Consider the following 288,358-nt stretch of genomic DNA (forward strand, 5'->3'; position numbering starts at 1 on the left):
GAAATGTAGCCAAATTGCATCAAAAAATGTCTTTATAGAGTTTCATTCTCAATATTCAGTGTGGCTTCTAACCATTTTCTCCAGCCTTGGCTTCTTTTATTTTCCCTCTAGTTCAGGAGAAGCTAAAATGCCAGCTGGTTTTGAAAGAGCAAATCTCCCGATAGCTTCCACTCACAGATGTTTGGTTAGAGGCATCTACTTTTTCTCGCTACAAAAGAATTCAGACAATCCCGTTGCAGCGGTCTTTAAATAGACAGTTTCAAAAATGTTAATTCTGATTCTGGCAATTCCCTGGTGTACTGTGGAACCAACATTCTGCCTAGAATAATTTATGTTAATCAGAAGAGCATTATCAGTAAACAACAATCAGCAGGCAACATTCCTAGGTTTCTACAGCCTCACATGGTTTCTCGATTGATAAAGCTTTGTACTCTGAACGTGGTGATTACGAGTTCATAATGAAACAGGAAATGGAGCAAATCCAGATCTCAGCTGGGAGATTTGTTTGTATTCTTGATGCTATCCGCAGACCCATTTTACTCATTTCCAAGAGCTGTCTTTTGTCTCTTTCTTTGTGCTACAATGACTGAGGAGCTCGGGATGCGTGAACGCTGATTCAAAGGCAAGAGCAGAGAATCTGAACAAAAGAGTTTGCCATACGCATCATATTATTGCTGTTATTCACAAATTATCCCAAATCAACTTCCCCAACCTCAAACACTTTCACGCCTTTAAACATATTTGGGAACAAATTTGACCTTCTCAAAATGCAAAGAATGAGATAATGGCCGCAATTTTTCCAAAGGTTTTCAAAATGTGGTCTCTGGTGGGAAATACAGTACCATTCCTGTTGGGTGGGTTCAGGCCATCTCGACCAATATCCCCCCACATTCGGAGTTTTTATTTGGGAGGTTGGGGTGGTTTGTGCCTTGAATGAGATATATGGGACCTAACGACGCCAGCAGGGTTGGCTCCTCAGGGGTCAGGACACCCCAATCTTTGAATATTGCTATAGGCGCCCACTATTTCTCTCTAGCAAAGATTCACCCTCCCCCAGTCACCAGCATCGTGCCCCCACCCCAATCACCTGAATCAGCACCCACGCACCAAGTAAGGGACAGCCTGCTATGGGGCTGCCAAAAGCCCCATCCCTTCAGGCCCTGCCCTTGGCAGTGCAAAGCTGGTGCAGCCCCTGGCATCTTGGCATTGCCAATTTGGTACTGCCAGGGTGTCAGGAGGCACTGCCAGGCCACTGTCTAGCCATGTCCCTGACCACCCTCGGACTACAATGGCCTCCGAGACCCCTGCCATGCTCATCGCCTCCATTTTGTGGAGACCAATAGTGATTCCCACCAGCTTCATATTATACCAATAGGTGGGAGAATTACAGGAGCCAGGTGAACGCGATTTAAAGTGGATTCTGTATGTTTAAATGAGAATTAAAGTATGCTAATCTGGTTCATGCCCAGCAAAGCCGTGAACCAGATTATGTTGCCAGCCAGGTGGGGAGAATTTTAAAATAAGGTCTCCTCATCGTAAATCCTGTTATGACCGCTCCCCCCCGCCAGTTGTGAGAGTGTCCGGCCATAATGGGATTTTCCCCTGTGTGATCGGGGCCGGAGAATCGCCCACAATCTGTCACTTGATCTGTGGGTTTTTTTCTCTTCGAATGAGTTGGCATCCTATTTTCCAGTTTGTCAAGTTTAAATAAGCCTAACTGTTGCAATCATTTGGAACTCCAGTTTATGACCTGGAAAGATTTTCTTCAGGCACATCTATCCTGAATTGAATTGAATAGGGGTGGCATGGCAGTACAGTGGTTAGCACTGCTGCCTCACAGCACCCCGGACCAGGTTCAATTCCGGTCTTGGGTCACTGTCTGTGTGGAGTCTGTGGTTTCTCCTCATGTCTGCATGGGTTTCCTCCGGGTGCTTCAGTTTCCTCCACAGTCCAAAGATGTGCAGGTTAGGTTGATTGGCCATGCTAAATTTGTCCTTAGTGTCAGGGAGAATAGCAGGGTAAATTCGTGGGGTTAAAGGACTAGGGCCTGGGTGGAATTGTTGTCAGTGCAGGCTTGATGGGCTGAATAGCCTCCTTCTGCACTGTAGGGATTCTATGAGTGCAAATGCCACAACCTGATTCCTTGGGCATTTTAATCTCACATTACCCTGTTGATTTTAACACCCATACCCCACAAGGAAAATTAATATTTTAAAATTGCACCTCCTGGCTCCAACCGGCCACCTCCCTGGTAGTGTAAATTTTTACGACCCCTGTAGGTGGAAATTGATTGTTCTGCAACAGGCACAGAGAACCTCAACATTAACAGTTGTAGCTCAATCACAACATCAGTGGTGTGACATAGAATTAACTGCACATCTGGTGCTGGGATGGGGGTTGAGTTGGGGATGGAGCTTGTGCTGGAGGTGGGGGTGGTGGGGAAGTGGGGATTGTGCTGGGAATGGGGGCTGTGCTGGGGGTGTGGGTGGTGTGGGGTGGGGGTTGTGCTGGGGATGGGGATTGTGCTGGGGAGGGTGTTGTGCTGGGGATGGGGGTTGTGCTGGAGAGGGGGTTGTGCTGGGGATGGGGGTTGTGCTGGGGATGGGGGTTGTGCTGGGATGGGGGTTGAGTTGGGGATGGAGGTTGTGCTGGGATGGGGGTTGAGTTGGGGATGGAGCTTGTGCTGGAGGTGGGGGTGGTGGGGAAGTGGGGATTGTGCTGGGAATGGGGAATTGTGCTGGGGGTGTGGGTGGTGTGGGGTGGGGGTTGCGCTGGGGATGGGGGTTGTGCTGGGGGCGGGAGTTGTGTTGGGGGTGGGAGTTTGTTGGGGGTGGGAGTTGTGCTGGGGATGGGGGTTGTGCTGGGGATGGGGGTTGTGCTGGGGATGGGGGTTGTGCTGGGGGTGGGGGTTGTGCTGGGGATGGAGGTTGTGCTGGGGATGGGAGTTGTGCTGGGGGCGGGGGTTGTGCTCGGGTGGGAGTTGTGTTGGGGGTGGGGGTTGTGCTGGGGATGGAGGTTGTGCTGGGGATGGGGGTTGTGCTGGGGATGGAGGTTGTGCTGGGGATGGGGGTTGTGCTGGGGGTGGGAGTTGTGCTGGGGGTGGGAGTTGTGCTGGGGGTGGGGGTTGTGCTGGGGATGGGAGTTGTGCTGGGGGTGGGGGTTGTGCTGGGGATGGGGGTTGTGCTGGGGATGGGGGTTGTGCTGGGGGTGGGGGTTGTGCTGGGGGTGGGGGTTGTGCTGGGGATGGAGGTTGTGCTGGGGATGGGAGTTGTGCTGGGGGCGGGGGTTGTGCTCGGGTGGGAGTTGTGTTGGGGGTGGGGGTTGTGCTGGGGATGGAGGTTGTGCTGGGGATGGGGGTTGTGCTGGGGATGGAGGTTGTGCTGGGGATGGGGGTTGCGCTGGGGGTGGGAGTTGTGCTGGGGGTGGGAGTTGGGCTGGGGGTGGGGATTGTGCTGGGGGTGGGGGTTGTGCTGGGGATGGGAGTTGTGCTGGGGGTGGGGGTTGTGCTGGGGATGGGGGTTGTGCTGGGGATGGGGGTTGTGCTGGGGATGGGGGTTGTGCTGGGGATGGGGGTTGTGCTGGGGGTGGGAGTTGGACTGGGGGTGGGGATTGTGCTGGGGGTGGGAGTTGTGCTGGGGGTGGGGGTTGTGCTGGGGGTGGGGGTTGTGCTGGGGATGGGGGTTGTGCTGGGGATGGGGGTTGTGCTGGGGGTGGGAGTTGTGCTGGGGATGGGGGTTGTGCTGGGGATGGGGGTTGTGCTGGGGGTGGGAGTTGGGCTGGGGGTGGGGATTGTGCTGGGGGTGGGGGTTGTGCTGGGGGTGGGAGTTGGGCTGGGGGTGGGGATTGTGCTGGGGGTGGGGGTTGTGCTGGGGGTGGGGGTTGTGCTGGGGATGGGGGTTGTGCTGGGGATGGGGGTTGTGCTGGGGATGGGGGTTGTGCTGGGGGTGGGAGTTGGACTGGGGGTGGGGATTGTGCTGGGGGTGGGAGTTGTGCTGGGGGTGGGGGTTGTGCTGGGGATGGGGGTTGTGCTGGGGATGGGGGTTGTGCTGGGGATGGGGGTTGTGCTGGGGGTGGGAGTTGGACTGGGGGTGGGGATTGTGCTGGGGGTGGGAGTTGTGCTGGGGGTGGGGGTTGTGCTGGGGGTGGGGGTTGTGCTGGGGATGGGGGTTGTGCTGGGGATGGGGGTTGTGCTGGGGGTGGGAGTTGTGCTGGGGATGGGGGTTGTGCTGGGGATGGGGGTTGTGCTGGGGGTGGGGGTTGTGCTGGGGATGGGGGTTGTGCTGGGGATGGGGGTTGTGCTGGGGGTGGGGGTTGTGCTGGGGGTGGGGGTTGTGCTGGGGATGGGGGTTGTGCTGGGGATGGGGGTTGTGCTGGGGGTGGGAGTTGTGCTGGGGGTGGGGGTTGTGCGGGGGATGGGGGTTGTGCGGGGGATGGGGGTTGTGCTGGGGATCGGGGTTGTGCTGGGGATGGGGGTTGTGCTGGGAGTGGGGATGGGGAGGTTGTGTTGTGTGGAAGTTGATGTTGTGCTGTAGGTGATTGGCAGCTGATTCAAGGTGGGAGGCCCCAGCAGATCAGGTCAGTGTTAAAGAGCTTTTCGTTTTGGAGCTTTTCATTGGTCAGGCAAAGCAGCGAAGCCTTAAAGGAGTCCTTGTGCATTGCCAGTCCCAGCCCAGAATGAAAGGCAATGGCCTAGTGGTTTTATCACCAGGCTATTAATCCAAAAACTCAGCTAATGTTCTGGGGACCCAGGCTCAGCAGATGGTAGAATTTGAATTCAATAAAAAAACTGGAATTAAGAATTTCTAATGACCATGAAAGCATTGCCAATTGTTAGAAAAACCCATCTGGTTCACTATTGTCATTTAAGGAAGAAAATCTGCCATCCTTAACTGATCTGGCCAACATGTGACTCCAAAGCACGTAGCTTCAACATCATTATTCCAACAAAACTCATCTCCATGGCCTGGGCCTTGGTTCCTCCCTCCACAACTGGATCCTAGGCTTCCTGACCCACAGGCCGCAGTCAGTAAGAATAAGCAACAATATCTCCCCCACGAATATCCTCAACACTGGTGCCTGACAAGGCTGTGTCCTGAGCCCCTAACTACAATTCTTATAAACCTATGACTGCGCAGCCAAATTCCCTTCCAGCTTGATTTTCAAGTTTGCTGACAACACCACCATAGTGGATTGAATCTCAAACAATGATGAGATGGAAAGAGATAGAGAATCTGGTGAACTGGTGCGATGACAATAATCTCTCCCTCAATGTCAACAAAGCAAAGTAGATAGTCATTGAGTTCAGGAAGCATAATGGAAGACATGCCCCTGTCTACATCAATGGGGACAAAGTGGAAATGGTCAAGATCTTCAAGTGTCTAGGTGTCCAGATCACCAACAACCTGTCCTGGTCCCTCTATGCCAACGCTAGAGTTAAGAAAGCCCACCAACGCCTCTACTTTCTCAGGAGGCTAACGAAATGTAGCACGTCTGCTACGACTGTCACCAACTTTTACAGATGCACCATAGAAAGCATTCTTTCGAATTGTATCACAGATTGATCTGGCTCCTCCGTTCTGTCCAAGGCGGCAAAAATTTACAAAGGGTCGTGAACAAAGCCTAGTCCATCACGCAAACCAGCTCCCTATCCACTGACTCTGTCTACACTTCCTGCTGCCTCAGAAAAGCAGCCAGCAGAGCCAAGGACACATACCATTCAACTCAAGAAGAGCTTCTTCCCTGCTGCCATCAGACTTTTGAATGGACCCACCTCATATTAAGTTGATCTTTCTCTACACCCTATCTATGACTATATGACTACATTCTGCACTCCCTCGTTTCCTTCTTTATGAATGGTATGCTTTGTCTGTATTGCGTGCACGAAACAATACCTTTCACTGTATACTAATACATGTGACAATAATAAATCAAATCAAATCAATGTGGTTGACTCTCAGCTCCCTTCTCAGTTCAAGGGTGACTAGGGATGGGCAATAAATGCTGGCCAGCCAGTGATGCCCTTGAACCACAAATTAATAAAAAAAGAATCCCCCATCATTGATCTCCTGCAAAGTTCTCCCTCCACCGACAGTGGGACTTGTTCTCCATGGATCCTTGGTCGCCGTCTCCTCCTACAAAATCCTTATTGCTATTTATTGGGCAGGTAGTCAATCTGGCTAGGTGTCAGCAAAGAGCTATCCATAGCCAGGCATCTTTCCTGCCCTTCTGTGCAAGGCATATATCTCCATCCCATGTCTCCAAACTCTGACTCTTCCTTTGGTTTTAGTCTGAGCAAAGCAGCACATTAAACAGACTGCACTGCAGGCACATACTTTAACTGGATTGATAGCTTGAATTTTGACCTCAGCCATATTTCAGATTTAGGCGTCTGCAAGTTTACTCTCAAAGCAAAATCGAGGCCCTGATGACTAATCAATTGGCAGCTGCACCCTGAGCTGTCTCTAACTGACTTATCCGTCTGCTGCAGAGATTGCCTTTCTGTAGCTTCTTCTGGGAATAACAATGAGAGCTTCGTAGATCCTGTGGTATTTCTTTCTCTGATGACAGTGAGATTGCTGAGCTCCTGGAATGGCTGTTCATGATGAGCTACACATCTGGTACTGATACTGGATGAAAAGAAAGAAAGAATAAATAATTGTCAGCAACTCTACTTAAACCTGTGGATAAATACACTGAGGTAAAACAGTGAGAAAAGGATATCAGTGCTCTAATTATTTCTGCCTGCCCTTTGACTTACATTGGCCCTTGGAAACCTTACTAAGTGCTTTTATTGAGCTTTATTTATTGAAATCATGGAATAGGACAGAAGGATGGAAATTTGTTTGAGCTGATTTTCAGGCCCCACATTGACACGGCGCAGGCAACATATACATCCTGACTGGGTGGTCTAAGGCTAACCTGAAATTGAGCCTCAGGCCTCATCAGAACAGTTTGTGTGAGCTGTCAGCATCTCCAAACAACCATGTGTGATATTTGCCTTGTTGACAATAAATAGAAATGAGGGTTCTATCTATCAGACCCTGTTCACTGAATTCAGGTGCTCACTTAAATGAAGGCTTGTAAGTCAATAGGAAATGTATATTTTTGGGGCCCAGAGGAGAACCCCTCATCCTTCTCATGAGAAAACAGTAGTGGTGGCACGCTTTAGGTCAGAGATGCTTATTGTGCCAATGAACAAAGGAAACATAAAACCAAGCCACATAGATTTTAACATGGCCATTGGGCAAAGACCACATTACTAACTGACACTGTTACAAAGTGAAGGGAAAGCGTAACAAGTCACCCCCAAAATGCTGCCACACCTTGTTTGAAATCATAGGTTCACCTTCATTTTGAAATCTTAAATGTCTGTAAAAAAAAATCCTTGCTGTGTTCAATAAGTAATACAGCTTTCAGCTGTTCAGTGACGTTCTAGTAGTTAAGTTGGCATTAATCATAATTTAAGATATTGGCATTAATCATAATTTAAAATATTGGTATTAATCATAATTTAAATTAGAATGGCATGGACAGATGTCAGAGAAGAGAGTGATTAAGAAAGTAGGAACAAAAATCATTTCAATGCAAGTACAGAGAAGTCTCTGAGATTTCAGGATGTTCTAAAAGCTACCAAACATGATATAGAAACCATAGAAAAATAGAAAACCTACAGTGCAACATTTGGCTCATCAATTCTGCACTGATAAAAATTCCACCCAGGTCCTATTCCCATATTCCATATTTTTACCCCACTAATCCCTCTAACTTACCCATCCTGGGACACTAAGCAACAATTTAGCATTACCAATCAACCTAACACACACATCTTTGGACTATGGGAAGAAACTGGAGCACCCGGAGGAAACGTACACAGACATGGAGAGAATGTGCAAACTGCACACAGACAGTAGCCCAAGCTGGGAATCAAACCCAGATCCCGGGAGCTGTAAGGCAGCAGTGCTAACCATTGTGCCACCATGCCACCCCTATGGGGGTAAAGGTTGTGTCAGCCCCTTTCTGGGCCCAGAATTGACATTGTGCCAGCAGTATATGTCTGATTACATGGGCAAAATTAGAAATTAATTGACCAGGACTGCTCATTATCATGAAGAATATTAGAATTAGTAAAGAAATGGTTTTGGGGAATTGGTGGGATTGAAGGCCTGATAACCTTCATCCCACGGTACTTAAGGAAGTGGCCCTGGAAATAGTAGATTCATTGGTGGTCATTTTCTAAAATTCCTCTGACTCTGGAATGGTTCCTAAAATTGGAGGATAGATAATGTAAGCCCTCTATTCAACAAAGGAGGTAGAGAGAAAACAGGGAACTATAGGCCAGTGAGCCTAACATTAGTCTGTTTGGAATCACGAGCTTTTGGAGCGCTGCTCCTTTACCTCACGTGATGAAGGGGCAGCGTTCCAAAAGCTCGTGATTCCAAATAAACCTGTTGGATTTTAATCTGGCGTTGTGAGACTTTTTACTGTGACTACCTAGTCCAACACCAGCATCTCCACATCATGCCTATCATCAGTAGTAGGGAAGTTGCTAGTGTCCATCATCAATGATTTCATAGCACAGCATTTGGAAAGCAGTGGTATAATCAGACAAAGTCAGCATGGATTTACAAAAGGAAAATATCACTAAAGAGAAACATTGGATTATGAGGAAAAAGTGAAAGATTGAAACTGTAAGAAAAACATTTACTTTATTTAGGAAAAGCTTGACTAACATTTGACTGTGTGCAAAATGAGATTGAGCAGTTTAAATTGTTTCTTTACTGGATCAGACTGGCTGATTTGACATTGCATTAACAATGGTCAGATTGTTAAACAAGGTATAATACTTCTACTATTAAGTTCCAGTCCCAGTTTTTTGTGAGAAGCCATGGCTGGGATGGTGGCACAGTAGTTGGCACTGCTGCCTCTCAGTGAAAGGGGCTCAGATTCAATTCCAGCCTCAGGTGACTATCTGTGCAGAGTTTGCAATTCTCCCTGTGTCTGCGTGGGTCCCCTTAGTGTGCTCTAGCTTCCTCCAACAGTCAAAGGATGTGCAGGTTAGGTGGACTGATTATGCTAAATTGCCCCTTAGTGTCCCAAGGTGTTGTTAGTACAGTCTCAATGGGCTGAAAGGCCTTCTTTTGCATTGTAGGGATTCTATGAGTCTATGTTTAATTGGCAATTAAATGTGCAATTTCAGCAAGCTATTATAAAGTATGGGGATACAAGGGGACAGTTGCCTTTGTGTTTTAAATTGACAAGGTAGTAAAACTAACTCAAATTAACTTAGGGACAAATTAAGAGGGGCAGCCCCCCAAAAAGGAGGGAGGGGGAGGGGGAGGGGGAGGGGGAGGGGGAGGGGGGGACACGGGACGGGACGGTCCAAACAGAAACCAAAGTCCAAAGGAAACTTAAAACATTAAATCAAAATGTGATTGAAGGGGTCTATAACGCACGCCAGCCCCTGTGGTGCCCAGTGGGTACGGAAAATTGACAAGGTAAACTTTGGAGATTCTCACACTACCTGTTAAGCCTCTGATTTGAGCAGGTGGAAAGTGGGATATTGCTGGTGTTGTGAATGGAAATTTAAATTTCTAGAGATTCTCGCATTACCTCTTAATCCCCTGAATTTTCTGGGCAATTTGCACCTTGATAATGGAGTGTCTTGTTAAAACATTGTTACTTTTCTCATTCAGCCCATTGTGTTCTGGTAGGTTTATTTTCCATTGTTGTCCAGTTTGTAACCATGTTTTTGTTAATGCTATGAAGTCCATAGAGAGATCATTTTAACTTTATTCATTGGGCAGAAATTGTCAGGTTGTTTAACTGTCTTGAGTTGACCTAATCTGTTACTTTTACTTCCTCCACTGAATAGATATCAATACCAACCACCCAAAACCACTGGGTTTAATTACACTTATGTAATGTTCTCAGGACCAAAACTGTTTTTTCACTCTTTATATTCCTTCAGTAAAATCAATTTTTTCTTTGGTGAAAACTGCTAGCAACAAACTTCATATTGAGTGGCATGGTGGTACAATGGTTAGCACTGCTGCCTTACAGCGCCAGAGACCTGGGTTCAATTCCAGCCTTGGGTCATTCCACTGTGTGGATTTTGCACTTTTTCCCCGTGTGTGCATAGGATTCTCGTGGGTGCTCCAGTTTCCTTCCACACTCCAAAGATGGGTGGATTAGCCATGCTAAATTGCCCCTTTAGTCTCTGACAGGGTAAATGTATGGGGTTGTGTGGATAGGGCTTGGGTGGGATTGTTGTCGGTGCAGACTCAGTAGGCTGGATGGCCTACTTATGTCCTGTTGGGATTCTATGATTGTTGTTAGGTTCCATTTTAAATTGTTCCTGTCTCTTTCATTAGCTTCTTCTGCACTGTGAGTGCTCCCCAAAACTTACATTTTACTATTCACTGGCTACACCATGACCTTACTTTTAGCGGTTCTTATTTTTACTAATTTTGAAGATTGAGTGGTATCAGTGAGATACAGTAGGTTACATTTGTTCTTGTTAAAGTGCTGGAATTGGATTGAGTCGTGTGAACACAATTAGGAGGCTGCTACTGATGTTAAAACTTAAATTTCCATCCACAACACCAGCAATGTCCTGCTCTCTCCCTGGCTCAATTTAATATTATACTGCAAGAGGAAAAAAATCCAACACCAGTTACCTAAATGACCTATCCATAGTTGAATTTGATTGACTGGCAGAGTTTATTTATAATTGTGGAGTAAGGTAATTGATTAGAACTTGCATTCCCGTACACCTTAAATTGAAATAAAAGACTCATGCTTTGACTTGACAGATTAATTTGTTTTTTTGTAAATCAATAAAACAGCTGACAAGGAAAGATTACATCGTCCGTGTCTCTTAGCCCACATTGCACAATCCTTACTTCAATGGGTCTGAGCCATTCTTATTACATAAAGTTTCAAGTCTGTTATGTAAATTGAATTTTATCTTGCTTTACTTTGAATTTCAGGGAACCTATTGTATAATGTGCAATAAAGTATATTCTGTGATATTGCAGTGAACATTAACTTTGGTTCACTGACAGCCACTTTCAAGATGATATCAAGCCAGTCAATGAGTTCAGTTTTTGTGGCTGGTTCCATATTCGTGGTGTTGTCGACTGAATTTTCAATCATTTGTGGCATTTTGATTCCATCTTTCATAAAATTGCAGCTCAAATTCAAATCTTCTCACCTCGGTGAGCTTTCCCAGGGCTGCTTACAGTAAGTGTCGGCAGTTACATACTATGTTGGTTCAGGTGTGTTCTGGAGCAGTATGATTTCCCACTGGTGTTGCAGATGACTGGGCGTGGAGAGGATGATTCCGGTTTGGCTATCATCTGTATCCATTTGTGGGGCGAAAATTGATTTTGTGCTGGCCTCTGGTGGGAGTTACAACCCACCATGATGACTCAGAGCAGAAGGTCCAACCTGCCATTAAACACACCTCAGGGGTGACTGGAAAAGTCCATCCTTTGGACACAATTTAGCGACTGCGTGTGCCATGGGCACATCTCCCATAATGGCCACTAAATCTCATGACAGGACCAAAACGGGATTTGTGCTGGTGAGATTTCGAAACATAATCTTCCCACCCCAGCCCAGGAAAGACCTGACATGCTGGAGCCAATCCTGATACTGGCAGAGGGGGACTAAATGGTAGGACATCCTTATAGTGTCCTGGGTGAAGACCCCAGGATGCTTTGCAGGAAATCCTTCTCTCAGTTTGTGTGCAATGACACCTCCCTGACTCCTTGATGAGTTGGGACACCTGGAGGGAGATTATGATGCCCCTTCTTCCCCTCTCCCTTCTTGCCTACCCACTGCTAGTCTGATAGAATGCAGCAAATGTATGCTCTGCTGGACCTCCATTTCCAAGGTGGCTGCTACCCTTTCCATAGAGGCAGCTAAGTACTTGTATGCCAGAGACAGACTGGATGGAACATGAACAAACTCTAGTCTTTGGTTCAGTCTGAAGACAGCCTCTGTTTCCCTGCCTTTTGTTCCCCTGTCAGTCTTTGCACTCCCATCTGATGTGTTATGGTCAAGATTAGAGGCTTGTCATCTGCATGAGCTCAGCATGGGCCTGGTCTCTGAGTGTCAGAGGTACAGTTGTCACTTCCTCAATCAGCTGTGAACCCATGTCAGTAATGTGCCCACCAGATAATGGTCCCCAAGCAGAGTCTGGAATGTGCAACACCAAAGTCCTTTTTGGCACTGCTGGGTAGTTTTTTTTTGTGTGGATCCCAGGAGCAACAACCTCCACTGTGGCCTCTTCCCAGGCCACTGTGCTCACATGGGGAGTCTCTTGCTACCATCTCTGGGAAACAGGACCTCCCACCTTTCCTGGACGGCCTGGAGAAGATGCAGGAAGTCATCGCTGAACTGTGGGGCCACATACTGACTGGAATTTTACCGCTTCACCCACTCCAGGATCAGGACAGGTGAGGCTCGCAGAACGGAATTCTCCATTGGCCTCGAGTGGAGTTTTTACCAGCCAGGCTGCACAATAATTCTTTGTTTCCCAATGGGTGGGAATTGAGCAAAGTCGTAAAATATCGGCCATTGTCTCTCTGGCACATTCTGGACAAATAATCTGGAGCTCCTGGCTTGAAGTGAGTGAATGACTGCCTGTGTGCCCTTTAAATGGCACCAGGGCCTTGAAGTAGAGGCGGGGATGATGACTTCTTGCCTGCTCTGCCGCGAGATTCACCAAGATCCTCACATATATATAATCTGAACAATGCAAGATTGTAGTTAACCAGCCATCTTATTGTTGCTACTGCCACACATCCCGTATTCCAGAACGGAAAATGCTGCCCCTGAAGTCAGAGCTTACAAGAAGAAATTAGATGTAGCTCTTGTGGCTAAAGCAATCAAGGGATATGGGAGAAAGGTGGGATTAGAATATGAATTTGGTGATCAGCAATGAACACAATGAATGGCAGAGCAGGCTCCAGGGGCCGAATGGCCTACTCCTGCTTCTTTTTTCAATATTTCTAATGATTTTAGAGATAATTTTAATCTAATCAACCCGGCAGTAACAGGGTAAAACCAAACCGCTTACTTACCTGGCAAGATCCCAGCATTCCAATCTTAAGCTGTTTCTTGTTTTATATGCTCTGTATATTATCGGCAGCCAACAGCCTGAGTGGGAAAGCTGTCACTTTCATGGCAGGGAAGCCTGGGACACAAAGGCTTTTCTTTGGTATGGCCAAGTGCAGCTGGAATACTGTTCTGGGTCCCAAATGGAAAACATAGACCCTGCTTTCCATAGGCTCGCTACTCTTTCCCGGACAAAAGATGTTGGTGGGCAGCTGCCAGGCTGCACAATAATTCTTTGTTTCCCAATGGGTGGGAATTGACCAACAAGGATTTAAGTGAAGAATTAAAGTAGCCTAGGCCTGGTTCTTGTAGCAGTAGCTGAGTTTCGCCACCCTCAGGACCATCTCCCTGCACCATTCACCACTATTTAAATATGCCCAAAGTGCAAATTGCAATCATTGTTTGGGAGAATTGCTTCAGCACTCATTATATCTTAAGCACTGTGTATTAAGCTACTCTAGAAACCACTGCAACTCATTTATCATAAAGCACTGATTACAATTCTAGGCACATTCTATGACTTGTGAGTTCACAATTACTGTCAGGGAAAATTGACATGGAGTTTTCTGAATTGATTGCTCATCTCATTTGTGCTCAAAGAATATTTAGCTGGGTAGGATTAAGTCTCTTTCTCTTCAAAACAAGGCTTCTAAATGGCTTTATAATTGAACTCCGAAGCAAGTTAGAACATCCCCAAGAGACTTGCTGTCATGTCCAATGAACACTCACAAAGTAGGGCATGCTAATCTATAATTCCAAAATTAAAAATTGACTTATATCATCCTCTTTCAACGTCAGGCACACCAGAATATCATGTGACTGTTCTAATCAATTTAGTGTGAAGTGTCTATGCAGAATGTTCAGTGTCCTTGAAAAGCTGCCATGTTTTAATGCACCGAGCATTGATTCAGTTGACTCACTCGTCTAACTGCAAAAGTAATTTGCTGTTACAATTGATTGCTCATGTTTTGGAACTAGGCATTTAGCCTGAATGCAGATTGGCGGAAATTAGGTGTCAGATTAAAACAGGACGTTTCTGCTATTGTTTTGTCTGCTTGCTTCAGGAAACCAAATGATTGTGACATAGGGACATCAAATCACATTGCTTCAACATCGCCATCAATGATGGGCCAGTTGTGAAAGCCAGATTATCATTCTTGGGGCACTTCAAACAAGGATTAATTCAAGTGATGGCCGATCAGATGTTTCTGCTGACAAATACCCAGGAGCTTAGATACTACCCTGAGGACACAAAGTGATCCACCTGTCAGCCATTCAAAACAACACGCAGCAGACAATGAAAAAAATCAGAGTTGTGTCTGTTTTCCCCTGCCTTCCATTCTGACAGTGGACAGTGAAGAGAGTTTTCCCTGGGAGGCCGTTCCCCACATCAGGAAGGGATTGCTGTCCAAACCATCACTGCCCACGTAAAGACTGCTTTGATATTCACAACGATGGATTAGAGATAAACATTCAGCATTTTAGAAAATTTGATTAATTTACAGTTTTAAATAGAAGGTGCAGAAAGTGATGTGATGTCCATCCAGGAAGAGCCAAGAGCAGAGGTTGCAACGTACAACACCATTCAGCACCATTTTTTTTGTGATGAGTCAAAGCTCTTGCTAGAGCAAATGGACAGAAACCGAGCTGCTGGTGAAAACAAAGTATTTTCTGGACTCAGAGAAGCTAAAACCTCAAAAAGTATAGAACTCATCTCAGCCAGTTCATTTACGGTGGGCCTTCAAGACATATAGCATATTCACCAAGCAGCCAGAGTGCAAGGGAAACATCCAACGAGAGACAGACACAGACTGAATCAAAAGCGAAGTCTGTACAGGAGAGGTCGGCTCATTGGAAAAAAACTTATCCATGGGACAGCTGCACTGGCATGGAGCAGAAAGCCTTCAAAAATTCAAGTAGAACAAGACCACTGATTGTCATACGGCTAATGCCATCTCCAAACAGCACTTTCTTCAAATCCATGTCTTCATCCTTACCTGGAAATATTAACATAGTAAGTTCTGACAACAATAATGGGGGAGTTTTAGCTTGTCAAAAATCAGCATTAATGGGCTGATAATTCTCTGAAAATGAGTCTGGTAGTCTAATTGCTTCACTTAATGTCAATTCTATGTGTATTGCCATTTATAGAGGGGCATACTGTTAAGAGACCAAAACACAAAAGTGGGTAGGCTCCTTTCAATATGCCAATCAGCATCCTTTAACACACATGACAGCCCAATTTCCATTTTAGGATAACCTTGGTTGATGCACTCCCTCTCTGAGATTTCAACTTCCCCCACTCCACCCAGACTTCCATCATTACCATCCATTCGGGATGAGCCGTTCGCTGGGTAGAGGACATAGATTTAAGGTGAGAGAGGAGAGATGCAAAAGTATCCGGGGGGCATTTTTTTCACACAGACGGTGGTGACTGTCTGGAACAAGCTGCCAGAGATAGTAGTAGAGGCGGGTACAGTTTTGTCTTTTCAAAAGCATTTAGATAGTTACATGGATACGATGGGTGTAGAGGGATATGGGCCAAATGCGTGCAATTGGGATTAGCTTAGGAGTTTTAAAAAAAGGGTGGCGTGGACAATTTGGGCCGAAGGGCCTGTTTCCACGCTGTAAACCTCTATGACTGGTTATGCAATGTCTGGTTAAGCAATGTCTCAATGAGCAGACTGTCCATGCTGCATTGGAATTAAAATTGACTCTGTGGAGAAAATCCATCATTGGTGAAAGCACAAAATAAGCACTAGTGGATTGGATGCACACCACTGCCTTTTTTTCTTATCCACTGTCTGAATGTTGAATAAATTCAATAAAACCATGCCTGTCAATATTTAAAATGGCAGGTATTTATAGCATAATTACAAAAGATTAAAGATTCTTATTTGAAAAGATAACAAAAAAACAGAAAAATTCTATTTGTCCCAGTGCTATTGTATTCCATGATAGTATATTCCTTTCCTGCCTTCTCCCAAAAACGTTTTCTACTTTGCTTAATCCCCCTGGCTATGCATATATTTCTACAGACAGAATCTTTTCAATACCTATTGAGCTATTTTGTAATGCCCAAGCTCTGATTTATTCAGTTATATCACAACTGTAGACCCAATGAGTGAACTGTGCATCGTTCCTACGTTAATAATGCTTACTCATGTGGATGGATTTGTTACAGATTTAGAAACATTTATCATTTTAAACCCTTTCCAAATGACCTTCTCAAAGTGTGCGTGAGTATCTTTACAAAGCCTTCAGTATTTTCCTAATTTAATTTTCCTTCAGGTTCCAGCTGCCAAAATGGAGAAAATAAGGTATGTTAATCTGTTGCTAATTTTAGCACTTCATACCTAAGCAGATAATTATAATTGAAAATATCTCGATGGAATAAAGTTATAGTCACATAATGTTTAAGGGAGGTGACAGGGTAAAAGCATAATTTAGAACTTGGCTTCTTTCCCTACTGCTGTTAATTATGAAGTGTTCAGGTTGTGCTGACTTTCCAATCCCAGCATCTTAAATTACTAACCTGGAAGCAGAATTTTTAAACTTTCATGGATATTCACAATTGCTATATATTCAAATCATAATTTAGATTTTTGTTTAAGTATCAACTTTAATGTTTAGAGTATTGAATTTCCTTAACTTTTTTCCTTCAATGCAAATGTCATATTTAGTGTTTCTTGATAAATGAACAAAGGTCTCCTGAGGTTTGAAAAAAATATTTCAAAGGTAGCTGATAAGTGCGCAGTCTGTTGCATGCTTTTATTAATTTGCTCTAAATGTGTGGATAAAATTCACAATTGAATTGAATTGAAAATAAGTGAGCATGATGGATGGCTTTCAGAATTTTAGATGATAAACCCGACAGCTGGGATTTTCAGTTCCATAGTACTGAGGCAAAGCATTGTTTGCTCTTGAGAACAGAGTTTGTGCCAGTTACCAGAAGGCTGTGAGGAAACGCTAAGGTGATACAACGTCAAGATACCCAGTCTGTATCATGCAGGTCCATGCAGCAAAATTGGAAGGAGAGTGTTGGTATGAAGGGTGGATGGGAAATAGAGGGGAGGGAAGAGGGATAGAGGCCTCATGGTCACGCCATCAGAAGCATGCTCATTATGGCAATTGGCAGAAAAAGAGTGTGTTGAGAAAGAGATTAAAACGCAGTCATCCTGAATGATGCCAGATGTTACGGGTTCTGTTGCAGTCAACCCCATGATGCTGGCAGTCATCTCCTCCATAAGGTTCAGAAGTTTCGGGCTTCCTTTATCCCTTTTGGTTATCCCCTTTGGTCATTGCCATCATGTCTTACCAGATGTCAGTGATTGTGTAGCGTTAAGTTTGGGTGATATACACACCACTGCAGAATATCTGGAGGGATGTGAAGGCAGCGAGCAGCTGATGTGACACTGGCAGCATTGCCAGATGAGAAAGAATTGTCTGGATGTGTTCCCTGAGTCATGAGTGCCAGAATGTGTTGCTACCAGATTAATGGGTAGGAGGGCATGATTGAGAGATAAGAGTGGTTGGCGGTACAGTACACAGGAGATGTCAGGTGAAGATCCATTCAGTGATGTTGACCACCTGAATGAGATCATTACACTTCTTGTGATACTGCTGACAGGTGCATGGGTACAGATTCCAAAAGCTGATATTCTATCCGAGGGTGGATTGAAGGCCTCCTGACTCCCACCTTTCTGTGGAACCTCACCATCTCTCCCCTTCCAAACATCACCACTAACCTGTGCTGTATCTGTGACTCTGAAACCCTCTCTCTGCCTCAGCGATCCATTTTCCATGTTTTAAATTCCAACAACACTGTTCAGCACCGTTCCTTTAAGAGGGAGATACTGCCTTTAAGAAAAACACACTTATTGCACTCCATTTCCTTAATACAACGCTGTTTGCAAAGGCACCTGCAAGTAAAAAACCTACCTAGTCTCATTCTACAATTAGATAAATGAGATGGGAGCATTAAGTTTTCCTGATGCCCACCTCTAGTGGATCCAGCATATGGTTGCGAGTTACAATTCCCTGCTCAAAGAGCAGGACAAGATGAAATTTTACTTCATTAATCTCTAGCTATCAATTATTGGACACAAATATCTAATTTAATGAAATGTAGCAGTATAATTGTTTATTCAATGGAAAGAAAAACAAGTTCTTTAAATTTTCACCAAATTATACAATCACTGGCAAACACAGAAGAGGAACTGGTTGGCATTGATCTATGTCTTATTTACAAATTATGCTGAGATATTATCAGGGAAGTCCTGTTGATAGACAGTCCCATTTAAAAGAAAGGAAACGCAAAGGATATCTTTGCTGCTTATGGATTGACTTTTAAGTTTTTAAAATTTTTCTAAAAAGTGAATATTGATATGTAAATATACCACACTGCTGCAGCATTATTGTGCATATCATGCTTATAATATACAGATTTCCAGAAATGATGCTGGGTTTTATTAAATTAGCTTTGTTAATTTTTCCTTAATAGAAAAGGGTAGGAAATAAGGCAAATAAAGGACAGGTCCAATACACATTTGATTGATGAATCTGAATGGATTAAGCTGATGGTACGGGTTCTAATAAACTCCAGCAATCAACAAAGAGGTACTGTAGATATATGACCAATATTGGAGGTGTGGGTCATGAGATGAAAGAAGGTGAAGTCTGCAAGCATTGTTTGTTCTGATGGCAGCAGACCATGAAGGCAGTTCACCACCTCCTTCTCAAGGGCAAGTGGAGTGGGCAATCAAAGTGCTAGCTTAGCCAACAACACATTATCTATGAAACGATAACTAAAAGTGTAGGCTGAAAATATGTTCAGAACTCACATCCCACCACTGTAACTTCATTGAAATGCAGCGGAAACCCTTTATAAGAAAATCTCAGATTGTTGTGTAGCTCTAAGAGGCAATAATCCAATATATTTCTTTTCAGATAATGTGCCATAAGAAGATAGGAATATTGACATTACAGAAAAAATTACAAATTAGCAAATTGAATGCAGGATGGAATAAAAATATTTCAAATGAGGCAAAATTGTATATAAACATATGCAAAATAGAGTATGCAAAGATTTAATAACAAGTTTCCACATCAGGGAATTACAGCAAACAGTTGTTCCTTTTAACTCTAAAATCTTGTGGAACCTAAAACAAAGCTTTTAGACCCGTAGAGACACAGTGTCATGGAATTTCAGGGACTATAGCCACCAGTATTAATATTCTACAATTCAGTGAGTGACTTTCTTATCTGCTTCCTAATAGTAAACTCTGAAGACCTTGAAGTGAGTTTTATGTTATTTCTTTCAGTATGGCTCGAAGGAGACATTTTTCTGCATTTATTTGACATGGGACCAAAAGGTATTTGAAGTGGCGCGGGGGCACAGTGGTTAGCACTGTTTCCTCACAGCGCCAGGGACCTGAGTTCAATTCCAACCTCAGGTCACTGTCTCATTCTCCCTGTGTCTGCTCTGGTTTCCTCCCATTGCCCAAAGATGTGCGGATTAGGTTAATTGTCCATGCTAGTGTCAGGGTAATTAGTAGGCTAATTATGTGGGGTTATGAGAATGGACCTGGGTGGGATTGTGATTGATACAGACTGAATGGGTCAAATGGCCTCCTTCTCTACTGTAGGAATTCTATGATTCTATAACATTCAATACAAAGCACAATTGATTTTCAGTAAAAGTTGCAGCTAAGGAACAGAGTTTTGTTAGCCTAAATAATGCAATGTGATAATAATAATATAGCGGATAAAGCTCCGGGGCCTGATGGTATTTATCCCAGGCTGCTTAGGGAGGCGAAAGATGAAATTGCTGGGCCTCTGGCGCACATCTTTGTCTCTTCTTTGGACACAGGTGAGGTCCCAGAAGACTGGAGGGTAGCAAATGTGGTCCCGTTGTTCAAAAAAGGTAGTAGGGATAACCCTGGGAATTATAGGCCAGTGAGTTTGACGTCGGTGGTAGGGAAGTTAATGGAAAAAATACTTAGGGGTAGGATGTATGAGCATTTGGAGCGTTGCGATCTGATTAGGGATACGCAACATGGCTTTGTTAGAGGGAGGTCTTGCCTTACGAATCTGATGGAATTCTTTGAGGAGGTGACAAAAACGGTTGACGATGGGAGAGCCGTTGATGTCATCTACATGGATTTCAGTAAGGCGTTTGACAAAGTCCCTCACGGTAGGCTGGTAGAAAAGGTTAAGGCGCATGGGATACGAGGCCAGGTAGTTAGGTGGATTGAGAACTGGTTGGGAAATAGGAGACAGAGGGTAGTTGTGGAGGGTACCTTGTCGGGCTGGAGGCCAGTGACCAGTGGTGTGCCGCAGGGCTCGGTACTGGGACCTCTCCTCTTTGTAGTCTACATAAATGACTTAGAAGAGGGAGTAGGTGGTGTGATCAGCAAGTTTGCTGATGACACCAAGATGGCAGGGTTGGCGGGTACAGAGCTGGATTGTCAGGTGATACAACAGGATATAGATAGGTTGGTGCAGTGGGCAGATAGGTGGCAGATGGCATTTAATCCTGACAAATGCGAGGTGATGCATTTTGGAAGGAATAATGCAGAGAGGAGTTATGTGATAAAAGGTAGGCCGATTAGGAGTATAGATGTACAGAGAGACCTGGGAGTGCAGGTCCACAAATCCATGAAGGTTGTGTCACAAGTGGAGAACGTTGTTAGGAAGGCTTATGGGATGTTAGCCTTTATAGGAAGGGGCTTAGAGTATAAAAGCTGCCGTCTAATGCTTCAGTTATACAGAACGTTGGTTAGACCGCATTTGGAGTACTGCGTCCAGTTCTGGTCACCTTATTACCGGAAGGACGTGGAGTCTCTGGAAAGGGTGCAGAGGAGGTTTACCAGGATGTTGCCTGGCATGGGGGGACTGGGTTACGAGGAGAGACTGAAGAGACTGGGGCTATTCTCCTTGGAAAGAAGGAGATTGAGAGGGGACATGATAGAGGTATATAAGATACTGAAGGGAATAGATAGAGTTAATAGTGAGAGACTGCTCCCTAGACTGGGTACGAACACAAGAGGTCATCAATTAAGGGTGAGGGGGGGGAGGTATAATTTGGAGGTAAGAGGAAGGTTCTTTACACAGAGAGTTGTGGGGGTCTGGAATGCGCTACCGAGTAGGGTGGTGGAGGCAGGCACGTTGGACTCGTTTAAGATGCAGTTAGATAGGCATATGAGTGAAACGGGAATGGAGGGATATGGTAGGGGCTATTAAATAGGGTAAACCTCGGGAGACACCGGAAGGGCAGGCTGTATAACTAATATGTTTTGTCTTTATTCCACAGGTGGAGGTCCACCTCGTGTCAAGCGAGGGGCATGCACACGGCAGGTTGTGCGTGGGCTGCTCTTGGAAGTCCAGGAGTGGCCTAGTACTTCATGTCGGTGTGTGTGCTTGATCCTGGACCGATAGACGGGCACCGCAACAGCTCAGTGACTAGCACTGCTAGCTGTGCAGATACATGGATTTGGGCCTGTGTCTGTGGGAGTTTGCGCATTCTCCCTGTGGTTGCGTGGGTTTCCTCCGGGCGCTCCGGTTTCCTCCCACACCCCAAAGATGTGCTCTTAGGCTAATTGGTTTCCACCAAATTGACACTATTTCTTCCCTGAATCTGACTGAGTAGGGTCCCATTCGTAGACATGCAGGGTAGAATAGGTGTAGGGCGATGCGGCGGCGCGGGCTCGTTGGGCCGAAGGGCCTGTTTCCCGTGCTGGGTTGTTCTTTGTTCTTTGTTAATATATTACTATTAATAATAGTATTAATAATGCTCTGGACACACACAACCACTATGACAACGTGACCAAAAGAATGCAAAAGTTTTAAGCTGAAAAGCATTTGGATATGAAAGTAGATAAGAAACAATGTGACCTTTGTCAGTTATGAATAAAACAGAATTCTGGATTTAATTCCATCAAAATTAAATGCTAAATAGTAGAAAGGGGTGGAGGGGTCACACAACATAAGGTTAATGAGAAAGAAACAAGGCAGTAGTATAGGATAGTGATATGGGAATTGATAAGCAGAGTATATCAGGAAGGGGCAGAGCATAGAAACAAGAGTGCAGAACAATTAGGAAAGAGTAGAGAAAATGATGAAAAGACAGAATTAAAGGCTTTTTAACTGAAGTTATAAATGCTGCGCACAAAGATAGATGAATTGATAGCTCAAATGAGTTCCCGGACACACGTCGCGAGGGGGATTGAATATAAAAGTAGGGAGGTCTTGCTGCAGCTGTATAGGGCATTGGTGAGGCCGCAGCTGGAGTACTGTGTGCAGTTTTGGTCGCTGCACTTACGCAAGGATATTTTGGCCTTGGAGGGAGTGCAGAGGAGGTTTACTAGGCTGATACCGGAGTCGAGGGGGTTGAGCTATGAGGAGAGGCTGAATAAACTAGGCTTGTACTTGTTAGAGTTTAGAAGAATGAGGGGAGATCTCATTGAGACATATAAGATGATGAATGGGATGGATAGGATAGAGGTGGAGAGACTCTTCCCGCTCAGAAAGGACAGTAGGACTAGGGGGCACAGCCTCAAGATAAAGGGGGGGACGGTTTAGAACGGAGTTGAGGAGGAACTTCTTCACTCAAAGGGTGGTGAATCTCTGGAATTCTCTGCCCGCTGAAGTGGTGGAGGCTGCCTCGCTAAATATTTTTAAGACGCGGGTTGATGGGCTTTTGATAAGCGAGGGGATTAAGGGTTATGGGGAAAGGGCGGGAATGTGGAACTGAGCCACGACAGATCAGCCATGATCTTATTGAATGGCGGGGCAGGCTCGAAGGGCTAGATGGCCTACTCCTGCTCCTATTTCTTATGTTCTTATGAAGTAAGTTGCCATGATAGCTATTGTGGAGATGCAGTTGCAATGTGACCAAGGCTAGGAACTCAATATTTTAAAATAGTTGACATTTTGGAAAGGTGTAAAACCAGGAAAAGGAGGTCAGCTAATTCTATTAACAGAGGATAATGCATAATGAGACTTGGCTGAGAGCCCAGACTCCCATAAAAAGTTTTATGTTATTGACACAGCTGGGGAAAAGGGAAAACTTAGCCTGATTGGCAGCTTATGTTACAATAAACTCAGTGGATCACTGTTTATTTGCACATGATAAAAAGGTGTCAAAGGCTAATGGCAGCTGTTGTAGATTCTTTAAAAGCCTGATTAAATGGCACTTCGCAAGGATTGTAGAAACAACATTTTTTTAAAAAGAAAACTGTAAGTGCATTTTTCAGTCCTTCTGCAATTACTACAGGGTTCACTGGTTCTGTACATAGTGCATTATGGATGAATGGACATGGACATGGAAATGAAATGAGTTAGCATGGGGCAGGGTGTGGGGGGGTGTGGGCAGAGGGCATGCATTGTCATGGATGGGACATGGGTAAGGCCTTCTGACCTTACCTTTCAAAAGATTCCCAAATCCAAATTATGATTCCTGAATCCTCTGGTGGGCTATGAACCATGAGTCATACAGAAGCTAGTGCTACTTCACAAGTAGAGCTGGCAATTTTCTCATGCCATTGAAAATTGAGGGCACCAGGAATGGGGGCAGAAATCCTAGAATCAGGTCCTGTCTATCATTTTTAAATCTCCCACCTCCTTTCCTACATGATTGCTGGCATGGAAATCTGAGCCAAAGTGTTTGGAAAGGGATAAAGGCAAAACACTGCAGGTGCTGGAATCTGAAACAAAAACAGAAAATGCTGGAAAGTCTCAGCAGGTCATAGAATATAGAACATAGAACATTACAGTGCAGTACAGGCCCATCAGCCCTCGATGTTTCATGGACTTGTGAAACCAGTCTAAAGCCCATCTAACCTACTCTATTCCAACATCATCCTTATGTTTATCCAATGACCATTTAAATGCTCTTAATGTTGGTGAGTCCACTACTGTTGCAGGCAGAGCATTCCATGCCCTTACTACTTTCTGAGTAAAGAACCTACCTCTGACATCTGTCCTTTATCTATCACCCCTCAATTTAAAGATATGTCCCCTTGTGCTAGCCATCTCCATCTGAGGAAAAAGACTCTCAATGTCCACCCTATCTAATCCTCTGATCATCTTATATGCTTCTATTAACCTTCTTCCCTCTAATGAAAACAGCCTCAAGTCCCTTAGCCTTTCCTCGTAAGAGCTTCATCATACCAGGCAACATCCTGGTAAATCTCCTCTGCATCCTTTCCAATGCTTTCACATCCTTCCTATAATGCAGCGACCAGAACTGTACGCAATATTCCAAGTGCGGCCACACCAGAGTTTTGTACAGCTGCAACATGACCTCATGGCTCCGAAACGCAAATCCCCTACCAATAAAAGCTAACACACTGTACAGCTTCTTAACAACCTTATCAACCTGGGTGCCAACTTTCAGGGATCTATGCACATGGACACGAAGATCTCTCTGCTCACCCACACTACCAAGTATCTTACCATTAGCCCAGTAGTCTGTATTCCTGTTACTCCTTCCAAAGTGAATGACTTCACACTTTTCCACATTCCATTTGCCACCTTTCAACCCAGCTCTGCAGCTTATCTATGTCCCTCTGTAACCTGCAACATCCTTCTGCACCATCCATAGCTCCACCGACTTTAGCATCATCCGCAAATTTACTAAGCCATACATCTATGCCGTCATCCAGGTAATTTATAAAAATGACAAACAGCAGTGGCCCCAGAACTGATCCTTGTGGTACATTGTTAGTAACTGAACTCCAGGATGAACATTTCTCATCAACCACTACCCTCTGTCTTCTTACAGCTAGCCAATTTCTGATCCAAATCGCTAAATCACCCTCAATCCCATGCCTCCGTATCTTCTGCAATAGCTTACTGTGGGGAACATTTTCAAATGCTTTACTGAAATCCATGTACACCACATCAACTGTGTTACCCTCATCCGTCTCTTTGGTCACCTTCTCAAAGAATTCAATAAGGTTTGTGAGGCACGGCCTATCTTTCACAAAACTGTGTTGACTATCCCTAATCAAATTATTCCTTTCTAGATGATTATAAATCCTATCTCTTATAATCCTTTCCAAAACTTTGCCCATAACAGAAGTAAGGCTCAGTGGTCTATAATTACCAGGGTTGTCTCTACTCCCTTTCTTGAACAAGGAGACAACATTTGCTATCATCTAGTCTTCTGGCACTATTCCTCTAGACAATGACAACCTAAAGATCAAAGCCAAAGGCTCTGCAATCTCCTCCCTAGTGTCCCAGAGAATCTGAGGATAAATCCCATCTGACCCAGGAGACTTAGCAATTCTGGAAAGTACAAAAATAGATAACACTGCCTCCTTATGAACTCAATCCTGTCTAGTCTAATAACCTGTATTTCAGTATTCTCCTCAAAAACATTGTCTTTTTCTTGTGTGAATACTGATGAAAAATATTCATTTATCGCCTCTCCTATCTCTTCGGACTCCATGCACAACTTCCCACTACTGTCCTTGACTGGCCCTAATCTTACCCAAGTCATTCTTTTATTCCTGAGATACATATAGAAAGCTTTAGGGTTTTCCTTGATCCTACCTGCCAAAGACTTCTCACGTCCCCTCCTGGCTCTTCTTAGTTCTCTCTTTAGGTCCTTCCTGGCTAACATGTAACTCTCAAGCCCCCTAACTGAGCCTTCACGTTTCAATTTGACATATGTCTCCTTCTTCCTCTTCACAAGAGATTCAACTTCTTTAGTAAACCACAGTTCCAGTGCTTGACCACTTCCTTCCTGCCTGACAGGTACATATTTATCAAGGTCTGACAGGATCTGTGAAGAGAGAACAGAGCCAACGTTTCAAATCTAAATGACCCTTCGCTAAAGCTGTATCAGATTCAAAGCATTGGCTCTGTTCTGTCTCTGTAGATGCTGTCAGACCTGTTGAGATCTTCCAGCATTTTTTCTATTTGCAAAGGGATATAGACAGGTTAAGTAAGTGGGTAAAACATTTAACAGATAGGGTACAAAAATGAGAGGTTGTCCACTTTAGAGGGAAAAACAGAATATTTGTCTTTGGAATTTTCTACCCCAGAATGGCTGCGTCATTGACTATGTTCCAGGCCAAAGTAGACAGATGTTTGATCTACATGGGAATCAAGGGCTATGGGGAGTGGAGGTGAGAGCAAACAGGCAAATGGAGTGCAGACCACAATCAGATCATCCATGAATGACAGAGCAGGTTTGAGAGTCCATATTGCCAACTCCTGCTCCTATTTCTTATGTTCTTATGAGAATAGAGACAGAAAATAGGAAAGTACAGGCCTGTTAGCTTAACAGCTGTCATAGAGAAATTGCTGGAATCTATTACAGGTTGACTTTCCTTTATCTGAAACCAATGGGGAGGATTGTGTTGCGGTATTCAGATATTTTCAGTTTTCAGAATCTACCATATATACATTAGGCCTAATTCTACTTAAATTACATTAGTCTAAGCCAACGCGACCTATCATCTATGAATATTACTCTCACACCCTTACCTGTTAACATGCTGCTTTGTTAACATAAAAATTAACTGCATAGCTGTTTAGAAAAATTGAGTTTTTGGATGTGGTCAATTTTTGGATGTATGGATGAAGGATTTTTGGTCTGTATTAGGGAAGTTATAGTGGGGGACTTAAAAAATCTTGCTGCAATCAGGCAGAATCAACATGGTTTTATAAAAGAGGAATTATGTTTAACTAATTCATTGAGTTATTTGAGCACAGTGGTTAGCACTGCTACCTCCACAGCGCCAGGGACCCAGGTTCGATTCCAGTCTTGGGTGACTGTGCAGAGTTTGCACCTTCTCTGCGTGAGTTTCTTTTGGGTGCTCCAATTTCCTCTCACACTCCAAAGATGTGCAGGTTAAGTGGATTAGCCATGCTAAATTGCCACCTAGCATCCTAAGATGTGTAGGTTTGGGGAATTATCCATGGTAAATGCATGGGGGTAGGGACTGTGGAAAATGCTCTGTCGAAGAGTAGATGCAGACTCGATGGGCTGAATCCCTACCCCTGCACTGTAGGGATTTTTTGATTCTAGGTAGCAAGCAATGTGGATAAAGGGGAATTCATGGATGTGCTTTACTTTGGTTTCCAGAAAGCATTTGACAAGACGTTATATCGTTTGGAAAATAAGGGCTCAAGGAGTAGGGCAGTAGTGGGCAAGCTGCAGTTTGGAGATTATATGCAGCCTACCTGGTTTCTCAATATAGCCCATGAAACATTTTGTTGACTGTTGCTCACACACAAGACCACATTCCAATAATTTCTCTCTGCATAGCTTTTCTCCACTCCGTATAATTGAAGTTATACGCACATAAAGCGAAGATAAGTGACTGTGACAGCCATGCACTCCTTCTGCATTCAATGTGTAAATATTACTTCTGTTTTCGCAATTTGAAATTGATGACATTTCTATTACTATATAAATGATTAAGCATTTTTCTATAACTCTTTAAAAATATTCAACCTGTATTAAATGCATTTAATCTTATTCATGGGGTCACGGTTAGTGAGCAAACCTGATTTCAATCTTGCTGTCCACTGACATGAAGCAGGGTCACTTTCCTAGCCCCTCACTAGCCTTGGTTGCCCATCTCTAGTGTAGGGAGTAACATATTAGCGGGGATAGAGGATTGGTTAGTTAACAGAAAGCATAAAGTTGAGGTAAATGGGTCTATTTTTGGGTTGGCAAAGTGTAACAAATGGAGTGCCCCAGGGATCAATCTGGAGTCTCAGCTATTTACAATTTATATCAATGATTTGGATGTAGGGACCAAGTTTATAGTTGCTAAATTTGCTGGTGGCACAACGATAGGTACGCAAGTAAGTTGTGAAGAGGACATAAGTGCAGGGGTTTCACTGGGTTGCTCGGCCCATCAATAAACAGAACGAGTCAGTAAAATCGTGAGAGCTGAGAAATCGGGATCATGCTTGAATTCTCAGCACTTAAGACAGCCAATTTCTGGTGAGGTCAGCCTTTCACAGAAAGTGGGTGAGAGGCTGGATAAATTATGGTAATTTGTCTTAATGTTAATTTCTATGGCATTAGCGATCCCAGCGCTCAATTGTCCGGGCTTGATTGCCTTTATGGCTTTGTCAGAAGACATTCTCTGTAGTGAGTAAAGCACCTGCTTCACATGAATGGGGAATAGTCTTGGTGACAGCACTGGAGGCCATTAAGGCCCCCAGGGAGGCCGCGGGCAAGGGGGCTGCCCTTGTGTATTGTCAGCTTGGCACCTTGGTAATGCCCACCAGGTGCCTTGGAATTGCCCACTGGGCAGTGTCTATGGGGGCTATGGGAGGATTTATGAGGTGGGGCCTCTAGGCATGGAGCCTGGAGGGGTGGCTCAATTGGGGTGGGGGGGGGGGGGGCAAGGGGGCCCGCTGCCACCATCGGTGGGGAGGAAGAAAGCACGATTACTCTGGGCAATGGTGGCTCCATTTCTATGCAGTGTCCGGGTTCACAACTGGCCATGAATTCCTGCAATTGGTGGGGGGGTGGGTAGAGAGAAGAACTTGTGAGGATGCTTGCAACGGCAGGGACCTGACAGCTTTCTCTCTCTGTCTCAGATCCCTGCTGTGGAATTGTGCATGTACAGAATCAAAGGTCTGTACATGTGCAATACCTCCCTCTGCAGTTGCTATGTGGCTTATGCAGACACAGAAGTCTGCACATGCGCAATAGCTCCTTCTGCAGGCTGAATGGTGAATTAAGCCTAGCCCACTGCCTGCAGCATCTAGAAATGGTCAAGCCCATATTTTCAATGTCCAAGTCCATAAGATTGGGCATGAAAACCCTCTCATTTTCACACTAGCTGGACACTTAGAATCATTCTTGTAAAATTCCACCCAAGGAGCCTTCAAAGGGACATAGGTTAATTCAGTGAGCTAAATTTGGAAAAATATGAACTTTTGGGAGGAAGAATAGGAAAGCAAAATATTATTTAAATTGAGAGAGAATGCAGAACTTGGTGATACAAGATGGATCTGGGTGTCCTGGTATGTGAATCACATAAAGTTAGTATGCAGGTACAGCAAGTGATTAGAAAGGCAAATGGAGTGTTGTATAATTTATTGCAGGGGGAATGGAATATAAAAGTACTTGCAATAATGATGACCGTGCGATCCATCTGGCTCACTAATGTCTTCCAGTGAAGGAAATCTTCTATCTTTTTCCAGTCTTGTCTGTCTGTGACTTCAGACCCTCAGCAATGTGGTTGACTCTTAACTGCCTGACGAAGCCATTCAGTTTTTCTGCTCACAAGGTAGCTCACTACAACTTTCAAGTGGAATTAGGAAAGGGTAAATAAATTCTGGCCTTGTCAGTGAAGCAATACCCATTTTCTGCAGATTAATAAAAATACATTTTTGCAATTCCTCCTGGAAATGGGAATACTGCAAACTTTCATATCTAGACTCACAACTCATCACAGTACCATTACTACCAGCAAGGAACTAATTTTGTGATGCTTCGATTACCAACATTTTCTATAAATTTCACAACATTCATTCATATCTGAAACTTTAATTGGCTATCACTAGTGCAGATGTAAACACTTGCATGAGATGAATCATATTATACTCTTTGCATTTATTTTCCTAAATAAATCAATTGCATCACAGCAAACTATTCAAATATTGTTGCAATCTGGGATTTTTGGAGAAGTATTTACAGGTATTCCCTGTAAGTGGACATTATTCAGAACAATCTAGAAGTTTTATCTTTTCACCAATCTATCATTGCAGTGTGATCCATAGGATTAATCCTATTATGAATTCTTGAAGAACAGAATAAGCATGACTCTTGATTGAGAGTGCCCACTTCCTCCCCACTCCAGCCCCACATCCTCCTCTCCAGCAAGGGAACATTGCTGTTGTATTCCCCTCACCTTCACTGTTATTTTTCCTATGCTACTGCTCCGTCTGCCACCCACTGCCTGCCTCCCCCTCCTTCCCAATCCCTCCGGCCACGTTAGTTTTGTCATTCGCTTCCCATACCTTCTGTTGTTCTTCTTCCGTACCAGCAGCCCAACCTCCACCCCCCTGTTGCTGATACTGGCACCAAGCATGTGTCAAACTCTGTCTATCAAACTAACAAACAACCAGTTAGAAATGTGCAGACAGGCAAAAACTATTATAGATGTGGAAATCGAAATTTTCTATCAGTAAAGCTGCAGGAAAGATCCGGGCGGTGATAACATGTTCGAAGGTTAGATTTTCCTGAGTGGTTAGAAATGGGTGATTCTGAAACATGGATGTCAGCGAAACTTGGAAATGCGATGACAAGAATTTTTTTTCTCGTTTCAGTTATTCACGAAAGCAGAACGAGCAGTTACAGAAATATCAGCTCAAGCTGCAGGAGTCAGAATCTGACACAACCCGTCTGTACCTGGAGACAGAACTTCAGCAGGCACAGGAGGAGCTGAAAGACTTGACAGAAAAATTGCACAGGTTTATTTTCAGAGAAACCAGTCTTAGAAACAAATTAATCATTTGATTGGACTTCAAAGCACTTTCAACTCTATATTTTAAACAGGAGACACATTCCTGTGAAACGGCTTCCATTTTACCACTTTGAGTAAAACAAAATGGCTATTGTTTCCCAAAGCAGCAATGACCACAATTTAATTTTAACCGGTCGCTTATTGTTCTGATGTACTTTTAAGCAGGGATTGTTACATATCTGGAGCTTGCTGTGACAGTGTTAATGTCGTGATCATGTGAGTGACGGTCATTACTGTCTTAAACCAACATAATTTGGTCCCAGCTCACAATTTGTACTAGCATGAACTGTATTCCATTTGGACCACGATAGCAAACACTGAGCTAGAAATTGGTTCATGCCAGCACACGCTGGGTAGAGGGAACAATTCCTACACTGGAATGGGCAGGCACAACTGACACCCAATGATGGGGAAATGATTGGAAGGGAGGGTGGCAATAAGAGGTAAGGGTGTTTGGGAGGGAGAGGAGATGATCTGGAGGGTCAGATGGACAAATAGTGTGGACAAATTTCAAGGCCATTACCTTTTTAAAAAAAGTCAATTGGATTTGAATAACATAGTGCAATGTAGCACCAATTATGCTGCTTTCGCTTTTTTGTCTTAAGATAATATATGGTCATAACATTGAGATTAAGGACTGTACAATTTCTCTGGCAAAAATGTCAGTATGATTACAAAATATGATTCCCCATTCGGTATCCTTGCCAACTTTTGCTGGTAAATTATTGGCAAGAGAAATGGTACAATAATGGCTTTTGAATGCCATTGACTTGTAGCCTTATTACTAATTCCAAACATCTTATGTGTGCACTGTGCACTTACTTGAACTTCCATGGTGGAACTTCTTCCCATTAAGCATCTGGTTTATTCATTTTCTTCCCAAATCAAGGTGATTCACAGGGCGGGCTGGATTTCTGTCAAAGAATGATTAACCTCTACTACCATCCCCACTTTTTACAAGTGTATGAAACATGACTCTGTCATGGTTTCCTTCCTTGAAATATGTCCCATAAACTTATAATGCAGCACTCAACTTTAAATGGGTCAGAATGTGGAAGTTGTTGGCAATATACACGGCAAGCTTGAATTTCAGAGAAAATCAATCATCCGATGGCACCCGCTGCAGAGATCAGGAGTACTTTTTTTGAAAAAGATAACTGTTGCTGAAAATGAGCTATGTTGGCTAATTTTACGGTGTTTGCATGACAAGGTGCTGAATCAGTTGTAGATTTGAGGGTTTCACAAAGCTCCAAGTTGCATCATGCAAACGTTCCTGAAAGGCTATTGCAGGACAAAATCATATGATAAAATGACCCATATTATTTTGTAACAGAGTAACATGTATGGCTATAAATGGAAACAAAGTAAAAAGCAATAATAAGTAAATGCTTCAATACTATATAGCGCAACATTCATGGACAAAATCTTGCCAAGACACGGCAGAATGTTGGTTTTGGCACAAGAAATGGAATATTTCCAGCTGACGATGCTGGCATGTCTTTGGGCCAAATCTTTTGCCTCATTTTTATGCCACGAATTTCATGACATTCCAGCAGCATGTTCCCTCTGATTCTAAAGGTGTCATTACTGCAGTGCACCAAAGCTAACATTGCGAGATTGGTGTCCACAGTAGAGACCTTGGTGTGGAACTTGCACTCCATGATAGGACATATCCACTCCCTGGTGCAGGGCTGGAACTCCATGGTGCAGGCACTGGTGAGAATCCATGCATGTCAGCGCCAGAGGATGGCAGGGCTTCTGGATCTCACTCCAGCAGCTCTCCATCCTATGGAGGAGCACAGAGGCACCAGGAACTCAAAGGGAAGAGAATCAGCAGGAGTTCAGCCCTGGGCCCAACAGCGAGGGGACCATGGACATCTCCAGCCCATCTGACACCTGCTCCCACCTTACTCCCCCCACCGCCTCTTACCCCCAACTTGTGAGCGACACATCTCCGGCCCATGACACGGAGGGGCAGCAGTCAAACATCTGTGCTGCCCGAAAGCAAATCTGAACCCTCTAGTCCCAGCCCCCCAGCAGACACCCGACAAGGCCATCTCAGGAAAAAAGGTGTGGAAGTCAGCAGACTACTTCAACCTCACTTGTAGCTCCTGGGGGTATATCTCGAAGTAGTGGGAGGGTGAGGAAGATGAAGAAACTGTTGGCATTTAATGGGCATCAGTGAAAATAGGCACAAGTGTAGATAGATCACCATTTTGTTTCAAATATTTGGCAATAAATTCACCCGCACAGCCTCCACCCAGTCTGTTCATGCCCCAAAGCTTGGGGGAACTACCACGCTCACCTAGTGCCTCATTCCTGAGGAGTGTGAGAATGGCACTGCTATGTACCTCCCACCCTGTCATCAGCCCCACTTAGGAAAGGCACCCCATTAACTGCAATATGGATAGGAACCCAGGAAGGAGGACATGGGAAGTGTTACCTGCATACCGGCCTTCACAACCCCTTCAAAACAAAGGGCGCCCTGTCATGAAGGGAAGGTAAGGGCTGAAGGTGACCTCTCCCGACCCCTCTCCCCAAAATGGCGATTCTGGGAACCTCACCTCTGAGTTGAACTTATCTGTTTCCCCTGAGTCCTCTCTGCTGCCCCACGGCCAGTGCACACTGCGGAGGGTGTCGGATATCTGAGCACTCACCTCCGACCTCCCACTCGGAGGTGAAGGGGCCAGGCTCACGCTTATGTAGATCTGCTGTAAATGGCATTGGTATGATGTCACATCAGCATCTGCTGAATATCCAATGAGGAATGAAGTCCCGGAGAAAGTGCTTGCTAATGATACAGTATGTGTTAAAGTTGACGTTCTGCGGTCCTGCATGTGTTTCCCGCCACTCCACCAGCGAGGGTCCTGGGAGATCGGAACTCGGAAACTCGCTGGTGTGAATCATGCTTTCCGGAATTTGAGCACTGCCTTTCCCACAGAAGGAGAATGCAGGCTCAAAACTAACTAGAAAACTGATTTTGCAATAGGACAGATTACTTACTGCAGCAAATAATATGCACTGTGGCTAAAATGGCTCAATGTAGGTAAAAATATTTATGATCTTATGCAGTTGGTGCCATTGAATGATTTATAAATGTTTAGTCTGCTGTACGTTTATTTTATATATTCTACATTCTTTCACTGCAGACGCATTGCTTCTCAGAGTGAATTCACACTCCACAGGTTTTGCATCAGTAGGAAGCATTTCCTGCTCCACATCTCCTCTAAACATAGAATGTAAATCAGATACCATGACCCAACAGTTCCTAAATGAGATGGAGTAAGACTGTCTTCTTTAGGCATTAAGTCTTACTCAGCTACCTCAGGGCTGGTCCTGATGTTGGGTTAAAGTGGCAATAACACTAACTGCCTCGCTGATGTTAATAGCGAAACCGTTTCTCACCAAAGCTACAAATCCACCTTCACGCTCAGTATGTGCCCCTTGGAAACACCATTCAATCCACATTGACTCAAATCCAAGGGGGAAAGAACAAAGTAATATTTTGATTGTAATTATTTCAACAGCCTGTCATTGCTCTGCTTTAGGACTCAGAAACACCATACTGCATTGCAACAAGTTAACCAGGATCTCGAAAATAAGCTGAACAAGATGGTGAGTGAGTGAGTGCAGTTATTCACAATAACATAATTGTTTTGTGGGATAACTATTTATTTTTGAGTATTTCTTCAGCATGTGCCTTAGCTTTATGTGCACTGTTACCTTTTTGATTTTCTAAACTACTTACTTTAGGCTATTTCAGTTCCTGTACCTTCAGTCCATTATCTGTGAGCGCCAATTCCCATTCCATCCAGAGTACTTATTCATTCCTCAATACTTAATAATGTTTCAGCAATGTGTCTGGATAAGAGAGATATGGAACGCTGTTTTGTATTTGCCTTTAGAAACTGGCTTATCTCATGTCTCCATAAAATTACACTTTAGTTTTCAAGACCATTACTTCAGATGATATCTCATTATATTATCCATAAAGTTTTAAAAGATCAAAACTCTACTAGTTGAGATAAATCATCTGACTGGCAACATACTGTTGCATTTGTAATTGCTCCATGCCTTTCCAAGGCTAAATATACTACAACTTATTATTCAAGCTGTTATCTGTGATAGGTGTCCTACCAGGGGATCCAACTATAAAGACTTTTGTAGTTTTGCTTTGTCCTGGAAATGTTGAATCCCTTGAGTCAGACTTCCATTAAGTCACATTGATGTCTTTGAACTATCTTCTAGTTAACAGCGTTTTACTGCGCGATAACATCAGAAAATGAGAGGTTTGAACCAAGCCTAAAACCATCCAGGAAAGTCAAAGCCCAAGCTCAGGTCTTCAATTCTGAGTTGATTTAATTCATGTAATGTTATCATACTTACAAGTCACTGCAATATGATATGACTCTGCATCATGATGTCCATTGCATCATTAGAGGAGATGGTGGAGTGGTATTGCCACTGGGCTAGTAATCCAGAGACCCAGAGCCTTGCTCTGGAGACCCAGGGGGTGATCATATGAAAAAAAATTCTAAATCCTGAATGAGTATGAAAATGGAAGTGTTTCTGATCTATTGCATGGGTGAGTCCAAATCTGCAATCCTATATATTCTGTGCATGAAGAAAGAGCAAAAACTCCATTTCTCTCCAGTAGGGCGGAGGTAGAGCTTAAATCACCCGAAAACTGGCTGAGAGCAGCAGAGGGCACAATTACATATGTGTAGGTTCCACTGTCTTGAGAGCAGCAGGTATCTGTCACTCAGCTTCTGCTGCTCTCAGCCAGCCTCCATAGCTTAAAGGAGACCTTCCACCACCTCCCATCATGGCTTATAGCAACCTGCCCCCACCTAGAATAAAGTCCCCGCTTCGTCCCCTCACTGATCAAAGATCTGCAAAGCGGCAGCGGGTCCCCCGTCCCTCCCCCCACCAAACTCAACTGTGACTGGCGGGCAGTGCCAGGGTGCCAGGCTGGCACTGCCAAAGGCACACTTGCACCTTGCCCCCATCCTCCAGGGGATGGGGAGGGGGCTGCCTCAATGGCCTCTGGTTCTACCTATGGGGCCATTACATCTGATGCCCGTTGCTGAACCCTCAATCCTCGGGGACTGCCTGCTCGATCCTGGCGCTCCTGGGATTACAAGATTAAAATTGCCAGCCAATCAGATTGGCTTTCTAGATTGAGAGTTCCTCCCAGATGGGTACAGATCCGACTCTGAAATAGGTAAGGTAGCTCCTAGTGTAATATTGCTGTGGGGCAGCTAGGTTTCAAATGGGTGACATGATGACCAACTTTAGTTAGAGGGGCTGGTGGGGGAGAGAGGGATAAGGCACCCTATAAAATCCAGTACTTCCAGGTTGCCAGTGCATATTCCAATGCTAAAAAATCTTTTCAACTCATGCAACCTCTTTAACATAAGATCAAGTATCAGTTCATTCGAAGCATACATCGGTATAACATGTTGCATTGAGCACCAGTAAAATATTTTGACAAAAAGCTTGAATAGTGATAAATATCATGTGACTTTTTTCCCTCAAAAAACATCTTGCGGACAGTGTTTTCCTAAAGTCAGGTTGCTATGGTTTCAGGGACTGTCTTTTTCCATTGCAAACATCAACCGGTAAAAGTGGATAATTTTAGCAGGATCCATATTAAATGTCAACATTGAGAAATTGAAGCAGATTGCGTTCAATCTCATATTATTGGATTGAAGGTGCTGATTCACGTGTGCAATTGTAGCATTCAAATACCAGAGTTGATTGACTGATAACCTACATGATTATCATTATTCTTCTAAGTACTCAGTTTTTTCATTACTATGAATTAATCTCAAACTAAATTCAGAACTTAAAGAGAAAATGACCTGATAGAAATGGTAACCAAAATTCCTTTCTAATTTGTAAGTGGCTATTGCTGATGCAGCCCATTAGAATCATTGATTTAAGGTAACTGCTTTCCTATTCATTTTTAGAATGGAAAATGATGGGAACTATCAGCAAGCTAGAAAGCATCTGTCGACTAGTTCTAAGATGTTCTAGTTTTGTTTCATTTCTGTCATCTGGAACTTTTTTGTTTGGGCCTTTTGTTCATATTTTTGACACTATTCACTGTAACAAGTTTTGTTTAGCACGATCTGTACAGTACACGATTAAAGTACACATAGGACAGAATTTAATGGGCCATCGCACCCCCCGCCCCCCCCAACCTGCCCCCCCACCCAGGGTGGAAAAACAGGCAGGTGGACCTGTAAATTAGGATAGTATTGCATCAACAACTTACACACTACTGGTCTACATACTTCTGACGCAGCCACAATTTTATGGGCACAGCCAGTGTGCGGGGATGCTGGCCTCCAATTGACTGACTCCTCTACAAGATGGGACTTCCTCTTGGAGTTGGAGGCAAATCCCACCTAACTAAGTAATGGGCCCTCATCCGAAAAGTTAAGCAGGCTCACCCCTGCAATTTATGCTGGAGTGTCCAGAGACCACCCTCAGGGTAAAATTTAGTCCATTATGTTGACCAAACCAGCTTCTGTCTCAAATCTGAATTTGTTATCTGTCCTCACATTGATGATTTTCAGATTTCTAGCTGCAGCTTTTTTAAAAATTCGTTTGTGGGACATTGGTGTCACCAGCTGGCCAGCATTTATTGCCCATCCCTAGTTGCCCTTGAGAAGGTGGTGGTGAGCTGCCTTCTTGAATCGCTGCAGTCCATGTGCTGTGGGTTGACCCACAGTGCCGTTAGGGAGGGAATTCCAGGATTTTGACCCAGTGACTGCGAAGGAACGGCGTTATATTTCCAAGTCAGGACAGCTTGGAGCGGAACTTGCAGGTGGTGGTGTTCCCATGTATCTGCTGCCCTTGTCCTAGATGTAAGTGGTCGTGGGATTAAAAGATGCTGTCTACGAATCTTTGGTAAAGTGCTGCAGTAGATAGTACACACTGCTGCTGCTGAGCTAAACTCTGATTATGGAAAGCTGCTATTGCAGGTTGACTGATATGGCTAATGGATTGAGAAAATTGAACAATAATATGTTTGTATTGAACATGGCACAGCATGTACCTTTCACGTAAGAGCCTGGGAACAATTTCAGTAAAAGGAGTCCATTTTATTTATTGATGAAGAGTAATGACTGTCTCCCTTGAAGGATATCAAAGCAATCAGCTGATTGATGCAAGTATAAGAGCAATTATGGGCAGATTAATGATGCTAGTAGTAGCATATTATTCATAAATTGAAGAACAAATGAACTTTGTACTTGTTCCACATTTTTCAAATCCTAGTGAGGAGTTCATGGAACACACTATGCTTTCATTATTGGGGCCTGTATTTAAATCTAATCCAGATTGGTTAGATGAAAATCTGTTTTCTCTGCCAGCTGAACCAATTTTCCTAACTATACAAAGGCAGCAGAAAACTGCTAAGAAGTAAGCATTATATTGGCTACTTCATCCAAGAGCCCATAAGCGTAATTAGAATAAGAGAAAGATGGATTCACTCTGAAGCAGCAAATAAAGCCGAGGCTGAGATTGAGATACATTTTTAGGAAAGAGTAGAAACAACATTTAGTGCTCCATATCCTTAAGTCTAAAGGAGTGGAAAAATAAGTTTGGAACATCTCAACTGAGCTCCTGCTTTGTGCAATGTAGCTAACGTAGACCACAGCAAACCATTCCATCCAGTCCAGAACAATGGAACCAGAAGCCACATGAAAGGTGGGGGAAATTCAGAATGAACCTGCTGATGACACAAGGACAGATAGGAATGTAAATTGTGATGAGGACATAAGGAGGCTACAAAGGGACATAGATAGGTTCATTGAGTGGGCAGAAAGCTGGCAAATGGAGTATAATGTGGGCAAGTGTGAAATTGTCCATTTTGGCAGGAAGAATAAAACAGAAGCTTATTATGTAAATGGTGAGAGATTGCAGAGCTCTAAGGTGCAGAGGGATTTGGGTGTCCTAGTGCATAGATCACAAAGGTTGGTATACAGGTGTAGCAGAAATTAGGAAAACTGTTGGAATGTTAGCGTTTATTGTGGGGGGAATTTATTACAAAAGTAGGGAGGTTTTGTTTCAGTTGTACAGGGCAATGGTTTAGCCACAATTTTACTTTAGTTGCCAATGCACGAATTTTCCCAGGGAAAATCAGCAGCTAACAGGAGGCAAGAAGGCAGGATTGTCAGCTAAGTGACTTTATGACTCTTTATAACAAAAGTCTACACTTTTCCTGCCCAGAATTACACGGTTTAAGAAACTGCAAATTCCATCCTCTGCACAGAGTTGAAAGAGTATTTTATAATAATAATAATGCACCTATGTTTGTAATGCCATAAATGGATGTTGAGATCCCAAATTGGAAAAATATTTATTTCAACAATGACATTCTCATCCTAATAAACTCACACAAGGATAACTTTTTAAGAACTATTAACATTGCAGGTCACTGCATGATACTTTTGTATCTTAATATGTCTGCAGGCTGGGGAATTTATTTTGTGGTTAAGAAAACATTATCGCTCGTAACACCTGGCTGCATTGCCAATGCTATCCTTTCACTGAAAACAACGATTACATTAAATATTAGCATTGCTAATCTCTGCCACCGTGATTAACTTATTTGGAATGTTCAGTTAACCACTGCATTTAGACCAGTGATCTTGCAAAATCTTCCTTTGTAACTGACACTGAAGAGGAAGGAATAGGCACAGAACTATTTATTTAAAATGGTTCCTAAGAACAATCACCAATCATTACCTTTATAAAGCAATCATTGCAGACTAGCCATTTCTATTCAGAAGAGAAAATGCCATACATATACAGTAAATCTATCAGCATCTGAAATCAGAAAAATATGTGGGTATTTTGAGCATAAGCCTTGGGCAGAATTTTCCCTTAAATATGCAGAGTGTCACAGCAGGCAGGGAAAGCAGCGTTGAAGCGGTTGGCCCCAGTGACAGCTTTCATTGCTGTATCACTTGGTTGCTGTAAATAAAAGTGGCTGGGCAGTACCAGGGCAATACCAGATCCTCTCTGCTCCGAATGATGCACTCACCTGAGCTTCTCTAGTGGTTCTGCTCACCAGATGCATGCTGTGGGAGACCTGTTGTAATTCATGTTGGCGTGAATGGATAATGTAACGGAGGATAATCAGGCAGAGAGTCCCGATTATCAGATCCCAGCATTGAATGTCAGGATTCCCATTATGTCACAGGTGAGGGGTGGGAGCAATCGCATCACACTTTTATGTTGGTGTGAAAGATGATTTGGATCTCTTTCAGGACTTTCCACTCCTGTTGCCAAACCCGTTCAACTGAAACAGGAGGGGAAAATACCTCCCTCAGTTTAGACTTGGAAAATAAGTCAGTTCCTTAATAGACAACAACAAAATGAGAAAAAAGATGCTAAGCTGAAGTTAAAGTTAATGATTCCTTCCACAGAAAGATAGTCAATGAATTTAAGTGCCTGCAAAATAGTTCATTTTAAAACCTGGCGGATAATACACAAAGATCATCTCAATGAGGCAATGAAAAGCCATTCAAGAATTAAAGGCGCATGAAAATAGCTTAGCCAGTGAAAATTTCAAAAGGTTTCAAGTGGAATTAACAACTAGGTATAAGGAAATGGGGAAGGTAGCTGAGATATTAAGTTGCTAAAATCATGAGTTAAAGCTGAGAGTTGCAGAATGGCTAGAAGAAAGTTGTGCCATCACTGTGGAAGCTCTTATTGTATTTGGTTGAGGTACTGGAAGAAGCCACTGATAGAAAACTCAGAGTGAGAATTGGGAGGAAATTTGAACTGGCAATTATTCATAGGGGGGTTCATAAGATACTTGTATGTAGAACATATGTTCAGCAAAGTGATTTCCACATTTTAAAGACAACTGTCTTTAATTGCATTGGAAGGATTACAAGTGAATTGCTATATCATATGGAAAGAACATTTGGTGCCGGGGCAATTGTGTAGTAAAATATCAATCAGTAAATTCTGTATCTGTTTCAATTGTAAAGTACCAGGGAAGGGCATTTGGAAGTCAGTATTATAGAATAATGAACACACCTGAAAGCAGAGACATAAATAAAGAAGGTAATACCCTTAGTAGTGGATTTTTGTAGGTGACAGAAAAGGAAGGTGATCTTGTGAATAAAGGAGCAAAGAGAACAGAAACCACAGAAAAGAGGACACTGTCACTGGAAGAAGGGATTGAAAGTGGAGACATGGGAGCTGAACAAAAAACGTGCTGCCAACCTCAGGAAAAGAATACATTTCAGAAATTGTGGTTGGATAAAGCAGTCACTGAAGTGGATATGACCAAAGTGGGATAAAGGGCTGGAAATGAGCATGAACAGGTGAAAAGTAGCATAATTTTTCCAAACGTTAAAGCTCAGACAGCCATGCCTTTTTTGGTACAAGAGGTGGGTGGTACATTGGTTAGCATTGCTGCCTCACAATGCCAGGGACCCAGGTTCAATTCCTGGCTTGGGTCACTATCTGTACACACTTTGCAAATTCTCCCCATGTCTGAATGGGTTTCCTCCAGGCGCTTCAGTTTCCTCCCACAGACCGAAAGACGTGCTGGTTAGGTGCATTAGCCATGCTAAATTCTCCTTCAGTGTACCAGAACAGACACTCGAGTGTGGCAAGTAGGGGATTTTCACAGTAACTTCATTGCAGTGTTAATGAAAGCCTACTTGTGATACTAATAAATAAATTTGAAACTTTAAGATGCGTAAATTATCTTGTGGTCCTGTGTTATGGGAACGGAATAGTACAAAAAGGCAATGACAGCTGTTAAAAGGGCAGTTGGTTAGCTCAGTTGGCCGAACGACTAGCATGTGGAGCACATTAATGCCTACAGCACGGGGTTCAATCCCTGGCTCAGGCTAAGGTAGACTTCAGAGCCTGTTTCCTCACCCTAACCATGGGACAAATAAATCATGGCACTTAACCATGAATTGCTAAGGACCTGCTTTCGGGCAAACAACTGAAGAAGAAGCTGTTCTAAATAGAATTGCATTATGTTTACTGTCTACTGTTAAAAATTGATCGAATGTCTGCTCATGTTCTCTTCCCTAATCCTTGGCTCACAGTCCGTGAGGATAGAGCATAATACAGTACTATTTATAATCAAGTCAACAGATTTCTAGTGGGTGTTTGTGGAAAGTCTGCTGTTAGAGGAAAATCCAGGTAGGAAAGTTTCAGCAATTGATCACGTAGGTTGAGAGGAGTGAATGTAGATTGAAAGTGATGTTGATTAAATTCTCTTATCTTGAAGGAAATGGCAGCATAGCATCCCTACATTGTAGAAGGAGGCCATTCAGCCCATCGAGTGTACACCGACCACAATCCCACTGAGGCACTATCCTGGTAACCCCACATTTTTACTGCACCAATCCCCCTAACCTGCACATCTTGGGACACTAAGGCTCAATTTACTATGGCCAGTCTACCGAACCTGCACATCTTTGGACTGTGGGAGGAAACAGGAGCACCTGGAGAAAACCCACATAGACATGGGGAGAACATGTACCTCCACACAGACAGTGACCCAAGGCTGGAATTGAACTCTGGCACCTGGTGCTGTGAGGCAGCAGTGCTAACCACTGTGTCACCCACAAAGTCATGAAAATAATGGAAGAACAGGCCAGAAAGGGCCAAATAGAATCAGAACAAAGAATTGTTTCAGAAATACTACGAAAGATCAGTGATAACTGGGTTCTGAATGTGACACAATATATCAGAAATGCAAGTAAATTGAGATGTGCAGTTTGAAAGGTTCAACCAAGCAGGGTTGGTTAAGGATTGGTTGGGTTACTGTTCAATGGAAAAGTAGGTAGTTTGGTTACTAGCCTCTTGAGGGATGGAGGCAGAGGCATCATAACAAAAAGGAAACAAAAGACATGCTTTGCTCCTCTGACCTCAACGTGGCAGAAAGATGGGAAAATCAAGGTTAAGATGAAACGATATTGGTGTGACAGGTGCAACCTGAAATTTGAAGTGAAAAGGCAGGTTAATGTATTTCTGCTTGCTTTTGAAAATTAGGGCCTACTTCATAGGTAAAGTGTAGGTAAAAATGGACAAAGAACCTATTGAAATGCTTAAACTGAATACTGTTATGTCAGCTACCATTACTGAAGCATTATACAAAGTGAAAATTCGTTTAAATATTCCTAGCTTGCTACATTGACCAATTAAATATGAAAACAATGCCAACAAAATATTATTGAATTGATAGTGATTTAGTTTATTGTAATAAATGCAACACAATCTGGATAAATTTGAAGTAAATTCATTTGAAAATGAATCTCTTGACAAGGTGTAATATTTCATCTCAGTGAAAACAGCGCATTACTATTTAATGAAGCACTGTTATTTTGTTGTTTAATCTAATATTATGAAATGCTCTTTGTAAATTATATGTATGTACATATAAAATTCAAAAGGACTAGATAATTAATCTTTTGTAATATTTGATTTCATTCATTATGTACCATACACAGGCACAACTGCATGAAGAGGAAAAGAGAAATCTCAGCCATAAAATAATCACTTTGTGTAATCAGCTAAAGGAAGCCAAGATAACAATGGATAAATTAACAGAAAACAGTGTGAGTACCAACAAACAAACAAACAACCCCAGGGCCTCATATTTACCAAAGGATAAAGCAAAGCAAAGTCAAATATAGAACATAGAACATAGAACATAGAACATAGAACACTACAGCACAAACAGGCCCTTCGGCCCACAAGTTGCGCTGATCACATCATCACCTACCAACCTACAGACCTATCTATAACCCTCAATCTCATTAAACCCCATATACTCATCCAGGAGTCTTTTAAAAGACCCCAGCGAGTTCGCCTCCACCACCACTGACGGCAGCCGATTCCATTCACTCACCACCCTCTGAGTGAAAAACTTACCCCTAACATCACTTCTGAACCTCCCTCCCCGCACCTTAAATCTGTGTCCTCTCGTAGCGACCATTTCAACCCGGGGAAATAGCCTCTGAGAGTCCACCCTATCCATTCCTCTCAACATTTTGTAAACTTCTATCAGGTCGCCTCTCAACCTTCGTCTCTCCAGGGAAAAGAGTCCCAGCTCCCTCAACCTAACTTCATAAGGCATGCCTCCCAGTCCAGGCAACATCCTTGTAAATCTCCTCTGTACCCTTTCAATAGCTTCTACATCTTTCCTATAGTGAGGCGACCAGAACTGCACACAATACTCTAAATGAGGCCTGACAAGGGTCTTATAAAGTTCCAGCATTACCTCCCGACTCCTAAACTCAATCCCTCGATTAATGAAGGCCAGTACACCATACGCCTTCTTGACCACCTCCTCCACCTGCGAGGCCGATTTAAGAGTCCTGTGGATCCGGACCCCAAGATCCTTCTGCTCCTCAACACTACTCAGACTTCTGCCCTTGATAGTGTACTCGTTCATCCCGTTGGTTCTGCCAAAATGGACGACTACACATTTATCCGCGTTGAAGTCCATCTGCCACTTCTCCGCCCAGTCCTGCATCCTATCTATGTCCTGCTGCAACTTTTGCCATCCTTCCAGATCATCCACAACACCACCGACCTTCGTGTCATCAGCGAACTTACTTACCCATCCCTCCACTTCCTCATCCAGGTCATTTATGAAAATGACAAACAACAAGGGACCCAGAACAGATCCTTGAGGCACTCCGCTGGTGACTGACCTCCATTCAGAAAAAGCCCCATCCACAACCACTCTCTGCCTTCTGCAGGCAAGCCAGTTCTGGATCCACAAGGCCAAAGGCCCTTGGATCCCATGTCCTCTCACCTTCTCAAGAAGTCTTGCATGGGGGACCTTATCAAACGCCTTGCTGAAGTCCATGTACACTACGTCCACGGCACTTCCTTCGTCAATGTGTTCAGTCACATTATCGAAGAACTCAACTAGGCTTGTAAGGCACGACCTGCCCTTGACAAATCCATATGGTCACCATTTTCTGCATCTCCTCCATACTAAAGTGACATTGGAAGCCTCCAAATTCAGATGGAACATAATTACACCAAATTTCCATCCCATATTGGCATATTCTTAAGGCATGTTCGATAACTCCCCATGATCTGCCTGTTGATTCCTAACATCAGTAAATTGACATGCTCCCAACAGGTGGCATGGCAGCACGGTGGTTAGCACTGCTACCTCATAAGGGCCCAGGTTTGATTTTGGCCATGGCTGACTGTCTATGTGGAGTCTGCATATTCATCCCATGCCTGTGTGGTTTTCCTCTGGGTGCTCCAGATTCCTCCCACACTCCAAAGATGTGCAGGTTAAGTGGATTGGCCATGCTAAATTGCCCCTTAATATCCAAAGATGTGCAGGTTAGGTGGATTGGCCACGTTAAATTGTCCCTTAATACCCAAGGATATGTACGGTGGGTGGACTAACAATGGTAAATGTGCAGGGTTATGGGGATAGGGCAGAGGGAAGGGCCTGGGTGTGATGCTCTTTCTGACTGTTAATACAGACTCAATGGGCCAAATGGCCTCTTTCTGCTCTGTAGGGATTCTAAAGGATTAAAGGTAAGATACAAATAATTTTGGCAAATCTAAGAAATTCATCAATTTTTTAGGCTAGAGAAATATTAAATAGTTATTTGTATCGTTTTACATAATTTCTTGGAGCACATTTCTTTTGCAGTGCACCTCTACAAAGGTAGATTTTCATCTGGTGTCCCAAATCTGGGGAATTTTCACATCCATCTAAAGTAAGAGGCCTAGATTCAGCAACGCAAGTTTCCTGAAAGGCATTCCCTTGTTCATCATTTTAAGGGAGGAGGAATACAGGAAAGAAGCAAGGAGAATGATACAGTATCTGAGGTGGATGTGACCACAAGATAATAACCTTCACAAAGTCCACACAGATCTTATTTGATACTAGTTCCAAAGAATTCGACAGTCAGTATGGCCTGTTGTCATGGTGTCTTCACCCTTAGGTATTCCAATCTCTTGTCTGTTCAACTAAGAAAATGAAGTGTGCACATGGTTTTTGGGAAATAAACTTACCCCTTGTTTCTATGGATAGTGATAATTTTGTGAGTGGCAAGAAAGAAACTGAGGAGTATTACAAGTTGCATGTCTGTACTAGAATAGTCATTGAGAGAATCATAGAGGTCTTCTTGAGAACATGGGAAGGACATTGCAACATATCAGCAGTGTTAACTACTGTGCCACCATTATCACCCTCATTGGCAGCTCTTATGATACAAAAGGCTCATGAGACTGTCACTCTTGTCTCTTACGATAGCCAGACTAAAATTGTTCCCCTTGGTGGAGAATTCTAGGTAAAAAGTCTGACAACACCAGGTTTTAGTCCAACTGATTTATTTGATAATAGACTCACAAGCTTTCGAGGTTTCCCTCTTCGTCAGGTGAATGGACCTGACGAAGAGGGAAACCTCGAAAGCTTGTAAGTCTATTATCAAATAAATTGGTTGGACTAAAACCTGGTGTTGTCAGACTTTTTACTGTGTTTACGCCAGTCCAACGCCGGCATACCCACATCAGGAGAATTCTAGGACCAAGGGACATAGATTCAAAATGTAGGTAGGTACAGAGAGGACGTGAGGAGGAAGGTTTTTATGCAAAGGGTGGTGTGTTTCTGGAATTTGCTGCTTGAGTTGGTGGTCGAGGCAGAGACCCTAAACTCTCTTTAAAAAAGTGCTTAAATCTGCACCTTAAGTGCTATAATTTACAGGGCTATGGGCTGGCAGGAAGATGGGATTAGAAAAGGCATCTAGGTCTCCTCGGTTTGGAATGGACAAGATGGGCAAAATGGTCTCCTTCTATGCTGTAACCTTTCTGTGATTCTTTATGCTGGGAAGGGCCTGCTGCTTGTTGCCTCTCTTCAGCATCAGCTTGAGCAGCCTGTTCTTGCTATCCTGTGCTATTTTCATAGAATTCTAAGACAGGGCATGGTGCTTTACATCATGCAGGTCATGGCCAGGATCTTGTGTCCACTACGAGGTGAAGACAATGTGAGCAGTGACACAGATAAATTGCTCTCGCAGAGAGCCAGTAGGGACACAATGACTGAATTGCCTCCTTGTGTGCTGTAACCATCCCCCAATGCCTGAATGTTGTATCCCCCCCACCCCAGGATCCTGCCTTCCCAGATGTGATTTCATAGTGAGGCAAATTGGACATCAGGCCGGGAGCCTGTGTTGCCCCTGTTTAAGCCCTTAAGTAGCCACTTAATGGTGAGCCTCAATTTTCAGGTGGGTGAGTGCTGGCTAACTGAGGGTGGGACACAGGAAATATTCTCGATCTCGGGCTGGAAGGATTGAGTGGGCACCTCCATTGGAAGCCCCCTTCTGACTGAGGGTGTCCTCTCCTGATGGATTGTAAACTATAACATTGGATTCTGCCTAAACTGTCACTGACATTTACTCCCAGCATCAAAGATGCACAATGGCAGCCGGGTGCACTGCAGCAATTCCTCAAGCCTCCTTTAGTAGCACCTTTAAACCTGCCATCTAGCATCCAAAAAGGCAACGGCAGAATATCCATGGGAACATCACCACCACCTGCATGTTCTCTTCCAAGCCACAATTATTGCCAATCCATCGCTGTCGCTGGATCAAATCCTAAAATTTCCTTCTTAATACCACTGTGAGTATACCTCCGGTACACGGAAGGAGACTCAGCAGAATCTTCTCAAAGTTAAAGAGGAATGGGCAATAAATGCTGGTCCAGTTAGAAACACCCACATCCTGTGAAAAAATAAAAAAGCTGGCTCCAGGTCTGTAGTGTGCACTTTAATGGACATTAAGGCAATCATTGGTTCCACACCACCTTTAAGATAGGTAACAGTACAGATTCTAGTGAAGCGGCACCACTACATTAATGCCTGCAATGAGGAAAAAGCTCCCATGATGTTACTGCAAATGAGTACATTCCAGTGTTATATCTCTCAGTTTTAAAAAATTGTCCCTAGGATATAAGTAATGCTGGCAAAGCTTATTGCTCATAGAGCAGTCCTACCATTTAGTTAAGATGATTACTTGTGCAGTATTAGCACAGGCTTCTGCTGAAATTTGTGCTAACTAGTTGCTCTTGCACTTTTGATACATATCATTGCAATGTCTCACAAGATCCATCACTGGTGAAGAGTCCTTAGCCATCACAGGCTACAGAATTTTGAGATCCTGTCAACTTCTCTATCTTGCCACGTCCCTTAGAGGATGAGAAGGGGGGCTTAGTGGTAGGGGATGGGGATATGGCTAAGGTCTTGAATAACTTTTTTGTTTCTGTCTTCACGGAGGAGGACGTGAATAATTTGCCGGGTGTTAGCGATGGAAAGGTGGTAGGACTGGAGGGTCTTAATGACATTACTGTTACTAGAGAGGCAGTGCTCGACAGACTGGAGGGGCTGAATGTGGACAAGTCGCCAGGACCGGATGGAATGCATCCGAGGGTTCTGAAAGAAATGGCGGAGGTGATAGTGGATGCCTTGGTGGTTATTTTCCAGACGTCACTGGATTCTGGGGAAGTGCCGGAAGATTGGAAAACGGCTAATGTTACGCCGTTGTTTAAGAAGGGTGCCAGGCAAAAGGCAGTGAATTATAGGCCGGTTAGTTTAACGTCTGTTGTAGGTAAAATGTTAGAATCCGTCATCAAGGAGGAAATAGCGAGGCATCTTGAGAGGAATTGCTTGATAGGGCAGACGCAGCACTGTTTCGTTAAAGGGAAGTCGTGTCTGACAAATTTACTGGAGTTCTATGAGGATGTGTCTAGGGCGGTGGATAGAGGAGAGCTGGTGGATGTGGTCTTTCTTGATTTTCAGAAGGCGTTTGACAAGGTACCTCACAAGAGGTTATTGCAGAAGTTAAGGGGACATGGAGTTGGGGGTAGGGTATTAGCGTGGATAGAGGATTGGTTGTCAAATAGGAGGCAGAGAGTGGGGGTCAATGGGTGCTATTCGGATTGGCGGATGGTGACTAGTGGAGTGCCCCAGGGGTCGGTGCTGGGGCCTCAGCTATTTACCATTTATATAGATGATCTGGAGGAGGGAACCGAGTGTAGGGTGTCGAAATTTGCTGATGACACCAAGATTGGTGGAACGGCAAATTGTGCGGAGGGTGTGGAGAGTCTACAGAAGGATCTAGATAGGCTGGGCAAATGGGCCAGGAAATGGCAAATGGAATTTAATGTTGGCAAGTGTGAGGTGGTCCACTTTGGTAGGAATAATGGTAGGAAGGATTATTACTTACGTGGCGAAAAACTGCAGCAGGCGACGGTGCAGAGGGACCTCGGGGTCCTTGTGCATGAGTCGCAAAAACCCAGCCTGCAGGTGCAGCAGGTGGTCAGGAAGGCGAATGGGATGCTGGCCTTCATAGCGAGGGGGATTGAATATAAGAGTAGGGAGGTCTTGCTGCAGCTGTATAGGGCATTGGTGAGGCCGCAGCTGGAGTACTGTCTGCATTTTTGGGCGCCGTACTTACGCAAGGATATTTTGGCCTTGGAGGGAGTGCAGAGGAGGTTTACTAGGCTGATGCTGGAGTTGAGGGGGTTGAGCTATGAGGAGAGGCTGAATAAATTAGGCTTGTACTCGTTTGAGTTTAGAAGAATGAGGGGAGATCTCATTGAGACGTATAAGATGATGAATGGGATGGATAGGATAGAGGTGGAGAGACTCTTCCCGCTCAGAAAGGATAGTAGGACTAGGAGGCACAGCCTCAAGATAAAGGGGGGTCGGTTTAGAACGGAGTTGAGGAGGAACTTCTTCACTCAAAGGGTGGTGAATCTCTGGAATTCTCTGCCCGTTGAAGTGGTGGAGGCTACCACGCTAAATATTTTTAAGACGCGGGTTGATGGGTTTTTGATAAGAGAGGGGATTAAGGGTTATGGGGAGAGGGCGGGAATGTGGACCTGAGCCACGACAGATCAGCCATGATCTTATTGAATGGCGGGGCAGGCTCGAAGGGCTAGATGGCCTACTCCTGCTCCTATTTCTTATGTTCTTATGTTCACACATTCAAGTCTCCTTAAGTTGATAGAAAATTGGATTTTTGTTGCATGGTCTCAAATGTCAAACAGAACAATTGAAGCGTCTGTACTGTGTTCATTATTTCTATGGAATGAATCACATTGTGGGATTGCCTGACAATTTGGTTATTATCCACAGCAGCCAGCAGAAATTCAGAGAAGGATCAGAACCTATACAGAGAATTTGGGATCTGGTATTCCTGGGACTGTGGTTCATTCATCTTTCTTCAACACCCAAGATCAAGTTTTAGAAAAACCTGAACCAACCTGTTTATCAGGCACCCCTATCTCGTTCTCAAGACAGGTTTTACATGGCCATGTGAATACTAACAAACCTGACCAAGGATTTCCCTGCAATTCTGATTTATATCATTGTGACACAGTTCTTGACTGTTCTGCAGAACAAAGGAGAGACAGAAGGCAAGTTAAAGATATGCATTTTTTTCAAACACAGAGCATTACAGATAGCTCCACAGAAACAGAGGACTTCAATAAAATTCTCACAAGTGACATCCTTCCCAATTATGCTGCAACAACACCAAGTTCCTCCAACTCTCTAAGCTGCACCATGACAGCTGAGAACAAAGGGACCACACAAGCCGAAACCACCTTGAGTCCCACCCAACAAGTTGGTTTGAGAGCTAATGTTTATGAAAGAAAATGCAACTCTTCAGAACAGCAAGGAAACATGACGCACAGTATTATTGAGGCAAGGCCACTGCAGCCATTCATAGATGTGGCACATAGTTATCAGGATAGCACTCAACACTGCTCTGCAACTCTTTCAATCAATTTCACTGATTCCCCACCGCACATGTCCTGGATGAGTATTCAAGATGTAACAGTTCCAAAACTATACAGTGATGAAGGAAATGTACACCATCTAGAAAAAAATAGAGTGGGTCATTGTAAGAAAGTCAACATGCATTATACAAATACTTCTTCAAACGGGGTTTCTGGAAAGATTTCATCGAGCAGCCATACCAAACAACAGCTTGGTAGTCATCTGATGAAAAAAACAAATAACCAAGAAAACCAGTTTTTCACTCGAGAAGATAGCTTCCCTGATGGAGAAGATACCAGCCAGGATAACTTTGCAGAGGTTGGTTTTGGAACCATGAACTGCCAACCCTATTCAGAAATTGACTGCAAGAAACAAACGAGTCTCTCCGTATCTAGACAGAAGGACACAGAAGATGACCCTAAAACTTTGCCAAATGAAAAGAACGCAATTCAAATGTTCGTCAAAAATTCAAATAATGTTGCTGATATTAAAAGAATTGTCGATGGTGCTCCAAACATTTCAGTAAAGTCTTTGCGCCGGTATCCCATTAAGATATTTGTAGTCCATAATGTTTCCTTGGGTGATGTTGTTTCAAGTAGCGAACAAGAAAAACCATCAAAGGTAAGCGGCCTCTACAGGAAGGACAGCCTCATGAAGGCTCAACTTTATGGAAATCTACTAAACTAATAATACAATGATGTTGGAAATAATGTATTGTGTGTTTCAATGCAAAAGAATCACAAATGGAGAACATTAGTGAAAATTACCTGACTGAGGCTGTAAATGTATTGATCGGAAATATTTGATTCCTATATAGAAGTTAACAAGCAATTCCTACAAACTCTTATTCTGCCAGGTTGAACAAATTGAATTCTTACATTAGATCACAAATGAAATTTCACTTACATATAATGAATGATAAAGCTGTCTGCATTTAATACATAAATCATTCTGTTACTGAGTAAATAGGTTACAGGGTTTGTTTTGCTCGTTCTTGATTAAGAGACCTACAAAGGTCAAATATAAAGTTAATAGGTTATTACGAAAAATAAATAGTTTATGATGTATGAAGTCATATATTGGTGTGGATAAAAGATTGGCTAGCTAACAGGAAATAGCAAGTAGGCATAAATGGGTCAATTTCTGGTTGGCAAAATGTAACGAGTGGTGTGCCACAGGGATCAGTGCTGGGACCTCAATTTTTTACCAGTTACATAAATAATTTTGACGTAGGCACCAAAAGCATGGTTGTTAAATTTACTGATGACACGAAGATATTTAGGAAAGTTCTGAAGAGGACACAGAAGTCACAAAGGAATATAAATAGGTTAAGTGAATGGGCAAAGATCTGACAAATGCAGCACAATGGGGAAAAATGTGAAATTGTCCATTTTGGCATGGGTGAAGAATAAGCATATTATCTAAGTGGTCAGAGATTGCTGAGCTTTAAGATGAAGAGGGATATGCGTGTCCTAGTGTCTGAATCACAAAAGGTTAGTATGCAAGTGCAGCAAGTAATTAAGACTAACAGATACTAGGGAATTGAATACTGTTATGCTTCAGTTCTACAGAGCATTGGTGAGACCACACCTGGGGCAATGTGTCCAGTATTGGTTTCCCTATTTAAGGAAGGATGCAAATGCATTGGCAGCTGTTCAGAGAGAATTATGTTCTTATTTACTAGATTACCACTACAGTTTAGAAGATAAGGATGGACTTGATGGAAACAAAGAAGTCCCCAATGTCACCTGACGGTGTGAATGTGAAAAGAATGTTTCCTCTTCTGGGAGAATCTAAAACCATTTAAAAATAAGAAATCATCAATTTAAGACAGAAGGAGAAATCTTTTCTCACAGCGGGTTGGGAATCTTTGAAACTTGCTTCCTTAAAAAGCAATGGAAGCAGACTCTTTGAATATTTTAAAGGCAGAACTGGATAAATTCTTGATAAGAGGATGGAAGGTTTTAGGGATAGTGGGAATGTGGAGATTCAGATCAAGGTCCTGTTCAGCAAATTTAAAAATATCAGAAAAAGTCCTCTGAGTTAAAGACAGCTGTAAGAATGATTTAAAGTTAGCTGGGTGAAAAGCCAGCTAACTTTGGTGACATTTTATTGCAGCCTGTGTAGTGGTAGTATTTTGTTGGCATGGTTGGATACCTGAGAGATTGTGTGGAAGCTTGAATGCGTGTGACTACCAAAGGCAGAGGAACACTGAAAGGAGGGATGGGTCCCCTTGGTGAAGGCACTTGAGATAAAATTTTGTTTAGGGGAAAATTCCAAGTTTGTTCTTCAAATGTGGAGTTTGGAAACTGGGTGGCATCTGTCGCTTAGTTTGAGTGTGGTGTGTCTGACCACAGTTGGCCTGTTGGTTTACATGGACTGTATTCTTATTGAGAATATTAAAGTATTATGTTAGAGTATAAGATTTATTTTGATAACGTGTTATTCTTACAAATCCGTGTACATCTGTAAAGATATGTTGAGGTGAAAGAGCAATGCTCATTGTGTTTAATAAAGGTTTTATTCTTTTGTTAAAAGTTTATTGGCTGTTCTCTGCCTGTGTTCATCTGCATCTCGAAACAAAAAATAAAAGTTACAACCTATCGATTCAGGGTTCCACTCTAGGACCTAACTATCCAGTAGTAACAGCAGCTGGGATCCTAACCGAGGAATATGGGAAAGAAAAGGGCACAGGGCAAGGCCATGATAAAAATAAGCATAAGAACATAAGAAATAGGAGCAGGAGTAGGCCATCTAGCCCTTCGAGCCTGCCCTGCCATTCAATAAGATCATGGCTGATCTGTCTTGGCTCAGTTCCACATTCCCACCCTCTCCCCATAACCCTTAATCCCCTCGCTTATCAAAAACCCATCAACCCACATCTTAAAAATATTTAGCGAGGCAGCCTCCACCACTTCAACGGGCAGAGAATTCCAGAGATTCACCACCCTTTGAGTGAAGAAGTTCCTCCTCAACTCCGTTCTAAACCGTCCCCCCCTTTATCTTGAGGCTGTGCCCCCTAGTCCTACTGTCCTTTCTGAGCGGGAAGAGTCTCTCCACCTCTACCCTATCCATCCCATTCATCATCTTATACGTCTCAATGAGATCTCCCCTCATTCTTCTAAACTCTAACGAGTACAAGCCTAGTTTATTCAGCCTCTCCTCATAGTTCAACCCCCTCAACTCCGGTATCAGCCTAGTAAACCTCCTCTGCACTCTCTCCGAGGCCAAAATATCCTTGCGTAAGTGCGGCGACCAAAACTGCACACAGTACTCCAGCTGCGGCCTCACCAATGCCCTATACAGCTGCAGCAAGACCTCCCTACTTTTATATTCAATCCCCCTCGCTATGAAGGCCAGCATCCCATTAGCCTTCCCGACCACCTGCTGCACCTGCAGGCTGGGTTTTTGCGACTCGTGCACAAGGACCCCGAGGTCCCTCTGCACCGTCGCCTGCTGCAGTTTTTCGCCACATAAGTAACAGTCCTTCCTACCATTATTCCTACCAAAGTGGACCACCTCACATTTGCCAACATTAAATTCCATTTGCCATTTCCTGGCCCATTCGCCCAGCCTATCTAGATCCTTCTGCAGACTCTCCACACCCTCTGCGCAATTTGCCGTTCCACCAATCTTGGTGTCATCAGAAAATTTCGACACCATACACTCGGTTCCCTCCTCCAGATCATCTATATAAATGGTAAATAGCTGAGGCCCCAGCACCGACCCCTGAGACACTCCACTAGTCACCATCCGCCAATCCGAATAGCACCCATTAATCCCCACTCTCTGCCTCCTATCTGACAACCAATCCTCTATCCACGCTAACACCCTACCCCCAACTCCATGTCCCCTTACCTTCTGCAATAACCTCTTGTGAGGTACCTTGTCAAACGCCTTCTGAAAATCAAGAAAGACCGCATCCACCGGCTCTCCTCTATCCACCGCCCTAGACACATCCTCATAGAACTCCAATAAATTTGTCAGACACGACTTCCCCTTAACGAAACCGTGCTGCGTCTGCCCTATCAAGCAATTCCCCTCAAGATGCCTCGCTATTTCCTCCTTGATGACGGATTACAGTTTACAGTTTTATATGAACCCAGAGTCAAAAGTCCAATGATGTGTTCCTTCAGAGCGTAATAGGCTTACAATTGCAGAAGTGAGGACTTACATGATGGGGGAAGTCATATTGAGATGAATTAGATACGGAGGCGCAAACACAGAAGTTCCAATAATCCAGTAGTTCACAGTGCAGATGAGGGCCAAGCAATTTTAAACCTGGACATGGATTCTTGCTGCTCTAGGCTGCTGCCTGAAGTCCTGCTTCTTCTTTGAGCTCAAACGGTGACTGAAGATAAAAGTCAATGGAGCTCAGACAACAAATCGCTGGTTAAACATTCTCTAGCTGCTAGCCATTGCAGTGATCAAGTTAACCATGCCAATTGGTGGCGGGGCTTTTAATCAGCGTCACGAAACTTCAAGTTCATGAGACTTGAAACCAAGTCTCGGTCATATGACAGGGTGGTTGTGAGTTCAGCTAATCAATTAATGAGGCCCCTGCTTGTAACCCAGTGTGATCTTACGACCTCGTCCTGGCTGTTGATCAGCACGGTGAGGGTGTTAACATTGTGTGTGAAGTGAAAGATCGGAAATGCACCCAGTTTTATGGCAGTTCCAATCTTAGTAAGAAGTCTGACAACACCAGGTTTAAGTCCAACCGATTTATTTGATAGTAAACTCACAAGCTTATCAAATAAATTGGTTGGACTTAAACCTGGTGCTGTCAGACTTCTTACTGTATTTACCCCAGTCCAACGCTGGCATCTCCACATCACGGATCCAATCTTACCAGCCACATTTTTCAGGCGTGGGTGAGATGTGTATTAGCATGCATTTGAATGGATTTCAATGTCATTATTAAATAAAGCACACAATTGTCACCCCTCAATTATGTTAACCACCTCGTTGGTGAGACGTGATGCCAGCAAGAATTACATCTGCTCTATATAAACGTGGTTAAGGCACAGCAGTGATCGAGGGGAGTAACACTGAGCACCAACCTCCAAGCTACAGGGAGTCCTCAGCCACTGCCATGGTGCAGGTCAGGGGCTTGCAATGGGTGCAGAGGTTTGAACATAGAACATTACAGCGCAGAACAGGTCCTTCGGCCCTCGATGTTGCGCTGACCAATTAAGAGAAAAGCAATGACCCTCTAACCTAAACCAATCCCTTTCCATCCATAAACCTATCCACGGACCTCTTAAACGCCCCCAAACTTGGCACATCTACAACTGCAGCAGGCAAGGCATTCCCTCACCACCCTCTGGGTTTGGGCGGGCTTGTGCTAGTCTGGGGTCCAGTGGTCGGGGATTGTCGCTGGCTGGGGTTCATTTTGCGTGCATTCTCCATTGCCCACTGAACAATCCCCAGGTCAGTGAGGTTGATTCCTAACCCCACTCATGTCACCACGATTACCCTGCCATCTATCTCTTGGACAGGGTCTGTAGCTGACTGCAGACATTCCATCCCAACCCTCATTGACAGTATCAAGCAGCAGCTCTGTTCCTTGGCAGTGTTAACATAGCTCCTCAATGGACTCTGCAATGCTGCCTTTGATGGAAAATCATCCCATGATAGTTACAAGGGTGCTTCTGCGCTGTTTGTCTGAAGTACAAGCCATTCCTGGAAGCCATGGCACTCAATATCCAAGTGGATTTCTGAATGGAGCCAGTAGACCTGGTGGTTATTCCTGAGACTGCAGAGGAGGAGACATCTGGCCACTGCAAAGCCAGCCTACGCCAGAGGCTGCAGTAGAAGGACAGGGAGCTGAGGGTTAGGAGCAGTGGGTGGGCACCTAGCAGCCTGGGGGTGGTGGGAAGGGGGGAACGAGCTGATGGACACCATGTGCCACTGCAGGCTCTGGCTCAGTAAGGAGATGGTGTGCCACCTGTTTCAGGTCTTTGCAGACCTGGCACCTCAAGGGACAGGGGGATATCCTCTCCTTGGGACAGTGAAGGTCACAGCAATCCTAAAGCTTTTTGCAACTTGGTGCTTTCAGGTTGCCAGCTGGGATCTCTGTGCGATTTCCCAGTCCTTGGTCCACAACTGTGTCTGTGAGGTGACAGAAGCTGTGTTCACCCGAGCAGGCCAGTACACCAATTTTACTGTGGGCCAGGTCCAGCAGGAAGCCTAGGCAGCAGGCTTTACTACCAGCTTGGGATACTGAATGTGCAGGGGGCTATCGATTGCATGTACGTTATCCTGCAGTGCCCAAAACTGTGGTTCGTGATCAGAAAGGATTTCACTCCCTGAACATTCAGCTGGTTTGTGACCACAGGATAAAAAAAACCAGCACAAATAACGCCATTTTTTTTTGCTCGTCCAGCACTTTAAATTTTTTGTGTGAAATCATGCTCATTGTGTTTCTGAGCAGGTAACGGTGTGGTTGTTAACTCCACACAATGGACATTAGAATTGACAAACAGCTGCATTTGTCCATAGCTGGCTGAACACACTTCTCGTTTACTAATCCACTGTGTTGGTGTAGCTGGAATGTTTGCAGGGAGTGTTACATTTTGGGGAAGGTGAGATGTTAGCCTTTTTTTTACTTTCAAAATACTCAAAACATCCAGAAAGAAGCATGTGAACAACTGCAGTCATTTTATCAGCCCAGCAATTGTCCATTTTGTAAAACAGGAAAAAGATATAACTTTACAAAGTAACTGGCTGAGTGACATACATGCGTTTTATCCTTCCTGTCTCCTGGGTGGGACACCAGGCTTTTCCTTTTAACATTTGTGATCATTTTCTATGGATGGATTTGCTTTGTTTTATTATTCCTCCCCCCAATACACCATATTCAGATCCATTTTTTTAAAACCATAAAATTAGGATTGTTTGCAAGCATCGAATGGACCAAATCAGAAGGCTTTTCCATTTACAGGCAGTATTAATTCAAAATGATTGAACTAAGCTGACATTGGCCTTAAACTGATCCCATAATTTACAATAGGATATTATTTCTGGATATACTCTACAATTTAAAGCAAAGTCAACAAACGCTGGAAGAGAATTCAAGGGTCAAGCAACAAAATAGCAATAAAAAGAAACAGCTGGCCCTCATGGTTTGCACACCCAAATATTAAAGAAATACTTAATATAGACTTTAATTTCTTTCTTTAAATCAAACAATTCATCATTTATTTAGTTTTATGAAAACCTAATTTTACATTACCAGATTCAATAATTAATTTTTAATATTGCACAGTACAAGGCCCATCGTTGAATCTTGATTGCTGATCAACCCAGCAAGCAGGCTGCCTTTACCGACTCTTCCACTCAGTTCATTGCAGGTCATGGAGATATGGCAAGCATTTCCACAAATTGCTGAACAAGTTAACAAAAGTAGCACTGAAAAGGATTCAACAGTAAAACAGCTAATGGATCAATGTCATCTACTGACATATGGTGACAGCCATGGTACACTGTTGTCTATTTCCACTTCAACAATGATATATTGCTTGTTGACAGTTATAAATGTAGGAGACTATAAATACATGTGACATCAGGCATTTGATGTTATAGTTGCAAGGTAGGATTCCAGCTTCTGTTGTGAAGGATTCATTACTAAATCAAGTATACACAACTCAAACATCTTGCTTAATATTGCAATCTGTTGAAATGTTGGCTTGTTTCACTGTTTTGGTGCGTTTTAATGCATAAAATGAATACAAAGTAGTACGAATTCTCTTCATCGTGACTATAATTTAAGACTATAGAACAATGTAGGTATTCTATATGCCTAAGCCTTACCCACAATACGAGAGTCAGATATATTGGCCTCAATTCATCTTGACCTTAGTATACTGGTTCTTTAGGCCTGTTTGACCCTCAAACTTAATATCTGTGAATTACTCAGTGAATAAAGGGAAATTAATACTGCATTTTGTTAATTTTCTGGGCAATTTTGCTTTTTTTTGTAATTAGGGGACAGAATAATTAATGATAATGTACACTTACAGCTGAAATACAGCTTCCACTTTCAGGCTATCATTGCCACACTTTGATTTCTCCACTCCAGTCACAAGTTGCAATAATAGATGGGTGTACAGGATGAAATGTGATATCAATGCAGGCCTCTTCATGGGCAGGCAAAGTATGAACTAGTTTTGAATTCAGATAGTTGTAAAAATAGACTGTCCCATCAGCACTTCCTGTGGCAATTAGAGTCCCATCAGGCGAAAATTCACAACCCACTGCATATCCTTCCACCTGAAAAATATGGAGAAAAATTACCAGTTATGATGTTGCTGGTTAATGTAGCCCTGTCATTGCATATGTTTTATGTTAGTGCAGCACGTTGAAGCAATTTTTTTCTATTTTACTTGAATTTTGCAATATGCAAAACCAAATCAGAATATTTAAGTTATTAAATCTTTGTCTGTCACAAGGGATCCAATTAGAAAAACAAAAGGTTTGGAAGATGAAATGGTTTAATGCTCAAAACCATCTTTTGCTGCATCATTAAAGTTCTTCTCCCCATCACGAAGTCAGAAATTAGGCCGCTCATTGATCACTACAGTGTTCAGCAACATTTGCAAGTCTGTAAATAATGAAGCAGTCCTTGCTTGCAGGCAACAAACAGGAGACAGCATCTCTCAGCTTCTGCTGATAAGCACTTACATCACAGATCAATTCCAAAAAGAGAGAACAGCAACTTGCATTTATGTAGCAGCTTTATCATAGAATCCCTACTGTGCAGGAGGCCGCCATTTGGCCCATCTGCACCAACAACAATCCCACCCAGACCCTATCCCACATATTTATCCCACTAATCCCTCTAACCTATGCATCCTGGGTCACTAAAGGGCGACTTATCATGGCCAATCAACCTAACCTGCACATCTTCGGACTCCGGGAGTAAACCGGAGCACCCAGAGGAAACCCACGCAAACACGGGGAGAATGTGCAAATTCCACACTGACAGTGACCCAAGCCAGGAATCAAATCCAGGTCCCTGGAGCTGTGAGGCAGTAGTGCTAACCACTGTGCCACTCTGCATTATTAAAGTAATAAAATGTCCCAAGGGGTTACTAGGAGTAATTGTCAAATACATAGACTGTTCCCATTATAAATGTGTTTGCACAAATTTTCATAGAAGTACTGACATGCAGCGTGCACATATAGATAGGCAGAGTTCGAAAAGTGCAGGAGCAAGAATGAGAGAAGGCGGAAAAAACAAACATTCTCAAAGAGAAAATTTGACAGAAACTGCAGCAAGGCCCTGGACCAAGTGCTGCAAAAATGGGATTAGAATAGTTGGGTGGTTTGTCTTTGGTCAGCGCAGACATGATGGACCGAAGGGTCTCTTCTGTGCTGTAGACCTCTATGACTCTACGAAGTGAGGGAAAGAAAGGGAAACAGTGGGGAAATTAGAATGTGAGTAAGTCAAAAAGAGAAAGGAAAAAAATCAAAAAAAACTGTACCACAAAAATAATGTGGCTACTAAAGATAAAATATTACAACAACTAGAAAAGGACAGGAAGGATGGATTCTGCTGAAGCTCTGTGGGTCCAGATACTAATACATTTCTATAATTACTTCTTTACACTATCTAACTTTAATTTTTAAACTTCTCTACAGCCCCACTATTTGAGTTGAGAGTAGCATCTTTGACATTTGATAATTAACTGGCTGTAAAACAACTCCTGAAGCCAACTTTCAGCCAAGTAGAGTGCAAATTTTGAATAAATTGATTTTCCAAGCACACAATTCAAATGAATACTAATTAAGTAAACTGATATGGGACACTTAAAAACTCAATAACCATTTTTCCCAATAGTCTAGAAATTCTGGCTTCATTTACTTGAAATACCTGACCAAATGATCCAAGGTAGGTCTAATTACTCTCAGCAAAAATATCACAGAGATGCTATAGTGCAGGAGGAGGCAATTCAGCTCATTGTGTCTGCACTTGCTCGTCAAATGAGCATTATGACTCAGTGCCACTCTCCTAAGTTTTCCCTGTACCCTTACACGTTGCTTAAATAGAAATAACCGTCAAATGCCCTTTTGAATACTGCGCTTGAGTCTTCTTAACCACTCTTTAAGGCAGTACATTCCAGGCCCAAACTTGAGTAGAAATGTTTTTCCTTGCATTGCTTTTGCTAATTTTGCAAATCACTTTAAATCTGCGCCTTCTTATTCTTGATCCTTTTACAAGCAGGAACAATTTCTCCCTATCTACTCCGTCCATCCCCCTCATGCTTTTGGACACCTCTATCAAACGTCCCCTTGGCCGCCTTCTCTGCAATCTATCCTCAAGGCTGAATAGACCATCAGTGTCATGGACCCTGAATCTATTATGCAACACAAGCAGTGGAATATAGGTGTACTAACTAACTAACTAACTATCTCCCAGAATAATTTTGTCTCAAGCATATCACTGGAGGGACACCTGGGTGTCATAGCAGGATTTTTTTAAAAAATAGAATGGTGTTTGGATAGGAAGAAAACTACTTCAGGAAGGTTTATATTTCCATTAATGATTAAATAAAAGTACTGTTATTTCCTTTAGCCTAACAATTCAAGTGACAAACAAAAATTCTAAAGCACAAATTCTGTCACTAACTTCATTACTTTCCACTGCAACATTCCAACAAACAATAACTAATCTGATTTCATTGATAAAACTATGGAAAAGACTAGCTTTGGAAGAATAATTGGTGTCTTCTGTTTTCAATCAAATGATTCAAAATAAAGATCAATCCAATATAAAAGGTAGAAATTTCAGAAGATATTTGAACACCCTGTATGCTCCCTCACCTACTTCTCAGGTCACTGCTTTGTCAGAACAAAAAACAGAATACAGGAATTACGTTTAGCGAAATATTTCAAAGGTCTGATGATATAAATTTCACCAAAAGTCCGAATGTGAATATAGGAGAAAATGCCTAACTTTATCAAAATGGATAATACAATCTGAAGGAGGCTAAATTGTTACTTTCCAATAATTTAATTATATTACCCCAATCCCATGAGCCATAATACTGCTTAGTACACTCATGCAGCACCTGAATGATTACATTTTGATAAACTAAATGTGCTATATCCACTGGTTCCCCCTTATCTATCCTGCTTTCTCTATCTCAGATATATCTAACATGATTTCCCTTTCAGAAATCCATGTGCTGAAAATTATAATACGATTGGGCGAACAGGCAAGTTATCGGGCCCGATTTTACCAAAAATTCACGTCCGAAATTGTGGTAAATTTGGGCGTCGGGCCTGTAACACGAACTGCACCCGAAACCAAGCAGGTTACCAACACCCAATTTGGGTGCAGATGTGGTCTGTGCCCCAATCAGGCTTTCCAATGCATTTAAATCGACTTAACAAACTGCACGCCCAACTCTACCCCAAATCCCATTTTACTGTCTTCAGATCTGTTCCAGATCCACGTTGTTATCAACCTGCAGAATAAAAATCCAAAGCAGATTCCTATTCCGCAGGGGAACCTCCGAAGTCCATCCTCCTCGAACACCCTTTGCAGACCCCCCGCTAACCACGCCAGGACCCCCCCCGCCAACCCCCATGGGAGGCAGGCCCCCTCCTCAGCAGAACACACCCCCAACCTACCTCGATTGTTGCTGTCCCTCCACCATCCTTCCGACCTGCACTTGTTGATGTGGAGATGCCGGCGTTGGACTGAGGTGAACACAGCAAGAAGTCTCACAACACCAGGTTAAAGTCATATTGGACTTTAATGTGGTGTTGTGAGAATTCTCACTGCACCCATTGGACAGCCTGCAGCACCTTCCTGGCCGTCCGCTGGCATCTGCTGCCCGGGGGGGGGGGGGGGGGGGGGGAACCTACCTCCCAGGGGGTTACAATCGCGGCTCATCCTCCCCCCACCCATCCCTCACCCCCGCTCTCTCTGCTGGTTTTGTCTTTCGCGCCCGGGCGCTTTGTTCCAGATTTTATTTTTGAACTGCGCGTGAGCAGTTCAGAGCTCCGATCGTTCTGGCAGCACTAAGCCCCACCCACAGCACTGACCAGATCGCAGCAAAAACCATATGAGTGCGCTGGAACAGGGATTTCGGGCTTGGACGCGTTTTATGTCCAGATCCGGCTCCTTAGCCTCCAATTGATAAAATCTGACCCATCATATCCCTTTGCCTACTACTATTGGTGTCAGACTAATTGTTCTATAATTCCTTGTTCCTCTCACCCTCATTACATGCTGGGTTAACATTTACTATCTTCCAATCCATGGGAACAATTATAGAACCTAGGGAATTCTGGACAATCAAAGCCAATGCATCCACTATTTCTGTGGCCACCTCTTTTTAAACTTTTGGGTGTGGGCTATCTATCCAAGGTCCAATGATGTGCGGGTTAGGTTGATTGGCCAGGCTAAAATTGCCCCTTAGTGTCCGGAGATGCATAGATTTGAGGGATTAGTGGGTAAAATGTGTAGGGATACGGGGTTAGGGCCTGGGTGGGATTGTGGTCGGTGCAGACTCGATGGGTTGAATGGCCTCTTTCTGTACTGTAGGGTTTCTATCATTCTCTGATCTGTGAGCTTTACATCCCATTAATTTCTCTACTATTATAGCTTTCCTAGTAACTTTAAATTTCTAATTCTTATTACACTCTTGGTCTCCCAATATTTACAAGACTTTTTTTGTGCCTTCTACTGTGAAAACAGATGCAAAGTATTTAATGTTTACCTATTCCCTTAGAAATATTGGAAGATGTCAGGTGGAAAAGCTGTTTAATAAACAATTTTTATGCTTGTAGTTGGTAAATGACCCATTAAATCCTAGCTTGTCATCTCATCATAACTTATTGATGATGCTCTTATTGAATGGTTTGACAAATGAGAAGAGTCAGCATTTACTGAACAGATTTTTGTTTGGTGCTTTTTCCTCCAAAAGCAAAATAATCCATAAACAATACCTTATGTCCTTCATATCGTTTCCTTTTGTTCATCCTGTATGGTCGCTGTGTAGAAAATAGTACCATATAGTTGCCATTGGTTTGAGCAACAAAGACAGATTCTTTGGGATGAACAGCCAGACATGGGATAGTGTATCTTTCCTACAGGGGAAAAAAAGAGTTTAAAAAAAATCTATTGAATTCTGTGTGAATCCACTGCCTCGAACAATTTCCTCAATTAAATAGATAAAGGCTACAAAGCCCATTTCCTTCAGGGGCTTTGTAATTTAGTTTTTTTCAGAAAAGTAGGGCAGCAAAATTTATTCAGTACATACGAAATATCATTGTTAAAAATTCTCACTGCCCTCTTTCCATTCTGGCAAAGGAGCTTAGTATGGGTTGAAAAATTACAAAGAAAATGTATTTTGATTTCTAGACAATAGAATGCCATTTATCCTATCCACCGCAATTAACCATCCTGACTTCAAAAATGTACTTTTCAGTTTTTCAAATTTGCACTCGTTATGCTGTACTGATTATGGAAACATAATTTTATATCATTTTCTATAATTAACTACTGGTATAAAAGGTATAATTAACATTCCTAAATGTGTAAAGCCAGAACGAAAGAATTACTTTCAGCATTTATCACACTTTGGCAAAATCAATGCATGGTTAAATACTGGCCCAGATTTTGTTGGACCTGGACATCTCATAATATTGAAATATATGAGTTGGTATTGGCATAACCAGAGCCAGAAAACATCTGGGACCTTGATGAATTTTGATTTGGTTTGATTTATTATTGTCACATGTACTAATATACAGTGAAAAGTATTGTTTCTTGCATGCTGTACAGATAAAGCATGCCATTCATTGGGAAGGAAATGAGAGAGTGCAGAATGTTGTGTTATAGGATGTAGAGAAAGATCAATTTATTGCGAGGAAGATCCATTCAAACGTCTGATGGCAGCAAGAAAGAAGCTGTTCTTGAGTCGGATGGTATGTGACCTCAGACTTTTGAATCTTTTTCCTGACGGAAGAAAGCGGAAGAGAGAATGTACAGGGTGTGTGGGGTCATTAAACATTTTGGCTGTTTTGCCAAGGCAGTGGGAAGTATATACAGAGTCAATGAATTTGCGTGTTTGCATGATGGATTAGGCTACATTCACAACCTTTTATCATTTCTTGCAGTCTTGGGCAGAGCAGGAGCCATACCAAACTGTGATACAACCACTTTTCATTTGAATGCTTTCTATGGTGCATCTGTAAATGGATGAATGGCAGGACCAACAGTTTATTTCTTTAACCAGTAAGAGTTAAGGATTCTGAGAGATATAGGAGGACAACAAAGAAGGAAACGGCATGAATTAAAATCAAATCAGATACAAAAAGACGAATGGCGGAGCTTTCTGGTCCTGCGCAGCCAAAACTTAAATTTACTGCCTTTAGTCAATGGACCTTTCTTGGTGTCAAATTATCTGGCCAGTCTGCAACGGTTCCTGCAACAAGTGGGATTGGAAAACTTTCCCCAAATAGGGAGAAGAGAAACAGAACTTAGGGGAAAAATTTCAAGCTTTAAATTTTAGAAGTCTGGTGATAGTAATTTACAACCTTCATCGACGAGGTTCCACAGTTTAAATTATTCCTTGCCTGGACAGGAAAAGTTAAGTAGCACTGCAGAAACATAACCTCATTATTAAAAAGGTGGTTATAATCTAAGTACTAGCCTCAACTTGCTGTGATGGATATTTAATAGGCAATTATTGTGCAAGTGCACCAATTTCTTGACACTCAAGGGTGTTGAAAGCTAATGATGCAGTGACACAAAGCATCTTGTAGCTTGCCATGACTCACAATTCATGGGGTAGCGTTTCATTGTCACAAGTTGCTGGTTGGTTTGTACATTAATAACAACATGTGCATTAAACTGTCATTATTTTGGCATTAGATCTGGGCCATATCTTAGCTCGCACTTACGTAGAAATGAAAAATTTAAGGCACAGGAACAGGCCACTTGGCTCATCATGTCTACATCTTCTGGAAGAACTGTGCAGCTTAATCCCACTTTCCAACACTTGGTCCATAGCCTTGAGGCACTTCAAGTGCATATCAAACTGCTTTTTTAAATGCGATGAAGGTTTCTAACTTTACCACCTTTTCAGGCAGTGAGTTTCAGATGCCTACTCCACTTCGGGCGAAATAAATATTCCTGAACCTCCTCTAATCTTTTCAGAAATTACTTTAAATATTGGTTTCCCAGTTATTGACCTTTCAGCTGAGGTGTCTTGTGGTTTCCCACGCAGTACTGAAAAAGTTAAATGCATTAATATTTGAGATCATATTAAAACTACTGATTGTACAGCAGTAAAATGTTGCCATCTGACTTTTAGGAGGGAATTTTCCAGCCATGCTCACCCCAAAACCGGAAAATCCACCTGAGGTCAATGGACTTTTGCACTGTCCACCCCTTGCCTGCTACAATTCCCATGGCGAGCGGGACGGGAAAATCCCCCCTAAAAGTCAATTGGCAACATTTTACTGCTGTACAATCATTGGTTGCTACAATTCATAGATCACAGAAACCTTACAGTGCAGAACGTCATTCAGCTCATCCAGTCTGCATTGGTGACAATCTCATCCAAGCCCTATCCCCAAAGCCCCACATATTTATCCCGCTAACATACACTAAGGGGCAATTTAGCATGGCCAATCAACCTAATCTGCACATCTTTGGACTGTGGGAGGAAATCGGAGCACCCGGAGGAAACCCATGCAGACATGGGGAGAACGTGTAAACTCCACACAGACAGTGACACAAGCTGGGAATCAAACCCAAGTTCCTGGAGCTGTGAGGCAGCAGTGCTAACCACTGTGTCATCTGTAATTGATTAGACAACTATAGGGCAACAGTTCAGCTGGAGTTTTATACCCTTCTAGCACTTCACATCCCTCTGTAGTGCGACTTAACAGAAAATGCTTGATTCAACTGATCTCAATACATAAATTAAAACACACATCTGTTAGGCTTACATGGAATATTTGATTGGATATTTTTGCAGAAGTCTGGAAATCCCAGGCAATGATGGTACGGTCTGCTGAGTCTCTGCTTACAGCATCTGTGCTGGTAAGAAATTCTTTTCCACCCGGAAGAAAAAGAATGTCAAGCGTTTGCTGTATTCCAGCGCTGTATTCATTCACCACCTGGAATGAAATAGTAAATCCAAGTTATAGGGTTACATTGAAAATATCTATTTCCCTTCACCTCAGATACAAGAAACTTTAAGAAAAAATACTTTTCCTTTGCCATGAGCCGAGCTTTTGTAAAGCATGCCCTTCGTATTGGGCAAGTAGTTGACGGTGATGAAATTCCCACAGTGCTACAGGGGAGGGAATTCCAGGACTTTGACCCACAAACGATGACGGATGACAATATATTTCCAAGTCTGGGTGTTGTGCTACCTGATCATGAACTTAGTATTCACATGCAGATGTTGGTCTCTTCTTCTAAATATAATGTCAGGGATTTCAGATATGCTGTTGAAGGTGGTTTGCTGAGTCACTGTAGTGCATCTTACAGCCCCTATTCCTATTGACCTTGATTTTACTAATGCTCCTCGAAGTCACAAATGATCAAATGCTGCCTTGATGTCAAGGACTCTCTTAAGTCACCTCTGGAATTTAACTCCTTTGTCCAAGTTTGGACCAAGGCTGTGTAATGATCAGGTGAGGAAGAGTGCAAGGAACTGCAGAAAGACTGCAGTTTCTTCCCACAGTCCGAAGATGTGCAGGTTAGGTTGATTGGCCATGCTAAATTGCTCCTTGGTGTACCAGGATCTCTATGTTAAGTGGGATTAACTAAACTAAAGATGAATTAATCTTTATCAGTTTATTTAAATTTATAAAGATGAATGTGTCAATTCAATGTATGTACTTATTTCTGACTGCAACAAACTAAGTCAGGCAGGGTTCCTTCAGTTTAAAATTTTTAATTTGATCAGATTTATTATTGTCACATGTGGTGAAAAGTATTCTCTCTTGCGCACTATACAGACAAAGCATACCGTACGTAGAAAAGGAAAGGACAGAATGGAGAATGTGGTGTTATAGTCATAGCTAGGGCATAGAGAAAGATCAATTTAATGCAAGGTAAGTCCATTCAAAAGTCTGATGGCAGCAGGGAAGTAGCTGTTCTTGAGTTAGTTGGTACGTGATTTTAAACTTTTGTATCTTTCTCCCGATGGAAGAAGGCGGAAGAGAGAATGACCAGGGTGCGTGGGATCATTGATTATGCTGACTGCTTTTTCAAGGCAGCAGGGAGCGTAGACTGTGTCAATGGATGGGAGGTTGGTTTGAGTGATGGACTGAGCCCCATCCACAATCCCTCGTAGTTTCTTGCGGCCTTCGGCAGAGCAGGGGCCATACCAAGCTGTGATACATCTGGAAAGAATGCTTTCTATGGTGCATCTGTAAAAATTGGAGAGAGTCATAGTAGACAAGCCAAATTTCCTTAGTCTCCTGAGAAAGTAGAGGCGATGGTGGCTTTCTTAACTATAGTGTCCACATGGATACTATTAGAAAGAGGTTAGATTTTATTATGCTAAAACCCCACCAAGGTAAAAATATTAAAGAAGGTAAACACATGTATTGTCCTGACTGTTGCAACAAACACATCACATACACAACAGACACATACACTGGCATAAAGATACAAGTTGGAATTCCTACGTGTAATCATCTTTCAATTGTGTCATTGCCTATATATGCCATGTTTGTGAACCTACCTCTCCACTCACCTGATGAAGGAGCAGTGCTCCAAGAGCTTGAGATTCCAAATAAACCTGTTGGACTTTAATCTGGTGTTGTGAGACTTCTTAGTGAATCACAATGTTTTAGGTTCAAAGCCCACCCCAGGGATTGAGCACAGAAATCAAGGTTCATAAGTCCTTTCAACTACTGAGGGAGAACAATACTGTCGTAAGTGGCATCTTTCAGATAAAACATTAAACCAAGGCAAGATTCCAAAGCACTATTTCATAGACATGTAGGGAAGCAATCCCAATATCCTGGCCAATATTTATTTTGCAATTAACTTCACAGAAGAAAAACTGAGTATCTGGTCATTATCTTGTTGTTAACTGTGGGAGTTTTCTGAGTGCATGTTAGCTGTGATGTATTCTACATTAGAACAGTAACTATCCTCCTCCTTTATATATCATGCACTATGAGACCTTTGGCGACCACAGACTTCCATTAAACCGGTCCATGAATATGCTTGAAGGTAATTCAGTGATTTCTCATAGACCTCTGCATTTTGGCTGACCAGAAAACTCTCTCGGTCTTATCACCTGTCATCAGGTGTGTGGGGAGGATTTACAGGCTGATAATCACGCAGTCTGACCGTGTTACAAACACAGCTTCTGTGGCCATCGAGTCCTGAAGTGGGACTTGAACCTGGAGCTTCTGGTCCAGAGGTAGAGACACTACCCACTGTGCATCAAGGCCTACAACTGTGGCTACACTTCAAGAAGTACTTAATTGGCTGTAAAGCGACTTGAGACATTCAGTGGTTGCGAAAAATGCTATATAAGCCCAAGTTTTTTTATTCTCCCACTCTGAAAATGAAAGTGCCTTAAACATAGCTAAAATAACATTTTATAATAAATATTTAAGTGAATCATTCACCTCCTACCCTGAAGTACCTAAAATTCAAAACACATGGCTTTTAGCGTTTAAAGAACAGCATTTTCTTTTAGCATGGGATATAAACTTGCTGGCAATCCCTAACTGCCATTGAGAAGATAATGGTGAGCTGCCTTCTTGAATCGCTGTCATTGCGGTGCTAGTCCACAGGGCTGTTAGGTTCAGAAATTAATATAAATGTGTTTACCTGAATTCAATTCTGTTCTCAAAAAAGATTGAAAATGTGGTTGTAAAATAACCCTGCAGCAGGTTTAAAAATAAAAATCTCAGAATAAAATGTCTTTTGTCTTTTAAAAAGCATTTAGACAGTCACATGGGTAAGATGGGTATAGAGGGGTATGGGCCAAACACAAGCAATTAGGACTAGCTTAGTGATCCAAAAAAAAGGGCACCATGGACAAGTTGGGTTGAAGGGCCTGTTTCCATGCTGTAAACCTCTATGACTATATGAACATAACTTTGTTTCCTGCCATCCATTTTCATGTTAGGGGCACAGAATATGAATAAATAGTGCTGAAAGCATAATGCTGGTCACAGTTAATTCTGCATCATAGAGAGGCAAACTTCAGGTCAATTAGAAGCCAATTGTTGTTGCTCAGGGAAGTTGGTCATTAAATTGTTAATTTCTTGTCTTTATTGGATAGGCCTGGGTATACCAAAAACAACCAAACCAAAAGTATTTCAGTGGTGGATTGTTATTGTTTTAGGAGTATGGTATTTGAGTCAATCATAAAACACTAAACTCTGAACTATGATGCACGCACTAGATGTAAGACTTCTAATATGCGTACACATGTGCTGTTGAAGTATAAAAAGATCATTGCGTTAAATTAATGATTTATCATTTAGATACAAAAGATAACACAGGGGTTGCTTAGATGGCTTTTTGTGCTCTTCGAAGTACAAGACATCCCTGTACAAAATCCTCTTCAGTTAGATGCACAAAAGCAAATAATCTCAAACACAGTATATGAATTGAAGTAACTTTTGAACTAGCAATTGGCCTTAAGGTTCATAAGAGGTTAATTCCTTCAACCCAGCCTCCAATAACCATTCCCAAACTAAATATCCTCATGGCCTGAGTGAATCTGCCAATTCAGTGCTGGATTAACAGCATTTATGTACAGTGGTTCTGTGTCCAACATAAATATTCAAAGCCAGAAGTTGTTCAACACATCAGTGTTAAATCTGAAGTCAGCTTCCAAAGTGCCAAGGGCATTGTGTTGAACCACTACATCAATCAATATTTGAAACTGAATTATGTGTATAATAGGAAAAAGGGAGAAAAGGTTAGCTTTTTAAATTTTATTTTGGTGCTTCCATCAGGGCCTCAATGCCTCCATAAAGTTTATATTTCTATGCTGATGGAGGATTAAATCTCACTCCATCTTAGCTGCTTCAAATTATTTCAGATCAAAAAGTGTATGTAAGTGGTAAAGCTTGATTGTACCTGACCATTTCTTGTATCCCATGCTTTCACTGTTGAGCTGAATCCTCCACTCAAGAAGACACTTTGGTTCTCAGGATTGAAAGCCAAGCAAGTGATTTGACATCCATTGTGAACACTGATGATTTGTTTAGCTGCAGTAACAAAAATTAGACCTTATTAATTTTTAAAAATCTATTTACAGGATGATGTGGGCGTTGCTAACGAGGCCAGCATTTATTGCCCAACCCTAATTGCTCTCGAGTAGGTAGTGGTGAGCTGCCACTGCAGTTAACTGCAAATTAAGAACTTTAAAAACTCCTCTTGTGGTTTAATAGTCACATTTACTCTGATGGTTTATAAGGCCTGTTTTCTCAGCACTTTGCTGTAAGATTATGAAACATGGGTGACTTATGGCTATCAGGAAAAGAAACTCAAGAATTTGCAACTTTACTCTATATGGTGCATTATGTATATATCCTGGCAGGACAAAATCACAAGTGCAGCAGTCCTCTCAAAAGCAGAGCTCCCAAGTGTGCTGGCATTTAACAAAACATATGGCTTTTAACGTTTAAAGAACAGCATTTTCTTTTAGCATGGGATATGAAATTGCTAACTGCCATTGAGAAGATAATGGTGAACTGCCTTCTTGAATCGCTGTCATTGCGGTGCTAGTCCACAGGGCTGTTAGGTTCAGAAATTAATATAAATGTGTTTACCTGAATTCAATTCTGTTCTCAAAAAAGATTGAAAGTGTGGTTGTAAAATGACCCTGCAGCAGGTTTAAAAATAAAAAATCTCAGAATAAAATGTCTTTTAAAAAATATTTAGAGAGTCATATAGGTAAGATGGGTATAGAATGATATGGGCCAAACACGAGCAATTGGGACTAGTTTAGTGGTCCAAAAAAGGGGACTATGGACACGTTAGGCCAAAGGGCTGTTTCCATGCTGTAAACCTCTATGATTATATGAACATAACTCTGTTTCCTCCTATCCATTTTCATGTTAGGAGCACCGAGTATGAATAAACAGCGCTTAGAGCATAATGCTGGTCACAGTTAATTCTGCATCATATAGTGGCAAACTTAAGGTCAATTAGAAGCCAATTGGTGTTGCTCAGGGAAGTTGGTCATTAAATTGTTAATTTCTTGTCTTTATTGGATAGGCCTGGGTATACCAAAAACAACCAAACCAAAAGTATTTCAGTGGTGGATTGTTATTGTTTTAGGAGTATGATATTTGAGCCAATCATAAAACATTAAACTCTGAACTATGATGCACGCACTAGATGTAAGACTTCTAATATATGTGCACGTGTTGCTGAAGTATAAAAAGATCAATGCGTTAAATTAATGACTTAACACTTAGATACAAAAGATAACACGGGTTGTTTCGATGGCTTTTTGTGCTCTTCAAAGTACAAGACATCCCTGTACAAAATCCTCTTCAGTTGGATGCACAAAAGCAAATAATCTCAAACACAGTATATGAATTGAAGTAACTTTTGAACTAGCAATCGGCCTTAAAGTTCATAAGAGGTTAATTCCTTCACCCCAGCCTCCAATAACCATTCCCAAACTAAATATCCTCATGGCCTGAGTGAATCTGCCAATTCAGTGCTGGATTAACAGCATTTATGTACAGTGGTTCTGTGTCCAACATAAATATTCAAAGCCAGAAGTTGTTCAACACATCAGTGTTAAATCTGAAGTCAGCTTCCAAAGTGCCAAGGGCATTGTGCTGAACCACTACATCAATCAATATTTGAAACTGAATTATGTGTATAATAGGAGAAAGGAAGAAAAGGTTAGCTTTTTAAATTTTATTTTGGTGCTTCCATCAGGGCCTCAATGCCTCCATAAAGTTTATATTTCTATGCTGTTGGAGTATTAAATCTCACTCCATCTTAGCTGTTTCAAATTATTTCAGATCAAAAGTGTATGTAAGTGGTAAAGCTTGATTGTACCTGACCATTTCTTGTATCCCATGCTTTCACTGTTGAGCTGAATCCTCCATTCAAGAAGACACTTTGGTTCTCAGGATTGAAAGCCAAGCAAGTGATTTGACATCCATTGTGAACACTGATGATTTGTTTAGCTGCAGTAACGTTGTGATTGTGTGTACCAGCCCACAGGAGGTGTTGCCATTTCCCTCTTTCACCAGCTAGTGACTCTCAGACACAGTAGACGATTTTTAGGACCTCCATGTCCCTCTCACAAGAGTCCTTACAGCAGAGTCTTGGGCATTCCGCTGGGCTCCAGTTCCCTCATCATATAGAATAGGGGGCATGGGATGCAAGGGGACATTGCTTTGTGGATCCAGAACTGCTTGCCCACAGAAGGCAAAGAGTGGTTATAGATGGGTCATATTCTGCATGGAGGTCGGTCAACAGTGGATCAAGGTATGTGCGCAGAGTGGAAGATGGTCGCATACCCAAGGATAGAAACATAGAAAAACTACAGCACAATACAGGTCCTTCGGCCATCCTACCATTAATATTATATTCTGCCATCCTATTTGACCTGCCAAAATGAACCACTTCACATTATCTGGGTTGAACTCCATCTGCCACTTCTCTGCCCAGTCTTGCACCCTATCAATGTCTCGCTGCAACTTCTGACATCCCTCCACACTATCCACAACACCTCCAACCTTTGTGTCATCAGCAAACTTACCAACCCATCCCTTCACTTCATCCAGGTCATTTATAAAAATCACAAAGAGGAAGGGTCCTAGAACAGATCCCTGTGGCACTCCACTGGTGACCGACCTCCATGAAGAATATGACCCATCTATAACCATTCTTTGCCTTCTGTGGGCAAGCCAGTTCTGGATCCACAAAGCAATGTCCCCTTGGATCCTATGCCCCCTATTCTATATGGTGAGGGAACTGGAGCCCAGTGGAATGCCCAAGACTCTGCTGTAAGGAATCTTGTGAGACATGGACATGGAGGCCCTAAAAATCGACTACTGTGTCTGGGAGTCACTAGCTGGTGAAAGAGGGAAATGGCAACACCTCCTATGGGCTGGCACACACCATCACAATGACCAAAAGCTGGCTATAGCCGCTTGGCAAAAATGCCAAAGCCAGAGACAGCAACCAGAATCAGTTTATGGCTTCAGGTGTGTCACTTGTGGCAGAGCCCGCCTCTCAAAGATTGGTCTTCACAGCTATCAGCAAAGGTGCACCAAATGAATGCACCCCATATAAATGGATTGTTCACTGTGTGTCCATCATCTCTTGTAGATGGAAGGAGGCCACTGCACACATCATGAAATACCAGGTGGCACTGAAGACTGTGAATTCAACAACCTCTAAGGCTAGTTATGTAAAAGGGAGTACAGGTAATTAAAAAAACCTGCAAAATGGTTGAAAATTCCAGAACTGCAAGGCAACTGGTCATACATTATGCACACATGTTCTTCAATATTCTATTTATTAAGTTTATGAAAGCGTATTGATTTGTTATTCTGTGACACCATTTACAATATGCATCCTGCTGGAGAGTCAGCCATTTACTACAGGAGTATTATTCCTCATCAGTTGTCACTGGTGTAAACAGTACTGATATGGCCTATTATAATTTTTTTCTGTAATGTTAACCAAATTTTAAAGCGACACTCTCAAGTTTTTTTTGTGTACAAGCCTGTGGAGGAAACATCGACTGCAGTGGGTTATTTAATCACGGAGATAACACAGCTGTTCTGATCTTGTCCCCAACATCCACAAAAGCACACTTTTCAGCAGGCAGGGACTGATGTATAGTGGTCAGGAGTGGCTTCTTCTTATTCTGGTTAGGTACATTGACCTGAACAGGGTCTGGAGCGTAGTGACCAGGGGAATTTCACAGTAATTTCACTGAGTGTTAATGTAAACTTTACTTGTGACTAATAAATAAACTTCAATTTTATTCTTCCCTTCCCCACCACCACCCTCCATATCTCCTTGCTTAGAAAAGGAGGGCTGAAAAATTTTCTTCTCAAATTAAAAGAGAACCAAACCATTTTTGTAAATATGAAAAATAAACGTGACATTAAAGCTGAAAGAATGTTTTGCTAAATTGGAAGATTTTAGAGGTCTCATCTTGAACTCAGTGAAGCTATAGCACAAAGACCCTGAGTTTACTGTAAGATAAGCAATTTATCTTCTAGTCAGCAATCTAATTGGATTGTGTACATCAGTACACACCAGTTTAATTCTACCCTCCTCAGAAAAATCTGAACTGCTGTGATATAAATTAGTTGAGTATAATGAGAAACATAACGTTATTTTAGTGGCCTTCTAGCTTTTGGTTTCAATTTACTATAAACAGTAAAATAAATTTCTATTCAAGTGACTTTTACTTCCACGCAATAGCTTGGTAACAATCACTGCATCCTAATTAGATCATACAAGGTACTGAATCAAGTCTCTTCTACAATTAGCCGCTTCTTGTAAATTCCTTTTCCAGTCTTATTCTCACGAGCATAAGCTGACTGCCAGTAGTTGTTCTTACCCTGAAACTAGTCATTTCCTCTAGAGAAATAACCTTTCAAATAACCCCACTGTGACGAGAATGAGTTTAACTACTGATCTCAAGCTGGCTATGCTGAGATGGATGAGTATCACCAGAGGTTATGAAAAAGGATTTGTACAAATCAGCTGTGCGACATATCCATGCCCTCAAACTGCAATGTACTTTCTTATTAACAAAAATGTCATGAACTTAATGGAGAGCGAGCTAACAAGATGATGCGGTGTGCAGTTGCACACACTAAACGTATAAATCATACAGATTAAATCAAAACATGTATCATGTATAATCATGAATTTCAGTTTCACAAGTAGGAAAATAATCAAATAAGGCATAGGAAACAAGAATACAAATTAGAATGGTCTATTTTCATGATTGGAAGTGTCCCAACAAGAGGGATAAAGTTGTCCATGATGAAAAGACACGACAAGAAAGGAGACACTTGAACTGATATTGAACCTTTAAACTTTGCTTCTTCAGGTCGATGAAGGTTAAGACTGTTCTTAAATTCAGGCAATAAAAAGGTAAAATCTGTTGGATTAAATTGCACTCGTTTCAATGCAAGAGGGCTAACAGGTAAGGCTGATGAACTCAGGGCATGGATAGGTATGTGGGACTGGGATATTAAAGCCATAACTGAAACATCGCTAAGGGACGAACAGGACTGGCAGCTTAATGTTGCAAGGTACAGGTGTTTTAGATAGGACAGAGGTGAAGGTAAGAGAGGAGGGGAGTTGCATTTTTGATTAAGGGAAGCATCATGGCAGTAGTCAGAGATGAAATAACTGAGGGATCATCCAGTGAGGCTTTGTGGGGGTGGCGACCTTATTGGGGTTGTACTATAGGCCCCCAAATAGTCAACAGGAATTAGGAGAACAAATATGCAGGGAGAGAGGGGAGATCTGCAGGAGTAATAGGGTTGTCATCGAAGGGGATTTTAGTTTTCCTAACATAGACTGGGACTGCTGTAGTGTTAAGAGCTTAGATGGGGTGGAATTTGTTAAATGTGTTCAGGAAAATTTCCTCAGGCAGCATGTAGAGAATCCTACTTGGGAAAACTTGACCTGTTCTTGGGAAATAGGGTAGGGCAAGTGATTGAGGCGACAGTAGGGGATTACTTTAGGACCAGTGACCAAAGTTCTATTAATTTTAAAATAGTTATGGAAAGGGACAAAACTGGTCCACAGGTGCAAGTTCTAAATTAGGTAAGGTGAATTTTGGTGGAATTAGACAGGACCATGTAAGAATTGACTGGAGTAGCTTGTTTGAGGGCAGAATCCTCCGGCAAGTGGGAGTCCTTTAAAAGTGCAATAGCTGGAGTTCAGGATCTACATTTTCCTGTTAGTGTTAAGGAAAAGGCTGGCAGGAGTAGGGAACCTTGGATGACAAAAAATATTGAGATTTGGTCAGGCAAAAGGAGGAGGCATGGCTCAGGTACAAGCCGCTGGAATCAAGGGATTCCCTGGAGGTGTAAGGGGATACAGGAGTACAGTCAAGAAGGAAATTAGGAGGGCAAAATGGGCATGAAGTAACTTTGGCTGAGAGGATTAAGGTGAATCCAAAGGGATGCTTTTAGTATATTAGTAAAAAGAATAACCAGAGAGAGAATAGGACACCTCAAGCACCAAAGTGGAATTGCAGGAGATAGTTGAAGTTCTCAGTAAATATTTCTCCTCTATATTTACCATGGAGAAAGGCATGATGACTTGGGAACTTGGAAAAGTTAATGGCAACACATTGGAGACAGTTTGCATTACAGTAGAGGAGATGATGGATGTATTAAAATGTACGAAGGTGGATAAATCTCCTGCCCCTGACCTGGTACATCCAAGAACACTGCGTGAGCTAGAGAAGAAATTGCGGGAGTCCTGGCTGAGGTATTTGCATCATCATTAGCCTCGGATAAAGTACCAGAAGACTGGAGAGTAACAAATGTTGTGCCCTTATTTAAGAAGGCTGCAAAGAAAAACCTGGGAATTATAGACTGTAAGCCTAACATCTGTGGTGGGTAAGTTACGAGACAGTATTCTAAGGAATAAGGTATACAGGCATTTGGAAAGACAGGGTTTGACTTGGAGCACGGCTTTGTGCATGAGAGATCATGGGCCTGATTTTACCATTGCATTGCGCCATTTTTGGGCAAGAAAAGTTGGTAAAGTCAGATGCGAGACGAGTAGCGTAGTCCGTGCCCGCCTCCGCGCTGGTTCCCCCTTTACCAAGGCCTGAAAATGGTCGTAATTGGGACCATTGGGTGCGACAGCCATTTAAATGCATTTGCACGCATTTAACTTGCCTTAATGGGCTGCACGCCCAACTTTACCACCACTTCCCCCTTTACCTCCATGTTCTCCCATCCAGATCAGTGGGGGAGAAGGCAGGGTCTGCTGCCATTCTGCCGAGATGATTGTTTGGGCGGGCGGGCGGGCGGGCGGGCGGGGGGGGGGGGGGGGTAGAGAGAGAAAGAGGACTGCAATCAGTCTGGGTGGTGGGGGATGGGGGTATAAGGGGGTCAGTAATGTTTTGGGAGTATGGCAATATCTGTGGGGGCCACGGGGACACATTATCCGGCCTGGGAGAGATGTGTCAGGGGAACAGCGTTCTATCATTTTTTTTTCTGCGCATGCGCAGTTGGAGGTACCAATCAGAGCTGCAGGGTTTCGGGTGCATTAAGTCCCGCCCACAGGCTTCTGCAGCACATAAGAACATAAGAAATAGGAGCAGGAGTAGGCCATCTAGCCCTTTGAGCCTGCCCCGCCATTCAATAAGATCATGGCTGATCTGTCGTGGCTCAGTTCCACTTTCCCGCCCTCTCCCCATAACCCTTAATCCCCTCTCTTATCAAAAACCCATCAACCCGCGTCTTAAAAATATTTAGCGAGGTAGCCTCCACCACTTCAACTGGCACAGAATTCCACAGATTCACCACCCTTTGAGTGAAGAAGTTCCTCCTCAACTCCGTTCTAAACTGACCCCCCTTTATCTTGAGGCTGTGCCCCCTAGTCCTATTATCCTTTCTGAGCGGGAAGAGTCTCTCCACCTCTATCCTATCCATCCCATTCATCATCTTATACGTCTCAAAGAGATCTCCCCTCATTCTTCTAAACTCTAACGAGTACAAGCCTAGTTTATTCAGCCTCTCCTCATAGCTCATCCCCCTCAACTCCGGCATCAGCCTAGTAAACCTCCTCTGCACTCCCTCCAAGGCCAAAATATCCTTGCGTAAGTACGGCGACCAAAACTGCACACAGTACTCCAGCTGCGGCCTCACCAATGCCCTATATAGCCGCAGCAAGACCTCCCTACTTATATATTCAATCCCCCTCGCTATGAAGGCCAGCTTCCCATTCGCCTTCCTCATCACCTGCTGCACCTGCAAACTGGGTTTTTGCGACTCATGCACAAGGACCCCGAGGTCCCTCTGCACCGTCGCCTGCTGCAGTTTTTCGCCACGTAAGTGATAATCCTTTCTACCATTATTCCTACCAAAGTGGACCACCTCGCACTTGCCAACATTAAATTCCATTTGCCATTTCCTGGCCCATTCGCCCAGCCTATCTAGATCCTTCTGTAGACTCTCCACACCCTCCGCACAATTTGCCTTTCCTCCAATCTTGGTGTCATCAGCAAATTTCGACACCCTACACTCGGTTCCCTCCTCCAGATCATCTATATAAATGGTAAATAGCTGAGGCCCCAGCACCGACCCCTGGGGCACTCCACTAGTCACCATCCACCAATCCGAATAGCACCCACTGACCCCCACTCTCTGCCTCCTATTTGACAACCAATCCTCTATCCACGCTAACACCCTACCCCCAACTCCATGTCCCCTGACCTTCTGCAATAACCTCCTGTGAGGTACCTTGTCAAACGCCTTCTGAAAATCAAGAAAGACCACATCCACCGGCTCTCCTCTATCCACCGCCCTAGACACATCCTCATAGAACTCCAGTAAATTTGTCAGACACGACTTCCCTTTAACGAAACCGTGCTGCGTCTGCTCTATCAAGCAATTCCTCTCAAGATGCCTTGCTATTTCCTCCTTGATGACGGATTCTAACATTTTACCTACAACAGACGTTAAACTAACCGGCCTATAATTCCCTGCCTTTTGCCTGGCACCCTTCTTAAACAACGGCGTAACATTAGCCGATTTCCGATCTTCCGGCACTTCCCCGGAATGCAGCGACGTCTGGAAAATAACCACCAAGGCATTCACTATCACCTCCGCCATTTCTTTCAGAACTCTCGGATGCATTCCATCCGGTCCTGGCGACTTGTCCACAATCAGCCCCTCCAGTCTGTCGAGCACCGCCTCTCTAGTAACAGTAATGTCGTTAAGACCCTCCAGTCCTACCACCTTTCCATCTCTAACACCCGGCAAATTATTCACGTCCTCCTCCGTGAAGACAGAAACAAAAAAGTTATTCAGGACCTCAGCCATATCCTCATCCCCTACCACTAAGTCCCCCTTCTCATCCTCTAAGGGACCAACGTTCACCCTAGCCAGCCTCTTTTTATATATTTATAAAAACTCTTGCTATCCTTTTTTATATTAAGCGCAAGAATTCGGGGTTGCTGGTATTTTGGCAGGCAGAGTGAGTATGGGGGTACCTCAGAACGATTCTAAAAGTCAGATCTGAAACACTTCCAGTTTCAAATCTGCCCAGCACATAGCATCAAAATGGTAAAATAAGGCCCCATTGTCTTACAACTTTGTTAAAATACTTTGAAGAAACAAATCAGGAAGGTTGATGAGGGCAGGGCGGTAAATGCAGTCTATATGGGCTTCAGTAAAGCCTTTGTTGAAGTTCCACACGGCAGGCTGCTCTGGAAGGTTAGGTATGGAGTCCAGGGAGAGCTGGCAAATTGGTTATATAATTGGCTTGATGGTAGGAAGCTGAGGGTTATGGTGGTAGGATGCTTGTTGGACTGGAGGCTGGTGACGGGTGGTGTGCCTCAGGGGTCAGTGCTGGGCCTATTGCTGTTTGTTATCTACATCAATGATTTGGACGAGAATGTACAAGGCACGATCAGTAAGTCTGCAGATGACACTAAAGGATGGTACTGTAGACAGTGAGGAAGGTTATTAAAAATTGCAGCAGAATTGTGATCAGCCTGGAAACTGGGCCGAGAAATGGCAAATGGAGCTCAAAACAGACCAGCGTGAGATGTTGCATTTTGGAAAGTCAACTCAAGGTAGGACTTTCATGATGAATGGTAGGACCTTAGGGAGTATCATGGAACACAGGGACCTTGGAGTTCAGGTGCAAAGTTCTCTAAAGGTGGAGTGACAGGTGAAGAAGGCTTTTGGCATGCTGGCCTTCATCAGTCAGAGCACTGGGTGTAGAAGTTGGGAAGTTATGTTGCTATTGTACAGGATGCTGGTGAAGCTGCACCTGGAGTATTGTGTTCAATTTTGGTCGCTTTACTATAGAAAAGATATTATTAAACTGCAGAGTGTGCAGAAGAGATTTACAAGGATGTCACCAGGACTTAAGTGACTGAATTACAGGGAGAGATAGGACAGGCTAGGACTTTCTTCTTTGGAGCGTAGGAGATTAAGGGGTGATCTTATAGAGGTGTATGAGATCATGAGAGGCATGGATAGGGTGAATGCACTCAGTTATTTTCCCAAGGTTTGGGAATTGAGAACTAGAGAGCTTAGGTTTAATTTAAGAGGGGAAAGAATTAATGGAGTAACTTTTTTTATACAGAAGGTGATATGTATGTTTACTGAGCTGCCAGAGGAAGTAGTTGAAGCAAGGATATTGACAACATTTAAAAGGCATTTGGACAGATACATGGACAGGAAAGATTTAGAGGGGTATGGACCAAACGCAGGCAAATGGGGTTAGCTTAGATGGGCATTTTGGTCAGCATGGATCAATTTGGGCTGAAGGGCCTGTGTCTGTGCCATAGATTCTACGATTCTGTAAAATGGCGGCCTGGATTTTCACCAAGTCGTAATGACTTGTGAATTCTTTAAAAACTGAGGCTGGACCCTGATTCTGAGATTCCTGACCCCATTTCCAATTTTCACCAGTGCTTTTAAGGGTGCATGCTGGTTTAGGGTGCAAGCCTGCATCTTGTACTTCCAATCCTGATGGCTCCATTGTGGACATAAGCATGTCCAAGTCCTCTTCAATTTTCAAGGAGTCGATATAGCTTTTCAAAGAGTTGTCATTCATGTCAGAGGTGTCGTGAACCTTAACCTGCATGAAGGAACATTACCAAAGGCAAGTCCATGCCCCCTATGCCAAGCTATACACCTCCACCCACCTCCCCATGACCTCCCATGCCTCTAATGCCAAGCTATGCCCTCACCCCATGGCCCCTCATGTTCCAATGTCAAACAATGGCAGTTCCATGCACACTGAGTGAGCACCTTGAGACAGAGTGAGCAAGACACAATCAAGCAATCACACACGCATGCACTTATTCACACTAAAATGGTCAACTTTATTAATTTTAAATTAATATTTTAAATTATCAATTTATTGCTTTGACTTTTTTTTGCTCAGCAAGTGGTTTCTTTTCTTTATACCTCCACACTTTTAAAATTAATTTTAATACTGCGCCAAACCTTATCTTTCCAAAATTTGCTCATTGGGCCCTGGAGTGAGAAAAAATACAAGATTATTGTTTCATATGCAAAAAGATTGAACAAAGGGTGTGATTACTATAGGGCAATAAAAGTATCAAAGGACATTTCCTTTTTAAAATTGTGGAAAGTTATGAATGCTTTTTACGCATCCTATTGTCACAATAGGGTTCATTCACTTCTATAGTATACAGTGGGTCACTGGGCACGGAAGTGCCAAAGTATGATATAAGAGACATCAGGGGCCATGTTAGGGTAGGTGGGGAGGTATATCTTGGCATGGGTGCATGAGTGGCCAAGGAGATGGATCAAGGGTAACAACCTGGTCATGGGGGTGGGTGGATCGACATGCGATGGCATGGAAGAAGCATAGAGAGTGTGTGTGTGTGTGTGTGTGTGTGTGTGTGTGTGTGTGTGTGTGTGTGTGTGTGTGTGTGTGTGAGAGAGAGTGAGAGAGAGAGAGAGAGAGAGGAGTGACGGTTACAAGGCCTAATTTTTTTCATTAAACTGGGATGAGGTCCTACAACACAAAAGTGGACGTTTTAAACAGTCTGGCACCTGGCATTGCCTGTTACTGCCTATGACCTCTTTCCCAGGTCAGCAGGCCCGACTGCAGCCTGCATCCGCCCAAGCAATGAAGATCCCGCCTTTGCGGGCACTACCTCCCCAGGCAGGTGTGCAAAATCTGGAATTTTCCCAACTCCCCCTACCCATCTCATAGATGAAAATCCAGCCTGCATATCTATGACACACAATGGCAGATGTAGCCTGGTGAATTAGAGAAAGTAATTTAAGGATCGCGATTTTGACAAGAAACTCTCTTAATCCTTTCAGACCAACACTGAGAAAATATCCAGCGTGATAAAATCTGCCAGACAGATGTGGTTTTCAAACATAATTACATTTTTGGAACTTCACAGCTCAGCCACGTGAATCTCAAAGTCAGGGATAGAAACAATAGCAATCTCAAGCTTGAAAGAAAAATTAAGTCTGGAAGGGAAATATGCATGTGGCCTTTCATTTCATCCTTAACATTCTTAACCTGATCAGCTTAAGGAACCACTTATAACATTAACATGAAAACATGTGAAAATTAGAATGGTAATGACAGCACTGTACCTGTTTCAACATCTGTCAGATGGAGCATTGAATCAAATCCACCACTGAGGATGTGTCTTCCACACAATGACCACTGAGCATCACGAACGGCCTCTGAATGGCGCAAGTAAGTCTTCAAGCATCTGCCTGTTTCTATAGCATCCCATATCTACAGGAAGGACAAATAAGAGACTAGAAATATAACTTTTAATTACATTTAACAGTCTACTTTAAACTTACTTAGAACAGACTCATGAAGACAACCTGTCTAGTGCAATAGGATATAGAATTCCTACAGTACAGGAGGCCATTCAGCCCATCGAGTCTGCACCGACCACAATCCCATCTAGCCCCTATCCCCGTAGTCCCATGCATTTACTCTGCTAGTCCCCCTGACACTAAGTGGCAATTTAGCATGGCCAATCAACCTAACCTGCACATCTTTGGACTGTGGAAGGAACCACAGCACCCGGAGGAAATCTACGCAGACACGAGGAGAATGTGCAAACTCCGCACAGACAGTGAACCAAGCTGAGAATCGAACCCAAGTCCCTGGCCCTGTGAGGCAGCATTGTGCCATCATGCTGGCCCAGCATTTTTAAGGTTAGGGTTAAGATTAAGCCCCAGCAATATTATATGTCAATAATATTGTGGAAAGTTATGAATAGAGAAAAATTCGCTGCATGGAGGACCTAGAAATGTTGACAAGCAACTTTCAGAAAGCAGACAAAGCCCTAAAATGCTGACAATTCAAAATCAAGAAACAACGGGAAAACAATTACAAATTGAAGTCTATGGTCAAACCACACTTTCAAGGATATTGAATAGGTTTGTTTTATTACATTTGCTTTAGATGTTGATGTGCTTGCCCTTATTGTGAAAGAGTTTGAGAAAGTGAACTGTCCAGGCCAAGCAATAAGGAGGAGCATCAAGTACAAAAGATTAAAAGTCAAGTGAAAATGTCAGTTGCAGTTTATGGCTCTACTCATGTGGAATGTAATTGCAACACCCAAGACAGAGAATGCAGAAAAGACAAATTTGCTGAGGGATAGAGATTGGAACCTTTAACAACTAAAACAGGCATGGTTCTTCAAACAACCTTATAACTCTCCACCAGTTCAGCAGCAGTCATTACATTCTCCAACAAAACCATTCACTGGAGCTCCAAAGAGATTGCTCAATGAACTAGCACAACTGAACATTTTGATGAACATTATTTCAACCTTAATGAACATGCAAAGAATAACGATTCACATAGATCTTTTGATACACATTTCTCATGAATAAATTGCAAAAGCAACAACCAAAACTGCAATGATTAGTTTTATTTTAGAATGTAATTATTGTATTAATATCTCACTGATACGCTCTGAAATTTGAAGTGGCCTTTTTTGGTCAACTCACTGCTTCAGAAAGTATGATTACTATGGAATCTAATTTATAATGAACAGTATGATTCATGGCTTCTATTCTATTCCCTAACAAAATTAATACATCTTCTTTTTCCTGTAATAAAGAATAGCATGTAGAAATTGGACACCTTGATGATCTGAGTAAACAACACAACTAGATCGCCTACATGTTAAAATATAAGTAAAAGCTTCATGAGATAATAACTTCATATTTGCAAACTGAGAATATATGAAATAAGTTTCTTGCAATGTCATGGAAATTGATGAATGTTCCAAAATAAACTTGAAATTTTAATTGTTTTGTTTGGCCAAAATATAAAATTAGAAATTGTGAATTGGTGCCAGAATTCCACTACAGTTCAAATTAAAATTTCATAATGGCCCCTCTCAATTCAATATAAATCAGTGCAAAATGTTAATATGTGAAATGAAATTCTTCATGATTGAATACCATCTTAAATATTATAAACATTTATATTCTGCGCTTTAATGAACACAACTAGATTTCACTTTATGTTCAAGACTCTTGACAGTAACCAAAATCATTGTAAAATCAATGAAACCTTTGATTAGTAAACAAAGATTTAAATTAGTTCTTAACATCAGTCAGTCCAAAAGGCTTTTTCTAACTGAAAATATTGGCAGTTAATGAGTATTTATTTCTAATTGTGTCGCATAGGATTCTGCAGACATTGCACTTGTGGTTAACTGGTATTGTTATCCAGTGAGTTGCAAAGAAGCAGAACTGAATTAATTGGAAAATGCAGTCGTATGCATACAACATAAAAGCAGACAGTGACATAAATAGACTGAAAAAATGTCAAACCATGAGGCTTGTGTGGATTAACAATGTTATTGAAATCCAAAAACTAATTTAAATCTTTGTGTACTAATCAAAGGTATTCATTGATTTTACAATGATTTTGGTTACTGTCAAGAGTCTTGAGCATAAAGTGAAACCTAGCTGCGTTCATTAAAGCACAGAATATAACTGTTTATAATATTTAAGATGGTATTCAGTCATGAAGATTTTCACTTCACATATTAACATTTTGCACTGATTTATATTGAATTGAGAGAGGTCATTATGAAATTTTAATTTGAACTGTAGTGGAATTCTGGCACCAATTCACAATCCTGTTGCTGTACATCATTTCATTTTTTAAAAAAAGCTGCCAAGTACAAGTGTGTCAAGTGAGCAATTTGTGGTGTATGACAACACCATGATTGGATTGCTTGCTGTATGCACAATTCATCACAATGACAATTTAAACCAAGCAGATACAGACGTTTATCATTCCACTTGCTTGTAGGCTGCGAAGAGATAATTAGTGATTTTTTTTTACAACAAAATTAAAATCAATCCTTCCTAGCAGACATCTGCTGCATATTTATGCCTTATAAAGCCCACTGCTGTCCATTTCAGGAACATAATAATGGCATTAACTTTGCATTCTTGTAGAAAAATGTTTTTCCTTTTTCTCACTTGAGTGCTTGATGTTAGTCTTTCAGGGTTATTCCAGTGACCCTGAAAGACTAACATCAAGTATTAAGTGCTAAGACTAACGAGCCTACACATTGCCAGAAAAGCACCAGTTTCAATTCCCAGTCTGTGTTGAGTTAGCTGATCTCAAGCAGAGCAATGCTAAGGATGCAACATTTGGTTTCAGCACCCCTGGGCTAGCAGGGGGAGAAACTGAACGCTGTCTAGCAGCTGCTGCTGAACTTGGATGTTGTTGTCAGGTGAGAACAAGAGAAGACTCCTGGAGTGCCACTGTGTTTAGGCAGTCTGATAGTAATTATTGTCAGCACACACAATGTCTGATGGCTATGTGCGCAAGTTACTAGATGGTGCCCATGGAAATATACCCAGGAAGGAGTGGAATGGACCAAATTGGCAAAGAGGAAAAAAAAGTATCCTCAGGCCTCTAATATTATACTGGAATACCAGTGATGCTTGTTAACTGTACAAGAAAAAAAATTTACATTTATATAGCACTTTTCATGCACTTAACAATTAGGTTCTTAAAGTGTAGTCACTGTTGCAACGTAGGAAACATGACAGCCCTACGTGCCGCAAAAACTACAAACAGCATGTGATACTGATAATCTTTTGCGAAGTTAATTGAGGGATGTTGGCCAGGACACAAGAATAACTCCTCAGCTCTTCTTTAAAATAATGCATTGGGATCTTTTGCAACTGCCCAAGCAAGTGAGCTTTAGCTCAACATCTTTTCTGAAAGACTGTACCTCCAATGGTGCAGCACTCTCTCAGTAGTGCATTGGAGTGTCAGCCTTGATTTTTGTGCACAAACTCTGGAATATGACTTAAACCCAGACCCATGGAATTCAGAAGCAAGAGTGCTATCAACAAAACCACAGCTGTAGCTGACAAGACTATAGCATTGTTCACACAATATTAATTACTGACAATGCATCTAAAGTGTATGAATATAGAGGCATGCGAGCATCATTACTTGAATGTCCCTGCACTGCAGGTAAGAACAACGTCTATGATTTTCACACACCCAAAACTTTAATTAAGAGGTTGGTATAAGTCACTTCAACTTTTGCAGTGCAAAACCTGCTTTGGTCTCAGGAATGTAGTATAATTTTAGTTGCATTATATAAATAAAACTGCCTAAACTGAATAAGGTATTCAGTTTAAAAAAAAATTCAATGTTAATGCTCATGCAACTCAAATGAAATGCACATGGTAGCTTCTGACCTCTACTATTACTGATGGAATCCATGAAAGTGCTATGGTCTATTTTGTAAGCATTTAATTACTTTACTACCTGGACAACAAAAAAAAACTATCTGTGCCTTTATTATCAACCTCAAATGCTGCAGTAAGATGGCAGCCTTTAATTATGGAGACATGCTGTTTTCTGTCATGGCAACATTATTCAAACACTAAGTTAAAAATGTGCTGTTTTCAATGTGACCTCAATGCATCATAACCAAGTCTGTTAAATTAGCTTCTAAACACAACAGGATTGATCTTTAGGTCACAAATGAGTTTTTCCTCTTAGGTGGAAGTTATTTTTGAATCTCTCAGCCATAAATCATTCTGTCCTGCTACTTACCAATTTGAAAGTTGTATAATGTTTGAAAAATTAGTTTGTATGCTTTCGTATGTTTTACAGCCTCATGTGGGCGAGACCGGAAATTGTCGCCTGAGATCAATGGAGATTTCTGTTGATGGACCCTCGCCTGTGCCGATTCCATGGCGGGCGAGGTGGTAGCGTTCCAGCCATTATATCAAAGCATCCAATAGTCACACGATATAAAATATATTTTATGAATTGTGAAAAATAGTCATTATAAATGTTTTACTGGGTCAATGAACCATATGGCATTGTACTGAGCTTGCTCGAGGTTTGACCCAAGCTCTATGTTGAGGTAGCAAACATTAATTGAAATAAATATGGAAGAGTTTTAATTAGCCTTCAGTGTCCCTGGGATAAGGAACGTACATAAAAGTCTGACATATTCCCATTCCTGACATTCCCATTCAGTAAATCATTCCAGAAAACATGCTGCATATACCACATTGGGAAGTGATTAGGCTCAGTTAAGAACATTGACAATTATTGATTAATACCAAATAAACCTCACAGATTTGAACAGCAAGGGTACTGGGCCATATTATAAAAATGGAAGAGGCTTTGAGTTTTAATCAAATTTTTTCATAATTATGAATGCCTTATGGAACAGAGTGCCATCAAGTGCAATAAATTCCACATCATTTGAAACATGCAAAAATAATTTGAATCAAGTTTCAATTTGCAAAATAAAGAAGATTGGGTTTGAGAATGGACTTCCATGAAGATTCAAGTGGTTGGGTCGAACAACCTACTCTCATTCTTCCATTCTTATGAACAATGCAGTGGTTCACTATCTGTAAGCAACTACCTTTCTTCCTGGAATTCTTCTTTAATACTTGCCAAGTAACCAGGATTGGCAGCTTACAAATCATTTCCAAATAATTGTTTAAAAAATGATTTATTCATGGGATGTGAGCCTCATTTATTGCCCAACCTTTTATTGTGCTTGAGAAGGTAGTGGTGAGCTGCCTTCCTGAGCCACTTCATATGGTGTAGATACACCCACTGTGCTGTTAGGGAGTTGGAGGATTTTGACCCAGCAACAGTGTAGGAAAGGAGACACCTTTCCAAGTAAGGATGATATGCGACTTGGAGAGGTACTTACGGGCAGTCATATTCCCATTCATCTGCTGCTCTTGTCCTTCTAGATGGTAGAGGTGATAAGTTAGAGAGAAGCTGCTGAAGGAGCCTTGGCTCAGAGAGAGCCTCAGAGAGAGCATATAACAGCAGACAGTTTACAGATTCTTCTTGGAGATCCCCTCCACTTGGAGCTGTCCGTGCTGTTATATGCTCTGTCTGAGGCCAGTACTCTCCATTCACCTGACGAAGAAGGAAACCTCAAAAGCTTGTGAGTTTATCAAATAAATCGTTGGACTTAAACCTGGTGCTGTCAGACTTCTTACTGGGAGGGATGAGGCAGGGGAGCCACATTCTATCATTTTTTTTCTGCGCACAGACTGTTGGAGGTGCCAATCGGAGCTGCAGGATTTCGGGCGCGTCAAGCCCCACCTATAGGTTTCTGCAGCGTGATTCGGAATTGCAGATATTTTTTCAGGCAGAGTGCATATGGGAATGCCTAAGAACAGGTCTAAAAGCTGGACCTGAAAACTCTCCCAGTTTCAAATCCACCCAGCAGTTAGAATCAAAATGGTAAAATAGAGCCCATCGTGCTTCCCACTTCTGGTTCATAAAAATCAGACATGAATAGAGCAGCTGCTGTTTTATAATATGACTAATTTTTCAGAAAAATTGCTCATACAGTTTCAGAATTTGTATTTAATTTTAAAAATCTCAAAATAAAAATCTGGCATCAGTAAAAAAACAAAGCTGTCATAAATGGTTTTAAAATCCCACTCCAACAGGTTATTTAATGTCCTTTGGGAAGGTAAATCTGTTGACTTTTGAAAAAAATTGTTCATGGGATGTGGGCATCAAGGGCCAGCATTTATTGCCCACCCCTAAATGTCCTTCAACTGAGTGGTTTTAAAGAGTTAACCACATTGCTGTGGATCTAGAATCACATCCAGAGCAGTCCAGGCACGAAAGGCAGATTTCCTCCCCTAAAGGAGGAAGGAAGTGAGCCAGATAGGTTTTTACGACAATCAACAATGATTTCAGGGTCATCATGAAACTTTCAAGTCCTGATTTTTACTGAATTCAAATTTCATTATCTGTCTTGGTGGGATTCGAACCCAGGTCCCCAGAACATTACCCTGGGCCAGTGATAATACCACTAAACCACCACCTTCCCAGCTGGCTTATGTGCAACTGTTCTCGCACCAAAAGAGGTTGATTACTAACAGCACTCTGTTGTGTCATAGCAAGCCTTACGATTCTATCAAACTACCACCTCCAACAACATTATTGTAGCTTCTTTGCCACACAGATTGCAGCAATTCAGGAAGGCAGCATACTCTCAACTCCTAAGGGAAATTCAGGTTGGGCAATCAATGCTGGTCTCATTTGCACTCAGGTCCTAGGGGAAAAATTTTAGAAACTGAAAGCTAAGTTCCCGTACATTGGGGAAACAGGGTTTCATTTCCCCCAACATATATTGCAGAAAGCCGATAAGCTAAATTGGAAACGTTGCCTGGAGTATTAAAGAAACAAATTACTATTATGATACTGAAACAAATGAATAATTTCCTGTGAGACAAGATAGCCATTAGAATGTCATAAAGAGGAAGCTACGTACAGCATCACAATGATAGATGAAACACCTTCTCCCAACAATGTCATTTAGACCTGCTTTAGCCAACACAGTCACACTCATTTGGCCACTAAACAATGGGAGAAAAGATGATTAATTGTGTGACATTTTCAGAAAATTAGATGTTTCAGACTTTAATGTTATTGTTCCTGACCTTTATCGAATGAATATAAAATGCCAAGCATTATTCATAAGAACATAAGAAATATGAGCAGGAGTAGGCCATCTAGCCCTTTGAGCCTGCCCCGCCATTCAATAAGATCATGGCTGATCTGTCATGGCTCAGTTCCACTTTCCCGCCCTCTCCCCATAACCCTTAATCCCATCGCTTATCAAAAACCCATCAACCCGCGTCTTAAAAATATTTAGCGAGGCAGCCTCCACCACCTCAACGGGCAGAGAATTCCAGAGATTCACCACCCTTTGAGTGAAGAAGTTCCTCCTCAACTCCGTTCTAAACCCTTTATCTTGAGGCTGTGCCCCCTAGTCCTACTGTCCTTTCTGAGCGGGAAGAGTCTCTCCACCTCTATCCTATCCATCCCATTCATCATCTTATACGTCTCAATGAGATCTCCCCTCATTCTTCTAAACTCTAACAAGTACAAGCCTAGTTTATTCAGCCTCTCCTCATAGCTCAAGCCCCTCAACTCCGGCATCAGCCTAGTAAACCTCCTCTGCACTCCCTCCAAGGCCAAAATATCCTTGCGTAAGTACGGCGACCAAAACTGCACACAGTACTCCAGCTGCGGCCTCACCAATGCCCTATACAGCTGCAGCAAGACCTCCCTACTTTTATATTCAATCCCCCTCGCTATGAAGGCCAGCATCCCATTAGCCTTTCTGACCACCTGCTGCACCTGCAGGCTGGGTTTTTGCGACTCATGCACAAGGACCCAAAGGCCCCTCTGCACCGTCGCCTGTTGCAGTTTTTCGCCACGTAAGAAATGGTCCTTCCTACCAAAGTGGACCACCTTGCACTTGCCAACATTAAATTCCATTTGCCATTTCCTGGCCCATTCGCCCAGCCTATCTAGATCCTTCTGCAGACTCTCCACACCCTCCGCACAATTTGCCGTTCCACCAATCTTGGTGTCATCAGCAAATTTCGACACCATACACTCGGTTCCCTCCTCCAGATCATCTATATAAATGGTAAATAGCTGAGGCCCCAGCACCGACCCCGGGGCACTCCACTAGTCACCAACCGCCAATCCGAATAGCACCCATTAACCCCCACTCTCTGCCTCCTATTTGACAACCAATCCTCTATCCACGCTAACCCCCTACCCCCAACTCCATGCCCCCTTACCTTCTGCAATAACCTCTTGTGAGGTACCTTATCAAACGCCTTCTGAAAATCAAGAAAGACCACATCCACTGGCTCCCCTCTATCCACCGCCCTAGGCACATCCTCATAGAACTCCAATAAATTTGTCAGACACAACTTCCCCTTAACGAAACCGTGCTGCATCTGCTCTATCAAGCAATTCCCCTCAAGATGCCTCGCTATTTCCTCCTTGATGACGGATTCTAACATTTTACCTACAACAGACGTTAAACTAACCGGCCTATAATTCCCTGCCTTTTGCCTGGCACCCTTCTTAAACAACGGCGTAACATTAGCCGTTTTCCAATCTTCTGGCACTTCCCCGGAATCCAGCGACGTTTGGAAAATAACCACCAAGGCATCCACTATCACCTCCGCCTTTTCTTTCAGAACCCTCGGATGCATTCCATCCAGTCCTGGGGACTTGTCCACAATCAGTCCCTCCAGTCTGTCGAGCACCACCCCTCTAGTAACAACAATGTCATTGAGACCCTCCAGTCCTACCACCTTTCCATCGCTAACACCCGGCAAATTATTCATATCTTCCTCTGTGAAGACCGAAACAAAAAAGTTATTCAAGACCTCAGCCATTTCCCCATCCCCCACCACTAAGTCCCCCCTCTCATCCTCTAAGAGTCCAACGTTCACCCTAGCCAGCCTCTTCCTTTTTATATATTTATAAAAACTCTTGCTATCCTTTTTTATATTAAGCGCTAGCCCAGCTTCATAGTTTCTCCTACCCTTCTTTATCAACTTCTTTGTCAATCTTTGTTGACTTTTAAACCTCTCCCAATCCTCTTCTCGCCCACTACTCTTAGCTACTCTAAACACCTCCGCTTTTAATTTAACACTTTCCTTCACCTCCTTCGTTATCCACAGCTTATTACCCCTCCTCCTACGGTCCTTTTTAACCATCGGAATAAATTTCTGCTGAGCACCAAGAAAGATCTCCTTAAAGATCCTCCACTGCTTCTCAGCAGACCTACCTTCCAACGCGCTCCCCCAGTCAACATTCGCCAATTCTGCTCTCATCCTACCGTATTCCCCTCTGTTCAAAGGACGCGTGTCCGGGAACCCACTTTCTCCTCCTCCATCTGCACCAGAAACTCCACCATACAATGATCACTCTCCCCAAGAGGATCCTTCACCACAAGGTCCCTAATTCTACCCGCCTCATTACATAACACCAGATCCAAGATAGCTCGCTCCCTCGTCAGCTCCAACACACACTGTTCAAGGAAACTATCCCGGCAGCATTCCAAGAACTCCTCCTCAAGCCCACCGCGTCCAACATGGGTTGACCAATTGATATGTAGATTGAAATCCCCCACAATTACGGCCGTTCCATTCCTGCACGCCGCACTTATTTGCGCGTTAACAGCCCGCCCCACCTCCAGATCATTATTCACTGTTAATGTTCACTAAACAACTGAATATCTTAAAGACAATGATTTATTCTCGCAGCTCTGATAAAAATAAGGCAATTTAAAGACTTTTTATTTGCATGATGTTCTAAATCAAACCATTTTCACTGGTTACAGAATGACATACTTTAAGCAAGAAATATGTGAACAACATCTCTGAACTGAAAAGTTATGCAGCATTTGTCACCCCTCCTTGAAAGGAATCACCTTCATTGTTATAAAGAGACAAAGCATTGCTACTTATTATACCATCCCAATATTGCTTCTTAAATTTGCAGTCAGACTACTAATGTGTTGCATTAGCATGCCGATGCAAATCTGTGATGAATGGCTTCACTTTGCAAGTGCCTTCATCTGTTCATAAATTGTAATTTATGCACTTTCGACTCTAATATCAACATGCTTCAGTTCACTTAATAAGATAAAATTCCCCATGCAGATTGCTTAAGCTCTACTTTGTTTAATTATATCTTGCCAAGATGTCAAATATTAACAGAATTGTACACAATTAAAACCAAGAAGCAGAATCAGTTGGCAAATATGAAATATTGCTATATTCCGCAACTGTGCAGAAATAAAGTCCTTGGCACAATTCTCCCAAAAAATTCTAAGTGCCGAAATGGCGTAAAAACTGGAGTAAATCCCACTGGTTTTTTTGCGGGATTTTTAAAATGAATCTCCCACACTCTGTGCATCACAGACAGCCAGCACGAATCACATTAAAAATCAGTGGTGAAGAGGCCAGATGGGCACAAGTGCAGTAGCCCCGCACTGCTGGCGTCCCGATTGCTGGGCAGCTCGATCACTATCCAGCCCTGCGACCTGCAGTACTAACCCTCCGACCACCCCCCAATCGCTGCCCTCCTGGATGGCTCTGGGCAGCCCCGATCTCCTGATTCCCTCCCACCACTGGCAGCCCCGAACACCCCCAAAGTCCCAACCCCCAACCACCTCCACAGTCCTGATCCCCTTCCCGACCCCAATGGCCAGCCCGATCAGTCCCTTCCCTCCCTCTGCCAGTGATCCTGACTGCAGATGATTCCCCAACTGATCTCACCCCCACAGGCCCTGCCCCCAATAGGCCCTATCCCCTGGCATTGCCAGATGCCTGGTAGGCAGTGCCAAGGTGCCCCCTAGGCATTGCCAGTTTGTCCCTTGGTGCATGCCAGGGAGCAGGCAATGGGAACATTGAGAGAAAAAACGTGAATCTTCTTTACTGTATTTAGTTACTTTATTTTAATACTTTCTCAGCTACATGTTGTCAATATTTAGTATTTAGCTAAAGTGGAACTACACTGTCATGATCTTTCAGTACAAGACATTTGTTTTTCAGGAATATATTAGGTTATCACGCTATCTCCTCTCGAATCTAGGATTCAATCTAGTTTAAAATTATGGGACCAAGGTCTGCTCTGAAATACAATTTTTTTTTAGGTAAAATGAAACAAAATAAACTTGATGATCTTGAAATAAGTTGTACTACCCATTCAGCCATCCTCCCTTAAAATTTGAGTAAGTGTTATATTTTTATTTGCCAAAGGTGTACCCAAGGAAAAGGTAAAGTCTCTATATCCCAGACGTTGATGGGTTGCTTCTCAAAGGGGAGAGTGGCTGGCGATGAATTAACCTGAGGATCATCACATGTCAGGCGAGGAGTAAGGCTGAGAAGATGAGTTTTCACGAATAACCTCAGCTGGTATGGGAAGTGAATCTGTACGATTAGCTTCACTCTGCATCGTGAAACAGCTGTCCAGCAAACTGAGCTAACACCTTTATTAGGTCATTAAAAAAGGCTTCAAGGTGGATAGAGCAAATGGAACTTAAACTACTCTAAAAATAGACATTGCAGTGGCAGTGGCTTATTATAAAGTTCTGGAAACAGTATGCAAGATGGATACACTATAGTTAACTCCATTGCTACAGTACAATCATAGAATCCCTGCAGTGCAGAAGGGGACCATTTGGCCCATCAAATCTGCACCAACTCACCGATAGAGCATCTTACCCAGGCACCGCCTCCCTCATCCCCGTACCCCCACCCATTTACCCCACTAATTACCCTAACCTACACATCTTGGGACATTAAGGGGCAATTTAGCATGGCCAATCCATGTAATCTGTGCATTTTTGAACTGTGGGAGGAAACCAGAGCACCTGGAGGAAACACACACAGACATGGGGAGAACATGTAAACTCCACCTAGGCCAGAATCAAACCCAGGTCCCTGGCGCTGTGAGGCAGCAGTGGTACCCTAATGTATTGTTCTTGCAAAGATCAACAAATAAGCAATGAGATAAAGAATTATTTGAGTTTAATTTAAAGTTAAAATAATTTAAATTAAATGTGCTTATGTTAAATTTATGGTAAAAGCATACTACATTTGTTTTACAACCTTATTTTGTACCAGAGTATAGCATGCTGTTCTTTATTTGGAGTCAGGATCAATGCAGCAGACAAATTAATAAGTGTTCTGCTATTTCTGGTTAGTAGCTCATGCTGGTTAATAGGTGTCTGTTGCATTAAGTGAATGAATAAAATAAAATGAATCGTACCAGTGTACAGGAATGCTTGGAGTTTTGAGGCCCCAATAGCTGGGCTGGGAATAGTAGTGTTAATTGACAGTTGGGAAGGGAGGTGAATAGTCAGATTTGGGGTGGAACCCAGTGCTCTGTTAGTCCCTTTTCAGTCCCATTACAATAACATTGTTCTCTTAACATTGCCCACCAGGCAGCATTATATTATTATGCAACTGAGGCCAGTAAGACAAAATACACTTTCATAATTTACAGCAAGGCTCTGGCATCTACCATTGTAAAAACAACAGGAGGCTGAGTTTACAATTTGCCTGATTACAAGAGCTATTGATTTCACTTTTTTCCTTCCACCCTGAGCCCTGTGGTACCAAAAATACTCGACTAGACAAATCCTTATCGTCTCCATTTATCCAACTCAGTCAGAATGGTGAGCGCACTTGCCCTTAACGCTTAAATTCCCCCGACTGCAGAATTTCTGAACATGTCATGTACTTCAACACTGGGGAGGCAGTTCCGCTCCATCTTGGATCTGCTCCTGCAGTTTTACAGGAAATTCAGGATCTTAAGTATTTGGTATCACTTTTACCTGTGGGGGAGTAGGACTCAAACAACATAACTGAGGTGATAAATTTTTAATGCACCCTCACTGTGCTGTATCCAGAAGTAAAACAACAGCGTTAAACACGTGGGCCTGAACTTCTGTGAAAGCACTCTCCAATTCTTAAGAAAATGTCAACCAAATTTGGTACAATGTATTTAATAAAAACATGAGTATTCTCATTTACATACAACCCAAGCTGTTTCTCTGGAATCATTTAAAATGTGGCAAGCTTGGAACATAGATTTTGTAAAATTAGGCCTGAGTCAGTAAATTTGTAAACATATATAATACTTCATCATGATTAAGAACACTAAATCTATAAACAAGTTTAAATCAATGTTTCAGACTAACATACCAAATTCATCTGAAAGCCTAGGTATTAAAATAATGGAACAGAGATATTGTATACAGAAGTGAAGAATGAGTTGCCAATTCTGTTTATTACTGGATGCAAGAATTCTTTAAATAGATCTTTTTGCATCACAGGGTGTACAATTCATTAGCATAGGAAAATGGCAGTTGTAATTTGTCTAATGACAGAGTTCTCACATTTTATTCCCATTAGTTGCAATCACACTCTCAACAAAAAACAGAAATAATCTTTGACTGTAGCACAGTTGAACACCCTTTCTAAGAAACAATTTGCCTTTGCATGGCGCCTTTCACATTCTCAGGATATCTCAAGTGTTTCAGAGTCAATGAGTTACTTTTGAATTGTTCTTGTGAAAGCAAATGTGCCAACTTGTCACATAACCAGCAAAGTTAACTGATCAGTGATATGAACTGTCTCCCCCACACACACCTCCATCCCCATCTGAGAAAATTCCACCTGTAACCACGCCCTCCTGGTGTTGTCAGACTTTTTACCACTCCCTCTACACAGGCATTCAAATTGTTTTTAAATAGTTATTTAACATTGAGACAATATTTTATAATTTTATACAATTCGTTATCAGTGGTGACTTTTTTTGGAGCTGATGTTCACTTTCAAAGTGTACCTGGTTAATGGTCCAATAAAAAATAATCGTACATTTTGCACCAATTCCTCTGCCATCAGTGTGTCAACAACCATTTTAATAACATGGTCATCTTTTAGGATGAATTTATTCACTAGACACTGCTTCCGTAAATAGCATTGCCATAGCTGACTCACTCATTAGTAATCAGATGTTTGGCTATGATAATCCCATCTCAAGGGCACAAATATGGATCAGATTTTTCAATCAAAGGACACAACAGACAATTTTATTTACAGAAGTGACAGAATCTGCTGACATGTCTTCCATCAAATGCCACGACTCAATTTGCAGTTTCAGTGATTTAACATTTTGACTATAGTCCATCACTGCTCTGTGAATCATAGTAACATGCCAGATTTATTGTGCTATAAAAAAGTCAACTTCCTTTTACAGTTTCTATTGCTGGTCAATGCACCTGCAGGATTCCAATCAGTGTGGCCATAAAGCTTTAAGATGGAGCAGACTGGGACGCGAGTCAGCAATCAATTGAAGAAAAATCATTAAGTCAATGTTAGGTCCTACATTTGGTTCCACTACTGGGGTACTCAGCACATTACAGACTTTTTGGAAAAAATAACTGAATTCCATTGACAAGAGATCTGCAATGGGACATTTTTACTAATTCACATTTTTTAGACTTAATGCAAACATTTTTAATGATGGAACTGTTCAGCTTGGAGAGAAAATCAGTGGAGCACTTAATCATTGAAATGAGTAAATATTTTCAATATAGACTGTGCAGCAATTCATAATAGACAGCAAGTAGATACCAATGAATTACAAAAGTTTGATGATCTCACCAGTGTTTTAGGCCTTAAATCAGCCAAGTATGACTGTTAGATTGCACCTGCAGGATTCTCTAAATAAATGTAACAGCATATTTATTGCCCACATTTTCAGCGTGCCAAAAAAAATTAATTCTCATTTACCGCTTGTCAGTCCCAGGATTACACGCCATCTGACACAACACTCTGTGAAGTGCACTTTAGATTAATAAAGTGAGCTGTGTCTGTAATACATGATTCACTCTTCCCTGATGATAACATCTTACCAGCAGTTGAAAAGAACTTTTAAATTCACTTTAACGATTATCCTCAGCTGAACTCAAAAACACTCCTGGTTTTTCAGGATAAGAAATAAAAAACATAAAAATCAAAGGCACAAAAAGAAGCCTTTTGGCTATCATGTCTGCAGCAGCCAAACAAAAAAAGTAGATATGTATTTACATAACCTACAGGACTATGGGCCAAGAGTTAGGAAGTAGGAGTAGAAAAGGTAAAAAAAGGGATTTACCCAGCTTCAGTGCTGGGGAATTTTAGTTAAAAGATAAATTGAAAAATCTTGGATTAATCTCTGAGCAGCAAGGGTGATTGAGTAGAGTTGAGTTGAGGGGGTTGAGCTATGAGGAGAGGCTGAATAAACTAGGCTTGTACTCGTTAGAGTTTAGAAGAATGAGGGGAGATCTCATTGAGACGTATAAGATGATGAATGGGATGGATAGGATAGAGGTGGAAAGACTCTTCCCGCTCAAAAAAGACAGTAGGACTAGGGGGCACAGCCTCAAGATAAAGGGGGGGCAGTTCAGAACGGAGTTGAGGAGGAACTTCTTCACTCAAAGGGTGGTGAATCTCTGGAATTCTCTGCCCGTTGAAGTGGTGGAGGCTGCCTCGCTAAATATTTTTAAGAAGCGGGTTGATGGGTTTTTGATAAGAGAGGGGATTAAGGGTTATGGGGAGAGGGCGGGAAAGTGGAACTGAGCCACGACAGATCAGCCATGATCTTATTGAATGGCGGGGCAGGCTCGAAGGGCCAGATGGCCTACTCCTGCTCCTATTTCTTATGTTCTTATGTTCTTAATTGATAGAAGTGTACAAAATTATGACAGGTTTGAATATGGTAGACATGGAAAAGCTGAATCCATTGGTTGACAGTACAAGGACCAGGGGACGTAAGATTTTGGGCAAGAGATTTCAGAAATGGCTATGACATCATACTTTCAAACACCTATCTGCCATCAGCTCATTTGTATTATTCACTTAATATATTTAAGTATATACTAAACACTCAACAATGTTGTCCCTTTACTAGCCTTTGTTTGCTCTGCCCATCCCATTCACTTAATTAAATAACATATATGGGGTGGCACAGTGGTTAGCACTGCTGCCTCACAGCACCCAGGGACCCGGGTTCAATTCCTGGCTTGAATTATTGTCTGTGTGGAGTTTGTACATGCTCCCCATGTCTGCCCTGGTTTCCACTCAGAGTCTGAAAGACGTGTTGGTTAGGTGCATTGACCCGAACAGGCACCAGAATATGGCAACTAGGGGAATTTCACAGTAACTTCATTGCAACCTTAAAGTAAGCCTTACTTGTGATTAATAAATAAACTTTCTTCTTCTTTACTTATCAGTAGCTTTGTCAGGAATTGGTGGGGGGGGGGGGGATTTGCCCATTCTGCTGCGCTAATTATTTAGCGCAGAGGGCCAGGAAATTCCAGCAGGGCCTGATGTGCAACTCTGCATTGGGCATCCTGGCCTGCTGGCGTCTCCCAGAGCCGGATTTCCAGCAGCATCATATCTGCATCGGAAATTGGCAGGGAGGTGCATAAATTATGGTAATGTGCATTACCATAGATTTTAAATGAGATTAGCAGCCCCAGGACTGAAATCTCCAGGCCTGCTAGCTTCTCCCCGCAATATCCCCTTGTCTGTCACAGTGATTCACTCTAGCAGAGTTTAAAGTAAATCGGGGCCTGACCAAGCTGGAGTGAAGGGGGGGAGATCAACAGCGAGTCAGGCGGATGGGGTGGTGGTGCCCCCTGGGCATTGGCACCTAGGGCAGTGCCAGTCTGTGCCCCAGCAATGCACAAGGGGCAAATTGCCAATGCCCGAGGGTATCTTGGCATTGCTAATTGGGGGCAGTGCAATCAGTGGGGATGGAGGGGTCCCGCTGCCACTCTGCATAGAGATCGGTGGGGGAGGGACGGAGGTAATGTAGAGGTCACGGGGCTAGCCAGCAATTGGGATGCCAGCAGCGTGGGGCCACTGTGCATGCACTGATCTGAAAGATCAGCCATGCACAGTGGCCCACTCGGCACTCCGCTGCCGGCCTCCCAGGCAGGAACAGGCCCCGCCCACTCAATTCTGGAGTGAATCATGCTGGTGCTCTCTGCAGTGCAGAGAGTGTGGGAGATTCATTTTGAAACTTCTGCTGAAAAAAAAATCAGTGCGTTTTACTCCAGTTTTCACAAGAATTCGACACTTGAAATTTTTTTGGGAGAATTCCAGCCCATGTTTTTCATATCATATTCAAAAGACTTCCACAAATATTTGATGAGCTTTTGAGTAAACTATACAGCTTGATAATTTTACAAATTCAAACCAGTGAGTAGACAATGTAAATACAGTGTATTTTCCAATGGGATTCAATCCAGACTGGGTCCTGTGGGAAACAGAAATTCAGCAGGAAATGCACAGCATTAATGTCAAACCTGATTGACTATAGCAAGGTTCACATCCAACAGTACTAGATTTTTTTAAAAACTGGTATTACCATTGTTAATTTGTAGTAGATTAGAGGAATTTTAATGTCCATAAGTTTAGTGTTAGGAAAATAAATTAAGGGACTTATATTTGTATTATAAACATTGGAAATAAAGCACAGTTTTCAGTGGGTTTAACTTAGCGTTTGTGTGCCTGGAAGGGTAAAATCTATAGTTAGATTCATGCTGGACAAAGGTGTCTGTACGTGTGGGGCTTGACTCATTCCAACATAGTATTTCTATTGTACTTAGAAAGAGCTATGATGTTAAGAGTAAATAAATTAGTAGTAAGGAGTCTTGTAAGGTAGAAAAGCTTTTAAGTTTTAGTTTCAGCTGGATATATTGCAGTTAAAGAAAGACACCAGGGAGTGAACATCTTTCAATGCTGTCAGAAGAAAAGCTGGACAGGACAGGAGCAGCAAAGTGGTAGGCTTCCCAAAGAACCATTACTATCCAGATAACCAGGGATTAGGGACGTCTTCGAATAACTGAAGTTTGAAAAAAAACAGAGACCAAGGGACTGTTCATAAGAATTCAGGAAGAGTAAACAAAATATTCGAAGTTAAAGAGACAATTGCACCAACCAGATTTAAAAGTAGGAAAGCAGATTTCAGAGGTAAATCAAAAGTTTGATGCCATTTTAATGGCATTATCTGGGAATTGAGAGTTAAAGCAATTGTGAATAGTTTGTACAGCAGCCAAAACAAATAAATCCTAAAGGGGATGATGTAAAACCTGGATTTGCTGTTAAAAGTGGAGGAGAGGCTATGTATAAGAGTTATTTGGACTGGATTTCAAAATGCAAACTGCTAACTGAAAGCCTTGTTGGGAAGAAGGTTTTAAAGCATAGTTTTGGGAATTGAGTTTGGAAACTCTCATGTGACAATCATCTAGGGGAAATTCTAAAGGAGAAATCCACAGACACGAACCTGGATTCAGAATGGAGTGTGTGTGCTTGACAGCAACCAATCTCAGTGCTTAAAGAGATTTTGTGTCAATGAGACCATTGTAGGTTAAGATGTCCTTTGTAACCAATCTTAAAATACGTGCTTACTTGTTAAGTAAAGGGGGGAGTAAAGCAGTATAGTATCATAATCAAATCTTTTCATGTTTAGTCATTTTTTTTTTCTCATTGTTAAACTGATGTTAATCTTAAAGTACATGTGTATTTAGTTAAGGGGTGAGTAGAGGGATATAGTGTCATAATCCAATTTTTTCATGTTTAATACATTTTGTTTGTTGCCAAAACTTAGGGACAGCACAGTTGCACAATGGTCAATACTGCTATCTCACAGTGCCAGGAACCTGGGCTCGATTCCCGGCTTGAGACATTGTATGTGCGAAGTCTGCACATTCTCCCCACGTCTGCATGAGTTTCCTCCCACAGTCTGGTTTGGTTCTATGGACCAGTTTGTAATCATCAGCTAACTCTGCTGCCTATCTAGCAGTTTTAACATTTGGTTCTGCAACATGTATCCTAGTAAACAAAGGAAGTGAATCTTTAAATTTTTCCAGAAGAATCACCTCTCTAAGCGTTTCATACGTTTTCTTTATCTTTGACTGGCCGTTTTTAACGGTCAAAGTTATTTTGATTCATCCTCTCAAATTCAATATGAGTTTGTCCAGGCTGTTTTCTTGCCTTTCAGAATTTCTGCCTGTACACCTCCGGCACCCAACCCATATGGACCAAGGACAGCTTTCTTTACTACATCATAATCAACAGATAAAAGCAAAATGCTTAGGTTCTCTGGCCATGCTAAATTCTCCCTCAGTGTACCCAAACAGGCGCTGGAGTGTGGATTTTCACTGTAACTTCATCGCAGTGTTCATATAAGCTTATTTGTGACACTAACGAACAAATAAACTTGATTAGCTACCCTGTGACTCTGATTCTCCATGCTTAATGAAAAAAAGTAAAAGTTACAGTCTTTTGAGACAGGGCTCCATTTTGAAATCTTCCCATGCAGTTATAATATCAACTGGGATTGCAGCAAAAGTGGGGGCTCTTGTAGGATTTCAAAATATGGAGAAAGGATTATTGGATGCTGATTAGTAGTAATAAACTGGGATATTTTGAAATGTGGAAAGCAAGTTACTGGATGCTGAATAGTAAAAATTGGTCTGGGGATTTACTGTCAGATTTATTATTTGAATCCGTAAAAAAATGTAAGTGGGGTACTGAGACACCGGACACAGGAACTGAAGTTACTATGAGGCATATTGTACAGGTTACAACCCAAAATGGCACTGGAAATTGTTAAGATTTTCCTAAAGATGGAAGATGCAACTCCGACTGGTTTACAGAAAGTATCCAAGAGCCAGTTAACTGAATTGGCAGATAAACTGGAGTTGGGATTACATGCATAGGTAAGTAAAGCTGACATTATTGAAAGTATAATGAAGTATTTAAATGTACAAGAGCTGTCAGACAGACCAAGTTCTCCAAAAAGAGAGGCAATTGAATTAGCTCAAATTCAATTACGAATGAAACAATTAAAAATGAAAGAAGAGAGAAAAAATAGAAATTAAGAAATCTGAAATGCAGGGAAAAAGCAAGCTTTTCAAAGAGAATTGGAAATGGAAAAGTTAGCATTGGGAGAAAGAGAAAAGGAGAGCATTTCAGTTTAAAATGCAGGAAGTTAAAGCAGAGACACTAGAGCACATTGAGGCAGAACATGAACTTGGTGGGGAAACATTTAAATTTATACAAGCTCTTCCAAAACTTGAGGAAAAGGATGTGGAGGCATTCTTTATTTCTTTTAAAAATGTGGCTAAGCAGATGAAATGGCCAAAATGGCATTGGAAATTGTTAAGATTTTCCTAAAGATGGAAGATGCAACTCTGACTGGTTTACAGAAAGTATGCAAGAGCCAGTTAACTGGCTCTTGGATACTTTCCAAGATTTATATTGTATTAGATTTATATTATTGGGGGGGGGGAGGGGGTATAGAATTGAACAAAGGGAATGTAAATGAGGATACAGAGGGCTGAGAAGGTGCTGAGAGCGTCCATTTAGTGACCAGAATGTGGCAATAACAGAACTGAGGTACAGATTGTTAATGGACTGTCTCAGGAATGTGGCAGTTGCACTGAAGGAGGGTGGGGGATGTGGAAAGGAGAGCTGGAATGGAAAAGTAGAGAAATAGAAGTGAGAAAGAAAGATGATAAAATGGATGAATGAGATTAAATGAAATGAAATAAAATGAATGGAAATGGGTGAAGATGAAGGTGGAGGAGAGAGTTCATCCTCTGAAGTTGTTGAACTCATTGTTCAGAACCAGAAGGCTGTAAAGTGCTGTTCCTCCAGCTTGCGCAGGGTTCACAAGACCATTGTAAAAGGCCAAGGGTGGACACGTAGGCAGGAGAGCAGGATGGTTTGTTGAAGTGACAAGCGACAAGCAACAGGAAGGTCTGGGTCCTGCTTGCAGAAGGACAGAAGTTGTTCAGCAAAACGGTCACCCAATCTACATTTGGTCTTTCCGATGTAGAGTAGACCACATTGCTGCTTCACCTAAAAAGTGTGTTAAGGATTTGGAACGGTGAGTAGGGAAGAAGTAAAGGGACAAGTGTTAAACATTCTACGATTGCATGAGGTGTCATGGGCAGGGGGTGAGGTGTTGGGTGTCCCAGAGAGAGCAGTCACTGGGAATGCTGATGAGGGAGTGTAGGGAAGATGTGTTGGGTAATGGCATCATGTTGAAGTTGGTGGAAAGATGGACACTCTTAGCACCTGCTCAGCCTTCTGTACCCTCATTTACATTCTCTTTATCCAATTCCACATGCCCCCCTAACCCCAATAATATAAATCTCTGCTGATTTTCTGTGCTTTCAGCTCTGACGAAGGGTCATCTAGACTTGAAATATTGGCCCTATTCTCTCCTCACAGATACTGTCAAAGCTGCTGAGATTTTCCAACATTTGCTGTTTTTGTTTCAGATTCCAGCATTTGAAGTGTTTTGCTTTTATCTGTTGATTATGATGTAGTAAAGAAAGCTGTCCTTGGTTCTTATGGGTTGGGTGCCGGACGTGTACAGGCAGAAATTCTGAAACGCAAAACAGCCAGGACAAACTCATATTGAGTTTGAGAGGCTGAAGCAAAATAATTTTGACTGTTGGAAACAGCCAGTAAAGATAGAGAAAACATATGAAACCCTTAGACAGGTGATTCTTCTGGGAAAAATTAAAGATTCACTTCTTTTGTTTATTAGGACGTATGCTGCAGAACCAAATGTTAATATTGCTAGACAGGCAACAGAGCTAGCTGACGATTACGAACTGGTCCATAGAACCAAACCATTTTTCCATCATCAACTTAAGCATGAGAAGGATGGAAGGTGGGAAGGAGAAAAGAAAACAAAGAGTCAAGGAAAAAAATGGAGCAGTTATGAATGATCAGGAAATTTCACCTCAGATTAAAAGGAAAGATGGTGAGGGTGAAAGTGACAATCGGAGGCCTAAGATTTTCCACAATAACAAAGTGGAACATTTGATCAAGGATTTGGATAAATAGGATAAACTTGAAAAATTAAACTTTGTAAATGTTGATCTTCAGTTAAAACTTGGGAAACGTCAGGCATCAGAAGTATGTATGAAGCCAGGATTTCATTCTGGAATTTTCCCGTCCGGTTATAACATCAACTAGGATCCTAACATTAGGTAATACTGCCAAAATGAATTCTGCTTGGCACACTTAGCAAACAGTGGAGATTACATTCCATTAATTCAGATGAAATTTGATCATGAATATCAGAGGTGCGAAAGCGTTTAAATCCCTAATCCAGCAACATGCACCTAACTTCTAAACTGCATTGCATCGCACCTAATATTGATGTCAATGCGGGGCATTAAAAATGGAACTACATCTTGCTTCTTAGAAGTGATACCTTTCATACTGCAAGGTGCAAAAATAAAACAAAAGTCAAAGTGGATGAAGTAGCACAATGGGGTTGGGACTAATTAGACTGACGTTGATACAATGAGCCAACTGGTTTCCATCTGTGCTTTATTACTTTATGATATATATTACTTTATTATATATACACCAGAGAAACCTTATAGCATGCACAGTTAACCAAAATAAATTTTCCTGGGCATAAAGTGAGCTACCCTGTCAATATGTGGGGACAGAGAGATATGAACAAGGTTGGTGATTAAGTCATATTTGGTATTATCAAAACATCATCTGGATTAGAATGGAATTTTATGACCATCATTTCATCTATTACAGAGAACCAATATTAGACAGAATCAAATCCAATGAATTTTCGCTGTTATGAAGACCGAGGCTGACTTTTCCAGGAGACAGGCAAGTATAGATATAAAATATTTCAGAGCTCTGGTGATAAAATCAGAATTTTAATTCAAGGATTTCACTCTCAGGTTCCTCAGTGCTATCATCACTAAGGTATATTGATCATACATTTATATGATGCTGAGACATTTTTCTACTACAATAAAGACACTATATAAATAAATGATCTATATGAGGTGAATGATTGTGATTACAAAGAACCCAAGGACAAAATCCTTGTTTTAAAAGATTTGATTTTATGATCAGAGTAATGAAAGGTTTTGAAACTTGTATAACTGTGAAGGCCTGGCTGATTGAGGGGTCTATTTCAGCCTTTGCGCCATCAAAGTTTCACTAGAATAAATATTGCTATCGTCTTAATTAGAACTCACTTTACTGCCGAATAAAAAGACATGAGTGTGTTGAGATTAACAACTAATTTAAAATTAATCAGTTGGGTTTGCAATGTGGCTCATTAATGCTTGCTGGAAGGTACATATTGTCACATACAGGAACCTATCCTCTCCAGGCAAAAGGCACATGTCCAGGCACTTTTTCCTAAATTAAACAAGTGTGGTGTATTACAGATTCTTGGTGCATTTGCCATGGCAGTGCTATGACCAATTAGCAATGACCTGCCAACCAATCAGTACCAGCTTCTCACGCAGTCTGAATTGTATTCAAAAAGAGAGAGAGACAGGGAGTAGGAAACTACAGCCAGTTAGCCTAGTATCTGTCATAGGGAAAATGTTAGAAGGCATTATTAAAGGCAAAAATTCAAGGCAGTCAGGAGGAGTCAACATGGTTTTGTAAAAGGGAAATACTATTTAACCAAAGAACAAAGAAAATTACTGCACCAGAACAGCCCTTCAACCCTCTAAGCCTGCACCGACCATGCTGCCCGACTTAACTAAAACCCCTTACCCTTCCAGGACCATATCCCTCTATTCCCATCCTATTCATGAATGTGTCAAGATGCCCCTTAAACGTCACTACTGTATCCAGTTCCACTACCTCCCCTGACAATGGGTTCCAGGCACCCACCATCCTCTGTGTAAAAAATCTGGCTCCTACATCTCCTTTAAACCTTGCCCCTCGCACCTTAAACCTATGCCCCCTAATAATTGACTCTTCCACCCTGGGAAAAAGCTTCTGACTATTCACTCTGTCCATGCCTCTCATAATCTTATAGACGTCTATCAGGTCATCCCTCAACCAACTGCAACCAATTTATTGAATTTTTAAACAAATCACATGTGCTCTAGATAAAGGGGAAACCAGTGGATGTACTGTACTTAGTTTCCAGAAGATATTCAGTAAGGTGCCACATCAAAGGTTACTGAGGAAAATAAAACCTCATGGTTCAAGGAATAGTATTTGCTATCTAACAGGAAACATGGGTACCTTTCTGGTTGGTAGAATATCATAAGTGGTGTGCCACATGGATCAGTGCTGGGGCCTCAACTTTTTACAAATTATATAAATGACTTGAATGAAGGGACAAAGGGATGGTGATTAAATTTGCTGCTGACAACACAAAGATAAGTTGGAAAGTAAATTGTGAAGAGGGTGCGAAGGTTAAGAAGAGACATAGCTAAGTTAAGTGAGTGGACGAAGATCTGGCAAATGGAGTGTAATGTGGGCAAATGTGAAATTGTTAATTTGGAAGGATGAATAAAAAACTTATTAATCTAAAAGGTGAAAGATTGCAGAGCTCTGAGGTGTAGAATGATCTGGGTGTCCTAGCACATGAATCACAAAAGGCTGTTATATTGGTATAGCAAGTAATTAAGAAAGCTAATAGAACGTTTGGGGAACGATTACAAAAGTCGGAAAGTTATGTTTTGGTCGTACATAGCATTGGTGAGATTACCCATGGAATACTGTGTACAGTGAGTGTATGGTGTGCAGTATTGGTCTCCTTATTTAAGGAAAGATATAAATGCATTGAAAGCAGTTTAGAAAAAGTTTACTAGACTAATACTGAAGTGGGTGAGTTGTCTTATGTGGAAAGGTTAGATTTGTATCTAATGGAGTTTTGAAGAGGGGCAACTTGATCAAAACCTTCAAGATGTTTAAGATCCTGCATTGACAGGATGGATATGGAGCAGATGTTTCCACTTGTTGAGAAATCTAGAATTAGAGGTCATTGTTTAAAAATAAGGGGTTACTTATTTAAGACAGAGATTAGAAGGATTTTTTTCCTCGGAGGTTTGAGAGTCTCTGAACTCTCTTCCTCAAAAGGCAGTGGAAGTAAAATCCTTGAATGTTTTTAAGGCAGAACTGGATAGATCCTTGATTAACAAGGGAATGAAAGATTATCAGGGTAGGCAGGAATGTGAACTTAAGGTTACAATCAGATCAGCCATGATCTCACTGAATGATGGAGCAGGTTTGAGTGGCCGAGTAGTCTACTCCTGCTTCTAACGTATGTTTGTATGCTCCTTTGAAATTTGGCATTCTTGTGTCTGTCCTGATACATGCTAGATAAAAAACTTTGCAGCATGTCTCTTGTTACAACAATAATCGAGTTCTGTACTACCACCTTTTATTTTATTGCTGCCATTGATAGCAATTCTCACAGCAATGCTAGGTGGGAAATGAGGTAATGCTAGTTCCAGGGAATTGTTCTGAAAAGCTGATAGTTAGCTGTTCCTCAGGAAGCAAATGCAAAGTGGATGGCACCACAATTTTTGGCCACGTATTCTCTTGTTATTCATTCCAACATTATAGGTTAGCAATGTAGTTTTAACTCATGTCTACAGATGTAAGTCATGATTATAACTTTCAGGCAAATACATGTAGAATTGCATATATATAATTCTGCAACATTGTATTCTCACTGATACTGTTAAGTTCACTCTGCAATGTACATCTTGCTGGAAATTTGGTTTTCTAATTCCATACCAAATCATAAGGTTAGCCATTAACCAGAAAATGTGACTCTGAAACATGGAATATAATGGAGCCCACCAGACCAGGCTGGATGGCAGGTGGGTCCACAAAATCATAGGGAAGCCACACGGCCCATTTCCATTGTCAGAGAAACAGGGTTCCATTAAGTTCTCGGTGAGAATAGGCCAATGCAGGAAACCAACCTGCTGGTAACTAGGCCTATTATTGGGCCACTTAAGTCATTATTCACATATAAGAACTAGGAGCAGGAGTAGGCTATCTGGTCCCTCGAGCCTGCTCCACCATTCAATAACGTCATGACTGAGCTTTTCGTAGACTCAGCTCCACTTACCTGCCCGCTTACTATAACCCTTAATTCCTTTACTGTTCAAAAATTTATCTATCCTCACCTTAAAAACATTCAAAGAGGTAGCTTCAACTGCTTCACTGGGTAGAGAATTCCACAGATTCACAACCCTTTGGGTGAAGAAGTTCTCCTCAACTCAGTCCTAAATCTACTCATGCCAGTGGAAACAACCTCCCTGCTTCGATTTTATCCATTACCTTCATAATCTTGTATGTTTCTTTAAGATCTCCCTTCATTCTTCTGAATTCCAATGGATATAGCCCCAGTGAACTCAGTCTCTCCTCATTAGCCAACCTGCTCAACTCTGGAATCAACCTATTGAATCTCCTCTGCACCCTCTCCAGCGCCAGTATATGCTTTCTCAAGTAAGGAGACCACTACTCCAGGTGTGGACTCACCAGCACGTTATACAGCTGCAACATAACCTCACTGTTTTTAAACTCCATCCCTCTAGCAACGAAGGACAAAATTCCATTTGACTTCTTAAAATACCTGCTGTAACTGCAAACCAACTTTTTGTGATTCATGCACAAAGACACCCAGGTCTCTGCACAGCAGCATGCTGCAATTTTTTACCATTTAAATAACAGTCCATTTTGCTGTTATTCCTACCAAAATGGATGACCTCACATTTACCAACATTGTACTCCATCTGCCAGATCCTCACCCATTCACTTAAGACTAGCTAAATCCCGTTGCAGACAGGCAGCGTCCTCTGCACACTCATCGTAGTGTCATGTGTGGATTTTGACACATTACATTTGATCCCTAACTCCAAATTATCTATGCAACTTGTAAACAATTGTGGTTCCAAGTGATCTCTGAGGCATGCCATTAGTTACTAAATGCTAACCAGAAAAACACCCATTTACCTTGTTCACAAGTTTCCTTTAGATTAAACTGCTATGAATCATGAGGAAAATAGCTGAGTCATTTCATCACATCAACAACATAATCAGGCAAGGTAAAATGTCTCCATGAATTTGGAGAAAGGTTAGCCTGTGTAAACTGAAGGTCAGAGAGACACATTGTTCCTGTAAATTATTGAATATTGAAGGGGGAACAGGGGCAGAGAGTGCTGTGGTGATGAGAATGACTGTCGAGGCCACTTTTGGGGAAGTAGTGGTATGTATTCCGCCTACAGATATTTCAGATTAAATATCTATGAATTATAAACCAACAAACCAGTTCACCACTTTTAAAGGAAGTGCATTGCATAATGCATACAAAAGTAAATTGGGGATAGATGCCATTTGGAAGTATGTATGATTTTAAACCTTACAAGAATGTTTCATTATTGTTAATATTTGGAAATCTGGGCTAGGAATCTAAAACTTTTCCAAAGCTTCCTAAAACGCCTTTGTTTTTAATGCGTCAAACTTGGGGTCAAACTTCCTTTAATAATTCTACAAATGCAGCCGCAGCAGAATGATTAAATCAGTGGCATTAACTGATCAAACGTCTAACTTCTAACTCTAAACACTAACGCTAACTGCTCCATCTTCAGGTACTACGTCCTAAGAGGATGTTGGCGAACATGGACTTTCATGTCAATCTTACTCTCAAGGGATGGACCATCTTCTTTGATCGTGCATTTATTCAGTTTGTGAGGCTCTTTTGAAAGATCACTCTTCGTCTACCTCGATCTCTTTTGTCATCGACTCTTCCTGTCAGCAACCGATTTTCTAATCATGTTTCCTTATTACGTGCACAAGAAACTCCAACCATCTGCTTCTAATTTTGGTCAGCAGAGTACTTTTACTAACACCTCTTCACTGGTACTGTCACTTGTCCAAGTTGTTTGTTTCAAAAACCACAAGTCCATTATCTCAATTATTTTCTGCATTATTTCGCTGACTGTCCAACACTCACTTCCAATTGGTTAATGTGGCATTTCAGAATTCAGCTTTTTTTCATGGATAATTTTAAGTTGATCATAATCTTCTTCCAATTTCTGAAATACAGCTTTGGCCATTCCAATCCTTCATCTGATTTTTTGGCCACATGTACCGTCCGATGTTAACATACTTCCCAGTGTGACCCTGTCATTATTTATTGTGATCTTATAGTCCAGTGTGGCTTTTTTTTTGGATTCTACTAGATATTTTCTTTTCTTAAGATTTATACTTAATCCTTTGTTCTCACTTTCACTCATCACTCTATCCAAAATCTTTTGCAGTTTCTCTTCAGAATTGGCAATAAGAATTGTATCATTGACATGTCTTATATTGTCAAAGTTGTAGCCGCCAACTAATAAACCAGGAAGATCTTCAAAATCTCCATGAATAATTTCACAATGCAAATTGGATAAATCCAGGAGAAAACTAATCCCTCTTTTAACCTTCATAAAATTGCTTAGATCATTCTCGACTTTTACATTTTCAATTTGTTCCCAATAAAGTTTTATCTCTCAAGATCCTTGTCATCAAGGTCAAAAGACTCTAACATACACATCAGCTCTTCATATTCTCTATGCTGTGAGTGGGAGGATGAGGAGAGAAGCAGCAGGGTCGAGATGGGAAGAGTTGAGCAGGAAGGATGTGGCGAGCAGGTCAGTCAGGGTGGGAAGCAGTATTGGTAGGGTGTGGGGGTAGGGAGAATGTGTACATTGCCTTGCTGTTCCCCACCACCTAACCCCAACTCAGGCCAGCCACTTCAAGCCCATCAGTGCGAAGCTCTTCCATTATTAGGAAGACCATAACAGTGTGATAAATCAGTCTACAAATTGGCATTTGATTATACTGATTGGCTGCGTCACTGTCAAGCAGGTAGCCTGCTTCACCAGCACTGCTGCTTCACAGCTCCAGGGACCTGGATTCGATTTCTGGCTCGGGTCACCATCCGTGTGGAGTTTGCACATTCTCCTCGTGTCTGCGTGGGTTTCCTCCGGGTGCTCCGGTTTCCTTCCACAGTTCAAGACATGCAGGTTAGGTTGATTGGCCATGCTAAATTGACCCTTAGTGTCCTGAAATGTGTAGGTTAGAGGGATTGGTGGGTAAAATATGTAGCGATATGAGGGTAGGGCCTGGGTGGGATTGTGATCGATGCAGACTTGATGGACCGAACGGCTTCTCTCTGTACTGTAGGATTTCTATGATTCTTCTATGATGGCCTCTTGCAGATTCTAATCCAGTTCCAGAAAGATTGACCTGATACCTGTTCCTCAGTATTCCTCCTAACCCCAGTTGAAAACTTCTCCTGTTGGTCTGGGAAGATTGTGGCCAATAAAAATATGAACTTAATCATATTTTTGCCTTCAAAACCAAAAACTGTGATAGTTTGTGCATTTGCCTTGAGAGACATGGTAATATTGGTCAAGAGTGGTATCAAACAGCTGTAAAATATCCACCACAAACCTGTGTTAGTTCTCAATATAAGCACAGTTTTTAATTAGATTGACTTTGAAATGATGTTTTCACATTTCACATTAGATTCACATTAAGCAGCATAATATAAAAAGTCTCAATCATTCCTGCATGAAGAATACCACTTACTGAAAGGTATGTAGGTGTGATAAGCAGATTTCATCACATCAGCGCCAAGACTCAGATTCTTAACCCACAAAAACTGCATCCACCCAAAAATGGGATAAGATTCAACAATCAGTGGAACATGATGCCAAAGCAAAGTTTTATCAGATATCATTATAAAAAAAGTCCTAATTTTCAAGCGGAACTAGCAAAATGGCCATAGCATTTTGCATGCACAAATTTGGTGACAGAGTTCGTAGAAATTATTTTCAAATTAATGCACAGAGAGCCATCTCGTGGCCTGAATTTGCAACTACTCATTGACAGATGACTAAATTTGAATCGGAAACATGACAGAATAAGTTACAATGGTATATGTTGACAGAAAAATACGGAAAGTAAGTGTACATGCAAGACTTCTAACATTAAATATAGATGTCACTTTCTGAAAATGAGCAGCAAAGTGTCAAATGCATTTACCTCTCTATGCATCTAGCAGGGATTTCTCTCAACACACGCAAATCAATATGAAGAATTTTGTAAGAATTTCTCCATAAAATGTAAGTTGACAACTCACAAAAACTAATAAATACAACAATTAATTGTGCCCCAATTGCATTTTGTTCTCAGTTAATTCACCAACATCCTAAAATACAAAGTAACCTCAATGCCTCCATGCCTAAGGCAGTGCTAGAAAGATCCCAGGTTCAATCTTCGTTGAGTGATCCAATTCCAACCAGAACAATAAGTGGCGACAAAGCAATTGGCTCCTGTTCCTTGTAAGTAAAATAAGTTAGTCTGTTCCTTGCTGGTCATTATTCAGTGATCCCTACAAGTAATGGACATTAGGTGAGGTCAAAACTGAACTGACTTGTGATGCTCCCAGAACGATGCTGATGCTAAAACCATGTGAAGAATGACACCAAGATACCAGAGAGCAACTGGTGTTTGTGGTTTTACACCCAGCATTTAGGGGGAAGGGTGATTGGGAATTGAGATAAGGATGAAGGGCAGAAAAACATTCAGCTTGAAACACAACTTTTGTCACAAACACAGGTCCCAAGCAATTGACTCTGAAGAAGCCACTTACATTTCCCCAGCGAATTAAGAGTAAATGGTTCTCAAGTTAACTGCAGGTTTGGAGAACTCTTTACACTGGTTCTTTTAAACCAAGAACATAAGAACATAAGAAATAGGAGCAGGAGTAGGCCATCTAGCCCTTCGAGCCTGCCCCGCCATTCAATAAGATCATGGCTGATCTGTCGCTCCTCAGTTCCACTTTCCCGCTTTCTCCCCATAACCCTTAATCCCCTCTCTTATCAAAAACCCATCAACCCGCGTCTTAAAAATATTTAGCGAGGCAGCCTCCACCACTTCAACGGGCAGAGAATTCCAGAGATTCACCACCCTTTGAGTGAAGAAGTTCCTCCTCAACTCCGTTCTAAACCGCCCTCCTTTTATCTTGAGGCTGTGCCCCCTAGTCCTAGTGTCTTTTTTGAGCGGGAAGAGTCTCTCCACCTCTATCCTATCCATCCCATTCATCATCTTATACGTCTCAATGAGATCTCCCCTCATTCTTCTAAACTCTAACGAGTACAAGCCCAGTTTATTCAGCCTCTCCTCACAGCTCAACCCCCTCAACTCCGGTATCAGTCCAGTAAACCTCCTCTGCACTCCCTCCAGGGCCAAAATATCTTTGCGCAGGTGCGGCGCCCAAAACTGCACACAGTACTCCAGCTGCGGCCTCACCAATGCCCTATACAGCTGCAGCAAGACCTCCCTACTTTTATATTCAATCCCCCTCGCTATGAAGGCCTTGATGTTCAGAAGTCACAATATTTCAGAAATGCCCCAGCTGGCAATTTGAGGTGACAAGTATGGTGAAATGGAAATTGCAAAACATGGCAGCACAGTGGCACTGCTGCATCACAGCACCAGGGATTCAGGTTCAGTTCGAGCCTTGGGTGACTGTGCAAACTCCGGACAGTCACTGCATAAGTTTCCTCTGTGTGCTCCAGTTTCCTCCCACAATCCAAAGATGTGCAGGTTAGGTGGATGAGCCATGCTAAATTGCCCCTTAATGTCCAAGGATGTGTAGGTTAGATGTATTAGCCGTGGTAAATGGGCACACTTACAGGAAAAGGGAGGAGCAGAGGGCCTGGATAGAATATTTTTATGTACAGTTGGTCCAGTCTTGATGGGCCAAATAGCCTCTTTCTGCACTGAGAGATTCTAAAGGATTAAATAAGATATAAATAATTTTGGCACATCTGAGAAATGCATCTATTTTTAAGGCTAGAAAAGTATTAAATACTTATTTACTCTTTAATAGTTATCCAAAGATGTGTAGGTTAGGTGGATTAGCCGTGATGGATGTGCAGGGTTACATGGATGGCTGGGGGACGGTGGTGGTGGTGGAGGACCTGAGCAAGGTGCTCTTTTAGAAAGTTGGTGTAGACTAGCTGAGCAGAATAGCCTCCTTCTGGGATTCTATGTGACGCAGGTAGCACGAGGTACTATTAGGAAACCACTGGAGGAGATTTAAGGGTATGAAATTAGAATAGTAGCTTGGATTAAGAACTGGTTACAAGGGAAGAAAGAGAGAATAGGGATAAAAGGTGTTTCTCAAAGGAGTTTGAGATCCTGGAATGGGAAAAAAAATTCAATTTAATGTAGGTAAATAAGTAGTTTGACATTTTGCTTTAAAAAAGTTATATTTTAACTGTGGGAAAGCTAGGTGACACCAAAGAACTGAGGAAGCTGAGTTTCAGGTTCACAAGACATTAAAAGAACCATCTCACATAAAGCCATAAAAATATGAATTGCATACTTCGGCAAGTGGTTTCGAACATCGTGGTCAGGAAATGATAGTGAAACTATACAAACGCTTAGTAAAACAACAGTACGGAGTGCTGTGAGCAGTTTTGGGCTTCACATTTGACAGAAGGATGTTACAGCAATGGGGAGTATGCAGATTGGCGAGTACTTGGTGTCAGAAGGAATTTGTACTTGTTTAACAACTTCGTGACCTTGGGATGTTCCAAACTGATTCACAGCCAACTAAAGTTTCATAGAATAATAGAGGGGTTACGCACAGGAGGCCATTCAGCCTGTTATGTCAGTGCCAGCTCTTTAAAAGAGCAACTTAGCTCATTGGAGTTTAGAAGGATGAGGGAGGATCTTATTGAAACTTACAGGATACTGTGAGGCCTCGTTAGAGTAGACGTGGAGAGGATGTTTCCACTAGTAGGAAAAACGAGAACCAGAGGGCACAATCTCAGGCGAAAGGGACGATCCTTTAAAACAGAGATGAGGAGGAATTTCTTCAGCCAGTAAATGGGGAATACGTGGAACTGTTTGCCGCAGAAGGCTGTGGAGGCTAGGTCACTGAATGTCTTTAAGACAGAGATAGATAGGTTCTTGATTAATAAGGGGATCAGGGTTATGGGGAAAGGCAGGAGAACGGGGATGAGAAAAATATCAGCCATGCTTGAATGGCAGAGCAACTCAATGGGTCGAGTGGCCTAATTCTGCTCCTACGTCTTATGGTCTTATAGCTCTTCCCATTATTCTGTCCTTTCCCTGTTACTGCGCATTTTCTTATCCAATTCTCTTTTGAAAACCCTAATTGTATTGGACTCCATCACACTCTGAGATAGGTCATTCCAAATCCTAAGCATTCATTGCCTAAAAATGTTTTTCCTCATGTGATATTTATGTTAACGTACAAGTTTCATGACCATAAGGTACCACTGGCAATCACCTTGAATGTCATCTTTGTATAACCTTAATTTTAAAATAAGACTTTAATGGAGGAAGTTTTAGGTAAAATACGAATTGATTCAATAGTTTTAAAATTAGCATCAAGTATTATGAACATATTGACTCCTTCCAGCATAGCGAAAAATCACCCAAAGATTAAAGATAAGGTAATATACGATAGGAAGCTGACTCCAATTAGCATTGCAGAACATAAGGCATTTGTGAATGATTTTATATTACAGCTTGAAATTAAGGTTCTGAAAGCACTAGATACATTGCAAGACATATGCACATTTGAAAAGGAAGATGTCCAGTTTATATGCAGCTGGAGTACTGTGTGCAGTTTTGGGCGCCGCACCTGCGCAAGGATATTTTGGCCCTGGAGGGAGTGCAGAGGAGGTTTACTAGGCTGATACCGGAGTTGAGGGGATTGAGCTATGAGGAGAGGCTGAATAAACTAGGCTTGTACTCGTTAGAGTTTAGAAGAATGAGGGGAGATCTCATTGAGACGTATAAGATGATGAATGGGATGGATAGGATAGAGGTGGAGAGACTCTTCCCGCTCAAAAAAGACACTAGGACTAGGGGGCACAGCCTCAAGATAAAGGGGAGGCGGTTTAGAACGGAGTTGAGGAGGAACTTCTTCACTCAAAGGGTGGTGAATCTCTGGAATTCTCTGCCCGTTGAAGTGGTGGAGGCTGCCTCGCTAAATATTTTTAAGAAGCGGGTTGATGGGTTCTTGATAAGAGAGGGAATTAAGGGTTATGGGGAGAGGGCGGGAAAGTGGAACTGAGCCACAACAGATCAGCCATGATCTTATTGAATGGCGGGGCAGGCTCGAAGGGCTAGATGGCCTACTCCTGCTCCTATTTCTTATGTTCTTATGTTCTTATATTAACTGCACAACATTATAACCTTCAAATCATGTAACATTGCTTCATTATCATTTTACTATACTTATTATTTCAGTTATTTTTCCTGCCATCATTCAGTTATTCATTAGGTCATTCTTCCATTAAGGGACAAGAGGACATTAAGGGCCATTCAGACACTCTCATCACTTAACTGACACTTGTGGCAGCTTCTCAGCCTTCTGTATCCTCATTTACGTTCCCTTCGTCCCATTCTCACTCCCATCAACCATTCCCTCAACTGTCATAGTATAAATCCCTGTTGATTCCCTTTGCTCGCAACTCTGACAAATGGTCATCTAAACTCAAAACATTGGCTTTGTTCTCTCCCCACAGATGCCGTCAGACCTGCTGAGATTTTCCAGTTTTTTCTGTTTTTGTTTCAGATTCCAGCATCTGCAGTATTTTATTTCTATATTAAAGGTACAGATATCACTAGATGTGATACAAAGTCATAATCTGTTTTCTTTTCTGAATTCTATAAAATGTTCCAGAATAACTTTAACTTGAAAACATTCCAAACTCAATTCTACTTAAATAATGAGAGAAAATAACGCAACAATTTGATGCATTGATTTCCGTCAATAATTATATGGTCTAAGTAAGGACTGGAGAGAATAATCTGGAGCAGTTTAAAATCTGTACCAAGCCACATCCACATGACTGACAGTTCTATTTCTTTATACCATTAAATCTCTGTAATTAGAATCAGAGTTTTTTTTATATAGGATAATAGACCATGATTCAAAGTCATAGTGTTACCACTTGTGTGTATTCTGGAAAAAAACATTTCAACTATTCTTTCTGCAGTGTAATTAATAGGTTTGTATTTAAAACAGTACTGAAGCATTACAATTAAGAAAGCAAACTGGCCTTTATTACAAAGGGATAGGGTTACAAGAGTAAAGAAGTCCCAAGAATGTGTATAGGACTTACACTTGGAATAATTTGTTCAGCTTTGTATCCTTACCTAAGGAAGGATATGATTGCCTTAGCTGGAGTGCAATGATGACTAAGAAGGCTGATCCCTGGGATGATGGGATAGTCCTACAGAGGAGTATTGACTACATGAAGCCTTTGTTGGCTAGAGTTTAGAAGAACGAGTGTAGATTTCACTGAAACATAGGGCCGGATTCTCCCAAAAGAACTAACTGCCAAATTCGCATAAAAACTGGAGTAACTCACACTGGATTTTTGAACGGGATTTTCAAAATGAATCTCCCACAGTCTGTACACTGCCGAGTGCCTCAAAAAGAGTTACACTAAAAAGCTGTGGGTGGGGCCTATTCTTGCTGAAGAGGCTGGCAGCATAGTGCTGGGCAGGCCACTGCGCATATGTTGATCTGTCAGACTAGACATTGGCACATGTGCAGTAGCCCTACACCAATGGCCTCTCAATTGCTGGCCAGCACAGCTACCCTACAGCGCTGCGCCTCCAACCTCACCACGCTCCAACTGCCGGCTTCCCGGATGTCTCTGAACCAGCACCGACCACTACCACCCCATCCCCACAGATCTACCCCCCGCAGGCCCTACCTCCAATAAGCTCCACCCCCTTGGCCCTGCCCAATGTTTGGTGGGCAGTGCCACATTGCCCATTGGGCAGTGCCAGTGAGTCAGGCTGGCAATGCACAAGGGCAACCCCCCAAATGCTGATCTTTGGGGGTGGGCCTCAGAGGGGTTGGGTCGCCAACTCCCCTTTAGTGGAGAGCTGTTGTAAACCCCACTAGAACGACCCACTCCTGGCTGCTGGGCACGGTTGGTGGTGGGAAGTGGTGGGGGGAGGGGGAGGGAGGGAGAGAGAGAGAGAGAGAGGGTGGCTAGTGGGCCCAGAGACTTCAGCCCCAGGCCCAACAATTACATTCAAATCAGAATTTTTATATGCAGATCAGCTCTATGCCGGGGGCTGGAGGCCATGGCGCCCAGCGGGGAGTCCGCTATACAGCCCCTCTGAGCTGCTAGAGGAATGCAGCAAGCTGGCAGAATCATCGCCAAGATTTTTAAGGAACTTGATGGTAGCTGCGTGAAGTATGTCTTCCGGTTGGAGACTCTAGGACTAGTGCTCACTGTCTCAGAATTAGGAATCAGTTATTTAGGATTAATTGGAGGGGAAATTTCTTCAAAGTGTTGTGAATGCTTTGAATTCTTTATCCTGAGAGCTGTGAATACTCAGACAATAAGCATATTCAAGTCACAGATCAAAATTTTTTTAGATATGAAAGGAGTCAAGGGTCATTGGGACGGTGTAAGACGAAGGCATAGCTGAGGTAGATTAGCCATGATCTGACTGAAAGAAGGAGCATGTTCAAGACGATGAATGGTCTACTCATGCTCTTAATTCTTATGGTCTTACAATCATACCTTGTGTTCTTTTGACACATGTCCTTAGCAGTCGCTTTGGAATTTCAAAAATGAAGCTACTTACATTAGTCCAAAAACAATGAAATTAGTGTTTCAAATTCCAGTGATGCATTTGAAGGGGGAAGAAAGTGAATTAGGATGAATTGAATATTATGAAAATTCATACTTCTAGATATATTAGGTATAAATTGGCCAATAAGGCTTTTAACAGAATTAATCATTCATCTTTTGAGTACAAACTAATACCCCGCAACTATTTTCTACAAAATGGAACTCTACCTTTACAGGCTAATCCATGGAGGCAGACAGCAGCAAGCGACTGTACCTTTATAGACTTATCCATGGAAGCAGAGAGCAGCAAGTGACTGTGTTGCTGCACAGGACACCACTGTACTGTAGTTACTGGTCCCTTGTGCTGAGGGATGTGAAACACCAAGTGTTTTGGTATGTCTGAAGTTCTATATTGGTTTTCCAGGTAGGGCTTAATGAATTCCGAAATTCTACTCAATAGACTTAATTGCCGTTCTTCAGTCTGGTTTATGTCAGAGTTTACAACTTCTGTGCTGTCTTTGCTTTCATAAGTTACTTCTTCTTTCTGCCTCAGTCTTTTGGGTATGTAAGGTTTAATATTTTGAGCAGCTGGCACTGAGTGTGGAAATAATCTCTTCTGAGCTGAGGACACCGGATTTGTAGGAATTCTGTCAGATTTTTGCATCAGATCCAACACATTCTTATGTTTGCTTTTAGAAAACTGAAAATATGTCTCATCTTTCAAAGACATCTCTGGAGGTCTAGGAGATACACCGAAGTGTCTCTGTACATAATTCGGTGTACTGTGCCAGTTGTATTCATTATTGCTACTTCCAGTGGCTGTAACTTTAAGCTCTAAACCACATTGAGAAGATTCTGATCCTGTAGGAGTTGGAAATACATGAAGTTGAAATTTAGAGTGAACAAGATCATCTTTTTGCTGAAGAAAAGTTGCTTCTTCATTTTTGTCATTGTCTGTCTCAGAATCTGAAGACTCATAGGCAACCAGAGAATTCATATGGCAATCTGTAATCGGTAGGGTGTGCACTCTGTTTCTGGCTGTGAATCTGACGGAGCTTCCTGCAATTGTAACATTCTCATTAATTGAAAGAATGAAAGTCGTCATCTTAGACATTATGAAGCAATTTTCTTCTTTTTAACTTATTTTTATATCTTCATTTAATATTTATACTCTACAAGGTTATCTTACACCTCTAAAATAATTAAGTACTTGTAGCATACTAATAGAATTGACAATGTTTTGCATGTCCATTTTTCTACCACAATGACACATGTTTAGCACTGCTGCCTCACACTACCAAGGACCCTGGTTTGATTCCCAGCTTGGATCACTGCCGTGCAGAGTTTGCACGTTCTCCCTGTGTCTGCATGGGATTCCTCCGGATGCTCCGGTTTCCTCCCACAGTCCAAAAGATGTGCTGGTTAGGTGCACTGGTCATGCTAAATTCTCCCTCAGTGCCTGAGAACTGGCGCCAGAATGTGATGACTAGGGGATTTTCATGGTAACTTCATTGCAGTGTAAATGTAAGCCAACTTGTGAAACTAATAAATAACCTAAACTAACATATGGATTATCTTTCTCCTTTCTAATAAAAATACATTGTTTCATTAGAGACCAAGCGATTATTGTGTTTGAAGCAAGTGTAGTAAGCTAACCAGATATTCCTGCAGTAACAGTACTCAGCTGTGCAGATGTTAAAAGATCATACAGAAATGCAAGGCTACATAAAACACTCACTAGTCCCATGCTTTATTAGCTCTGTACACAAAACCAAAACTCAAATTTTACGACATATTTACTGCCATGAAAAGCAAGTATTAGGGACAAGAAGATTGAAAATCCATTTAAATATACTGAAGGAGGAAAATTGAGTTAATCGATTTAACTGCAAATCTTTAAACTCAATATCATTGCTTTTAGAGGCCATAATACATGATCAAATTAAAACTCACCCAGAAGCACAACATGAATGAAGGCCAGGATGTACAAAATAACTCACAAATGTATTAGAAATGTTTGAGGAAATAATTATATTGATAAAGAAATGTAGTATATAAATGTAGTATATAAAATTATAAATGACACCTAATAAAATGCCACATAAGAGACTTTCAAATAATTTTGAGAGACAAATTTCAAAAGCTTTGATATGATAAAAGTTATATCAAGTGTTTATTTAAAGACATGTGTATGTGATTGTTTGTATAAGCTTGGGTGGCATGGTGGCACAACAGTTAGCACTGCTGCCTCATAGCGCCAGGACCTGGGTTCAATTCCCAGCTTGGGTCACTATCTTTGTGAAGCTTGCACATTCTCTCCATGTCTGCATGGATTTCCTCCCACAGTCCAAAGACGTGTAGGTTAGCTGGTTTGGCCATGCTAAATTGCTCTTCAGCATCAGGGGGACTAGCTAGGGTAAATGCATGGGTTATGGGGATAGGGCCTGGGTGGGATGGTGGTTGGTGCAGTCTTGATGGATTGAATGGCCTCCTCCTGCACTATAGGATTCTACAATTCTAAAGAAAATAGCAGTGAACTAATTGCATCTCTGTTGTCTTTAAATGTTTGATAAAATCTATAAACTGTATTAATCTGGGGGAGGAGAGAAGAGTAAGAGAGCAACTGTGCTGCATATTTGTTAAATTGTCCAAAAAACAGTTGATTTTACAAGCCAACTAATTATTTCAAGACAAGGGAAGGATAGAGGATGGAATAGTTCCAGGAAATATTTGAGTTCTTTAACACATTCAAAATAAGTAAAGTGGACTAGTAACGGGGAAACTAAATGGAGACTTAAAGACTATGATCAGTGACACTGGAGGAAGGAGAGGATACAGGAATGAGCAGGCAGTGAATGTGAGTGATTTGAAGGAAAAGAATCATGGGAAAATGAAGGGTTAATGCATTGCAGGGGTATTAGGGATCATTGGGAAATGATCAAATTGTTGTTTGTCAAATATTGTTGAAAAAAAAGAGACATTGTGTTGAAGCTCTTCATCTTGTAATCATCAGAATAATTTGCAAGAATGCAAATATAAAGGAAAACAAGGAATTTATTCTGTATGAGAAGAGAGTGCTGATTGGTTGATAAGTGGACTCTGATTGGTAGAGGTGTTGCCATGGAGAATACACCAGTTGATGTTGACTGAAAGTTAATTGCCATGCACTGTTTGAAATTTAAACCAGGCAGTTTGACTCATCAAAGCATTTCACCAACGAATGAATCAGTGAATGGCTGGCACTTATTTTGTTTAGCTGAAACAGGCACAATGTGTATACAAATTCTTTCTGTCTGTAAAGAACATAGCCCTCTGTATTTATACAGCTCCCAGCACCTGCAAATGCATCACACTGTCAGCCGAACTGACAATCTTAAATTAGGTGTCCTCTGAAATCCACATGGGTCCCAGTTATACCTGTCTCTTTATGGGTTATGTGGAACGTCCCTTGTTCCAATCCTGCTCCGGCCCCTCCCACTGCTCCTTTATCAGTACATCAATGACTATTTTGGTGCTACTTCATGCTCTCATCTGGACCTGGAAAAATTTATCAATTTTGCTTCCAATTTCCACCCCTCTGTCACCTTCACATGGTCCATCTCTGACACTTTTCTTCCCTTCCTTAATCTCTCTATCTCCATTTCTGGTGATAAACTGTCATTAATGTCTACACCATAGCTATAACACTACATTCTGCACTGTCTCCTTTCCTTCTCTATGACCGTTATGCTTTGTCTGTACAGCACACAAGAAACAATACTTTTCACTATATGAACACATGTGACAATAATGAATCAAATCAAATTCAAATCAAAGTATCCATTACAAGCCCATTGATTCTCACAACTATCTTGATTACAGCTCTTCACACCTCACATCCTGTAAGGACTCCGCCCCATTCTCTCAGTTCCTCCTCCTCCGATGCATCTGTGCTAGTGATACAACTTACCAAAATAGCGCTGCTGCTATGTCTTCCTTCTTCAATCGTGGTTTTTCACCCACTGTGGGGGCAGGGCTCTCAAACATGTCCAACCCATCCCCCGGACCACTGCTCTTACCCTGTCCCCTCCCTCCCAGAACTAGGATAGAGCCCCCTTATCCTCACTTTTCACCTTACTAGTCTCCGCATTCAAAGGATCATCCTCCGCCATTTCTGCCAACTCCAGCATGATGCGACTGCTCAACACATCTCCTCAACTCCCTGTCAGCATTCCGCAGGGACCGCTCTCTCCACGACACCCTGATATACTTCTCCATCACATCCCCTGCTTGCAGCACCTTCCCATGCAATCATAGAAGGTGCAATACCTGCCCCTTTGCCTCCTTCCTACTCACTGTCCCAGGTCCTAAACACCCCTTTCACGTGAAGCAGCAATTCACATGCACCTTCTTCAATCTTGTCTATTGCATTCGCTGCTGCCAATGCAGTCTACTCTACGTTGGAGAGACTAAACGTAGACTGGGTGACCGCTTTGCTAAACACTTTTGGTCTATCTGCAAGCAGGACCCTGTCTTTGCTATCGCTTACCAGTTCAACACACCACCCTGCTCTCCTACCCACATATCCATCCATAACCTTTTGCAATGTTCTAGTAGATCCCAATGCAAATTGGAGGAAGAGCACCTCATCTTCCCATTGGGCACTTTACAGCCTTTTGGACTGAACATTGAGTTCAACAACTTCAGAGCAATAACTCTCTCCTCCACCTTCACTCCATTTCCATTTATTTTATTTCAGTTCATTTTGTTTCATCCTATTCGTCCATTTTATCATCCATCTTTCCTACTTCCATTTTTCTACTTTCCATTCCAGCTCTCCTTCTTAAGCCCCCCTTCCCTCTTTCAGGGTAACTGCCACAGTCCTTTAACCTATAACTCTGTTCTGCTATTCGTGCACTCCAAACACTGAATGGACACTTTTTAGCACCTTCCACAGCCTTCTGCATCCTCATTTATATTCTCTTTGTCTTTGTCCCACCCATCCTCCTCCAATCCCCCCACCCCCCCTCACTGTATGAATGTCTGCTGATTTTCTTTACTGTCATCTCTGACAAAGGGTCAGCTAGACTAAAAGTGTTGGCTCTGTTCTCTCCCCACAGATGCTATCAGACTTGCTGAGAGTTTCCAGCATTTTCTGGTTTTGTTTCAGATTCCAGCATCTGCAGTATTTTGTTTTTAATCTTAAATTGGTTGCCAGCATAATGCTAAGAAATCAGTTAAACAAAATAAGTGACTGACTCAGATAAGTGGAAATCTCTTTGTGATGGCGTGAATATATGGGTGGAAGCTCATCTCTGGGTCAAATGTGACACCAAGGTGGCAAAGAAATTGGTTTCATCTCAAAAAGGAGAGCAACGACGTTGGTATCTGTAGACCAGGATTTGAAGCAAGGACTGAAAAAAAAATTGCTTCAATCTTCCCATTATTTAGTTGGAGGATATTTCTGCTTGTCCAGTATTGGGAATCAGATAAGCAGTCCAACAGTTTTGCGACAATGGAAGAATTGATACAGTGAGGTAGAGCACACGTGAAAACTAAAACTGTGGTTTTGATTGGGGCGGCATGTGGATAAGAGAGCTAACACACCACAACTGTTCTCAGATCTAATATTTGACATTAGGTTTTTTTTTAAATAACATAAAAAGAATGGTTGTTTCATAACAATAGATTATGCTGCTGGACTACAATGAGCAAAACATGAAACAAAAACAACGTGCTGGACAACCTAAATGGCAGAATTCTGTAGAGACAAGAGTTAACAACACCAGCCCAACCTCTTGAGTTTTAGCAGCATTTAGTTTTTGTCTCAGATTTCCAGCATCCTCAGTGCTTTGATTTTTATTTTATGAACAATTTGACTATCAAATCTACTAGAGTACCCCTATGCGACAGTGAGGTACATTGTAGGATGAGGCCGAATGTATTCATCCTTATTACAAGCATCGAGTACCTGACTCTGTGACCAATTTAGACTGGGGCTGACACCGCATGCTCCACCTTTCCGTTCAATAGATCCATTTTCAAAGGAAAGTATCGAAACTACGGATAATAGGATCCCTCAAGTGTTGGGAAACATTTAAGACAGTATTATCACCGACGACTGCAAATCTTCAACCAAAACCACGAACTTCCGGTCCCTTCTCCTGTCCGTTCCGGTTCCCACCCCCCACCCCACCCCCCACCCCACCCCCCACAACAGCCCGATTTAAGTTCAGTTCCGGCTGTCAGTGCGTCTCCCTCAAGGGTTCGGCCCAACTTATCCGCATCGGAGCAGAGAAACGTTTCGTTGGGGGGGAAAAAAAACCCCTTCGCATCGCCGAGGCAGAGAGGGAGAGGCGGTAGCGGTGAAGATTAACCGGCGTTGCGGTGATTCATTTCGGAGCGGGTGGCGGAGCGTCTAGGCCGCGGCACCCGCAGTTTTCTGATGCAATCGGGGCTGTAAGTGAATGAGGAGCTGGAGGCCGGCTGAGGGAGGGAGTGTCGGAGGGAGTGTCCTCTCTCTGGGATGTGAGTGAGGAGCTGCAGGCTCGCTGAGGCAGTGAGTGAGTGAAGAGCTGGAGGCCGGCTGAGGGAGAGAGGGAGTTTGTGTGTGTGGCTTTCTCCCTCTGGGGAGTGTGAGGGTCCTTCTCCCTCTGGGATGTGAGTGAGGAGGGGGAAGGTCTGTGAAACCTGGTGTTGTCAGACTTCTTACTCAAGGGTCACCCAGACTCGAAACGTTGGCTGTATTCTGTCTGAGAGATACTGTCGGACTTGATGAGATTTTCCAGCATTTTCTGTTTTCAGATTCCAGCATCCGCAGTACGTTGCTTTTGCTGACAGTCTGGATCTCTGGAAGTGCTAACAACCACATCTGGCTTATTCACAGGTCCGAATGTTAAGCGGCTGATTTTTGAAGAGTGTCAACCCTTCCTGTCGGAAATGTCTTCGCCCACAACCCCCATGGAATTGTATGGGAAAGTGGCCGCCCAAGGGAATACTGTCCGATTGCTAAAGTCAAACAAAGCAACAGAGGTGAAATACCTGCACTGTATTCATACATTAAAGTTAGTAACAACCTCGGTAAATCTGGCTAGGTTTTTAAATTGGACTGATGTTACAAAACCTTTCATTTTTATAAAGATGATTAAAGAAATGTGAACTATTCGTTAAATTTTAAGTAATTATTTATTTAATTTTTAGCGCTTTTTTTGAAGGTTTTTAATAAAAAGTTATTTTTATGTGAATTTATGGAGCATAACTTCCCCTCTTGTCATACCAAAACTAATTATTTGAACTCTGAAAACTCTTGATTACCACAAAAATACTAGAAAAAAGTAAAATTTACCTTGAATGTTTAAGAAATCTCTCATTTTAGAATAATAAGCTGGAAGATATAGATCATACTAGAATCTACTAGAATTATAGATTAAGTAGTTATTTGACACATTGTGATTGTGCTTGCTTGATTTGAGAATATCACAGCTAGACCCACTCCCATGCCTTTTCCTCCCAACCGGGCAAATCCTTTCTTTAGTTGATTGTCTACTTTGCTTTTAAAAACTACGATCAAATGACCTCTTCAGCATTTCTGAACCTAGCTACTTCTGAAAAACATTTTTCCTCATATTAGCTTTCTTTTTGCCAGACACTTTAAATCACTGTCCTCTGACTCTTGACCCTACCACCAATGGGAGCACTTTCTCCCTTACTCTGTCCAGACCTCTCATAATTCTGAACACCTCTATAAAATCTCTCAACCTTATCTGTCCTAACTGAAGTCCCTCAACTGGAACCATTCTTGTAAATCCTTTCTGCACCCTCTGAATGCCTTCACATCATTCCCACAGTGTGGTATCCAGAATTGGATAATACACTGGTTTGGCCTCAATTGGGGTATTATTAAGAAATTCACCCTAACTTATTCACTTTGCCTCTATTTATAGTGCTCAAGATTCTATATGCCTCATTAATTATATAATGTATAATGATATACAGGAAGTGATTACACCAATTTGGCAAGTTACACAATGGTGCTCTGTTTCGAAAGTGAAAGATGTTATATTATCCGGTCACTATCAAGACATGTATACACTACAGCGCCTGACTACTTGTGGTTAATCCTACCCACTCCTCTATCTTGCTTCTTACTACTTTTAACCCTTTCACTTTAACCCCTTCAATCACTATCATCCCCACAGTTCACAATTACAAGTTTTGTGTTATCTGCATATTTTGAAATTGTGTCCCATATACCTAAATCTATCTAGCTCATTAGTTTGGATGAAGAAAAACAGTGGCCCTAATAATGATCCCTTGGGAACCCTACTGCTTACAGTCCTCCCCTGTCACTCAGCTAATCTTGCATCTATACTGCCACTGTCCTTTTTATTATGGGGTCAATTTTGCTGACAAGCCTATTATGTATCTCTTTATCAAATACTGTTTGGACATCATGTACACCACATCATTACCCTTATCAACTTTTCTGTTCTATTATCAAAAAACACAAATCAAGTTAGTTAAACATAATTTACCCATAACATATGCTGAATTTTCTTAATTAATCCACATTTGTCTGAGTGGCTTTTAATTTCGACCTGGATTATAGATTCTAAAAACTTTCACATCACCCAATAAATTGGTTGCTGTAGATGCTGGGTTTGTCCTTGCATCCTTTCTTGACTAACATTGTTCCCCAGTCTCTGGCACACCCTTGTATTCAAGGAGTATTAGAAGATTATGGCCCATGCTACAATTTCTTCTTTACTTTCCTCATTTTCCTCAAATGTATCTATTCTGGTCCTGGTCACTTTCAATTTTTGAGCCCCTGTAACTTTTCTCATAGAATCCCTGTAGTGAAGAAAGAGGCCATTTGACCTTAACTCTGCACCAACTCTCCAAAAGAGCAAATAAATGTTCCCCTGCTGACACCTCATCAAATTGACCCACTGATTCCACAGCACCAGACCCAGTAACGTCCTCTTCCTTAGTAGAGCAGAAACATATCCAGAAAAATCTCCTAAGAACATTTCTGAAACTCCTCTCCTTCTCTACCCTTTCACAATTTTACTATCCCAGTCTGTGTTAGGATAATTAAAGCCCTGCATTATTAGTACGATATAGTTTTATCTCCTGATTCCTATTTTCCCCCACCGACAAGTTAGTTTAAGCACTCCTTAATAGTGCTGACAAATAAACTGGGCTTGTACTCGTTAGAGTTTAGAAGAATGAGGGGAGATCTCATTGAGACATATAAGATGATGAATGGGATGGATAGGATAGAGGTGGAGAGACTCTTCCCGCTCAAAAAAGACAGTAGGACTAGGGGGCACAGCCTCAAGATAAAAGGGGGGGCGGTTTAGAACGGAGTTGAGGAGGAACTTCTTCACTCAAAGGGTGGTGAATCTCTGGAATTCTCTGCCCGTTGCAGTGGTGGAGGCTGCCTCGCTAAATATTTTTAAGATGCGGGTTAATGGGTTTTTGATAAGAGAGGGGATTAAGGGTTATGGGGAGAGGGCGGGAAAGTGGAACTGAGCAGCGACAGATCAGCCATGATCTTATTGAATGGCGGGGCAGGCTCGAAGGGCTAGATGGCCTACTCCTGCTCCTATTTCTTATGTTCTTATGTTCTAAATTACCCTGCAGGGAAATTGGTCCCAGCTCTGTTTGGGTGCAACTCTCTCTGGCCTGTATTGGGTACCACCTCTCCAAAACCAATGCCCAAGAATCTAAAGCCCTTCCTCGTGGACCAGCCATGCATTCATCAGCTATATTCTTCTATTTGGAATAATCTGGAAATTACTACCTGCAGACTTCTTGCTGGTTTCTTTCCAGTTCTCTAACACCTGCAGCACCATCTCTTTAGGTCACAGACCTGAAATGTTCATTTTGTTTCTCACTCCACAGATGCTACCAAACTAGCTGAGTACATTTCCAGCATTTTCTATTTTATTAACTTCATTTCTTTTAACTAGAAGATCAGATTATAAAACTATATAGTTGCAATCAGATTTCTGTTCAATTATTTGCTTTTGCAGTATTTGTTATCAAAGGTTAACGTAAGTGTTAGAGGAGCAGTGTGCACAACAAATATTTTTTAAAGTAAAAGATTGTACTTCCACTACTTTAAGGTAGCTTAATTTTTAAAATTTTATTATTTATGCTTGGAACAGTTCAAGCTTATTTCTAACACAGCCAGCCTTGCCTCATTCCAGAACACACAATGATAATCACAGCAAACCCTCACAAACTTTTTCTCTCGTACATCAACCTATAAAACTGGACCAGAGTGGATTCTGGAATGTATAGGAATTAATTGCTGAAGATTACCCTGGATGATCAATTGAGGATGCCTCAATAATAGTGTGGTGGAAATTGATACAATGTGATTCTCTGCTTATACATTTCAAGAATTTGAATTGTTTTTAAAATGTGTTGTATAACCATATAGTAGCAACCAAAGTTGATGTGCTGTAATAAAGGGCAGGACATCCCCCTGTCCATTGCCAAGAGGTCACCTCCAATGGGATATTCCAGTTGGCCTCCAAAAATAAGCCTTAACTAATCTTTAACAAAGTGAATGGCTGTTTGCTGTTTAGGAAGATGGCCTGGAGTGGGATGGTGCAGAGAATTTGGTAAGCAGCTAGCCACACCAATTTATACACCCACTGGACTCCATACCATTCCTGAAAGGGCCTAAACATTCAGCTGAGTGCTCTGAAGTTGGATTCCTACTTAGATTATTTTTATACTTGGAAGGAGAAGTTGCACCTTTTAGTGAATTAAAGCTGAAAAGTGCATCAGCACACAACATCTTCTGACCACATTTTAAAACATTGGTAGTGACACCTATATTCCAGGAGTATTTATTGCCCATTCTTTTTCAAATTTATGACATATTTTGTTTCCTTTTAAAAGTACTTTGAGATCATTCTACAGTTGTAGAGCAGAAGCCTGGATTAAGTAACTAGTTCATCTTCCTGACTTCCTAATAGTCTATAGATTTGGAAGTTAAAGGGAGGATGAAAATAACTAAAGAAATGCAGATAATCCATAATCCTTTCCTTCAGTTTCATTTTTCAAACTACCACTTTTTCTGCAGGAAGAAATTAATGCAGCAGTAAAGGAACTGTTGGCACTGAAATTGGATTATAAAACATTGACAGGCCAGGAGTACAAGGTTGGTATTCCACCCACTAACAGCACACCAGTTAATAATAATGGCCTGGCTGTTGAAGAAGATGGTGGTGATTATGTGGATCCATGGACTGTGCAGACATCCAGTGCCAAAGGGGTGGACTATGACAAGTTGATTGGTGAATATCCCTCTCCTTTTAATTGTTATAGGAAGTGATTTAAAGTCGCACATTTTAGCATTGTGAAATGAATGTTAGCTAAGTGTTATGCATTACTTTGAAACTAAAATGCAACAAAAAAACACAAAGACTTTGTAAAAGAAAAAAATCAGAGTGCGTACTGAAGGAATGATTATGTATTTGTTCAGTTGTTTTACTAGTATTCTAGAGAATGAGTTTGAGAATTTGAATATTGTTTAGGAAAAAAAGTGACCATGGAGTTATTGGTAACGAAAACTCATCTAGTTCGCTGGAGAAAGAAACTTGCCATCCTTACCCAGTCAGGCTGAGATGTAATTCCAATCCTGCACCTTGTGATTTACTCTTAACTGACTCGCTAGGCTAATTTAGAGAGCAGTCAGTTGTATCAAACTGCTGCAAATCCTAAACACGTTCCAGAGCACATTTACTACAAAAGCAATAGTGGTTGAAGATGATGTACTTCAATTACCTACTCAGGGAATTATGTATGGACAATAATTGCCAGCATTGAACTGCAATTCCCATAATTTAGAATGATATTTTCCTATCGTTTTAAAAAAAAGGATTTGCCTTTATATGTAACCTTCATGGTCTCAAGGCACTTTACAACCAAATAAATGTTTTTGACGTGTAGTCCTTGTTATGATATAGGGAACACAGCAAGTTCCCACAAACAACATTGTGGTGATAAACAAATAATCTGCTTTTTATGGTGTTGTTGGGGAATAAAGATTGGCCAGGGCACGGGTTGGGGGGTGGTGGGGTTGTGGGAAAACAGGAGAGAACGACTCCCTTGTAATGCAGTAGGATCTTTCACATCTACCCAAGACGTCAGATAGGGCAATGGTTTAACATCTGATCTGAAAGACTGCACCACTGACGGTGTGGAGCTTGCTCAGTAATGCACTGGAGTGTCTGCATTAATTATGTGCTCATGTATTAGAGTGGGACTTGAACCCATAATCTTTGACTACGAGGTGAACGTGCTACCAATTCAGCTACAGTTGACACTATAGGTATGACTGGCTACAAACCAACTACTTGGTATAAACCTAAATCTTTTAATGAAGAATGATGTGAAAAGAATAAATATTTTTCTTTTAAGTAGATTTTGAGAAGAGAGAAAAACGTTAATTAGAATGTGAACAATACAAAACTATAAACTTTGTACGAGCTATCAAAATTTTAAAAATCCTCTGGCACTTTCTGACTTGCAATGCCGGTATTATTGTTGCTACAGCACCTTTCAATCATAAGACTTATGCATGGAGGTATCTGGAAAGTATCTGTTGTGCCTCATTTTTGATTGCTAATTTGCAGCCTTATTGCACATTGTTCATTGCTGGAAAATCATACTAATTCTTTAATCTTTAATTGTAGTTTGGATAAGTACAAGGGGTTAAAATTTCCTCAGTTTGTTACAATATCTGTGGTACTGTACTGCACTGATCAAGTAATTCTGAAAACCTCATCATTCTTTACAGTTCGGTTTGGAAGCAACAAAATTGATCAGGATTTGATTAACCAAATAGAACATGTCACTGGTCAAAAAGCTCATCATTTTCTTCGCAGAGGCATCTTCTTCTCTCATCGGTTAGTAAAGCTTTATCCCTGTATATATGAATCTTCAGTGCATGTGACTTATTCCCAATGATTGAACTTTTCTATTTGAACTTGTTACTATAGTAATTGGCATTTCTTAAATTTGCCTGGACCATAGTTTGTCACATTCTGAACTAGTTTGTTCTCTGATAATCTGTTCCGAATTAGAGACCAAAGGGTAACAATAGTAGTACTCAACATGGCATGATACACATTCACCATCCTATTCACTGCCACTCTTCCTCATTTGATAATCATTGTAAACTGTCATAAAGTTACTTAGTTGTAGCATTTTTAGTTACTGTTTCAGCATCACCTGAAGATATATAGTTTAGCCACTTGATACTTTGAACATATGTGAAAATAAGTGAATCTAATAGTTATTTCAGTAGAATCTGTAACTTTGCCATTAGTAAGATGCCACTGTAATCAATTCAATTGGAGTGCACTTTAATTATTAATTAAAGATGCATGGAATTATTAGACTGACACCATTTATTTGAAAATTCATTTATGTGATTTCCCAACACCAGAAAATTGCCCATGACCTTGTTTATCTGTGTTGAAAAGCTGGAAAGTATTTTTGAAGTTGTATTTTTGACTATTCGCTCTTCCTAGGGATATGCACCAGATCCTTGATGCTTTTAAAACAAAAAAATCATTCTACCTGTATACAGGGCGCGGTCCTTCTTCGGAATCTATGCATATGGGCCACCTTATTCCATTTATCTTCACAAAGTAAGTTCGGATTATACTTGTGCAAATACATATAGACACTAAGAGAGCAACCCCTATGGATGCTTCTGATATTCACTGGCCTTGATTTAACTTCCTGAATTTGCATTGAAATGGTAACTTTACTTCCATATTAACACCACACTTGTCCATTGACATTTTTGCCAGGGGCTTACCTTTAGGCAGTCAAATGTCTATTTGCCTGTTTGGTGAACATATGAGCCCAGTTATCATTTAGGATTTTTGTGGGGCTAAGAGCAGCATGACTAGATGGCTGGTTTCCATGCTGCAGAATAACAGCACCAGCCTGAGTGCGATGAGCTGCCTTTAGAAGGGCAATGCTTATTTGACATCTGCATCTTGCCAGTTCTGTTAAAATGAGCCCAGAGCCTGAGTGGCTTAGTCCTTTCCGCTTCCAGCAATGGTGGGTTACTGACATACGCCACCTGGTGGCCACTGAAAAGCTAAGTCAACCTTGGCTCCAGAGCTCCAAATGACCTTCAATAACCATGCTCATGAAGAAGCTACTAGTTTTGTGAGGATACTACATGTAGAGTTTGCAAACTCATTCTCAATCCAGCAGTCTGCTGACTTGGTCGTGACCATTAATTTACAAGTAAGTAATTTGCAAGGTGCTTTTTATAGGTGTAAACTTAGTATCGTTTGTTACTGCCGTTTGAAATGTTTTCTTAAAATTTTAAATGTTAACTTAAAATTTAAGACGAGTGAAGTGATATTCTATTGATTGTATTTTTCCATGAAAAGGATTTGGGTTGTTCATGCCTATATATTCTATTAAATAGGTGGCTCCAAGATGTTTTTGATGTACCTCTTGTAATTCAGCTGACTGACGATGAGAAATACTTGTGGAAAGACATAACATTGGAACAGGCTTATAAGTATGCTGTTGAGAATACCAAAGACATCATTGCTTGTGGTTTTGATGTGAATAAGACCTTCATCTTCTCCGATCTGGATTACATGGGGTATGTTCATTGCAATATTATACCACTGTTGTTTTTATTGATATTTTCCATTGGAAAAGATGATTTTACTCTAAATATATAGGGTATTTGGTAACCTATATAAAAATGTTTAGTATGAAGTGTATTTTGTAGTAAGTAACAGTATTTTGTGTTTGTGATACTGAAATTATTAACAATATTAAATAAAATAGTGTTTACCTCTAGGGATTAGTCGTCCACAATGTGCTTTGTTTTAAGTAACATTGTAACAGTGGACCTTCCCTCCTCACCCCACTTGGCATACAGTGAAATATTGCCATAATGTCTTAATGCATGGCAAATTGCCCACAATGTAGACAATTTTGCAAAACTGTAAATAATCTGTGGAGAAAACCTGAAGGCTATTCCTTAAAGGGATAATTGAAGTGAATTATCACTTCATAAAGCATGAACGTGATTAAAATTACTTTGCTCTTAAAGCAATGAATTGAAATCTAGACCAAAGTGTGAGTCAACTGTGCTACATTGCATTTATTACATTGTATATGGCCTCCTTTGCTCCTGTGTACTCAAGCCTTACCTGGCTGATGGAACAGATTGGACACCTGCTCCCAAGCCTCCAACAGCAGGCCTCCTGGAAGTATGTGAAGTCAACTTAGATAACACTGTGCCTGTTCACTGTGAAATCAGAAATGCACCTGAGTCCATGGCACAGTGTGTAGGAACTCCATGCACTGTACAAGAAATGTACCGCTAAGATACAAACCTAAACACTACCTTACCCAACGTAGTTGGGTTGATTATCTCATCAAAACTTGTGATTTTGGAACTGAGCTTATTCTTTAACTATAAATCAAGTGTTTTTTATCCCCCCCCACCCCAGTTCTACACCATGTAATGTTTTAATTGTCTTCTGGCTGCAGACAGAGCCCAGGATTCTATCAGAATGTGGTTAAAATCCAGAAACATGTTACTTTTAATCAAGTGAAGGGGATCTTTGGCTTTGGAGATAGCGACTGTATAGGTAAGATTAATGGTGTTTATTTCCAAAATTTTAGTTGAAAGTTTGACCTTGTGTAATGAAGCCATCATTCTCATGTCATCTTCAGTAAGATTTCTTATGCTTCTGCTTCCACCCTGGGAGTCCCATTAACATTTCAATTGTTTTATTGTGACTTCTATTGGATATTTTCTCCGAGCAGACTTACAGACCTCTTGGTAACCATTAAACTGAAAACTACTGCATAACACCATGAACAGACTTGTGACCTTGGAGTTAAAACTTTGTTCAACTTTACCAAGTTCTCATCACTAATCTACTAAGAGAATTTGTTTTTTTTTCATTTTTGCAAGAACCTTATCTTTCATAATTATGCAATGGACATTCCATCAATTATCTCAGGTTAAACCAATTTAAACTGAGAACAATTATTGCATTGTCTCTGGGAACTGTTTAATATTAGAGCTACAGTGTGAACATATAAATGTGTGTTATGCCATATAAATATACGTAACCTGTGTTTTTTTGAAGTATATTAGGATAACATATCACATTAGGTCTTTTCTGGTAAACATCTAACTTTGTTAATCACTACATTTGGCTGCTCTTGTAAAGAAATGCATTTTTTTTAAATTTTAACTTGATATTTTTAATTGACAGGAAAGATCAGTTTCCCTGCTATCCAGGCAGCTCCATCCTTCAGCACCTCGTTTCCACAAATCTTTAATGGTCGAAAGGATATTCAGTGTCTCATTCCCTGTGCTATTGACCAGGTCAGAGCTAAGTGCTCGGAAAATACATGTGCTTGAAATGTGTCACACCTTTGAATTATAAGTGAGTCATTTTCATTACACACTTTCTGGAGGCTAGGAGCTCAGAGGACACCAGACCTGTGACAAAACCACAGCAACAATGACAATTAAGTTGCATTATTCAAAAGAGTGTCTACATCTATTCTTCATCCAACGCCAACAAACCTGGTCATTTACCAACTTGTGTGATCTTTCTCTGCAAATTTGGCTCCACATTTTCCTACATTAACACAAGATGATATACTTTGGAATGTCTTGAGGCTCGTGAAAGGTGTTAAATATATATAAATAATTTATTTAAGATGTTCAGAAATCAGCCTGGAAATGGCTTTCCATTTTGGATAGTTGGCTCAACGTTTGGGTGGAGCTAAGAAGCAGTAAGATATGGAAAACTTCAGTGGGACTTGTCTACAGCCTCCAAAGAGTAGGGGTAAGGTAGAGGATGGCAATGAAAAGGAAATTTGAGATGCATGTAACAGGGGTGCTACAGAATTCGTGGGCAACTTAACAACTTAGATTGGACAAATCAAATTAGCAACAATGCTATGGCAAATGAATTCCTGGATTGCATTTGAGCCATCTTTTTAGACCAATATGCTGAGGAACCAACTAGGGAACATGTTATACTAGATTTGGCATAGTGGAAAGAGAAAGGGTTAATTAATAACCTTGTTGTGTGGAGTCCTTTTAGGCAACAGTGACCATAACATGATAGAATCCTTTACTTTAGCACGGAAAGTGAAGACATGCAATCTGAAACTAGGGTCCTAAATCTAAACAAAGGAAACTGTGAAGGTATAAGGCATGAGTTGGCTAGATAAATTGGGGAATTTCATTAAAAGGCACGATGGTGGATAGGCACTGACTAATATTTACAACCAAATGCAACAGTTACACATTCTTTTCCTTTCTGGCATGAAAACACAATAAAAGAAGTGGCCCAAATGTGGCTTACAAAATAAGTTAAAGATAATATTAATTTGGAAAGTCATGTAAAGTTGCAAGAATAAGAGTTCACTATTCAGCAAAGGAGAACCAAGAAATTGATTTAAGAGGGGAAAAATTAAGTATGAGCATAAACTTCCAATTAACATAGAAATGGGCTGTAAAAGCTCCTACATGTTAATAAAAAGATTAGTGAAGACAAATGTAGGCTCCTTATGGCCTGAAACAGGAGAATCTATGATAGAGAACAAGGAAATGGCAAAGCAATTGAACAATTACTTTAATTCTGTTTCCATAGAGGAAGACACAAATATCTTTCCAGAAATGTTAAGGAATCAAGGGTCTAATGAGAAGGAAGAATTTACCAGAAAAATAGTGGTGAAAAATGAATGGGACTGAAAACCAATAAATTCCCAGGGCCTGATAATCCACATCCCAGGGTACTAAAGTGTGAGGCCATGGGAATAGTGGATGTGTTATCATCTTCCAAAGTTCTGTAGATCCTTGAACACATTCCTGGCAGATTGCAGGGTGACAAATATAACCCTGCTTTTGTTTTAAATGCAGACCAGTTGGGAAAGTGCTGGAAGCCAATATAAATGATGCGATAACAGGATACTTAGAAAATGTCAATGGGATTAGATAAATCAGTATGATTTAAATGGTATACGATTGGGAAATATTGATGTACAAAGAAGCCTTTGGTGTCCTAGTACACCAGTCACTGAAAGTAAGCATGAAGGTATAGCAAGCAGTTAGGAAGGCAAATGGTCTGTCTCAAGTTTATTTATTAGTGTCACAAGTAGACTTGCGTTAACACTATAATGAAGTTATTGTGAAAAATCCCTTTGTCACCATACTCTGGTGCCTGTCTGGGTACACTGAGGGAGCATTTAGCATGGCCATTTCACTTAATCAGCCCATCTTTTGGACGAAACTGGAGCACCTGGAGAAAACCACACAGGGTGGGGAGAACGTGCAGATTCCACACAGACAGTGACCCAAGCTGGGAACTGAACCTGGGTCCCTGGCGCTGTGAGGCAGCAGTGCTAACCACTGTGCTGCCCATGGCAAGACTATATGAGCACAGATGCAAGGATGTCTTACTGCAGCTGTACAAGGCTGTGATGAGACCACACTTAGAGTACTGTGTGCAGTTTTGGTCTCCTTATCTAAGAAAATATATATTTGCCATAGAGGGTGTGCAATGAATGTTCATCAGACTGATTCCTCCGATGGCAGGATTGTCATTGAGTAGAGATTGAGTCACTGAAATTTAGAAAAATGAGAGGGATTTCATTGAGGCAACATATAAAATTTTAACAGGGCTGGACAGACGATGCAGAGATGTTGTTTCTTCTGGCAGGGATATCTAGAACAAGGGATCATACTCTCTCATTTTGGGGTCGGCCATTTGGGACTGAGATGAGGAAAAATGTCTTAGAAGGTGATGAACTTTATGGAATTCTCTACCACAGAAGGCTATGGAAGCCAAATCACTACATATTTAAGGAGGAAATAGATTTCTAAACTCTGAAGATGTCAAAGACATTGAGATAGCGGATCAGCCATGATCATGTTGAATGGCGGAGCAAGTCTGAAAGGCCAAATGGATTACCCTTGCTCCTATTTTCTGTTTCTAGTCTCTCATGTTGCTACTTGGTGGTGCAGAGAGTTGTTTTACACAACTAGATTCAAGTATAATTTTGGTGTCGCAGATTTGAATTTCGTTTAACTTAAAATGATTTGGACTTCATGTTACATCTAATAATTCGCATAGCTTAACAAAAAAAGTGGTTAGTTTTGCAAGCCAATGTTTTGTAAATAAATATTATGAAATGCAAGATTTTAGGAAACCTAGATTTGATGTAGAAGGCCCATTTGTCCCATCTTGCCTATGTCAGCTGAAATAGAACTATCTAGTTTAATCTCACATTTCAACTCTTGATGCTGTAGATTACAGCACTGCAGGTACATATCCAGGTGCTTTTTAAATGCAATGAAGTTTTCTGCCTCTTATTACCCCTTTGCAGGTGGTGAGTTCCAGGCCCCACATTTCTATTCCATTCCCCTCTAATTCTATCTACGTATCTTATAATTTGATTCACCAGTTAACTCTCCCCCTGCTGCCACTGTCCAAAAGAAAATAACTTTAACCTATCCAAAAATTCCCTATTCCTGACGACATCCTTGTAAATCTGTGTATACTGTCTCGTGATCAAAAACCTCCTGTAATGTGGTGACCAGAACTATATACAGCATTCTAGCTAGGGTCAAACTAGTATTTTATACATTTTTGGTATAACTTTCCTGCTCTTTGATTCAAAACCTCTGACGATAAAGAAATTAATTCTGTAAGCCTTCTTGAATGCTTTATCTATCTGTCTTGTTATCATAGGGATCTGTGGACACGTTCCTTTGTTCTCTATAGTTTTCAGTATCCTACCATTAATTGCGTATTCCCTTGCCTTGTTTTTCCTGCCCAAACATTCCAAATCTCTCTCTTTTTTCTCCAGAATGAACTTCATTTGTCTGCACACCTGATTAGTCAGTTAGGGTTCTAGTACTGAGCCCTGAGAACACTGCTAGAAATAGCCTTCCAGTCAATAAAAATAACCATTGACCTTAACCCTTTGCTTCCTGTCACTGAGCTAATTTTGGAACCAACTTGCCACTTTCGCTTGATTATCAGAAGCATTTAGTTTACATGGAACTTTGTCAAAAACCTTGCTAAAATAAGAACATAAGAAACATAAGAAATAGGAGCAGGAGTAAGCCATCTAGCCCTTCAAGCCTGCCCCGCCATTCAATAAGATCATGGCTGATCTGTCGTGGCTCAGTTCCACTTTCCCGCCCTCTCCCCATAACCCTTAATCCCTTCTCTTATCAAAAACCCATCAACCCGCGTCTTAAAAATATTTAGCGAGGCAGCCTCCACCACTTCAACGGGCAGAGAATTCCAGAGATTCACCACCCTTTGAGTGAAGAAGTTCCTCCTCAACTCCGTTCTAAACCGCCCCCCCCTTTATCTTGAGGCTGTGCCCCCTAGTCCTACTGTCTTTTTTGAGCGGGAAGAGTCTCTCCACCTCTATCCTATAAATGTACTACCCTTATCAATAGTCCCTATTACCACCACAAAAATGTATTCAAATTAATCAGCTATGACCTTTCCTTAACAAATCTATGCAAACTGTCCATTATGTTGTCCACACTTTTCTGTATTGTGAGTATTATGTCTCAGAATTTGTTCCAATAATTTGCTCACCACCAAGTTTAGACAACCTGTAATTACTTGAGCTATTCTTTCCTTTTTGAACATCATGCCTGTAGCCCAGAAAGCATTAGAAAATAATGATTGGAGTTCCTGCTATTCATTTTCTTGCTTTTTTTTTAGCAATCTGGGACACATTTCCTCTGAACTTAGTGATTTATCCACTTTCAAAGATGCTAAACACCTTTAAATTTTCATTTTGTTCTCGCTCTGCCACTGCTTTCATCCCTGTTGCTTGCCTCTGGTCCCACTCCTGCTGTTGAACTCAAGTCTTGAGTTACTGCTTCTTTTATCTTCGTGTCTCACTGCTGACACTGCTCTCATATTTCTAAGTTTACTTTCTATTATAACTATGTCCCTGTAATTGCTTAAATTTGACTGCTGTTAATATTCCATCCTCCAAGATTAGCTTTGAGAGCAAAACCTCAATTCTATTTAACCACTTGTATTACTTCTTCATAGGACCCATATTTTCGGATGACCAGGGACGTTGCGCCAAGAATTGGCTATCCAAAGCCAGCATTGTTGCATTCTGTCTTCTTCCCTGCTCTACAAGGAGCACAAACCAAGATGAGTGCCAGTGACACAAACTCATCCATCTTCCTCACAGATACTCCAAAGCAGATCAAAACCAAGGTAATGTTCACCATATATTGAATATGTAAGATGGAAATTTATTCTCTTAATTGGTGGTCAAGACAGTGCGTATAAGCAAAATTTAGTCTAAGCTTGTGTTATGATACTGTCATTTGAAGGAATGGGTCAAAAAAAATTTTTTCAAAGTGAACCGGAGAATATAAATATATTTATGCTCAATTTCATTAATGTATTTTTTCCTCAGGTCAACAAGCATGCTTTTTCAGGTGGTAAGGATACTATTGAAGAACACCAACAGTTTGGTGGGAATTGTGATGTGGATGTATCTTACATGTATTTGACCTTTTTCCTAGAAGATGATGAGAAACTGGAAAAAATAAAGCAGGTCAGTGTAATTTATTTCATAACAAAACTTTTTTAAGCACTTATATTGTCATCCCCACCCCCAGCACTCTATCTTATTCTGATCTGGTCAAAATTAAAGCACAGAACCTTGCAGGTAAAAAGTTGGCAAAGGAACAAGCAGATTAAGTGGTTAAATAAGTGGTTGAAAGAGTGGTGTGGAAGGCTGGGGTTTTGATTCATGGAACATTAGCACCAGTACAGGCAAAAGAGAGAGCTCTTCTGCTGGGATGGGCTCCATTTAATGAGACCAATGTCCTGGTAACTAGGGTAATAAAAGGGCTTTAAACTAGTGAATTGGCTGTGGGGGAAAGATTCTGAGAAGCATAAATTCAAAACCAATTGTATGAATGTCAAGGCTGGAAAACAATGCAGTTATTTGGATCGAATTAATCAAAATAGGTGAGAAAGGAACTTCGAGCATCACAAACATTATAGAGCATTAAACACCAAAGTAACTTCAAGGAAAATAGAATTGCCTCTAGTTAAACTATATCTTTCCTTAAGCAAGGTGACCAAAACTGCTCACAGTCCTCCAGATGTGGCCACACTGATACCTCGTACAGTTGCAGCAAAGCATCCCTACTTTCATATTTCAACCCCTTTGAAATATGGGCCAACATTCCATTAGCCTTGCTGATTCCCTGCTGCACCTGTGTGCTAGCTTTCTATGTTCTGTGCCCAAGTCCCTTGTGTTGCAGCTTTCTGCAATTTATCTCTTTTCTGCCTAGTTTTGTGTTGTCTGCAAATTTGGCTACAGTACATTTACTTCCTTCCTCCAAGTCATTAATATATATTGTAATCAGTTGCTGTCCCAGCGCTGATCTCTGTGGAACACCACTTGTTACAAGTTGCCAATCTGAAAAAAACCCTTTATCCCCACTCACTGTTTCCTGCCAATTAGCCAATTTTCTATCCGTGCCAATATACCATGGGTTCATATCTTATGACTTAGCCTTTTCTGAGGTACCTTGTTGAATGCCTTCAACACATTTACTGGTTCCCCTCTATCCATTCTGGTTAAGACTTCCTCAAGAAACTCATAAATTAGTCAGATACAATTTCCCTTTTATTAAGCATTGCTGACTTTGCTTGATTAGACTGATTTTCCAAATATGCTGCTATTATTTCCTTGATAACTGATTCCAACATTTTCCAACTATAAATGTAGGGCTAATTGACCTACGGTTACTCGCTTTTTGCCTCCCTCGCTTTTTTGAATAGGGGTGTCACATTGGCGGTTTCCCAATCTTCCAGAACTGCTCCAGGATCCAAAATTTTTTGGTAAATTACAATCAAGGCATCCAGTATCTCTGTAGCTACTTCTTTTAGGATCCTAGAATGTAAGCCACCAGGACCAGGAGATTTGTTTGCCTTTAGCCCCATTAGATTGTGTAATACTGCTGCCTACAATTTCCTGTTATTGATCTCCCTCCTTGAACTCCCCAGATTTTAGATTGATCAGATTGGAAGATAGTAAATGTAATATTGCTAATTCAACAATGAAGGATGAAAGAAAGTAGAACTATAGACTGGCTAGCCTGAGATCAGCAACATGGCAAATGTTAGGTCTTAATGTCAGGGAGTTTAATTCAACATGGATTTATAAAAGGGAAAGCATCTTTGATAAATGTTAAGTATTTTGAAATGGTAAATAGCAGACTAGATGAGGGGAAAACCAATTAATGTAGTGTATTTGGATTTCAAAAAGTATTCATTAAAATACAGCACAAGAGTAATGAAAATTGAAATTGCTGGAAAAACCTTGGCACGTCTGGCAGCGTAAAGTTTCTTTGAAACTGAATAGCAGGAATGTGATTGCTATTATGCTGTTGAAGAGGGGGGAGGGACAGATGGAGTGGAAGAAAAACAAAGGATAAATTACAGGCGGGAGAGATTAAATCATAAAGTTGTCGGGAACCTAAAGCCAAAAGGAGTGGCAATGACACAGTTTTAAATAAACAAAGGATTTGTCGAGGTAAGAATATTGGAATAAAAGTCAGTGCTGTCGTACTCTCATTAACACTATTTACCTTTGGTTGCATGACTTTTTTGTCATTCAATCTCCCCCATCCTCTAACTATCCCTATTTTAGTTGGGGTAGTACAGTGGTTAGCACTGCTGCCCCACAGCACCAGGGATCCAGGTTCAATTCCTGGCTTGGGTCATTCTCTGTGCACATTCTCCCCATGTCTGCATGGGTTTCCTCCTGACACTCCAGTTTCCTCCCACAGTCCAAAAGACATGCTGGTTAGGTGCACCGGCCATGCTAAATTCTCCCTCAGTGTATCTGAACAGGCGCCGGAGTGTGGCAACTAGAGGATTTTCACAGTAACTTCATTGCAGTGTTAATGCAAACTTACTTGTGACTAATAAATAAACTTTTCACCTGCCTTTTCCCCCTCATCCCTTTTCAACAGCATAAAACCCATCATATTGCCATCCCTCTTCAGTTCCAAAGCAGTCACATTGGACATGAAACATTAACGCTGTTTTGATGTCCATGGATGCTGCCAGACCAGATGCTACTTCCAGCACTTCCTATTTTTATTTCAGATATCCAGCATCCATAGTATTTTGCTTTTATTTGACTGCGCAAGATTTGAGCTCATGGGTAGGAAGTAATATATTTGCGCATATTGAGGATTGGTTAATGATCAGAAAACAGTAGAAACAAACAGGTCAATTTCAGTTTGGTAGGCTGCAATTGGTGGGGTACCCCACTGATCAGGGCTTGGACCTCAGCTGTTTACAATCAAGACTCGTGACTTGGATAAGTCAAAACACAAACGTAGGTAGGAAAGTAAGCTGTGAGGAAAACATGGAGTCTGCAATAGGATATCAAGTAAATGAATAGGAAAGTGGCAGATGGAATATAATGTAAAGTTATCCACTTTGGGAGAGAAAAATGGAATCTTGTTCTAAATGGTAAGAAATTGGAAAATGTTGGTGATCTAAGGAACTTGGGTGTCCTTGTATACAAGCAAGTGGTATTGTTAGCCTTTGCTACAGAATAATTGGAATGTAAGAATGAAGTCTTCCTGCAATTCTATAAAGGTTCTTAGTGGGATCACACTTGGGGGAGTACCGTATACAGTTTTTTTGGCTGCTTCCCCGAGGAAGGAAATAATTACTTCTAAGGGAATGCGACAAAAATTCTCTAGATTGATTCCCAAATGAGGAATTGGTCCATGAGGAGAAATTGAGTAGACTTGACCCATATACCCTTGGGTTTGGATGATAAGTGAGCCCTTTGAAATATTTAAAACCATGGGGGTGCTTGACAGGGTTGATGCTGGGAGGATGTTCCCCATGACTGGGGAGTCTAAAGTTAAAAATCTCAGCATAGGAGAGTCGGTTGTTCAATACTGAGATGAGAAGTTTCTTCTGAGTTATGAATCTTTGGAATTCTCTTGCACAGCTGTGGATGTTCAGTTAAGCATGTTCTAGAGAGAGAGAGAGAGATTTTTGGATATCAATGGAGTGGGTACAATGTGGGAAAGTGGAGTTGAGATAGAGGACCAGCAATGATCTTAAAAAAAAACAGCTTCAAATAGCCTGCTCCTGTTTCTCATAATCTAAAGAACAGTATTAAGAATCAACAGTCAACATGTCAAACAAATACAGTGGAGCCATATAGAATGTTGAACTATATTGCCAATACAGTAATAAAGGTCAGAGGAGATAATAATCAAATTTGATCAGCTTTGTTCAGACCCCATCTTGAATACTGCTTTCATTTCTGGTCATTAGAGATAATGCGAACAACCATATGGCTTGTATCAATCTACAGTAGTGTGAGTTATGAAAACTGAAACAACTTATTTCTTTCCGAAACAAAGAGCCTATTGGTGAGGTGAAAATCCTACTTTTATTTAAAGAATTGTATGCTGCAAAGCAAAGCCTATAAGGGGCGGAATTTTACCGTCCCGCCTGCCATGGAAATCAGAGTGGGTGAGGGGCGGACCATAGATAGGTCCGTTCACCTTGGGCAGAATTTTCCGGTTTCGGGGCGATGAGTCCAGAAAATCCTGCCCTGGATCTTTCAGGGTGGTTGAATTAAAATAAGTTAATTGGCTGCCTTCATCCATAATTATCTCAGTAATTTTAATACATATTGATTACTTCTAAGAATTCTTTTATTTAGGATTATTCAAGTGGAAAGCTTCTTACAGGAGAGCTGAAGAAGATTCTCATTGAAACACTGCAGCCTATCATAGCAGCACACCAGATACAACGCAAGCAGGTGACCGATGAAATGGTGAAACAGTTCATGACTCCCCGGAAACTGGCGTTTGACTTTTAATGACAAGTTTCAGAATTCATGAAGTTCAATATGGAGCATCAAGTCAATTTTAATTCATCAGAAACTTACCATTATGCTGAAGTTATGTGTAACATTATTATGGATGAATGTTTGGAATATATTAATAAATATCACTAAATTATAACCAATTATTTCCAGAAAAATAGTGATTAGTGTCTTAGTGATTTCTCTTGTAGTTGAATGGTTTTTGGTTTGCCTTGTTACAGATTCTTACATTCTTAATTAATAGTTTTTGTAGAGTATTTCGTGGTTCAAAGGATTACACTTTGGTACCCAAGTTTATGGATGTCTGAAATCAGTTTTCATACTTTTGTTTCATAGATTTTTTTAAAAGATGGTCAAAATCACAAATTCCCAACAGGAAAACCATTTGTTCTATAAAGCATTCACATTGGTCCCTTTAGAAAATTTCGTTACACTTGTATAACCGTTATGCACATCCGTAATCCATGGAATCTGAGTAACAAGGCACAATTTCTTTTACCCCATTGAACAAAAATGTCACCTAAGTAGATAAGTACAGTTCCATCTCTCAGTTGGCCTTTGTGTGTATTACTGCACTTTGGAGAGTCTCCAGTGTTGTGTAGGGAAACAAACAGAGAATTGGATAATTTTCTGAAAAATGGGAAATTTGCATGACTGTAGGGAAAGCACAAATGAGTTTGACTAACTAGATTGCTCCTTGGGAAGGAGGTAGAGAACCTGATGAAATGGTGCAATGACAATAATCTCTCCCTCAATATAAGTAAAACAAAGGAGATAGTCATCAAACTTCAGGAAACAATGGAGGACATGTCCCTGTCTACATCAAAGATGATGAAGTGGAGATAGTTGCGAGCTTCAAATTTCTCGGTGTTCGGATCACTAATAATCTGTCCTGGTCCCTCCAAACTGACACTATAATTATGAAAGCTCACCAACACCTCTACTAACACAGAAAGCTAAGGAAATTTGGCATATCCACTATGATTCTCACCAATATTTACAGATGCAAAACAAAAAGCATCCTTTCAGGATGCATCACATCTTGGTTTGGTTCCTGTTCTTACCAAGATCACAAGAAGCTACAAAGAGCATAGCCTAGTCTGTCATGCAAACCAGCTTCCCTTCCATTGATTTCAACTACACTTCCTACTGCCTCAGGAAAGCAGCTAGCATAATCAAGAACCCCAGGTAGCCTGGACATACTCTCTTCCATCTGGAAAAAGATACCAAAGTTTGAAAACACTTACCAACAGACTCAAGAACAGCTTATTTCCCTACTGCCATCAGATTTTTGAATGGTCCTATCATATATTAAACTACACTGCCCTATCAGTAACTACAACGCTATATTCTGCACCCTATCCTCCCCTACAAGGCATGGTATGTTTTGTCTGTATAACTTCCAAGAAACAATACTTGCAATTCAATTCAGTTTTCCTCTAAAGAAGAAAGAAATCTAATTTGCCTGTGCATGACTTTATAGACTAATTCTTATTTCAAACCTTTATTAATATTGAAAGATACGAAGTCTAAATGTCAGGATATGGGTTTTAGTAGCAAGGCCAATATTTATTCCTGAAAACGTGCTGCCCTTGAGGAGGTATTGATGAACTCCCTTCTTAAGTTGCTATATTCCATGTGGTGAAGATGCTTCTGCAGTGCTGTTGGGTGAGAAGTTGCAGGAGTTTGATCCAATGATGATGGAAGATTGGGAATATATGTCCAAGTGGGGATGATGCAGGACTTGGAGAACTTGAAGATGATGGTGTTCTTATACACTGTTGTCCTTGTCCTTCTAAGTGTTGGTGATCATGGGTTTGGGAAGTAATATCAAAGAAGCCTTGGACTCTACAACCACAGTCCACTGGTTGTTGAGGAAGTACAGGTTTAAGATAGCGGGAAACTGATCGAGTGCATAGCTTTTTGTCCTGGACGATGTTGAGTAGCTTGAGTGTTTAGGCTGCACCTGTCTAGGTAAATTCTGAGTATTCCATCACTCTGGACTGCTGCATTAGAGGTAATGGAAAGGCTTAGAGTTGTGGAGGAGGTTGGTTTTGCGGGGACGGGAGGATGTGGTGGGGTGGAATCAGATAATGAGCAACTCCACTGAATATATCTGGCCTACTCTTGTATCTAAGTCATTTATGTGTCAGAAAGCAGAAGCAGTTTTAAGTAATCTGTTTGTATTATTGAATATTAGAAATAAGGTATGAATTTAAGTGAGTATATGTTTCTGTGTAAAAGTGGTTTAAAACTCTGGTTAAAGTTATTTTTAAAGGAGCTTGCATATATGAGGATTTTTGATTTAATTTTAAACTGTCTCTCTAGTGTGCTTAGAGTTTATGATGTGAAAAGTAAACAACAGTTTGGAGGCAGAATGAGCTGTTGCTTAGCAACCTGGGCCCACCTTTAAGAAAACACCTTTGAGTTGTGTGTAACTGAATCCATGTCAAGGGATGTAATTAAATTCTCCCAATTTCTCCTGCCTCCACTGCATTTGTTTTGATGATGCCACTTTCGTAAATGACACTTCTGACCTGTCTGTCTTTTTCTTTTTATCCAAAGCTTCACCCTCTTGTGGCTGTCAGGGCACTCAACCGGGTTCGACTCATTTCCCACACCTCTACTCGCATCCCTTCTCCCTCCCAGAAACGTGATAGAGTTCTCCTTCTCATAGCATTCTACCCCACCAGCCTCTGCATTCAGAGGACCATCCGCCACCATTTCCATCAACTCCAACATGATCCCACCACAAAATACTTCTTTCCCTAACCACCCCATTAACATTCTGCAAGGATTGTTCCCTCCGTGACACCCTGGTGCACTCCTTGATCATGCCCAAAACCACATCCCCTTGCCACAACATCTTCCCTTGCAATTGTAGAAGATGCAACACCTGCCCCTTTATCTCACTATTCAAGGCCCAACTTTCAGTGAAGCAATATTTCATTTGAGCCTTCTTCAATTTGGTCTACTGTATTCACTGCTGCCAATGTGGTCATCTCTACATTGGGGAAAATAAAAACAGACCGGGCTACCACTTTGTGAAATACCTTGAATGCTGCAAGTAGCCCAACACAAACAGGAGGAGCAACACCTCATCTTCTGATTGGGCACAATGAAGCCTTTAAGACTCCATATTGAATTCAACAACTTTAGACTGCGTCCAATACATCTTTCCTCAAATAAGGGGACCAAAACTATGCACAATGCTCCAGGTGGTCTCACCAATGGATAAAGTAGATGTGAAGCTGATGTTTCCTCTTATGGGGCATTCTAAGATGAGAGGTCATAATGTTAGGATAAAGGGTCGCAAATTTAAAACAGTTGAGAAACTACTTCTCCCAAAGGTTGTGAATCTGTGGAATTCGCTACTCCAAAGTACAGTGGATGCTGGGACAGTGAGTAAATTTGAGGAGTTAGATTTTTAATTGGTAATGGGTTGAGGGGTTATGGGAAGAAGGCAGGAAAATGGGGATGAGGAGCATATCAGCCTGGATTGAATGGTGGAGAGGACTTGATGGGCCGAATGGCCTAATTCTGTTCCTATATCTTAGAACTTACGGTTACTGCCTTGTAAGTTTCTACACAGAATTTATGTCGTTGAATTATTTCTACTAATTTAAGCTAAAGTCCTTCAGAAACAATCTAACATTGTTAAACATTACCCCCCTCCCCCCACCCTGCTTCACAACCATGCAGTTTTCAAGAACATTATGATGTTATGGGCCCCACTCACCTGATGAAGGAACAGCATTCTGATAGCTAGTGGCGTTTACTACCAAATAAACCTGTTGGACTTTAACCTGGTGTTGTAAGACTTCTTACTGTGTTTACTCCAGTCCAATACCGGCATTTCCACATCTTGCTCATCCTGACAGAGGAGTAATAACTGCAGCTTTACCAAAGGAATACTCAGGGAGGGACTGTTTTCTGATTTAATAGAGTTTCAATGTGTGGTAAACAGGGAGACAAGTTGACAAACAGATTTTTTCCTCTACATTATTCCTGGTTATTGCCCTACTCATCAAAAAGAAATAAAACTGTTTAATGTTTTTAAATGCCATTGCATTGTTTAAAAATTGTTAATGAACTTTTCAATAAAGATGCAGTAGTTTTCCACAGAGGAAAAAAATAACTAGATAAGAATTAAGAAGCTGATTCAACAATAGTGCTTAACAACTTAAGTTCTACAGTGTTAAGGTAGGGTGGATTTTACTGCAATTGTTCTAGGAACTGTTGATTTTACTAGCATAAAGCTGTTAGGAGTGCAAGGGGTACTTATTCCCTTTAAGAGGTGAGCTACTAGAGGGTCATGTGAGCCTCAGGGACCAGGGTGGTGATTGCCCTAGCAAGCACAAATTCCTGTATTAGCCCAATTGTGGAAACTGACAGCTATGAGGATGCAAACCTTCTGCATTATTATATGTAAATAAATGTTGCAGTTTTTATTTACCCAACTTTCCCTAAAAGTGACATCACAGGTGGATAGGGTCATAAAGAGTGCTTTTGGTACATTTATAAATCAGAGTATCGAGTGTAAAAGTTGGAGTCTTGCGCTAAGGTTATATAAGGCGTTGGTGAGGCCGAATTTAGAGTATTGTGTATAGTTTTGGTCACCTAGTTACAGGAAGGATGTAAATAAGGTTGAAAGAGTGCAGAGAAGGTTCACAAGGATGTTGCCGGGACTTGAGGAGCTGAGTTACAGAGAGAGATTGAATGGGTTAGGACTTTATTCCCTGCAGCGTAGAAGAATGAGGGGAGATTTGATAGAGGTGTATAAGATTTTGATGGGTATAGACAGAGTGAATGCAAGCAGGCTTTTTCCACTGAGGCTGGGGGAGAAAAAAACCAGAGGGCATGGGTTAAGGGTGAAAGGAGAAAAGTTTAAAGGGAATATTAGGGGGGGGCTTCTTCACACAGAGAGTGGTGGGAGTGTGGAATGAGCTGCCGGATAAAGTGGTAAATGCGGGGTCACTTTTAACATTTAAGGAAAACTTGGACGGGTTTGTGGATGAGAGGGATTTGGAGGAATATGGTCCAAGTGCAGGTCAGTGGGACTAGGCAAAAAAAATGATTTGGCACAGACAAGAAGGGCCAAAAGGTCTGTTTCTAAGCTGTAATTTTCTATGATTCTTTTTCTACGGTGAACATGAATTATTACATTGGCTCAGCAGGTCAAAAGGGTCTACTGAATCCTGCACCTTCTCAGCCCACTTCCTCTGCAGTATGCAGCATTGACTGCCATGTCAGGGTGGGACTCCTGAGTAATACTAGGCGATGCTTAACAGAGTTGATTACCATGCTGCAAACCAGCATCTGGCAAGATGGAAGATTGCCATCAGTGCCACATAACCCAATTTTACCATGTGTAAGGTGTAGTGCTCAACCCTTACCAATATTACTGTGGACAGATGCATCTGTGAAGAGTAGATTGATGAGGGCAAGGTCAAGTAGGCTCCCTCTTTATTCCCTCAGCACATACCACTGGATGAATCAATCTGACATGTCCTTCTGGAATCAGCCAACTTGTTAGTAGTAATACCACCAATCTACTAATTATGGAGGCTGAAAGTTCCCTCTCCAGAATACATTCTGTATCCTTGCTACCTCTTCCAAGCGATGTCCAACATGACATTAGCCTAAGAAGGGGGGGGGTAGATGGCAATAGGCAGAAAGTTTCTTAGCCTATGTTTAATTTGATGCCATGAGACTTTATAGCTTTGAGAGTAAATGTGAGGCGTCTCAGGGCCATTTCCTTCCACTGTGCTTTCACATCTGCTGGGTCTGTCTTGCAAATGGGACAGGACATATTCAGAAATTGTGATGGAGGAGTCTGGGGCAGTAGCTTTAAGATTGATCCAATAGGTTCATAATATACCAACCACCCTTACACATCAATTTATAATACGGTACTGTGAAACTGACAGGTGCAAAAAATGCAGTTACATTACAAAAAGAAATATACTTTTAAAATTAGGTTACTGCTTCATTTTGGTTTGATGATTAAAATTCTCCCCTTCATCCTGTAAATGGAGCATTGGTGAAGGTCAACTGACAAGTTATTATTAGGTGTGCCGTTATCAGTAACTGATTGAAGGATATCAAATTTCCACATTACACCTGGCATAGGAACATTCTGCCCTTTGAGCAAAAATAGTATTTGATCTCTACTTCAACCCTGTGTGCGTGCCTTTGAACTAGATCATTTGACACCCTTACCTAACTAAAACCTGGATGGCACAGTGGCTAGCATTGCTGCATCACAATGTTAGGTTCAGGTCCCAGCTTGGGTCACTGTTTGTGTGGAGTTTGCATTTTCTCCCAGTGTCTGTGTGGGTTTCCTCGGGGCGGGGGGGTGCACAAGATCATGCTATATATGTGCAACAGTCCTGGGAAACTTATGACTGCTAATAAAATGAGTGATTTCAGCATCATGGCGTTACAGTGGTTAGCGCTGCTGCCTCACAGCACCAGGCACCAGGGTTCAATTCTGACCTTGGGTGGCTGTGTGTGGAGTTTGCATTTTCTCTGTGTCTGCGTGGGTTTCCTGCTGGTGCTCCAGTTTCCTCCCACAGTCCAAAAAACGTGCTTGTTAGGTGGATTGGCTATGCTAAATTTTTCCCTTGGTGTACCTGAACAGGTGCCAGAATGTGGCAAGTAACTTCATTGCAGTGTTAATGTAAGCCTACTTGTGATACTAGTAAATAAACTTTTAAAACTATTTTCAGTCTTGAAAACTTCAATTTACCCAACATCCACAGCTTTGGAGGCAAGAGTTCTAGATTTTCACTAGCTTTTGTGGAAAAAAAGTGCTTCCTGATTTTAATCCAAAGTGGCCTAGGTCCAACTTAAGGGTGTATCATCTTATTCTGGATTCCCCATTGGAGGAAAGAGTTCTGCATCTTCCCTATTAAATCCTCTTTTTCTTCTAAATACGTCAATTGGATCATCCTTTAATCTCGAAGAAAACAATCCAAATTTATGCAACCTATCTGAATCGTTTAACCCTTTTATGCTCCAGTATCAGTTCGGAAATTTGAATTGCAACCCCTTCAAGGCCACTAGATCCTTCTTGTTTAGTGCTGACAAATGAATGCAGTACCTCAGATGGGTTCTGACCAAGGCTTTGTACAACTGAATCATACCTTGTAGTCCAACCACCTTGAGATAAAGGTCAACATTTCATTAGCCTTTTTGAGTACTTTAAAAGCTTCTGCATACTTACATAATGTTTTATGTACAAGTACATGCAAATCTTTTTGTTCCTCAACCTGCTACAATCTAACATTGATGATCTCACACTACTTTGCCCTGAACTCCATGTCTGTTTTGCTCACCAACTTAAATTGGGTCACTTTGTAACTTAATACTCATATCGACAATTTGTATAGTGTGAAAAATTGGATATAAAACATTCTGTTCCCCCATCCATGACAGATATAGTGACATCTCTTGTGGGGACCAGAGTATCCTTTATTGCTACATTCCATCACCCACCTCCCAAGCAATCATCAATATATCACAACAATACATGTACTTTTACCTATGCTGATCATTTAATATGGGGAGCAATATCAAATGCCATCATCTGACATAAGATCTTAAATGAAAGGATTTTAGCATCAAACCTAATGCAGCTATCTTCCCCAAGTAGGGAAGCAAAGACTGAGAGCAGAGAAGACTGGGAGGTGACCTGATTGAGGTGTTGAAGATTATGAGAGGCATGGACAGGATGATAGGGAGCAGCTGTTCCCCTTTGTTGAAGGGAAATGTTACGAGGGGACACAAGTTAAAAATGAGGGGATGGGAGGTTTAGGGGAGATTTGAGGAAGAACCTTTTTGCTCAGAGAATGGTGACAGTCTAGAATGCGCTGCCTGGGAGGGTGGTGGAGGTGGGATATGTACTTGACACATCATAACATTCAAGGCTATGGGCCAGGTGAAGGCAGATGGGATTAGGTGGGCAGGTCAGGGCATTTTATGCATCAGTGCAAACTCTTCTGCACTGTAGTATTCCGTGATTCTGAATAACTCAACTTGGGAAAAGGGAGCATATGTGAACAAATGGAAATGATAGACACGATGACGCCCATTGGTCGATCTCCCTTGCATCTGATGTGATTAAAGTGCATCCTCTAGTGCAGATATTCTCAACTCACCTTGCATCATGCAATCTCCTGGTTGAAGCAAAAAAAACCTCCAGAAAAATCCAGACAAAAAAAATTGGGAGAATTCCTCTATGGATCCTTTAAGCAACCAAAACTAGTCCACAAAAATCACATTGTAATTGGTATTATAAATCAAAAGCAATGTACAAAAATGTTTTGATGCAAAGTGGTCTCCACCCCAGCCAAAAACCAGCTGAGTAATTCAGCAAATTTGTGGAAATAAGATTCTCCTGGTGTTATTGCTATTGCCTGTTTGAGAAAAAAGGAAGATCATAGAATTCCTACAGTGCAGAAGGAGGCCATTCAGCTCATCAAGTCTGCACTGACCACAATACCACCCAGGCCCTATCCCCACAACCCCATGCACTTACCCTAACTTGTCCCCAGCAGTAAGGGGCAATTCAGCATGGCCAATCCACTTAACCTGCACATCTTCGGATTGTGGGAGGAAAACAGAGAACCCAGAGGAAACCCACGCAGACACAGGGAAAATGTGTTAACTCTACACAGGCAGTGACCTAAGATGGGAATCTAATCCAGTCCTGGTGCTGTGAGGCAGCAGTGCCAATCACTGTGCCAGTATAAGAATAGAAAAATACCTTCAAATACTACATGGAATGTAATCATCCGTGTGTGAGTTAACTGATGTCCTGACATTCATAGGTTCCCTCCACTGGTCAGGGAGAAATTGCTTCTCAGGGAGGTTAATAGACTACATTGTAGGGCACAATGTGTGGAAGGCAGAGTACACAGTGGAACAGTTGTGAAAATGGTTTATTTTCAGTTTATGCCATTTACACTATTTTCTAACTAATATGGAACACATTTTTGTCTTTGCATTGCCTGTTTGATTCCCAATAATGTGTGAAGGATAATAAATTGTAGTTTGTGACACCTGTACATACAATGTTTCACAAAAGTGCAGAGGAAGGACACTGGAGAAAATGTTGCACGATTGTGATATTCTTCATTAATGTTTAGAAATTCAAGCTGATGCACGTTTTAAAATGCTCACAAATGTAATTTCAAATTCCAAAATGACCAATAGTGAAAAAGCAACAAATATATTATAAATTTACATTGTAAAAAGCTGGAACAGAAAATAAACAATGTTTTTCTTTTAGCTTCTGTAAGTACAGTGTTTGGTCAATAACAATTATTTATAGGGTACTTCTTGCATTCTTGGATGCCCCAATGCACTTCACAGCAATTAATTACTTTCACGTCTAAACACTGTCATTTTGCATGTGTAAATAGCAGCTAGTTGCACACAGCAAGATTCATCATGCAGCAACTGAAATAAATAACTAGTATATTTGTTATGTTGGTGAAGGAATAAATATTGGAGGAAACTGGGAGGATGTCATGCTCTTATTTATAATAGTGTTATGGAGAACTTCTGCATACATGTCATCAGGCAGTAGGCCCTCTGCTGAACTAAAAAGATAGCATCTATGGCAATGCAGCAATCCCCCTGAATTCAAAATGGAGATTATCACAGAATCTTAGAATTGTTACGGCATGGAAGAAGGCCAATCAGGCCATTATGTTTACACCAGATTTCTAAATGAGCATCATGACATATGAACTCAAATCCTGGAGTGAGATTTGAAACCATGACCGTTTCATTCAAAGATAAAGATGCTGCTACTCAATAAAGCTAACATTCAAATATTTAGAAAGTAATTTATAAAATATGTAACTTGCATTTATACAGCCTCTAAGATAATAGAACATCCCAAGGCACTTTATATGATACAAAATTTGACACCAAGCCAAGCCAAATAAGGAGATATTAGATCAGTTCACCAAATTCTTGGTCAGAGAGGTAGGTTAGGGAGTACTTCAAAGAAGGAAAGCATGACAGAGAAAAACAAGGAGGACATTCAGAGCTTAGGGCCTAGGCAACTGAAGATATGGCCACTAATGGTGGAATGTTTCAAATTGGGAATGCTGAAGAGGCTAGAATTGGTGGAAGACAGAGATCAAGGGGAACGTATGGCTGAAGGAGATTATGCAGATATGGAAGAGTGAGGCCACAGAGAGATTTGAAAACAAGGATGCAAATTTTAAAATTAAGGCAATGCTTGATCAAGAGCTTAACTGTAAAAATAAACTGAAGTTTCTGATAGTTCCCAATGTACATTAACATTTTTCGAATCCCTTTGTCCTTATTGCAAAATTATTAAAATACTTGTGAATATTCACACAGATTAAGGATTATAAATGATCTCTGTAACTCCTTTTGTAGTTTTAGACCACTCAAGAACAATAATGTATATTAATTTAGGACCTGTAACTTAAAACATCCCAAGAAACATCTCAGCAATGTTATAACCCAAAATACGACACCTAGTCACCTCAGGAGATGGCCCAACTTTGTTTAAGGAGGTAGTTTTAAAAGGAGAAGGTGGATAGCAAGATGAAAGGGAGAGAGGGAATTTCAGAGCTTAAAGGTGTAAGGCATCTGAAGGCATGGCCACTAATGTTGGAGAAATTAAAATTGAGGATGCTCAAGAGACCACAAGTAGAAGAGCGCTTTGGGCTGATGGAGATTACAGGGATAGGGAGGAGAGAACAATTTGAAAACAAGGATGAGACTTAAAATCTAGGATGGGACTTTCCAGCCGCACTCACCCCAAAACAGGAAAATCCTGTCTGAGGTCAATGGACTTTTGTATGGTCTACTCCTCCCCCCACCTGCTACAATTCACATAGTGAGTGGGACAGGAAAAACCCCCCTAGACTTTACTTGAAAATGTAAATTAGGGAGCACAGTGGTTACAGAGGAATTGTACATGATTTAAGTTAAGACAGGTTGCAGAGTTTTTGATCACTTCAAATTTACAGAGGGAAGAGTGTGGGAGGTTAGCCAGGAGTAGTGGAATAGCAAAGTTTATTGGCAACAAAGACATGAATTCAGCAGCAAATGAGCTGAGACAAGTTTTAATCAGGCTGAGATCGACAATTGGCAGCCTTAACGATGGTGCAAATGTAGGCAGAAGATCATCACTTGGATAAACATGACAAGTTTGCAAAAAAGCTGGTTTAGTCTTGGACTGATGCCAGAGGATGAGTGGTATCAGTAGCTAGGGAACAGAATTTGAAGTTGTGACCAAAAGCAGTGGTCCTGATATTTAATTGCAAGAAATTTCTGCTCATTCAGAACTGGTTATTGGATAAGCAATATGCTATTTAAATGAAGATAGATTGCAGATCCTGGTGGTCTAACAGTAAGGAGCTCATGGACTTTTTTGGTCACTAAGACCATCTGTCATTGCCACATCCCACCTTTCCACTGGGCCAAATCTACTCTATAGTTTTCTGCTGTCTTAGTCCTGAACTCAGATCTTTCTCTCCATGTTTTTCCTAATTCCATTGTGCCCTCTCTAAACTCAACTTGTCCATGAGATACATTTCCTGCACTTTGACTCTATTCCCATGAAGCCACTGATTAGCCTACTTCTCTTCCTTGTCTTTAGGTTATCAAATATTGTTAACACTTTTCTGTCTTCAGGTGCTGTCATCTTAAAAGATGTTCTTTTCCTCAAATACCAACTCTTGATCTCTATTATCCTTACAAACCTGCATTATCTCAAACCTCCCTTTTCCTCTCCAATATCCTTGCATTCTCAAATTCTTGCCCATTATCAATGGAACTGTATGGTTGAATCTCTCCAAGTGATAATTTAACAACAGTCAAGATGAGAGGGGTGGTGATGAGCTAGAGGTGAGCATTGTCAGCATACTTGTGGAAACCAATGCTGCGCTTTCAAATAATGCCATCAAGGGGCAACATGTAGATGAGAAATAGGAGGGGGCCAAAGATACAGCCTTGGGAGACACAATGGGTGGGAAATCATTCCAATAATACTCTGGCTTTGATTAGATAAGAATAACCTGGTAAGAGCAGTCCCACTCAGCTGGAAGAGGATAGGAGGATTGTTGATGAAGGATTGTATGGCCAACGTGTCAAAGGCTGCACACAGGTCAAGGAAGCACAGTTTATTTTTGTCACAGTCACATAGGATGCCATGTGTGACTTTGATAAGTGCTGCTTTGACACTGTGGCAAGGAGGAAACCTACTTGGAGAGATTCAACCATACAGTTCCATTGATAATGGGCAAGAATTTGAGAATGCAAGGATATTGGAGAGGAAAAGGGAGGTTTGAGATAATGCAGGTTTGTAAGGATAATAGAGATCAAGAGTTGGTATTTGAGGAAAAGAACATCTTTTAAGATGACAGCACCTGAAGACAGAAAAGTGTTAACAATATTTGATAACATAAAAACAAGGAAGAGAAGTAGGGTAATCAGTGGCTTCATGGGAATAGAGTCAAAGTGCAGGAAACATATCTTATGGACAAGTTGAGTTTAGAGAGGGCACAATGGAATTAGGAAAAACATGGAGAGAAAGATGAGTTCAGGACTAAGACAGCAGAAAACTATAGAGTAGATTTGGCCCAGTAGAAAGGTGGGATGTGGCAATGACAGATGGTCTTAGTGACCAAAAAAGTCCATGAGCTCCTTACAGTTAGACCACCAGGATCTGCAATCTATCTTCATTTAAACAGCATACTGCTTTTCTATTCTTCCTGACAAAGTGGAGAAATTCACACTTCTCTACATTATACTCAATCTGTCAAATGGGGACCATTTATCTTGTATTCAATCTCTCAAATTTGCCTTTTTAACTGATTTATGTCTCTCAGTAGATGATTTGACACCTCCTCCTCATACCTATCTTTTTCTCATCAGCAAATTTAACTACCATAACATTCAGCCACTTCATCCAAGTCATTGATGTAAATTGAAAATAATTGATGTTCCAGCACCAATTCCAGTAGCATTCCATTAGTTTCAGCTTGCCAACCCAAAAATGACCCAGTTATGTCTACTCCCTGCACTACATACTCTTATCCTGTATAATAACCTTTGATGTAGCAACTTATCAAATTGCCTTTCTGAAATCAAGTACACCACATCTACTGGTGACCTCTTATCCACTTTGTTACATCTTCAAAGAAGTCTAATAAATAAATACTATTTCCATTTTATAAAACCATCATGATTCTGACTGATACTATTAAGATTTTGTAAGAATCCTGCTCTAACCTTCTTAATAACAGATTCTAACAATTTCCATATGACCGATGTTAGACTAACAGGCCCATAGTTTCCTGCTTCTTATCTCCGCCTTTGGCTAAAGGTCAATTTGCTGTTTTCTAATCAGGTGGGACTCTTACAGAATCTAAGAAATTTGGAAGTCTATGATCAATTCTTCTACTAAATCTGCAGCCACTTGTTTAAAGACTCTAGGATGCAGGCCATCTGGTCCTGGGGACTTGTAAGTCTTTAGATCGAAGAGTTTTCCCGGCATTTGTTGCTTGGTGATGGCAATTTTTTTCAGTTTCTCTCTCTCATGCATCTCTTAATTTTCAAATATCTTTAGAAAGTTTACTAAGTCTTTTACAATGAAGACAGATACAACATACCTCCACCATTTCCTCATTTCCCATGATCGATTCCCTAGATTGTCTTTATAGAGGACCATATTAGCCTTAGTTACCTTTTTCCTGGTTAAGTACTGCAGAAACACTTACTATCTGTTTACATCATACAAGCATGCTTTATTTTATACTCTGCTTTTTCCCTCTTGGTTAATTGTATTGTCATTCTTTGCCAATTGTTAAAATCAATTTTCTGTCATACCACTAATCCTTCCACAAGCTCAAGAATGCACAAATGGCCAAAATTAGAAGAGTGTAGAGATTTTGAAGGACTGTAGGGCTGGTGGAGGCTAAAGTGATGTGGAAAGACAAGGCCAAGGAGATATTTGAAAACAACGATAAGGATTTTAAAATTGAGATGCCTCCCCTCCCCTAGGCCCAGCCTCACCCTCCCCTAGGAGCCAGTAAAAATCAAAAAGCACAGTGACGATGAATGATCAAGATTTGGAACAATTTAAAGATATAGGCAACAAAGTTTTGGAAGAGCACAATTTTATCTGGATGAACATGAGCAGCCAGCAGATTATTGGAATAGTTGAGCCTAAAGGTAACAAGAGCATGGCTGATGGTTTTAGTTGGAGTTAAGGTAAGGGTCAGAATGGAGCAATGTTATGAAGGGCGTAAGCCATCTTGATGTTATGGATATCTGCTTGGACAGCCTTCTGGGCTCAAACACAGCCCCACCTTGCAGGAAAGAGTATTGGTGGAAATTTCTGCTTATTCGATATTGGATGTAGGACAAGCTGACAGATCAGACAATGGAACAGTTAGAGCAAAAATAGAGCTAAGCATTATCAGTGTACACATGGAACCTGACGTGTTTTCAATTGATATCACTGAGAGGTAGCTTATAGGTAAGAAACAGGTGAGGCAAGGACAGATCTTTGGGAAACTCCAAAGCTAACAGTGCAGCACTGGGAGGGAAAGCCATTTCAAATGATTCGCCAACTGCAACTCAATACATTAGAAGGGAAACAAACAAGGGCAGTTCCACCCAATCAGACAGCAAAGGGGTGGCACTAGGGGTGGATGGTGTGATAAACTGTGTCAGAGGTTGCGATAGATTGATAACGATGTGGGTGGATAATTTACCATGGTCACAAACATAAAAAATGTTATTTGTCACTTTGATAATTTCTCCATCTTGGGATAAAACAAGATAGGATGCTTAAAAAAAAGATTGCCAGAGGAGTAGGGAGACAGACCAAAGCGGGTTTAAAGATAAGGGCAAAGCCACAACTGCCACAGTTTGAGCAGGGTAACTGGTGAAAAGTATAATCATGCAGGGGAGTTGCGGTAAGAGGAAAAGTATCATCACTTTTCATTCATGTCTCCATTAAAGTCACGATGACAATGTGACATCCACAAAAAACTTATGGAGGGCAAGAAATTTACTGGCGAGTGAATGTGTAATCTAAAAGCTGTGAAGAAGGCAATAGTAAGCAATCCTCTAGCAGAGTCCACAGGATCATGCCAAAACAGTTGTAGTGGATGCCCAGGCTTTCACAACGTGGAGTTGCCAGCGTTGGACTGGGGTAGGCACAGTAAGTAGTCTCACAACACCAGGTTAAAGTCCAACAGGTTTATTTGGTAGCATGAGCTTTCGGAGCATTGCCCCTTCATCTGGTGAGTGAAGAGTTCAGTTCACAAACAGGGTACTATATAGACAATTACAAGATAATTAAACTCAATTACAAGATAATGGTTGGAATATTAGTCTTAACAAAAATCAAGTCCATACAGATGCAGACAATGTGAGTGGAGAGAGGGTTAAGCACAGGTTAAAAAAGGTGTGAATTGTCTCCAGCCAGGACGGTTAGCAAGATTTTGTAAACCCAGGTAAGTCATGGGGGTTACAGATAGTGTGACATGAACCCAAGATCCTGGTTGAGGCGGTCCTTGTGTGTGGAACTTGGCTATCAGTTTCTGCTCAGCGATTCTGAGTTGATCATGTGTCATGAAGGCTGCCTTGGGGAACACTCACCTGAAGCTCAGGGACTGAATGCCCTTGACTGCTGAGTGTTCTCTCAGCGTAGCCTGTGTTATAGATACATTGATAACATTTTCTTCTTTTGGACTCACAGCAAACAATCACTGAAACAATTACATGACGACATCAACAAGTTCCATCCCACCATCAGTTTCGCCAAGGACTACTCTCCAGAATCGGTTGCATTCTTGGACACGCATCTCCATCAAGAACAGTCACCTCAGCAGTTCACCGTATTGCAAACCCACGGATAACCTCACGATGCTCCACTTCTCCAGCTTCCACCCTAAACACATTAAAGAAGCCATCCCCTATGGACAAGCCCTCTGTATACACAGGATCTGCTCAGATGAGAAGGTTTGCAACAGACACTGAAAGATGTCCTCATAAGAACAGGATTACAGCAACCAACTCATCAATCAACAGTTCCGACGTGCCACAATGAAAAACTGCACAGTTCCTCAACAGACAAACACGGGACACGGCAAACAGAGTATCTTTGTCGTCCAGTACATTCCCGGAACGGAGAAGCTACATCATTTTCTCCGGAGCCTTCAATGTGTCATCGATGAAGATGAACATCTCGCCAAGGCCATCCCCACACGTCCACTACTTGTCTTCAAACAGCCGCGCAACCTCAAACAGACCATTGTATGCAGCAAACTACCTAGCCTTCAGGAAAACAGTGACGACAGCATCACACAGCCCCGCCACTGCAACCTCTGCAAGATGTGCTGAATCATTGACATGGATGCCATCTTCTCATGTAAGAACATCATCCACGAGGTACATGCTCTTGTGACTCGGTCAATATTATCTGCAGGAAAGGGCATCCTGAGGCATAGTACATTGGTGAGACCATGCAGATGCTACGTCAATGGATGAATGGACACTGCTCAACAGTCACCAAGCAGGAGTGTTCCCTTCCTTTCGGGGAACACTTCAGCAGTCAAGGGTATTCAGCCTCTGATCTTTGGTAAGCATTCTCCAAGGCGGCCCTCATGACACACGACAACACAGAATCGCTGAGCAGAAACTGATAGCCAAGTTCAGCATGTGAGGATGGCCTTAAATCGGGATCTTGGGTTCATGTCACACTATCTGTAACCCCCACGACTTGCCTGGGTTTGCAAAATCTCAAACTGTCTTGGCTGGAGACAATTCACATCTCTTTAACTTGTGCTTAACCCTCTCTCCCCTCACATTGCCTGCATCTGTAAAGATTTGATTACCTATTAAGACTCGCATTCTAATCATGATGTTGAGTTGAGTTTGTGTCTATATATGCCTGTTTGTGAACTGAACTTTTCACTCACCTGATGAAAGGGCAACGCTCTGAAAACTTATGTTACCAAATAATCCTGTTGGACTTTACCCTGGCGTTATGAGACTTTCACGTGCAGATGACATAGCAGTCGGTTCCTGTGCCAGGAATCATCGCTGATAAATATAACATTCAAAATAACAAGGTAACATTTCTCCAAATGTCAAAATCAGTTCCAAAAATAATTGTGAAATAAACTTCATTTCCTATTGCTTTTGAAATTTTTTTTAAACCAAAAAGATATACTGTTTTCAGAGATTCTTGAACCTCAGTCTTTTAAGTTTGTTTTTTTGAGGAACGCAAGAACAGTTTCATAAATTACAAATGTCAGTCCATTAACAGGAAATGCACGAACACAGTTCAGGCTCAAGCCCTTGAAGAAAACTCTTGTTCCCTCCTGTCTGAAACTTACGCTGATACAATTCAGTACACCACTATATCTCTGCTGTCCCATGCCATCCATCTGCATTCGGGATTTCATGACATCCATTGGAGTTGCCAATGTCCAGTAAGTCATGCCAGCACATCCACCAGCTAACAACATGGCCGACCAATCTGACGAGGAAGAAAGAGCTTTTAACTCGAGATACCTTCAACATGTAAAACCATTTCTCTATATGTTTGCTATCCCATTTCACACAAATCTGAAAAACCTCACCCTCCATTTGCACAGTGCTTTTAATATGGAAAAGATTTGTAAGAGGCTTCACAGAAATGTAATCAGACACAGATAGATGCTAAAAATGGAGAAATGTGGAAGGCTAGTCAAAAAAAGGTTTTAAATAGAATTTTAAAGAAAGATGAATGGTTTAAGACATGGTCAAAGTGGGAGAGTTAAGAGATCAGATTTTTTTTTTGTTTTTATTCCAATTCAGAGTCTCAACAAGTTGAGACATTCCCAATCCAAGCTGACAAGACAGGGCTCTCACCTCCTGTCTTGGGCTTGATCTACATGATCCAAGCTGATTGGAGTAGGTATAGCTCCTCCTCCAAGGCTTGATCTCATTTGCATCTTAGCCATAAGGCCGAGATGCTGCTTTTAAAAATTGCTTCAAATGAAACTGAAACGTAACCTAATAACTTCAACCAAGCACAGCATGTCGACACTACACTTGATCTTAGCCAAAACGCTGAGAAGTTAAGAGATCAAAATGTGTAAGTGGCAGAACAAAGGTAAGCAGAATTTCAAAGGACAACCTGAGATCTATAATCATTGAATGGCTGCCATCAGCACTCTTCTTAGCCATGATCACCACTATTTACATTCCCTTTGACTTGTCTATGACATCTTTGTTAATCCTACCCTCATAGTATAAATCTCATCCTAGTTTCTATTGTGTTCAGTTCTGACAAAGAGTCATTCAGGCTCAAAACATTAGCTCTATTTTCTCTCCACAGATGCTGTCAGACCTGCTGAGATTTTCCAGCATTTTCTGGTTTTGTTACAGAACCCAGCATTTGCAGTAATTTGCTTCTCGGCCTTTTGGCTAAGATCAAGCGTAATAACAACATGCTGTGCTTGGTTGAAGTCACAGGGTTACATTTTAGCTTCATTTGAAGCAATTTTTAAAAGCGGCATCTTGGCCTTTTGGCTAAGATGCAAATGAGATCAAGCCTTGGAGGAGGAGCTGTACCTCCTCCAATCAGCTTGGATCATGTAGATCAAGCCCAAGACAGGAGGTGAGAGCCCTGTCTTGTCAGCTTGGATTGGGAATGTCTCAACTTGTTGAGGCTCTGAATTGGATTTAATTTGATTGAACTGGATCAAAAAAAATCTAAAAATTTAAAAATTTGCTTTCATCCTAGTTAAAATCATGTTGAACGGACTTTGAAACAATTGCAAATTTGTAAATACCTGGCTTATTTTGTCCTTGTGGAGTCAGCCATTCAGTGAAAATGGAGTATGCCAAAAAATATAATCCAAAACATGGGATGTCTCTTAACCACAGTGCAGTAATACCTCTGTATAATCCTAAAATTCCTTCCTCTTTGATTACTGTTATTAGGCAGTGGATTGGGCCTCTGTATTTGGGCTTTGATAAAAGGTCACGAGATGGAGGACCTTGGTAAGACTGATGAGGATGGGTTTGATTCTGTTGTCTTATTTTGATTAGGTCAATAGGAGCAAACACCATAGCCTGAAAAAAAAAATCAAGATGTTTTAAACGACACTATAATAAAGCATCACATTTGTAATGACTCCAACAAGCCACGAGGTTGGCTATGATTCCCAATTGAGCAGGCAATTATGACCTTGATCAGGGATATCTTTTTGTGATGCCTTGATCAGAGAGTTCATACTCTAAGAGGCCACCCTCATGTGCCTTGCTGAAGTCATTACAACATTTAGGTTTGGTTTTAAAAATTGATGTCCTGTGAGGAGATTAGGCTAAGGACAAAATTCATCATATATTTTTAAAAATAAGCATTTTTCAAAATCAATTTATAAAAATTGTTTATTGAGAACCATCTACAACTTAAGCACTGGACTTCGTGTGCCTTGGATTATTCTGTTCGTATTTTGAAATTCTGTTTTATATGGAGTTGCATAAAATCCCTTAATTTGCAGAGAGTTATCCAATCTACAAAACCAAACAATAAATAACCTTCCAGTAAATTACAATATTAAACAAATTAGTTTACAATAAAGTAAAGCCACCATAGTCTTAGGTGACCACAGGCTATCTCTCCTTTGAGGGGGAGAGCTGACTGGTGGTGTTTTAACCTGAGGATCATGACACCTTAGGCAAGAGGTGAGGTTGAGAAGGCAGGCCTTCATGAATAACTACAGCTGGTCTGGGAATTGAGCTTGTGCTGCTGGAATTGCTCTGCATTACAAAATAGCTGCTCAGCCAACTGAGCTAATCCGACTCCCTTGTGTGGTTAAATGTGACATTTCCCTCTATTTGATGGCCTCCTTTTCCATCCATCCAAAATAAACTAAACTTCTACAGTGTGTTTCCCACAGATTCAAGAACTTGATGGAGATGGATACCTGGATTGATTGGTTGCAAGTTGGAATGATTTTCCAATTGTCACGCACATTTCATGTCCTCATGGTGGCCAAATAGTTTCCTGCTCACCTTAGTTTAATGTCTCGTCTGACTAACAGAAACACTGACAATGCAGCATTTCAGTACTGCATTAAGAGTCAGTCTATGTTGCAATGAGGTTTGGTCTTGAACCCAAAACCGTTTGACTCAGGTATGAGAATACCACCATTTGAACCAAAATTGCTGTACATATGGTTAGCTTGCAATTATTTACAGATATACACAAAATTGTGAAGTCCCTTACTGATTTGTTAACAGTTTAAATCAGTGATCAGAAAGCATTTTACATAAAATAAACTGGAGAACTTATGATAATTTATAGATCCAATTTAGTACTGGCAGCAGATATATTCTTAAGAGAAAAAATAAAAAATTTACTGCAAACAAGCACAGAGTATCTAGTCATTACAAATTTAGTTAGCTAGGATACATTAGATCACCTGATTCAAGACAAACGTTTATCATAGAATCCCTACTGTGCAGAAAGAGACCATTCGGCACACCAAGTCTACACTGGCTCTCCAACAGAGCATCTCTCCAACAGAGCTCATAATCCCACGTATTTACCCTGCTAATCCCCCTAGCCTACACATCTTGGGACACTAAGGGACAATTTAGCATGGCCAATCCACTTAATATGCACATCTTTAGACTGTGGGAGGAAACTAGAGCACCCGGAGGAAACCCATGCAGACAAAGGGAGAAAATGCAAACTCCACACAGTCACCCAAGGCCAGAATGGAATCCAGGTTGCTGGCCCTGTTACACGGCAGTGCTAATCACTGAGAAAACATGCCACCGAAATCACTTCATATTTTATCAGAAGTCACAAGTTTCACAAGACAGTTGCACATATATGGCATGATCCCACCCTCCCTCAAATTTATACACTGGTACAGAATTAACCAACTTCAATCTAAATAACTTGGGCTGTAAACCTAAGCAACAAAAAAGATGATATATGAACTCATTTGCCAATTATTATACAAGTTACTTACTTCAGCAGTTCCTGCAGAGCAACCTGCGATGAAGACATCAAGTCTGGCTGGTTTCACATCTGAGCTACTATGTCGCAAGTGACTTAAAAAATGGAGGCAATTTCTGTACGTACCAAAACAAACTGAACCGCAAACAGACACTGACAGAACAGGCAATGCCATTCCTTTATAAAATCCATAGACCTGAGTAAAAGGCACAAAAAAATTACTGAATATTTTCTCATTAAATATTTAACATTAAAATCAGAGACAGACAATTGGGCAAAGATATTAGGAAATTCTTTGTACAAGGGATGGTTGAAGTGTGGAACTTTCTCCAACAAAAAGCAGTTAGCTGAGTTAATCATTTTCATTTGGATCAATAGATTTTCACTCGTCAAGTGTTTTAAGCGATATGAAGTCAAGACAGATGGAGGAATTTACAATCTCATTGAATGTCTGCATAGATTCGAGCAGCTAAACAGCTGACTCCTGTTCCTGTTTGCATATTTAAATGGAAAAATATCTTTTTGCCAAATTATAAAAATTATTTCAAACCTTATTGTGTAGTTATTGCGTAGTACCTGACCTTCTAGTTGAGCAGGCAGATTTATATTGGTTGAGGTTGCAACATGATATTTCAGTACTCGACACTGGGAATGATTCATTGAAGGTTGGCCCAAATGAAAGCTGCACAGTTTGTGATAAATTTATAGAAACTAAATGGATTTCAGCAGAGGATGGGTTTGCTTCATAACTAGAAAACTATAATGCTCACCCTCTGGCAATTCTTAGAGTTAAACACAGTTACATCCAAAACAGCCATAGGTAAAGAAGTAAAGATATGGAAGGTTTCCAAAATAATCATTCTCTGTTTCACATTTATACACAAATTGACAAAAACTCAGGTTTACCTTCTCTCTTTGATATGTTGATTGAATACAGTGCCAAACACTACTGTACATGTGCTGTGTCTGAATTCTCACCTGGTGAGACAACAGCTATTAACTCCAATATCATGGGTATAAACAGGAAAAATTTCTGTCAATAGCCCAAATAAATACACTACCTTGATTGTATCCAAAGGATATCCCACAGCAGTAGCAAGTCCACCTGTGGTGGCAATGTAGATTTCACATCAGTGGATACAAAATAGAACTTTAATTGTAAATGTCACATGATAGGAAATCTTCAACATGCTCATCTTGCATAACGTTTCTAAACTAACTAACTGCAGTCTGTAAACTTAAAAAAAAACTAAGGTTGGGATTCTTGCGCTCGCCCTTTACTGGGATTCCGGTGCCGCTGCAGTGAATAGTGTTTTGGCTGAGTGCTAAATTCTCCATTCGCGCTGGCAGCAGGGGCAGGAAGAACAAGATCAGAGAATCCCAGCCCAAGTTCTGTACATGTGTTGACTCAGTAATGTTCCTTGTTTTGCCCTGCATTCCTTCAGAGCAAGACTTCCTCTATTCAACTTCAATTAACCCAGTTTGTAATCTGCTCTTTCACCTCCAGAAACCAAATTTCAATTATGATTTTAAAAAGTTTTGCAGGGTGTTAAGCAAAGTGGCATTAATTCTTACTGTTTCTAAGTAGTAGCTGGAAAATGAGATTAGAATTGATAGGTGCTTGATGGCCCCTATCATGAGAAGGGCTGAAGGGCCTCTTCTGTGCAGTAATGCTCTATACATAGCAAAAGCCGTTCAAATCTCATACTGTTCCCAGAAAGCGATGGTTGGTCTGCTACACAGCTTAAGATTGGCTGAGATGCATTTTTAGAAGTACCTCAGCTACCCGCAACAACAGTGCAGTACCCGGTTATCAGCTGGAGTCAGAGCTTTTGTCATTTTCCTGTTACCAGAGCATAATTATAAAAACAGGGAGTCATTACTCTGGATCTAGTGCATGCATTAACATGAAAAACATCATCCAGGACAAAGCAGCCGACTTGATTGGCACCACATCTCCAAAGGTTCACTTCACTCCCTCCACCAACGATCAGTAGCAGCAGCGTGTACTATCTCCAAGAATCACTGCGGCAATTCAACAAAGAACTTTCCAAGCCCACAACTACTTCCACCTAGAAGGACAAGGGCAGCAGATACATGGGAACGCCACCACCATCCAATCCAATCCTGACATGGAAATATATTGCCATTTCTTCACATTCGCTGGGTCAAAATCCTAGAATTCCCTCCCTAAGGGCATTGTGGGTCAACCCACAGCAGGTGGACTGCAGTGATTCAAGAAGGCAGCTCACCACCACTTTCTCAAGAACAATTAGGGATGGGCAATAAATGTTAGCCAGCCAGTGAAGCTCATGTCACATGAATGAATAAAGAAAACTGTATCATTCTCAAATACAATAGTATTTAATGAACACAAAAAACACAAAAAATGTTTTAATTTCTCAAATTAGAAGTTTTGACAAATTTATCCTGGTTTACATTAGCACTGCTTCTACCAGGGTTGTCCCTCTACTTCATATTAATGTTCCCGCAATCTAGATGGGGTAATTGGCACGGGCACACAATGAAGGATCGCCCTAAAATGTCATGGTTATGATGATGGATTGCAATTCATGCGTTTTCAGGCTTTTCATTGACAGGAATCTACTGATGCTGGTTTCCAAATTCTGCAATTGCTAGAATAAAAATATAGATATTCCTTGTACCTACCTCAACTGGTCAGTTGATTTCCCTCAAGGGGTCCCTCAATAGCAACAAAAAAAAAAGGAAACTCAACAAGAGATAGCAAGCCTGCAAATAAATCAGCCATTTTACCAGTAGTTAATCTGCTGAGGTTATTTTAGAATATGTCACAATATGACAATACTGGGCAACCTCAGAGCAACTATTTCCAATACATGAGAGCCTGGTACATAACAGAGCTTGTGGTTAAGATGCACACAAGTACTGTACAAGAGTATAAAATTGTATTAATTTACTATGATATTGATGCTTTATTTTGCAAAAAATTCAAAAAGCACAATAAAACTATCAAAAGAATACAAATGTTTCTGCAACAGTGTCATTTATTATGAAATGATGCATAAATGATTGTAAAAGCCACTGTAAAAAGTGCATAGTGACTATGCCACTGTGAAAAGAAAGTGCACGAGTTACAAACTCCTTTTTAATAATAGCCACAGCACATTTACTTTGCATCCGAATGTTCCAGCAATTAATGGTATCTGTAAATTAATACAGATCCCTCAAGCAAAAAATAAATCATCTGAATAAGAGATAAGAAATGTTACTTGAGAAACCAAAGTGAAAAAGGTCAGAAAAAGGAAACAATGCCAAAATGAATTTTGCCTTTAGCGTGCCACTTAAAGATGACGGTCTACCTTGTGAAGTTATTTTTTTTAATGAGTCAAAGTTCAGTATAAAAGCAGATAAATAATATCACTATTTATATAATATGATCACTTTCCTAAAATATCAAGTTACATCTCAATTAAAATGAATCACTCTAATTTCTTTCCCAACACTTAAAATGGTTGATTGCACAGAGAAGCATTGGGGTTGCAAACAACTTGCTTGTGGCTTTGGCATGAGTTATCAGCAAATCACGTACAGGATACAAATCACAGCTTTCCAGATTGCAGTCTACCAAGGTGTCAGACTTTTAATATTTTTTGACCTGCTAGTACATTATTTTGATTTTTTTGTAAGTTACTGTGAAAATCCCCAAGTTGTCACACTCCAGGGGATTTTCACAGTAACTTAAGAAAATGCTACGTATTAATTATGAAGATTGTTTCTTTTGCGTAGCTAATTGCATCTTTCAGGAGTTTAGACATGGAGCCTCCAGGAGTGTGTTCATATTTGTAACAAGTCTCTAGAGCTTACTCAGACCAATGGCCCATCTTAACTGATCCACCCAAAATGATCCCAAAATCTTCACATTACATACTGAATTATTTCTTAATGATTTAGAGTTTTTGTCTTCTATTAGTCCAGGATCCATTCCATACATCAGTTACTCTTTGTGCAAAATAGACATTCCTAACACCACTTCTAAATTTGATTTTTTACTAGTTTGAGTCCACTACTTGAATCCATGTTCCTTGACCTACTCTTTCAACTTAAAGGATTTTAAATTTAAAGGTAATTGTCCAGATTTATTTTTTCATTTAATTAATCATTCACTGACGTAAGATCACCTCCCAAAGTATCTCCTTTTGCGGCTTAGAAGCTCAATTCTTTCCCCAGGTCTCACACTTCCGGCATCAGGGATCAAGGCTGAATTTCTCCTTTGTGTCTTCCTACATCATCCAGCTCAATGGGGCTGCATTCACTTGGTTCCATTCATAACTATCCAGTCATGGCCAGATAATCACCTGCAATGACTTCTATTTCCACTCCCGCACCATCACCTCGGAATCCTCCAAGGACCTATTCCTGATTCCCTCTTACTTCCCATCTATTTGCTGCCCCTTGGCACTATCCAAAAACACTAATCTTCCTGTGTGCTGATGACAATCATCTCTACCTGACCACCACCTCTCTCAACCTCTCCATGGTCTATAAATTGTCAGATTGATGGTCCAATAGCCAGTACTACAAGAAGAACAAAAATTTTCTTCAACTAAACATGAGGAGACTAAAGTTTTCAGACCCCGCTTTAAGCTTTAGATCCCGTTATAATCTCCACTCCTCGCTACAATCCCTCTTCTGGGCAAACGTCTGAGGCAAGACCCAGACTGTTAGCAACCTTGGTGCCAAATTTGATACAAAGGTGAACTTCTGACCACATATCCATGCAATCACAAAGACTGCCGAGTTCCACCTCTGTAACATCACCTGACTCTTCTCCTACATCTGCTACTGAAATCTTCATCCACACCAATGTTACCTCTGGATTTGAACGTTACACATTCCTGACTGTTTTATCACTGTAAACTAGGTCATCCAAAGCTCTGCCACCCCATGTTCTTATCTGCACCAAATCCCATTCACACATTATCTTGGCATGTGCTGATCTACACCGACTTCCAGAAATGCAGCACCATGATTTTAAAAGTTTCATCCTTTGTATCCAAATCCCTCCAGTGCCTTGCCTCTCCCTTTCTCTGTAAACACTCCCACCCCGACAACCCACTTAAGTATAAGCGATCATCTAACTCTAGCCTTGTGAGCATCATAAACTGGAATCAAGCATAATATAACCATTCAACATCCTGGCCCTGCCAGGCTGCTCTACAGCCCATTGTTAGTTTTATGCCCTTAAAAGTTTAATTTTTTTTAATCTTTAGCAACAGTTTACTGCATGCAGGAATGAGACTCAACAATTTAAATGGTTCCCTTTCTGTTGAGGAGATTGCATTAGCATTATGATGTTGCATAGAGGGAGGTTGAGAGTGGGGTATTGTTAGTGCAAGGCAAACAGCAGCTCTTTATTGGCAGAACATGGTGGTCAATTTGCACATCAGTAATGAATGGCATGCAGCAAGAACTCATCATTGAGACAACATTGTTTATTAATTGTAGCCAGCTCAGGGGCATATTTACATTGAAACATACCATGTCTGGACAAAGGGTCTCCAAACAACAAGGAGCCCTAAAGTGATGAGCGAGTGTCTCACAACCAATCAGGCACAGAACTGGTTAGGTGCATTGACCCAAACAGGCACTGGAATGTGGTGATTAGGGGATTTTCAAGTAACCTCATTGAAGTGTTAATATAAGCCTTACTTGTGACTAATGAATAAACATTGACTACTTTGATGTTCTTTCCAGAAATTACATATGAATCACTCTGCTGAGCCAATTAAAGAGGAGGGAACAATTCTTTCCTGCCATAATCACTGCTCAGAACTACATTATCCATCCGGTTTGTGGCACTGTGAAGAATATGTGTGGAATAGAGGGAGGCCCAGCCCCTGGTGCCTCACGGAGATGTAGTTCTGCCACAGACAGCAGTATTTAGTGCCCAGCATTTGGGATTCAAATCTGAGAAAGCGTGAACCCAAACAACTGTCACATAGGCAGAGCTGCAATTGGAGGTGTGCACGGGTAAATGTCAGACCCGGGTGGTGGGAACAGGATCACAGCTCTTTAACCACCTCAACCCCATTTCACCTTCCTTCACTCATATTCCTCTTCACTCCCATCCTTCTCCTTCACCCTTATCCATCATGCCCCATCTCACCCTCCTTCACCCCATTTCTCCCCCTCATTTACCCCCATATTCCATGCCCCATCCCCTCCTTCACCCCATTTCACCCTCTCGTCTTCATCATCATCCCCTTGTTCACTCCTCCATTCTCCCAATAGAAAATGGTGATTTAACCATAAGAGGTTAGTGCACAAAATTAAAGTACGTGAGATTAGGGGTAATATATTGGCATGGATTGAGAATTGGTTAGCAGGGAAAGAAGAGTAGGAACAATTGGGTATTTTTCAAAGTGTCAGACAGACTAGTGGGGTCCCACAGGGGTCAATGTTTAGGCCCCAGCTGTTCCCAATATACATCAATGATTTGAATGAGGGAACCAAAAGTAATATTTCCAAGTTTGCTGATGACACAAATCATAGAACATAGAACGCAACAGCACAGTACAGGTCCTTTGGCCCTCAACGTTGAGCCCAGCAATGTCCAATCCCAAGATCAAGCTATCCCCTGCCTATAATTCTGGAGTGCTCCTTGTGCCTATCCAATAACCGTTTGAAAGTTTTTAAAGTGTCTGACTCCACTATCACAACAGGCAGTCTATTCACACCCCAACCAATCTCTGGGTGAAGAAGCTACCTCAGACATCCCTCCTATATCTCCCACCATGAACCTTTAGTTATGCCCCCTAGCAACAGCTACATCCACCCTAGGAAATAGTCTCTGCATGCCCATTCTATCAATCCCCCTCATCATCTTATAAACCTCTATTAAGTCGCCTCTCATCCTCCTCTGCTCCAAAGAGAAAAGCCCCAGCTCCTTCAACCTTTCCTAATAAGACCTATCCTCCAACCAGGCAGCATCCTAGTAAATCTCCTCTGCACTCTCTCCAGTGCTACCATGTCCTCCTTATAATGAGGTGACCAGAACTGAATACAATATTCCAAATGTGGTCTCACCAACGTCCGGTATAGTTGCAGCATAACTCCGCGGCTCTTAAACACAAACCCACTGTTAATAAACGCTAACATACTATAAGCCTTCTTCATGGCTCTATCCACTTGAGTGGCAACCTTCAGAGATCTATGGATACGAACCTCAAGATCTCTCTGTTGCTCCACATTCCTTAGAACCCTGCTGATAACCCTGTAATTCACATTCAAGTTTGTCCTACCAAAATGAATCACCTCACACTTATCAGGGTTAAATTCCAACTGCCACTTTTTGGCCCAGCTCTGCATCCCATCAATGTCTCTTTGCAGCCTGCAAGAGCCCTCCACCTCATCCACTACTCCGCTAATCTTGGTGTTGTTAGCAAATTTACTAACCCAACCTTCAGCCCCTTCTTCCAAGTCAGTGATAAAAAAAATCACAAAAAGCAGAGGACCAAGCACTGTGGTACACTGCTGGTAACTGGCCTCCAGTCTGAAAATTTTCCCTCCACCACCACCCTCTTCTATGATACAGCCAGTTACGTATCCAATTAGCCAAATTTCCTTCTGTCCCACACCTTCTTATCTTCTTCATGAGCCTACCATGGGGAACCATATCAAACACCTTACTAAAATCCATGTATACGACATCTACTGCTCTACCTTCGTCTACACACTTTGTTACCTCCTCAAAGAATTCAATCAAATTTGTGAGGCAGGACCTACCCCTCACGAAACCGTGCTGACTATCCCAGATTAAACTGAATCTTTCCAAATGGTCATAAATCCTATCTCTCAGGACCTTTTCCATTAACTTACCAACCACCGAAGTAAGACCAACTGGCCTATAATTACCAGGGTCATTCCTATTTCCTTTCTTGCAAAGACGAACAACATTTGCCACTCTCCAGTCCTCTGGCACTGTCCCTGTGGACAGTGAGGACCCAAAGATCAAAACTAAACGCTCCGCAATTTCATCCCTTGCCTCCCAAAGTATCCTAGGATGTTTCCCATCTGGCCCAGGGAATTTTCAAAATTGCTAATACATCTTCCCTCAGAACATCTACCCACTCCATCCTATCAGCCTGTATCACACACACCTCCTCAAAAACGTGGCCCCTCTCCTTAGTGAACACTGAAGAAAAGTAAGTTCCCAATACTACCCTCGACTGGCCCTAATCTCACCCTGGTCATTCTTTTATTTCTCACATAAGAGTAAAAAGCCTTGGGGTTTTCTTTTAACCGACCTGCCAAGAACTTCTCATGCCCCCTCCTAGCTCTCCTAAGCCCTTTCTTTAACTCATTCCTAGCCAACTTGTAACACTCAAGCAACCCAACTGAACCTTGTTTTTTCATCCTTACATACGCTTCCTTTTTCCTCTTGACAAGACATTCAATCTCCTTTGTGAACCATGGTTCCCTCACTCGGCCATTTCCTCCCTGCCTGCCAGGGACATACCTATCAAGGACACGCAGTATTTGTTCCTTGAAAAAGCTCCACTTTTCATTTGTGCCCATACCTGACAGTTTCTGCTCCCATCTTATGCTCCTTAATTCTTGCCTAATTGCCCCAATTATAAACCTTGTCCTGTCGTGTGACTCTATCCTTCTCCATTGCAATAATGAAGGACACCGAATTATGGTCACTATCCCCAAAGTGCTCTCCCACAAACAAATCTAACACTTGGCCCGGTTCATTACCCAGTACCAAGTCCAATGTGGCCCCACCTGTGGTGATTATTTTCCAAACCTCGCTGGATTCCGGGGAAGTGCTGGAAGATTGGAAAACGGCTAATGTTACACCACTGTTTAAAAAGGGTAGCAGGCAAAAGGCAGGGAATTATAGGCCAGTTAGTTTAACGTCTGTTGTAGGAAGAATGCTTGAATCCATAATCAAGGAGAAAATAGCGAGGCATCTTGAGAAGAATTGTTTGATAGAGCAGACACAGCACGGTTTCGTTAAGGGGAAGTCGTGTCTGACGAATTTATTGGAATTCTATGAGGACGTGTCTAGTGCGGTGGATAGAGGGGAACCGGTGGATGTGGTGTTTCTCGATTTTCAGAAGGCGTTTGATAAGGTGGCGCACAAGAGGTTGTTACAGAAGGTTAGGGGGCATGGAGTTGGCGGTTGGGTGTTAGCGTGGATAGGGGATTGGCTGTCAAATAGGAGCAGAGAGTGGGTGTCGATGGGTGCTATTCGGATTGGCAGTTGGTGACTAGTGGAGTGCCCCAGGGATTGGCGCTGGGGCCTCAGCTATTTACCATTTATACAGATGATCTGGAGAAGGGAACCGAGTGTAAGGTGTCGAAATTTGCCGATGACACAAAGATTGGTGGAATGGCAAATTGTGCGGAGGGTGTGGAAAGTCTGCAGAGGGATCTAGATTGGCTGAGCGAGTGGGCGAAGACCTGGCAGGTGGAATACAATGTTGGCAAGTGTGAGGTTATCCACTTTGGTAGGAATAATGGTAGGAAGGACTACTAATTACATGGCGAAAAGCTGCAACATGCTACGGTGCAGAGGGACCTGGGGGTCCTAGCGCATGAATCGCAAAAACCCAGCCTGCAGGTGCAGCAGGTGGTCAGGAAGGCAAATGGGATGCTGGTCTTCACAGCGAGGGGGATTGAATATAAAAGTAGGGAGGTCTTGCTGCAACTGTACAGGGCACTGGTGAGGCCGCAGCTGGAGTACTGTGTGCAGTTTTGGTCGCCGCACTTGCACAAGGATATTTTGGCCTTGGAGGGAGTGCAAAGGAGGTTCACTCGGCTGATACTGGAATTGAGGGGGTTGAACTATGAGGAGAGGCTGAATAAACTGGGCTTGTACTCGTTAGAGTTTAGAAGGATGAGGGGAGATCTCATTGAGACGTACAAGATGATGAAAGGGATGGATAGGGTAGAGGTGGAGAGGTTCTTACCGCTCAGAAAGGACAGCAGGACTAGAGGGCACAGCCTCAAGATAAGGGGGGGGGGCAGTTTAGAACGGAGTTGAGGAGGAACTTCTTCACTCAAAGGGTGGTGAATCTCTGGAATTCTCTGCCCGTTGAAGTGGTTGAGGCTTCCTCACTAAATATATTTAAGACGCGGGTGGATAGGTTTTTGGTAGGCAAGGGGGTTAAGGGTTATGGGGAGAAAGTGGGAAAGTGGAACGGAGCCACTTCAGATCAGCCATGATCTTATTCAATGGCAGGGCAGGCTCGAAGGGCTAGATGGCCTACTCCTGCTCCTATTTCTTATGTTCTTACCTCTTGTCGGCTTATCCACATATCGTGTAAGGAAACTCTCCTGCACACACTGTACAAAAAGTGTCCCATCTGAACTATTTGACCTATAAAGGTTCCAAATCAATATCTGGAAAGTTAAAGTCACCCATGATAACTATCCTGTGACCTCCACACCTATCCATAATCTGCTTTGCCATTTCCTCCTCCACATCTCTATTACTATTTGGGGGCCTACAGAAAACTCCTAACAACGTGACTGCTCCTTTCCTATTTCTAACTTCAGCCCATATTAACTCAGTTGGCAGATCGCCCTCGAATTGCCTTTCAGCAGCCGTTAAATCCTGGTGGGAATGTGAGGGGAGTTAAGATTCTTAAAGATTACGTAAGTAAATGTGACAGATGCAGTATAAAATGGGTAAATGCGCAGTTATCCACATCAGGCAGGGAAACAGAATGGCCAAGTATTATTTAAATGGTGATAGATTGGGAAATGTTGACATACAAAGGAGTCTGGGTGTCCTAATACACCAGTCACTCAAAGCAAGCATGCAGCAATAGCACCCAGTTAGGAAGGCAAATACTTTGTTAGTTTTCATTTTATGAGTTCTTCAGCACAGGAACAAGAACATCTTTGTGTAGCTGTACAGGGCTTTGGTGAGACCACGCCTAGAATACCATGTGTCATTTTGGTCTGCTTATCGAAGAAAGGATATACTTGCCATTGAGGAAGTACAATAAAGGTTCACCAGACTGATTGCTGGGATGGCAGGATTGTCGGATGAAGAGAGATTGAATCAACTAGGCCCAAGTTTAGAAGAATGAGAGGGGATCTTATTGAAACTTATAAAAAGAGCTGGACATACTGGATGCAGAGGTGTTATTTCCTCTGGCTGAGATGGCTAGAACAATGCGTCACAGCCTCAGGATTATTAGCTCTGAGATGATGAGAAATTTATTCATTCAGAGGATGCTGAACCTTTGGAATCTCTACCACAGAAGGCTGTTGAAGCCAAATCACTGAATATATTTAAGGAGGAAATAGATAGATTTCTGCATCTAAAGATGTCAAGGGGTATGGGGAGAGCACTGGAGAATGGTGTTGAGATAAAGGGTCCACATGATCATATTGAATGGCAGAGAAGGCTGGAATGGCCAAAGAGCATTCTCCTATTTTCCACATTTCCTGCTCTTACTTCTTACGTTATCACGTTAGTCAGTGATACTAATTAGTAGCAGTAGTGATCCCAGCATTGAGAAACCCTGTTAAAACTTCCTCGTACTCCGACATGACCCCGCTAACCACCCCATTTCTTCTCACTATTCAAGATTTATTCCGAATTTCCCCAACTTTGAATTTAATAGATAACCCGCCATGCAGAACTTCGTGAAATCCATTTTACACAACAGCTTCTAAACGCCTCTCCCTGGAAGAGAGGCGTCAATAACAAAAGATAGGTTTGCGCAATCAATACCACTTAGGAAAATGGCTCAAACTGTCCCTGAACATGACAACATTTACAATCGACAGTTGATATCTAACATACACAGCTCTTCAGGTGACCTTCAAGCGCCAACGGTAACTGAATAAACCAAACCTAAGCGCAAGCAAATCATTCCAACACGTTTGTTCCATTCAGCTTTTAAAATTAACAGGCTCTTCGTTAACAAAAAAAATTCTTGAGAATGTTATTTTAAGAATAACAGGCTCTTAGCGAATCCATAAAAAGCTGAAAAAAAACTGGTGTGTTTTCCGCTTGCGTATCAATTTAAAACTTTGTCATCTTAACAACCAATTTTGAAATAATAACTCCGTGTTTATAATTAATTGGGGATACTTCTCTGACTTTGAAGCACTTACTGAAGTTTGGCATTTCTTACCTGCAACCCACCCTGCTAAGAAGTCAAGTAAATGCATTTTAAGCCAAATGTCACCTCCTTTTCCAAAGCTCTGTCGGGCTGATGGACAGTTTGTAATTGTCACACAAAAGGCCTAACCACGATGACAGTCCCCAAAACTTCAGTTATGTAACACAGTCTGCGGGCATGGTAATAAACACCCTACAACTAAGCACTACCGCAAGAACTGGTCCCGCGACCAGTCTGCTGGCGGAAACAGCTGAGTGACGGCGTAAACAAACGTGCAGTGCCCGATGCCGAATGTCGGGAGGCTCGAACCTGCCGTGGGGCGGAAATAGCCGAGTGTTGAAACGAACGAACCTGCAGCGGGCAGAAATAACCGAGTGTTGGAATGCGCTCACCCTCTGTGGGCGGAAATAGCGGACAGGTGACGGAAATAGCCGAGTGTTGACAGGCACGAAGCCGCCGTGGGCGGAAACAGCCGAGTGTTGGGAGACGCTAACCCGCCGTGGACGGAAATACTCGACTAACGGCGGAAATGGCCGAGTGCGAGCTAATCTTCAGGGAACATGGCGGGAAGATTGCCATTTGAATTCTAGAAACCGTTTTCATTTTTCGCCGGGGAGGCAGATTGGTAATAAATCTTAATTGTTAATGCTAACAACTGTTAATCGGCGGCGGCACGAAAAAGGTTTAATATTCAGTGAAAAGTGGAGAATTGCTTGTAGTTAAAATACTGCTGGAATCTGAAACAAAAACAGAAAACTGAAACAAAAACAGAAAAAACCATCAGGTCTGATAGCATCTGCCAAGAGATTGTAGTTCAGACCCTGGGCTGATTGGAACTTCAACCCCAGATTTACATCTTCCCCAGTAACCTTTCCACTACCTTGTAAATCAAGATTCTATCTAGCTCTGACTTAAAAATATTTAAAGACTTTGCTTTAATCATCTTTTCAGGAAGAGTTCCAAAGACTGACAACGTACGAAAGAAAACAATCTCTTCATCTCTGTCTTAAAAAGGTGACTCTTTATTTTGAAATAGTGATCCCATTTCTAGATTTTCCCCCAAGAGGAAACATCCTTTCCACATTCATTCTGTCATGACTCGACAAGAACTTAAGATGGTTCAGTCAAGCCACCTCTTCTTAGTCTTCTGAAGTCCAGTGGTTACAAGCCAAGCCTGTCCAACCTTTCCTCATAATGCAACCCATCCATTCCAGGTAGTAGTCTAGTAAACCTTCTATGAGTTTTTCCAACAGATTTACATATTTCCTGAAATAAAGAGACCAATACTGTACACGGTACTCCAAATGTTATCTCATGTCATGCCCTGTATGCAACATTCAATTCCCCTCGCAATAAACAATAACATTCTATTAGCTTTTCTAATTACTTGCTGTACCTGCACACTAAGGTTTTGTGATTTGTGCACATGGAAACTGATATCCCTCTGCATCTCAGATGTCAACAATCCTGCCCCCTTTAGATAATATGCTGTTTTCATTCTTCCTATTAAAATGAATAATTTCTAATTTTCCCACATTATACTACATTTGCCAGATCTTTGACCATTTATTTTATCTATTGCACCCTCCTTGTGTCCTCTTCACAGCTTACATTCCTTACGTCATCAAATTTAACAACCATGCCTTCAGTCCCTTCACTTCCCGCTGCCTCGAAAAAGCAGCCAGCATAATCAAGGCCCCCATGCATGTCAGACATACTCTACCACCTTCTTCCATCAGGAAAAAGACACAAAAGTCTGTGATCATGTACTAACTGACTACAGAATAGCTCCTTCCCTGCTGTCATCAGACTGTTGAATGGATCTACCACATATTAAGTTGACCTTTCTGTACACTCTCACTATGACTGTAACACTATATTCTGCACCCTCCTTTCTTCCTCCCTATGTGCTCTATGAACAGTATGTTTTATCTCTGTTGTGGGCAAGAAACAATATTTTTCAATGTATCCCAATACATGTGACAATAATAAATCAAATCCTCTCTATTAACACTGGTCCCGCCCCCAGTGCCCTGACCCCGCCCCTTGGACACTGATCCCGCCCTAACCAGCCTCTGTTTTCGATGTAAATACAACTGCATTCATCGCTTTTCTTTATACCTGCATGTTACGTAAAAAGTTCAGATCTTGAATAAAACAAAACAGCTTCAGCTATTTTAATCATTTTAGAAGTCGCATTTTCTGACGCAGTGTCTGTTTTACATTGATACCGCTCGCCAAGTCTGATCCTTATTCTAATTGCAGTAAAAAGTCTGACAACACCAGGTTTTAGTCCAACCGATTTATTTGATAATAGACTCACAAGCTTTCGGGGTTAGTCCCTTCGTCAGGTGAATGGAGAGTAGTTGTGGATTTCCGAAATAACCATGTAACGCCCAGGATTCCCAGGCTGGTTTCTGTTCCGTTGTAGCTGGGAAAAAGGCGCGGCCAGTCTCACACGCGGCTGCTCTGTTTAGTAGATACTCGCTCTTCGAGCAGCAAATATCCCGATTTAGAACACTCCTGTCAGTGGAGAGTCAGCCACAATAGGCACTTAGTCAGGTAATGGCTGTAGTGTAGCCTGATGTTACGATGGGATTCGTCTGCAGTGCGCTTTAATGTATGACTGCGGCAGGGTAGTCTAGGGCTGCAATTCGTTCTGAAGCATGGTCAAGGTGGGATAAGGACCGGCCTAGTGCAATGAACGAGTTGTTCAGAATGTATTACCTTAATTTGAATTAATGTTGCTGTGTAATACACATGATTTATGAAAGATATTTTTTGAACTTAAGTAGAATAAGTTTTTGTTAATTGTTACATCTTTATTGACTTACATTTATTTTAATTCGCTGAATTTTATATCCATCATCTGCATCACATCAGTTTGGATATATTAATTTCTTTGTACAATATAATTTTAGTGTGTAGTAGCAGATATTATTTCGTTTTTGAATCAGTTACTACATTAAATGAAGCAATATATTTCATTTGGATGATCACATTAGATGGCCTTTAAATCGAATAACTGCGTGGGCCTTTTTTTGGCGATGAAATGTGATCTTTAGGATCCAACATGGTGAGTGATATGCATGTCTGTGTCAGCATAAGGTGTTTTGCTTATGGCACTCTTTTGGCATTCGGGGAGCGTGTCGGCAGTAGGGAGAATCCTGATTGATATAGGTCAGACAATGTTGTGATTTATGTAATAAATTAGCAAAATAACCATGGTGCCAAAAGTTTGGCAATTCCATGCTGGAGCACTATTTTAAATGTTTAGTCCCTCCCTACAGATTAATTACTGGTTTGAGTTGCATTTTACACTAACCTGGACTATTCCGATGTGTTCCTGCTTGCCCTCCTATTTCTACCATTCTAAACTTGAAATCATCCAAAACTCTTACTCATATCAAGCTTGGTTACCTGATTTACATTGGCATGCGGGTCAAACAATGACTTGATTTTAAAATTATTGTCCCTGTTTTTAAATTACTCCATGGCCTAGTACCTCCCTATCTTGGTTTCTCTTCCAGCCTCACAAGCTTCTGAGATGACTACAATAAACTATTTCTAGCTTCTTGAGCATTTTAATTCTTGCACCACTGATCAGGATGCCTTAAACTCTGAAAGCTCCGAGCTCTGGAATTTCCTCCCAAAACCTCCCTGCTTCTTTCTGCCTTTAAGGCATTCCATAAAACCTACTTCTAACCCAGCTTTTGGTCATCTGTGTCAATATTGACTTTTGTAATTTTGTCTAATTTTGCTTAAAAATGTTCCTGTGAAGCACCTTGAAATGATTTATTATGTTAACTATGCTCTGTGAAGTTGCTTCTCAGCTGCTGCTCAACATGATTTTTCTGCCTATTTTCCCTGTTTCACAACTGACGGTTTTGTCATCAACATTTTGCTTGTATTCAATTACATGACTGTCTTGAGAATTTCACACACACATGGTCTGTCTTTCAGGATGGAGGAGGAGAACTAGTAGCAGTGAAAAGGGGGTGACTGGTAGGAGGCCTGATCTGCAGCTAAACTTCAACACTTTATACCTCTGTCAGGTTGAGTTAGGAAATGTGTGAAGTGACTGTGCTTCACCAAAGAAGCTGGAATGGAGAGTGTTCACAACTGATGCCTTAAATGAGGGCGTTAGATCTTTGCTTAGCAAGGTCAGTGTGTCCCTTAACACAAACTCATTCCAAGCTGCAGCAGGTGACATCCTGCAGTTAAGCTGCATTGGGGAAATAACCAATGCTGACTTCTCATGGAGGAATGCATAATGCTCTTCTCCATGAACCAAATGAAACAGATGCATGCATTGCAGGCTTCAGAAGAGTTCAGAAGATCATGGAATTTACTCACATTATCCTGCACACTCACCACCGCCAGCTGACATCTTCCTCATTTAAAAGGAATACCAATCCCTTGACTTGCGACCAGAGGCAAAATATAAATATGCAGGTCTGTGCCCAGTTTTCTGGTAGCAGCCACAATTCAATTATTCTGCACCAGCCTTCTAGTCTACCTGTGTTCCAGACTGCCAGGTCATATTATAAGTTCAAAGTACACACGATGCTAGTTTCTGAGCTAGTGCATGCTTGGGACAAATTGAATGCATCTGAAATAAAGTTGCCCTTTCCTTCAAGTGCCTTGACTTTTTCTGCACCTGAAATAAAAGGGAAATAACAATTAGCTTTTAGTGCAACAGATATGTGAGAAGCTGAATAATTGCTGAAAGCAGTTTGTCATACAGAATACAAGGAGGAGATGGGGTTGCCTTCAGCATTTCAATTTGTTGTAGCCATGGTCTGACCCTGCTGTCATGTTGAGGACCCATAAGATTGAGTGCCTAGCTACAGCTCTTGCAGCCATCTTTGCTCTTAGACAACATCTCCTGGTGCTGCTTGCAATCATGGTGCAACTCCCCTTTTAAGAGGCAGATTGCTTTACAGTGGCACCAGCAATAATAAATTCCTTCAGCTGCACTTGGAGAGGCTAGTATTGACAGGCAACTTGCTGAGTTGAGGCCAGGAGAAATTGTGAAACTAGCCTTGAGTGGCTGCAGAATCATGCCAGCTTGGGAACATATGTTCTAGGGACTCAGTTACCATGGGATGACCATTGGCTGATAGAGTTACTCTTTAATTCTACAATTTACATGGTTTATTACACAGTCACTCACCTGTTACTGGTGGTGGGGGGAGGAATCTCTGGTCAAACATGTGGCTCGCTGGGCATCAGACTGAGATAGATGACCAAAGAAGTTTGGGGTTATGTATTTTTGAAGGGCGCTTCATTTCCAGAGACTCAGATTCCCAATCCAAATCTAGACCAATTGAAAAAGGAATAAACAATGCAATAGCATGACTGCACGGCCACCTAGTAATTTCTCAATTACCTGTGACACATGAAGAAACATATGTGACCCACTCTGCAGATTAAAATTCAAGGCCCAGTTTTTTAGTATTTTAATAAAAGTAGCATTGACCTAATTCAGTTGTACTTGAGATGGAGTAGAATGGGATCTGTAACAATACTGTAGGTTTTGTGTTGCTCAGAACACATAATTAAGAACACAAATTCAATTTCAAATGCAACCAGAAATTTTAACCACTTTAACCTCTTTAATCACTTTGTAGAACAATGACTTTTTATTGTAGTGATTTTAACATTTATTTAAAGCAGACATCCTCATATCCCAGTTGACATTAGAAGATATGTTAAATAATTAATAAATGACCTGGATGAGGAAGTGGAGGGATGGATTGGTAAGTTTACTGATGACATGAAGGTTGGTGGTGTTATGGATAGTTTGGAGGGATGTCAGAAGTTGCAGTGTGACATAGATAGGATGCAAGGCTGGGCGGAGAAGTGGCCGATGGACTTCAACACAGATAAATGTGTAGTGGTCCATTTTGGCAGGGCAAATGGGATGAAGGAGTATAATATCAAGGGTAAGACTCTTAGCAGTGTAGAGGATCAGAAGGACCTTTGGGTCTGGGTCCATAGCACTCTTAAATCGGTCTCACAGGTAGAGGATGTGGTTAAGAAGGCGCATGGTGTACTGGCCTTCATCAATCAAGGGATTGAGTTTAGGAGTTGGGGGATAATGTTGCAGCTTTATAAGACCCCAGTCAGACCTCTCTTGGAATACTGTGCTCAGTTCTGGTCACCTCATTACAGGAAGGATGTGGAAGCTATTGAAAGGGCGCAAAGGAGATTTACAAGGATGTTACCTGGATTGGGTGGCATGCCTTATGTGGATAGGTTGAGGGAGCTTGGTCTTTTCTCCTTAGAGAGATGAAGATATGTTATATATATTATATATATATATATATATTAGAGGTGACCTGTTGGCGGTGTATAAGATGTTGAGAAGTATAGATCGGGTGGATTCTCAGAGGCTTTTTCCAAGGGCTGGAATGGTTGCTATGAGAGGACACAGATTTAAGGTGCTGGGGAGTAGGTACAGAGGAGATGTCAGGGGTACGTTTTTCACTCAGAGGGTGGTGGGTGAGTGGAATCGGCTGCCATCGGTGGTGGTGGCGGCAAATTCGAAAGGGTCTTTCAAGAGACTTCTGGATGAATATGTGGGACTTAATAGAATTGAGGGTTATAGGTAAGCCTAGTAGGAATGGATATCATCTGCGCAACTTGTGGGCCGAAGGGCCTGTTTGTGCTGTAGTTTTTCTATGTTCTATCTTCAGAAATATTTGCTAGCTGTTAGTTGTAAAAGGGTTTAGAATTTTGAGGAAACACTTTCAGGGTTTCATTTCTCACTAGGAATTATTTTTTATACAATGATAAATGATTACTTTTAACATCTTTTGACGTATATTTTTCTTGGTGTCAGAAAGATCTCATGATTGAAAAAGGGTGTACATTGTTTGTGAACAGAGTACTATCATTGTGGGTGCATTCTTGAAGAATATTTACTAGGATGTACTATCATTACTAAAGACCACAAGGCATTGAGAAATAAGGACGTGACCTCAGGCAGATGACTACTATTACTGGTACTACTGCCACTGTCATACCTCTCCTGCCAAGCCATGTGGTGATACTTCAGGTAGAATGCAGGAAAAAAGGCTTGTTTCCCTGGCCACAGCCTCCTGATATTTTAAATACGAGTAGTCAAGACCCAGGTGGCTGAGGTCCCTGTTTGGGAGAAACAGGACTTGGACCACAGAAGACTTGATGATCTTTCAACGGAAAAGAAGGAATTACCTTTTTATCCGTTCCTTGCTAGTGGATGATTGGCATAATAAGGTACATAAATAGACTCTTGAGAGAGAACAATGTTGTTCCAGTCTAACACCTCGGTTAGCTCAAGTAAGCTGAAGAAAACAGGAAACTGTCACTTCGGTGATAGCAATCAGCTTCACCCATCTGTTCAACCAATCTGAGACCAGAAACCGTTCTGAGGAGACTGCCACCATTGGAGATTTCCTTGTTTCCCCCATTAGTTTGTCCAGTCCAGGAACAGTAAACCAGTTCTCGCTTGTAACAGATCATTTGTCTTCCCTGATTATTTAGGTTATGCATCACTTCGTTATGTGTGGTTTCCAGGCAAGATCCCCTAATTTGTAAACTTCCTGACCGGGTATCCAATTTTGTCATTCCCCCTAGTGAAGACTAATTAGCTGGCTTACCTTTAGTTGTCTGCAATTCCCAAACATTCCCCTTTTATACATACTCGTGCAACATCAATGGCTGGCAGATCATGTCCACTTTCTAGCATTTCAACTACTCATGTCAGGAGATCGAGGGGGACTGGCTACTGAAATATGACCTTAACTTGAAAGGCAGTAACACTATTCAATACTGCTCCATAACCTGCTGAAGATGCTGCTTCAGCATGCCCATTGGTTTACTTAGTAGCAGTCTTCTCCCAGCGTTGACGTCAGTGAACTTCTGCCTGGAGCTTCTCTCATGTGTTGTAGAAGGGAGGTTCAGACTCAACAGCAGCAGTTTGAGTATTCATGAAATACACTTTTTTGGGATTTATAAGAGACAGCGGTGGCAGGGAGTATTTGGAAAAAGTAGGAAAAAAAGCATCTTTTTTTTAAAGTCAAGCCTGCAACATCTGTAGAAAGAGTTTTACATTGTCAATATCTTAAAGAGCATGTGGAAAAATAGAGAGGGGAAACTGGGGGCAAGTTACAAAGGCTGGAGAAAAGGAAGCTATGTTGGACCAGCAAAAATAATTTTAGATGCTATACGTAAAAGGTAAGAGAAATTTTAGCATGACTAAGGGAATATTGAACAGTAGTGAGGGAAGTGGTAGAGGAATGTTTGCCACAAAGGCTGAATGAGGAAGCAAAGACAAATAAAGCTGCCATTTTAAAATTTATTTTCTTGGAAATGAGTGTTGCTGGCAAGGCCAGCATTTATTGTCCATCCCTAATTGTCCTTGAGCAGTTGGTGCTGAGCCATCTACAACAGACTCGCTTTGCCATTTCAGAGGGCAGTTAAGAGTTTATTTATTAGTGTCTCAAGTAGGCATACATAACACTGCAATGAAGTTACTGTGAAAATCCCCTCATCGCCATATTCTGGCACCTGCTCAGGTACACTGAGGGAGAATTTAGCATGGCTGATACACCTAACCAGTATGTCTTTTGGACGGTGGGAGAAAACAGAAGCCTATGCAGACATGCAGAAAACCTACAAACTCCACAGACAGTGAACAAAACTGGGAATTGAACTCTGGTCCCTGGCACTGTGAAGCAGCAGTGCTAACCACTGTGCCACCATGCAAGAGTCAATCTCGTTGCTGTGGGTCTGGAGTCATATTTGGGTCGATCAAGTAAGGATGACAGGTTACTTTCCCCTGAAGGACATCACTGAACCAGATGGGTTTTTACAACAATCCGACAGTTTTATGTCTTTCATTTGATGATCCTAATATTTTATTCCAAGTTTATCCATTAGTATCATAGAATCCTTACAGTGTAGAGGAGGCCATTCGGCCCATCAAGTCTGCACCAACCACAATCCCACCCAAGCCCTATTCCTGTAACCTATCTATTTGCCTTTGCTAGTCCTGCTAATACTAAGGGGCAATTTAGCCCCTTAGTGTCAATTAACCTAACCACACATTTTTGGACTGTGGGAGGAAACCAGAGCACCGAAGGAAACCCACGCAGACACAGGAGGAATGTGCAAATTCCACAAACAGTGACCCAATCTGGGAATCGAACCGGGTCCCTGGTGCTGTGCGGCCACAGTGCTAACCACTGACACTGTGCAAGAGTCAACCACATTAATTCCATTTAAATTCCTCTAGCTGTCATGGTGAGATTTGAATTAATGCCCCCAAAGCATTAATCTGGATTTCTAGTCCAGTAATATTACCACTATGTTGCTACTAACTACTAATAGAGACAATTTTGATTTTTTTCAGTTTGGGATTACCCTGTATCTGGTTAATATTAAGATTGTTGCTGCCACCTAAGCCGTAATGCTGGCATGTTATGGGTGGCATAGTGGTTGGCACTGCTGCCTTACAGTGCCAGGGAGCCAGGTTTGATTAAGGCTTTGGGTACTGTTGGAGTTTGCACTTCCTTCCTATGTCTGTGCGGGTTTCCTCCGGATGCTCTGGTTTCTTTCCACAATTCAAAGATGTGCAGGTTAGATGAATTTGTCTGTGATAAATTGCCCCTAATGTGTAGGTTGGGTGGATTGGCTATGTTGGCCGCACTGGATTGCGGGGATGGGTTGGGGAGGAAGGCCTGGGTGGCATGCTGTTCGAGGAGCTGGTGTGGACTCATTGGGCGGGGTCGCCAACTTCTGCATTGTGGGGATTCCATGAAATAAGTGGCTGGCCCAGAATATCTGAAACTTCTTGAATTACAAGTGATCTGATTGATCTACCTGTTCTATAATTGTACAATTATCAAAGCCAGCAATGTAATTAATTATCCATTATAAAAGACAGCTAGAGTCAAAATGATTAAATTTCACCAGAGCCTTTCATGTTACATTGTTTCTGTTTCTCAGGCAATAGAAACTTGGGTGTGATTATAAGATAGCAATCTAATCAAAAAGCTTTACTGCTTTACAGCTTGAAGATTACTATGGTGTTTTGAAATATCTGTTACTTTAACTACTCATTTTGTTTGTTTAAGTTTTGAACAATTATTGAACCAAGTGCCTGCCAATATAAATACTGACTACTGATATACTCCATGTTATTGACATGATATGATATTAATGACCAGATGTTTATCAAAGTATAACTTACAGTTGATTATCAGGAAATTCTGTAGATAATTTAAATTGTAAAACAATGACATGCAATTGCTTATAGATAGAGTAATACTATGAAGATTTTGCTTTGGTAAACACGAGAGTACAAATGCCATGGGCTGAAAAGTTCATCAACAAAAATATTGAAAACTTTTTCTTAACTTTAAATATTGCTTTAAAAATAGACAATGACACCTTTGTGCCATTACCCTGTGATTTGAAAATAATCAACGTAGCAATGGCATTATTGCAGATGTTCATTGAAACAAATTATGCTTCCCTTCATCACCTGGCGTAGAACTGATTGTTGCATGTGTATAACACCTTTAATGGAGTAAACATCCAACAGCACTTCACAGGAGCATTGTCAACAAACCATGTGAGGAAAGATGAGGACAAGTGTCCAAAAGCTTGGTTAAAGAAGTTTTAAAAAGCATCTCAAAGAAGGAGTGAGAGGTAGAGAGATTTAGGGAAGACCAAGCTTAGGGCTGAGACAGCAGAATGCATAGTGACCGACAGTGGAGCAAAGGAAATCGGAATGCAAAAGAGCTCAGAATTGGAAAATCCCAGAGCCTTAGGAGTGTTTTAGAGGTCAGGGAGGTTGTAGAGATAAGGGGGTCAAACCATGATGGAATATGAACAGCAGGGTGAGAATTTTAAATGCGAGATGTTGCCAGGAGCCATTGTAAGCTAGTAAGCACACGAATGACCTTCATTTACTACTGGTGTCAATACTCTCTAAAGATTGAATGTTTTTACTGTGGCAGCTTGTGCAATAAATAAATATTACTTTCTAAATAAATTCCTTCTGGATTCTTTGTCAGAATCATAGAAGGGTGTAACCACTTAAGGAGTTAAATGCCACAAAATAATCTTCAAAATCAAATATTTTCAAAGAATCGTAATTGGCAGCAATTTTTTGTACATTTCTGCATCTCAAATTATTTTAGTTTATATGTTAAGTATTCGTGAAATTGAGGAAGTACTTTGTGGAATCACTGTTTCAGATTGCTTCAAGTACTGTAATAAACCTAAAGACAAAACAAAAGTTTACTCGAGCATCGTAGGTTAATAGCTATATCTAAACTGATCTTGATTTACTTTCCTCAGCGTTGAAGTAACTAACCCAAGGGGGCAGATTTACTGCCCAACCTACCATGTATGCCTTAACACATAGAGCATTCGTAATAAAGTGGATGAATTAATCATGCAAATAAATGTAAATTAGTAGTATATAGTTTGGATTATGGACACATGGTTGCAGGGTGACAGGGATAGGAACCAAACATCCAGGATGTTCAGTATTTAGGAAAGACAGATAGAAAGATAAAGGTGGTGGAGATGCATTGCTGGTTAAAGGGGAAATTGATACCATACTGAGGAAGGATATCAACTCCGACAATGTAGAATCTGTACGAGTGGAGCTAAGAAACACCAAGGGACGAAAAACGTTAGTAGGAGTTGTATGTAGACCATCAAACTAGTGGTGATGTTGGGAATGACAAATAGGAAATTAGTGATGTATATGATAAAGGAACATTATGGGTGATTTTAATCTGCATGTAGACTGGTAAATTAAATCGGTCGCAACACTGTAAAGGAGGAATTCCTGGGGTGTATACATTGAGGAACCAACTAGAGAGCAGACCATTCCAGACTGATTATTTGTGTAATGAGAAAGGAATAGTTGGCAATCTAGTTGTGTGGGCCCCTAGGGAATGAATGACCATAACATGATAGAATTTTTCATCAAGATGGAGGGTGACGTAGTTGATTCTGAGATGAGGGTCCTGAATCTTGAAGGAAACTACGATGACATAAGGCGTGAGTTGGTGATATATTGGGAAATGTTACTTAAAGCGATGACAATGGATAGGCAATGACAAACATTTAAGGAACTGCAACAATTCTTTATTCCTGTCTGGCGCAGAAGTAAAACTGGAAAGATGGCCAAACAGAAAATTAGAGATAGTATTTGATATGAGGGAGAGGCATACAAATTGGCCAAGAGAAACAACAGACCTGAGGATTAGGAGCAATTTAAAATTCAGCGAAGAAGGATCGAAGAGCTAATTAAGAAGGGATAACAGAGTTTGAGAGTAAGCTTGCAGGAAACATAAAAAGTGACTCAACATTTCTATAAGTACGTGAGGAGCAGAAAATTCGTGAAGGCAAATGCAGGTCCTTTATTGTCAGTAATAGAGGAATTTATAATAGGGAACAAAGAAATGACTAACCAATTGAATATATACTTTGGTGCTGTCTTCACAAAGGAGGACACAAATAAGATACCAGAAATGTTGGGGAACACAGGGTTTAGTGAGAGGGAGGAACTGAAGAAGATTAATATTAGTAGAGAAATGGTGTTGGGACAACTGATGGAATCGAAGGGTGATAAATCCCCAGGGCCTGATGATCTATCTCCCAGAGTACTGAAAGAAGTGGCCCAAGAAATAGTGGATACATTGGTAGTCATCTTCCAAGAAAGTATAAACTCTGGAACAGTTCCTACAGATTGGAGGATAGCTAATGTAACCTCACAATTTAAAATGGGAGGTAGAGAGAAAACAGAATTGTCAACCAGTAAGCCTGACATTGGTAGTGGGAAAAATTCATAGCAAAACACTTGGAAAACAGTGGCGGAGTCAGACAGTCAGCATGGATTTATGAAAGGGAAATCATGCTTGACAAATCCAGTTGATGAGGAGGAGCCAGTGGACGGGGTTTATTTGGACTTGTGAAGGCTTCTGACAAGGTGCCACATAAGAGATTAGTATTAGTGTGTAAAATTAAAGCATGTGGGATTGGGGTGGTGTATTGAGATGGGTAGAAAACTGGTTGATGGACAGGAATCAGAATTATTGGATCTTTTTGCCAAATGGCAGGCTGTGACTAGTGGGGTACCGCAGGGATCAGTGCTCGGACCCCAGCTATTCACCATATATAATGATTTTAGAAGGGGAAACTAAGTGTAATGTTACCAAATTTGCAGATGATACAAAGCTGGGTGGGAGGGCGAGTTGAGAAGGATGCAGAGATGCTTCAGTGTGATTTGGACAAGTTGAGTCGCACATGTAGTATAATTTGGATAAATGTGAGGTTATGCACTTCGGTAGCAAAAACAGGAAGGCAGATTGCTGTCTGAATGACTATGTGTTAGGAGAGGGGAATGTGCATTGAGACATGGTGTCCTCATGCACCAGTCACAAAGTCAGCACGCAGGTGCAGCAGGCAGTAAAAAGGACAAATGGTATGTTGGCCTTCACAGTGAGAGGATTCAAGTGCAGGAGCAGGGATGATTTGCTGCAATTATAAAGGACCTTGGTGAGGCCATACCTGGAATATTTTGTGCAGTTTTGGTAGTCTTATCTAAGGAAGAAGGCTATTGCTCTAGACGGAGTGGAAGGAAGGTTTACCAGACTGATTCCACGGATGGCAGGACTGACATATGGGGAGAGATTGACTTGGTTAGGATTGTATTTGCTGGAGCTCAGAAGAATGAGGAGGGATCTCATTGAAACCTATAATATTCTAACAGGAATAGACAGGGTAGATGAAAGAAGGGTGTTCCCAATGGTGAGGATGTCCAGGACCACAGTGTGAGGATACAGGGTAGTTTAAAGTTTAATTTATAAATGTCACAAGTAGACTTACATTAACATGGCAATGAAGTGACTGTGAAAATTCCCCTAGTCGCCACACTCTGCCTGCTGCCTGTTTGCAAACACCGAGGGAAAATTTAGCATGACCAGTGCATCTAACCAGCGTGTCTTTCAGACTGTGGGAGGAAACTGGAGCACCTGGAGGAAACCCATGCAGACATGTGAGAATGTGCAAACTCTGCACAGAGATTGACCCAACCGGGAATTGAACCCTAGTGCTGTGAGGCATCCATGCCACCCATTAAACGGGTAGACTGTTATGAGGAGAAATTTCTTCACCCTGGAGAGTGGGCAGCCTGTGAAATTCACTACCACAAAGTAATTGATGCCAAACATTGTACGTTTTCAAGAAGCAGTCGGATACTTGAAGAAACACTTGGGAAGGAAGGTGGGATCAAATTATTGATATGACCATGGCTCATCATCCATAATGAATGGCGGGACAAGCTCAAAGGGCTGAAAGGCATTTTCCTACTTCTATTTTCTATGTGTTTATATCTTTAGTGGCAGTGGCAGGTGAGCCATTGGGCAAGAGGCGGGATCTTCTGGTCTCTCAGTTGCCAGTGTGGTTTTGCATCAAATGCACCTCTTGCCCATTCTTAGTTGGTGTGATTGGAGCATGACTGCTGCTCCTTTGTGGGCTGCATTAAGCAAATGCCAGTTTAATAAGAACTAAAGAGCAAATACAAACTAAATACTTATTGACTCATTCCTATTTTGTTTAAAAACAGTGTCCTCGCAAAAGAAGTTATCTCTTTTTTCAAGGATGCAATTAAAGTCACATTCATGTTGCTGAAATGCACAACAATCTCTAAGGCGCATTGAAGTGTGTAATGGAGCTTATTACTCCCTTGCAAAATGGCTGCGATAACGCCAGCAACAAAAAAATCAATATGCAGCCATCACATGTTGAAACAAAACATTTTCCTTGTCTATGAACACTAATCACTTGTGATTATAGTTAACCATTTGTACAGTGCTTCTATTTATTCATCTTTCCATTTTGTTTTGATTCTACTTCATAGCTTGAAATGTCGTTAAATATACCCCAAATTAACCAAGATTATGGATTATTTACTTTGCCCGTTGTAATCTGCATTGTATTTTTATATATTTTTATACATGCCATGTCAAAGTTGCACCCAAAAATGTTTACAGTTAGTGACTGCATGTGTGACCGTGGCCAACAATTAAAATAAACGTGTTTATCTGGTTATGAAACTGCTAATTGTTTCATAAGTATTAGTAACAGCTTACCTGAGGATTCTTTGACAGCAGTTTCCAAACACACAACCTCTACCACCTGGAAGGACAAGGCAGCAAATGCACTACAACATCAACACATGCAAGTTCCCCTCTGAGCCACATCCCATCCTGGTTTGGAACTATATTGTCATTATTGTTCCTAGGTCAAAATCCTGGAACTCCATCCTGAAATGTCTAAGTCAAATGCTGTAATCTGTTGTTTGTACTGCCAAATTCATAACCAATCTGGCATGGACTCCTTTCCACTGCAATTTGTCAGTATAAGTAAATATGTTATGTCATACTGAACAAAATACTGGTACAATCTTCTGATTAGAGAAGTAGTGTGGAATTACTATACCAGGCAAATCCCTAATCGCTAACTTTTACAAGAACACAAGAAATAGCATGAATAGACCATACAGCCCATCAAGTCTACTTTGCCATTCAGTACAATATGGTTGGACATGGACTTCAAATCCATTTTCCCAAATGCTTTCCATACTCCTTTACTCCCTGAGAGAACCACAAATCTGTCTTTTCCAGCCTTAAATTAACTTCAGTGTATCCACAACCCTCTGGGGCAAAGAATTCCAAAGATTTACAACCCTTTGAGTGAAGTAATTTCTTCTCATCTCAGACAGTGTATCTGTGCCCCTGTGTTTTAGACTCCCCAACCAGCAGAGACAATCTCATTGTGTCTATCCTTTCAAAGTTCTACAGAATTTTATACTTTTTAATGAGACCACCTTTCATTCTTCTAAACTCCAGAGAACATTAACCCAATTTAAGTAGCCCCTCATCATGGGACAACCCTCTTATCCCAGAGATGTACCCTTGCAATACAGGCAAGCATTTAATTTGCTTTCCTAATTGCTTGCTGCACCGGCATGCTAACTTTCTGCATTCCTCTATGCAAACACCTGAGTTTTTGAGCATCAGCACTTAAAAGTTTCATTGCTTTTTTTAAAAGAATCTGCTTTTATAGTGAAATATAGTGAGTAGTGGTCATATTCACTATGACCAAAGTGAATAACTTCACACTTCACTACTTCTGCCATCTGCTGTCTTGTCAGCCCCCTCCCTCAATTAACCCATCCATATTACTTTGCACTCTGTGTCCTCCCCCCAGCCTCCCTTCCCACCTTGGTTTGTATCATCGACAAACTTTTCTTCATCTAAATCATTTATATAGATTGTAAATATCTGAGGCCCTACACTGATTGAATAGCTGAGTGCCGCAACGCTGCTTGATTCTCTTGGAAAAAGCCACATTAATGCCCATTCTCTGATAACCAATCCTCCGCCCATGCTAAAATATGACCCCTAGCTCCATGAGCCTTGCTCTTGCCAATTACCTTTTTTTTAGCTTCTTCTCCTCATCAAGAACCTTTTGTGGCTCACCACCTGGTTTATATTTAAGAATTAATTATGACTAATTTTGGCTTGCATCAACTAATTCTGATTACATCAGTATTGGCGCTAAACCTGCCAAACAGTGTGAATCAGCGTCCTCTGACAGTAGTCTGTCTGCAACCAATTTCATCCTTTCGTACAAAATTTCATTTTATTTTCTTACTACATAACCCTTCTCTTGGAATTCAAAGGTTAGCCTTTACATTCCAAACCAAACCAATTAATGTCAGTAGATTATGTGTTAACATGGCAAAGGAAATGCAAGTTATTAAAGATGTACCTCTCACAATATGTAATCACTTCAATGTTGGTTAAATACAATCTTAATTTGGCTGAAAGAGATATAACAAGTATAGAAAATTCACAATGATATTCAACTAATCAGGCACACATAATTGAATGGAATGGCACACCAAAAGTACAGGAATAAGTATAAGGGTGGCTCAGTGACTAGCACTGCTGCCACAGTGCCAGGGACCCAGCCTCAATTCCTGGCTTGGATCACTGTACGGAGTTTGCACGTTCTTCCTGTGTCTGTGCGGGTTTCCTCCTGGTGCTCCAGTTTCCTCCCACAGAGGCTCTAATTCATCTATATCCTTCCTCAAGTAAGGGGGCCAAAATCCTGTGCAGTACTCCAGATGTGGTCTCATTAATGCCCTGTGCAATAGCGTTTTCTTACTTTTATGCTCTCTTCCATTGGCAATGTATGCCAAAATTCCATTTGTCTTCTTTACCGCGTGCTGCACCTGCATACTATCTGCACCAAAGGTTTTGAAGTTTCTCCCCATTTAGATAGTTAGTTGCCTTTTTATTCCTCCAACCAAAATGGATAACACACTTATTCACGTTAAGTTCCATTTGCTAAGTTTTGGCCCACTAATCTCTTCATATCTGTTTGTAAATTTCTTATTTCCTTATTGCTACTTGCTTTCCCACCTATTTTGCTGCCACCTGCAAATTTAACTAAAGTACATGCTATTCCTACATCCAAGTCAATATAGAATGTAAATAGTTGTCACCGGAGGACTGAACCCTGTGGAACACCATTAGTTACAGCTTGCCAACCAGAAAAAGATGCATTTATCCCCACTCTCTGTTTTTGATGGTTAGCCAATCCCCTATCAAACCAATATATTACCCCCAACCCTATCTAGTCTTACCTTTTGTATTAACCTTTTATGCAAGTGCCTGCTGGAAGTCCAGAGACACTGGGGGTGATTCTCCTGTTCCGACCCGCTAATTTTTTGGTGGGTTGGGAGATGTGCGTATGTGCCAATATGCAGGATTCATGCAGGAAACTGGCAGAAACACCAAGTAAGTTTTTAAAATGTTATTTAAATGTCATTATTGGGCCTGATAGCATCTCCCACTCCGCCAATACTATTTCACTCTGGGGTTTAGAGACGTATAAGATAATGAAAGGGATGGATAGGGTAGAGGTAGAGAGATTCTTCCCGCTTAGAAAGGATAGCAGGACTAGAGGGCACAGCCTCAAGATAAAGGGGGAGCAGTTTAGATCGGTTTAGTTGGGGAGGAACTTCTTCACTCAAAGGGTGGTGAATCTCTGGAATTCTCTGCCCGTTGAAGTGGTGGAGGCTACCTCGCTAAATATATTTAAGTCACGGGTAGATAGGTTTTTAATGGACAAGGGAATTAAGGGTTATGGGGAGAAAGCGGGAAAGTGGAACTGATCCACCAGATCAGCCATCATCTTATTGAATGGCGGGGCAGGCTCAAGGGGCTGGATGGCCTACTCCTGCTCCCATTTTTTATGTTTAGAGTAGCTCTCCACTTTTGGGGAACTAGTGGGAGACCCCACTGGAGTGAAGGAGGGGCAATCAGTGGGTTGGGTGGTGGAGGTGCCCCCTGGGCAAGGGCACCCTGACAGTGCCAGCCTATGCACCCTGGCAGTGCCCAAGGGGCAAAGTGCCCATGACCAGGGAATCCTCTGGTCAAGGGGACAGAGCCAAGGGGGTGGGGTCTAGAAGTGGTCGGTGGATTCCTTTCCACTCTGCTGACAGGCTTGCTCAGGGTTGGAGGCCAGTGATCGGGGTGGGCTGTGGGGGGATGGTCTGCTGAAGTGGGTGGGGTGAGTGGTCTGTTGGGGTAGCGGGGATCTGCCTCCCATAAATGGGATGGTGTCTGCCAGTGGATTGTCACTACTTGGGGTGGGGAGAGGGGAGGGGGATGAAGATTAGGGTGTTCTGGGATGGGAGGGGGGATGAAGATTGGGGTGCTCTGGGATTGGAGGGGGGATGAAGATTGGGGTGCTCTGGGATGGGAGGGGGGATGAAGATTGAGGTGCTCTGGGATGGGAGGGGGGATGAAGATTGGGTACTCTGGGATGGGAGGGGCGTCAGACCTGGCCTGGGAATGGTTTTGGAGCCGCAGTTGGGCCGGGGGTTGGTGGAGGGGCAGCAGTGTGACGGTCCCGGCTGGCCAGCAATTGAGCTCTTTCCAATCCAGTGGAATCTTTTCAGAAACCAGAGAATTTTGGAATATTGTAACCAATGCTGGCTCTCTACTGCTACTTCTTTTAGGACCTTGGAACGTAGGCCATCAAACCCTGGGAACTCGTCTGCCTTTAATCTTAATAGCTTGCTCAGTCCTTTTTCCCTAGTGATTTTTTAAGCTCCCCCATTTTCAATAACCTCTGCATTATCTGTTAATATTGGGATGGTTCTAGTGTCCTCCCACTGTGATAAGACCATAAGACATGGGAGCAGAATTAGGCCACTCGGCCCATCAAGTCTGCTCTAACATTCAATCGTGGCTGATATTTTCCTTATCCCCATTCTTCTGCGTTTTCTCCATATCCCCTCTTCCCCTTATTGATCAAGAACCTACCTATCTCTGTCTTGAAGACACTCAATGACCTGCCTCGACCACCTTCTGCGACAGAGTTTCACGTATTCACAATTCTCTGGCTGAAGAAATTCCTCCTCATCTTGGTTTTAAAGGATTGTCCCTTTTGCCTGAGGTTGTGCTGTATGGTTTTAATTTTTTCTACGAGTGAAAACATCCTCTCCACGTCCACTCTCTTCAGGCCTCGCAGTATTCTGTAAATTTCCATAAGATCCCCCTTTATCCTTCTAAACTCCAACATGTACAGACCCAGAGTCCTCAATCATTCCTCATACAACAAGCTCTTTGTTCCAGGGATCATTCTTGTGAACTGCCTCTAGACCTTTTCCAAGGCCACACATACTTCCTTAGATCTGGGGCCCAAAACTGCTCACAATACTCCAAGTGGTGTCTGACTAGAGCGTTATACAGCCTCAGAAGTACGTCCCTGCTCTTGTATTTGAGTCCCCTCGACATGAATGCTAACGTTGCATTTGCCTTCCTAACTGCCAACTGAACTTGCATGTTTACCTTGAACAACCTTATCAATCTTGAACAATGACTCCCAAGTCCCTTTGTGTTTCTGATTTCCTAAGCACATTCCCATTTAGAAAATAGTCTATGTCTCCATTACTCCTTCCAAAGTGCATAACCTCACATTTTTCCACATTGTATTCCATCTGCTACTTCTTTGCCCACCCTCCTAACCTTCTGCAGCCCCCCGCTTCCTCAATACTACCTATCCCTCTACATATCTTTGTATCATCTGCAAACTTAGTAACAGTGCCTTCAGTTCCTTCCTCCAAATCGTTAATGTATAGTGTGAAAAGTTGTAGTCCCAGCACTGAGCCCTGAGGCACACCACTAGTCACCACCCTGAAAAAGACCCCTTTATCCCCACTTTCTGCCAGTCAGTTAGCCAATCTTCTATCCATGCCAGGATCTTGCCCTTAACACCATGGGCACTTATTTAACAGTCTCCTATGTGGCACCTTGTCAAAGGCCTTCTGGAAATCTAAATAAATCACGTCCACCGTTTCTCCTTTAACTTCCTTGTGATAATCTCTTGAAAAAAGTTATCAATAGATATTGTTAAGCAAAATTATTTTATCACCAACAGCAAAATAATTAGGAAGCCATCTTCAAACTAGGGAAATCTTAAAGTGTGTTTGCTGTAGTGACACTATCTCCCAATCATTTGTTGCATTTCAGAAAGCATGGCAGCCCTCATAACTTTAGAGTGCTATACTTTAAAGTTGCAATTATTAATTACAAAGCCAGGATTCTCCAAAACACACTTGTAGATGGAAGACCTGATCCAAGTACAATTTAGAATAAATATTAGACTGTTTGTTTGATATGAAACATAAGGTGAAGAGCGAGATGTGGCACAGTGGTCAGCATTGCTGTCTCATGTCACAAGGGACCCAGGCTCAATTACCTGCTTGGGTCACTGTGTCTGGGGTTTGCATGTTCTACACGTGGATACGTGGGTTTTCTCTGGGTGCTCCGATTTCCTCCCACAGTCCGAATGATGTGCTGGTTAGGTGCATTCGCCGTGCTAAATGCTCCGTCAGTGTACCCAAACAGTTGCTGGAGTGTAGTGACTAGGGGATTTTCACAGTTTCTTCATTGCAGTATTAATGTAAGCCTAAGAAATAAACTTTAACTTTAAAACTTTAAGATAGATAGCAATGTTATACTGCAACTGGTAATAAAATCAGTGATTAATTAACAGCTCATCCCTCATTTTCTAATTGGGCAACTTCATTTTTATGAGGATGATATAGTTTGAGTTGATTTACGTGCACCCATTTAAAAGTTTTCTTTAGGTCCCTTGAGTTTGATTTGGTAAGTAAGTAGCAATAGATTATATAGCAGTGTGGCCCAATCTAATAACTTTACATCTTTGCATCCCCTTTCCTTTATCTCCTTACATATTTACGCTATTTACTAGGAGCCCATTGTCATTGTTTATTGATCCCTGTTGTCTTAAGCACAAACATTATTACTAAATCAAAAATCTTTGATCCTTTGGATTCCAGCTCACTTTTTCCTTTTGACGTAAGAACAAAATTAGTTCCGTTGCTCCAAGTTGCAATTTTTTTCTGGTTCTGCTGGCATCAGCAAAGAAGGCTTTTCAAACTGAACAAAGTTCAATTTTAAAATTGGGCATTTTTTCAATAAAACAAATTACTATCTTTTCTCATGAATTTGTGATATTCAGCATATGGCATGAACCTTTTACTTTTTTCAACTTTTCATCAATGGCCTTGACTAGTTTATCCAACATGCTCCTTGTCTTTTAAGTTAAATCTGAAATTATGTCTATTAATGATTATTTACTGTGCATGATTTGTTTCTGAATAAAATGACAGATCAGTGGAAAATGTTCAGATAACAATTTAATGTGATATAGAACTTGTTTACACTTTTTGAAGCAGGAATTGTACTTTCCAAAGAAGACAGCTATGGACAAGAGTCAAGAAACAACTGTGCTGCTAGTGACTCTATATGGGCCAGATCTTTACCAAGACAGATAGCTTGAATCAAGAAATTTCCTGACTCGGTAAATGTGACTTGGTATAATGTGCCCCATCAGACCCAGATTTCATTCCTGGAGCTCAGCTGCAGGATAGAATTAGACTTGTCATTCTTGGAAGCAGATCAGAGGCAGCCAATTGGGTGGCTGAGTGCCAATACAGGCTGTTTCAAAGGCCTGCCTTTGTTCTCTGGAATTTTGCCCCAGTTTTGTTCAATTTTAAGTACTTCAGCTCTCACGCTGTATCACCCCTCAACCCCCCACAATCCACTCCCCATGCTCCTCATACTCTTCATGCCAACTCAACCATTTATAATCTCCATGCTAACTTAATGCCTATCCATGCCAACTCACATCTCTCCAGCTACTTCTCTTGACCTTTTATAGCCCACATGCCAACTCAACCAGCATTTACTATGTGCCGACCTCAGGAATCATGTTGAGATCAAATAAAGTTAACATCTAAAATTGTAATAAAGCCTACACATCAGATTCCTGAATCTTCATTCACATTTTTAAAATCCCCTCAAGTGGTTAATCTCTTATGAAAACAAACTTCTGTTCATAATCTCACGCTAAAGAAAACTAATCCTTCAATAACTTCTTTGAGCTGTCATCAAACTGTGACATTCAAATTTCCTGCTGAGATAATTCTGACTTATTGGAATCATGATGTGGGTATGCCGGCGTTGGACTGGCGTAAACACAGTAAAAAGTCTGACAACACCAGGTTTTAGGTTGGACTAAAACCTGGTGTTGTCAGACTTTTTATTGGAGTCAACCAGGCATTCATAATTGTCAAAAAACAGCAATTGTAACTTCTGGAATGGGTGTTTTTCCTCTCACTGACACCTGCAGTCTTTTTCATTCTTAGAGTTGGGTATTTAAAGAACTTCACATCATGACAGTTATACAAACCTTATCCACCCTTCTGAAGCCTTTATGCCAACACAAGTAATTTGTGACGCCCACACTTTGGGTCAAGGTCCTGACTTATAGCAAAGTTGGGTTTGTTTGAACTCAGCACCAAGTTCAAATGGCCCAGCTGAGTTTGGTTTTCCCTCATGAATTATGCCCTGCCTACGTTCTTGTCCTAGCAAAAAATGTGATGCATTGGAAATGGGGGCTAGACCACTGGACTTGGGACCTATGCATTTTTGAAGCCCCATTGCGTCTCTACGCCTTCATGAAAACCTGCCCAATGACTATAAAACTAAAAGAAAAAACACACAAAATTGGGTAAGAAAAATACAGTTTCTGATGAAAAAGAAAGAAACAAAGAACAGAAAAGGATAACAAACGCAATAATGAGAGCTGTAAAGAATGAATATGCAAAGAAACTTGAGGGATATCAAAATCAACACAAAATACTCTTATAATTAGTTTAAGAAACAGTGTTGGTTGCTTGAAAACTTAAGTGAGGTCAACAAAAATAAGTGGTGGATGTGCTGATTATTATAGCAAAGGAAGAGGTTAACATGCCAGACATTCCGAAGGAAACTATTATTGAATCAGACATGAATCGACAGAATCAATGTAAGCAAGATAATTAATGGTGAAATTACTGGCGCTAACCAGGTGGTTTCCATTGCTGTGTTTTAAAAGTAGTATGTTTGAGCATTGCAGATGCCTTAACTATAACTTCCAAGATTCTCTTCATTTGGAAACCTTTCCTTTACTTGGGGAAATTGACCTATCACTCTGTTATTTAAGAGAGGTGACAGAGGGAAATCGTGGATCATAGACCAGTTAGCTTAACATCTCTTGCTGGAAAATTGTAAGAATCTCTAACTGAGGATCAGGTGATTATTAGCTAAAGTTGAAACTCATGGAATTGGAGGTGAATTGATCTGATTAGGAAATTGGCTGAGTGGAAGGAGATAGAGATTAGAAATAATGGACAGATACCATAAATGGCCAAATATGACTAGATGTTTCCTGCAAGGATCTATGTTGGGACATCAGCTATTCATTGTATTCATTTATGACTTAGATGATGGGATAAAAAAAACAAATTTGCCATTGATACAAAAGTGGTATTGTAAGCAGTGTAATGAAGTGTAAAATTACAAAATGATATTGATAGATTAAGTTAATGTGCAAAACTATTGTCAATGATTTTCAGTGTAGACAAATATAAGGTCATCCATTTTGGACCTAAAAAGGATAAGACAAAGTATTTTCTGAACAATGAGAAGCTCGAAGCAGTGGAGGTCAAAAGGGACATGGGAACTTTCTCGCATCTCGTGCCCAAATCTTTAAATGTGTCCCCTATACCTTGTAACAATTATCAAGAACAACTTTTCTTTTGTTTAACTCATCTCAACCTGTCATAATCTTGTATACCTCTATTAAATCTTCCCTCGGCCTCCTTTGCTTCAAGGAGAACAATCCCAGCTTGTCCAACCTAACTTTGAAGTTAGAAACTCCTCATCCCCGGAATCCTTCTGGTAAATCTCAGGGGCCCTCACATCCTTCATAAAATGTGGTGGCCAGAATTTGGCATTTTTGTCTAATCAAGGCTTTATAAAAATTCAGCATAAATTCTTTTGTTCTCACATCTTTTTATGAAACCCAAGATCTCATTTGCTTTGCTAATTATTCTTTACATATGTTCTGCAGCCTTAAATGACCCATGCACATGAACCCAAAGTTCCTCTGTCCCTCCACAATCTTTCGAATTGTGTCATTGAGCTTCTCCCTGTTCCTTCTACCAAAATGCATTACCTGACACTTCTATGTATTAAATTCCATCAGCCACTTGTTTGCCTATTCTGCTAGCCTATGTTCTGTTGCAGTCAGTTGGTATCATTATCTCAAGTAATATTTATACTTTTAACATTCCAAGTTTGGAATATCAGCAAATTTTGAAATTTGACTTCATATGTAATTAAGAAAACCAGTAATAGCAGAACTGAACCTTGATGAGCACCATGGTCCACCATCCTCCAGTCTGAAAAATGACCATTTAGTTGTTGTTTTCTGTCCTTACACCATTTTTTATTCAAGCTGACGCTGACCCTAATATTCTATGAGCTTAATTTTGTTAAGCAGCCTTTTACGTAGCACTTTGTCGAACACTTTTAAAATCGATATAGACAATATCTTTCATCAATCTTTTCCGTAACTTCATCAGAAATACAGTTAGATTAGTCAAGTGTGATGTGCTTTTTAGAAATATGTGCTGACCCTCCTTAATTAACTCAAACCTCTCCAAGTGCCATTGATTTTTCATGCAATGATCACAACTTCATTGCAGTGTTAATATAAACCTACTTGTAACACTAATAAATAAGCTTAAATTTAATCATTTTTGCCCAAGTGTTCTAATGATAATTAGACCATCCACCACTGCATTTTTCAGCACCGATCCAACAATAACTTCCTTGTGTGTTTAAGAATATATTGGTCGAGCAAGCTTTACTGAATGCATTTCATAAATTCCTCCTCCTCCTCACCTTTTATTCTAATGTTATCCTAATTAATATTTATCACTTTGCTGTAGTCCTTGCATGTTCCCTGTGATTTACTTGCTGGTTTGCTCCTCTATTTCGCTCTCCCTGTTTGGAGACCAATAGAATACCATATTATTATGGTCATATCTTTTTTGCTTCTCAGCTCTAACCAAATAGATTCTGCCGTTGCCTCCTGAAGGACGCCCTTTCTTTCCAACGCTACATGCCTTCTGTAATCTGAACCACCCTTCTTTCCTTCTCTGTCTCGTCTGAACACTTTGTATCCTGTTATTGCTACTACATTATATTCCAAATAGCTATTTGTGCTTATAGTTCACCAACCTTATTCACTGCTGTGTCTTTACATACAAACATTCCAAACTTGTCCTTCTATTTCTCATCCTTAGTCTTCTATTATCTAATATGGTATTGTATCAAATATGGTATTACTTCTCGAGTACTGTTTTGAATAATGGAAACTGAAACAAGGAATAATGCCAAAAATCAAATCCCACTAAAGGAAGATTTGGCTTTCAAAATCAAAAGTGAAACCTTGAGATTGGAAAAACAAATGTCTAGTGAGGAAACCAGGATCCGATGTGTAAACACAACCAAGAACAGGAACATAATATTGTTTCAAAAGAAAAATAAAGGAAATCAGTATAAAAGTAGACAATTATCAATGACAATGTTTTGTAAATTCCCTGCCTTCTATTTCAAGGGATGGCATTGTATTGAATTTTTTCAATCTTAACTCCTTTTTAAACTCTTCCTTTATTTAATCTCTTGAGTTTTGTGCATTATTGTTAAAGAATTGCACTTCTGAAAATATTCAAAGGTCAGATAATTTATACTGAGGAGTAGATTTTTTTTTATCCTGAATGGCGGGGAGTCAAGCTTGCTCGCATACATATCTCTGGCCCAACACTAAACTGACCCTTAGGCGTGAGTCATATGTTTACTTATATTAACCCTATGTTTGACAGAACCTTATACTACACCCACCTGCAAGTCTTTACTCAAAGTACTTCAAGTTATTCTAGTTTATCCCATGTATTTCTATCATTATTATTACTCCATTTTTCCCCTTCAAGTCTCTAAGTTCATAGGTTCAGGTGGCCTGGAAGCCATGTAACACATTTGCAATGCTGTTGGAAGAGTGGTGGGCTCTGCTGTTGCAGGTAAACTCAGTTGATTTGGAGATTGTTCTGATATTTGGATATCTTCCTCGATGTCTCTTCACTGTACTGCAGTCTAGGGATGAGAAGAAGACTCCTGTTTCTTCTAACTGACACCACAGTAGGTACAATGAAAGAGAAACGAGGTTGATCACTATCCTTCCTGATGATAGTATCCTCCTCGCTCAAGGTCTTTAATCCAGACTTTGTCAACTTGTCATAGTTGTGGCAACTGTCTAGTGCGGTATGTTTTGCTATAGGCTGCTTCTATCTAGAGGCCTGCTTTTTTGCTTGGATGTCCTGGTAATCTTTGGTTACCAACCCTGGTATGAGTTTTTTCAGCAGGATTTTAGCCTTCCTGTTTACTTACTGTGTGCCAGCATTCTGTGTTTCGTGCACAAGTACCCCAAGTCCCTTTTTAAGTTGCAGTTTTCTCCATTTAATAATGCTCTGTTCTTTTCTCCCTTCCAAAATGAATAACTTCATATTTTCCCACGTTATGCTCTATTTACCAACTTTTTGCCTTCTTACTTAATCTATCAATGCCTCTTTGTAAACTGTTTATTTCCCTTTCGACTTGTCTTTCCACCTATTGTTGTCATGTGCAAATTTGTCTACAGTACATTTGCTTTCTCCCTCCAAGTCGTCAATATATATTGTAAACAGTTACAATCCCAGCATTGATTCCTGTGGAATCCCACTGATAAAAGGTCACCAACCTGAAAAAGAACCCCTTATCCCTGATTGCTCTTTCCTGCCCATGAGCCAATTCTCTATCCATGCCAATATTCTACCTCCAACACCATGGGTTCTTATCTTATGACTTAACCTTTTGTGAGGTAGCTTGTTGAACATCTTTTGGAAGTCTAAATACAACACATCTTCTGGTTCCCCTCTATCCAGTCTGGTTGAGACTTTCCAAAAACTCTTTAAATTAGTCAGACATGATTTTCCTTTCATGAAGTCATGCTGATTCTGCTTGATTAAATTATGATTTTTCAAATGTGCTGCTCTTCCTTAATAATTGATTCCAACATTTTTCCAACAATAGATGTCAGAAGCATCCACTGCTATGATGGTGGGCAGGAATTGGTCAGAATGGACTAGAATATCACTGGAGAGCTGCATCACCTTGATGCAACTGAATGCTTGCTTCTGAGTTGCCAGCTTTTTACCTCCTTCCCTTTTTGAATATGGGTATCACACTGGCAGTTTTCCAATCCTTTGGTACTTTTCCAGAATCCAAAGATTTTTGGAAAATTACAAGCATTGCATCCACTATCTCTAGCTACTTCTTTTAGGAACCTAGAATGTAAGCCATCAGGGCCAGGAGACTTAGCTGCTTTTAGCCCCATTAGTTTGCCTAAAACTACTCCTCAAGTGATGGTAATTGTACTTAATTCCTCCCCTGTATCTTTAGTATTAATGGGATGTTCAAAGTGTTTTTCTTTTTGTTGTTTGAACCAAGCTTTCATAGTACCACAACAAAGACCATACTCTTGTAATGGCAAATGTAGACACAATCCTTATTACATATTTGTTCCTAATGAATCTGTTGTGGTTTATTTGTGATCACTGACTGGCTCCTTGTCAATTGGGAATACACTTAAGCTTTTTAATGGGATTGATGTCCTCTTTTGTTAGAAGGCCTGAAATGGTCCTGGACTGTGTCTCTGCAGTTGCTTGGTTTTTACCTTGGACATATTGAATGGTGACCTTCTGAGCTGTAGTTGGAAACTCTGAATCCTGGGAGGCACCTTTGCCAGCTCCTTCTCACCCAGTAACTCTAATGGCTTATGGTCTGTTTTGATTGTGACCTTGAGGCCAATGATGTAGTCTGTAAACTTTTCACTCCCACATGAGTGCGCTGGTATACTTTTCTACGTTAGTATATCCTGACTCCATGTCTGACGGTCCTCTAGAAGCATAGTGCACCACTCAGTGACTTCCATCCAATTATTCCTGTAACAGGACCACTTCAAGGCCTATGAAGAAGCATCCGTTGCAATGGTGGTGGCAGAAATTGGTCAGATTAGGCCAGAATGTCACAGGAGAGTTGCGTTGCCTTGATGTGACTGAATGCTTGCTCTTGGTCTGGGTCCCAGCACCATCCTTGGACTTACTTAAGCAGATGCCTCAACAGTTCTGTGACCTGCGCCATATTTGGTAAAAATGTTGCCAGCTGCTTCACCGTCCCTCAGATTTGTTGGAGGTCTGGAGTCAAGGATGGTGCTGGGAACTCGCGAAGAGCTTTAATTTTCTATGGGTCCATTGTGATGCCGTTATTGCTAATGATATGGCCCAGGATCCAAACTGGTGTTTTGGAGAGCTCACATTTCTCATTCAGTGTCAGCCCTGCTTCCTGCAGTTGCTGTAAGAATGCAGAGTCTCTTGTCATGTTCGTCCACCATTGTACCATGATCAAATAAATTGTCAATGTAGCAAATTACCTCCTGAGGCTCTACAAAATAGGCGACATTGAAATATTTCTGGCACCAAAGTGTTGGTTGACACTGTTAATATTATATAGAAGATTACGTTTGACGTAAAGTTTGTGACTTAGATTGTGGACCACAAACTGGGCCCCTCAGATTCTTTTGTCCTTGTACCTGTGTTGCCTGTAGGGTGCTTTTTATCAGGAGCTTTATGCCTCCTGTTCTGTATACGTGTGTTGCAGATGGCATCAGCCATTGGATTGTGAGCCATAGCTCTCTGTCTGACTGAACTTAACACTGGCTCCCCTGTCCAATTTCAAGATGGCCATTAACTGAAATGACTGCTTTCCAAAACAAATTTCCAGGATCTTTTGACCTCGCCCTAGGCTGTATGTCTTTTAGTTTGCAATCTTTGGGTCTTAAATGTTTTGTCCTTGCACAGTTTGCCAAGCAATCTAATTCTGTTACTCTGAAAGCCTTGGGCTGAAGTTGCAAGACATTAACCTTGCCTAAGGGAACTCTGCTCCACAGCACTGGCATGGTCATTCTACTGGTAGGTTTGGGTATTGCTTTGTGTGGCCTGGAGTGTTCCTGCTTCTGTGCTGTTTAACTAACTGGACTGTGGGTTTGCATTCTATCATGGTTTACTTTTGTCTCTTAAAATTGACCTGTGCTGCACACAGAGTTCAGGCTGCCCAGCAACCTGGATAACATTCTGAAAGTTCAGATGTTCCTTCACTTGCAGTGTGTCTGTGTGCATCATCTGTTACTCCTACAAATATTCTATCGCTAATTGATTCAGATTTTAAATCTCTGTATTCTCAGTCTTTAGCCATCCTGTGTAGTTCATTAATGAATGAGTCTATAGGTTTTCCTGACTGCTGGACACATTTATTAAATTTAGCCCTTTCAAGGATTTTGTTACTCCCTAAACATAATTTTGTTACTCCATAAACATTGTTGCTTCCTAAATGTTGTTATTCCCTAAACATAAACACCTTCAGCTAAATCTGAAGATTCATTGATTGCTGTGTAGCAGTAATGTCCTAGATGAGGCCTACCAAATAAAGCAGTGTGTTCAGTTGATAAATCCAAATTGATCTGTGTTGGAGTAGATTTCTGACCCATGGGACTTATTGCCATGCTCCTGCTACTTATTTTTATGTCCATATGTAGGTGGTCAGCAGAATTTCTAACAGAACAAATAGTTTTTGACTCTAAGCCACTTCTCTCCTTTTCTGAAATGCCCTCTTAATGCTGCAGTGTAACTGTGTCTTTACCTTTTGTTTTCTTTATAATTCTTTTTTAATTCTCAGAAATCTAATTATCTAATTTTGTGCCAACTTTTCTTATCTTAAAACCACATTTTATCCCTATTGTTTGTTGTATTTGCAGAACAGCTTCCTGTTTCCTCTCAATAATTGATTTTCCAACCATAAAGATTGCTTATTCATTTTCTTCCATTTTTTTAAATAACATTTTAATATTGGCAGTATTCCTTGTTTGGTTCTCATTATTAGTCAAAAACATGATCAGAAGAGAACAATATTCTTCTTTCAGTTTCTCCAATTTTACTTGGCGTTGCAGATTGGAGGTCACCGTCCTCCATTCCTCTGTCAGTTCCCATTCTTCTCCAAATCCTGCTGCGTTTAATTTTCTTCCAAAACACATCCTTCCATCTGGTCTGAGGCCTTTCTCTTCTCTTTACTGGGAGTTTCATCTCCATTATGTCAGTAAACTTTCACCAGCCATGCCACCAGTGCTTGTTGGCACTGCACAGAATTATTGGACGGGCTAAAGCACGTGGTGGACAAGCAGTAGGGGAATACAGAAGGATAATTAGTTGACAGTTGTATCGTGGAGGATTAATCCTTGCTTTGATTCAAGAATAATAAGAAATCTCAAAACACCAGGTTAAAGTCCAACAGGTTGAACCTGTCGAACTGTTGGACTTATACCTGGTGTTGTGAGACTTTCTACTATGCTTACCCCAGTTCAACGCCAGCATCTCCACATCATTGATTCAAGGCATTCTCTCTCTCCTTAATAGATCACCATAATATTTCAATCTTTTCTCAGCTACTTTCTTCTAATGTTGCCCTTTTGAGGGCAATTGGAGATGGGCAATAAATGCTGGCCCAGCATTTCAGACAGGACCATTGCATCTATTCTATCTTTCACTTTCAACAGACTATATATTTTGCCCATCGAACAGGGAAGAGCCTCAATGTTATCACTGGAAGAATAAAGGGACTCTCCTTTCTTGAAAAACAAGTAAATGCCAAAACTGATTTTTGTAACTAGGAAGTCGCCTGTCCACACGGCCAGTTCTATTAATTAGAAAAATAGGCTAAATTAAGTTGCAAACTAAATTATGATTTTGTGAATGAACCTGAACTTGGCTCACCTTTAAATTGGATCACTTTGGGTTTTTGATTTGATTTATTATTGTCACAAATATTAGCATACAGTAAAAAGTATGTTTTCTTGAGTGCTATGCAGACAAAGCATAACATTCGTAGAGAAGGAAACAAGAGAATGTAGTGGCTCATAATTTGGTTAGGATTGTACTGTGAATGCATTGTCCATTATATAAATGAAGCAAGAATGCAAAATCATCTTTGATTGCTGTAAACATAGAGGTACACTACATGTATAAGATTTAAAGCGAATGTCACGAGGCCCATAGAAATCTAGCAGCAGGAAAGTTGAGAATCGATGACACTATGTCCAGAAATCAAATGGATGATTGAATTATGTCTAGGACAAGGAAACCGAATTGAGACAAATCTGTATATGTCAGTGTTAGAAGTACGTGAAAGAATCACCTCTTTACGTTTGTCACACCCACCTCTTTAACTGTTAATTGAAACGTCAAGTTATCTAATATACTTACCTTGCACAGAATAAAAACATTTTCCCAAAGCAAATTCCAGGGGCATGCTGGAGCAAATGTGATATTTAAGGAGATAATAAAAGTAAGCAGGTCTGGCAGTATTTGTGGAGAGAGAAACAGTTAACATTTTGAGTCTAATATGATTATTCTTTGGATATCCTCACTGAAAATGGTTACTTTTCACACTGGGAGAATGGTAGATAGCAGTGTTCCCCAAAGGTCAATGTTTGGACTACAGCCTAAGTTGGAAGAGTGAAAAATGATTACGATAATGCAAATCAACTGCAACAGGATATGGATGGGCTAGCAGAATAGACAGACAAGTGACAGATGAAATTTAATAGTGGAGTATTAGGTGATGCATTTTTTTGCCAATGGGATAGGAAGAGATAATACAGACTCAATGGCACCATTCTAAAGAGAGACCTGGGGGTAGATGTACATGGATATTTGAAGTCAGCAGGACACAATGAGGGGGTGGTTAGCAATCTTAGACTTCATAAGTAAAACTTTTGAGTAGAAAAGCAGGGAAGTTATGCTGAGCCTATATAAAGCTCCGGTTAGTCCACAACAATGTATTGTGCCCACATCTGATCCTTCTAGCAAGGGTGTGAGAATCCTTGAGGGGGTGCAGAGGAGATTTACCAGAACGGTTCCAGAAAGAGAGATTTTAGCAACAAGGTTAGGTGCGACAAGCTGGAGGTGTTCTTGGAACAAAGAGGATTGACAAGAGATTTGATGGATGTGTATAAGACTAATGATAGGTTTAGACAAAGAAAAAATGTTACCATTAGCTGCTGATACACATGGACACAGATTTAAGATTTTAGGTGAGAAATGCGGGGGTGGGGGGGAATGTGAGGAGAAGCTGTTTTACATGGCGACTGGTAATGACCTGGAATTTGCTGCCTAAGAGAGTAGTGAGGATGATCAATGATTTCAAAAGAAAATTGGATGAGAGAAATAAACTTGCAGGGTTACAGGCATAGTGATGGGACATAGGAGAGATTGGATTGCTCTACAGAGAGCCATGCAACCAATGGACCAAATGGTATTCTCTGTGCATTTATGACTATGATATAAAATACAATTGTAACAATTCACTATACTTTATTCAACATACTATTTAGCAACAAAATGTATATATTCTGCACCTGATTGCTAAGAATCTGTATAAAAAGTGACCTTATTTACTGTTCCCATTTTTGGTTTATGCATTTTGCCCATCTTGTTCCTACACCCCTTCATTTTAATTACCTTCTACATCAATCTAATCTAGTGTCAGTTTGTTCTGTGTTTCAATCACTAATGCTAGCAGTACAAAGGTTTCTTCTGCTCTCTGCCTAAATCTGTTAAGTTTGATCTTGTAGCTAGGCAACTCGTTCTAGACCCTTAATCACTGCAAAGAGTATGTATCTTCATCCCTTCAGAATTTTAAATAACTTTTTCAAATCACCTTGCAGTATCAATAAAAAATGGCTCAATAGTCTGGATACTCCTATTTCCATATCATCCTGTTAAATTTATGCTGAACCCTCTCTATTGCCTAACCATCCTTCCTATAGTATTGAGCCCAGAATTACACACTGTCCTTCAACTGTGGTCTGAGGGAGGTTTTATATAGATTCACCATTACATGTCAACTTTTATATCCCACACTGTTTATTGTAAAACACAACTTTATTTCTGTGCGTTTTCTGCTTGAGATATTGATTTTAATATCTTGTGAATCATAAATCCTCCAAATCCTATGTTCTGCTACATCAGCCAGCCTTCTCTGACTAAAAATGCAATTCTTATTCGGTTTTACTAAAATATACCTCCTCACATTTAGTAACATTGGAACACCAGGTCAATCTCTCGAGACTCTTCCATCATTCAGTTAGATTAGATGATGGCCTTGGATCCATACCTTTATCTAACAATCTATCCATTTTGGTTTTCCAATGATCCCAGTCTCAGCAGCATTTGTGGGGAGAAAGTTCCAGATTTCCACCACCCTTAAATGAAGAATTTCTTTGACATGACCTCTGAACAGCCTTGCTCTAATGTAAAGGTTAAGACAGGAAATGAAGTTGAGGCCACAATCAGATCAGTCATCATCTTATTGAATGGTGGAACAAGCTGTTCCTATTTCTATTAATCTTAAAAGATATTCTGCAGCATTTTCTTTGTAAAGGAGAGACAATCGTATAGTGGTATTGTCACTGGACTGATAACCAAAGACCCAGGGTAATGCTCTTGGGGTCTGTGTTTGAATCCCACCACAGATGATGACATTGAATTCAGTAAAAATCTGGAATAAAAAGCCTGATAATGACCATAAGATGCTTCTCATAAAAACCCATCTGGTTCACTGATGTCCTTTAGGGAAGGAAATTTGCCATCCTTATATCTGCCCTACGTGTGACTCGCAGCAATGTGGTTGATTCTTAAATACCCTCTGTCAGCCAGCAACACCCATGTCCCATGAAGGAATATAAAAAAAAATCGCAGTAGCATTGAATGATATGAGATTGTGAATCAATTCAATATGCTTGCTCCAAGACTGATTTATTTAATTGACAACTTGCATTTCTACCATGCAATTTTATTGAAGTAAAATATATCAAGTGCTTTTTAGGAATGTAACCAGACAAAAATGAACTCCAAATCAGGGAAGGATACATAAGGGTACAGGAATAACAGCTTAGCGAAAGAGAGAGATTTTAAGCAGTACTTGAAAGGAAAAAGATAGGGAGAAAGTTCCAGAATTTTTTTGACCAGTAACTGCCTATTCTGACAGATGCACAAGGACAGATCCACCAGACGTGACAGCACAGTGGTATACTTTGAAATGATTTATTATATACATTTGGGAGGGAGTGACCCCAGGTCCTCAATCTTGTCTTGGGATCCCAAGAAATCTCATGACATCAATTCAGACATAGGCCATGAAACCTCCTGCTAATCACCATCCACCATGCTCATTCAATGGAAAAATCAGTACTCCTCCGTATTGAACACCACTTGGAAGAAGCACTGAGGACACTTAAAATAGAAATTGTATTCTGAGAAGGGAACTTCAATGTTTAAAACCCGGAATTGGTTAGGTAGCACCATTACTGACTGAGCTGGCCAAGTTTTGAAGGGCATATCTGCCAGACTTGACCTTGACCTCACCCTCACCCTCACCAATCTACCTGTTGCATATGCATCTGTCCATGACTGTATTGGTAGGAGTGACCACCACATAGTCTTAGTAGAGACAATGTCCCATCTTCACATTGAGGATATCCTCCATCATGTTGTACTGAATGGAATAGATTCAAAACAGGTCTAATAGCTCAAAACTCGTCATTCAAGAGGTACTGTGCACTATCAGCAGCAGCAGAATTGTTTTCAAAATAAATCTTTAATATCATAGCTCAGCATATACCCTTTTTCACCATTACCTTCAAGCCAGGGGATCAACTCTATTACAATGATGAAGTAAAATAAAACTTTCTAAAAGCAGCACTGAACATAGCTAAAAAATTAGTACTGTTGAGGGCAGCACGGTAGCATAGTGGTTAGCACTGCTGCTTCACAGCTCCAGGGACCTGGATTCGATTCCCGGCTTGGATCACTGTCTGTGTGGAATTTGCACATTCTCCTCGTATCTGTGGGGGTTTCCTCCAGGTGCTTTAGTTTCCTCCCACAGTCCAAAGATGTGCAGGTTAGGTTGATTGACCATGCTAAAATTGCCCCTTAGTGTCCTGAGATGCGTAGGTTAGAGAGATTGGTGAATGAGTGTGTAGAGATATGGGGATAGGGCCTGGGTGGGATTGTGGTCGGTGCAGACTCGATGGGCTAGATGGCTTCTTTCTCCACTGTAGGGTTTCTATGATTCTATCTGTAAACAGAAAGGTGTTTTTTAAATAAAAAAGAAAAAAAAAGTACTGATCTAGTGAAGCTACAATATAGGACTATGAGCTAATTGATTCTACAATCAAAGGATTAGGTCTAAGCTCTGCAGTCTTGCCACATAGCTGCGAATGGTGGTGGAGAATTAACCAATTTACTGGAGGTGGAAACTCTATGAGCATCTCCAACCTTAATGAGAGGGCGCACAGCACATCAATGCAAAAGACAAGGCTGAAGTATTTGCAATTATTCTCAGCCAGTAGGTCAAATGGTTAATCAATCTTGGCTTCCTCCTGAGGTCCCAGCATTACAGAAGCCAGTCTTCAGACAACTTGATTCATATCATCTCAAGGAAAGGCTGAAGGCACTGGATGCAGCAAATGGTATGGACCCTGACAACATATAAACAAAGGAAAATACAGCAAGCCATTCAGCCCCTCAAGTCTCCTCTGCCTTTCGGTATCATCATGGCTGATTCTCTATCTCAATGGCGTACTCCCATGCACTCCCCATACTCTCTGACAGAGTCTAGAAATCCCTAGAAATATTTCCTGCTTAAATATATTCAATTATTTGGCTTCCACAGCCTTCTGTGTTAGAGAATTCCAGGGGTTCACCATCCTCTGAGTGAAGACATTTCTCCTCTCAGCCCTAAATGACCTACCCCATTTACTGAGACTTTGACCCCTTGTTCTAGATCCTCCAGACAGGGGAAATATCATCCCGTCCGCCCATCCCTGTCAGACTTTTATATGTTTTGAACTCCAGTGAATACAGACCTAATCAACACAATCTCTTATACAACAATCCTGCTTAACTGAAAACTTGTACCTGAATTACCTAGCCAAACTCTTCCACTGCAACCAAAACAACAATATCCACCCAACACTGTCGAAAATTGTCCAGCTCTGTCCTATCCACAAAAAACACTACCCATTAGTCTACTCTTGAATCATCAGCAAGGTGATGGAAGGTACTGTCAAGTGGTACTTGCACAACAAAAATCTGCTCATTGGTGCTCAGTCTGACTTTTGCCAGGTCCATTCAACACCAGATCTCATTACAACCTTGATTAAAGTGTGGCAAAATAATCAAATAACAGTGATGGAATGAGACTAACTGCCCTTGACATCAGAGCAGCATTTGACTGAATGTGGCATCATGGAGCCCAACAAAATTGAAGTCACCCAGAAGTGGATTCCACTGATTAAAATCATGCCTAACGCAATGAAAGATGACAGTGTTTGCTGCAGGAGTTCCTCAGGATAGTGTCCTAGACCCAATCATTTTCAGATGCTTCATCAATGATCTTCTCCCTGTCATAAGGTCAGAACCAGGGATCTTTATTGATAACCATTTGTAACTCCTCCAATAATGACACAGTTCACATCAGCATGAACAAGATCTGAACAATATTCAGAGTTGGAACAATGAGCAGCAAGTGGCATTTGTGCCATACAATGACCATATTCAGCAAAGAGCATATCACATTCTCCCCTTGACATTCAAAGGCTCTACCATTGCTGAATTTCCCCTCCCCCCCCCCCACCCCCCAGCAACATTATGTATCGTTGTCATTGACTAGAAACTAAACTAGACCAGAGCGAGGTGAAAGTGACTACCCTTGACATCAAGGCAGCATTTGACTGAATGTGACATCAAGGAGCCGCAGCAAAACTGAAGTCGATGGGAACTAGGGGAAATCGCTCTGGTTGGAGTGATGCCTAGCACAAAGGAAGATTGTTGTGGGTCTTGGAGGCCAGTCATCTCAGTTCCAGGACATCACTGTAAGAGTTCTTTAGAGTAGTGTACTAGGCCCAACCATCTTCCCTTCCCTCCATCATAAGGTCAGAAGTGGAGATGTTCACTGATACTTGAACAATATTCAGCACCATTCATGACCCCTCAGATGCTGAAGCACTCCATGTCCAAATGCAGCAAGACCTGGACAATATCCATGCTTTAGCTAACAACTGGCAAGTAAACTTTAGGAAGCCAGACTAGATCCCTAACAATTTTTCTATTTTGGCATAAATGAGGATAAAATGCTTCACTTGGGATCTTTTACAGTAAAATAAACTTTATTTAATAACACAGTTTACGTATAACAATAACAAAATTAAGCAGCTTAACTAGTAAAAGTTGAATAATAATTTAAAAATGAAAGGAAACAACTTTAATTTCTAACTTATCACTGTTTCAGTTCCAAATAAACAACATTCTCTTACAGACTTAAGTTTCCACTTGAAATACAGTTAACAACATAAGTACTATAACAGACATAGTCAGTCCTGAAGCGTTCCGAGAGAGATTTTAAGTATCGGAGCTTGCAGACCTGTCTTTAAACCAGAGCCAAAAACTGTTTTTTTTCTGCCATAGACCTAGCTGCTGCTATTAATCACATGATCCTGTCAATAAACCTAATCAAAAACCCCAGAGGAAATCTTAATCTATAAACAAAAATCCATGAGCTTTCTAAGGAAATGGCTAAAATGAGTAATTATCCTGCCCTCCCAGCATCTAAGCTACATTCCCTCCGGAAATATCAACTTCCTGTTTTTTAAAAAAGCTGAATTTTTAAAAGTTCTCCTTAAATATAAAATATATCAATTGCACACTCATCACAGAAGTGCCAGGTGATGACCATCTCCAACAAGAGAAAATCTAGCCATCACCAATTGACATTTGGTGTCATTACTATCATTCACTTTTTTCTTATTCCTTTGTGGGACGTGGGCATTGCTGGCTGGTCAGCATTTATTGCCCATCCTTAGTTACCCTTGAGAAGATGATGGCGAGCTGCCTTCTTGAATTGCTGCAGTCCAAGTGCTGTGGGTTGACTCTCAATGCCGTTAGGGAGAAAATTCCAGGACTTTGACCCAGCGATTGTGAAAGAATGGTGATATATTTCCAAGTCAGGATGGTGAGTGGCTTGAAGGGGAACTTGCTGGCAGTGCTGTTCCCACGCATCTGCTGCCCTTTGAGACAGAAGTGGTTGTGGGTTCGAAGATGAAATCTAAGAATATTTGGTGAATTAGCATCATGTGGCTAGTACATGCAGCTGCTACTGAGCGTCAGTGGTGGAGGTTGTGGATGTTTGTAGATGTGGTGCTAACCAGCTAGGCTGCATTGTCCTGGATTGTGTCAAGCTTTTTGAGTGGTGTTGGAGCTACATCTATCCAGGCAAGTGGGGTGAGCATTCCATCACACTCCTGACTTGTGCCTTGTATCTGGTGGATAAGCTTTGGGGAGTCAGCAGGTGAGTTATTTGCCATAGTATTCCTAGCCTCTGACCTGCTCTTGTAGCCACTGTCTTTTTGTGGTGACTCCTGTTGAGTTTCTGGTTGATGGTAATCCCAAGAGTGTTGACAGTGGGGGATTCAGTGATGGTAACGTCAGTGAATGTCAAGGGCATGGTTAAAGTGTTTCTTATTGGTGATGGCCATGGCCTGGCGTTTGTGTGGCACGAATGTTACTTGTCAGCCCAAGCCTGGATATTGTTTAGATCTTGTTGCATTTGGATATGGACTGCTTCAGAATCTGAGGAATTGCGAATGGTATTGAACATCATGCAATTATCAATGAATATCCCTACTTTTGACCTTATGACGGAGGGATGGTCTTTGATGAAGCAGCTCAAGATGTTTGGGCCTGGTACACTACCCTGAGGGATTCCTGCAGTGATGTGCTGGAGCTGAGATGACTGACCCTCCGCAATCACCTTATATACTAGGTATGACTCCAACCAGTGGAGTGTTTGCTTCTTGATTCCAGTTTAGCTAGGGCTCCTTGATGCACACTTCGTTAAAAGTGCCTTGATGTCAAAGGCTGTCACTCTCACCTCATGTCTGGAATTCAGCTCTTTCATCCATGTTTTAACCAAGGCTCTAATGAGATCAGGAGCTGAGTGACCTGGTGAAACCCAAACTGGGCTTGACTGAGCAGGTTGTTGCTGAGCAGGTGTTGCTTGATAGCACTGTCGATGACTCCTTCCATCTCTTTACTGATGATTGAGAGTAGACTGAATGGGCGGTAATCGGCTGCGTTGGATTTGTCCTGTTTTTTGGGTACAGGACATACTTTGATAATTTTCCACATTGTTGGGTTGATGTTAGTGTTGTAACTATACTAGAAGAGCTCAGCTAGGGGAGCGGCAAGTTCCGGAGCACAAATCTTCAGTACTATTGCCGGAATGTTATCACAGCCCATTGCCTTAGCAGTATCCAGTGCCTCCAGCTGTTTCTTCATATCAAGTGGAGTGCATTGAATTGGCTGGAGGCTGGCATCTTAGATGCTGGGATCACTGGAAGAGGCTGAGATGGATCATCCACTTGGCAGTTCTGGCTGGAGATTGCTGCGAATGCTTCAGCCTCATCTTTTGCATTGATGTGCTGGGCTCCTTCATCATTGAAGATGGGGATATTTGTGGAGCCGCCTCCTCCAGTGAGTTTTCAATTGTCCACCAGCATTCACGACTGAACGTGGAAGGCTGCAGACCTTAGATCTGACCCATTGATTGTGGGATCTCTTGGCTCTGTCTATCACTTGCTGTTTTTGCCATTTGGCATGCAACTAATCCTGTTTGGTAGCTTCACCAGGTTGACATCTCATTTTTAGGCTTGCCTGGTGCTGCTCTTGGTATGCCCTCCTGCTATTTCCATTGAACCAGGATTGACATAAGAACATAAGAAATAGGAGCAGGAGTAGGCCATCTAACCCTTCGAGCCTGCCCCGCCATTCAATAAGATCATAGCTGATCTGTCGTGGCTCAGTTCCACTTTCCCGCCCTCTCCCCATAACCCTTAATCCCCTCTCTTATCAAGAACCCATCAACCCGCTTCTTAAAAATATTTAGCGAGGCAGCCTCCACCACTTCAACGGGCAGAGAATTCCAGACATTCACCACCCTTTGAGTGAAGAAGTTCCTCCTCAACTCCGTTCTAAACCGCCTCCCCTTTATCTTGAGGCTGTGCCCCCTAGTCCTACTGTCTTTTTTGAGCGGGAAGAGTCTCTCCACCTCTATCCTATCCATCCCATTCATCATCTTATACGTCTCAATGAGATCTCCCCTCATTCTTCTAAACTCTAACGAGTACAAGCCTAGTTTATTCAGCCTCTCCTCATAGCTCAATCCCCTCAACTCCGGTATCAGCCTAGTAAACCTCCTCTGCACTCCCTCCAGGGCCAAAATATCCTTGCGCAGGTGCGGCGCCCAAAACTGCACACAGTACTCCAGCTGCGGCCTCACCAATGCCCTATACAGCTGCAGCAAGACCTCCCTACTTTTATATTCAATCCCCCTCGCTATGAAGGCCAGCATCCCATTCGCCTTCCTGACCACCTGCTGCACCTGCAAGCTGGGTTTTTGCGACTCATGCACAAGGACCCCGAGGTCCCTCTGCACCGTCGCCTGCTGCAGTTTTTCACCACGTAAGTAATAGTCCTTCCTACCATTCTTCCTACCAAAGTGGACCACCTCACACTTGCCAACATTAAATTCCATTTGCCATTTCCTGGCCCATTCGCCCAGCCTATCTAGATCCTTCTGCAGACTCTCCACACCCTCCGCACAATTTGCCTTTCCCCCAATCTTGGTGTCATCAGCAAATTTCGACACCCTGCACTCGGTTCCCTCCACCAGATCATCTATATAAATGGTAAATAGCTGAGGCCCCAGCACCGACCCCTGGGGCACTCCACTAGTCACCAACCGCCAATCCGAATAGCACCCATTGACCCCCACTCTCTGCCTCTTATTTGACAACCAATCCTCTATCCACGCTAACACCCTACCCCCAACTCCATGTCCCCTGACCTTCTGCAATAACCTCTTGTGAGGTACCTTGTCAAACGCCTTCTGAAAATCCAGAAAGACCACATCCACCGGCTCTCCTCTATCCACTGCCCTAGACACATCCTCATAGAACTCCAGTAAATTTGTCAGACACGACTTCCCTTTAATGAAACCGTGTTGCGTCCGCCCTATCAAGCAATTCCCTTCAAGATGCCTCGCAATTTCCTCCTTAATGACGGATTCTAACATTTTACCTACCACAGACGTTAAACTAACCGGCCTATAATTCCCCGCCTTTTGCCTGGCACCCTTCTTAAACAACGGCGTAACATTAGCCGTTTTCCAATCTTCCGGCACTTCCCCGGAATCCAGCGACGTCTGGAAAATAACCACCAAGGCATCCACTATAACCTCCGCCATTTCTTTCAGAACCCTCGGATGCATTCCATCCGGTCCTGGGGACTTGTCCACAATCAGCCCCTCCAGTCTGTCGAGCACCACCTCTCTAGTAACAGTAATGTCATTAAGACCCTCCAGTCCTACCACCTTTCCATCGCTAACACCTGGCAAATTATTCACGTCCTCCTCCGTGAAGACAGAAACAAAAAAGTTATTCAAGACCTTAGCCATATCCCCATCCCCTACCACTAGCTCCCCTTTCTCATCCTCTAAAGGACCAACGTTCACCCTAGCCAGCCTCTTCCTTTTTATATATTTATAAAAACTCTTGCTATCCTTTTTTATATTAAGTGCTAGCCCAGCTTCATAGCTTCTCCTACCCTCCTTTATCAACTTCTTTGTCAATCTTTGTTGACATTTAAACCTTTCCCAATCCTCTTCTCGCCCACTGCTCTTAGCTACTCTAAATTCCTCCGCTTTTAATTTAACACTTTCCTTCACCTCCTTCGTTATCCACGGCTTATTACCTCTCCTCCTACTGTCCTTTTTGACCATCGGAATAAATTTCTGCTGAGCACCAAGAAAGATCTCCTTAAAGATCCTCCACTGCTCCTCAGCAGACCTACCTTCCAACGCGCTCCCCCAGTCCACATTTGCCAATTCTTCTCTCATCCTACCATACTCCCCTCTATTCAAACAAAGGACGCGTGTCCGGGAACCCACTTTCTCCTCCTCCATCTGCAACAGAAACTCCACCATGCAATGATCACTCTCTCCAAGAGGATCCTTCACCGCAAGGTCCCTAATTCTACCCGCCTCATTATGATTGATCCCCTGGCTTGATGGTAATGGTTGCGAGGGAGATATGTGGGGCCATGAGGTTGCAGATCTGACTGTGCTGGAGTACAGTCCAGCTGCTGTTGATGGCCCACAGCCTCTTGTGGATGCCCAGTCTTAGTTCCTAGATCAATTTAAAGTCTGTCCCATTTAGGACGGTGATGGTGCCTCACAAAACAATGAAGGTTATTCTCAATGTGAAGGCAGGACTTCATCTTCACAAGGACTGTGCAGTGGTCACTCTTACCGATATTGTCATGGATAATTGCATCTGCAGGCAGCAGATTGGTAAAGATGAGGTCAAGTATGCTTTTTTCCTCTTGTTGGTTCCTTCAACACCTGCTGCAAACCCAGTCTAGCAGTTATATCCTTTAGGACCCGTCCAGCTTGATCAGTAATGCTGCTGCCGAGCCACTCTTGGGGTGGTCGTTGAAATCCCCCACCCAGAGTGCATTTTGCACCCTTGCCACTCTGCTTCTTCCAAGTGGTGTTCAACATGGAGTACTAATTCATCAGCTGAAGGAGAATGGTACATGGTAACCAGTAAGAGGTTTCCTTGCCCATGTTTAACCTGAAGCCATGAGATATCATGGGGACCAGAATTGATGTTAGGGACTCCCAGGGCAACTCTCTCCTGACTGTATACCACTGTGCTGCCACCTCTGCTGGGTCTGACCTGCCAGTGGGACAGGATATATCCAGGGATGGTGATAGTGGTGTCTGGGGTGTTATTTGTAAGATATGATTCCGTGAGAATGACTATGGCAGGCTGCTGCTTGACTTGTCTGTGGGGCAGCTCTTCCAATTTTGGCACTAGTCCCCAGATATTAGTTAGGAGGACTTTGCAAGGTTGACAGAGCTGTTTGTTTAGCCGTTATCTTTTCCAGCACCTAGATCAATGACAAGTGGTCCATCTAGTTTCATTTATTTGAGACTTTGTAATGATTGATACAACTGAGTTGCTTGCGAGGCCATTTCAGAGGACAGTTTAGAGTCAACACATTGCTGTGGCTCTGGAGTCACATGTAGGCCAGATGAGGTAAGGATGGCAGACTTTCTTCCCTAAAGGACAGCAGTGAACCAGATGGGTTTTTTCTGACAATTGACTGACAATGGTTTCATGGTCATCACTAGGTTCTTAATTCCAAAAATCACCGACTATGAACATCCTGCGGGTTCCCAGAAACTGAACTGGACTAGCCATTAAATACTGTGGCTACAAGAGCAGGTCAGAGGATAGGAACCTTGTGATGAGTAACTTATTTGCTGATTCCCAAAGCCCATCCACCATCTGCGAGGCACAGGATAGGAGTTTGATGAATTATTGTCCACTTACTTGGATGAATGCAGCTCCAGTAACACTTGTAGTGCAACACCAGGTTAAAGTTGGCTTGATTGGCATCCCTTCCTCCAACACTCACTCCCTTCACCACCAACGTGCAAACCGACAATCTCTACCATCTAGAAGGACCAATATAGTAGACATGTGGGAACACCACCACCTGGAAGTTTCCCATCAAACCACTCATCATCCTGACTTGGAAGTATATAGCTGTTCCTTCACTGTCGCTAGGCCAGAAGTCCTGGAACTGCCTCCCCAACAGCAGTAGATATACATTAATCGCATGATTTGGTGGTGATTACTGAGACGTGGTTGCAAGAAGACCAGGTCTAGGAATTGAATATTCAACAGTACTCAGCATTTTGGAAAAATAGACTGAAAGGAAAGGGAGGTGGTATAGTTTTGCTGATGAAGAAAGGGATCAGTACTGTAAAGAGAAATGACATAAGCACGGGAGATCAAGATGTGGAATCAATCTGAGTAGAACTAAGAAGTAGCAAAGGACAAAGTATTTGGTAGGATTAATCTATAGATCTCCAAGCAGTAGTTCTGCAGTGGGGCACAGTATAAACCAAGAAATACTGGGGGCTTGCAAGAAATGTTTGGAAATAATCATGGGTGATTTTAATATACACAGAGATTGGAAGAATCAAATTGACCAGGGTAGCCTGGGAGCAGAGTTCATTGAATGTATTAGAAATTATTTCATGGAATAGAATGTTATGGAATCAACCAGGGAGCATGCTACTTTGGAGTTGTTGTTGTTGTTGTTGTTGTGTAATAAGAACATAAGAACATAAGAAATAGGAGCAGGAGTAGGCCATCCAGCCCTTCGAGCCTGCCCCGCCATTCAATAAGATCATGGCTGATCTGTCGCTGCTCAGTTCCACTTTCCCGCCCTCTCCCCATAACCCTTAATCCCCTCTCCTATCAAAAACCCATCAACCCGCGTCTTAAAAATATTTAGCGAGGCAGCCTCCACCACTTCAACGGGCAGAGAAGGAATTAATTGATGAGCTCATAGTTAATGATCCTCTAGAGAGTGGTGACCATTGTATGATAGAATTCAAAATTCAGTTTGGGGGTGAGAAAGTTGAGTCCCACACTAGCATTCTGGAATTAAACAAAGGAAGTTACATAGGCATGAGGATAGAATTAGCCTGAGTAGAATGGGCAGGAAGGCTAAAAGATAGAACAGCGGAAGAGCAGTTGTTTAAGGAGATATTCAAGTCCTCACAACTAAAATATATCCCAGTAAGGAAGAAAGGTAATAAGTGGTGGGGGGGAGGGGGAATATTGGGAAACTTTCAAACGTAAAGGGATACTAAAAATGTAATAAAAAGACCTAAGGCAAATTACGAAAGAAAACTAGAGCACAATATCAAGAAGGATAGCAAAAGCTTCTGTAGGTATATAAAAGGGAAGAGAGTCGCTAGGGTGAATGTTGGTCCCTTGGAAGATGGAACGAATAATGGGGAACACTGAAATGGCAGAGATGCTTTTCTCTGAAACTTTGCCACAGTTTCACGGTGGAGGACACTAGTACCATTCCTATAGGAACGAACAAATCAGAGGTAATAGAAAGGGTAGCACTTAGAACAATTAACATTTAATAGGGAAAAGGTACTCAACAAACTTGGGATTAAGGGCAGATAAGTCACCCAGGCTTGATGGCTTACATCCTAAGATATTAAAGGAAGTGGTAGCAGAGATAGTAGATCCATTGGTTTCCTCTTGTAGGGCATTCTAGGATGAGAGGTCATAGTCTTAAGATAAGGGATAGCAATTTAAAACAAAGTTGAGGAATAACTACTTCTCCCAAAGAGTTGTGAATCTGTGGAATTCGCTAACCCCAAAGTGCAATGGATGCTAGGACAGTGAGTAAATTTTTAAGGAGGAGTTAGACAGATTTTTAATTAGTAATGAGTTGTAGAGATATGGGGAGAAGGCAGAAAAATGAGGATGAGGAGGATATGGGGCCATGATCAAATGGCAGATTGGACTTGATGGGCTGAATGGCCTAATTCTGCTCCTATGTCTTATGAATTTGTAAACATATACAAGATGTACTGCAGCAATTCACCAAAACAGCTTCAAAAACACCTCCCAAACTTGCAAACAGTGAATGACCAGGGCTGTAGAAAAATGGGAATACCACGTGCAAATCCCTCTCCAAGACACACACCATCATGTCTTGGAACTATATCACCATTCTTTTGATGTTGCTGAGTTAAAAACTTGATCCTCCCTAACAGCACTGCAGATACACCTACACCATGTGGACTGCAGTGGTTCAAGAAGGTGCCTCAAAGTGGCAATTACTGATGTCCTTGTCTTATCTCAAGAGTGAACCAAAAAAAAGCAATATCTTAAGGCTACGCAATTCAATAAGTATTAATAGACTGCTCTGTTATAAAAAGCACTATAATAAAGCTTGAGCCTCGATTCTTTGAAATTAACAGGGTTGAGATAAATAACAACATAGAATTTTATTGTTCTGTAAGGGCAGGAAAAGCAGCATGCAAGATTACTGTTCAGGCAGCATGAGAAATTCTGATTCTGAGATGCAGTGGTTTATTCAGTGACATATTTGCAGTGTGTCAGGTCTCACACTGTCTTATGGCAGGTTTGTACTTGTAATACATTTTAATACTTGTGAGCGCATAACACTTTTAAATTAGGTCCTACCTTCAAGTTTTTGTGGTACTTGGTTGTTTAAAGGCAGTGAGCTCCTCTTTGTTTTGTCCGAGATCAGCAGTTTTACTCCTTGATTTGATTTATTATTGTCACATGTATTAGTATACAGTGAAAAGTACTGTTGCTTGCACGTTATACAGACAAAGCATACCATACATAGAGAAGGAAAGGAGAGAGTGCAGAATGTTGTGTTACAGTCATACCTAAGGTGTAGAGAAAGATCAACTTAATGCGAGGTAGGTCCATTCAAAAGTCTGATGGCATCAGGGAAGAAGCTGTTCTTGAGTCAGTTGGTATGAGCCCTCAGACTTTCGTATCTTTTACCTGATGCAAAAAGATAGGAGAGAATATGTCTGGGTGTGTGGGATCCTTAATTATGCTGGCTGCTTTTCTGAGGCAGCAGGAAGTTTAAATAGTGTCAGTGGGTGGGAGGCTGGTTTGAGTGAATTGGGCTACATTCATGATCCTTTGGATTTCCTTGTGGTTTGGACTGAATAGGAGCCAAACTTAGCTGCGATACATCCAGAAAGAATGCTTTTTATGGTGCATTTGTAAAAGTTGATGAGAGTTGTAGCAGACATGCCAAATTTCCTTAGTCTTCTGAGAAACTAAAGGCGTTGGTGGGCTTTCTTAACTATTGCTTCTACATGGAGGGACCAGGTTAAGTTGTTGGTGATCTGGATACCTAAAATCTTGAAGCTCTTGACCGTTTCTACTTCATCCCATTGATATAGACAGGAACATATCCTCCACTATGCTTCCAGGAGTCAATGGCTATCTCCTTTTGTTTTGTTGATGTTGAGGGAGGGATTATTGTCATTGCGTCAGTTCACCAGATTCTTTATCTCTTCCCTTATTACCTCTTGTCATTGTTTGAGATCCAACCCACTGCGGTGGTGCCATCAGCAAACCTGAAAATCAAGTTGGAGGGGAATTTGGCCACACAGTCATAGGTGTATAAGGAATACAATAAGGGGCTGAGCACACAGCTGAAGGACGATCATGGAGGAGGTGTTGTTGCCTATCCTTACTGATTGTTGTTTGTGAGTTAGAAAGTTCACGATCCAGTTGCAAGAGGGTGGTGCTGAGGCCCAGGCCATGGAGTTTGGAGATGAGTTTTGTAGGAACGGTGGCACGGGGAAGGAGAGCAGGAGAATGCTGCTTGCAAGGGGTTGAGGATCAGAATGGGCAAGTCAGGGGTGGGGGTTGAGAGGATGGAGTTTGGGTGCATGGAGGAGTAGAATAGGCATCTATGGAAGGACAGAGGGTGGGATTGGGGGAATGGATGAGTGAAGTGGAAAGGATCTGGTATCCTGGCTGTTGTAAGAGGAGAGATGATGGAGACCAGTCAAGATAAGAAAATGAGGGCCTCAAGGGTGTTTTCAGTACTATTCAAACATGGATTCTCTTCAAGCTGGCAGCGGTACAGAGCTTAAAGTTCACCTATAACATTTCAATCATCCCTGCTGAAAATGAGCCCAGACATTGTCCTTTACAATGCATAGAAGGGAGGGACAGCTGAGCCTGTAAATTCAGTCATATCCCATAGAATGGCAAGTACAACAGTGAACATTCAATAAAGGTTGAGCATAAAAAGACAACACTGTTTCTTCCACAATTAAAGAAATGTCTCTCATTCCGCTGGAATCATCAATGCATGTCATGAGGCATGTCAGTGCACATAACTCTCTAACTAAGTTAGTCTCAACAATTAACAGTGATGTACGCAAGAATAAAGTAACACTAAATATTTACATGCAAAATTTAAATTTTAAAAAATACACCCTTGCACCCTTTCTGTTTTCTAAGTCTTTACGTTAATAATAATGGAGTTGGGCGGGTAGGTTTTGCTGTGATGCAGAGCCTCCCTGTTTGACACGGAGGCTCTTTTATAGCTCACTCACATCTGCTGCATTGTCAGCTGACAGTGGTTTGTATCTCTGAAAAGCTTCCCCGTGGATTCACACAAATATCTTCAATGCCATTGGCACTTTAAATTCTAATTATAATGGTGTAGGAAATAGGAAAAAGAATAAGAGAGTGGAAAAGGTGCACAGTTATGGCTCCACTGTCTGGAACAGTGTGCCATCGGTAAAATTCTGCCCAAGGTATTTTCATATAGCACAGCAGGTGATGAATTTACACATTGACACAAAAGCCTCATGGTGATTTAATCATTCAAGTGAGGGGTGGTGTTAGAGAAAAAAGATATTTTTAGTGACAGACAGCAGCAGGTCATGGAAAGGACATCAACAATGTTGAGGCATGCTTCCAAGAAAATACAACTAGTGTGTTGCAATATCCAAAGCTCTGTCTGCAATGACTCTCTCCAACTTTTACAGGTGCACAATAGAAAGCATTCCTTCTGGTTGTTTCACAGCTTGGCATGTCTCCTACTCTGCCCAAGACTGCAAAAACCTGCAAAGGATTATGAACGATGCCCAATCCATCTCACAGAATAGCCTCCCATCCATTGACTCTATCTACACTTCCCGCTGCTTCAGAAAAGCAGCCAGCATAATTAAGGACCCCACACACCCTGGACTCTCCTCTTCCATTGGGAAAAAGATACAAAATTCTGAGGTCACATACCAACCATCTCGAGAACAGCTTTTTCCCTGCTGCCATCAGACTTTGAATGGACCTACCCTGTACTTTGCACCCTAGCTGCAACTATGACACTACATTTGCAGTGTCTCCTTTCCTTTTCTATGTACAATATGCTTCGTCTGTATAGCATGCAAGAAACGTTCATTTCATTGTATACTAATACGTGTGACAATAATAAATCAAATCAAAATTATGACCTGATGTTATCTAAGGAAGCTATAAACCCAGTTTAACAGCTCACTAAAAATGCAAAATGAGAAGTCTTGATTGCATGAATCTTGAGGGTACTCTTCTAACTGTGCTGTAAATCAATAAAATCACAATTTGTAGATTGACATTGGCATATGTTGACAGATCGCTTACCTGAAGCTAAATTTCCAAGTTAGATCTGTACAAATTTGCTGAAAATCTTTTGTCTGCCTTGTCATAATTGCTAATTTACCAAAGTCTTGCTTTGATTTCCTTGTGGCTAAATACAGATTGAACAATACTGATAGGCAAGAGGAGGTGATCTGTGATCTTTGACCTGATTGACCATCTCCTCCTCCACCAATACTTCTCTTTTTGTTAACTACTCTAGCCTCATTCAATTCTTACGTATCCAACTACAGCCAGAGGATTACCTGCAATGATGTCCTGATGACATTATCTCTGCTGTCCCCATGATACATGAATCATTAAAAAATAGCATGTAGCTATAAAGAATTAGGAAGGTAAATAGAATGTTAGCCTTTATTGTAAGGAGGGATGGAGCGTGATAGTAGAAAAATCTTTCTAAACTATACAGGGTGTTGGTGAGACCATACCAGGACTTCTGTGCACAGTTTTGGTCTCCTTACTTAACATAAGAACATAAGAAATAGGAGCAGGAGTAGGCCATCTAGCCCTTCGAGCCTGCCCCGCCATTCAATAAGATCATGGCTGATCTGAAGTGGATCAGTTCCAGTTTCCCGCTTTCTCCCCAAAGAAAGAGATATATACTTGCATTGGAATCAACTCAGATATGGATCATTCAGCTGATTCCTGGGTTGAAGGGGTTGTTTAGTGAGAAAAGGTTGAATAGATTGAGCCTATATTACAGCATTGGAGTTTAGTAAAAAAAAGAGGTGATCTTAATGGAATAAAAAAGATTCTGAGAGCACTTGACAGGTTAAAGGTAAACATATAATACAGGTTGAGTTAGATGGCTTTTTGATCTACAAGAGAGTTGAGGGTTACGGCGGGCAGGCAGGAAAATAGAGTTAAGCTCGCAACCCAATCAGCCCTGATCTTTTCGAATGGGAGAGCAAGCCTAGGCAGCTGAATGGCCTCCTCCTGCTCCTATTTCTTATAATCTTAGTTCTTAGCAGGAATTATTTTTTATCTAAGCAAGAGTGGCAAAGTGGGGAAAATGCCAGGACCAGCTTTGGAAAGGAAGACAAGAAACAGAGTCAGAGACCAGAGTAGGAATAGTAGCTGGATTCTCCCAAAAATATCTTTTATATATAAGCAGAATTCCAATAAACACTTTCCTAGGAAGCAGCCAAATTTTTAATTCCCTCCTTTAACTCTTCATTAAGAAATTAATTTAGGAATAAATGATGCCTTACTCAGCTTCCAAACTATCAGGCCCTCAACGTTTTGGGTCAAAATGAATTTCTGTATTACTCCCTGATCAGTTGGCTTCAAGAAGCTGCAAAATAATGAACTTTTTCTTATCAAATCATCAAAGGAGATGTCAGTCCCCAATTCAGGCACTGAGTGCTATTTAGGGACTACAAATCATAACTTAAATTTGGGTGCACAGATGCTTACAATTAATACATTTTCAAGATATCCAGCAACTGGGTATCCCTAATGGTTAATAGATAAAGTTAATAAGGTTAGTAGCAAGGTTTATGCTGACTAGCCCCTTGTATTGCCATAAATCAACATTAAGAGACATACTGTGTATTAATCAAAGAAATTATTGGAATTTGAGGTCATAAATGCATGAGGTTACTTTAAGGGCAACTCCTTATTATCTTAGACATTAACAGCTTTGAATATCCCTGTCTCTGGTTAAATATTTTGGTAGGGCCGGGGGAGGTGAGGGTAGGCCCTTTCAGGCAACACCGGTAACTCTGCCGTCATTTAACAGTCCTTAATAGTCGCTGGGATTTCTACCATCCTGGATCTAGAAGTCCCATCTCCAAGAGCTGCTGGCAATCAGAGGCCAGCAGCTTTCGAGCATGTCAGGTGTGTGGCACTGGATCATTTTGATATGGTTGGGGGTCTTCTCGGCTGCGAAGTTGGCATACGCTGGTGAGGCATGCGAGGGGACTGGGGTTTGTGAGGCCACGGAAGGAGGACAACCTGGTGGGGCACATCGATTGGCCCTTGTGCCCACCAGCATCCTAGCAGGGAAACCTGACAGGCTGATAGCTTGGTAGGTTTCTCTCCTATCACCCATTCTGATGATGGCCAAGATTGCCCACTTAATGATCTCAGGCCCTGTGAATGCCCTGTAGTGATTTGGAGATAATTTATCTCAATTCCAGGACATCATTACAGGAATTCCTCAAGGTAATATCCTAGGCCCAACCATCTTCAACAGCTTCATTAATGACCTTCCATAAGATCAGAAGTGGGGATGTTCACTAATGATTGCACAATGTAAAGCAACATTCACGACTCCTCAGATACTGAAATAGACCTTGGCCGAATTCAACAAAACATGGACAATATTCAGGCTTAGGCTGACAAGTGGCAAGTAACATTTGTATCACACAAGTGCCGGGCAATGACCATTTCCAACATGAGAAAATCTAACCACCACCCCTTGACATTTAATGACATTGCCATCACTGAATTCCCACACTATCAACATGTTGGGAGTTACCATCGACCAGAAATTGAACTGAACTGTACCAGTCATATAAATGCTGTGGCTACAAGAGAAGGTTAAAGGCTAGGAATCCTTGCTCCCCAAAGTTGTCCACTAACTACAAGACACAAGCTAGGAATGCGATGGAATACTGTCCACTTTCATGAATGAGTGCAATACCAACAACACTTGAGGCTTGACACCATCCAGGACAAAGCAGCCCACTCGTTTGACACCCCTTTCACAAACAGTCACACTCTTCACCATCAATGAATTATGGCAGCCCTGCACAGTGGCATAGTGATTAGCACTGCTACTTTGCGGATGACACCAAGATGGCAGGGTTGGCGGATACTGAGGTGGAATGTCAGTTGATACAGCAGGATATAGATAGGTTGGTACATTGGGAAGATAGGTGGCAGATGGAATTTAATCCTGACAAATGCGAGGTGATGCATTTTGGAAGGAATAGTGCAGAGAGGAGCTACGTGATAAAAGGTAGACCGATTAGGAGTATAGAAATATAGAGGGACCTGGGAGTGCAGGTTCACAAGTCTATGAAGGTTGTGACACAAGTGGAGAAGGTTGTGAGGAAAGCTTATGGAATGCTAGCCTTTATAGGAAGGGGTATAGAGTATAGGAGCTGCCGTCTAATGCTTCAGTTGTACAGAACGTTGGTTAGACCGCATTTGGAGTACTGCGTCCAGTTCTGGTCACCTTACTACCGGAAGGACGTGGAGACTCTGGAGATGGTGCAGAGGAGGTTTACCAGGATGTTGCCTGGCATGGAAGGACTGAGTTACGAGGAAAGGTTGGAGAAGCTGGGACTTTTCTCCTTGGAAAGACGGAGATTGAGGGGAGACATGATAGAGGTATATAAGATACTGAAGGGAATAGATAGAGTCAATAGTGAGAGCCTGCTCCCTAGACTGGGTACAATTACGAGAGGTCATGATCGAAGGGTGAGGGGGGAGAAGTATAATTTGGATGTGAGAGGAAGGTTCTTCATGCAGAGGGTCGTGGGGATATGGAACACGCTACCGAGTAGGGTGGTGGAGGCAGGAATGTTGGACTTGTTTAAGGTTTACTTAGATAGACACATGAGCGAAACAAGGATGGAGGATTATAGTAGGGGGTATTAAATAGGGTCAGAGCCTCGGGAGACACTGGAAATGCAGACTTATATGTTAACGTTTTTGTCTTTTTATTCCGCAAGTGGAGGTCCACCTTGTTGTCAAACAAGGGGCATGCACACGGTGGGTCGTGCGTGGGCTGCTCTTGGAGGTACCGGGAGTGGCCTTGTACTTCATGTCGGTGTGTGTGCTTGATCCTGGACCGGTAGACGGGTGCCGCAACAGCTCAGTGACTAGCACTGCTAGCTGTGCAGATACATGGATTTGGGCCTGTGTCTGTGGGAGTTTGTGCATTCTCCCTGTGGTTGCATGGGTTTCCTCCGGGCGCTCCGGTTTCCTCCCACACCCCAAAGATGTGCTCTTAGGCTGATTGGTATACCAAGTTGACACTATTCTCCCCTGAATCTGGCTAAGTTAGGGGTTCCACCCGCAGACACGCAGGGCAGGGTAGGTGTAGGAGGATGCGGTGGCGCGGGCTCGTTGGGCCGAAGGGCCTATTTCCCGTGCTGGGTTGTTCTTTGTTCTTGTTCTTTGTTCACCGCACCAGAGACCCGGGTTTGATTCCAGCTTGGACCACTGTCTGTGTGGAGACTCCACATTCTACCCATGTCCATGTGGGTTTCTTCTGGATGCTCCGGTTTCCTCCCACAGCCCAAAAGACGTGTTGGTTTGTTGCACTGCCATGCTAAATTCTCCCTCGGTGTACCCCTTCAGGTGCCAGAGTGTAGCGACTAGGGGATTTTCACAGTAACTTCATTGCAGTGTTAATGTAAGTCTACTTGTGACTAATAAATAAACTTTAAACTTTACCATCCAAAAATGTGCTGTGGGAACTCACCAAAGCTCCTTAGGCAGCAGCTTCCAAACCCATGACGACTACCATCTACATAAGGGCAGCAGAAACATGGGAACACCAGCACCTATAAGTTCCCCTCCGAAGTCACTCACCATCCTGACTTGGAAATATATTGTGTTCTTTCATTGTCACTGGGCCAAAATCTTGGAACTCCCTCCCTAACAGCACTTACACCACAGGGACTGCAGCAGTTCAAGAGAGCAGCTCACCACCACCTTCTTGAGGGTGATTTGGGATGGGCAATAATTGCTGGCCTAGCCAGTGGTGGCCACATCCCGCAAATGAGTTCTAAAAACAGCCATGTACAGGAGAATGTGGTTGCAAGTTGGGCAGATATTGAAAACCAAAATGGAGTGATGATGGGATCTCAGTCTTTGATTTTGACAGTAGATATGCGGTACTTGCTACCTTGCTACTTGTGGATGAGAACATGGACTGCAGGGTGATGGACAAACTGTCCATACCTCCTAGATGCTAACTTTGTGTAATCTGCAAATTTCAACAGTTTGACAGTTGAGATCTATATATTTTGAGCATCCTTAGACAATTTATAGGGGATTTCTCTTCCAAATTTCACAGGTACTCTGGCATATTTAAGTCTCACTGAGCGGGATTTTATGGCCTCGCTCAATCCGAGACCAGAAAATCCTGCCCAAGGTCAACGGACCTTCCCATTGTTAGCCCCTTGCCCACTCTGATTCCCATGGCAGGTGGGGCTGTAGAATTCCAGTGTATTTCTTCAACCTGTACCTTAAATGTTAAGTCACCAGACTTGGGGATATACATGGCATTTTTTTTTAATGCAGATGAAATGGCATTTTGAGATGGAGGATAAGTAGATTTCAGGAAAGCATAGATAGAACAAACTACAGCACAAACAGGCCACTCAGCCCACAAGTTGCGCTGATCATATCCCTATCTACTAGGCTTATCTATAACCCGCAATCCTATTAAGTCCCATGTACTCATCCAGAAGTCTCTTAAAAGACCCTATTGAATTTGCCTCCACCACCACCGATGGCAGCCGATTCCATTCACCCACCACCCTCTGAGATCTCCTCTGTATCTACTCCCCAGCACCTTAAACCTGTGTCCTCTCATAGCAACCATTTCAGCCCTGGGGAAAAGCCTCTGAGAATCCACCCGATCTATACTTCTCAACATCTTATACACCTCTATCAGGTCGCCTCTCATCCTTCGTCTCTCCAAGGAGAAAAGATCAAGCTCCCTCAACCTATCCTCATAAGGCATGCCACCCAATCCAGGCAACATCCTTGTAAATCTCCTCTGCACCCTTTCAATAGCTTCCACATCCCTCTTGTAATAAGGTGAGCACATACGCTAAGTGGGGTCTGACTAAGGTCTTATAAAGCTGCAGCATTATCTCCCGACTCCTAAACTCAATCCCTCGATTGATGAAGGCCAATACACCATACGCCTTCTCAACCACATCCCCTACCTGCGAGGCTGATTTAAGAGTCCTATGGACCCGGACCCCAAGGTCCTTCCGATCCTCTACACTGCTAAGAGCCTTACCCTTGATATTATACTCCTTCATCCCATTTACCTGCCAAAATGGACCACTACACATTTATCTGGGTTGAAGTCCATCTGCCACTTCTCCACCCAGTCTTGCATCCTATCTATGTCACGCAGCAACATCTGACATCCCTCCAAACTATCCACAACACCACCAACCTTCGTGTCGTCGTCAAACTTACCAACCCATCCCTCCACTTCCTCATCCAGGTCATTTATGAAAATTACAAACAGCAAGGGTCCCTGGGGCACTTCACTGGTGACTGACCTCCATGCAGAAAAAGACCCATCTGTAATCACTCTCTGCCTTCTGTGGGCAAGCCAGTTCTGGATCCACAAGGCAACAGTCCCTTGGATCCCATACCCTCTCTCTTTCTCAAGAAGTCTTCTTAAACAACGGCGTAACATTAGCCGTTTTCCAATCTTCCGGCACTTCCCCGGAATCCAGCGACGTCTGGAAAATAACCACCAAGGCATCCACTATCACCTCCGCCATTTCTTTCAGATCCCTCGGATGCATTCCATCCGGTCCTGGCGACTTGTCCACAATCAGTCCCTCCAGTCTGTTGAGCACCGCCTCTCTAGTAACAATAATGTCATTGAGACCCTCCAGTCCTACCACCTTTCCATCGCTAACACCCGGCAAATTATTCACGTCCTCCTCCGTGAAGACCGAAACAAAAAAGTTATTCAAGACCTCAGCCATTTCTCCATCCCCTACCACTAAGTCCCCCCTCTCATCCTCTAAGGGTCCAACGTTCACCCTAGCCAGCCTCTTCCTTTTTATATATTTATAAAAACTCTTGCTATCCTTTTTTATATTAAGCGCTAGCCCAGCTTCATAGTTTCTCCTACCCTTCTTTATCAACTTCTTTGTCAATCTTTGTTGACATTTAAACCTCTCCCAATCCTCTTCCTGCCCACCACTCTTAGCTACTCTAAACGCCTCCGCTTTTAATTTAACACTTTCCTTCACCTCCTTCGTTATCCATGGCTTATTACCTCTCCTCCTTCGGTCCTTTTTAACCATCGGAATAAATTTCTGCTGAGCACCAAGAAAAATCTCCTTAAAGATCCTCCACTGCTCCTCAGCAGACCTACCTTCCAACGCGCTCCCCCAGTCAACATTCGCCAATTCTTCTCTCATCCTACCGTACTCCCCTCTGTTCAAACAAAGGACGCGTGTTCGGGAACCCACTTTCTCCTCCTCCATCTGCACCAGAAACTCCACCATACAATGATCACTCTCCCCAAGAGGATCCTTCACCACAAGGTCCCTAATTCTACCCGCCTCGTTACATAACACCAGATCCAAGATAGCTCGCTCCCTCGTCGGCTCCAACACACACTGTTCAAGGAAAATATCCCGGCAGCATTCCAAGAACTCCTCCTCGAGCCCACCGCGTCCAACATGGGTCGACCAATCAATATGTAGATTGAAATCCCCCATAATTATCGCCGTTCCATTCCTGCACACCGCACTTATTTGCGCGTTAACAGCCTGCCCCACCTCCAGATCATTATTCGGGGGCCTATAGACGACACCCACCAGTGTCTCCCTCCCTTTGATGTTCCTAATCTCCACCCACAACGATTCCACGTTCTGCTCTTTGGCTCCTATATCATCCCTTGCTACCACCCTGATGCTATCCTTAATCAGCAGAGCTACGCCCCCCCCCTTTTTCCTCCCGCCTATCCTTCCTAAACACTTGATACCCCTGGACATTCAGCTCCCAGTCCCTGTCACCTTGCAGCCACGTCTCTGTAATGGCCACCAGATCATATCCATTTGTGCTGATCTGCGCCACCAGCTCATCCACTTTATTCCGAATGCTTCGTGCATTCAGATAAAGTGCCTTCATCCCAGCCTTCACTTGGACCCTATTTGCCAGAACGCCACCAACCATACTCACACCCCCTACTCCCTTTATTATTGGGACATCCTTGGCCTCTTCCCTTACCTGTACCCTCTCCTTAACTTTAGACCCCGTAATGTCACCTACCCTCCTCCTCCTCCTCTCTCTCTCTCTCTCTCTCTTCCCCCCCCCCCCCCAATTAGTTTAAAGCCCTGTCTACAGTCCTATTTACACGATTTGCCAGGACTCTGGTCCCAGCACGGTTCAGACCAACCCCATCCCATCTGAACAGGTCCCACCTACCCCAGTACTGATGCCAATGCCCCATAAATTCAAACCCATTCCTCCCACACCAATCCCTGAGCCATCCATTCACTTCCTTAATCTTATCAACCTTACGCCCGTCTGCACACGGTTCAGGTAGTAATCCAGAGATAACCACCTTGTCGGTTCTACTTTTTAATTCCATTCCCAGCTTTTCATACTCCCTCCCCAGATCCTTAGTTCGCATTTTGCCTACGTCGTTGGCACCCACATGTACCACAACGACCGGATTCTCACCCTCCCACTCCAGGTTCCTCTGCAGCCCAGATGCGACATGCCGGACCCGAGCACCAGGCAGACAACACACCTTTCTGTGCACTTTGTCATTGTGACAAAGGACAGTGTCAATACCCATAACCCCACTATCCCCAATTACTACTACGTTCCTTTTCACCTTCTCTTTGCCTATGTCCTGCTGCATCACTGTACTGTGTGCAGTTTGCTCACCAACCTCACCTCCCTCGTTCTCGTCCAGACTGGAAGCAAGAACCTCAAACCTGTTATGCAGATTGAGAGGCTGAGGCATCCGCTCCCCACCCCCCTTCCTCCGCTCCCCACCCCCCTTCCTCCGCTCCCCACCCCCCTTCCTCCGCTCCCCACCCCCCTTCCTCCGCTCCCCACCCCCCTTCCTCCGCTCAGCAGCCCCCTCTTGTTCCTGACCCTTAGAGTTAGCAAGTCTAGGGGGAGTGGATGTCACTTGCACCCCATTGACAATGGCACCCTCTCTCCCCTTGATGAGCCTCAGTGTCTGTAGCTCAGAGGCCAGCTCATCCACCTTGAGCTGGAGCTCCTCCAGCAACCTGCACTTACTGCAGACATGGTCACTGGGAAGGACCCTGGGGTCCACCAGCTCCCACATCATACAGAAACAACACATCACATGCCCCTCCATTAATCACTGTAGTAATTTTGAAAATTTCAACACGAACTTATCTGGCCCTTTTTCTCCCCAGCCCTTTTGCGCCTAAGCCCTAGTAGCTCACGCTGCTTCCCAGTCACTCCGCTGCCCGCTCCGATGCTGCCCGCTGTCTACACCAGGCCTCCTTTTAAACCTGGCGTTGTTTTAAAGCCTGCTCCCCCACAACTCCCTGCTATCCACTCCCTTAGAATTCTTAAAGCGGTAGGTACAAAAAGCCCGCAAAAATGCTTTTAAATGATTTAAACAGTTCTACAAGGTAAGTTCTTACTACGAAAGTGCTTTAAACTTCTTTAAACAGGTTTTTAACAGGTAATTTCTTATCTGTCTCTGTCTCTCTGCTCCTTCACTCGTCTGCTCCAGCAAACAATTGTTTCTTGCGCACTATACAGACAAATCATGCCATTCATAGAGTAAAGGGGGGAGAAGGAAAGAGTGCAGAATAAGATGTTACTAGGGTGTAAAAAAAGATCAACTTAGTGCGAGGTAGGTCCAATCAAAGTCTGATGGCAACAGGGAAGAAGCTGTTCTTGAGTCAGTGGGAAGTGTAGATGGAGTCAATGGATGGAAGGCTGGTTTGTGTGATGGACGGGGCTACGGTCTTGTTCAGATCAGGACTGTACTAAGCTGTGATCCATCGGAAAGGGTGTTTTCTATGGTGTAAAATTGGTGAGAGTCATAGGGGACATGCCAAATTTCCTTTGCCCACCAATGTCTCTACTTTCTCAGGAGGCTAAGAGTTAAAAGACAAGTAGGGAGTTGTGATGATTGTGAGCACAACAAACCTTCAAATTCAATAGTAACTTTCAAAAAAAAGAATTGGGTTGGCCATATCCGCATTTGGATGGGGCTTCCCTCGAGTTTTAAGCCGCTGGTCATCTTTTACGTGATTTTATTTCATCGTTTTGTTACATGTAGTGTTTCCCGTACTGGCGATGGGGAAAAAGAGTTGTGGAAGTTACATGCAGTATGTGTGTCCTGATTGCAGTGAGGAGCAGTGAATAATCCCAGTTCTGTCGGCTGGACCAATGACATTTGGGGGTGGGCCGGCGGCTGGAAGCAGAGTGGGTGTTTACTTGTTTGCTGCGCTGATTGGATGGAACTTGAGCTAAAAAAGGTTATAAACCACCTTCAGGAGGTTTCGAAATAGGGAAAAAAAGCTTGGCAGCGTTTATGTGTGTGAGAGTGGTATAGTTAGTCAAGAGAAAATAAAAGACGTGTATTGAACCGATCTTTCAGCCGGAAAGCGGCGTTTTGAAGGGCGAAACGTGTTTCATTGAAGCTGTATAAATATTCCGCTGGCTTTTTTTTTACGAAGTGTGAACGCAGTCAACAGCCGAACAGAAAGGCCCGGCCGGTGTGAGCAGCTCGATCAACAAGAGAGACACATCCTTTCATTGAGTATTAGCAGGAGAAATGGCATTGGATTTCATGGCAGGATGCCTGGGAGGTGAGGGGTGTTTTATTTTTCAGTACATATTTTCACCAAACGAACAAAAAGATGTGGGTGGAAAATCGGCCTTTTTTTAAAATCCTGAAAACGTCTGGCACAGTGCCGCATGCCTAGTGGGGAAGGCAGTAAGCCGAGTGGATGCCACGTATTTACAGAGAGATCCCCATTCAGTCGGATGGGGTGTCTCTATTAAAGGAGGATTGGTGGGGGAATGTCCAGCCGCTCTCGGCTCGGTGGGATGTTTGGGGGGTGGGGGCTAGGGTGAGTGGCTTTAACAGTCCAGTCTTCTGCTAATCGCCAACGCAAGGTCAGGGCAGACCAAAGCGGATTAGGAAGCGGTGCTGCCTGTAGGGCTGAGCGGGGCCGTACAGCTTCGCCACTTCCCTCCTTTTTTTTGTTCTTTCCTGGCATTAGCAGAGGTCTTGCGGACTAAGTTTCTCTATTCACCCAACACTTTTTGGAATTTGCGAGGAAGTCAACTCATTTCCAGCACCAACTATATAGCCGGGGGGGGGCGGGGGGGGAGGTGCAGTTGCCTGCGTTGATCATCCCTGTCCCTATTAATAGCAGTACTACACGTGAAAATCCATAGCGTTAGCTGATACATTCCTGGCAACAAGCTGTTGACCAAGTGTCTGTTGCAGTAAGCTAAATATGTATATTGAATAAAAAATGGTCCTTTTAATAATCTATGTCCCAAGTTCTCCGTGGGACCCTTATTTACCCTTAAATATGCTGAGCAAATGTTTGGGGTTGGTCGCTTTATTCATAATGTGATATATTTGTAATAAATGATACTATCTCATTTTCAATGAGTCGAATTTACTTTTTTTATTCATACTTGAGGAGTAAAGTCTAAATGATACTTTTTGTTCAGTGAACCTTCTAAAGACTATGGTTCTTTTAAGCTTATTGCATTGGCCGGTAGCACATTGAAAGCAGCTATCCATGTTGGACATTAAATGCATCTTAAAGTCTAATTCAGGTATTGACTAAAGAACTAGAATGGAGATGTAATGGACATTAAATTTGGAATCACATTATTGAACTGCATGTTGCAGAAGGTAGGGGATGGAGACAGGAGGAATTGAAGAATGAGGGTCATTCTAGTGTAGCCTAATCAAGGCCATCAAATAATATCAAACCACAAGAGCGAAGCAACAGAGGCTGCACCATAAGCTTAAGTTATTGTTGTCCAATCCCTCTGTAGTATTTGTTTTTACTAAGGATGAGTTTGTAATTGCCTCATCAACTTGCACTGTCACCTTCAGTGCTCTGGTTCTACTTTTCCAAGCTGAATGAATTTACAGATTTGGGGAAAGAATTCTAAAAGTCTGAATAAGTTTTTACTTTTTTTGCAAATAAAACTTTTACGTATATTGGACTGTACATGTTGCTGAAGGCACGTCACTCACAGTAGTTGTTTTTTTTCAATCATTTATTATGATTCTATGATCTTGTGAACTTTATCACTATAGAAAAGTTCATGATTTATAAATAATGCACAATTTGCATGTGGTGTCACATTTAAACAAGATTTTTTTTAAAAAAATCCCTTGTTAAAATAATTTCTTAAAGTAGCCTGATCTTTTAAAATTAATTTTATAGTTGATTATTTGGAATGTAACCAATTTGAAGTAAGGAGAAAGTAACATTGACTATTGAATTCAGATTAGTAAGTAACTGAATTTCATCCAAATTCGGCCATTATAAACTTGCTAGAATTGTGTCTTATTAGCTGTTTCTACTGGATTGTTTTTCCTTCTGATTTAGGAGTTGCATCACATTTTAGTTGTCATATACTTTGTTGCATGCAAGATGACTATTTACAAATTAGAAAGATTATTGGTCTTAATTGATTCAGAGGCATCTGGATATCTTTCCATTTTTAACATCAAATTCTTTAAAAGATTTCAGCTTCCAATATCCTGTGATTTCTACTATTTTGACAACGTACTTTAGCATTCTGCTGATGTTGTTTGACTGCTATCCTGTTAGCTGGATATGTTGAGAAGCAGATCTACTAAATTTGTTAGACAATAATAGGCAAGGATGAAACCAAAAGAGCTTATGTTTCCCAAGTTTCTTCATTAAAATTCTGATCATTTTAATTAGAAGATTGATTACTGTATGAAGAGGAAGGAAATAGCAAACTTCCTGATAGTTAGATAAGGAAGGCTGAGAGGAGTCTTGAATAGAACATAAGTGTATGCATGAACTGGGTGAGAAAATGGCCTGTTTCTGAGCTGTATATTCTATAGCTTTTGGATTGCCAGATTTGAGGAGTATTCTGAGTTTTGGAAGAAATGTATACATCAACTCTGAGAATTATTTGCACTTTTAGATTTTCATTGGTTTAAATGAGAACTGACATCCATTCCTACCTATAACCAAAAATGTTTTATTCCATTTGTTGTCTAATTTAGCCACTTGAAGTCTCTACATCCCTACAGTGCAGAAGATGGCTATTCAGCCCATTGAGTTTGTGCCGATCACAATCCCATCCAGGCTGTATCCCCATAACCCCATGCATTTACCCTAGCTAGTACCCCATGACACTAAGGGGCAATTTAGCATGGCCAATCCACCTAAGCCACACATCTTTGGACTGTGGGAGGAAACTGGAGCATCCGGAGGAAACCCACTCAAACATGGGAAGAATGTGCAAACTCCACACAGACAATGACTCCAGCTGGGAATCAAACCTCAGTTCCTGGTGCTGTGAGGCAGCAGTGCTAACCACTGTGCCATCTGCAGCTAAGCATGAAATTATATGACCAAACTTTCTTTTTTCTTTCTTTGATCCTTTCCGTGGCTGATCTTGTGCCTCATCTCCATTTTCCTGGCTGTTTCCAATATCTCTTTGTTCCCTGAATTACCAAAAATTTATCTGTCTCAGCTTTGTGTATTCAGTGATGGAGCATCCACAACCTTCTGCCAGAATTCCATTGATTCACAACTGAGTGTGGGATGAGATCATGATCAAATTGTCTTGTATGCAGTGATGAGCTTAATGTGTGTTGCTGTACTCATCCAGGCAATTGGAGATTATTCAATTACATTGATATCTTGTGCCTTTTAGATGGCACACAGGTTTTAGTGAGTCAGGAGGTGACCTGACTGTCTGCACCTCTGCTATGGCAACATTCATGACTGGATGTCCCTGGAAAGGAAGCATGTGGTGTCCACAGGCACCATTAAGGCTTTCTGTGGCCACAGTCACCTTTTGGCTTATTTAATGTTTTGTTTCAGGCAGTTCCCCTTTAAGTGGCTTCCCCTTTTACTTTATCACTTAGTTTGTCTAATTTAGTTTAATTTGATAACTTCAAAAGAGTGGGATTTAATGATAACTCATGGATTTAATTGATTGACATGGGTCTCCCGTGCCTCGAGAGAGTCTCCATGTAAACTCTGCTGATTGGCCAAAGACTTATCAAGGGCTGTCGGCTCCCTACTTTCCCCCGACCCTTGCACTGGTGATCCCTATCCCGCTCTCCCATCTCTCTCCAGGGGTCCAGTGATGAATTCTGGTGAGGGCCTCACTGTTTTACTGGCAGTGACCACCCAATGTTCTCTGGAAGCCAATGATTTGGTGACAACTCTTGAGATTGGGATTTCTACACTATCGGGGCCTTTCCCAGCACTGCCCAGGTAAGTGCCTGATTACACTGATGTAATAGTTTCATGGAAAGGTGACACAACAATCTGAGGCAGCAGTATTAATCACTACCACCGTGTCACCCTTTGGAATGAAAATAGAAAGGTTTTCCTTCATGTTGTGTTCTCGCCACCTGCCCCAGGCCTAGTCTCACCTGTCCTTCAGGGTTTGGTTAGTCATAATGCAACTGAGCCACTCTTAGTGATGGACATTGAAGTACCCCATCCAATGTATCCTCTATTTTTGCTGCCCTTGGTGCCTTTTGTCAAATAGTGCATAACATGAAAGAGCATTGATTCATCAGCTGAGGGAGGATGGTAATTTCCATGTTTGACCTAATGACATGCGACGTTGTGTCTTTAAATTCAAGATGGATCTTAAAGAACTGATAATGTTTTACTCCTAGAGATATAGCTGTCCTGTTTATTTCCCATATGAAGCAATTTTTGGTGCTCTCTAACCTACTGCTGCTCTTGTTTCTTATGTTCTGCTTTGTGGCGTCAGCTATGTCTCCAGATTGGAGTTTAATCTTTGGATCAGAGATAATATATTTTTTGTACATATTGATGTAGGGCAGTTCTATTTAGTTTAAACTTGTTTGATCTGCCCAAGTTAAGTATTTCTGTTAATGGTAAAAGGACTCAGTATTTCTGTTCTTGATATTTGCATGTAAGATGAAATCTAACTTGTATTTGGACCATATGACAGGGAAGTTAGTAATAACCAGATTTCAAGAATATTGAACCTTCAGAGGCTTCATTTCCAAAAGTTTCATTGGCCATCTAGTGAAATCCATCACTGCCTTTTTTTAGTAAAGTTTTCATGAACTTACTTCAACAGCAGTTGGTCATTTTGTTGGTGATGACCATTGCTTGCCTGTTTGTGTAAAGATCTTTAACCTGCTTTTCCATGTAACTATTTTATATTAAGCTGACCACCAACAAAATGACCAACTGTTGTTGAAATGAGTTAATGAAAACTTTACTCCTTTTCCTTTCTGTGAAACGGTATACTTTATCTGTATAGTGCACAAGAAGCAATTCTTTTCATTGTAAACTAATACATGTGACAAATCACATGACCTTTCTCTACATCCTTTCAGTGACTGCAACACTATATTCTGCACTCTCTCCTTTCCTTCTCTATGTATTCTATGAATGGTATGTTTTGTTTGTATAGCTTGCAAATGTCAATACTTTTCACTGTATACCAATGCAACAATAAGTTAAATATTCTATATCTTCGGTCTAGAAATGATGCAGCATAATGAACATTGGCTCCTTAGCAGACTGCTCATTTTATTCACCTCCTGCTGCTTTTGTCATTGAACAATATTTGTTAGGTGTTTTTCCCCTCTTCAATATTATTTTCCAGTAGATTGCCTCAAGGTTGTGGTTCCAAGCCAGATGTCTCAGTAACCATTTTATCTTTGGACAGAGAGTTTTCTTGGTTATGGATTAGAAAAGACTTGACTTCTATCATGCTTAATTGCATTTATTTTCTTTTGCACACCTTACTATACAATTTTGATAGTTAAAATAAGAGCTTTCAGGTATCAATACCTTGTTTTTCAAGCACTTGATTTTAGATTTGCAATGCATGACATGTGAAACACTTTATGCATTCATTTTACTTTGAACCTTTTGATCCACCACTTAATTTATGTGAAAAGTCAGCTTCATAGGCAAACTACAATCTTTACATTAGCAAATACCATGGTTATTAGCTGCATGTTTTTTAAACTCTTTTTTTTGTTTGCAGAGTGCAATGTTATAAACAGGGGAGAAACAGTGGATAGCTTTGCCCCTTTCTCTTCACTGCTTTGTTGTCCACGATAATCTGTGTATTATGGAGGGAGTGTTTTAAACCCTTTGAGTGTTGTGTTTTTAACACTAAAAAAGAAGAGAGTGGCTAAAGTGAATGTTGGACCCTTGGAGGACAAGAGGGTGGATTTAATGGCGGGAAACGAGGAAATGGCTGAGACTTTAAATAAGTTTTTTGTGTCGGTCTTCACGGTGGAGGACACAAATAGCTTACTGAATATTAAAGATGAGGTCCTTAATACAATTATTGTTACTAAAGAGGTAGTGCTTGGTAGACTAATGGGACTGAAGGCAGACAAGTCCCCAGGACTGGATGGAATTCATTCCAGGGTACTGAAAGAAATGGCAGAAGTAATAGCAGATGCGTTAGTAGTTATTTATCAAAATTCGTTGGACTCTGGAGAAGTGCCCGTGGATTGGAAAACAGCTACTGTTACGCCGCAGTTTAAAAGAGGTAGCAGACAAAAAGCGGGTAACTACAGGCCGGTTAGCTTAACATCCATAGTTGGGAAAATGCTAGAATCCATCATTAAAGAAGAAATAGCAGGGCACCTAGAAAAGAACAGTTTGATCAAGCAGATGCAGCATAGATTCGTGAAGGGAAAGTCGTATTTGATGAATTTACTGGATTTTTATGAAGATGTGACTAGTGAGGTAAACACAGTAAAAAGTCTGACAACACCAGGTTTTAGTCCAACCGATTTATTTGATAATAGAGTCACAAGCTTTCGGGGTTAGCCCCTTTGAAGGGGCTAACCCTGAAAGCTTGTGAGTCTATTATCAAATAAATCAGTTGGACTAAAACCTGGTGTTGTCAGACTTTTTACTGTGTTTACGCCAGTCCAACGCCGGCATACCCACATCATGACTAGTGAGGTAGACAGAGGGGAACTGGTGGATGTGGTGTTTTTTGATTTCCAGAAGGCGTTCGATAAGGTGCCTCACAAAAGGTTGCTGCAGAAGGTTTGGGTACATGGAGTTGGGGGTAAAGTGTTAGCATGGATTGAGGATTGGCTATCTAACAGGAAGCAGAGAGTTGGGATAAATGGGTGTTTTTCCAGTTGGCAGTTGATGATTAGTGGCGTGCTGTAGGGATCAGTGCTGGGGCCTCAACTGTTTACCATATACATAGACGATCTGGAGGAGGGGGGCTGAGTGTAGGGTAACGAAGATGAGTGGAAAAGCGAATTGCGTGGAGGATGCGGAAAGTCTGCAGAGAGATTTGGATAGACTGAGTGGGCAAGGACCTGGCAGATGGAGTGTAACGTTGGCAAATGTGAGGTTATCCACTTTGGAAGAAATAATAGTAGGATGGAATATTATTTAAATGGTGAAAAGTTTGTAGCATGCTACTGTCCAGAGGGACCTGGGGGTCCTTGTGTACGAATTGCAAAAACTCAGTCTGCAGATGCAGCAGGTGATAAATGCAGCAGGTGATCAAGAAGGCAAATGGAATGTTGGCCTTTATCGCGAGGGGGATAGAATATAAAAGTAGGGAAGTCTCGCTGCAACTATACAAGGCACTGGTGAGGCCACAACTGGAGGACTGTGTGCAATTTTGGTCCCCTTTATTTGCGTAAGGATATATTGGCCTTGGAGGGAGTACAGAGAAGGTTCACCAGGTTGATACCAGAGATGAGGGGGTTAGCTTATGAGGAGATTGGGCCTGTACTCATTGGAGTTTAGAAGGCTGAGGGGGGATCTTATAGAGACATATAAGATGATGAAGGGGCTAGATAGGGTAGAGGTAGAGAGATTCTTTCCACTTAGAAAGGAAAACAGAACTAGAGGGTAGAGGGCACAGCCTCCAAAATGAGGGGGGGGGGGGTGTAGTTTAGAACAGAGTTGAGGAGGAATTTCTCTCAGAGGGTGGTGAATCTCTGGAATTCTCTGCCCATTGAAGTGGTGGAGGCTACCTCATTGAATATGTTTAAGTCACGGGTAGATAGATTTCTGATCGATAAGGGAATTAAGGATTATGGGGAGCAGGCGGGTAAGTGGAACTGATCCACTTCAGATTAGCCATGATCTTATTGAATGATGGGGCAGGCTCGAAGGGCTAGATGGCCTACTCCTGCTCCTATTTCTTATGTAATGGACACAAGACAAGTTGGAATTCTCCCAATGTCCCGCCAGAGTGTTTGATGGACGGCACAAAGGAGAATATCGCAAGAGGCCCAGAAATCTGTTTCACGCAGGTTTGAATTGCGTTCCTCTGGGGTCGAAAACCTGATATGGACGTGCCAGCGTTGGACTGGGGTAAACACAGTAAAAAGTCTGACAGCACCAGGTTTAAGTCCAACCGATTTATTTGATAGTAAACTCACTAGCTTTCGAGGTTACCCCCTTTGTCAGGCATTCACCTGACGAAGGGGATAACCTCGAAAGCTAGTGAGTTTACTATCAAATAAATCGGTTGGACTTAAACCTGGTGTTGTCAGACTTTTTACTGTCGAAAACCTGCCAGAGGTCAACATGAATCTCATTTACATCTGTTAATGGAATGTAAATGAAGGCCCAATACCTCCTTTCCCAACACCATGGCGCTACAAGGAAAACATGCCAGTGTGAAATATATGTCTGGAACAACTTGGCATGCAGATGTTGGAACTCATCTGAACAATGCCTAGGGCTGCCTCCAGAGTTCAGGCTGGAGGCCATCAGCAACCCTGAACCCTGGAACACCATAGCAGTGGATCATGTCTGGGTGAGGGTCCACCTTCTGGTTTTTGAATACTGTTAGACATCTATTTTCATTTTCAGGAGATCCACCTTGTGTCTTCAGTGGTGGGTTAGTGATGTTGGGCACCTTTTCAATATGGCACCCACACACAACGGCAGACTACGCGCCATCCAGGCTTGCCCCAACGTGGATCAGGTGTGAAACACCCAGGTACATAATTAATATGGTTGGAACTCGAAGATTTGGCATATTTTCCTGCCGGATGCTGCAATGGGAAATGCTCCCATGTTCCTGCACCCGCCATGGCCCTTAGTCTCAAAATGGGAGAATTCCTCCCAGACTTTCTGGTGAGTTTTACTCTGAAGAAAAGATAAACGTTTATTCACACAACACCCTGAAATAGAAATTAATAGTGACATTCAACTCCTCAAACAAACAAATTGGTAAATACACAAGCAAAGGTGAATTCTAGAGGTAAAGCATGTATTTATATTACAACAAGAACCAAAACACACATTTAGATTAGTCCTTAAAGTTGCATGTGTTGCAGGCTTTGATAGGTTCTCTTGTAATCCTTTGGAGACAAATGGAAGTTGGAAGTCATTGGGTTGCCAGACAGAGTTGTGGCTGAGTTTCTGTGGAGACAAATCTTTACAGGTGAAGATAAGTTATCCCCCCCTCACTGCTTGAGTTGACTGTTTGAATTAGGCAGGTTTCTTTTTTTCTCTTGATGGAGGATGGTCTTTCTTTTGCACTGTTGGCTTCCAGCTGACTTCCTGTTTCTTGCTGGTCCTTGGAGTAATATGTTGCTGGAAGTCAGTTTCAATAATGTGACAACATGCTCAACAGTTATGTTGTCCACAAAGAGTTAGAAGCCACGACCACAATATAGGAGAATGAATGGTGGCTGTTCACATCTGCCTGTGATAAGCTTCTTCACACCGCTTATTGCTTGGCTTATAGCTCGCAGATAGTGGGGACAAGGAGTGCTCTTGAATTAGAATTTTGCTCAATACTCTAGAAATGAGTGTAAATTCACAAGTGGTCTCTCATTTTGAATGTCTTCATATCTCCACCCATAGAGATTTAACCTTCAATTACTTTCCAGAAGCATGGTCAGAGAAAAGTTAATTCTTGTCACAAAAGATCACCTGAACTTTGGCCCTCTTTGAAGGAAGTTGTCTACTTTTTAAGGAAACATCAATTTCAAGAAGTCCACATTGAATAAAGCCTCTTGAGAGTTAGAAATGTGACATATCTTCACTGGACGTGACTAATGAAATTGGCAAATATTGGAATATTTTAGTTTACCATATCAACATTTATGGAGAAATACAATAGCTTATAAAATGTGTTTTTTGTCAAGTCTTTGAACAACATGGACCCTCTCCCCCCATTCTTAAATAATAAAGTTAATTCTTCGTGAGAATATAGGATTTCATAATATGAACCAGCTCATTTGCTGCCAGCCTCTATGCTGTAGCATTTTATAATTCTGTACGTATTATTATCAGAGCGTAAATTCTCTCAGACACATTGATCTTGCCATTATTAATTGCGATTACAGCGATATTTTGAGAGTACAGCAAGAATGTTTGGAAGAATGCTTAAATAGAGCTAGTTTTTTTTTACAACATAGCAGCCTAGTTACATCCCATCCTCCATTTCCACCTCCAGTGTTTTCTTCTTTTCGAAGGAATTCTGTTTTCATGGCTCCCTTGTAGGATTTGGAGAATCTGCAGTGAAATTGATGGTGTCGTTATTATTGTGGGGCTCACATTAACTGATGTTTACCTCAGTCTCTGATGAAATGGATATTTTCTACTGGTGTTACATTGTTATTGTGAAGGAGTATAGTAAAATAAATATTCACAGAAATGTTCTCCTGTAAAACAAACGTTGTTAATTTACTTCAGAGATTTTATTTGCCAATCTCCCCCATCCTCCTGAGTACTGCAAACTAGTTCGGAGAAAAGAATAAAGAAAATTTGTGCGATTCAGGCCAATAAAGCTAATTTAATCTACTTACTAAACCTTTTTTGTTGGCATGCTTAATCTTTATTAATCATGAAATAGTTTGTCCAATTCTAATACCAGCTTAATGTGGCCGTGAAACTATGTGACCTTGGTTATTTCTGTATTCGGATGTGAATTATTACAATAAAACATTCAAGTACAATTGGTAAACAGGTCCATGATTTTATGATTAAGTTCATCAGAGCTTTTAGCGGGTTTGGTGTCTGGGTGATGTAGTTCAGTGATGTTGGTCTGTGTTCTCCAGGCTGTTCAAATTACTGCCATTGACACATAACACAGGAATCTAATGATGCTTGTAATGGGTCTCAAGCTTAAATGGGACTTTACTCCTAATTGTATTTTTCTTTCAGCTTTGCAAGAGAGACTGAGAACATTTCTCCCTTCTCCCCCTCACTCTCATGCATACGCTTGTATGGAATGGTAATTGTTCAATTTTCACTCCTCAGTCATCTTCCCCACCCATATGCTTGTATGAAAAATCAGCTAGATAGTTGTGAATTTTTAACTCATGAGAAGCTTGAACCAGCACAATGTATGTTGGTGCCTGGTCTTAATTCTTGCAACTGTACCAGTGTCAGTGCAATTGTTGATCCATGTCAGTTTGCCATTTTACTTGGTTTGAAATGGAAAAATTTAGTTGAGAAACATTTGGAATTGAGCTGTGATTTTTTTTAAGACAATAATTAATTATGTGGGAAGTGTCAAGATATTTCAAATGGATATGACTTGTAATTATTAATTCATGAAATGTCCAGTGTATTAACATGCAAATATTATGCTGTACATATCCTTTAGCAGTCTTCCTGTACTAGAATACAACATGGCCATTAATATTGCTGTTAGTTCTACAGAGGTCATGCTCAAGTGTAACACTCATAGCTTACTGATTCATGCCACTGTTAGTGTCAAAAGTTTTGTAGTCAGAATGTGCTGCTAGAGTTCTTTGTGGATGTTTTCTGTGCAACATGGAAATATCGATGCTTGCATAATCCTGCCTTTATTTCCTAAAACTCTAATAATCCTTGTAATAACAAAGAAAAATATGCTTGTATCGGAAGAGATATAGGGAGGCAAACTAAGTATGTTAGATTTTTGCATCTCACCATTTTTTTATAAAATCTGGCTTATATAAACAATGCAATCTAAGATATGAATACCAATCAGAACATAGGTTATTTTACAATGTAGAAAGAAAAGCAGATAATGTGCATAGATGGATCTGAATGTAGAATCAGACAAAGGTTAGTACTTCAAACGTTTGGGCAGACTTTGCATGGTCCAAGCATTCACATCTAAACTCAACAGCAGCAAGATTTGCAAAATTCATGTGACTGACCATGAACAAGAGGGAGAGAATTGTACCACACAGTGTCTCTTAGAATCCCTGCACTGCATAAGGAAGCCATTCGGCCTATTTGAGACTGCACTGACTCCTAACTCAGCACTGAGACAGTGCTATTTCCTGATCACTGCTCTTCAAAAATGCTACTGCAGAAAATGTCACTTCCCATTCTAAAGATGTGGATGGCACAGTGGTTAGCACTGCTGCCTCACAGCGCCAGGGACCCAGGTTCAATTCTGGCCACGGTCATTGTCTATGTGCAGTTTTCATTTTCTCCCCATGTCTGCGTGAGTTTCACCTGAGTGCTTAGGTTTCCTCCCACAGTTCAAAGATGTGCAGGTTATGTGGATTGTCACGCTAAATGGATCTTAATGTTAGGTGTATTAGCAGAGTAAATGTGTGGGATTACAGGAATAGGGCCTGGGTGGGATTGTGATTGATACAGACCTGATGGCCCGAATGGCCTCCTTCTGTACTGTAGGGACTCTGTGATGGCACAAATGACTGCTGCAATTGAAAGGTCAAAGAACCAGCTTGAGCAACAGAAGAGTTGTATACAATTTGTGGGCTGTGTTGATTTTTCAGTAGTCTGGAATGTTGCTATGGTTGTATCTGGAAAAAAAATACAACTTCTCAAGCAAGTTGTGACACCTAGGTATATTGCATATTATGCTGTACAGTGTGTCTAAAATTTATGTAAAGCAAAGTAATGAATTAGCAGGAAACCAATGGAAATACTGAGACCGAGAGAAACATGCTAGTCTCCTGGTTCTGTTTAAAACTTGGCATGGCCAATCAACTGATATATCTAAATAAATAAATAATCTGTAGTGGTATAATGTCACAAGCTGTTATGGCACCACCTCAAATTCTTACTTCGTTTCATTCTGTAGTCCCTGACAGTTTTATAAAATGAGGTAATGGAGAATTTTGTAATAAATTTGAAGTGCCCATTTTAGTTGGTTTATCATTTATGTTCAGCTATTTAAACAGAAGACCACAGGCTAGAAAGAATATTGATTGACAACCTCACATTTTTACTCTGAATATTTACATAAAACTTATTTTGTATTATTACTGGCTGTAATAGTTGAATTATCATAGATTTATGGGAATGGGCTCTAGAATTGCAATAAGGTTTCAGGGCATCAAAAGCTAATGGAAAAAAAAACAATAAAAAGGTCATAGAATATCCATCTTGTTTAGCTCCTCATGATTCCTAATCCACAAAGAAGGACTTTGGCCAAGATTTTCATCTCCAGGCCAGGTTTGCCCACTTGACTGGGTAAACCTTTAAAAATGTCCAACCACATGTCAGATTTTCAGTTGGGTGGAGGGGTCTAAAACAGGAGTGAGGGCAAATGATCCTGGAATGAATCAGAGGGTGGGCTGGACACAATGCTTGCCTCTGTGTTAGCACTGTGTTTAAATAAAAACTAATTTTTGGAAATCCCTCCAGCCCTTATGCCTTCTCTCTCTCTCTCTCTCTCTCTCTCTCTCTCTCTCTCTCTCTCCCCCTCCCCTCTCTCTCTCTCTCCCCCTCCCCTCTCTCTCTCTCTCCCTCCCTCCCCTCCCCCAAACATACAAACTCCCTATGCCCTTCCATGCCAACCCATTATCCCCAGCTCTATACCAACATTGTGCCAATGTGTGCCTTACCACCATCCCTTGCCCCCTCCAAGCTACTCACCCACTATCCTTGGACAGTTCCTTGACACTTCCTGGGCAGATTTGTCACTTCTAGGCAGCTTCAGCTTAATGATTTCAATGACTTTTTGCATAAAAGTGCGTACACAAATTCACTTTAACAATCCCAATGGGTGTCTTGCTTTGTTCTAAGATGTCCTGAGACCCTATCCAAAGGGACACCTTATCACCAAATTGGAAGTTCCTTCGACCTGTTCTATTCTGCACACTCCAGATGTCATCTTCCTGTTCTTCCAAAATCCCACAAATCATGTGGGACCCCAGCCTGACTCCTGTCCCACCCATGCAAAGATTGGAAATGTTAGTTTCAGGGGTAGGACTGCAAATTTTCAGAGGAAAAGTAACTAGGTATCTCCTTAAGCAATCAGTTTGAAGGAGTATGAAAGTAACTGCCCAGGAACTGAGAATGAAGTGTAAGTTAGTGATGTTTTCCAACATTAATTCTCATTTGGTATTGATTTTAAAAGGGCCAGAAAGATTGGATTAACAAGGAAAGCGAGAAAAATCTCGACCATAGATAGCATAGCTGTGATAGCTGAATGGCCACTTCTGATATATCGTTCTGTGATGACCTTGCTGACCATCAGTCTCACTGTTTATTTTAGCAGCATGTTTTGCTGCAATCTGGTTTACATATTGTTGCTAAGGGAGAACTTCCAGTTTGACTATGGCAATAGGATATTAACCATTGGAGCAAGATATATAATTTCCATTTAACTTTTGGCACCTGTATATTTTTAAAAAAAATGCAGATCTCCAAGTGACAGCCTTGGTTAACTGTTAAAACCTAGAATGTGACTTATTTTACAGCCTTCTAACCTTCAGGGGAAAAGCTGCCAACTGAACCAGTCCTGAATAATTCTTGAAAGAACATCCACTCTTTCATAACTGAATTAAGTTCATTTTAAAGATCAATCATTCTTAATTTGCTGTGTTTCTAAATTGATGCTTTCTTGTAAGTCATTGCGGACCCCAGATATTGTAACCTTGCGGAGAATATTAGCACTGAAATAGGAAATTCAGCCAACTAGTGCTGGAATCTCCTCCTGTTCCATCTGCTTCATCTCAGCCTTTCAGCATTTCTTTATATCCCCATTTTCTCAAAGCTGTTTTCCTCAATGACTTCCCCAAGGTAATGAATTTAATTCTCTTAGGGAAGAAATTGGGTTTATTAGTTCCTGTTTATATGAATGAACTTTGGCTTTGGATTTTCTTGCATGTAGAAACATTCCTCCAACATCTACCATGTCCAACTCATTCGTAATTTTAAAGACCTCCATCAGATCATTTCTTAAGACTTTGAAAGGAAAAAGCTGCAACCTGAGTAACCTTTCCAAATAACCATAATCTCTCAGTTCTGGCACCACTCCTGTAAACCTTTTATATTTTGCACTTTCCCTATGGAAAGACTGTTTTCTATATTTTACATTTTTATAAAATGCAGACCAGGAGTTGAATTTTCAGGCCGTGACGAGAGAAATGGAGGTGGTTGCTGCAAATATATCAGTGCTGGCCAGCGTATTAATTTTGTGATACTGTTCCCGCTATTGGCAATGCTTGACAGGGAGAGGGAAGAGGTTTAGAAAACAATCCTACCTTCCTCCCAATTAAGGCCAGTTAAAGTTGTTAAAGAGCTCATTGTGAGCTTGTTAGAGGGGGAAGTTAAAATTCTGATTGGAATGCATGAGGTTTAATGCAGTGAAGGCTGGGAAGCCAGTCATGCCAGTCTCTGGACAATATCTTGGCTGCATAAAGGATTAATGGTGTAGAGGGGCCTTGGACATTTAGAAGAAGTTTCCCTTGGCGCAGCATATGTGCCAGGTAGAGTAGGTAGTCAGCGTTGAGACATTGAACAGAGTTGCCGCTGTTTCAGCATTCTGGGCAGAAAAGCAGAATGCAAGGCTGCCGATAATAATAGAATGACCACAAAACCACAAGGATGGCTGCAGCAAATAAGTGGACACCAATCCCAGATTTTGAGCCCAATGGTGATGGGGAACAGAATCTGCTGCCAGTTCAGGACCATGTGAGGCAGGAGAGCAGATCAGTGTGCCTAACCTAGTTCAAACTCCAGTCTTTTGAGACCATTAGAAAATACAGAGAAAGAGGGAAGGATGGCGGATGAATTTGATGGAGCATGGAAGGTAGGCAAAGGATGGGGGCAGGTTATTGGAATGATGCTAGTTTAACATGTTTTGTGAATGTTGTCAGGGTTTGTTGAGTAGGTCTCAGATTGAAGCTGTACAGTTGAACAGTAAGTGTTTATTGGTAATAGATAACTGTATATCTATGTGTACAGAGTATAGCCCAGATTAGGAATTAACTCCTGCTTGGTTCTACACAAGTCTGAAGATCATGTCTGTTCCATGTCCAAACCCTTTTGCTGTATGCTGGTCTCTTGTCATGTGATTCTTTACATCCACTCCCACCTTAACCCTTGGTGTGCCAAACATCCTTATACTACAATGAAGAGAGGGAAATATTAGGAATGCTACTATGACAGTTCTAAGGATCTGGAATCAATGGTTTGGTTCATGAGGCAGTACTTTTATATCCTCAATGAGCTCTCGTTTAATAATGGAAATAAACATATTCAGAATTTTTTTTTCTATAAGTAGCCTGTTAACAGAAATCGCACTTTTGTAATACCACATCCTGTTTGTTCAAATCTTTTTATTCATAAGAAAATGTTATTTAATTCATTTTACAAAGCAGATATTCTCTTTGGTGTTTGGCATACATTGCAATCAAAATGGGACGCAGCCTTGGGATATTTTTCCAAAACAAGATTGCTAGAATTGGCTTTTCTAAGTGAAATTCTATTAAAAATCTGCTTGTATATTCTACACAAAGCATCATAGATACCCAGATGGTTAGTCTGTTAAACCATGTTGTCTCCTGGCTTTGTTCCAAACATCTCAGTAATGTTATGGAAAAAGTTAGCATGTGAAATCTCGTTTCATACTTGCATTGACCTTTTTACTAGAAGTACATCTCCAATGTTTGTCTACCATGGGAAAAAAACAGGCAGTTAATTTAGTGCTTCAGTGCTCCCAAAGAGTAACTTCAGCACATCTACTGCAATAGGAAGGATGGCATCCAGGTAGTTAGAAGTAAGCCCAGCTATGATTCTCTCATACTGGGATGTGGCGCCTTTAGTGCCTCATCCAAGTGGCCATTTTTCATGTCCAATTATGAAGCTATTCAACCATAGGTGTAAAACAATTGAAGAAGATCCCTTTCTCATCTTGTTGACCACAGATTCAAATTTCCAATGATTCCAGTGATTTTAAGAGTGAGACCTCTGATTAAATTTTCCGTATCGTTGAGAACGATAGAGGAGAGATTACAAGAAGCCCCTATTTTTTGGACTGTCTCAGTGCGTCAAATCGAGAGCAATGGCTTGAAATGCATTGTAAACTAGTTACAAAGCTGTGAGTGGGACACAATAGGCGTTGTTCTACACTATATTCTGCTGCCAGATGATGTTAGTTGACACAATTGGTGTCCTGTCTCAGTAAAATCTTGACTGAATAATGCTGAAGACCCAGCTCCGGTTCACAGAGCTTTCAAAAGAATTCTGCCTAACAACACCAGGGATCTGGGTTCGATTTCTGGCTTGGGTCACTGTCTGTGTGGAGTTTGCACGTGCTCCATGTGTCTGCGCGGGTTTCCTACAGGTATTCTGGTTTCCTCCCACAGTCCAAAGATGTACTGGTTAGTTTGACCATGTTAAATTGCCTCTTAGTGTCGGGGGTTAACAGGGTAAATAAGTGGGGTTATGGCGTTAGGGCCTAGGAGGGATTGTGATAGGTGCAGATTTGATGGGCCAAATGGCCTTTTTTTGCACTGGAGGGATTCTATGAAAAGATTGGCAATTCATCATACATTTACTGGTTGTGAGATATTTATGACATCAAAGATATAATTGGTATGTATATTTTCCAAGCCATAAGAAATACATTATGTTTACATTTCTGTGATTTGATACAGAAACTTAATCCGTACATTTGCACTTTGTAGTGCAGGCCGACGTGAGTTGAGTGGATATGCTAATTTGATTGCTATTTGTTTGTTGCAGGTGTTGCCGGTGTTCTTGTAGGGCATCCATTTGATACAGTAAAGGTGAGTTTTCTGGTGTGGGCCTGCTGATACATCAATGATGTTAAACATACCTAAGACTTATGAAAGCTAAAGACCACAATTCCAAAAGTGTTAGGAAAAATAATGTTTTGCTGTACAATTTTGATTTGGTCAAAGCCTTTATTTTCAGATAAACTTTATAATCAAACATATTTAATACTTTGTAGCTAAAATTCAGTTGTAACAAAATTAATTTTAGCTTTCATTCAAACACTTTCAACCTAATGATTATCTGATTGGCTGCACCTTTGAGTGCTGCTTTATGCTATAAAATATTTAACTGCTTTTCTCAGTGGATTCTGACTTCAGAGTTGACCAGGAGAGTTTGGAAGTTGCTGAATGAAAGAGCATTTCATTGAATAAATAAAGTGGTTATTTCTTGACTCTTTGCTTGATGATTTGGTTTTGAGGCTGGAATGTGTAGGCATTTTGGAAAAGGTTATTCAATTGCCTTGATTTAATTTAACATAAATAATCTCCATGTTTATAGTGGGTTATTTTTGTGAGCGGGAATGATTAGAGTGAAGGGTCAGTTTGAACAAAAGGCTGCATTTATATTGTGGGACCATTTCACAAGACTCAAATCCGTAATATGCTGGGCTCCTAATTTCTTTACTTTGAGCAGCAGACTTCAGAGCACTAATGACAACAGTGTAAGAACTGAGCATGTCATAAATGGAGCATATACAGTTGTTTAAAACTCTATTTCAATTTTAGGTTTTTAGCTGTAGACTTCCTGATACCAGAAGGGACATGCACATGACCTAAATCAGACTGCTGGCTTTTTAAAGCTGGAAAATGACATGAAAATGGCAGCGTGTGAATCTGATGCTACCTGCATCACCTGTTTATGTTTGCTTTCAGCAGACCAAGGGGAAAATCACCTCCTGAGCTACATCTCTGTCCCCAGAAGCAATAGCACCACCTTAATTATACAGCAGCAGCACTGTAGTGTAAGTGCAGCACAAGGTAAAGGGCAGGATACATTATTTTTACTGAAAGTGTTGGCCATTAGTGGTCCCTGAAGTAAAATGGCTTGAACTGCTGAGCTCACTAGGTATGCCTGCGATAGTTTGGATCACTAATTGGAACACTTTGCAGTAATATCACACTTGTGCCTCGGAAATTAGCTTATCCAGACATGCCTCGTAAATTACACTATGGCTGATATAAAAACCACGTAATCAGACCAGCGTTTATGATAGACCTATAGAAGTAGAAAACCTGGCCTTCTGCCTCAAGGAAGATGGCACTCGGTGAGGAAATGGGCATGTTGGGGAAGGGGATAATGTGGGGGAAGTAAAGAAAAGATTTTCTGTTGCATTTAAGTGTGCTTTATTCCTATAAAATGATGCTGTTTGTGAACATGTTGCACCACTGCATTGATGTATGGCAGCCATGGAGGTACAGGATGATTCTCCTCCGTGCTACTGATTTGCTGGTCTCAACTGCTGTACCGTGAGGAGGCAGTGAACAGAGTCTGGGTACTCCCTCATGGAGGGAGAGGAATAACGAGGGACAGTCATCTCTGTGTTGTGTCACTTGCTTTGCTGCATCTTGGATGAAGTGACATTTGGCTGAGGCCTGGGAACAGATTGCTCAGCCACAGGAGGTGCAAAGCCCAAGGAAAATTAAGGAATAGCAGGTGGCAATCGAGAGGTTGTGGCGGGGGAGGAAGGGGGGGGGGGGGGGGAGGAGGAAGGGGGAGGAAGCACAGGGCCGTTGGCAATCGAGATACTCATAGACACCCAAAAAATTTATGATATTTAATTTGGCATTGACATTTTAGGAAATCTAATCACTGTGTTTATTCCGTGACTGTAATTGGCACAATGTCAGTGTAAGTAAACAAGAGATCAACATTGTCTGATTGTGTTGTGCTTAATGGCTGCCAGAAAGTTTTAACCCGGATACTGACGCAATCATGTCAGGTTAGGAATCACATTTTCTTGCTATTTTCATGTAATGTGTGAAGTTTGTTGCGTTTAACTACTTTTACTTTCTGAGCTAGGGGCTGTCCTCATTAACAGCAAAAGTGTTACTTTGTGATGAGAGATAAGCCTCATCACGGGATTCCTAGTAAGTACAGAAAAGGTGAATTTCTACATTCTCAGTTTCTGTCCAGTTTGAATGTATACCAAGTGATTATCACTTTTTCAGAAGAAAAAATGGAGTTTTAAACGCACATAGCATGTTTTTTATTTCTTCATATAAACTTTGCAGAATGTAAATTTTAACATAGGACTTTTAAGTAGCTGTACAAATAAATGATTGTTATTCTTATCAAGCTATGCTAAAGCTGTAACTGCAATTGTTCAGTGATAGATTGTGGAACAAGATATCTTCTTCTTGTTCCTGCCTAACTAAGTTTCTTCCTTTTCTAGAAGTATGTTTGTTTTGTAGGTTCGACTTCAAGTACAAAATCCTGACCAGCCACGTTATCGTGGGACTCTGCATTGTTTTCGGTCCATCATCAAACAAGAGTCTGTAAGTACCAGATTAATTGATTGGAACTATTTATTAGGAGCTTGGTTCAGGTTTATGGGCTGTGAGAGCAGTCACACTACCTTTTTTCCCGTGTGTGTGTGTGTGTCGAATAAGTAATAACACATTCCCGTGACATTTTCCCTCTGCGCTTGAATTAAAACATCCTATTATTATAGGATTTTTAAAAAAATTGTTTTCTGTGCCCTCCTGAGGAGCAGTGCCTGGCAATGCAACAGGACATAGACAGGCTGGTAGATTGGGCAGATAGATGGCAAATGGAATTTAATCCGGAGAAATGCGAGGTGATGCACTTTGGCCGGAATAATGTGGAGGGGAGTTATACGATAAAAGGTAGAACTATCCGGAGTATAGATACGCAGAGAGACCTGGGGGTGCAAGTGCACAAGTCCCTGAAGGTGTCGGTGCAGAATGTGATGAGGAAAGCGTATGGTATGTTAGCCTTCATAGGAAGAGGTATAGAATATGAGTAGGAGTCTGATGTTGCAGTTGTATAGAACGTTGGTTAGGCCTCACTTGGAGTACTGCGTCCAGTTCTGGTCGCCGTACTACCGGAAGGATGTAGAGATCCTGGAGAGAGTGCAGAGGAGATTTACCAGGATGTTGCCTGGTATGGAAGGGCTGTCTTACGAGGAAAGATTGAATGAACTTGGGCTGTTTTCCCTTGAGAGACGTCGGCTGAGGGGGGATCTAATAGAGGTTTATAAGATTATGAAGGGGATAGATAGAGTAAATGGTGGTAAGCTTTTTCCGCTATTAGAAATGGATAGAACGAGGGGTCACGGGCTTAGGGTGAGGGGGGCTAGGTATAAGACAAATATTAGAGGGCAGTTTTTCACGCAAAGGGTAGTGGGGGTGTGGAATGCACTGCCGAGTAAGGTGGTGGAAGCAGGCACGCTAGGGTTGTTTAAGAGTCACTTAGACAGCCATATGAGCGGGCTACATATAGGGGGATATAGTAGGCCTTACTAAACATTATAGGCTTGGGAATACGTTTTGCCTCAGGGATGTTAGTCTTTGCCTGTTTAATAATGAATTTTTTTGTCTCCACAGGCATTTAAGTCCAGCAAGGGGCATGCATGCGGCAGGTTGTAGTGGGCTGCTCTTGGACGTTGCTTCGGGAGTTGCCTATTGCTTCATGTCGTTGGTGTGCTTAAACTGGACCATCTCGAGGGCAACATGACAGCTCAGAGACTATCTCTGTTGCTGTGCGGACACATGGATTTGGGCCTGTGTCTGTGGGAGTTTGCACGTTCTCCCTGTGGTTGCGTGGGTTTCCTCCGGGTGCTCCGGTTTCCTCCCACATCCCCCAAAGATGTGCTTTTAGGCTGATTGATTGGGTACTAAATTGTCCCTAAATTGGACCTCCCTGATCCTCGCACGTTAGGTGTAGACTAAAATCATGAATAGGTCACTGAGACAGTGGGACGGCGGCACGGGCTCGTTGGGCCGAAGGGCCTGTTTCCCGTGCTGTGTTGTTCTTTGTTCTTTGTTCTCTTCTTCAAGGTGTTAGCATTGATTTTCCACAGGCATCAGACAGAATTTTTTTTATTACTATGTCAGTGAGCTTTCTCTCTTTTGCGCTTCTTTATTAGTAGTTCTATTTACCCAAAGGAAAGAGTGATGTAGCAGGATTGGGGTACAGAGGTTCAGTGAGCTGATTGGTCTTTCTGCTTATGTTGATATTTAAAACAGCCTTTTGGATCACGTCTTTCCCTGTTTGTCTTCTCCTGAGGACTATTCAATTAGTTATAACAGACCTTATAGTATTTCACTTAACTCGCTGTTCGTGTATGAGTAGAAAAAGTTGAGTATTGGCTATCTGATGAAAGAGGAACATTATCATCACCCAGTTGTACTTTCTGGCAGGAATCATTACACGAATTTGAGCAATGAGTCAATTGTACCACTGACCTGGCCAATACAAACTAATTCCACACAGACCCCAGATCAGAATTGGAATTTCTGGCTAATGCATTCATTACCTAAGGCATTGGAGAAAACTCTTGAGATCTTGTGATCCTTGTCTAAACTATGGTGCATGTGGAATGCACATAATACAGGTTACCTGCCTGGTTTCATGCCATGGTAACAAAACTGTTCTCTTTGTGATGGCACATGCTGCTCTGCAGACTTGTGTATTTTAATTTTAAATCACAAGTTCACATTCTTTTACACAAGTCTTGCTTAGCTTCAAATTCCTTTCCCACTACTTTGATTTCACAATCTACTTAATTTCCAGAGTGAAAAATGCTGAAAATTGAATTATGCTGTTGTTGTTTCAAAGATGCATTGAGTGTGCAGTCTGAAAGGACAGATAATATTCACAATGTATCTTGAGCATTCTTGACACTCTACATTTCTAGTATTAATCTTGCTGAATAGCAAAGTGTTTGTTTGCAAATCCTTTTCTGGCCTTGCCCGCCCTTATCTCTGTGAGCTTCTTTAGTCCTACACCCACTTGAGATTGCCTCATTCCTCCAATTCTGACCTCATGGGAACCCCAATCTTAACCGCACTTTGTCCACATGTGTTCAGCTGCCAAGATTCTAAGCTCAGGAATTTTGTCCTTAAACCTCTTTGTCAGTCTGTTGCTTTTAAGATACTCTTTAAAGTCTACCTACGTAGGGGAGGCAATGGCCTACTGGTATTAATGCAAAACTATCAATCCAAAAACTCAGCTAATGTTCTGGGGACCCTGGGTTTGAATGCTGCCACAGCAGATGGTGAAATTTTTAAAATATCTGGAATTAAGAATTTAGTATGATTATGAAACCATTAATTTGATTTATTATTGGTTGACATAGTGATTAGCACTGCTGCTTCACAGCTCCATGGACCCAGGTTCAATTCCTGGCTTAGGTCACTGTCTGTGTGGAGTTTGCACATTCTCCCCATGTCTGTGTGGGTTTCCTCTGGGTGCTCCAGTTTCCTCCCACAATCCAAAGATGTGCAAGTTAGATTGATTGGCCATGCTAAAGTAATCCTTAGTGTCCCAGGATGTGATAGGTTAGACCGATTACCAAGGTAATTAAGCAGGGATAGGGTGGGATTGTTGTCAGTGCAGACTTGATGGACCAAATCTCCTCCTTCTGCACTGTAGGGTTTCTGTGATTTCCAACTCTATGATCACACATTTGGTTATTTATCCAAATAGCTCCTTATTTGGCTTAGTGTCAAATTTTTGTTTAATAATATCCTTGTGAAGCACCTTGGGACATTTTACTGTATTAATATTATATAAACTAATGTTGTAATTGTCATCTGTCATTTGCGTATTGCAATATTAACATAAATCTTGGATTCATTTGCCTGCATGTCTGAACTTGTTTGTCCGTGTACAATGCCCTTAATGCGCCATTTACTGGGAACAGTAGCTGATCTGGTTTCTGCTTTCCTTTTAAAGTTTTTTAATTTTGTGTACCTGCTCAAGTTGGTTGTCAGATACATCCATTCCTATTTCCCTTCCACAATAAAACACACCATATCCTGACCAAGCACCTTTCTTTAAATCCCAGTTCAGTAACAACTGAGGCTCAAATAAAGAGGCCCTGCACAAGTGAATCCAGTATGGTGTAAATGTTACAATCATATCGCTCATAACATTGACTCCAATGTTTTGGAAGGGAGCCATACCTACTACATACTTTAGCTATCACTAAATTTTGGTGGGCAACTTTTAATCCATTCTTGGAGTGGGGAGAGGTGGAGGCAGAATTGCTGTAGCTTAATATATCAGTGTTCTAATTCACATTGCAAAAACATTAACTTTTTTTTTGTTTTAGGTCTTTGGACTTTACAAAGGTATTGGTTCACCAATGATGGGTTTGACTTTCATCAATGCTATTGTTTTTGGTGTCCAAGGGAACACAATGCGTTACTTAGAGAGGGATACACCACTTAACCAGTTCCTTGCAGGGGCTGCAGCTGGGGGAATCCAGTGTGTTATTTGTTGCCCCATGGAACTAGCAAAAACAAGGATGCAGCTTCAAGGCATGGGTGAATACCAAGTTAAAAGTAAAGTCTACAAGAATTCACTCGACTGCTTGATTAGAATTTATAGAAAACACGGAATCTGTGGAATCAACAAAGGCATGGTGACCACCATTATGAGAGAAATACCTGGATTTGGCTTCTACTTCCTTACTTATGATTGTCTGACCAGAGCCTTAAACTGTGAACCTGATGATAGTTTTATAATTCCTAAACTGCTTTTTGCTGGTGGTATGTCTGGGATTGCATCTTGGATCTCCACCTATCCCATTGATGTGATTAAATCCCGATTACAAGCTGATGGAGTTGGAGGAATAAATCAGTACAATGGCATTTTGGATTGTGTCTATCAAAGTTACAAGAAGGAAGGGTGGCAGGTGTTCGCACGAGGGCTCACCTCTACTCTTCTGAGAGCTTTCCCTGTCAATGCTGCTACTTTTGCCACTGTCACACTCTTCCTCATGTACTCAAGGGCTGATGAGGATTGCAAGGAGCTGGGGACGTCCTCAGCAATCCAGCAACACTCAAGCCTCTAAAGCCAGTGTCTTCCTCATGTTACCTGTGCAGAGTAACTGCTGTGATAACTGAATTTTACTCTATCCTATTTTTATAAGTGTAGTAAAATAATGAAAATGTTTCAGGGTGTAAATAAGTTCCATGCAAGAATTAATTCTTTATAAAATATAACCATGGGTTTTACTTTTAACATAATTCCATCAGTTTTGTTGTTTTGTGAGACTACAGCTTATGCCTTATTAAATGAATGTATATATTGTATTTTAGTCGATAAAAGCAAGTAAGAAAAATGTGATTTTTTTTTGCCCATTATAGTAGGCATGTACTGTACAGAAAACAAATGAATGGGGCTGGCTCTAGAATAAATAAGTCGGCGACACAGAGGGTCCACATACGATTTCTAAAGAAATTGAAGTAAATTTTCACTTTTACCTGTAAGTGAATGGTTAATACGTGGTAGTGGATTGGCTACCCATTTTACACCTAACCTGTTTTCTCATTTGCATGGAATTTAATGGTAAATCAAGTACTGGGCAAATAAAATTGGCAGCCAACCCATTGCCATCTCTTTTCCACCCAGCAATAAAAGTAAAGTTTCACCTCAACATATTAAGAAGCAGCATGCAGCTAAAGCAAGTCGTACTCCATTTCTTGTCTGTGTTTTCAGCATAGTGGCGTAGTTTTATTGGTGATTAATGACTTGTAAGAAAACCTTAAATAATATACTAAAGCTTAGTTAGATTTTCTAAGAAAGAAGCATTTAATGTGACTGAAAAGTTAATACTTGGTGTTTCCTCTATTCTAAATAACTGTAATGTTAAGATCAGCACCTAAATGGCCATAAACCTTGAGTACTTTGCTCACTTCTGTTGCGCACTTATATCTGTTATTCCTATTGTGTGATGTCAGGATCATGCAGATATTTGCCCTTTAGCAAATATCTAGTGTAACCTGAATAATCCACACTCTTCTAGTTGGTCCTATTTCTGCACATCTATTGGGTAGCATTTTATAATTACTGTAATACTCTTTTTCCCAGCTCCACTAGTTTTCTAGCTGTAATGATATGTTTCATAGCCCTTTTTTCCTAATAGCACCAGGTAATCTAGTATAAAAAATCAGATTTTGATTTGGAACCATCCATTTTACATTTCAGAGTTTTCAGGAATCAGTCCACCTCTGTCATTTTAATATGTTGTTCATATTAATTATGATTTATGTGCAGTACACCTATGGAGTTTTTTCTGCTGCTTGATGTGTTGTTGAGGAATTGTTATTGTGAACATGCCAATCCAGCAGGTCACCAGTCCTTCAGGTGTTGCTGAGTTAGTAGTTCACAGATTGACAGCAAGTTACTATGATCAGGGTCCATGTAGATTATTTTGTTTTCCTAACACTCAAGTAGCTTCCTCACTGTTTGAGCACAATATGTGCTGTAATGCTCCTGAATGTATGCTATCTCTTGCCTCCCCAGAGATTGCGGTATTGGGAAGCCTCATAGTGGGGATCCTAGGGACATTTTAGCCACATTAACTGTGGTTGGTGGCGTTTGTATGAATTAGTAGCCCTGTGGTTCAAAACAGGGCTAGATGTTCAAGTTTGCCATCCAATGACATATGGAAACAGTAGTCACTTATTGCTTCAGATTTGTGCAGCAGGCCCTCTCGTCAGTAGGCTTCTGACATCTGTGTGGAATTTTTTTTTTGAGAAGTCCAAGCACGTTACTTTAAATAAACATGTATAGTGTACAGCAGTTTTATGCTTTACTGTTCAAGGTGAAAATATTAAAGTATTACTAGTTTAATCTACCAAAGGTTAGAGGTTTTTTTTAAGGTCCATCACTCCTTTTAATAGATTAATTTTATGCATGAACTCTCACCTGCCCATTTTTTTAATGCAATTTCTGGAAAGCATATAAGAAACTGCCTTGATTTATCATAGTTAATGTGGCATTGAATGACAACAAAGGGTAGGGATTACAGAATCCAATCTTCACTGTAACTGGGACAGCTGCAATACATATTGGTCTGAGATGCTGATCAACAAAGATTTTCAATATTTTGCGCCATTTCCAGGACATTTTTTTTGATGGGCACAGAACACTTTATTTCACAATGTGAGAAAAGAGAAAACATTTGTTTGTTCCTAGCACTATGATCAACTTTTTAACTATCAAGTGAATTGCAATTTCAAAGTGAGTGTTTGACTCTGGAAACCTTGAATGTCTATATTATTATCTGAACAATTTCCTTTTCTGAATTGAAAATGCATGCTTGGTTAACAATACAGTACAGCTCTGACTTTTTGGTCAGTTGGGTTGTGCTGAGTAATGCTTGTTTCAATGTGTTTCACATCATGTACCTTACTATGTAAAGTACCATTTGCAGACTGGAAGGGAAAAAGGGAAAATAAAATCCATATTCAGATCAAATTTCAGTTGATTCTATTTCAATTGGTATATTTGAAAAACAAATCCAGTGTTTTGCATTCATTCCCCCACACTGCTGTCGAGCTCAGCTTTCCTACTCTGTCTTTATTATGAATTCCTCTTTATTTCAGCCTTCGTGCAACATTCTGCGTTTAAGTGTAATATCATAAAACCATGATTACTTTTTCAAAAGAGTGGCAATTTCAGTTCGAACGTAGAAGAATGGCAGTGTGGGCTCATTGGGCCGAAGGGCCTGTTTCCTGTGCTGTGTTGTTTTTTGTTCTATCAGGAATACTACCTTAAATTTCCTAGATGACATCCTTGTCACGGAGAGGGTGAAACTACACATTTACTTTACTGGTTGGCGACCATCATTTTAAGAACTACATTTTGCAAACATTTGAAATTCCAGTTTTGTTTGGGCTTGAAGATTTCAAAAATAATGTCTGAAAGTGTTGTTCAAGAATTACAGAATTAATATTAATAGCAGCAGCTTGCAGTCATATTTTGCCTGAATCGCAGGAAAGGCTTGCAAGCTGTTTCACAGAGGAGTAATCAAATAATGAGTTCCAAAGAAAAGGAAATGTTGACATGAGTGACCAAATGCTTGAGTGTAAAATTAGTTTTAGGGAGGTACAGAAGTGGAGGGATTTAGAGAGGGAATTTTGGAGCATGGAGCCCAGATGGTTGAAGGGAAGGGGATATGCATAACCAGCCAGAATTGGATTTCGATGATGATTCTGTAGCATGCACAACCATAAAAGGCATCAACCTTTGCCACCATCTGTCAGGCAAGAAGTAATTGATTAGAACAAATTCCATCATCCAAAAGACATGCTCAAGAGATGACTGTGAAGCCACTGACTTTTTTGGGGCAATCCTTCAGCAATCCAGGTAAACAATTGGAGGACAAATTACTGTGAAACCCTTGAAGACTAATTCGCAGCAATGATGGCAGCATCTGAGCTTGCATAGCAGCATTCAAGATGTTAAATGTTGCTCCTTGGCCTGCAAAGGAAAGTGAAACATTGGCCATCAAATGCTGTAACATGGTTGACCCACAACTATGCTTGTAGACTTTGCTACCATTTCCATGATGAGAAGGACGGACTCTGTATTAACCCTGGCAAAAAAACCCTGATTCTGGATTCCTCTGTGCTCTTGGATTTTGAATGCGGTTTTCTGGTAGGCTTCCCAAGGTGCCGAGCATTTTGGTGTACTTGCCAGTTAACCTACTTTTAGATTTTACCTACTGATATCCTCATCTAACTGCTTTGCAGCAGAATTAATGTATAACCATGGCAAGCAAGCACCTAAACTACTCTATCTCATTGCCCCTTATCTTTCCCATGCTTAGCCATGCTTCCTATTTTCCCAGCATCTGAATGTCAGCTGTGACTCAGTTGGTTGCATCCTTGCCTTTCAGTCACAAGGTTCTGACTTCAAACCCTGGTCCATGGTTTGAGTGTAAAAATCAAAGCTTATCCTCCAACGCAGAACTGAGAGAACATGAGCTGCTGTCTTTCAAATGAGACATTAAACTAAGGCCCCAGCTTGCTGCTTGGATGGTTCTAAAAGATCTCATGACCCTTTTAAGGCGAGAGAGGGAATTATCCCCAGTGACCTGGCCAATATTTATCAAGCAATGTCACAAGAACAGATGATTTGTTCATTATTACATGGCTTTCTGTGGGAGTTTGCTGTGTGCATATTAGCTGTGCATTTCCTACATTAGTGATTCCACTTCAAAAAGTACTTCTTTGGCTATGAAATACTTTTGAGACGACCATGTGCCAGAGTGACTTCTGCCGAAGTGTGGCGACTAGGTAATTTCACAGTAACTTCATGGCAGTGTTAACATAAGCCTTACTTGTGACACTAATAAATAAACTTTTAAATGTGGCCATGATAAGTGCTATCTAGATCAATACAAGTAATCTTTGCATTGAGCACTATGAGGTGTTCTACAATCGTAATGCACCTCCTTTAAGAACTACAGAGGCATTTTAAGTATTTGCAGGCTAGCTGTAAGAAGTGTAAATTAATAATGATATTCTGCAAACAACAGCATGCGAAATGTTGTCTACACACACAAATCATTGTAATTAGCAGCCAACATGGCATGTGCAGCGTGTCTACATTCTAGTCTTCATAATTCCTTTGCCCATTTTTAGGGGCTAACCAGTTTATAGTACAGGGAGCAGCAAGAATGGAATTTAAGCATAAGGAAGTGAATTTTAAATCAGAGAAAAAAAATCAATGTGGCTCAGCAAGGACATGACTGATAGGACAGCAAGAAGAGTGGGATAACCCACAGATTACAGGATTTTAGATCAGACATTTTGGCAAATACTCAATACAAAATTCAGTGTTGAAAAATTCTCGGAGCGGCAATAGTTGGAACTTCCCTTCCTCAGCACTATTCTTTTTCAGTGAAATTCTCAATTTTAGCATCTCCTATTAAATGTGTTGATATTCAGCATCTGTGTGATGTATATTGCTGTTAGCTCATATACCTACAGTTACCAACCTGGTATATGAGCACCAGTGTAGATCATCTCAAATACCAACTTCTCAACAGATGCTATCTGTTTTTCAGAAGAGGGCTTTTTTTCATTTGTGGGACATGCGCGTCGCTGTCTGGCCAGCATTTAGTGCCCATCCTTAGTTTCCCTTGAGAAGGTGGTGGTAAGCTGGAGGTGAGGGCAGTACACAGTGGTTAGCACTGCTGCTTTACAGCTCCAGGGGCCTGGGTTCGATTCCTGGCTCGGGTCACTGTCTGTGTGGAGTTTGCACATTCTCCTCGTGTCTGTATGGGTTTCCTCCGGGTACTCCAGTTTCCTCCCACAGTCCAAAGATGTGTGGGTTAGGTTGATTGGCCATACTTAAATTGCCCCTTGGTGTACTAGGATGTGTAGGTTAGAGGGATTAGTGGGTATAAAATGTAGGGATGTCGGGGGTAGGGCCTGGGTGGGATTGTGTTCAGTGCAGACCTGATGGGCCGAAGGGCCTCTTTCTGCGCTGTAGCGTTCTATGATTCTTGAATCGCTGCAGTCCATGTCCTGTGGGTTGACGCACAATGCTGTTATGTAGGGAATTCCAGGATTTTGACTTAGCGACTATGAAGGAACAGCAATATATTTCCAAGTCAGGATGGTGAGTGGCTTGGAGGGGAACTTGCAGGTGCTGGTGTTCCCATTTATCTGCTGCTTTTGTCCTTCTAGATGGAAGGTGCTGTCTAAGGACTTTAGGTGAATTGCTGCAGTATATCTTGTAGTTAATACACACTGCTAAGTGTCAGTGGTGGAGCAATTGAATGTTTGTTGATGTGCCAATCAAGTGGGCTGCTTTATTTTGGATAATGTCAAGCTTCTTGTGTTGTTGGGGCTGCCCCCAGCCAGGCAAGTAGGGAGTATTCCATCACACTCCTGAGTCGTGCCTTTATAGATAGTGGATAGGCTTGGTGGGGGGTGGGGGGAGGGGGGAAGTCAGGAGATGAGTTACATGCTCCCTCTTGTTAAAAGCAAGTAACAATGAGAGGAGGACTGATCAGACATCCTGTATTAAATTTTCAGAAGCAGGTATTTTATGTACACAATGTGGCAACATGTGACCAAATTCCATTTATCTTCATCCTACTGACACACAAAACAGGCGAAGCTGCATAATTGCCAAATTATAATGAGGGCATGTTGGTTACACTTGTTGTTTCTATGGGCATGACAGCGCTCTCTGACAAGGAACAGCCCACCTAGGAAGATAGAACTACCCTCCCACTTCAGCCTCCAAATAAAATAGCAGATCGGGTTCAGAAGACAGCGTCAAATCCTAAATTGCTTATTTAAAGAGGACTCAACTCTGACAAGCAGCAGGGGAATGACATTCCTACAACATCCCTAGTAACCCTTGGGAAGGTGGTATTAGGTCAGTTTCTGCTGGTGATGGTAATCCCACAGTATGGCTAGGCAGGGAGTTCAAAGGTGTTGATCCATACAGTGATAACAGAAATACCAATTGCATTTTTTCCTCATATGCCATCTATTTTACCAATTTATCCAAGTCACTAATTGTCCTTCCTGGAGAGAACATAGAAACATGTAAAAATACCAGCACAGCAGGATGAGTTGGTCCATCTAGCCTCCCCCATGTATCACGATGCCTTTACACAGACATTCCCTACCCATCGATAACATGCATATGTGCTGCTATTTGTCACTGTAGGTGCCAGTTGCAACGAAACATTTGGCTCTCGGTCACCTACAGACAAAACATTTTAGAAGTTAGCCTTGAAAACAAACCACAGTATGTAGCTGTATGTGGAAAAGAGTGAGTGAATAATTAAGGAGTGAAGAAATACAAAGAAAAGGATTATGCTACCAATGAGCTCTGACGTCAACCTTTCCACTCACTCGCTTTCAGCAGCTTGTTGCAGGCAGTCATACATTTTACATGAGATGACAAGATCTTCCCATCTCCACTCAGCAGGCACTGTCCCCTGTTACACACAACCTTCTCAGCCTTTTGGCTAAGATCAAGTGTAGTAACAATATGCTGTGCTTGGTTGAAGTCATTAGGTTACATTTTAGCTTCATTTGAAGCAATTTTTAAAAGCGGCATCTCAGCCTTTTGGCTAAGATGCAAATGAGATCAAGCCTTGGAGGAGGAGCTATGCCTACTCCAATCAGCTTGGATCATGTAGATCAAGCTCAAGACAGGAGGTGAGAGCTCTGTCTTGTCAGCTTGGATCAGGAATGCCTCAACTTGTTGAGACTCTGAATCGGACTTGATTGAATTGGAATTAAAACAAAAAAAAAGTTATACATAACTTTCTCCAGCAAATAATTCAGGACATGTATTGGAAGATGCATTTTGAGAGAAAATTTTGCCAGTCAAGTGTTCAGGCTAACAGTTACTTTATGCACAGATAACTTCTCTTGATAACCTGCTTGCTGTCTGTCACTTGCTACATAATAGTTCACAAAACTATTGACATGGCAACAATCTACAGCATTCTAGTTATCTTGTGTTCTTGAAAATTGCATGGCCATTTTCCCCATTGATCTTGTGTGTGTGTATCTGGGTGGAACTCCTGCTAGAAGTGAATGAGCCCTCTGTGCTGGTTATTCTTAACGATCACATTTACAGGGTGGAATTTTCCCATCCTGCTTACCATGGGAATCATATCTGTTGTTGATGGACTATGCAAAGATACAAAAGGTGCTGACCTCAGGCAGGAATTTCTGGTCATGGGGCAAGCGTGGACTGAGAATCCCACCCAAAGTCTTTAAGATTAGCAATTTTTTTGCACTGAATCCAGAACTGAAGAACATAGACTATTTCAGCATTTAGATGTTGTAATACTACTGTTATTGCTGACCCTCTGTAAAGTTGCACTTTCACAGACTTCATGAATGAACACAAAAAGGATTTATTAATAAGAATTGTTCAGTGGCCATATGGCTGCATCGAGCTCCTGACATGCCTAAGAGAGCTTCACCCCCTGGGGTGATTACCCATTCTGAGTCCCAAGCCTTTTGTGCTTTGCTGCCCTTAAAGGGAAATCACCACATCAACTCCTTTATGCAATCTTTAATAATAAATTTACTCATTCCTAAATTCTAACTAATGATTATGAGTTGGACAATTATAAATCTAGTCTTTTAGGTTTCTGTTTCTTGTAGAGCGGCGTATTTCTGTAGCCTGAGGTGCTTCCACAGGATTGACATGAACAGGAACAGCAATAACAAATACCCACCTGACATAGGCAGTTCATTATTATTTGCCTCCATGGAGAGATTGGTTACGTCTATAACAGGTCAATCAGGTTTTGCAGTGCTTGTGGGTACAAAAACATCTCTTATTAGTAACGCTGACTGATGGAACATCTCTATATTCCTCAAATGCTCTATGTTTACTGACAGTCATCCCTCCAGGTCTACCAGTATGACAGGGGCCCAGTCTCAGAGACAATAATTGCAGGGATCTAACTTGATCCACTACCAAAGTTTCCTATTATGACACCATGCCATATTGTTTTGTAGTGGTGATGATCATTGATAATACCTTGAAGCTTGTGTACTTAAACATAAACACTTTTATTGGTAGGCATTAACTATGTACAGTTCCAAATATGGAGCTGTTTTATGTGGGCTTTCTGCTTCCCAAATTCAGTTTTAGGATGTTCTCTGACCATATGATTATACATAATACTCTGTGGGTGGTGCCACTCTCCAAGTCTCATATTGCCCCCTTGCTTTGCCAAGTACTTACATGACAATATATGCAGGAACATACCATCACAATACAATAGTCTTATGTCTTGGCAGTTCTCTTTTTTTTGATGTAGCAGTTTTTTTGTCAATTTCATTTTAATGTGAGATCTGGCATGTTTGAGGCCTGATGCAGCCATTGTTTTTAAAATTTGTTAACTTTCTTTTAAAACTTGACAACCTCTCTGCCTGATTGAAGGTCACTAATGCAACGATCATTGGCACAGGCACCTCCCCACCCAATCCCGCCAGTCTCTCCCCCGATCCTGCACATCAGGAGCCTGGTCTCTCAGCTCAGCACCTTGATTTTCCTGCTGCAATTCACATGGGACATTGTTTTTACTTGAAGAATTGCTTTCCGTGTGCTCTTCTTAAAAAAACTTTGCAGCAACCCCTTTTGAATTTTTTTAAAACCTAAAGCCACAGCTCTTGCTTTGCAGGGTTATTTTCTCATTTTTTCTAAACTTTTAACTCTGCCAGCCAGTTCAGATGTCTTTTGTGCCTGTTCCTCAGCCTGTCTACTGCACATAGGCTCCCAGCCACCTTCTCGTCTACAGTGTGAGTGGAGGTATGTTTCTGCATTTGGTTCACCCTTCTTCTGGATTGTGACCTAGGGGTTTTGCCGTGTTCTCTCCACTGCTCACCTACCTTATTGTTCTGATTCTACATTACTCAGGATCTGGCAATATCTCAATAACTCAAATGGGTCTATTCACCCAAAGAGAAGTACTCTGGTGAGTTTTTTTCGGATTTCCATTAAAACAAGATACTCACGTGTGTCGGGCCAGAGGCAATGTCATGATAATTAAACCCTGTTGCCAGATTTAAAAATGCACTTCCACAGACTTCATTAATGAACACAAAGAGGATTTATTAATAAGAATTATTCAGCAATGTCATGGTTACTGTTGGCTCCCTACATAGCTCTTGCTTAAGAGGGTACCACCCTCTGGAGTGATTACCCACTCTAAGCCCAAATTGGTCACCCAAGCCAGTTGATCTTTGCTGTTGTGTTGCCCTAAAAGGGACAATCACCAGACCCTCAGTTCCTCCTTTTCAGAAGCTCCTCGGGCAGTACTTTCTGACTCGTGCCATTGATCCAGTTATTATGTTTCGCAACGTTAATGTTGACCAATAACTATCTAAAAGAGTTACTGGTAACACAGAAGCTATCCTATGACCTCTGTGCAGTTGCAACGTATCATATGACACATACCAGAAGCACCACAAATTTATAGGAATAAGCTGATCTTGCATTACAGCAGTGATTCAGCTTGCCACATCACAAGCAGATGGCAGGGCAAGTGTATCATTTGCGTAAAGCTAGTGAGTGCTGCAAGGCAGAGATCCTGCCTCTCCTTTGCTATCAATAACTCTGGTACTGGGTCATATCAGCAGCCCTGCTTCCCCACCACTCCCAGGAATTCTGTCTTTTCCTGTGCCCAAATCCTAAGCTCTGGAATTCCTTCCCTGAATCTTTGCATCTGTCTCTCATCCCTTAAGGAACTTCTTAAAACCTATCTCTTTTTGCAAGCTAATACCTCAAATCATTAAGGCGGCTGTTTGGCCCATTGGGTTCATGCTCTTTATAGAGTATTCCAGTCAGTCCCATTCCCTGACGCTATTCCCATAGCCTGTAAATTTATATTATTCAAGTGTCCATCCGATTTCTTTTTGAAATCATTATCATCTCCATCCCTCTACCCTCATAGAAAACAGGTTTCCTTAGAGAAATCTCCTGAATCTTTCCTATCAATGGATAGTGCTGCATTCTCAGTCATCTTCAGCATCTGTGTCCATTTTTATAGATTTTATAGAATCCCTACAGTGCTGAAGGAGGCCATTCGGCCCATCAAGTCTGCACCAACCACAATCGCACCTAGGCCCTATTCCCATTTAACCTGCTAATCCCCTGACACCAGAGGCAATTTAGTATGGCCATTCAACCTAACCTGCATATCTGTGGATTGTGGGAGGAAACTGGAGCACCCCATGGAAATCCAGAGAGACATGGGGAGAACGTGTAAACTCCACACGGACAGTGACCTGAGGCTGGAATTGAACTCCGGTCCCTGGCACTGTGAGGCAGCAGTGCTAACCACTGTGCCCCCATTCTGTCCTATAAAATATAAAACTCCTTTTTTTCCCCAAGTCCAATATTTTCACATATAAATCCAAGGGCTTTTTTCTTCATTGTCATGACACTCCCCTTTCTCATTTTATTATAAAGAGGGAGAAAAATCTGATAAAACAGCAAAACACACACACTCATTCAGTCTCTCAGCAATGACCAATGCCCAGATGATCCCAAACTGTTTTTATCCTGTCCTGAACTGGATAACCTGTTGTATTTTTGTTTCCAGTGGTTAGCTACATTTATTTCCAGATCAGCTTGGTATCAAAGTCTCAGTGTTCTTTCCTTATTGTCAGCTCTGGTCAGTAGCTCTGTTAGTCCCTTGCTGTGATGCAAGACTAAGTATCATCCATGGGATTTGGGTATATCACTTGGCTGTTTGGCTGAGCCATTCCAGTCAGGTGTCGTTCTTCTGCCTCCAGAACTCCTCAATAGTCTGCTTCAGGTCAGATTGCTGGGAGGTTAGTGATATGTTCTCCGACTCCCACTTCCCCAAGGCATTGTGGTTCCCAGTGCTTCACTTTTAGTGGGTCTTTAATCAGCACAATCCTGGTTGAGGTCTAGAGCTTGCTTGGTTACATCTGGTTGTAATGTGGAGATGCTGGCATTGGACTGGGGTAAACACAGTAAGAAGTCTGACAACACCAGGTTAAAGTCCAACCAATTTATTTGATAGTAAATTATCAAATAAATTGATTGGACTTAAACCTGGTGTTGTCAGACTTCTTACTACATCTGGTTGCCCAGGGCCTACCCAGACACGGGGTTCTCTGCTATTCTCCTTTGATCTCTACCCACACTGCCTTCTTTGTTCCTCTTTCATAAAAATCATCAAATCCTTACAGTGCAGAAGGAGGCTATACGGCCCATCCAGTCTGCATCGACCACAATCCCACCCAGACCCTATCCCCATAACCCCATCTATTTATCCTAACTAGCCCTCCTGACACCAAGGGGCAATTTAGCATGGCCAATCCACTAACCCACACATCTTTGGACTATGGGAAGAAACCGGAGCACCTGGAAGGAACACACACAGACACGGGGAGAATGTGCAAACTCCACAAAGACAGTGATCCAAGTCGGGAATTGAACCCAGGTCCCTGGAGCTGTGGGACAGCAATGCTAACCACTGTGCCACCATGCCACCCTTTGGTTTGAGGAGGAGGGGGAGTGGGGGTCTTCCTGTCACCTATCTCATGTACTCAGGGACATTACTGCTCTTATGTGGGGGTTCAGTTCTTATGTTACCTCAAAGTGGCTTGCCAAAGGGGTGAGGTCGCACCCCCACTCTTTCAAGACCAATTTAGAAACTATTCTTCTTCATCTTTAAATTAGCCTTACGTTGGTCGGCAACAACAGCCAGCGGCTTCCTGGCCAGGGCTGTTAGCTTGGTGGAAGCACCGGGCCCTCCAGAACATCACTACCCTCTACTGGAAGTTCAGCTTCAGCTATGCTCCCTGTTGGCTTTTTGACTGGGGGAGGCATTTTTCTCCTGGGGTCTGGAATATCCCTCGATCAGCCTCCAAATCTGGAAAGTTGGGTCTGAGCAGCCAGACCTCCTGCTCACCCAGCAGGGGTAGGGCCTTCCTGACATTTAAATCAGGGCAAGGTAGCTTCCTCACCAATGGAGTATCTGTGGAGCTTTCTGGGATCCCTTGTGTAGAAGTTAAAAAAAAGTTTTAGACCAGCAGATGACCTGCTCCTTCAGGATCCCTTCTTCACTGCTCTCCATGGGAATCTGACCTTCCTGTGTCTCTGTCCTGTTCTGTATTCACTCACAATGCTAGCTTTGGTTGTTGTGAAATGAGCTTTTCAGTAAATGGGGCATCACCCTCCCTCTTCCCAAGCCTGTTTGAGAATTTCCCCGTTCCCCATTTAAATTTGCCATGAAGCCAGTGATAAAACAGAACCTTGGATCGTTAGCACCCTCTGTCCTCCTGGAGATTTGTGTTCTCTTAACATGTTCCATGTCTCCCGATGGGTGCTCAGCTCCTGCCGTACTCCCTTGTGGCTTCTCAATCTGGTGAGGCACCAACCTCACTATCTGTTTCTCAGTTCAGAGACTTCTCTGATCCCCATTCAGATCCACCAAACAGACCAGTGACCCACCCTATCCTCCTGTTTAAGCCTTATAGGTCTTCTATGGACCACATAGAATCCCTACTGTGCAGAAAAAGGCCATTCAGCCCATTTTACCTGCACTGACAACAATACCACTCTGGCCCAATCCCCATAACCCCACATATTTAACCATATATTCCCTCTGACACTAAGGCAATTTAGCATGGCCAATCAACCTAACCCGCACATCTTTGGGCTGTGGGAGGAAATCAGAGCACCCGGAGGAAATCCATGCAAACATAGGGAGAATGTGCAAACTGCACAAAGTCACCTGAGGCTGGAATTGAACCTGGATCCCTGGCATGAGGCAGCAGTGCTAACCACTGTGCCATCATGCCGCCCTCATTTGTTACTGCTGGCTGATCTTTGGCTCTTCTAACTCCCATAACTCTAACTCTGCTGCTGGGGGTGACAGCTCGCTCACTGTCTCAGAATTTGCCTGGTCCATATTTAATGCTGCAAAAATGTAGCGGCCAGCTCAATTTCCTAGTCATCCTCTTTGCATGGCTTCAGTCCCATTGGTCTCGTCTGAACTTTTGACAATTGTACCGACCTACTCTTGGATTTTTTAAATTCCAGGAGCTGCTCCTTAACTCCCACCCACACTGGTTCCATTGTCTTTTCTGGGGCCCTGAATAATCTCTAGCTCACTGTCTCGCTGTGGACTTTGTCCACGTGTCTCTTTGCAAGTCGCCCTCGCCTAGCTATTCTTACTGGCTCCACTGCCCCCGTACTGAACTCAAAACTCACCTCGTCCCTGTTTAACTCTGCAAAACATGCATTCTCTAACTCAAGTTCTAGATCACCCCGTTTGCTTAGCTTAAATGTTACCGCTTTCATCTGAACTTTCAGTAACGGCAGAGCCTAATGCTAGTTTTGTTTTCAGTGCCAGGCACAGTTCTTTAACTCCAACATTGGTGTGTTTTCTGCCTCTTGGACTGCAAAGAGCTCTTGCCTGCCTAGTCCAAACCTGACCGGCTATACTGCCCTCACCTCTGAACCACTCAGAATTCCCTGTATCCTTAGCTGCCTTCATCCAGCTCTTCTGGCTTCTCCCGACTCGAGAAATTTTTCCTGACTGCGTGGGAATATTAGTCTATGGGATGCCTTGATTTCCTCTATGTCTCCGTTCAGTACACACATCCTTTTCTGGTGAACTTCCTCTTTTTCCTGTCTGTCTCTCTTCAGAAAACTTCCTCTTTTTTCCCCTTTCTCAGAATTTGAACTGGATTCTCAGAAATTCTATTTCTTTTCATAACCTTGCTTTACATTTTGCGACATAATTTTCCGAGCATGCGAAGTAATACCTGCCATCTCATGTGAGGGAACCGCGACTCAAGTGCCTGAAAAGCTATTTAACCCTTCGAGGAATGGAACTTTTAAATCCTCTAATGTAACTTCTGTTAGAAAAGCACTTGCATCATTTTAAACTTTGGTTTCTCAGCACAAACTTCCAGGAAGCTGTTTTGTCATTTGTATATATTGGTTACAAAGAACAGTTTACTTTCCCCAATTCCTTTCACCTCTGGGAGCAAATTTTTTTTAAGTTGATTTATTTGTGTCACAAGTAGGCTTACATTAACACTGCAATGAAGTTACTGTGAAAATCCCCTAGTTGCCTGACACCTGTTCGGATACACTGAGGGAGAATTTAGCACAGCCAATGCATCTAACCAGCATGTCTTTCGGACTAAAACTGGAGCCCCCGGAGGAAACCCAAGCAGATTCAGGGATAATGTGCAGACTCTGCACAGTGACTCCAGCTGGAAATTGGACCTGGGTTCCTGGCGCTGTGAGGCAGCAGTGCCAACTACTGTGGCACCACGCCTCCCAATGGACCATGAGTCCCAAGTTTGTTAACCCCATGTAGGAACCATATTCAGTGTGATGAGCTTCCTGTTTACATCCATTTTGCTGCACTAGCTTCCCAGTTTGTTACGTGCATTTTTGTGTAGGGTTCTTTGTCCATTATCGTGACAATCCCCCCTGTCAGCCATATCTTCAAGTTTGGAATCATTAGCAAATATTACTTTGCATTCTAGTATCCACATCATGGCCTAGCAAGACACTCAATACTTCATGATATATCAATAACAAAGGGAGGCTTTGATGGGAATATGACCATTAAGGGATAGACAGGATACAATACTGTAGGTAACAATAGTGAGATGACAGAAATATTGAAGAATGATTTCACTTTGGTATTTACCTGAGCGATAGAACAAGTAGGCGTTACTTTGAATGATGAAGTAAGCAATGAGATAAGTACATTTAACAATAAAAAGAAGATATATTGTGCAAATAAAGCAAACCCAAAGAGGATAAATCTCCAAGTCTGGATGGATTGCAGTACATATTTTTAAAGGACCCAAGGGAACAGGTCTGCCGCACATATTTAATGATTTGTTTAATTAATTTTTCTGCCAAAGGACTAGAGGATAGCTACTATAATTCCTATCATTAAGAATGGGACAGGTCGGATCTAGGCGATTATAGACCAGTTAGTGTAACATTGGAGATTGGAAAAATGATGGAATCTTTACGGTGGTATGGGGAGCCTCGCACATACAGGGTTAACATGGGACTGAATACAGTGCCACTCACCCAGTAAGTGAACATATGACCTGCACCTAAAGGTCAGTCTCGTGTTGGACTGAGCCATGTGCACAAGCAAGTATGGAGATAGTTCTTACCTCAAACATTTTACTATACATATATATGTACTTAGTTATTGTAATTAGTAAATACATATAGTTATCCTATTTACAATTACGAAGACTTCATTAAGATTCACCAAATGGTATCCAACACCCTACAACATTTACTATAGAAGAGAACAGAAGAACGTCTGGAAATGAAAAGTATAATGACCTGTGAGCATAGATTTTAAAAAGGAAAATTTTTCTTGATTAACCTTGTTGGTTTTTTGAGGAGGTGAAGGAGTTGACAATGGTAATACAGTAGATATGATTCATCCGGGATGTCAAAAGGCCTTCAGTAAGGCTCCCAAAATAGACTAATGAATAAAATCAGAGAATGTGGATTCAGGAAACAAGTGGCAAATAGGCTTACCAGCTGGTGTTATGGTGCACAGTTAAGAATTTACATAATTTAAGAAAACGTCACATTTTGTAAACCTGGGATTGAGTTTAAAAAGTGTTTCCAAAATGGACAATGCTCAGTACTGCTGCCTCACAGCGCTAGGGAACTGGGTTCAATTCCGGCCTCAGATGACTGTCTCTGTGTTGAGTTGGCACGTTCTCCCCGGGTCTGCGTGGGTTTCATCTAAGTGCTCTGGTTTCCTCCCATACTCCAAGATGTACAGGTTAGGTTGATTAATTATGCTTAATTGTCCATTCATGTCAGGGTATATACGTGTGGTTACAGGGATAGGGCCTGGTTGGGATTGTTGTCGGTGCAGGCTTGATGGGCCGAATGGCCTCCTTCTGCACTGTTGGGATTTTATGATCACTTGACCTTATGCTTACAGATTCAGGTTGGAATTGCTTCATCTTGGACAGGAAGGACACATCCTCCAACACAAACACTTCAAATTTAACAAGTGTTCCAAAAGATAAAGGGAAACTCATTGGATGAAGTTTCCTGTTTTCGACAGAGTGTGCTGGCTGAGATGGGAAACTCTCCGTACAGCTCACCGGTTACACAGCTGGCTTTACTCATCACTTTGTGCAGCACTGTGTAGAAAATATCTGCAGGCCTGTCCCACACCATCCCGCTGGCAAAGCTGGGAATCCTGAGATCAGGACAACATTTTTAAAGCGTGCCCTGATCTCTGACAGAGAAAACAGGAACTCCCCTTTGCCCTTCACACAGAGCTGACACAAAGGGAAGAGCCCTTTTGGACACAGGAGATGCCCGTACAGTAGAGACCCCAAGAGGGGCCCCTTGGCACTGCCAATGTGCTAGGGGCAGTCTCAGGGTGCTGGGGGACAGTGCCAGAGGGTGACAAAGTGCAGTGCCAGTGGCCTGTGCTGGGTGTGGGGTGGCAAGAGTGATGCCAGGGGCAGTGTCAAGGTGCCAGTGCCATGGGGCAGTGTCAGAGTACCAGGGGAAGTTCTACAGTGCCAAGGGGCAGTGCCAGGGGGCAGTGTCAGAGCAATGCTACACAGACCCTGGCATATCCCTCTCCCCCCCGCAGGCTATACTTAGATTTGTGCCCCGGCGGGTTCTCTGTGCCTGGTTCTCACTTTTATAACATGTTCTAAACCTCACTGATGTGACGTCATGTCGATCTCAATGTGAGAACATATAGTGAGGAAACCCTTTAATTACATTCTAATATATCTAAATGAGGTTCCTGACCTTTCTGAGTGGGAACCTCATGATATCATCGGTGGGGGTGGGGGGTGGGGGGTGGGGGGTGCGGGGTGGCTGTGGATGTGGGGAATCTTTCCTTATATGGAAAAATGACTTTGCAGGTCACATGATGATAGCAGCTTACTTGATAAAAGTATTGAAAAGGGCTGGAAGTGGGCAGATCAAGAGAAGCATTGTGCCCCAGTCTCTGCTGTAAATAACTCAGCAGTTAGGAAATTCTATGCCTGCAGAAAGAGAAGAAAGGAACCTCCTCTCTTCCCTCGACATCCTGATTCCAACTACTAAGCTCAACTTTTAAAGCAACCTCAGGCATTGGAAGCCTTCGCAGCTGCAGATTCAATTCAATAAGTTCAAAACCTTCAAAGAACAAAGAACAAAGAAAATTACAGCACAGGAACAGGCCCTTCAGCCCGCCAAGCCTGCACTGACCACACTGCTCATCTGAACTAAAATCCTCTACCCTCAGGGATCATATCCCTCCATTCCCATCCTATTTGTCCAAAGGTCCCTTATAAGTCACTATTGTATCTGCTTCCATTACCTCCCCTGGCAGCGAGTATCAGGCACTCACCAGCCTCTGTAAAAAACATGCCTCAAACATCTCAAAGATACAAAGAACAACACAGCACGGGAAACAGGCCCTTCGGCCCAACGAGCCCGCGCCGCCGTCCTACTATCTCAGTGACCTATTCATGATTTTAGTCTACGCCTAACGTGCGAGGATCAGGGAGGTCCAATTTAGGGACAATTTTAGTACCCAATCAATCAGCCTAAAAGCACATCTTTGGGGGATGTGGGAGGAAACCGGAGCACCCGGAGGAAACCCACGCAACCACGGGGAGAACGTGCAAACTCCCACAGACACAGGCCCAAATCCATGTGTCCGCACAGCAACAGAGATAGTCTCTGAGCTGTCATGTTGCCCTCGAGATGGTCCAGTTTAAGCACACTAACGACATGAAGCAATAGGCAACTCCCGAAGCAACATCCAAGAGCAGCCCACTACAACATGCCGCCTGCATGCCCCTTGCTGGACTTAAATGCCTGTGGAGACAAAAAAATTCATTATTAAACAGGCAAAGACTAACATTCGAGGCAAAACGTATTCCCAAGCCTACAATGTTCAGTAAGGCCTACTATATCCCCCTATATGTAGCCCGCTCATATGGCTGTCTAAGTGACTCTTAAACAACCCTAGCGTGCCTGCTTCCACCACCTTACTCGGCAGTGCATTCCACACCCCCACTACCCTTTGCGTGAAAAACTGCCCTCTAATATTTGTCTTATACCTAGCCCCCCTCACCCTAAGCCCGTGACCCCTCGTTCTATCCATTTCTTGTAGCGGAAAAAGCTTACCACCATTTACTCTATCTATCCCCTTCATAATCTTATAAACCTCTATTAGATCCCCCCTCAGCCGACGTCTCTCAAGGGAAAACAGCCCAAGTTCATCCAATCTTTCCTCGTAAGACAGCCCTTCCATACCAGGCAACATCCTGGTAAATCTCCTCTGCACTCTCTCCAGGATCTCTACATCCTTCCGGTAGTACGGCGACCAGAACTGGACGCAGTACTCCAAGTGAGGCCTAACCAACGTTCTATACAGCTGCAACATCAGACTCCTACTCTTATATTCTATACCTCTTCCTATGAAGGCTAACATACCATACGCTTTCCTCATCACATTCTGCACCTGTACCGACACCTTCAGGGACTTATGCACTTGCACCCCCAGGTCTCTCTGCGTATCTATACTCCGGATCTCCTTTAAACCTTGCCCCTTGCACCTTAAACTTATGCCCCCTAATAATTCCTTTTCCACCCTGGGAAAAAGCTTCTGACAATCCACTCTGTCCATGCCCCTCATAATCTTGTAGACTTCTATCAGGCCACCCCTCAACCTCTGTCGTTCCAGTGAGAGCAAACCAAAAACTGCAGCAGGCGACGGCGCAGAGGGACCTCGGGGTCCTTGTGCATGAGTCGCAAAAACCCAGCTTGCAGGTGCAGCAGGTGGTCAGGAAGGCAAATGGGATGCTGGCCTTCATAGCGAAGGGGATTGAATATAAAAGTAGGGAGGTCTTGCTGCAGCTGTATAGGGCATTGGTGAGGCCGCAGCTGGAGTACTGTGTGCAGTTTTGGTCGCCGCACTTACACAAGGATATTTTGGCCTTGGAGGGAGTGCAGAGGAGGTTTACTAGGCTGATACCGGAGTTGAGGGGGTTGAGCTATGAGGAGAGGCTGAATAAACTAGGCTTGTACTCGTTGGAGTTTAGAAGAATGAGGGGAGATCTCATTGAGACGTATAAGATGATGAATGGGATGGATAGGATAGAGGTGGAGAGACTCTTCCCGCTCAAAAAAGACACTAGGACTAGGGGGCACAGCCTCAAGATAAAGGGGAGGCGGTTTAGAACGGAGTTGAGGAGGAACTTCTTCACTCAAAGGGTGGTGAATCTCTGGAATTCTCTACCCGTTGAAGTGGTGGAGGCTGCCTCGCTAAATATTTTTAAGAAGCGGGTTGATGGGTTTTTGATAAGAGAGGGGATTAAGGGTTATGGGGAGAGGGCTGGAAAGTGGAACTGAGCCACGACAGATCAGCCATGATCTTATTGAATGGCGGGGCAGGCTCGAAGGGCCAGATAGAACATAGAACATAGAACATTACAGCGCGGAACAGGCCCTTCGGCCCACAATGTTGCGCCGACCAGTCTTATTATTAAAAAAAAACATTGACCCACTAATCTAAACCAATCCCTTTTCGTCCATAAACCTATCCACCAATCTCTTAAACGCCCCCAAACTAGGCGCATTTACAACTGCAGCCGGCAGGGCATTCCAGTCCCTCACCACCCTCTGGGTAAAGAACCTGCCCCTGACATCTGTCCTATAACTACCCCCCCTTAATTTAAAGCCATGCCCCCTCGTGCTAGATTTCTCCATCCGAGGAAACAGGCTATCACCATCCACCCTATCTAAACCTCTAATCATCTTATATGTTTCTATAAGATCCCCTCTTAGCCGCCTTCTTTCCAGTGAAAACAACCCCAAATCCCTCAGTCTCTCCTCATAGGACCTCCCCTGCATACCAGGCAACATCCTGGTAAACCTCCTCTGCACCCTCTCCAAAGCCTCCACATCCTTCCTGTAATGTGGGGACCAGAACTGCACACAGTACTCCAAGTGCGGCCGCACCAGAGTTGTGTACAGTTGCAACATGACGCTGCGACTCCTAAATTCAATCCCCCTACCAATAAACGCCAAGACACCGTACGCCTTCTTAACAACCTTATCTACTTGATTCCCAACTTTCAGGGATCTATGTACACATACACCTAGATCCCTCTGCTCCTCCACTCTATTCAAAGTCCTCCCGTTAGCCCTATACTCAACACATCTGTTATTCCTACCGAAATGGATTACCTCACACTTCTCCGCATTAAACTCCATCCGCCACCTCGCGGCCCAGCTCTGCAACCTGTCCAAGTCACCCTGCAAACTTCGACACCCTTCCTCACAATCTACCACACCTCCGACTTTGGTGTCATCAGCAAACTTACTAATCCACCCAACTATACCCTCATCCAGATCATTAATAAAGATTACAAACAGCAGTGGCCCCAAAACAGATCCCTGAGGCACACCACTCGTAACCGCACTCCATGATGAATAATTACCATCAACCACCACCCTCTGTCTCCTATCTGCTAACCAATTCCTGATCCAAGTACCTAAATTACCACCAATCCCATACATCTGCATTTTCTGCAGAAGCATACCATGGTGAACCTTATCAAACGCCTTACTAAAATCCATATATACCACATCTACTGCCTTACCCCTATCCACCTCTTTGGTCACCTTCTCAAAGAACTCAATAAGGTTAGTAAGGCACGACCTTCCCGCTACAAAACCATGCTGACTATCTCTAATCAATTCATTACTCTCCAAATAACTATAAATCCTATCCCTAATAATTCTTTCTAAAACCTTGCCCACTACAGAAGTAAGACTCACTGGTCTGTAATTCCCAGGGAAGTCTCTGCTCCCCTTCTTAAACAATGGGACAACATTCGCTGTCCTCCAATCTTCCGGTACTATACCAGAGACCAACGACGACCTGAAGATCAGAGCCAGTGGCTCTGCAATCACCTCTCTTGCCTCCCATAGAATCCTAGGGTAAATCCCGTCCGGACCAGGGGACTTATCTATTTTCAACCCATCTAGAATATCCAAAACATCCTCTGTATCAACTACAATACTTTCTATTTTACACCCCTTCACCCCAGTGACCTCCTCAGCTACATTCATATCGTCCTGCGTGAACACCGAAGAGAAATAATGGTTCAATGCCTCTCCAATCTCTTCCGGTTCCACACACAACTTCCCCCTACTGTCTGTAACTGGCCCTAATCTTGCCCTAACCAACCTTCTGTTCTTGACATACCTATAGAACGCCTTAGGATTCTCCTTAATCCTATCAGCCAAAGTCATCTCATGCCCTCTTCTAGCCCTTCTTAACTCCCTCTTCAACTCCCTCCTAGCCAATCTAAAGCTTTCTACTGCACTACCCGAGCCCTCAAGCCTCATCCGAACATAGGCCTCCTTCTTCTTCCTAACCAACAAATCAACTTTTTTTGTGCACCACGGTTCCCTAGCCCTACCAATTCCTCCTTGCCTGACAGGGACATACCTATCACAGACCCACAGTAGCTGCTCCTTGAAAAAACTCCACATTTCAGACGTTCCTAGTCCCTGTAATCTCCTAGTCCAATCAATGCTTCCTAATTCTCTCCTAATGGCCTCATAATTACCCTTCCCCCAGCTAAAACTACTGACCCGAGGTTCATGCCTATCCCTTTCCATCACTAAGGTGAACGTAACCGAATTGTGGTCACTATCACCAAAAAGCACACCAACTTCCAAGTCTAGCACCTGGTCCGGCTCATTTCCCAGCACCAAGTCCAATATAGCCTCACCTCTAGTTGGCCTATCTACATATTGAGTCAAAAAACCTTCCTGCACACTCTGAACAAAAACTGACCCCTCTAACGAGCTAGAGCTATAACAATTCCAATCAATGTTAGTAAAGTTAAAATCCCCCATAACAATTACCCTATTACTTTCACTCCTAACCAGGATCGTCTCTGCAATCCTTTCCTCAACCTCTCTAGAACTTTTTGGAGGTCTATAAAAGACTCCCAACAGGGTGACCTCTCCTCTCCTATTTCTAATTTCTGCCCATACTACCTCAACAGACAAGTCCTCATTAAACTTCCTCTCTGACACTGTGATATAGTCCTTGACCAATAATGCTACTCCACCCCCCCTTCTACCTCCTTCTCTACTCCGACTAAAGCACTTGTACCCCGGCACCTGCAACATCCATTCCTGACCCTGCTCTATCCACGTCTCTGAAATGGCCACAACATCAAAGTCCCAGGTACTGGTCCACGCTGCAAGTTCATCCACTTTATTGCGAATACTCCTCGCGTTAAAGTATATACATTTCAAACCTCGCTCCGCCCCACCCCCACAATGCCTTGCAATGCCGTCCCCTTCTATGCCCCCCTCACTTTCACCCCCTCTACCCAGGATCCCACCCCCCCTCTGAATCAGTTTAAACCACTCCGCATAGCCTTCACAAATTTACCCCCCAGGATATTTGTTCCCCTCTGGTTCAGATGTATACCATCACTCTTATAGAGATCCCATCTTCCCCAGAATGAGCCCCAATTGCTCAAGTAATTAAACCCCTCCCTCCTGCACCATCCCCTCAGCCACAAGTTCAAACTTTCCCTCTCCCTATTCCTCTCTAAACTATCCCGTGGCACAGGCAAGAGTCCAGAGATAACCACTCTGTTTGACTTGGCCTACTCCTGCTCCTATTTCTTATGTTCTTAAGCTTCTCTAACCTCTTCTCGTAGCTAATGTCCTCCTTACCCGGCAACATCCTGGTAAATCTTTTCTATATCCTCTCCAAAGCCTCCATATCCTTCTGGTGGTGTGGCAATTAGAATTGAACACTATACTCCAAGTGCGGCCTAACTAAGGTTCAATAAAGCTGCAACCTGACTTGCCAATTTTTAAACTCAACGTTCCGGTCGATGAAGGCAAGCATGCCATATGCCTTCTTGACTACCTTCTTCACCTGTGTTGTCACTTTCAGTGATCTGTGTACCCGTACATCCAGATCCCTCTACCTATCAATACTCTTAAGGGTTCTGCCATTTACCGTATATTTTCCACTTGTATTAGGCGTTCCAAAATGCATTACCTCACACTTGTCCAGATTAAACTCCATCTGCCATCTCTCCGCCCAAGTCTCCAACTGATCTGTATCCTCTGATGGTGCTCATTGCTATCTCAAGTCCACCAACCTTTGTGTTGTCCTCAAACTTACGAATCAAACCAGTTACACTTTCCTCCAAGTCATTTATATATATTACAAACAGCAAAGGTCCCAGCACTGATCCCTGAGGAATCCCACTTATCACAGACTTCCATTCAGAAACGCACCCTTCCACTGCTACCCTCTGTCTTCTTTGACCAAGCCAGTTCTGTATCCACCTTGCCAGCTCACCTCTGATCTCATGCAATTTCACCTTCTGCACCAGTCTGCCGTGAGGGACCTTGTCAAAAGCTTTACTGAAGTCCACGTAAACAATATTCACTGCCCTACTCCCATTAATCATCTTCATCACTACCTTGAAAAATTCAATCAAGTTTGTGAGGCACGACCTCCCCTTCACAAAACCATGTTGCCTCTCACTAATGTGTCCACTTACTTCCAAGCGTGAGTAAATCCCGTCTTGAAAAATCCTCTCCAATAATTTCCCTACCACCGATGTAAGGTTCGCTGGCCTGTAATTATCTGGGATTATTCTTGCTACCCTTCTTAAACAAAGGGACAACATTGGCTATTCTCCAATTCTCTGGGACCTCCCCTGTAGCCAGTGAGGATATAAAGATTTTTCTCCAGGCTCCAGCGATTTCCTCCTTTGCCTCTCTCAGTATTCTGAGGATATCTCATCAGGCCCTGGGGACTTGTCTACCTTAAAGTTTCTCAAGAACCACAATGCCACCTCCTTTTTGATCTCAACAGAACTCAAACTATCTACACACCCTTCCTCAAACTCATCATCCACCAAGTCCTTCTCTAGTGAAAACTGATGCAAAGTACTCATTTAATACTTTGTCCATTTCCTCCAGCTCAACGCATAGATTCCTTCACCTATCCTTGAGTGGGCCAACCCTGTCTCTGGCTACCCTCTTGCTTTTTATAAATGTATAAAAAGGCTTGGGATTTTCCTTAATTCTGCTGGCCAATGACATTTCATGACTCCTTTTAGCCTTCCTTACTCCTTGCTTAAGTTTCTTTCTACTTTTCTTGCATTCCACACTTGCTTCGTGTGTTCCCAGCCTCCTAGCTTTGATAAATGCTTCCTTTTTCTCTTTGACTAGGCTCACAATATCTCTTGTTATCTAAGGTTCCCAAAACTTGCCATACTTATCCTTCATCCTTACATGAATGTGCTGGTCCTGAATCCCAATTAACTTACACTTGAAAACCTGCCACATGCTAGATGTTGATTTGCCCTTAAACATCTGCCCCAAATC

General features: G+C 41.8%; 5 protein-coding genes and 1 non-coding gene across 15 annotated transcripts; 4 read left to right on the forward strand and 2 right to left on the reverse strand.

Annotated features, from left to right (window-relative positions):
- Positions 1-14,224: 14,224 nt before the first annotated feature.
- Positions 14,225-52,661, forward strand: LOC145352232 (brain-enriched guanylate kinase-associated protein-like). Of its 3 annotated transcripts, none has more exons than XM_080201972.1 (6): positions 14,225-15,136; positions 16,414-16,442; positions 30,433-30,576; positions 34,178-34,244; positions 43,133-43,240; positions 49,798-52,661. In XM_080201972.1, exons 1-6 carry the CDS (start codon positions 15,011-15,013, stop codon positions 51,127-51,129), a joined length of 1,806 nt encoding a protein of 601 aa, XP_080058098.1. In that variant the 5' UTR covers positions 14,225-15,010; the 3' UTR covers positions 51,130-52,661. The 3 variants fall into 3 exon arrangements, with proteins under 3 accessions (XP_080058098.1, XP_080058099.1, XP_080058100.1); XM_080201973.1 differs by having other exon boundaries at positions 49,801-52,661; XM_080201974.1 differs by lacking the exon at positions 14,225-15,136 and adding an exon at positions 15,423-15,496.
- A 4,893-nt stretch (positions 52,662-57,554) lies between these two features.
- wdr25 (WD repeat domain 25) lies at positions 57,555-125,644 on the reverse strand. Its single transcript, XM_080202506.1, has 7 exons — positions 125,467-125,644; positions 119,791-120,575; positions 82,753-82,900; positions 70,538-70,668; positions 66,418-66,588; positions 63,406-63,546; positions 57,555-58,716 (listed from the first exon to the last, which is right to left on the reverse strand). The coding sequence occupies exons 1-7, from the start codon at positions 125,504-125,506 to the stop codon at positions 58,495-58,497; spliced, it is 1,638 nt and encodes a 545-aa protein (XP_080058632.1). The 5' UTR covers positions 125,507-125,644; the 3' UTR covers positions 57,555-58,494.
- An 82-nt stretch (positions 125,645-125,726) lies between these two features.
- Positions 125,727-149,254, forward strand: wars1 (tryptophanyl-tRNA synthetase 1). 2 transcript variants are annotated; one of them, XM_080202507.1, is made up of 11 exons: positions 125,727-125,954; positions 126,382-126,527; positions 130,597-130,810; positions 132,316-132,424; positions 133,052-133,171; positions 133,972-134,154; positions 135,057-135,157; positions 135,794-135,906; positions 140,624-140,797; positions 141,003-141,143; positions 145,308-149,254. In XM_080202507.1, exons 2-11 carry the CDS (start codon positions 126,435-126,437, stop codon positions 145,464-145,466), a joined length of 1,407 nt encoding a protein of 468 aa, XP_080058633.1. In that variant the 5' UTR covers positions 125,727-125,954; positions 126,382-126,434; the 3' UTR covers positions 145,467-149,254. The 2 variants fall into 2 exon arrangements, with proteins under 2 accessions (XP_080058633.1, XP_080058634.1); XM_080202508.1 differs by lacking the exon at positions 125,727-125,954 and adding an exon at positions 126,041-126,058.
- Positions 149,255-162,513: 13,259 nt separating this feature from the next.
- Positions 162,514-178,858, reverse strand: slc25a47b (solute carrier family 25 member 47b). Of its 6 annotated transcripts, XM_080202511.1 has the most exons (6): positions 178,650-178,858; positions 167,568-167,611; positions 167,413-167,484; positions 166,520-166,702; positions 164,324-164,606; positions 162,514-163,023 (listed from the first exon to the last, which is right to left on the reverse strand). In XM_080202511.1, exons 1-6 carry the CDS (start codon positions 178,684-178,686, stop codon positions 162,737-162,739), a joined length of 906 nt encoding a protein of 301 aa, XP_080058637.1. In that variant the 5' UTR covers positions 178,687-178,858; the 3' UTR covers positions 162,514-162,736. The 6 variants fall into 6 exon arrangements, with proteins under 6 accessions (XP_080058637.1, XP_080058638.1, XP_080058640.1 ...); XM_080202512.1 differs by lacking the exon at positions 167,413-167,484; XM_080202514.1 differs by lacking the exon at positions 178,650-178,858 and having other exon boundaries at positions 166,633-166,702; positions 167,568-167,609.
- Positions 178,859-238,667: 59,809 nt separating this feature from the next.
- On the forward strand, positions 238,668-265,884 carry slc25a29l (solute carrier family 25 member 29-like). Of its 2 annotated transcripts, XM_080202509.1 has the most exons (5): positions 238,668-239,038; positions 242,552-242,692; positions 256,373-257,387; positions 258,838-258,921; positions 262,725-265,884. In XM_080202509.1, the coding sequence occupies exons 3-5, from the start codon at positions 257,238-257,240 to the stop codon at positions 263,466-263,468; spliced, it is 978 nt and encodes a 325-aa protein (XP_080058635.1). In that variant the 5' UTR covers positions 238,668-239,038; positions 242,552-242,692; positions 256,373-257,237; the 3' UTR covers positions 263,469-265,884. The 2 variants fall into 2 exon arrangements, with proteins under 2 accessions (XP_080058635.1, XP_080058636.1); XM_080202510.1 differs by lacking the exon at positions 242,552-242,692 and having other exon boundaries at positions 256,373-256,416.
- A 4,497-nt stretch (positions 265,885-270,381) lies between these two features.
- LOC145352835 (U2 spliceosomal RNA) lies at positions 270,382-270,580 on the forward strand. The gene has a single exon (XR_013888602.1). It is a non-coding gene; the product is annotated as a U2 spliceosomal RNA (small nuclear RNA).
- Positions 270,581-288,358: the final 17,778 nt, after the last annotated feature.

This window comes from Carcharhinus amblyrhynchos, chromosome 14, assembly GCF_965287045.1.
Source record: "Carcharhinus amblyrhynchos chromosome 14, sCarAmb.v2.hapA, whole genome shotgun sequence".
Classification (NCBI taxonomy): domain Eukaryota; kingdom Metazoa; phylum Chordata; class Chondrichthyes; order Carcharhiniformes; family Carcharhinidae; genus Carcharhinus; species Carcharhinus amblyrhynchos.

Excerpts from the sequence above, each read along its gene's own strand:
- LOC145352232 (XM_080201972.1), top strand. The coding sequence starts at position 15,011 with ATGGAGCAGAAAGCCTTCAAAAATTCAAGTAGAACAAGACCACTGATT. Across the intron at positions 15,137-16,413 it reads TACCTGGAAATATTAACATA|GTTCCAGCTGCCAAAATGGA; the intron begins GTAAGTTCTGAC and ends ATTTTCCTTCAG. Across the intron at positions 30,577-34,177 it reads TTGACAGAAAAATTGCACAG|GACTCAGAAACACCATACTG; the intron begins GTTTATTTTCAG and ends GCTCTGCTTTAG.
- wdr25 (XM_080202506.1), bottom strand. The coding sequence starts at position 125,506 with ATGCGGTGTCAGCCCCAGTCTAAATTGGTCACAGAGTCAG. Across the intron at positions 82,901-119,790 it reads CCATGGATAAGTCTATAAAG|ATATGGGATGCTATAGAAAC; the intron begins GTACAGTCGCTT and ends TCCTTCCTGTAG. Across the intron at positions 70,669-82,752 it reads TCTGACAGATGTTGAAACAG|CTAAACAAATCATCAGTGTT; the intron begins GTACAGTGCTGT and ends TTGTTACTGCAG.
- wars1 (XM_080202507.1), top strand. The coding sequence starts at position 126,435 with ATGTCTTCGCCCACAACCCCCATGGAATTGTATGGGAAAGTGGCCGCC. Across the intron at positions 130,811-132,315 it reads GGACTATGACAAGTTGATTG|TTCGGTTTGGAAGCAACAAA; the intron begins GTGAATATCCCT and ends CATTCTTTACAG. Across the intron at positions 133,172-133,971 it reads ATTCCATTTATCTTCACAAA|GTGGCTCCAAGATGTTTTTG; the intron begins GTAAGTTCGGAT and ends TCTATTAAATAG.
- slc25a47b (XM_080202511.1), bottom strand. The coding sequence starts at position 178,686 with ATGCATTTACTTGACTTCTTAGCAGGGTGGGTTGCAG. Across the intron at positions 167,485-167,567 it reads ATCCTTTGGATACAATCAAG|GTGAGAATTCAGACACAGCA; the intron begins GTAGTGTATTTA and ends TTGTCTCACCAG. Across the intron at positions 164,607-166,519 it reads GCTCTGCAGGAACTGCTGAA|GCTATGGTGTTTGCTCCTAT; the intron begins GTAAGTAACTTG and ends TTTTTTTTTCAG.
- slc25a29l (XM_080202509.1), top strand. The coding sequence starts at position 257,238 with ATGAAAATGGCAGCGTGTGAATCTGATGCTACCTGCATCACCTGTTTA. Across the intron at positions 257,388-258,837 it reads TACAGCAGCAGCACTGTAGT|GTTCGACTTCAAGTACAAAA; the intron begins GTAAGTGCAGCA and ends TTTGTTTTGTAG. Across the intron at positions 258,922-262,724 it reads CCATCATCAAACAAGAGTCT|GTCTTTGGACTTTACAAAGG; the intron begins GTAAGTACCAGA and ends TTTTTGTTTTAG.